Source organism: Scleropages formosus, chromosome 24 (assembly GCF_900964775.1).
Source record: "Scleropages formosus chromosome 24, fSclFor1.1, whole genome shotgun sequence".
NCBI classification, from domain to species: Eukaryota; Metazoa; Chordata; class Actinopteri; order Osteoglossiformes; family Osteoglossidae; genus Scleropages; species Scleropages formosus.
In genome coordinates this window covers 17,821,077-18,033,481 of record NC_041829.1, presented here as the reverse complement: position 1 = coordinate 18,033,481, position 212,405 = coordinate 17,821,077, and the positions used below count along the sequence as shown (strand labels likewise).

The 212,405-nt window shown below is 43.9% G+C and overlaps 2 protein-coding genes across 2 annotated transcripts; both read right to left on the bottom strand.

Moving 5' to 3' along the window:
- Window positions 1-39,824: 39,824 nt before the first annotated feature.
- On the bottom strand, window positions 39,825-41,424 carry LOC114909435 (uncharacterized). The gene is made up of 2 exons (XM_029248800.1): window positions 40,090-41,424; window positions 39,825-39,921 (listed from the first exon to the last, which is right to left on the bottom strand). Exons 1-2 carry the CDS (start codon window positions 41,337-41,339, stop codon window positions 39,825-39,827), a joined length of 1,347 nt encoding a protein of 448 aa, XP_029104633.1. The 5' UTR covers window positions 41,340-41,424.
- A 7,821-nt stretch (window positions 41,425-49,245) lies between these two features.
- Window positions 49,246-202,705, bottom strand: pcdh15b (protocadherin-related 15b). Its single transcript, XM_029248851.1, has 35 exons — window positions 202,631-202,705; window positions 185,066-185,187; window positions 174,173-174,187; window positions 173,841-173,906; window positions 157,161-157,321; window positions 155,323-155,478; window positions 148,616-148,735; window positions 148,244-148,354; window positions 144,463-144,633; window positions 128,892-129,000; window positions 127,161-127,273; window positions 122,157-122,363; window positions 117,804-117,938; window positions 112,977-113,126; window positions 111,914-112,107; window positions 111,432-111,564; window positions 110,791-110,870; window positions 107,303-107,396; window positions 101,989-102,117; window positions 98,137-98,442; window positions 94,579-94,803; window positions 90,317-90,433; window positions 85,627-85,767; window positions 84,961-85,073; window positions 64,773-64,882; window positions 63,536-63,676; window positions 61,044-61,171; window positions 58,873-59,088; window positions 57,778-57,866; window positions 55,643-55,819; window positions 54,101-54,319; window positions 53,263-53,271; window positions 52,812-52,922; window positions 52,016-52,038; window positions 49,246-50,651 (listed from the first exon to the last, which is right to left on the bottom strand). The coding sequence occupies exons 2-35, from the start codon at window positions 185,157-185,159 to the stop codon at window positions 49,246-49,248; spliced, it is 5,769 nt and encodes a 1,922-aa protein (XP_029104684.1). The 5' UTR covers window positions 185,160-185,187; window positions 202,631-202,705.
- Between the last annotated feature and the right edge of the window lie 9,700 nt (window positions 202,706-212,405).

The following is a 212,405-nucleotide window of genomic DNA, read 5'->3' as shown; positions in this document are numbered from 1 at the left end:
GAAGATTTTTGCTGGAGCAAGTCAGGTAAGGACCATGCTTAAGGGTACTACAGCAGTGTGTGAGCGGTGTGTGAGGCTTGAACCAATAACTTTAAATAAAGTACCCGGTGACACAGTAATTGCAAACAACACTAATCATAAAGAACGAGTAGTTAAAATAAACACACGATTCTTAAAGTCTCAAAAGCTCTCTTTTATACGAAGCCACTGCAGCTCAGAGATTTATTCTTAAATGAATCCAAGACCTCACAAATTAAGCACAGCTAAATGAAAATACGTAATGTACCATGAAAGAAACTTTTTAACCGCGTTTATAAATACGTAGCTAATTTTAAGGCATTTTCGTGTATTACGGAGTGGCTTTGCCGGGTACGGAAAAAAACAGTATTTATTCATTTAAGCTGTACGCACACAATTTGAAATCTGATTTATGACATTCTAGTTCAATTAAAAATTTTTATGACTTCCCCAAGCATTAATCAAGTCGTCAGAATTCAAAGCCGGTCTTAAAACTACTAATGTAAATTATAATTGTTTTTCTCTCACTATTTTAAATAAATAGTTACCTCCGATTTCCTTGGCAGAAGCAAAACATAATTTCTTCTAGTTGGCAAGAGCTTTACTGAGTGACACAACATACAAGATTGCAAGACTCCATTACTCAAACGTAACTGCACCCTGACATAAATCAGAAAAGTGGAGGCCACTGATCACACAAGATACCTATTCTAAAGTACCTTAATAGCAGCCATGATACCTTTAACTGGTGTAACTGCTGCAGAATTAAAGCATAAATTATAATTATCTCTTCCCATGAGAAGACTGCCCTTAGGGGATTGATGCAGAGTGCTTGGTGTAGACAGACGCTCTTCAGTACTTACCTGAGCGCTGCTAGACGTTATGGAATTCCATTTTTTCACCTGCTGTAGGGCAGCTACCGCAGCATCTGTTACCGCTGTTTATATCTGTAAAGAAAGAAATATTATATGGCAGTTCATGTATCATAAACAGAGCGCTTTATGTATTATTAATTCCCGACTGCACAAAAACAACAACAATCCATTTATCTGAAGCTTTTATCCAAAGCGACTTACCGTGTTAAGTTACTTACAAGTATTTACCCATTTACACAGCTGGGTAATTTTACTGGGGCAATTTAGGGTAAGTACCTTGCTCAAAGGCGCTACACCCAAAGGTGGGAATTTAACCTGTGACCATTGGGTCCAAAGGCAGGAACGCTAACCACGATGCTATTACTAGCGTGACATTAACTTTCTTAATAATAAGAATAACAATCGTCATCATCATTATCTTTATTCCAGGTTAGGACTACTAGGTACCCAGTACAAAATACAGTGTCAGGCTGCAGTTATGCAACTCATAATGATGTTAAGTTAGTTTGAGGAGCTACAATATTAGAAATACTGACTTTGTGTAAATGGAGAAACAAATGCAGCATACTTTTTAAAAATTAATATGAGGCAATATGGTTCCTCAGAGACCTCTCACACACACATCATCTGAAACCCGTCGTCCCATAGGGGGTCGCGGGGAGCCGAAGCCTAACCCGAACCCGGCAACACAGGGCGTAAGGCTGGAGGGGACACACCCAGGACGGGACGCCAGTCCATCGCAAGGCACCCCAAGAGGGACTCGGACCCCAAACCCACCGGAGAGCAGGACCCGGTCAAACCCACCGCGCCACCGCACCCCCTCCTCAAAGACCTCTGATTAGCAAAAGCACTCAACTGTCTTTTGTAGCTGCAGAATTAATTATTTTCTTTACATCAAGTGTTGAGCCACTGAACGTATTCTGGTATGTTGCACTGTTCCGCATTCTGCAGTTTGGCAGCGTCTGGTTTTTGGCTGTTCATTATAATCTATAATACTGGGACTTAAACTGATCATCCTCAGCCCAAGTCTGTGTTCTGAACATGTAACTTGATGCAACTTCTAATGAAACACACTTAACAAGACATACTAACCCCTATCAGAGTCACTGGGATGCTTTCTCGTGGAGAAAACAAGGAGTTTCAAAACATGCTAATAAATCTTACTTGTATTTAAAACAAAACAAGCAAAAAAAACAATGACTGTTCTTTCTTTTGGAGGATGAAGGGATGTTCTTTTCAGGGTAAACAACATGTTCTGCTGCAAGTCCCTGTCTGATGCCATCACTGCTGTGACCTCCAGACTGTTTTCCACTAATCGAGTGCTGTGCTGGGAATGGGTGCCGAGGCTTCCTCCCGCTGCTCACATTTGTGAATTGGGCAACTGGAATGCGTTCACTTCCTGACATTACAGTTCCTTTTATCAGGTTAGAGTCGGGGGGTGGAGGTGGGGGTGGGTGGAAAAAGGATGTTAGGAAACAAGTGCATAGTTTGGCGGCTGTTTGAAGCTCTAGTAAGCAAAGGGGCTTTGTATGGGCTTATCTGGCAGGATATGAAGAAACTCTGAATGGTCGGCATTTAGGGAAATAGTTTCCTTCAATGAGCATCGCCTACAATAGAGGATACCAAACAAGAAGCTACATAATCATCCAAAAATCCCATGCATCAGAGAGACAGCCAGTGGGTATTTAAACAGTTTACCACACTTTAGTACTGTGCTGATTAGCCCAGATAAATGTAGAACATTGCTGGGGGAGGCTTGATAAATAGCGTTGCGTTCCATTAGACAGATGTTCCTGCGTTTGTCTGGCTTTGAAGGCATTATGCTTTCCAGCAGGGCTCACTCCGAAAAGACAAGATCACTGAATTGCGGATCCATCCGAGAGATTCCGGGAGAAAGTTAATACCTCTGACAGGCCGGTCCCCTCGATCACCGCGCTCAAGACGCGAGCTACGGTAAAGCAGGAAATGGAAGCGTTTCTAGGTGCCTAAATCATAATCTGCATTCTACATGGTAAAACTGGTTTGGAGGCTCTAGACAAGGAAGGAATATTTGATGTTATGAAAAGAATAAAGTCTGGCATAAAGTACTGGAACACAAATCACCGAATTAGAATATTATTACATATTATGGTTGATAAGAGTGTGTGTGTGTGTGTGTGTCTACAACCTTTATGTAAATCAGTGTGAGGGCAGCAGTTTCGTAAACGTGGGCATTTTATTTAAAAGATGCAAGAAAAGAGTGGATTAAAATACTAAAGCGTCATTCAGTGTCAGTGTGGCAGGTATATAGAGGTGTCTCAGAAGTGGCAGAATGTTCAGTCCGGTTGACTCACTTGTTGTGTTTATCATGATATACATATGATGGGCTATCCAAGCAATTTCCTACAGAATGTACTTTAATTCCGAAAATTATAAGGGAAATTTGTAATTTTTCAAAGTAAAGAATGAAGGTACGTCTGTCTGAAACCGCTTGTCCCATACGGGGTCACGGAGCCTAACCCAGCAACACAGGGTGAAATGCTGGAGGGGGAGGGGACGCACCCAGGATGGGATGCCAGTCCGTCGCAAGGCACCCCAAGCGGGACTCGAACCCCAGACCCACCGGAGAGCGGGACCCAGTCCGACCCCCCGGAGAGCAGGACCCATCCAACCCACTGCGCCGCTGCACCCCCAGAATGAAGGTATAAGAAAACCAAATTGAAAAGGGAAGCGAACATCAAACTGTCATTTTTATTTCTGTCTCACTGTCCTATAGGTTGTGGTTTCAAACATCATCCTGCTTTTGTCACACAGCTGCTGATTTCGCTCGAATTCCGACTTGAATATTTTGAGTGAGCGATGCATTATACTTCTCATGCTCACCGTGCCAAAGAACGCTGATTCAGCTCACCAGTGCGTAATGAGTACATTAAGACATATATTGGTATCAGTTTGATTCCCACCAGTTTCCAGCGCCGTTGACGGCGGTTCGGCATGGATTTAATTTGTGAAGAGGTTTACCCTTGCAACCTCAAAACTTTCCAGCAGCAGCCCGACATGAAAGTAAAAATGCCCATTGCCTATAGTTCCACCCCTAATCAGAAACGCCATCGATACGCCCCCCATGCGACATACAAGCTACCGCAGCACCCAGGCTGGTTTCGGCCGCAATTAGCGGGAAGGAGAAACAGCTTCGCAATGCTGGGAAGGATCGTGATAGCGGGAGCCACAGAGTGCGTGCCATCTGTGTCCCAGAATGCCACACCGACCACTGCTCCAGCAACAGCTCCTCCTCCTCCCTCCCCCCCCCCACAGGAGCGCGGTTCACGGCGTCTACTGGGAGTCTCGGGTTCGGACTGGGGAGGGGATGGTGGCAGTTGCGACTTCTGGGGTCTGGAGCAGCTACTGTGGCATCTAGGTCCCGGGTCATTTATCCCGCCCTGCAATAAATCCACTTTTCACCATCATGCTATTATTTAAATTCTCTCTCTGAAATCACTTAAGTGGATAGAAAAAATATGGTTGTATGCTTCAACGAGCAAAAAAATCCAATAAAAATAATTGCAATAAAAACCGTTGCCGAGAAAGAAGCGGCGGCCAAACTGCGGCGACCGCCGTTTTATCTCGACTCAAAGGCGATTTTGAAAAGGACAGCGAACCTGAGCCGACAACAGGGCATCGTGCGTAAGTGTTTTTGCTCTCGTCCTCGCCTTCAAAATGACCACAGCCGCCAGCGCAGAATAACCCGTCAGCTGTGTAAACTTACAATTTCGCTGCAATTTAGAAGCAATTACAGAATGTGCCTTTTTGTTTATAAAAAGCTCAAAATTAGGACACCTACAGACCTCTGCTCCCCCAGGTCTCTAATTGGGCTTTGTGTCCTGTTGTCTCAAGTACTCCTTAAGTCCCAAATGAGTGCCTATTACAATATAATATAAAGACCAAATATGCATACAGATGGTCAAGTAGATGTATGTTTACATTGCTCTTGTACTATAGTTCCTAAAAAAAAAAAAAAAAAAAATACCACCTTTCCATGACTGCTCCCAGTCTCGAATCAAAACAAACAAAATAAAATTGTGTAAGTTATTCTATATTTAGTGCAGGTTTATTTGGAAAAGAAATAATAAAGTGTTCTTTTTGTGTAAAATTAAACGTGGAAAACTGGCAGGCCCCACACAAGGCCTGGCTCACTGAAGTTCTCAGGAATGTCAAAATGTGCCTCCGAGAGTCGGCGAGTCAGCGGTATTACGCTTAAAGAGCTCTCTGGATATTACTGCACAGTGGACAGCTTAATTTTACAGTCATTAACGGCAATAAAAAGACAGGCCTGAGTGACGTCAAAAGGCCTGTTTGCGCGAGCGCTCGTATTTGTTTGGACCGTCTCAGCCGTGACTCTTCCATCAATTTTCCGTTATGTTTTCGGTGCGTTGTAAATACGCCGCAGGAACGGCGGAACGGGAGCCTGCGCTGCAAGGTGCGGGCTGGAAAGCTGAAGGTTGTCGGTTCAAGTCCCAGGAAGGATTCTTGTCACGGTGTTATCGGCATGGTTTCTCGTGTGGATTGCTCCGGTAAAACGTTACTGTGCACAAAATAAATGAAAACTAAACTCGTTCGGCACGTAAAGCTTCGTCTGCGTCCTGATATTTAAGAGCAATTAAGTCGTGATGTAAATATCAGAATTAATGACAAAATAAAATCCGTAGCAAGGTCTGCTGAAGCATCACAAACGAGCCCTGCTGTATCAGCTCGGTAAGAAGTAAAAACGGACAGAACTTAACTCTGCACACAGCGTTCTGCTCTCACGGCCAAGATTTTACAACATTTTTAAACTCGAGAGTTTGAAACACAAAACAAACCCCTTCTGACAATTAAAGAGCCTTTTATTTGACTAATTCCAAATGGCAAGTGTCTGCATTACGAGCTACTGTAGCTGTAAACAGACACTTTAAGTTAATGGTGAAACCAGATGGCCTTAATAACTGTTTTTAAACCCTAATCTAAAGTCACTTACGCAATTATCATGTGGGATTTTGGCATCTTGCTCATACCTTTCCATTCTTTTCAATTCTGCATTAAATTAGGTGGTCTGCACAGCAGTTTTATATTTTAAAAAACTGGCTTCTTAAGTAGTGTAACCGAACTGCCGGAGTCTGTCGGCGATGAGATGCGCATCGGTACTGTTGGGGTTCGACTCTCGGCGTGGCTCGTTCCCAGAGTAGCTACAGGGGTGGCCGTGTTTGTCAGGTGGGCAGAAATACACAAAGGCAGAGCCACCGTTTCCGCCCTTTGCCATGGTAGTTGAAGCTAATCTGAAAAACTGTTGTGATGGTAAGTGTTGTCGCCATACGAGATGAGCGGTACAGTAGGCATCTGGCCCATCGCTAAGAGTGTTCGGCTTTTTGGCGGTGCAGTCAGGACAACGGTGGTAGTTAAGGGAGTTCAGGGTTTGGCTGACTCAAAGTTCCTAGAGCATTTTTGAAGTCATGCTATCGACTGGGCCGTTTGATATAAACCCAAGGTATCAGGAATAACAATAACAATAACAGAACTTCATAGCGTAACTATTTAATTTATACAATATACAGTATAACGTATATGCGCTAGCAATTCCATTAATCTTAAAACTTAATAAAAATGCTAATAAAAATAACCTATAGGCATATTTGTCTGCCCCATAGATCCAATTTTTATGCATAAGGCAGATATATATATAATGAAAAAGAAATTCTTAAAAACAAGATGACTAGTCACATTGGGCCTTTACTCTTTGATTATAGGGTGGGTTAGAGATCTGATTTAATCTGAGCATTTCAAAGCTCTGCCAGCGCTTTCAGACGCAAGACCAAACGACAAATCAGTAGATGAGAAGACTATGATAAATCATATACTTTAATTCCATAATAATATAGGCATTTGCATAGTTTTCATTGTTTCGGAAGTTTATTGACGATCAGTGCATATCTTATTAATTTAGGCGCTCATACATGACTCAGTGTTTATGGAACTCGTGGATTATCTGAAAGACATACCCAGGAGCTCTCCAGACTGCAGGCATTCTGTAATCGGACACTTGGATCAAAACCTTATCACGTCAGATAAGGACGGAAGGAATGCCTTTCGCACATTAAGGGCTACGTGAAACATCCCCATCTACGCTCTGCGGGATCACAAAGACAACTGGATTCACTCACCAAATGAAAAGATCCTCCTTTGAAAGATAGCAATGGGCTGCGCGTCTCAAGACGCAATCTGTAATACTGAAAGACATTGTGAGAGAACGATAATGGAAGGTTCTGCATCAAGCTTGGAAACCGCACAAACTTAATGATAATTGATATCATGTGTTTTCTATGAAAGCTTCCACAAGAAAAGCTGCTTAGGGAAAAAATCCATAAATATGCGCCCCAACCACAGACTAGGAGTCCACTTCCGCATTGCTGCCTTTCGCTAATTTGTAGACTTAATTACTTGGGCCATAAAAGGACTCATAGGCAGGGATTCACGTTCTTTGAACTGGGGAGATTTGCTTTGTGTGCGGAAGGCGCAGAAGAGAGCTCACAAGGAGCAGAGCCTACAGGATCCATTCTGGGGGAAGTGTCTTTACTTCCTGTGGAGCTCTGCAGAAGAGCACGTTTGCTTCCTGAAGGGGATAAAGCAGCCAGCGGGTGGGAGCAGGTGTGGTCCTCCTTTAATCCCCTCAACAGCAGTTCAAAACAGCTCTGCTGCCTCCTGTTCCACACCCTAGAAGGTCCAATTGGTTTCCATTTAGGTCGCGTCAAAGGCCCGACGTGTCGACCGGGCGCAAGTTCAACAAATATTCAAAAAACGTACCGGTTGCAAGGCACAGTCACGTTATTAACGAGAAGCTTCTTGGAGATCTTATCACAGACGTCCTTTGAATGAGGTTACAGGAGACCCACGGAAGAGTTTCAAAAGGGGATTAGACAGTGCAATGGGAGAGAATGGCTCCTGAACGCTCCCCGCCTTCTCACGAAGCTCCTCGTACGGCCGGCTGGAGCGGCGTCCGCTTTATGCTCGGAAGATCGCCTTTGTTGAGTCGTTCGTTTGATTCGCAACACAAGCGAGCGTAGGACACTCCCAGGAATGCTGGAAATCAGGCAGACTCCATTGAACGTGGAGGCCAACAGGAAGGAGATTTATAGCAAAATAATGACATGGTGCGAGACAGGTGAACGAGGGCTTCCCTAATGCACGCGCTTTTAAGTACCTCAGGAGAAAAACAAGCGCGTAATAGGCCTCCTACACATCACTGGACGCTGAATGAAAGATTGGCAATTTACTATTTTATTCGCTTAATTTTCTCGCTACATTTTCAGAACTTGGCGGATTAAAGATGTTTTGCGGTAGCTTGCGTAATTTGACCTATAATTACGTTACACAGAGGTTACATCATTACTTTGGTGTTTGCATTAAACAGAAAACATTTAGCTACCTTTGTTCGCGCTGCCCTTGGAACGCTTATTCCAGTTTTCTAGCAGTTTCTTCCGCGTATTTAACTTTCCTGCACAATTAATAATCCGTTATCTGTAATCGCATAATTAAAAATGGTCGTTTTCTCACCCGAGTTCTTGCATTTTAATCCGTTCGGTTCTCCATTTACCATTCTGCTAAAGCAAGAGAAAAGGTATTTTCTGAGCATTCCGCCACAAAGAGGCAAACATTTGTGTCAAAGTGAAAGTATTCCCCCCCCCCGACACATCAGTCGTGAGAAAGTGGCTTTTTGAGAATGGAAGCTGACAAAAATGCAGAGTGTAGGAACCCAGGAATCACATACAGAAACCAAGACTTTGATTGTGATCATATGGATCACCAAAGTCGCTCTCTTTCATATGGACGCAACATGGTTAACGGGACGACCACATCAGAGGGGCCGTGAACAAGGGCGGCGATGACGTGTACGACCCCCCCCCTCTGTCGCGTGCCTCAGGCTCTGAGGTTTTATATTGTCGCGGTCCTGCTGTCTTGTCTCGCCCCCAGGGCTTTTGCACCCAGCGAGACGCGACTCGACCGCAGCAGCATGCGCGGTCACTCCTCCCGATTTTCTCCCCACGCTGACATCTTCATAAAACAATCCGAACGTTAAAAAAAAAAAAAGAGGCTCGAATGATTTCCCTCCCCACCCCGCGAGGCCCCTCTTGTTTTTATTGATCTGCCTCACGTCCGATTGGCTACTCGGGTTGCACGCTGAGGTTTCACGTGCTGGGATGAAACAAGACCCGGGGCCTGCATGCCGGCCTGGGTGGCAGACTGGCTGGCACCAGCGTGGAGAGCGAGAAGAGAGGATGCTCCCAGCACCGCGGGGAAGGCTTGTCATTAGGAGCGCTGGCTCCAGCCCTGCCATGTGATTAATCGCCCGGCGCAGCGTCACACCTTCAGCCGAGCTCGAGTCTGACGGGGTCACCTGGACTCATTACGTTCCTCGCAGGCTTGTAATTTACCCCCACTCGTTCAGAAATGTGCCCTCCTGCGTCAGAGGGGAAATGCAAACAAACTGCTATGTGCTTATGCCACTTAAGGAATATAAACGGGATATGGGGGTTATTAAAAGGGTAGCTCTTCCCCGCCGAAGGTGTATCATTTTCTCGAATATTGTAAGGCTGTGATTTAGTTATGCAGCGCAAACAACAACATCAACAACTAAACAACAACTGCTCTTTTTGAGCCGCCGGCGAAAATTTCAGCGCGCGCACCCCAAAAAGCGGCGACCTGCATTTGCACCGGGATCACGTTCCCTTTCGGACTGACAGCAGACTGCTGTCAGGACCAGACCGGTTCACAAAAAATGCTCCCGAGGGTAACAAAAAAAAAAAAAAAAAAAAGAAAAAAAGGGGTGGGGGGGGGGGTGGCACAAAAAGCACCCAGGAAACACAGATTCTGTGGAAAGAACCGGGCACAAGGGCACATGCAGCCATGAACTGCGAATGCAAAGTATTTGCCACAGACAAACGGGGGCCCACATTCCTTCCCCTAAAACAGATGAGTTCATGGGCCACGCCGCGGGGAGCCCGGGGAGCGGAGCCGGGGGGGTAATGACAAGGTCTGGCGTCACATACTCACTACAGCAGGGAGCAACGGCGGGGGTGGGAGAGAGGCGGCGGGGGGGCGTCTTCGCCCTGGCGTCGACCGGCCTCGGACCATCTATGCAATTTCTCTTATTACAAGGCTACGCTCTCGCGTACGGAGCCACGCTACAAAATAAAGCACTTACATTTAATTAGGCAGCGAAAGAAAGAGAAAAAAGGTGGGCTCCGGGGAGAGGGCTCAGCCAACTGCAGCCCAGGTAATGAACGATACATCAAAGTGTCGGTAAATTACCGCTTCTTTTGCGGAGCCACCGAGATCCACCGCTGCCTACGACTAATTTTACCTCGAAAAAAATCAAAGAGTTAAACAGTAGCCAGACAACAGAAACTACATCTTCGTGCTGTGGGGCTCCATTCAATGCATAGGTATTTGAGGGTAATCAGACAGGGCACGAGGGTATCAATTAGATGGGTATTTTTTACTCCGAGATGCGAGTTAAAAATATGCTGAACGCGCTGTAGTCCGGAAGTGAACGGACCCTTTATATTTGACTCGCGCTCGCGTGACGCACCTTCCAAACAAGGCCGAGGTTTTCTCCGAAAGCAGCCGCGCATCGACTCCTAGCTCGCCGACGCGGTACGGCTCCCCGAAAAAAAGACGTATTCGCCGCCTTTCAGGATGAAAGCGAGGCCCCCGCCCCCCTGTTGTTGTTTGTGTTGCGCAGTCTGCGTGCCGTCCGTGTTCCATTAATAGATGTGCCGTACTCGCTCCTAATTTCCCTGTCTTCTCATCACTGTCAGGGCCCTGTTTTTGATCTCGGAGACACCCTCCTGTCTGCAGCCTGGGAAACGCGGCGGCAGCGGGAAACCGCCACCCCGGCGCGGCCCTGTCGCTCTGGTCGCGGCGGCGCACATGAAAGGCAGACTGCTGCGGTCGGGCCGCTCGGGCCGCGCCGTGCCGCTCTGTCTGCGGGGCGCCCTCCGTGGCTCAGCGGGCCGACCAGCACGCAGCCTGGCACTGTCGCAGGGCGGGGAGTGTGTTCGTCTGCTTTGCATTAGGACCACAGACGCAGTCCTGTTTAACCCTGCCCCCCCATCCCCCCGTGCGCACACACACACACACACACACACACACACACACACTCCGCCACCACCCCCCAAGTTGTGCTGCGTAATGGGAGCAATCAATCTTATTTTATCCCTAACACGCATAACGCACTGCTCAGTGGAAGCCTGAACAGAAACTTCACCTCGACTAGGCCTTGTCTGGAACAATCCCTCCTGTTTAAAAAAAAAAAACAGTCAAGCTAGCAAACAAGACATTATTACTTTTAATAGCAAATGCTCCTAGGGAAACCTTAAAATGATCTCCTAATTTTTCTTCTGTCCACTGTCCATAAGAACTAAGGCAGGGCTTTGGAGCTCTATCCCAGCAGCTCTGGGTGCGAGGCAGGGTACGCCCTCAATGGGATGTCAGTCGGCCGTAGGGAAATCACAGACGCTCACTCACATGCGACGGGCAGTTTCGAGTCAACGGTTCACCCGAAAGACGTGCCTTTGCTCTGTGGGAGGAAACCAGAGCACCAGGAACAAACCCACATGGACACGTGGAGAACATGCAGAGTGAAGCTCACAAACCGAACCAGATTTGAACCCATGTCTGAACCCACAGCTCAGGAGCTGTAAAGCACCAGTGCTACCTGCTGTGCCACTGTGCTGCCCTCTTTTGCCCCTCCCTCATTTTATTACTTTATTTAGGAATACAGCGAAACGTAGGGCCCACTGCGCGACACTCTAGTAACTTCACCGATGCACAGTGAAGCACAGCTTTCTCCGCCACCCTGGTGCATTGCATTAATGGCCCCTTTAGGATTTTGCTGAGTTGCAGGGCATTAACTGATATGAATATTTTCGAGCTGCAGAAACACGACCGATAAAACTCACCCGCTGTAGTAATTGTCTCTGCGCTTCCATCACCTGAACTCCGAGGTATTCTCCCACAGCATCTTTAATGAAGACATATAATGGTAGCTAATTATTACCCACCATAAACTGGCTTCACACTGGCTGAATATGGAGTGCGGCATTCATTAGGACCAGGACCGTTATGTTCAGTCAGTGCGGTATTAATCGAGACCAGAAAGCTGTTAACGTGCTTTGCCGAAACAGTTGCTGAAAAACGTCAGTACGATTTTACGCGTTCCGTTAACCGGAGAAAATCATCGCAGTCGTGGTGGGATTAAACAAACAAACACAGTAAGGGCAAAAGGACAAACATGGCAAAATGTGACAAGAAGTCCGCTTTAAAAAATAGAAATGCACTAATGATGAGACAAAAAAAAAAATTACACAACGCTGCAAATACACACACACACACACACATTTTCAGAACCGCTTGTCCCATACGGGGTCACGGGGAACCGGAGCCTACCCGGCAACACAGGGCGTAAGGCCAGAGGGGGAAGGGGACACACCTAGGACGGGACGCCAGTCCGCCGCAAGGCACCCCAAGCGGAACTTGAACCCCAGACCCACCGGAGAGCAGGACTGCGGTCCAACCCACTGCGCCACCGCACCCCTACGCTGCAAATAATGTCTCTGAAATGAAAAGAAGTCTATGTTTTTACCGCGAAAACAAGGTCAGGAATCCGCCATGATTATATCGGCACGGGATGACATGTCACCGTAAGTTGTTTTTATTGATAAGCCTTCGGACAGAAACAGTCTAGGAGGCCCGAAACGCTGACGGAGAGCTTCATCTCCCGCGCGAGAAGGCCGGACTGCGGACATGCTGTCATCAGCTGACTGGAGACACGCCTCGGGCAAAGGGCCGGAATCTATCTCACATCAATAAGGTGGGCGGGGGTGACGGCACCAATATTCCTCTTTCCCTGACCAGACACAAGACCCCGCTTATCAAAAGAAGTCAGCGAAGGCGACAGGGCTGGGAAGAAAGTCGCTTCTCATCTGGCGCCCAGCTGTGCTCTCTTCCAGGGCCTTTCAACAGTCAAATGTGAGACAGACATGCAGAGCACAGCGAGCATCTTGACGCTTCTTCAAACTTCTGCCAAAACAGACAAGGTCAGATGAGCTCAAACGACTAAAAATAGCCTCATTTTCCAGTACAGAAATTTATATGAGGAATCCCACATTTTACGTCATGGAAGCGATTAAACAAATGAATGAAACGGGAAGGATATATATTATCGCAGCCCTTTTTCATTCGGTTATATATAACCGGCCCATTCATAATGTAATAAAAACAGTGTCTTGACACTGCTTGACAGCTAGGGATCAATTACCGATACCAGGAAGCTCATCCACCCTCATTCATTTCGATGTCCCTTAGGGCTGAATTTCACCGTTTTGTTTACACACAAAGCCAAAGTACGTCTTTTTATAGGAGACGAATGACCAAAGGGGTCCTCGACGATGGAGAGTTACGGCAGCGGGGCAATAAATCTGCGCTGTAATAAGCGGGGACCACTCCACCAAACCAGCAGGACTGGAAAAGAGGGAAAACACTGCCCGGGTTCCGTCTCATGACGCTTAAAGCAAAGTATTGTTTTTTACTGCGATGGCTACAGGCCAGGCTAACTGGAAACAGTGGGACAACTCAGTCGTGCGTAAAATGTAGACAGATGGAAGGCTGAGATACCGGTAGCCTGACAACGGAGCGGTTAAGAATATGGACTAAAGACGCTTGGTTCAGATCCTGGGTGGGACCGTACCCTTGCGCTCCAAAATCTCGGTACTTGAACTGCTGCAGTAAAAATGTCCAGCTGTTTAAAATTGCCAGTTAAACAACCCAATTACAGCGCTAATATTCTCAGCTCCAGGAATAGCTGTGTTCATTGTCAGTAAGGGGTTCGTATACTTTAATAGCGCTATTTCCAAACAGCATGGGCCTGGTCTCCAAAACGGTGCCGTATTCGTTTTCCGAGCCCTCCGGCATACGAGTGGCTCGCGGGCCCAAATCCGGGGCCGAAGACGATTCGGGTCATAGCCCGGTTGCTCGAGGTATTCCGCGAGGCCACCTCGGACTAAAACACGGGCGTAGCGCACGTAGGCCCGCGCCGCACGCAAACGGTAAAAATCCGAACTAGCCGCAGCGCAGCTAATGGACTGCGGAGCTCCGGTGCGTTCCTGCAGAGCTCGCGCCTGCGTCTGATTAACGCTCGACGCGGAGGGGACTTTTCCAGGGGTTTCACGCTCGCGCTGCAGACGCGCTCGCCCTCCGCCGAGGAACCGGGCTGTCTCCTAAATCACGGCATAATCGCCGTGCACCTAAACGCAACAAACGAGCGAAATTCCAGGCAAACGCAGCAGTGACGGCGGCGCTCGGTCCAAAGTACACACGCTAATAGATTCCAAATGGCGACGACTGATTCCGCAACGCGCCAAATTCCTGCTAAATTACTGAACTTGCGTACAGTTTGCCGTGATGTTTTCTCACAGACCAAATGATAGCAGAGCTAATTGTTCAAAATCCATAGTTATTATAGAATATTGTAGGGAAAACATATGCAATATGCCACACACACACATCATCTGAAACTGCTTGTCCCATACGGGGTCGCGGGGAGCTGGAGGCTAACCCGGCAATGCAGAGCGAGGGGCTGGAGGGGACACACCCAGGACGGGACACCAGTCCGTCACAAGGTACCCCAAGCGGGACTTGAACCCCACACCCGCTGGAGAGCAGGACCCGGTCCAACCCACTGCGCCACCGCGACCCCCTGCCGTATGTCATCACTTGATAAAGCCGCTACTATTATGATAGATTTTCAGCAGCTACAAATGGTCTTTACCAACTTTCATTTGTCATATAACGACAAGGACACACTGCAACGACATGATGTAAAACATTAAATCAACAGCAATTAAAAACAATTCATTACTGTTCACAGGCACCAGAGATATTTGCCCTCATAACAACATCCATCACGACAAAGACTGAACTTCTCACAGTGTCTTTTCACATCTTTCAGTCTTGTTTTAGTAAATGAACACAGCTACCAGTAGCACTTGCGGGGACCTGCAAACACGCCATCTGTGAATATTGTCGGAATATTGACTATCCAACACCGTCCTTCTTTGTTCATTACTGCCATTGTGGCATTTGTGTTCTGAATCAGAATTTCTCCCATCCAGACAATATTTGTTGAGCAAATTCAGATAAAATAAATGCAATATTCAAGGTGAGCAATTTTAATTAACATATAACTTAATTGCATCTACTCAGTCATTTCAAGTCTCAAATCACTGTCAATATTTTTCATTGCAAAAATCAGGTAAAATACTAGTGAAGGTATTGTATTACATTTATATTAATTCATTTCACTGACGCTTTTCTTCAAAGCAACTAACAATGTTGATCTGTTTATAATTATTTGCCCAGTTATATAGGCAGGTAATTTTCCTGGAGCAATTTTGGAAAAGTACCTTGCTCAGGGGTTACACAGCTGGAGGTGAGATTCAAACCTGCGACCTTTGGGTCATCGCTACACTACCAGCTGCCCTATTTACTCCTGGCCACTTGTCATAAATATTGTTACTAATGTAACGTCCTTTGCTTGATGATGATGGCAATGACGATTATGCACACAATTCACACATTATTCCCCACAGTTCCATAAACTTACATTTATCTGATGCTTTTCTCCAAAGCAACTTACGGTGTTAAGGTTACAATTATTTACTCATTTATACAGCTGAGTAATTTTACTGGAGCAATTTAGGCTAAGTGCCTTGCTCAAGGGTACTGCAGGCAGAGGTGGGGATCGAACCTGCAACCTCGGGATCCAAAGGCTCTAACCACTACGCTACCAACTGCCCCTACACTACATATGACTTTTGTTGGTAAGTTCAGTGTCCGTGGCAACACTTTCCTACCGTACCTGGGGAAAGCATCTTCACACAGCTGCAGAGAAAAAGAGAGCTGATTTTCTCACACAAAGAAAAGACGTGAGAGAAACCACAGCACGGCCACAGAAAACAGAATGCGATTTTAAGAAAAGCTGGCATTCGTTCCACTGCACTAGAGCTTTAAATCCACTGAGGAATCAAATTATTACTTAGTGGCCCTTCTGTATGACCATTTGCACACATGGTTTAAACAAGCATGCGACTGCAGAGGTCAGGACATGGACAACGCCACGGGCAAAGAGAGGGGATGTGCAGAAAAGGCAGCGCCAAGCCCATTTACAAAGACGTCAGAAGCGCTACAAAACACGCGTTGCGCCCGGGCTGGAGGGAGCCACCGGCAAACGCAAGAGCCCAACATGCGATCGCGCACACACACACACACACAGACACACACACACACACACACACACACACACACACACACACACACACACGGAGCTAGAAATGGCGCAAAATCGCAGCTTTCCATGTTGCTCTGCACACCGGAGCCAAAGTGCTCGCTGAATAGACTGGCAACAAGTCCTGACTAACTTGATTTCATGGCATTTGACATTATTGCAGCACTTATTTATGGTCCATTGGAAAAAGGACCCACTATTCATTAGGAATAATGAGAACAAGACTTATTCCCAACACTCCTTGGCACTAGACTGTAATTCAGATCCCATTTAGAGTCTGGCCTAAATGTCCTTGTACTCTACTTTTCAAACCTTATGATTAACTATAGCAGATATATTACTCAATACCCTTAGGCTTACTTCACTCCTAATGTGCTTAAGATCGTTGATCAGTGTTGACCTACATTAGATCATGTCAAAAACTGTGTTACTGTAATAACCATAAAGAGACAGGCTGGGAGGGCTACTCCTTTGCAGACTTCATTACGATAAGATTAATAACAAATACAGTACCAGTGAAATTGTTCACAGGCTCACACATATATCTCAGAATCATAAAAAAAATTGGGAAAAAAAAAAATCTAAAGCTCCCAGATAACCCTGCTCACAAACCACATGGGGCTTCAATCTGAATGTATTTTAATCCACAGGTGAGGGTGAACACCTTATGATTTGGAGGGTGAGGGTGTCCCCCACCCCTTTGGTGTCCGAAATACATAAATGTATGTATAAAGACAATTTAAGACTGACATCATGGACCTTTACCGTTCATCAATGTACCGAATGGTATTTTAAAAATGGCTTTACTTCATAATGCATGTCTTCACCCTCTTTCCATGAATCATCTTTTTTTTTTTTTTTTTTCTTTTTTGCATGGTAGTTAATTTTTTTCATTTTTACCACATCTTTTCTTTTATTCTCGCTAGACACCCTGCCGTCTCCATGTCTGTTAACCACAGAGAGTTCAGTCATGCAAGGTGTGTCCTTTGTGGTCAGGGTGACGTTTCAGGGTTTCCTCTTTCTTACAAACACGCCTGGTCCCAGTAAATCACTTCCCATCTACAAAGCGATGTAATCCAGATGAGTTTGCTGGAAAGTGAACATCACAGTGTTGCAGCACATCTAGCACTTCGAAGACCACCAAGCTGCGGTACAGATCAGCAAGAGGCTTTGAACGAAGTACAAAAAAGACTACTTTCAAACCAGCCAATGGCTCCGAGGGCTGCGTGAAATGAAACTAGGACCAATAATGCGTTCCATATATCTTCTGAAGGATTTTTCTAAATTATTACGACTTTAAAAAAATCGAAATGCACGTAACATTTGCATGGCTGATAACCAGCCACCTTCTACATGTAAATGTTCATTTCATTTGGACACAAGAATCGATGGTTTTGTTCAACAGCAATTTCTCAACGTTCAACTGCTCATGTTTAACGACGATTCTTAACTGATCAGGATCGAAGGTCTTTCGGAAAGTTGTGTGTGACTAGACAGCCACCGAAAATTTAAATGCTGTTAAGCAGGTCACTGGTAATTGAGCTCATTTTTAAAAAAATCAGTTTGGTTCCAACTTTCTAAGGTCAAAGGCTGAACAATTCGGCATGAGCCCTGGCCTTTCCGTGATCAACAGGTTCACGCCATGAGGGTAGCAATTTCCATTACTGTGATTGAAGAGTAAGACGATGCTGGTCAGCCACACAGGCTCCTGCGGCCCCGCGCTCCTTTGTTCTGCCTCTCCGACGCCGTGTCATTATCATTACATGGTCGCTTTGAACATTCTCGACATCACAACACTTTCCCAAGTATTTGCAATTCACGCACGCTTTCATGTGCTTCCCGTCGACTTTCGACCGGAAACCGTTTCCGCGCAGCACAAGTGAACTGTATTTTACGGAACCACACGCATAGAGTATTACATTACTATCAGAATACCAATAAATAAATTAAAAAAAAAAAAAAAAAAATCAAACAACTGATAGAGCCACCCATCATTTTTATTGCGAGATTTCCATGACTTACAGAAAACAGAGTCATACTGCCTGAAAGTTACTTTGTGAAATTTCCTTCTGGCTTGTCAATATGTATTCCAAGCCTTTTCCAATTCCTTTGTCTTTCTTTTTTGTTTAGAAGATAAGACCAGCCTGTTGGTCACGAGGCTTTAAACGCGTGCGACTGCGCCAACGTGCCGAAACAGGGCGCCGAGCCTTAGTGATTCCCAAACAACTGGTTTTTGAAGATGCCAGGATGAATGAGATCACAGAACTTCAACGACCACAGGCATCCTTTAAAGATTTTCTAATTATAGAATGTTCTAGAAAACCGTAAGGAAGAATATTATTATTATTGTAGCCTTATACTGCAAAACGTGATCATACAATGCGCAAATTTGCGGAGCAGAAAATGTTGGTGTTACGAAAAATGTGCGCTACTCTCCTATGTTTATACACGACATGTAAGCAAAACAGGATTTTGACCACTGCAATTTCATAGAAACGGCTCATTTTGGGGCAACAGGTGTCTTAGTATCCAGACCAGTCGCCTTGCAAACGGAAGGTCCCGGGTGCAAATCCCTCTCCTGCTGTACTACCCTTTGAATGGATATAGTAAGAATACCGTCCTGCACAAATGGGTAAATGGCTGTAAAGGTCCTGGTCAAATGACACAAGTTGCCTTGGAAAAAAGTGTCAGAAAAAAAAAAAAGGTTTATTAACAGTTCGTGGAAGAAGAAGAGCCCTGAGAATTAAGCATTTTCAGGCCATTATCCTCCGTGTTTACTGAGAAGGGCGGCGCTGTCTATTTGACGTAGCAGATGGTCATATTGTGAAATATTCAGTTGTTCTACCGAGGAAGTAAGTTCCTGGTGATTTACTCATTACGGAGTAAATAGGCTGATTTATACGCTTATGTCCCATTCCTGAGCAACTTTTCTTCTTGAGGATTCGACAACTCTTTGGCCCTTACTCATGTTCCTCTGTGGAAATTTCTCAGATAGTTTCCTCACAATGCAAGTGACTCAGATGTGACTCAGGCGTGACAATGCCAGACTCAAAACACAGCTGTTCTTACAGCGCCACAATAACCAAAGTATTCTCTTTGTCCTTTGCTGGATTTTGAGTAAGAGACGAATAGCTGACGGAAACGCTCGGCAGGGTGTTTACAAACAACGTTTTGCAATCTCCGTACCACATAATTCAACAAAGACCGGACAGGGCAAAACTCACGGCAGCATCATTCCAACTCTGTCAACGTGACCTGTTGCTGTAATTCGCGTACACGGGCACCGGAGATGGACTCCCATGAAGGCTACCATGGTAACATCCCATTCGATACCTTTAGAACATATATATTTGGAAATGAGTGCAGAAATAAAATGAGATAGGAACCAATTTCCATTGACATCCCTAGGCCAGCTCCAGCCCATAATATTAGTGGAAAAAGTTGCTTGACTGTACATTGCAGGTGTAGGCAGCATAATTTACGGCATATTTTGCAGTAGCTGAGCTGTCGCCTGACAATCCAGAGACCTGGGTTTGATTCTCCGCTCCCACAGTTATAGCCTCATGTTCCTATGAACACTGAAAGCACATGGTAGGCATCCTTGCTCTTTGATTTCTTTTCCTCATCTATGAATTGACTTGATTTCCTTTCTTCCGAAATGGTCAGAAAAGAGTCTGGAATTAAACCTTCAAGGTTATAATTACTGATCTCTGTGGGAAGAAGGCGGAAAAGAAAGAGTGTCACACGTCTGGCGAGGAACCGGGAGCCTCCGTCTCTGTAAAGTGAGCGCCGTCATGCCTTACGGGGCTTTACTTTTACTTAGAAGAGTCGCTGCAAACCTGCCACTGTCGCCCTGAAATCCCACTTGCTTCCTTTCGATTCTCGCCCATCTTTTGAGACACCTGAGTGATTAAAGCTTTTCTGAGAAGATAATCTGCCTCCTTAAATGAGCTGATGCAGGATAAAAGTGCTGGGAAAATCACTGCAGGACACTCATTGACCCTGCACTAAGCATCCCCCCAGGAACAAAATCTAATAATTTGGGGATTTGGATTTACAAATATTACTCACACGGACATCAGCAACATCCATGTCATTTTAACCACGAGGGTGACCTAGAAAAGGGTAAAAATAACACAAATTCAAACAGAAGATGAATTATACTTACAACCAAAATGACCTCAAAAACATCTAACAGACTGTGACTAGTTATCATTATTCTTCTAGTTATATATTGTGTGAAATTATTTTGCACGTTCTATCTCCCACTAAGTGGACCTCGTTTTGACGTCCACCACCCCGCGTTTTCTTACAATTAAAAATTAATATGGCACGTAAGATATGAAAATTATGTTTTATTTGTCTTCATTATGTTTAAATTGTTTTGTTCGCAGGTTAAAATGAAGATGCAGATCCTTCCGGATGCATAAAAAAACTATTTTTAAAAAGTATAGGTAGAGTCTGTACAAAGATCCAAAGAGTCATTCCCAACTGAAGAAGCGTCTTGTAATGAAGAACATGAGCTAGAAATCCTTTGGAGGTTATAGAACCACGTCTGTCTTTTCTAGCGAACAACACACTGAGCGATACACCAAACTCAAAAGGGTCTAACGCACAGGTATAAAAGATCGAGTGAAACAGAAAAAATAATGTCATAGATGAAGAGGAGAGAGAAGGCCTTTCGCCCGCATCCATGTCTTACCTTCTCAACAGGATAACGCTGTTTGTGTTTCTCTCCCTTGTGCAGCCCATTATGGAAGCATTTAAAGAGATATTTAATAAATCACAGTGGTGGAAAGGTGGATGGAGATTTTTTTCCCCCCATCCCACTTTTAAGACTTGACTACAGAACTGCTTGCTTGGTTCCTGGCATCTAGTGGCCTGAAAGATGTGTTCAGGATATGCTTTCATACTTCATAGAACATGTAACCAGCTGCCAAAAAGCATAGCAGAGATTTTTGTCAACAGAGCAAACAAAACATGTCCAAATTCCCAATGGGAACAAGTGAGTTGTGTATCTTCTTTATGTTTTTGGTCAAATGTCAACATATTATTGACATTAAAACATGGTATTGAGACCCGCTGATTCAACTGTTATTACAAGAAAGTTATTCCATCATAACTCACGCCAATGTGCATATGTCTCAAATTAATACAGTTATTAAAACGTCTTCAAATGATAATGCTGACGCTCAGGATGATGAACGACCTTTCTTGACAGCTTTTAATTGTTATATTTTATCATAGTAAAAATAATAATATTATAATAACCTCATCTTACATTTTACTGGATCCAGAGTCATTATGTGTAACAACTGATTCCAGCTTTTTTGCACGAACATTTAAAATACACCAGAGAAGCATGTAGAAACAACCGCGAGGCTTGACCTCGCTGTAACACGAGCCTTTGGAGTTAAAACATTAAAACGTTGTTTTAATATTTAACAGCAAAGCCAATTACGTGCAATAGCTGCAGAAATCAAAACCCAGGAGTAATATTTCACACCTTGCAGGGTGGGCCATCCAGAGAAGGTAATTAGAACATTTTTCTCTTTTCTTTCCACCATTTACCAATTTCTTCAAAAACTGGGGTTATTAACTAATTAGAGCCTGAAAATGTGCGCGGCGGACATCGTGCCAGGACATTACTTTGGAACCCTGCTGCTGGCGTGAAGGAACCTTCATCTAATTACTAGCGCAGATGCAGTCGACGGCACTAACCTCTTAACTGTTTCTATTGTTCTCGCTTATTTCGCTCCACGCGCGTAAAAAGGACAGAAAATTGTACATCTGCCCCTCGCTTATGGAGGCCGTACTTTTAGTGTGTGTGTGTGTGTGTGTGTGTTGGGGGGAGGGGGGTTATTCAGAAGCTGCTGATACATGCGACACTTTATCATGAGTTGACATTATGGAAAATCAGAAGACATTTATCTCACCTTATTTCACAGTGAAAGCCAGAAGAAAAAACACCGTTTGAGCCTTTTTATCTCATTTCTTAACGGCCTCATTTTTATGCATTAGCGTTACGTTACTGGAACTTCGGAAAGACTGAAAAAATATTGAATTGTTCATACGAACGATACGTACACCGTTTTACTGCGCTATATATGCACACGCACGCTTTCGGCCCAAACTACACTCTTACGCTTTGACCTGTGCGCTTTGTCATTGGCTGAAACCTTATTTACACACCTGGTGTTTGTCAGTACAGCTGTTCTCAAACAGAACCGGTTCACTCGCATCGCAGAGGCCGTCAAATTATGCTGAGCATAAGCGGTGGCGAAAGCCACGGCAGTTCCCTCCGACACGGCTGATGTATGAGGGTGCTGATGTAGGACGACGTCTGAGCGATGAGATGCTCTCCTGTCCCTGATCATGTTAATGAGATGTCTTCGCAGCTTTTCACCTTCAATGGGGCAAAGTCTGAGCTCCACTCCAAAGTTCGCTGCTCTTTAACAGACGATTGCGAGAACTGTTCATCTCAGTCCGGCACCAGACACGCAGAAAAATGCGTGGCGCGAAGTTACTTTAAAGCGCTCCCTACGAAATAACTGAAATGAATCCTACACCAATGATCGCTTACATTCACTCGCCACACCCCAACCACGCTGCTACGCTCCTCCGCTTGGTAGTCCCACACACAAAAGATCCAAAATGAAAAGCGCAAAGGTTTTTTTGGTTCTGGTTCCGATGTGGTGGGTTGACTTGCCTGTGTCACTCAAAACTGCTGAATCCCTCTCTAAATAAGAAGGGGTCTCAAAACACCTCTTTTGGACTCACTTCTCCCCTGATCTCATGAGAGCATGATGAACTTTTGCTTATGCTGAAATTATTTTTTAATAACAAATTGTTAATAATAATAATAATAATAATAATAAGCAGCCTTTACGCAGCTACTTGTGTAACATATACTGGTTAATACCACGGTATGTGACAATTTGACTGTACCCCAGAATCACATGTCTGCATCCAAACCTCTCCTTCCGCTGATGCGATGAACTCATTGCGTTTCTCTCCGAGATGTACGTCACTTTGGAGAAGCGTCTGCTCAATACATCAAGAAATGTAAATATAAATGAGACATGACATCACTTGTTGAGAACACTTTCCGGATGGACTGCTGCGAGCGAGTCACAAACGTGCACAGTTGCGAAAACAAAGACAACAAAAGGCAGCAGCACTGCGGAATATGATGTGTTACATGCTGTAGATGAGCCCCCCCCCCCAAAAGCGGGCAGCGCTTGTGCCTCGGTGTACCACGTTGTGCAGGAATCCAATTTAAACTTGCAAAGTGCCCTTGAGTCTCGCGTCATTCCTCCGAGGGCTAACCACCGAGTACTTAAACGGTGTCATAAATAATCGCCACACAGAGCTGGTAGACCGCAGTCTTCACCAGGGCTCCAGTCTTGACATACATCTCCATTAAACCCAAATCAGCCAGACCACCATCTCAAACGTGGGTCATGTGACTCAAGAGCCCATTGTCCGGGCCACTCCGGGGGGTTTTCGAGAGTGTTTTATTACCACTGGCCCTCCTTTGAAATACCGAGACGGCACCCCGTCAGCAAAATGATGTAAAAAGCTGGTCAGTACATGTGAATATGGGAACGACTCCGGTGGCTCGAGCTCAAATGCTGTGTGTGTGTGTGTGTGTGTGTGTGTGTGTGTGTGTGTGTGTGTGTGTGTGTGTGTGTGTGTGTGTGTGTGTGTGCGCTACATCGCACAGGCTGGTCTCATGAACCTTTGGCGTGTGTTTCCACAGGTGTGGTTGCGGTTCCCGTCAGGTGCTCGAAAGCACAAACAAACACACACACACCTCTGTCTCGGAGAGAAAGCAGGGTTTACCTGGTACACATAAGCCCTTGGTGCAAACTGACCCGTGATCTTTGTCACAATGGCGCACGTATCACGCTTACAAAGGGTTGAGCATTATTATTATTATTCTTCTTCTTCTTCTTCTTCTTATTATTATTATTATCAATAATAATGACGAATATTCAGCTGATAACGGCCTCCCTGATCTGAACCCGAGCGGTGAGTTGTTATTGGATTTCTGTGCTAGTCACGGTTTGTCCATAACAAACACCATGTTCATGCATAAGGGTGTCCATCAGTGCACTTGGCACCAGGACACCCTAGGTCGGAGGTCGATGATCGACTTTGTAGTCGTTTCTTCTGATCTTCGGCCATATGCCTTGGACACTCGGGTGAAGAGAGGGGCTGAGCTGTCAACTGATCACCACCTGGTGGTGAGTTGGATTCGATGGCGGGGGAAAAAGCTGAACAGACCTGGCAGGCCCAAACGCATAGTGAGAGTCTGTTGGGAACGTTTGGCGGAGGCCCCTGTCAGAGAGATCTTCAACTCCCACCTCCGACAGAGCTTCAACCAGGTCCCGAGGGAGACTGGGGACATTGAGTCCGAATGGACTATGTTCCACACCTCCATTGTCGGGGCGGCGGTTCGGGGCTGCGGCCATAAAGTCTCCGGCGCCTGTCGCGGCGGCAATCCCCGAACACGGTGGTGGACACCGGAGGTAAGGGATGCCGTCAAGCTGAAGAAGGAGTTCTATCGGGCCTGACTGGCTCATGGGACTCCTGAAGCAGCTGACGGGTACCGGCGGGCCAGACGGAGCGCGGCTCTGGCAGTCGCCGCAGCAAAAACTCGGGCCTGGGAGGAGTTCGGTGAGGCCATGGAGGAAGACTTTCGGTCGGCCTCAAAGAGATTCTGGCAAACCGTCCGGCGACTCAGAGGGGGGAAGCAGTGTTCCGCCAACACTGTTTACAGTGGAAGTGGTGCGCTGCTGACCTCAACTGAGGATGTCCTCAGGCGGTGGAAGGAGTACTTTGAGGATCTCCTCAATCCCTCCGACACGCCTTCCGTAGAGGAAGCTGAGGCCGGGGACTCGGAGGGGGACTCGTCCATTACCCTGGCTGAAGTTGCTGAGGTAGTCAAAAAACTCCTCGGTGGCAAGGCTCCGGGGGTGGATGAGATCCGCCCCGAGTTTCTCAAGTCTCTGGATGTTGTGGGGCTGTCTTGGCTGACACGCCTCTGCAGCATCGCGTGGAGTTCGGGAACGGTGCCTCTGGACTGGCAGACCGGGGTGGTGGTCCCTCTTTTTAAGAAGGGGGACCGGAGATTGTGTTCCAACTATAGGGGGATCACACTCCTTAGCCTCCCTGGGAAAGTCTATGCCAGGGTACTGGAAAGGAGAATCCGACCGATAGTCGAACTTCGGATTCAGGAGGAGCAATGCGGTTTTCGCCCTGGCCGTGGAACACTGGACCAGCTCTATACCCTCACTAGGGTGTTGGAGGGTTCGTGGGAGTTTGCCCAACCAGTCCACATGTGTTTTGTGGACCTGGAGAAGGCATTCGACCGTGTCCCTCGTGGCATCCTGTGGGAGGTGCTTCGGGATTATGGGGTTCGGGGCTCGTTGCTACGGGCTGTTCGTTCCCTGTATGACCGGAGCAGGAGCTTGGTTCGCATTGCCGGCAGTAAGTCAGACCTGTTCCCGGTGCGTGTTGGACTCCGCCAGGGCTGCCCTTTGTCACCGATTCTGTTCATTATCTTTATGGACAGAATTTCTAGGCGCAGTCAGGGAACGGAGGGTGTCTGTTTTGGTGGCTGCGAGATCTCGTCTCTGCTTTTTGCGGACGATGTGGTCCTGTTGGCTTCATCAAGTCAAGACTTGCAGCGTGCACTGGGGAGGTTTGCAGCCGAGTGTGAAGCTGCGGGGATGAGAATCAGCACCTCCAAATCCGAGGCCATGGTTCTCAGTCGGAAAAAGGTGGATTGCCCCCTCCGGGTTAGGGGGGAGTTGCTCCCTCAAGTGGAGGAGTTTAAGTATCTCGGGGTCTTGTTCGCGAGTGAGGGAAAAATGGAGCGGCAGGTTGACGGACGGATCGGTGCGGCATCCGCAGTAATGCGGTCATTGTACCGGTCTGTTGTGGTGAAGAGGGAGCTGAGTCATAAGGCGAAGCTCTCAATTTACCGGTCGATCTACGTTCCTACCCTCACCTATGGTCATGAACTCTGGATCATGACCGAAAGAATGAGATCGCGGATACAAGCGGCAGAAATGAGTTTCCTCCGCAGAGTGGCTGGGCGCACCCTTAGGGATAGGGTGAGGAGCTCAGTCACCCGGGAGGAGCTCGGAGTAGAGCCGCTGCTCCTCCGCATCGAGAGGAGCCAGTTGAGGTGGCTCGGGCATCTGTTCCGGATGCCTCCTGGACGCCTCCCTGGGGAGGTGTTCCGGGCTTGTCCCACTGGGAGGAGGCCTCGGGGCAGACCCAGGACACGTTGGAGAGACTACGTCTCCCGGCTGGCCTGGGAACACCTTGGGGTTCCCCCAGAGGAGCTGGAGGAGGTTTGCGGGGAGAGGGAAGTCTGGGGGGCTCTGCTTAGACTACTGCCCCCGTGACCCGGTCCCGGATAAGCGGAGGAAGATGGATGGATAGATGGATATTCAGCTGATGCGTTTCCCCAAAGCAGATTAAAATGTCAAAAGCGACTTGCTATCATTTACTCATTTGTACAGCTGGAGAGTTTTCATCACATCAATTCAGTTCAAGTCCTGTTCTTCTTCTATCTATCTATCTATCCGCTGCTTTTCACCAAAGTGACTTACAATGTTAAACTAATTATTTAAACATTTATACAGCTGGGTAATTTTACTGGAACAATTTAGGATAAGGACTTTGCTTAGGGGTACTACAGCTGGAAGTGGGATTCAAACCCACAGCCCTGCTGGTGAGTGCACCTAGTAATTCATAGTGAAATTCACCTTCGTTTTACATTTACATTTATTTATTTAGCAGACACTTTTCTCCAGAGCGACTTCGAGTGAACTCTATCTAGTGTTATCAGGCCACACACCTTATTCACCACGGTGACTTACACTGTTAGATACACTACTTACAATGGGTCACTCATCCATACATCAGTGGAACACACGCACTCTCTCTCTGTCATTCACATACTATGGGGGAACTTGAACAGCATGTCTTTGGAGTGTGGGAGGAAACCAGAGCACCCGGAGGAAACTCACGCAGACGCGGGTAGAACATGCAAGCTCCACACAGACTGAGCGGGGATCAAACCCACGTACTCTTGCACTTCCCAGGCACTGGGGGACAGCAGCGCTACTTGCTGTGCCACTGCACCACCCAAGAGCACTTCAAACTGTTCTCCAGACATCAAAATACGTTCCTGCAGTATTTTCTATCAAACCAACGAGATGCTTCATTGATCCCGGAGGAAACGTGCCGAAAATGCTAATGTCGATTCATAAACATAAACATCTAGAGACCTACAGCACAACATACCACACACATAGCTGTCGAGGAAATATACGCCACAGGGCCGCTTCGATATTCTAAAGTGAAAAAGTTCCATTTCCATAATCATTATATAATACACAGCTGTAACTCGCAGACCTCGCATACATTACGCCGAACTGGAGGCCAGAATGGGGAATGTGGGGCGAGCAAAATTTCGTGTAAGAGACCCCAAAGGATTCAGATCGTGGTGGAACACGTGGAATTACAGCAGTACCACCATTTAGTTGCTTGCAAGACCACACAGACATTAAACCGCAGCCAGACACACTGGGAGCAAAGGGCAAATACATAAATGAAGCATCTTTGATGTATCAAGTAGACCAAAGTCCTACGGACACATTATTGTGAGCCTTTAAAATACACAACCATACATCACAGTGATTTAATGGCAGCTGAGGCGTGTCAAAGGGGTCTTAACATCAGAAAAGTTGGTTCTTGGCCATTTATGTCTATATTGCCACAATCTCCCGAATACAGAGCAAATCAGATGCACAAGACATCTTAAAAATTGTATGAAACACACACATACATCCATAAATCTCATTTGTTACGGGTGGCATCGTGGTACAGCGAGTAGCGCTGCTGTCTCACAGCGCCTGGTTGGTGCGAGAGGTCTTGGGTTCGATCCCCACTCAGTCTGTGTGGAGTTTGCATGTTCTCGCTGGGTGCTCTGGTTTCCTCCCACATTCCAAAGACGTGCTGTTCAGGTTCCCCCATAGTGTGTGAGTGAGTGACAGAGAGTGTGTGTGTTCCACCGATGTATGGATGAGTGACCCAGTGTAAGTAGTGTATCTAGCAGTGCAAGTTATCATGGTGAATAAGGTGTGTGATCTGGTAACACTACATAGAGTTCATTGGAAGTCACTTTGAAGAAAAGTGTCTGATAAATAAATGTATGTAAATGTAATGTTTTCAATAACTGCTTGGCAAATGCTGCGTTGCGGTGGTGTGGACCCTATCTTGGAAGCATTGTACACCCTGGGCGGCCAGTCGTACACACTTATTCGGCCTCCCTCTTGCACACACACGACAATTTAGAGTCACCGGTGCATCTGAAACCCCATCTTTGGACTGCAGGTGGAAACCAGAGCGCCCGAAGGAAACGAGTACGAACACGGGGAGAAAGTGGAAACTCCTCACAGACCGAGCTGGATTTGAACTTATATCCAAACCACAGCAGAGGAGCTGCGAGGCACCAGCACTACCCGCCGCGCCGCCACACTCCCCACAAAAATAAAATTCTAGAACATATATACACATTTCTGAAAACGGCCTCAAATATCATGTGACATATATTAATAACATACGTGGAGATGTATGTAAATGTGACCCACATGCAGTCAATTATAACACGTATAACAATATAAGCCACAAAATAAGTAGTTTATTTTGGAGCAACTGCCGAACTTCACTGGGACGAAACCTCGGAAACGCCGGACGGTGACGGCGCTGAGGCGCGCGGCCTGTTTTCCACGGCGATGCCAAAGGCGGGATTAAGGATGAGTCAAAGATTTCAGAAAGACGGCGCTCTTGTAGGACAGTGCCGCGGATGAGCACCGGCGAGGCCTTGGTGAGCGCCGCACCTCGCTGCACCTCGCCGCACTGCACCGCATCGTTCCCTTTCTTCGAGCAAGCAGTCCGCGGTTGGCGGCTGCGAGATGCCGCGGTTCGACTCGCGCTCGGCTTTACAGCTGTTTTAACGAGAGCAGACAGTCAAAGTCTCGTTAAAAAACACGATCTGTGCCCACCGCAAATGGGCCCGGCGCTCAGACCGCAGAATTTTCTATCATTTCATCCTAATTTCTTTTTAACAAGATTCCCTGCTGGGGCCGCATTCCACCTTAACGGTGAGAACGCTGAATCGAAGAGCCCTCGGGATCTCGGCCAAGGCCCGCGACGACACAACGCGCTTTTCACTACGCTAACACTGCGGTCACGAGGGTGTTGGAAGGTATGATGGAAAAGTCACATTGTAAGCGAATCGAACTCATCGGTCTTCCCCTCCCCTTTTCTTCTCTAATTTATACGCGGCAACCGAGTGGAACCCAGAAGAGGAACGACTGCCATGGTCCCAACATCAAAACTCTTGGCAGTCGTTCTTGAAAACCATGTATAATTATATTAACGTTCATGCCAAATCCTGGGCCCCAGAAATAAACTCAAACGCATCTGACGAGCAACGCGCTTTGCCGGCGTCCCCGTGCTCCTACGGCGGTGGTGTTTCGCTGTACGGCGCAGGTAATTCTCCAGCGGGGCGGGATTTTGGACCGGTGGCCAGCACCGATTGTGAAGGTGACCCACGAACGTTAAAGCTCCCCCACGGCGCGGTTCAGCCGGGAACGAGCCCGAGGCGCGAGGTCATTTTCACATTATCACATCACCGCGCAAGGAGGGCCGAAGGCTCCGCTTCCCACACACCCCCTGCACCGCACCCATCGGTCCGCACGGACCCGCACTCGAGGCCTCGGAGGTCCTCCGACTCCTCGCGCTGATAAACGGCACCGGTCAAAAGTTTGAGCACACCTGTGCAACACCTGCGCGGGACAAGCCGGGGAGGAGAATCGAGCCGAAGCGACTCGCGGGCGTCCTCCGCGGTTGAAGAGTCGGGAGGCTCCTCGAAGCGGTTAACGGAATGACCGGTGAACAGAAACTAGTCTCCGGTTTCCTGGACTCCACATTGATCGCCGGTGCCGTGATGGAGCTTTCGCGGTGCAACCTGTCCACCACTGAAGTAAAATGAAAGGGAGGAAGGGACAACGACCGCGACAGTTAGTGCAAACGCCTCGTGCTCATTCGCGTTACGTCCGACCGGCCGAAGAGGCTCCCTATCGATGGCACGGAGCGTAACGTGTGCAGCGGCGCTGTACGGTACATGTACCCCTCCATTACCGCGCCCAGACTGCTGAGTTCCTACTTTTGTGCGCACCCCTACATTTCGGCAATAATAAAACGCTTGGGTGGGATGTCATTGAGAAAGAGCACTTCACTGAGCTTGTGTGTCAGTTAAACCTTAATTTGGGTTCAAACAGATCAAGTACATCTCTGAAATAACAACTTACACTGTATGCACGGAGATTATAAAGCGCAGCAAACATACAACATGTAGTTTAGGAAACCAAAGAGGATTTCATTTAAAATGGCATATTTATAAATGGCACACAAAAATAACGTGCGCATTACAGGTTTGGCAATGCCAAGGCAGAAACGTCCCTCATATTAACATTTCCTGAGATTACCAGCATACATTTTATGAAGCGCAAACAAAAATATTTTTCTCTCTGAGACTCGGCGTATAAATACGCATGTGATACAGCAGATGGTGCAAATACGAGCGCCGGCCTCGCACTGCGGGCCTCTGGAGACGTACGGTACGCGAGACAGGAAAAGACTGTTGTTGGCATGAAGGCCTTATGTATTATCATCCGTGTATCATTACCTTGTTTCTTACCTCCTGTCCTGTGTCTGTTTCCTCCTGCTGGTCCTGGAGACACTTTTCCTCTGTCTCAGGATCCACCTTCAATACAAGTTATGTCCCTTTCAGCCATTCTTGATGACATGGGGGGGGGGATTTATTTTGATTTAGGGCTATTTGCAGAGAAGATTGCTCGACGCCCCCCCCCCCCCCCTCAGGATTATGCAATAATCAAAATAGAATCACGAGACACACAGTAGTGATGCAAACTGGGAAACCCCTGGAACACCAGCGGAACAACCAGCTGTCTTGCTCTTTCATATTATATACAGTACACATATAAATCCTTGCGATGGACTGGCGTCCCATCCTGGGTGTGTCCCCTGCCCCTTCGGCCTTACGCCCTGTGTGCTGCGTTAGGCTCTGGTTCCCCGTGCCCCGTATTGGGTGAGCGGTACGGACGGACACATTTAAATGTATAGAGATATAGTTTTATCTGTTCTTTTATAGTTCTCTTTTCTTTTTTGAAGCCTTAAATATGATTTATGTTTGTCCATTATTTTTTGCTTCCGTCTTTCTTCCTTCTAGATAGTGTAGTGGTTAGAGCAACTGCCTTTGGACCCAAAGGTCGCAGGTTTGAGTCTCACCTGCGACTGTGGTACCCTTGAGTAAGGTACTTACACTGAATTGCTCCAGTAAAAATTACCCAGCTGTATAAAGGGGTAAATAATTAAAACCTTAACACTAAGTTGCTTTGGAGAAAAGCGTCAGATAAATGTAAATGTAATGCAAATTTTCGACACCTGTACGGCTGTAAAATGCATCCAGTGCTGCATTCATTTATGCAATGAAAAATGTTGGTTAAGACCCTTCCATCGTGGGAGGGGTTTGCACTCTTGCGGGGGGGAAAAATGGAAACAATCCTGTGATCCGAAGATATGAGTGGAGAACTTTCTTCGAAACTCACATTTACATTTATTCATTTAGCAGACACTTTTGTCCAAAGCGACGTACATCTCAGCAAAAGTACAATTTATGCATTACATTAAGAGGAGGAGACATAGCTGCAGACATGAAAGTCTCAAGAAGCAAACCTAGTTTGTTACCTACCACTTGCTGCATCGATCGAGTAGGTGCATAAGACACAGGATAGACAAATCCTGATACCCTCCCACCAATTTTTTTTTTTTTTTTTTTTAATATTATAAGATACACAAATAAGCAAATACAATGCCTGAGTAGTGGCTGAATAAAGGCTGTATCTGAGGATGCTTCTGGAGTTATGATGCGTGAACAGTTACACCATAGATGATCTCAAGAGATCTTGGGCAAAGTGGATCTTGAAAAGGTGGGTTTTCAGACCCTTCTTGAATGTGGACAAGAGTTTCAGCAGTTCTGATTGAGAGGGGAAGGTCATTCCGCCAGAACGGAGCCAGAACCGAGAACCTCCGTGCTTTACCTTTCGTGCGCGGGACCACCAAGCGAGCAGAAGCAGACGAGCGAAGGGGTCTGACTGGGGTGTAGCAGTTGATCAAGTCTTCTAGATAGCTGGGAGCAGTTCTGTTGATGCATTTGTAGGCAATAACCAGGGTCTTGAATTTGATTCGGGCAGCTATAGGAAGCCAGTGGAGAGAAATGAGTAAAGGAGATACATGGGAACACTTCAGCAAGTCAAACTTGGGCAGCAGCAGCATTCTGTATCAGGTGTAGAGGTTTGATGGCAGTAGCGGGAAGGCCACACAGAAGAGAGTTGAAGTAGTCCAGACAGGAAGTCACCATGGCCTGGGCAAGTAGTTGGGCGGAGTCGGTAGTGAGGTAGGGATGGATCCTACGAATATTATCCAGGACGTATCTGCAGGACCGGGTTGCGGCTTCGATACGTTGAGAGAATGACAGACTCGCATCAATCGTTACTCCCAGACTCTTAGCCGAGGAGGTAGGTGAAATGAGCAAGTTGTCCAGTTTGATCGAGAGGTCGCGACAGGAGGACAGGCCAGCTGGGAGGTAAAGAATCTCAGTTTTGGAGAGGTTGAGTGGGAGGTGGTGATCATACATCCATGAAGAGATGCCCGACAGACAGGCAGCAATGCGATTCACGACATAAACTCAATGTACTAAAGAGAATTAACGTAGATTAACGTCAATACATCTCCTGCAACTTTGTGGACGAATGACTCTGACTTTCATTAACATGCATTGGTTTTAAATGAATTCAGTGTGAAAACACGGTGACAATAAGTGTGACTTCACGTCAACACCCTGTTTACCCAGCGGTGTCGCAAAGGTGAAAAGGCTACAGTGAACCAGCGGTGTGACCCGAGAGCCTGCGTTCTCCGACTTAATCATCAAGAGATGAAAAACAGAATATTTACACAGGTTCCGTGGAGCCCCGGGCAGCGGCATTCGCTGCGTCATCAGTCTTCCTCATCCTCAGGCGCACAGGTGTCGAACTACTCGGCATTCGGGGCCCATCGGTACGGAGAATAGAGAACATGGAGAGCATCACACAACAAATATGATTTTCAAGGAAACGAAACTCCTTCCGATTCCTAATTAAGTCAGATGTGTGACGAAGAAAAGTTTCTTGCGTGTTATAGTAAATGTATTATAAGTGTTTATGTACTTTATAAAACTACTACAGATCATCAGATGTACTTGATGCCCTTGTGTCCCTTAGTTTTACCACGAAATGGTTATTTAATGAGGATCAGTGTTAATCGTGTGACATAATAGGTGTGTGATGACCAATTCCATGTGGTGCTTTAGAGGAAATCGTGTGTGTAGTAGAAACACACAAGCAGTGTAGGTGTAAAAATAAGTGAAGCCCAAGTTGAACTGGTTACACCGAATAGGTAAGCAGAATCAGTTGTGTAAATCATGGTCATTTCTTCATTTTTTAAGTTTATTTTAAAATGTAAAATTCAGATTTTATGTTCATTTTAACATGTTATAGAAGAACAACGACCATCCCTACAGGGTTCACACACTTTCAAGCAGCTCCGCAGATTTTGCTAATGATCTAAGAACCAAAATTTAGATAAACAGGTTTTAGATGTATTCACCGTGATGAGTATGGGTAATACTATAGACTTACAAGTAAAATGAAGGTATTTTTCTGCTCCTTCTGGGTACCACATACAGTTTGAGGGAGAGTGAACCTGTAAAAGACAGAATTTATTCTTCTAGGTTATAGTGACCAGTCAGAGGTTTTCTCCGTGTTGCTGAAATGGTTGTGTCTGGCATTATAACAACACTACCCTGGTAAAATCTCAGTTTGTCGGTTTGGCCATCACCTCCTTACCACCATTTCACACACTGAGCGTGGTACGTCTGCAGTCTACACCCACCCTCACAGCAGCCAGCTCAACAGTGCTCTTATAATTTGAGTGAAAAATTAGCTAGTATACAGCTCTAATTCTGAAAATTCACTAATACCAACTTTAAACTTCAATCAGTGTTGCAGAAAAACATGAGTGAAAATCCAGATAAAGTTTGGGCAAAAAAAGAGGTTCTCAAAAAGGGCCATTATGTTGGTCGGCAGCACCACCTAGCGCCAAAAGCAAATCAGTGCTATTCAAACATCAACTGTCCTGCACAGAATATATGGATTTATATACTGAGATTGCGTAAGATTATTATTATTGCAGCAAAGCAATACTGATTTAATTTCACAACAATCAAACAAACCTGGGAAATCTGCACATGAGATTTCACTGGCAAAGTAGCACTTTATTGCTGTGAGAAAAGTCTGATTTGGCATAAAAATGAATAAGTAGAACTAATCTGCAAGAGCTAATGCGCACGCACACACACACACTGCCTGAAACCGCTTGGCGAGCCGCAGCCTAACCCGGCAGCACAGGGCGTAAGGCTGGAGGGGACACACCAAGGATGGGATGCCAGTCCATCACAAGGCACCCCAAGCAGGACTTGAACCCCAGACCCACCAGAGAGCAGGACCCGGCCAAACCCGCTGCACCACCACGCCTCCATCTCCGCAAAAGCCGTTTTATGGAATTATAAATTAATGATGAAAATTACAAATACTGCAAATTTTACCTTTTCTCATGAGGTACATTGATAATATATCTCATCACATCTCAACAACTCACTCCACCTTGACACAGATATCGCCGTGTAGTTGGGTACGTCTGGGGGCACGTTCTGCTCGCCATGTCCGACTTTCTGTGTTTTTAGTAAGAGTTTAAACAATGTAATGCTTTAAACAGACTGGACCCTGAAAGAAACTCGATCCTATACTCCCTTGAATTTGACTCTAAGAAATGCGCCTTGACTCGGTGCCAGAGGAGGAAGAATAGGCCACTGTCCTGGGCCAGACAATGGCAGCAATCTGGCTGATGAGCTTTCTGCAGTCTCCCTTTAACCATCCCTGCTATGTGCCTTGTTAAGCACAGTCTGTTTTGTGTCCCGCTCACATTTCCAGAACAACCTTCAAGCTTCTGTTTTGTTACTACGGGAAAAGAATATCAAGCCAAGCATTACTCATACCCTCCCTGACCTCGTCACTCTTGGGATTCTTAGAAAATGAATTAAAAGATTCATAATAAGGATTCACTGAGATTCCATGAAAAGGTACATTTATCAATTTAAGCCTCTTGAGAGAGGAAAAAAAAAAAAAAATTACAATTCAATGAAGGAACCATGAAGAACTCCAGTGGAAGCAGAAACAGCTCTTTCTTTAAATGAAGAAAATCTAGTGTGTATCTAACTCGACTTCTGGCAATATCTGGATAAGACGACAAGATGCCAACACCGAGGGACAATTTGCAGCAGGACAAAACTAACAGCCATTAGTCAATTTAAAAAATATTCTAATTTTTTTTCTCAATTTTGTAGTTTACTCATTCCATTGTTTGTGGCTTTTTTCCTCATATTCACAAAGCTGTACTTTTATTTTATTTTCTGTACATTCATCACTTCTGAATGCCTTTTTTCGATCCTCATTCTTCTCATATCGAGTTTTTCCACAGAAGACATACCATAGTGAAAGATGGTGGTGGACTGCTGCAGCGCACCCACACAGTCACGACAGACTATTTTCGACTATTTTCTCTGAAGCCAAAGCTAAAGACAGGACTCACGGTGACTGCCGATGAACATCTTATACATATTCGGATAGGTCCGTTCCTAAAAGGGTAAATGCAATTGTTTTTGAGCCAAGTTATGACAATGAATGATATAAAATCTACAGATGTAACGATAAAAGGGTGTATAGTGTAAAATAAAAGTTTTGAAATGAAATTTAAAAAGGACAGATTCAGTGGCGAAGGTTGAGATTTGTTTGAATTAGTAGGGGAAAGAACCTGTATCCAGAGCAGCATCCGTTCTGTTATATAAAAGTGACTTGAAGGGAGCTGGGATTTTTTTCCCCCACTTGACAGTCTTGTGGTTTAATCAAACTGCTGTCAGTTTGAAACATTCAACTGCAGGCACAAAACTCTCCTTGGTGACAAAAACACGCAAACATTCAGATCAAATTATGCAGAACAGGCACTATACAAGATTGCAGACTGATCCGATTTGCAGGCCGTACCTAAAAATGATCAATGTTTGTTTATTCATCACAGAAACATTCATGTTGTTATAAGTAAAATAATCTAAATACTACAGATAACAATATTTGCTATTATCCAACAAGTACTTCTTTTCTTACGAAGTCAATTGAAATTGTAAGTGTAACTCGTTTTGCTCATAAAAAAGTCACAATCAATAAAAGTGATAACGAAGTTTATTTACTGTTAGGTAAAGCTACACAGCTATTTGGCTGCAACAAACGAAAAAGTACTTTCTACGACAGTTTAATGTTCAAGTGTCATCAAAATTAATTTAAAATGACTGAAAATAAAAATGTCCCAACATACTCCTATTCAATCCCAACTGCTAGCTGCTTCATCCGATAAAAACGTGAAAGCTTCCCTCATCCTCTTCAACTGGACACACAGTCCGATTCTCTTTGGGTCCGATTTACTGACACCTACAGGCTGGTTGTGGAAATACATCTGGCCAACGAGTCGCATTAGTGCTGCAACGCTGGAATTAGAAAACAGAAACAAGATATAGCAAAAGGCCATTAAAAATAAACAAACCGGAAATAATTTTTATCTTCATAGCTTCATTACTTTGTCAGTTGCAACACAAGAAATGAGTGTAAAAGGAATCCGGAACAAAAAGTTAAAATTAATTTAGACTCAAGAGGCTCATTTAGCAATAAATGCAGGTAGGTAACTGCATGGGGCTGCAATTTCCAAATTTTTCATTGCTGTGTGTAAAACCTGATATCAAGGTCATTTTAGTGAATTCAAATGCTTAAACCTCTCCAAAAAAAAAAAAAAAAAAAAAATCCACTTTTCACAATGCAGGACTGAGTGCAAAGTTTAAGCATTTTGGCAAGATGCCTCGGCATTGGCACATGAATTAAGCGAATGAAATCCACCATTCAGGATGTCCAACAAAGAATGTTCCCCCGTAAAAGGCACTCATTCTCTAAGACTCCTCAAACTCGCTCTCCATACAAGAAGCACAGCGCAATTGTCTCCGAAAGCGAGGGAGCTAAACCTGTTGGCAAGACGACTGAGACAGTGAAGATGAAGCAATTAATCTTCTGTTCAACGTACAGTCAGTTTATTGCACTCACAGCGAGACTGAACTCTCATGTATAATAACAAAACACAAATACTTGCAACTTGCAGTCATGTAATCTCAAAGCGTTAATAAACAGTGCATGTCCTGCAGAATACAGCAAGAGCTTTTTGTAGAACAAAATAAAAATCTCAAATAATTTCAAGGCCTTCCATCTCAGTATGATATTCCAAATGATAAGTAAATTTCTGCATATTTCCATTTTTTTTTCTTTGATTAAATCAGAATATTCTTCTGCCTTATTGAGAATGCATAAATTATGCAAACTGGCATCCAGCTAGGATAACTTCTGGGATAACCTTAATTTTAATAATATGCTTTAGATTTTTTTAGAAAGGAATCCTGGGACAGCACCCATAAAATTCATTGCTACTTAATGCATAAGGAGCCTTGTATTTGGCTGTTTTGCCATGACTGGACGGACAGGAGCTGGCGCATGGATATGAACTTACACCATAACAGAGGTTACAGCATTATTTGTATGTGCTTAGAAATGACACACCATAAGCACAAATATCAATTTCAAACTCAACCAGAACCAAATAATTGACAGATAAGGCAAATCTTATGCAGCGGATACTGAAAAATGTCACTGCTGAGTTTCAAAGAGCGATATAAAAATGACGACAGAATATTAGGGTGGTATTTGAGCGCAAAGCAGCTTCATCTGCAGCTCTCGCCTCTTGACAGGATGCTATTCCATTATGAAGCCATTTGGATCCATTACCCGTGACACACACTGACCCTTATTTTTTTTTTTGTCCTTAACAACGTCAGCAGTGTTTTCATCTCTCTGAGACCATTAGAACTTGCAGCTCCTGAAATCCTTCACGATATAATCGTAGGAATTAAGGAAAAATCTTTTTTCAAAGAACAGTTTATTGTTCGTGTCTGAATAAAAAGTTCATGTCACAATCCCACCAAAGTACTCTTTTCACTTAGCAGTTTTAATTAAAGCAAATAATGCTCAACGGGAGTGCAATTCCCACATTTCTCTAATATGTTAAATAGCATAATTATTCTGGGGTACATCGCAGGTGTACAATATAAATATTCCGTTTCCTTTCAGCAAAAACAATAAAAATTACATCTTATGTAGTAAAACAAAAATAAAAATACAAAAAGTCACAGTTTTGTCATTGGTATGTGCAGATTGTTCCATGGCCCCATCCAAAGCTCTTCCTCGTCCGTGTGGGACTCGCTGTGAGTCTCTGAGCCCCTCACTGCCCCGCTGTCTATGGCAGACTCCTGCTCCTCTGCGCCCTGCCCCCCGTCGCACCTCGGCTTCGCTACGTTGGACTTTGACACGTTACTGTCTGGCTCCACCGTGCCGGAGGTCAAGGAGCTGCTGGAGGGGCGGGTGCTCAGGTTCACGTCCGCGGTGGTGGAGGCTCCCGCCGCCCCGGGGCTGTTGAGAGGGAGCCTCTCCTCGTGGGTCACAGCAAGCCTATCGAGCTTTTTGAACTGCTTCCCCAGCCTGGCAGGTGAGCCGACTTTTATGTTGTTGGGGTGGCCTATTCTCCGGGTCCTGATGATGGAGCCGTTCTGAGCGAGGTAAATGCTCCCGTTGATGTTGCTGTGACTGTTTATGTTGGACAGGCGGTTCCTGTGCAACTCCGGAGCACTGTCCTCCCCCGTCGAGCTGGTCTCGTACTCTCTATCTACCACCAGCTTGATCCGTTTTTTTCTCCCGCACTGGAAAAGCAGCGAGACAAGAGCAGAGGGGTTAACGCGCGATTCACGTGGAGAACAGAAAGGAACAGAAAATGGCATGTGGGCAGATGTGCACATGACAACTCTCTGCCCATTCTGACTTTTATGTTTCTGGCGATAACACAGGTTTCAGTTTCATTGCATCAGACATCTGTGATGTATGCAATGACTGCTCACTGAACGTCTTGCAACACAAAGAACAAAGTACAGCACTGCACTCCAAGGGTACTGGTGACATGACTCATCAAAACAATTGAAGAGGACAGAAGATCTGTTCAAGGGGCGAGTGGGGAAAAGCTGAACCAGAGGAGTGGAAAAGCAGCCATGATAGCATAACTGCAGAGCCAGATTAAGATAAGAAATCACACTCCAGCACAGCCAAGGCAGAAAAATCAACATTCGGACAGGCCCGTCTTACTTAGGAGCCTTCAATGGTATCTAGAAAGATGCTGCTTTATCCTTCTTCTGAATCCGAAGCCTCGTTTTCAGACTCCTCGTCGTCTTCTTCTCCTCCAACCTCCTTGGAGCACACACTCACAGACAGCTGAGCTCTGTCAGAAGACAAGGAAATGGACACAGGAACACTCTGCATCTTTAGAGAAGGTGTTTCTTCTTCATCGACTTCAATTACTGGCGATAGATCACACGCTTCCTCTGAACTTCCCATCATTCCGCTTTTCGCGGTATGTTGTGCTGTCCCGATATAAGAGCTTCTGCACCTTACTGTCGACATAGCAGTCTGGAAACCATCGGACTTCCTGGACATCACACCTTCATAACTGTCTTCTTCCGAACTAGCCCGCTCTCCCTCGTCTTGTTCTTTACGCGAGCCTTTAGATCTCGGAGCAAGCGCGGATATCCCGGGCTCACGGCTTCCACGAGCGGATGCTGAGCTGGTGTAATTTGCAGGTCTTATTGAAGATCTGCTCATCTTGCCATCTTGTGCGCCTTCAGTGAACTTATCCAAAGATTTCCTGCCAGTGCTTGAAGACTGAACAGTGAACGCATGCGAACCAGAGGATGTGCTACAGGAAAATACCTTTGATGCAGACTCCTGGGCCTCGGCCTCCTCTGAAACAGTGCTTCTCTGCTCGTCGTCATAGTCTTCAGAGCGTCTCTCTCTATCCAGCTCTTTATCTGTCTCAGACTCCCTCTCCATATCTGACTCTTTTTCCGACTGTGACTTCTTTTCATCATCCGAGTCCTCCTGTTCCACCTCTGAGTCCACAGTAGTCTCATTGATGCCGTACCTGTCAGGGTCAAGTACAAGATACTTTTCGTCTTTAATGGGAAGTGCGATGCTGCTCCTCTCAGAAAGTTCCCCCTGGGAGTCTTCCTTCCTGCTCTTGACTTTGGAACCTCGGTCCTCTTCCTCGCGCTCTCCGAGGATCCTGATGGAGACTTTTGACTGGCCCTTCTCCTTCTTGCCATTGCTGGCAGACTGGATTTCAGATTCGCCCTTCTCACTCCCAGTGGGGGAGCTTGTGCTCGAACTGCCCCGCAACTTCCTTCGCGCTTGCAGCTTCCTGGTAATGCTAGTGTGGTTCAAGACCTTTCCCAAGCCCTTCCTTGCTGAGGGTGTATCATACGATGTCTGAAAATAACTCCCCTCTATGACCATGGCACCATCCTGGTGGGCGGATGCTATCTTGATGTAGTCGCATCCATTCTTCATCTCCTTGGAGACCATCATTGGGAATATCCTGGACTTCTTCCATCGAGAGTAATGCAGGCCAGGTGCACCGGATGATTTGTGTTCAGACAATAATCTTTGGAGTTTCATGACTGACTTTAAACTTTTTGAGGCCTCTGAAGCAGTAATATTGATATTAGATTCTGTGGTCTCAGCCCCTTTGTGTCCATGTGCTGGGGTTTGGCCCTCAGAAGCTGCTCTATGAGAGGGGTGGAGTGGACCCCTGCCTCGCACAGATCTTCGACCTCGCATGGAGACCTGTAGCAGTGACACCATTCCAGATTACTGTGACCTTACTTTTAATTAAAGCCTTTTTTAAAATTTCTCTCTCAGTGCAATTTTACCTTATTACTGTGACCTTCTGTCCAAGCAAACAAACCACAAATTCATCCTGATTAAAAGACTACAGAATAAAACCGTGCTTATATTTTCTTGAGGGCTTCGTGCATCAAAGACATGTCATGAGAGTTAATATCACAAAGTTTGAAGGCCACTTTATTAAAACAACAGAATAAAACTAGTTTTGAAAGAACATGACCCCTTAGTATAATAACTAAGAAACCTTTTTTCCAAATTCTCATAGGGTTTCATGGGGTTCAGGTCAACAACTTACCTTATACCAAGCAGCAACTATATGAAATATAAAGAGTTGCATGTCATTGATAAGAATCACTGAAGTGAACACTACCTCTCCTTCAGACCCCTGGGGACTGTAGTAGTAACTTCCGTCATCTTCCATGATCACCTCCCCATACTCATCGTACATTCCTGACGGAGATATCAACTTCCGACGACTACCGTACTGCGGCAGGTCATACCTGGGGAAAAACAGCGAGACTGGGCTCGGCTGACGTCCGACAGCAGATGCGTGGACACGAAAACATAAGCAGACACAAACTGCGCATGACTGTAAAATGAGCCATCCTTCACCCGACAGCTGCCTGACTTCACTTCACATGCGTTGAGGTCAGACAATTATTGTAAATATCTGAAAAGCCTGAAAGCCCTCATGCCTAATTAGCCGGGCTTTTAGCGAGGAAGTCAGTAATGAGGCCTGCGTTATCTGGGGTAACTCCTCCTTATGGGATTTGCCATTGATTAGTCCAGACGAGTGAGGGACTCAAGTAGATGCTGAATGGCAGATGTAGGTTACAACAGACACTGCAGCCTTGGGTACCGTGATTCCAACCTGTGAGGCTAATCCCCAGCCCCCAAACACACAATCCTCCCCCAGATTAAGAGATTAAGATGCTATTGTTGGTCACGCAGCAGTCGAAACCGAAGCCGTCCACGGCAAAGCACGATTGGGATGACATCCTTCTGCACAGCAAGCGTTTGACTCTTTACCTCGGACTTTCTTAAAGCTTCCTTACTTAACTCTTAGTTAATCTATGTCTCAAAGTCACCTTGAACAATGGGGTTAGCTATGTAGACAGATGAACAGAGAGACAGGTGGATGGATGGATGGATGGATGGATGGACGGATGGACGGATGGCTGTCCAACAGCTGGACAGTCAAAGCCTTGTTCATTTAAAACTCCAAAGAGCGATTTTCCATAATGTTAGTTTACCCTTCCCTGAACATAATTATTACCTGAAGGACATTATTTCTGTTTTCTCTCGCAGAAAGTAGGTGAAGTAACAGCCTGTCAATCCACTGAAAGTTTGGCGGTTCCCATTAAAAACTAAGAAAAGGTCGGTTAAGGCAAAGCAGAGCGGTAAGAGCCACATATATCCGGTGTTATAAATTCAGAGTCCCAGATTATGTGACTGTTCCCACCCTATAACGGTATAAGCTTCCCACATGGGTGCAGTAAGGGAGCCAAATTAAGGCAGCACATTTGCTCAGAAACGGCACGCTTTTCTTTATTTCCAGCCATATGTGCCATTCCTGCGGCTTTTTTAACGATCAGCGTGTTCCTCGACGTCCATGCGAAGTAAACAGGAGCCCCACGGCCCTCAAACAGAAATAAGTCATTGCAGGTGGCAAATGTAGCCATCAGCCGAGTACCGTCACCGACATGAACAGGTGGAAGGTAAACTTTTACTCAAAAATGAAAAGTGACAGTTAAACCTCAGGATTTCAGATGAGTCAGACTGAACCTGGAGATGAATATCATGACGGGAACTCAAGAGCCGCGTACGCAGTCCATGCAAATGAGCCGGACTCACCCGTGCTCGTAATTGTAGTAATCCTGAGTGTAATACTCCTGGCCTGGGTCAATTCCGGACTCCATGGAGAGCTCCTGCGGTCAGAGCCGAGCGATTACTTACAGGCAGAGCAGCTTAGGAGAGAAGAGGGCCGCAGAGGCACGGTTTCACTGCTTTGGGGGGGGGGGGGCATGGAGATGGCGGGGTCAGGAAAGCAATGAAGACGTACCTCCGGCCTGAGGAGCGACGGCCTCAGCAGCTGCTGTTGCTGGTTTGTCAAGGTCGGTGGGAAGGAGAGGGGGAAGCAGAAATGGAAGAGGGGAATTTATAAAGTGCCATTAAGAGTGACAGCAGGAGAGAGAGAGCAGCACAGAAAAGCATGCTGGGAATTCTCGAAATATCCAACAACGTACAATAAAAAACACTGGCCTTTGAAGAAAGATATAAGGGCGGCGAGGTTTACCAATTTTCACCACCAGCGATTTTTGACCATACACCTAGCACATCACTTTTGAAATAATACTGCTGTATATTGCAGATGATGCTCCATCATGTGAAATTATTCCATTTTCTTTTTCTAACCGACTGTCTCTAACTGATTGAAAATGGCGAGAAATAAACAGCTCTGCTATCTCAAGGAGTCACCCCCATACAAAAAGTAATATATTTTAAGCAAATAAAAATGCTTACTTCTTGATGTCCATAACCTCGCCTGGAAGGAAGAGAAAATGGTGAGTCAGATTGTGTCCTGATAAACACCCCCCACAGTTCCAAATTAAACATTGTTTTATTACTGGATCTAAAATGGTACAGCCTATAAATAGTCTTCGCTGTTTTTCAATTTCAAATACGAAAGCATTTTTAGATGTTCATCTATGAAGACCTTGACATCTTCAAACACCTTGAATGTAACAAAATGAAAAAGATTCTTGAAAGATTATTTTTAATATCAGTCTTAGCAGAATAATAGGAGAGGTAATGAAAGTAAGAGGGTGATACAAACCTTCATAACCATTTGGGGGGTGTGGTGGATACTTAAAAACTCGGCTGGACCACAGTTTGCTAATTAAGAATTGATTATTTTTTTATGTAGTAAACAAACAATGAACAGCACATGGTAGTCTCATGAGTGACCTTCTGGGTTGTTGTTGTAATAATGATATTAGAACCTCAAGTAGCTGGGCTAATTAGGGCAGATGGTAGTCTACTGGTTAGAGCTGCTGCCTTTGGACCCGAAGGCTGAAGGTTTGAATCCCATTTCCAACTCCAGTACTCTTTAACAAGGTCAGTAATGTCAATGTGAACAACCGCTTGTTCCAAGCAGGGTCGTGGCGAGCTGGAGCCTATCCCGGAAACATGGGGAGCAAGGCTGAGGAGGGATGGGGAAACGACCTAGATGGGACACCAGTCAATCGCAGTGTACCCCAAGCAGGACTCAAACCCGCTGCACCACCACACTCCCCTCATGCGCAAGGTACTTACCCTAAATTGCTCCAGTAAAATAATCCAACTGTATTAATAGGTAAATAATTTTAAGTAGCTTAAACGTAAGTCACTTTGGAGGAAAGTGTCAGACAAAGGAATAAATGTAATTGGCAACAATGGTGAGCTTGATAACAAAAAAGGATAATATTGAACTACAAGTAATATGAGCTGTACTTGGAAATAGATCGTTGGGCTCAGTAATAATATAAAAGGTTTATTTTACACCCTAGGTGGTAATCATTACGGTTTTTAAAATTCCCCAGCATAAAGCGTTTTTATGGCTTGCAATTTGTCGCATGACTTTTCTTTTTTTTCTGTCAGTCATTTTTACTGTCATCAATCAGCGTGCAACTAACAAAGGCTTAAACAGAAGGGGGGAAAAAAAAATTCTCTGTTGGGAGTAGGATGCTAGAGAAAGGAGAAGTTCCCTGTTTGATGTTTGCATGCAGTTATAAACTAGATGGATTTCCAATTAAAGGCATTTTGCAAAATACCAAAAAAAACTGTGTCCGAATAACAGGAAAAGCCATATAACGGAAGACAGTGTAACTGGGACTGTACCGCATTCTTCTTAATATTATTATTAAGTCTTTGCTTAAGTTGACTCACAAGGATGTATTAAGGCAAATTAGGCATTAATAAATGGGACGAATAATGAGAACGCAGGGGGAGGAACTCATTTTCATTCAAAACTAAAGTCAGACATGTGGGTCCCTAACTCTTCCATGTTGTCAAGCACAGAGGGCTTGAATTGTAATTCCACATGTGCTGCTGTTTATCGCGGGCAAATTACCGCCACCGTTGTCTGGTGCGAAAGTAATGAGGAGCTCAAATGAAGATTTATCGCCGAGCGATAATTTGCGACTTTCAGGTGGGGCAGTTAATCTGTCGCTGGGGCTTCTCTACAGACCCGCACAGGTCTGCTCCACGCACCCTCCCGTGAAACGGACCGTGATGAATAACATGCCGAAACGGGCCGGACCGCGGCCTAGGCAGACGGAGACGGATGGCTTCCTCGGGGGCCCTCCACGGGGAAGTCGGCTACGACTAATCACGGTGTCGCGCCATCAAGTCATGCATGCCGATGGTGTCCCTTCACACATGAAGGCTCTGCCCCCTCATCGGGGCTTTAATGACCCCGCTGGGAAATATCCCATACGGCGGTCCAGTCGCAGCGGAGTCAGAGAGCCACGTTCGCCCCGGGAGCAGCGGCTCCCAAACCGTTCTCTCTTTACGTCGACGCGGGTCAGAGGCGGACCTGGATTCGATCCGGCAACCTTGAGCCGAGGGGTGACGGCGCCGCCAGGAAACGTAACGCTTTCTGATAAACTATGAGGCGTAAAATAAATCGCAACCAACATCAGAACAAAAGCGTGCATTAAGGAGAACATAAATCAGCGGCCCACAAATGCGTCGGTCGATGCGTTCCTGTAGCGGGAAAGCGGCGCAGTCGCGCATCCCGTTCTACGGCTCGCCACTTTTGTCGACAGCTAGAAGTTTCTTTGTTTCTTGACGTTTACTTTGCAGGTTACAGAAAAGCACTGGTGGCGTCTGATCAGGCCCGAGTTTGAAGCGTATTCTCCCATTCTTTTGCGATGACAGGGAAAGGGAAGGCAAATGTGCCTTTCATCCATACGAAGCAAAGCATTCGCCGCTATCGCCATCCCCCCGGAGACCAATTGAGCGTCTTCTCCGGCTCGTACGGTAGCACCACTCCCGCCTCGAACGGAGAAAGGGGAAAGGAAGCGTGGTGGCGGAAAGCCCGCGCGCCGCGTCGCAACCCCTCAAAGACACGGAATGAGAAATGAGAATTAATGAGCGATGATGAATGTTTGCGAAGATGCGCGCGGAACAGCGGCGTGGAAATAAAAGGGCGGCTTGCGCAAGGTATCAAAATGTTAATTCCCCCTCAATTTGAGCTGACAGAACTCTGAACAGACTTTAAAGAGGAAAAAGTGAAACACAACGGTGAAATGGAGACCCCTCGATGGGAGATGGCGATCAAAGCGAGCCGGGATGCATAATGTGCTGGCATTTATCCTCGCTGCCATTAAAGCCGGGATTAGCGAGAGACGTGGGCTGAATGTAACGGAACGGAAGAAAAAATAAAAACGAAGCAGAGAAGAGGCAAATCAGCTCAAGATTGATTAGTTAGTTAATTATTTGTGCTGCACACAAAGGGGACACCAGAATTATCCTCATAATGCGAGGACGAGTTCCGCTGACGTGGCCACACTGTGCGTTTACCTCTTCTCCCAGCAGCCCACCTAAACTGATGAGAAATTCTATTAAAGGTGACTGACATTAGCAAAGGGTAAAACAGCAGCAAAAAGGTTTCAGAAACACACAGAACTAAATTCCAGTATATTGGCTTCTTGTCCTGAGGGCAGGGTAAAGGCATGGTGAAAGCCACCTGTATTTACCTGTCCAGCCAATAGACGACAGTAAAGACATGGAAACGGAAACGGAAGTGTGGGTCCGAGACAGAACAGCGTGAGAGACCTCTTCTACAATGTTCGCAGCATATGTACAGTATTCATGAATATTTGTGATCAATATCAGGAATACAAAGGTTGCACGTTTACGGGAGGACTCGGCAACATACGTTTATGGGAAGAATCGACAGCTGCGCCGAATGCGAGTTCGTGGAGATGTGACCCTTTTGCCATTTTAAACAAGAATTTATTTCAATAAAGTTAAACAATACTGAAAAAGCTGCACAATCAAATTTTAATTATAGCTATCCTACAACTGCAGCAGAACCAAGCCTCTAAATAAATTGAGACGTCTGTATTATTAACCTTTTATTGATTATGACTTAATGGTAAAAGTGGCTTTGAAAATGACGCAAAACACAAATTAAGAAATTACAGACGGTCCCCGAGCTACGATTGCCCAACTTACGATTTTTCAACTTTACGATGGTGCGATAGCGATACGCTTTCAGTAGAAACCGTAGTTCGAATTTTCATTTTTTTCCCTGGCAAGCGATATGCGGTATGATACTCTCTCGTGATCCTGGGCAGCGATTTGCATCTTCCAGTCTGCTGTTGTTGCTAGTGTATATGACTGATATTCTACAGCGTTCTGTGGTGTCAATGCTTTTTTGGATACCCCCCCCGTATCAACACTGTTTTGTGCATCCATCATATCTACGAAATGCCCATCTGCGTCTCCTGCTACTGGTGAGAAGAGGAGGAGGAAGGCAATTACTCTTGAGGAGAAACGCAAGATAACTGCCCAGCATGAATGCGACAAGCCCGTAATGGCCATCGCACGTGAACTTGGACTTCCGCAATCGACCGTCTTGATCATCGTAAAGGATAAGAAGCAATGGTGTTCGGTAGGTTAGGTCTATTAAATGCATTTTCGACTTATGATGGGTTTATCGGAAGGTAACCCCATTTTAAGTCGAGGACCATCTGTACATTTTGTATCAAACATATTTGTACGTTGAGGAGGCACTGTAACGGTAATGACAATAATTATCAAGCAACCAACTCATTATCAACAGCTACTACCCCTGTGCAGGGTTGCGGTACTCTGGAGCATATCCGCATGGCATACATAGGCAGAGGACAGCGAAGAGGACACAGTCCATCACAGGACAATCGCGCACACACTTTCACTCACACATACACACATTTCTCCACATGAACTCACAGCTCAGGAGCCGAAAGGCACCAGCGCTACCTGCTATGACGCCACCCCCCCAACATGGGAATTATCTGTTTAATGCACTGAACCCTACCGAGTCCAAAAAAAAAAAAAACTCAAAATATCCTCTGCAACTTTAACCAAAAGAAACTGCATTAAAACTTATATATCCGGAAGAGAGTCGTTTGTGCTCTCAGTTCTGAGCAGCTGTGCAAAAACCGTTTCCAGTGCTGTGTTTCAAAAGCTATGGGGCTAAACCTTTCAAGTCACATAAGAGATAACCAATGTCATAGCAAATGTGACAGTTAAATAACCTGCCACAAATATTAACTCTGCCGTCTGAATGTTTTTGTATATAATGGGTTTGACTTCAAAACCTGCGGAACGTCTGAGTCAGCACATGAGGGATCTGGGCTAAACATGAGACATAGGAAAGAAGAGTCAGAAGACCAGAAAGCATGCAGTGAATTTTAGTGAAACACTTTATGTAACACTTGAAGTCAGCGAGAGGCAACGGTACAATAAATCCACACACTTGTTGTTCAACATACTGGAAGTTCAGGAATTCAGGAAATAAACCGATTGTCAGACTTATAGTTATGATGCTCTTTACGGATTTAAAGCAAATTTTTTTTTGTATTAAAATTCTGTTTGTGAAAAGCTACATTGTGCTCGTTTTCGCTACATTCACATATAGGCTTTTAATCTGGAGTAGTTATAACCTAAATAAATTAAATAGGTAAACCTAAATATGTACACTTTTTACACACACAATTAAAAAAGAAGTCATATATCAAGACAAACAGTGACTGTGGCTCACGAAAGAGCATGAATGAAATGGAAGGAGATGGAGACAGAGAGCGACGCAAAGACGCGGAGGGAAAACGGATCAGAGGAGGGTTGACTGAGACGGGAAGCGCTTCTCGAGCTCCTCCACAACACCGTTGAGGTTGGGCATTGGCTTGGCCTGCTCCTCGCAAGGCTCTGGCGGAGGCTCCTCGGCACCCCCCTCCGCTTCCACGGACACTTGCGGCTTCGGGATGCTCTTTGGCGCCTTCTGTTTCTTGTCTATTTGACTGTACATGTTGGCAATGGATTTCTCTATGTCAGCTATGTTCTGGATGTTCCTCAGGATCCCCTTCAACTCCTTTCTGGGGGTCTCCAGCTGGGCTTTGGAAGGGGAGGGTGGGAGCGCGTTGCGCTGGGAAACCGGACGGAGGGACGACACCGAGGGCAGTGGGGGAAGGACGAACGGAGAGGACGGAGTGGGGAACGTCGAGCGGGGAGATGAGGGCGGAAGCGGCGGAGGAGGGGGTGGGGGTGGGTTGGCGCGAGCTGGAGACACGTGTGGGGCTGGAGAAGGTGGAGGACTGGATAGCAGAGAAGACGGAGGAGAAGGGGGTGGCGGCGGCAGCGGCAAAGTCGGAGGTGGAGGAGAAGGAGGGGGAGGAGGAGGAGGAGGGACATTGGGAGGGTCAGGGATGATCTCTAATTTGATTTCGTAAGGCTCCACCACCTTGAGGCTGGAGAAGCCGGTGCTGAGCTTGCGCAGCACCGGAGGGGTGGGCTTGCGTGTCGGAGGGGGGCTGTCGTCGCTCTGAGTGATGATAATGCAAGGGGGCCCCTCCTTGCCCAGAGCGGAGCTCGGGGAGAGCGGAGCCGCGGGGCAGTCGAGGGCCGAGAGCAGGAAGTCGGAAGACAGCGAGCCTCTGGAGTCACGACCCGACCGCTGCTTTGTGTCCTGCATGGCCTGCTGCTCGAAGTGACGCGCCTGCTCTCTGACCGACAACTTGGTCTCGGCGCCCTCGTCCCCCGGCGCATCGCAGGCATCCGGCTGCTCTCCGTCATCCTTCAGCTCCACTTTGGTGAGCCGAGTCTCCCACTGGGAAGGGTCCATGACCACCTGTCGCCGGAGGGTATCGTACACCTGCCTCCGGTGCAACCTGGACGGAAGCGTCCAAGAGTTGCCCGACGCGCCCGATGGGAACTTGAAGGCGTCCCTGAGACCCTGCCTCGCCAGTACGCCCCTCCTCCTCTGGGACCCACCAGTGTCGGGGCTGCTCAGAGTCTCCTCGCTGTACAGCGGGTTGGTGGTGGTCAGCGGGTTCTCGTCAGACAGGAAGGTGATGTTACTTGCCGACTTGGGCAGGTTGCAGCGCAGCGAGCCGTTGGTGGCGCACAGCTTGTGGGCGGCGATGGCCCTCGAGGCAAATGTGCTTATGAGCCTCTGGCGATCGCCCTCCTCCAACACGCACCTTTTCGGCCTGCTTTGGCGGAAATGGCAGAGGAGAGAGACTTGAAAAGAAAGGAGATCATGGAGTGGAAGCAGGGAATGGGGGATGGGTGAACTGTACCAGGGAAAGACTACGCCATTACGCTCCACGCTCAAAGCCGAACGCAAAATGATGTTATCCGGACGGCTTGAACGACGATGTGGGAAATGACACAAACAATGTGTTTGTTTAATATCTGTTGACATTAACTCCAATTCAGGCAGCAATTAAAATAATTGCGAACGTCAGTTATCCGCTTGCAACGGAACGCTTAATTTTTTTTAAATCGGACGGAAAAGAAAATCTACGGTAAACAGAACCGTTACTACCGATGTCACCAAATCCGAACTAAATCTGTGTCAATAGTGCAAACATTTTAATTTGGGAAACAAAACATCATTTAAACTCATTAGAAAATGCACCACCTTGTTTGACACTGTAGGTGGCTCCGTTGTTAAATCACTGCAAAGAGCTCCCTATAAAACACAAAGTCATTGTTCCTCTAATAGCATAATCCCAGAACTCTAATTCACGCACGGAGAAAGGAAAAATCACGGCTCTGACAAAGACCGCCTGTCACTGCTTCAGCTGTAATGAGAATGGAGTGAATACCGAAATGGCAATAAGCTCTAGAAGGATTTTGCCACGGGAATCTAAAGCAAGAGGAAGGGCATTTTTCCAAGGCAGGGAGAGCAAAGCACCACGGATATCTATCTTCTCTGCAGCTAACGCTGCCCTTTGTGCCTCCAAACCATCCCGCCTATCCCCCCCCGTGACAAATGACAACATTTAACACAAATCAAATTCTAAGAGAGTTAAAATTTGCCCAAGTTAAAAGACGTTGAACACCATGCTTTATTCATTACATCATCACTACATTTACTGTATTCTTGGGTATGTTCTTATCTTTCTATATTCTTTTTTAGACAATATTACGTTAAAGTAAAGGGGAGGCTGGACACTAAAATGTAAAGATGCCGCATTCTAAAGGGGGCGTTCTAGAAAAACGAAGGCTACAAGGGCCTGAGGTTGGCAACTGACAAGGTTAAACACTTCTAACACACACATACTGGCGAGCCACACTTTATGCCAAGCGCAATGTAGTGCTACTTACGGAAGTCTGATGCCATGAGGAAATACAGGTGGATACCACAGAAGTACAGCCAACGTTAGTAACATTTACATTTACTTATTTAGCAGATGCTTTTCTCCAAAGTGACTTCATTATATATATATAATGCATATATGTATGTGTATATATGTCTGTGTGTGTGTATATATATATATAGGTATACATACACACACTCAACTTTTCACGTCATAAATTCATAAATTACATCTGAGCAGGACAGAAAATGCTAGAAGTGCAGGAAGAGACAGACAGACAGACAGACAGAATGACAGACATTCTATAAGTGACATGAAAATCTGTATTTAACTCATTTCAAATATCTGCCTATTCATTCAAATATCTGACAGGCAACTAGAGTACATCAAGTTGGCTGGAGTATCTTGTTAAAAGGTACCTTTAACGTATAAAAAGGCCAACAGATGTTAGACTTGAGCTAAATAATGGTCAGTTAGTGCTGAGAACAAGTCAGTGGAGATGAGCGGCGCTAAATTAAAACGAGCTGTTAACACCCACCAGAACTGCAGATCTCCTCATACAGGAAGGCACAAATCTCCCCGAAACTGAACTAGGTTCATCACGGTACTTTTACACCGTATTCTGCACTGAAGTTCTCCGCACACACGCAATCTGGTTTATTCTGCCCTGCTTCAACAGCAAATTAGCCCCCATCTTCAACATTAAAGATTAATTTCACATTTAAAATGACCTGAAAAGTAAACGGTCCACAAAAAAAAAAAAACCCACGGCAGGGCTGAACTGCTGAGGTGTTGAAAGCTGCTAAGAGCTGCACTGCTTGCCTGCAGGAGCTATTACCTTCTGACCAGGAGAACATCAGGCTCCACCTTGCAGGTGAACTCTAAACGTTTCTGCCTTCTTTTCTCACTCAACAAAAAAAGGAAAAAAAAAAAAAAAGGGGGGTCTGGGTCCGGACAAAGATCAGCTGACCTTTAATCGGAACACAAATTGGCTCCAGATTAAATAAATAGATGTAAGGAAACGCCGACTCAACAGAATAGCTGAAAGGGAAGGGGGGGAAGGCGGGGTACGTACATGGTGCTGTCCCCCAGCTCCTCGTAGAGATTGTTGGCGGCGCCCCCTGCAGACTTGCCCGCTGGCAGGGCCATTTGGATCCTTGCGGTTTTGGCACACTCAGCTTGTCGCCTTTAGCAAAAAAGAGTGGTGTGTGGGGGGGGTGGGGGGGTGGGGTGGGGTGGGATTGCTCAAAGTCTCCACATCAGCAAAAAGCCTACTACATTATACATGCAAACATAAATAAGTGAGTGGATCAAGACAGGTGCTGCCAATCAATTCCCAGTAACCGTGTTCAATTTCATGGCACATTTGGCTTTATTACTAATGATTAAAAAAGTTAAAGAAGTAATCAATTGTTAATTATCTCTTATTGAAAAGAGGTTATGTTACATTAATTAATACATAAAGGATATTTACATTTACTATAAATTAATGATGGAAGAGACTTTAAATATATTGAAATACTTACTCTTTGAACCTGGCAGGCAATGAAAAATAAAGTCAATAAAACGGAATTAGCTTTTTTTTATAGTGAACACCCAATTAATAACATACATTGAAATCGGTCACCTAGGTAGGGCATTGTAATTACTTATTCAGATTTAAAACACAAAGCTTTTAACAGTTGTATCGATACGCTGATTATATGAGTAAACTCATTTACAGTACACAATTACAGCATGCCTGTGTAAAAAAGCTTTTGGCAGAGTTCGCTCTGTCCTTCACCTGAGCGTCACACAGAAAACTGAAACAAAGTCTCCCGATCACCGCAGCGAAAAGAGAACGAAATAAACGCATCTCCGAAACGGCATCGGAAAGCAGCAACACCGTACGTTTGCAGACTGCGTGTCTTCGCTGCCTGGACCCATCTGCTGTCCGCGCGTTAAACTAGACCGCGGTCGAGAAGAGAATATTTGAACGTTTAACCCTAAAGCGACAGACGCACTCTAAAAGATAAAATCCCATCGATGATCCGCTCCGCTTTGTTCAAAGGCAGCCCTCCCACGATGGCCACTGAGCGCCCATCAGCGGCGCCTCTACGACCGTTCCCAGCAAACCAAACCCCTAATTTCGCCATATGCCACCGGGCAGCCTCATTCTGAGCGCAACATGCATCCCGTAACTGCAACAATCAGGTCTCCATATTTGGCGAAACAGAATTCTAAAAATTGCTTCCCCTAAATGAGTACGTTAACGTTGCTCGAAAACAGCTTCTTGGGCGGTACTGGGGTGAGATCAGCCTTCTCCAATCACCAGATGCTCTCTACCTGACCTTTGGCACTGCGACGGTGCGGCGTCATACTCACTGTCTGTAGGTCACCATGACGATAAGGATGGCCGGGATGCAGCAGAGGATGATGATAACGGCGAGAGCCAGCAGCGCCCCCTCCGTGTAGCCCACAGCCTGAGCCGCCTTCTTCACGTTGGCCACGATGTCCGGGGTGCGGATGTCCAGGATGCGCCCGCCCTGACCCAGGAAGGGCCATAACTCCTTGTTGATGTCAAGCTGCTTCCCATGCAGGAACCTGGGGATTTTACCCAACCCATCAGGCACACGAGGAACACGGGGCTCCCATTATCAACACTGTAAATTTAGGCTCCGTTGTAAATCCAAAGAAATGTGCTGTAACACACCTAAGTGGTTTCACTGCACCCATTACAAATGTTTGCAGTATTTACTAGATGCCATACATCTATTTCCATATCTCCAGGGCACTGCGCAACAAGCCCCTGAGGGCTCCTCTCCCTCACCTTGCAAATTCGGTGCTCGCCGCACACGCGCTGCATGTTCACACCTACTCGAGCGAATACCGTTGTGCTAACCGATGCCATTTTTTTCCCGGCAAAATCTTGATGGAAATCTCACGATTAGCTAGTAATATATTCCTTATAGGTTTTGGGATTATATGTTAGCCTTACATGAATATCTCTCTCTGTTAAATGTTATATTACCATTTTAAAATCTGCTCCGATGACCAAAGAGATTTGTTTTTTCATGCATATTTGATTCCAAACTGGCTTCTGTCCAAATAAACCATGTCTGTGATGTTTCGACACACAGCGTGACACCGCGGCCTTCCCATCGGCTGGATGACAGCACGGTGAGATTCAAGGTGACACGCAGCTGCGCGGCTTCATCTGAATTGGATTCGGCGGACGCTCTGCGCCCGTACCACAAATCCTGGAGAGAGCACGATGCGCACGGCACGGGTCCAAAGCGTCTCACTCGCACTTGCGGCAGTTTGGTCTCTTTAGTCGTAGCGGTGATTTATTTTTTAATGACAACAAAAAAGGACATCGATTAAAGAGGACTCGCTCTCATTTTTGCTCTCTTTTAATTACACTCCCTCCATCAAGCTGTTGTCTGCGATAAGGCTGACGTGCCAAAGTCTTCAGCAAAATGTCAAAGAATTGCTTCCTTCATAAAGTGCATCTCACTATCTGTGACACCGCACTGCCAACCAAAGACTTGCTTGCTGCGAAGAGATTTTGCACGAAAGAAGCGATTCAGCAGAAGTCATTTGTTACAAGGGGATTAAGGTGGAGGCAAAAACCCGGGACCAGCAGAGGACAGTTTGACAGATGTAACGCAACAATAATACTCTTGAGTTCCTCTTTCACATAAAGCAAAATCACGATGGGGGAAAGGCTGCCGTGAGAACGGAGCCCGGCAAAGGACGCTGGGGCGGTTTATGGGTTGTCATTGAATGGCATAACTAGGGCACCCACTATGGGAAACGCGAAGCAGAAATTGTGTGAAGACGTGCTGTAACATCTGACATGGCTAATGGTTCGGGCCGCTGCCTTGGAGAAGCCCGGTGGCGAGCGCGTGGGGGTGTATCGCGTACTCATAAAGCTCCTGTCGGGAAATGGCACGGTTGGTCGTTGGGTCGATGGCGTACACCAACACATCGGAACTGGAGTAATCCTCTTGCTCGAAGCTGTCGCCGATGTGCCGCGGCCCGATTGACTCCACCAGCAGCTTCGCCCCCGGGACCTGATCCTCCACGTAGCGCTCGAGGATCCTGTGCCCAGAAGGAGGATTGTAAAACACCTCGAAGAACATCACTTATGAAAGCGCAAGTGAGAGACAGACAGACCCCATTCAGCAGGACACTACAGTGCTAAATCCTGGAATATAATTTTAGGCACAGGAGGGGTCAGACCCTGGAATAAGCAAAGGAGCTCAGAGAGGCAGAAGAAAAAAGCACAATTATTGAACAAACGGCTCTGCGAGGAGCTGTCACTGAAATGAAGAAGGATCGCCGCAGTGACATTTCAGTCGCGGGACCTGGAATACATGTGGAATGTAAGGAAGGCTGTAAGAGGTGACTAAGGTACTGGCTAAGGACTCAGACTAACTATCAGAAGGTTAGAGGTTCAATTCTCAAGAGACTGTGCTGTAGTACATATCCCCTGAATGTCTCTAAAAATGTAGCTGGGGACATGGGCACAACCGTATACCACTTTCAATAAGCATCATCAAAGTTCATGGGAATGTTTGTAATCATAATCACTTCACCTTTAGCATTAATGGAAGTTGGGCTAATAGCTGAAGTCTTCCCGTTGCCTGCAGCAACCCTTGCCTTCTTTTAGAGAGTCCAAGAACGTTCATTCATCCACACATTCATTCAGTAACCGTTTGTACAACATAGGGTCGTGGTGGTCTGAAGCTTATCCCGGAAGCATAGGGTGTGAGGCAGGGTACACCCTGGACAGGCTATCCGTTCACTTCTGGCGAATCACATACACTCATTTACTCTCTCACACACACTCACAAACACATACCTAGAGCCATTTTATTCTCAACAGCTGACCTGAAACACATGTCTTTAGATTGGGAGGAAACCAGAGCACCCACAGGTACCGACATCAGCACAAGGAGAACACGCACACTCCGCTCAGACTGAAGCATATTGAAACCCACAGGACGTATGATCAACCCGTGCTGCACAACTGCACCTCTGACAACAATCAAATGACATTATTACAGTCAACAAAAGGTCTATGTCACTCCCACTGTTTGTTTACCATGGTACAGTACATTTGCCCCACACGTGCATGCAACCACAAAACTGAACAAATGGCATCAAAGACGACAGAGAAAAATGTAATGATGAACAGCACTTTCTTTGCGCAGCTAAATGGAATAGAAAAAAGCTGTGGATGTTCAATGTTTTTGTTTGTTGGCCAATGGCTGGTGTACGCAGAGCTCTCGTCTCCGAGTGGGTGGGTGTTCCGAAGCAATTACCTGCTGCGCACTGGAATTTTTTTCTTCTGGAGCCAAGGAAGGGGGGTGGGTGGTATTCAGTTTAGACTGATGGGTTCCCCATTGGGATGGCAAGAACCTAGATAAAGCAGCTCTCTCCGCAGGTGAGACCATAGCTGTGGAAGCTGATCTCGGTAGCTGTGGTGGGGACACGTAGGCCTGGGTAAACACTGCCGCCGTACACGTCCGATACCGTCAGCTCCGTCAGTGTGTAAAGACAGGATTAAACAGCGGCACGGCCATTCCGCAAATGCCTTGACGGCACATGGGAAACGCACGGCGAATTTACGGGTGAGCGGGGATTACACCGGTGCAGCCTCACTCAAATGATTCTGAGAGAAAAATTAAGTGTCGACTAAGTGCGGACTGCAGCAGCAGAAGGGTTAACCGAGCCTGTCTGCTAGGAATTGATCAATGTTTGTCAAGACCGGTTGTGCACAGCCACGACGTGCCGAAATCAGGAGCGCCATTCCTATCCGAGTATGTCTACGTGCCGGTCAAGCAGCTCAAAGGCGCAATGCGGAATCCAAGCGGCATGACAATTAATTCGTACAGGCCCAAAACATCTGCACCCCTACAAGAGGTCAGAGGTTAAGTGTGTCTGAGCATCCAAGATTTGAAAAGATATTAAGAAAGCAAGGGGTCCCTGGAGGGAGCATAATTTGCATAATGCCATCAACAGTAAGATCCTCAAGCGTGGAGAAGTCCTCCTACCCGGCAAGCTGCTCCTTGCTCTGCTCCACCATGGTAGGGGGCACGTTGAACACAACCACTTGCATGTCCAGCAGATTGACCACTGACACCTAGAACAGAGCGAGAAGACTGCACTTAATATCACTTTTGCCCAACGGTGCAGAATGACATTGCTTTTCAAAGCGGCACAGCCTTCTTGAGGCTGCCCATTAAAAAAAGCACACTAAACGGAACTTGGGAAGTTCCAATGTGTTCGCGCCAACAAGTCGCCTGCACAGTCGGAAAAATGGTTTTGCTTCTTCAACAGATACGAAAGAGCTTTGATTTCAGTAATGGCGTCATTTATATACGTGCCCAGCTAGAGCACGGCTTCTTAATCTTCTCTGGGCCACAGAATCTAAGATTTAAGAATCTCACAAAAGATGTGGATACCTCCTAGAAAAATGTCCACAATTAAATCTGGGGAAAGCAGTGCACTCCAGGAATTGCACTGAAAAAGGACTACCTTCATGCAGAATTGTCCCACAGACAGAAACAGCAGAAAAATATTGTGCGTTTCATTTTAACTGTTATTTAGACAGAATGTTATTTTTGAAGCGATCCTGCACTTCACGAACGCCCAGAAGAGCAACGAACCCCCAAAGAGTGAACAGACCCCAGGTTAAGAACCCCTGTACTGGAGGACTACATAACCCATTACAGTCTCCCATCTTGAAACACATAATGCAACAGCAACAAGACTACATGGAATCTTCCAACTGAAAATACTGAAGATCGTAGGCTCGAATCCCACCTCCTCGATCAAGTTACTTACCCTGAAGCGATACAGTAAAAATCACCCAGCTTTATAAACGGAAACACCATTACAGGTAACATTGGCAGGTACTTTGGAGAAAAGGAAATTTGACTTTAATTTTGGATCTGAACATCCCAATGCCAGCCAGTATGACACTTGAACAGCTGGAACCAGAGGACAAAAAAATTAAATGAGTTTAATGTCGGGGAAAGAAGTGAGCATGTGAGCTGAACACGTGTCCCTGCCGGAACTACATACGCAGCCCTGATGAGGAACGGAGCAAGCGCACAGAGGAGGGCGCTTCAGCATCCCGCCCTTACCAGTACTTCTGCACTGCTGCTCATGCCTGCTCCGTAGTTGTCCGTTGCAACGACCTTAAACTTGAAGTACATCCTGCGCATGTTCCTGTACATGATGGCCGTTTTAACGATGCCCGAGTACTGCTCGATGACAAAAGCAGCCTTGCCGTCAGACGTGGGCTCTATGATCAGTCGGTACTGCACTGCGCTGTAGCTCCCAGTATCCCTGTCCAGGGCCTGTTCAACAGAGAGAGAAAAAAAACGAAAAGGAACATAGTGAAAACACAGACTGATGCTCTGATCCGTGCGGCACTCTTTTTTTTTTGGCAATGGCAGTTCTTCCAAAAGGCATCAGGGGGAGACTTTGAGCTTCCGAAGCAGACGACGGCAACTTTAACGTCACATTGCTCGGCAAACTTCAATATTCACTGCATTCCTCCGTGATGACATTGATTTATAGCACCTTTTAGGCCTGGGAGAGTGTAAAGGCGCAAAGATAGCAGTGCACCCTCCCACAGGCGCCGTCATTAACACAAATGAGACACTCCCCGTACGCTAAGAAACTTTTGCACTTAATGATCCACGCAACGCGTTAAGGTCCAGCGGTGTCGGGGCGTCGGACTTGACGGGATCCTCTCCGTAACGCAGCTGTCAAAGGAGGCTCTGGGTAACACACTCCTCTCGCGCTCTGCGAAGGTGCGGAGCGCTGCCGGGGCGCATGCGACAATGGAAATATCAGAAAATGTGACATGTATTTCAGTTGTTAAAGGAAATGCGCCGATTTCATATCTGCAGGCAGGAAAAGAAAAAGAAAAAGAAAAAAAAAAAAAAAAACAGGCGCTTCTTTTGCCTACAGAACAACAACACATCACCACAGCTGATGGTGCCATGGGTGAAATATGAGGTGGTGCGCTCTTCAGTGCCCTTATTCTTGCAGACAGAATAAAAGCATTGCATCTGCACCTCCACTCTGATGCTCTACAAGTGTCTCCCTTTTTATTCCCCCTTTCCAAACTATTTAAATATGGATTTGAAGGTAGATTAGTTCTGGGCTTCTGAGCCGCGTTGCGCAAATCCACATTAAGATTTGCAATGGATTTCCATTAGTTTGTCAGCAGGGATCTACTTTGAATACCCTGGGACTGGAGTGCCGCTGCTGACAATAGGCGCAAACACGTCCAACACCATTCCTCCGTTCACATTCAATCTCCCAACTCTCTTCCAATTTTGCTTTAAGTATTACATCATTAAGAGTGTTTGCAAATCATTACCCCCAAAAAAACTGTTTTGCTAAATCATTACCATGCTTTAAAGACTGAAAACAAGAGCCACAAGCACCCGTTCACTTGTTATCAATAACTGCTTATCCAACATGGGGGTCCTGGTCATCCAGGGCCTATCCTGGAAGCACAGAGAGTGGGCACCATTGTAGGACAATCACACACTTATTCACTCACATACACTAAATGCAATTAAGAGTCACCGGTTGACCTGAAACGCTTGTCTTTGGACTGTGGGAGGAAACCAGAGCAAACCCCTCGTAGCTAGTATGTGAACCTAAAAGTATACAGTACACATGCAATAGAGTGAAATTTCACAGTGCCGATCTGCCGGGTTTGGGAAAAAGACGAAAAAGCAGTTCCGTGGCTGCATTTAGGACTACAGAAGAGTTTAGGACCACAGCGAAGCCACATGTCTCCATTACCCTTCTGCAAACAGACCTTGAGTAGTGTGAGTAGCAGCTACCAGAGAATCAAATGCAGGCCAATTAACAAAGACGAAATTAAAGGGCTTTGAAAAAAAGGATGGCAAACTGCAGCAGATTTTCTGGAGATTTTTTTTTTTTTTATTCTGCACCGTTATTGGAATTCCAATAGACAAATGTTCAAAGGTATTACCAAGGCTCAACTCAAGACATATATTTAGACAACCTAGCAGCACTGACTGATTAAAAACAGCCTAAGGGTTTGGATAAACAAAATATTTTACCTTCTGCCTTGTCATACATACTAAACACAGTGTTAAACACAGTGTTAAACACGTAACATGGTGATTTTTTTTTACAAATTTAAAAATTGGGCAAATGTAGCAACACTTACCATTACGAAAGACATGAAGGTCCTATTAGATTTTTTTTTTTTTGTTAATTTTTTAAACATTATGATGTGATTTGACATGAGTTCCTCTCTCACCTGGACTTGCAGCACTGAGGTGAAAGTCTTGGCATCCTCTGCCACCCCACCAATGTACAGCTGTTTGGTGAAAACAGGCGGGTGATCGTTCTCGTCCTGAACCTCAACGAATACTTTGGCTGTGTTAGCTGCAAGAACACATTCGTATAAAAAGAAAAAAAAAAAAAAAGAATAAAAAAACGAACTAAGAAATATTTGATGAATGGATTTCTTGGAGAAAGACATCAAATCACGAAAGAACATATCATACGACACCTAAACGAACCTAAACTCATCTGCAAACAGCACCACTGAGGATTATTCACAATTTTTGAATCGTATCTCTTTTTTTGACGAAGGCATGGAACATATGTTAATTATCACGTTTCACAGGAAGCTGTATCTTGTATGTTGCTATGGTCCAAACCAGGAGATCCTTACACAAATGCATACGAGGGTGATTTAAAAGCCTAAAGTTCTCTCACTACGAAAGTTAGCATCATACTTGTATTGCAATTCAAATGCAAAGCAGTTTATAGAACTCAGCTACTCGAACACTCCTGCTAAAAAGTGTCACCTTTTGCCGTTGCGCTGCACTCAGTTGAATCTGCACGTATTGGCAATTTCTCGCTATACTGATTCCGTTTTTCGTTATGACCCAGTTCTGTTTTTAATTACAAAATAAATAAATAAAGGAATAGTCATACACACTGACTGCACTAAGTATACCTGATGATGCATTTTCTCATGTGAAGTCAATTGTAAAATATAAAACTGTACAGTAACACTTTACTGGGGCGAATTTGCACACACAAGGAATCTAATGAGGTGGATATTGTGTTGCATGAATATATATACATAACACATTTGTACTAGGAAAAATAAAAAGTAATAAAAAGGATGTTCCATGTGTTTCTGGAACTAATGGAGAACTGCAACACCAACAAGACGACGGCAGTACAAAGAGGGCAAACGGCGCCAAAACTTGTGACCCTGACCTGCTGTCATGGGGTTGATCAGTAATATCAGTAGTATCAGTAACCTGATATTCAGACCCATGCAGATGCCACTCAGGTAAAACCACCGAGTATTTCTTCCTAGTGCCTCGTGAATCTGGCAGCGTATGGATCACCAAGGGAACCCGCGGCCATAAAACCCTACAAATGCGTTAACTGAACTCACTGCAAGGCAGCAAGGCCTTATTTATTGTACTGGGAAGTGGTCTGTGCTGGTGCAGTTGTGTAAATATTTCCTCTTAAAGCCTGTACTTTACAATCCATTAGCCGCCCACGACGAGAGTAGGAGGCGACGCGCAACCTTTCCGGAGAGGACACCCCCACTCCCCACACACGAGCGAGCTGCTCTGAGCAGACAAGGTGCTCATACCAAAAAATTAGAAGGGGAGAAGCAATTCTATTAAAATCAGGGCCTTTTTATTTCAGACGTAATGAGCTGTTGAAAGTGTATGCAGCATTCATACTGGGCAAAATAAAATGCACAAGTTGCGCTAAATTGATTCTACACATTAATATTACATAATCAAGATGAAGCTAGGTGCATTTGGTTAATAATGTCATAACACTTTTAATCTGCTACATTTTGCATGTAGCTCCCTGGCCTTAATAGATTTTTTTTTTAATTCAATTCAGTATTTCTACAGCATAAAAAGTAGCTTTTTGATTTATAGGGTTTTTTTTTTTTTTTTTTTTTTTTTTAAACTGGAGGTGATTTGCAGACGTTTCTATTAATACAGGCAGTCCCCAGGTTATGAACGTCCGACTTATGTACAACCCGTAGTTACAAACCACCCGTAAGTCTGCAATATTAAAAATTCAAGTTACATACAATGATTTGTAACAACAAACGGGCACTACTTTGCACTGCTACATCAAATAAAAGGAAAACAATCAAGACCGAAACTAAAGTGGAAACAATAAAGCGGAAAAAGGTGAAACGCCAACAAACATTGGAAAAACAAACATTGAAGTTCTTTAATACTTTTTTTATACCTACACACACACACACACACATTCCCTCTCCTCCTCCCTCTCTATTACAAATATTGTAGCTACATTTGTTATTTTTAGTGTTATCATTACACCATATTATTATTTTTACTATATTGTTATACTAAAGATATTTTGGTGTATCGGAAATGTTTCTTTAATGTTTTTTATGCATAGAAAGGTACATTATATACTATATACCAAGACAAACATTCGATTTACTGACGTTAGACCAAACCGTACGTAACTGTTCCGACTTACGTACAAATCCAACTTAAAGACAGCCTTAGGAACGGAACTTGTTCGTGATCCAGGGACTGCCTGTACTATCATTAACCTTTACTCAACTGACATTTTCAAGCAAAGCAACTTAGTGCCACTGAGCTACTCTCACCTTTTTCCCCACACTTACAATAGCAACTACAGTACTGCCCATAATTTTTTTTTTACCTTGTTTTTAATAGCATCTACATAATAGCTCTAGAAACATCTTGAAAGAACACATACTTTTTGCAGGTGCGCGTAGATTGGACTCAACCACCCGCAAGGAGTCGGCCTGAACGCGAAGGGTGTAGCTGCTGTTGGTCTCGTAGTCCAGGATTTTGGCAGTGGAGATGACTCCAGTACTGCTGTTCACGACAAACTCTCCTGACGGAGGACACAAAAAACACGGCACCGTAAACCGGAGGCATTCTTGACTGTTCAGAGAAAATAAGACAATGACAAGACAATAAGATAGTGGGATCTGCAGGAATTTGTTACAACGCTTCACTCTGCCACTTTTAACAAGCTTTGATGGACAATAAAATCTGTACCAAATCGCTACATGAATGCCATAAAATCCACCCATTCGCACGTCTACCTGCTGCCATTTCAAGGCTTTGAAAAAGTCCAAATAAACCCAACTGCAAAATAAACCCTTTCTACAACTCATACTACCGTATATACAGAATATGTGATATCATCATCAAGTCCAATAAAGTAAAATGGAATAAAATCGGGGGAAAAAGAAGAATGGTAACACTAATCACAGGCAGAACTTCTGTGACAATAACTGTCATTGTACCACAGTGAACACTATGGGCTCCAAGGACTAAAATTTGGAGGGCACTTACCTGACAATGGTCCTTTGCCGAATTCACGTTAAACACAATTAAACAATTCCTCTTTCCCGCCAAAAAAGTATTTTAAATATCTTTTAATGCAGATTTTAATATCACATCAACGCAAACTCAACAGTAATTTAATCTTTTGAATCCATAGGAGTATTGAGAAAAGGCTCTTGTCTTCATGCAAAACAAGCTGCCACCTTATTGTCCTTCGCCACTTCTGACAGGGCAACGACACCACGGCGGCAAACCGAGGAGTCGCAAACAAAGCCTTTTCAAACGGAGCTGAAGGTTACTGCTGACGGAATGACTCCAAATTGCATTTCATAAATCCGTCACTTGGAGCTGCTCTCCAGCAGCAGGAACTTTCTATTATCTTGCAGTATAAATAACAACAACAAGAACAACAATAACAACAACAATAAGATAGATAGATTTTTTTGTTTTATGTTCTGAGGACCAAAGGGGGGGGGGGGGGGGGGGGGGGGAGGCTGATACAAAGATAGTGTCAATCACAGTGTTCAGAACAGTGAATTTAAATTTTGCTGTTTAGGTTGAGCACTTTAGCTGGGACAAGACTTTTAAAAAAACATTTTTCAATACGCCTAACTGACACCCAAGCTGCTGGATCTCACCGCCTTCATTCCCTTCCACAATTGAGTAGACGATCGTCTGGTTCACGGCGGCGGCCGTTATGGTTCCCACCACCTGACCAACTGGAGCGTTCTCACTCACGGGGGAGAACCTACCGACAAGGGAACAAGAAGGTTCACCAAGATGACATTCAGAGGAGCCATGTATAAAGAAGCGCTCAAGAACGAAGTCTTTGCATCCTTCACTGACAGAACCAACCAACCAACCAACCATCCATCCATCACAGATTTTTGATTTATACTTAAACTTAGTATTTTTCTCGTGTGCAGTTACATCCACAATATGTATGTAAATGTCTACATTTCTGACCTGAAAGAGTAACAGAAGAATGAATATTTTCATATAATTATATTACAAGTAACTTTTTAAAATGGAAATTCTATTAGTGAGTAATAAATTGGATCTGACGAACACGATCAGTGTATAATTTCTATATGAGAAACTATAGGGCCTCATTTAAAATCTGACAGGCAATCGGATTTTACAAATTACATCATGATATTGCAAAATATGGCAGTGTGAGAAACAGGAAGTAGAGGATGACAAATAATGGGATAACAGTGAGATAATAAGACGAAACACAGCATAATGATTTCGCATTCCTTAATTGTGTTAACTGATGCCAGCTGGTGTTTCCACGACAACAGGATGAACGGTCGCCTGGTGCTGCACACCACAGTGTCGTCACTCGGGGTGATGGAGGAGTCAAGGCGGAATTCATATTAAATCTAGACCTGGTACCTGTAACCATGGATATACCTGAATCTGGCCCAGAGAGAACACGCATTATAAGCTATTCAGGGATGCTGAACCAAAATATACTACAGAAAGGACTGTGTGAATGAGCTTAATGTAATTTATTCCCCAGCCAGTTCTGTGTGAATTTCATACAATTTATGTATTAAAATCATAGCTAGTATAATCCGTGTGTGTGAGAGTGTGTAAAGCGGGACGTCCTTTTCCGATATTTTAAGCATTCCTGGACTTAACGGATACGTCCGAAAATTTCCAGAAACACCCTCCAATCACTTAAAAACAGTCTCAAAGAATAGTAATCAAAGCATTAGGATGATAAGATATTGAAAATAACCAAGAAGGAAATTAAAGACTAAATGAGGGCATTTTATTGTTTACCAAACCGCTGTATCGCAAGTACACGTAAACAAATGAACGGCACATACTGTATTTGTCACATTCCAGTATATGAACCAGTATACACTACACGAGTAGCTGCATAAAGGCTTTTCTATTATTAAACAAACATCAGAAACTAACCTCAATAAACCCGTTCACAAGATCAAAGGAGTCGGAAAGAGGTGAGCTTTGAGACCCCTCTTAAATGTAGAGTTAAGTGAACAAAAATAAACAACAAAAAATGAAGGGAAAACATTTCAAAACTAACAACTTGAAAACAATTATCATACATTATTGAAAAGTCTGTGCCTGATCGACTCATTGGGGAAAAGTCTGCCTCAAACACGTGGGGGAAAAAGTATAATACCGGGAGCAGCTGGTTCGTATACCGAACACGAGTTCAACTTCTCTAGGGCCATTATACTAAAAATCTGTAACTTGGGAGTCCCTATGTCAATATGTACATTTATGTTTTTATATTAAAAAAAAAAAATCAATCAATTTTGCAATACATTTTGGTTAAAAAGCTTCGAGAAACTTGAAGAAAAACAAAGCTAAACCTTTAAATTCCAGACTACTAAACAGCACGTGATTTTCGCTGCTCGTCATTGGCCAACTTTTGCAACACTTGCCGCTCAACTGCCTTCAGCATCAATGGTGCAAAAGGTCTCCTGTGTCCTGGACACTGTTTTTCACCCCTTCGCAATGTACCAAAAGGCTGCCGCTCCGAGAAGAAAAGACCGAAGCGAATGGCCACAACCGTTTCACGCAGCTAATACGAAGGTCATGCCAAAACACAGTTGGGAGGGCAGAAAAAGACCTCTCTGTCAACACTGCTTCTTTTGTGCATCAGTTTGAGGGAGACAATAACAGGGTAGAAATGAGAGCAGGCCAGCACGCTTAGCTTGAGAGAGGACACAGTTTAGCATCCCCAGCGGAGCTGGCTTTCGGCTAAGCCCCGGCAATCCACTTGACACCCCCCACCCCCCTTTAATTTCGACTCCATCGTGCTGAGTGTGTTTGAGCTGCGATTCCTAGCAAGGTTTAAAAACCTTTTGCTCGTGAAGAATTTGTTGGGCACACTTCATCCGTGAAGCTGGACGTGAGGGGAGAGCGGGAAATAACTTATGTAACACCCACACGGACCCTGCAGTCTGCTGTTGGCTGAAGACGTGGAGGAAACGAGCAATAGTTTAACACTGAACATGGATGTTAAATGAAAAGTAAGGTCAAGATGGGCCTTATTTTGTCCCACTCATGCAGTGCGGTGGACATGCAGACAAAACGCATACGAAATAAACTTCTGCTGCTGCAACCAAGTGTAAGTTCCCTCTGGGATTAATAACGTTTTTCATTTATTCATACTGCTTAGAGCACCACTATGTCTTGTGTTCCAAGACCACAATTAATCGTTGCAAACATTTACATATCCTCTTCGGTGGTCATATGGGTCTCCCGCCCTTCATTCTGCTTTCTTTCGACAACCCAAAAGGTGCACAACCGGTACCTCTAAAATTCCCGTAATGTTACTGTTCATGACCCCATCCTTGTACCCTAAGCTTCCCGGAGAGTACCAGGATGAGCACACCCCAAACAAGGTAACCGGTCCCTGAAAAGTTTTACGGTTTACTGAAAGTGTTCGGGTTTAATTCTGACAAAGCAAACACAAGAGGAACGCAAAATAACCAGAATGCATCATTATTTGACATGTAGAGGTCAACGATGTTGGATGACATACACTCAACTCACTGAAGGTACACGTTGTTTCCAGTGTCTTGGTCTTCAATGGCGTCTTGATAATGCGCTGAGGAATCGTACTTGGGAACAAATGTGACTCTAGTCAGAAATGGCACGAAATGATGACCTGCAGAGCTCTCGGAAAAGGCAGACGTCGACTGGGAGCCACCACAGCGCCACTTTGCACGCAACTCTAAATCGAAGTCGGGATAAGACCGTTCTTGAAATTCTACTGCATGAGAAAGGTAAGGCTGAAATGGGCGCAAAACGTTACCGGACTACATTTATCTGGAATTACAAGAGGGACCGCTCTTTTGATCGCTGCGCAAAGCAAGAAGACAGATACTGCGCGACACAAGCGTAGCACATCCGCCAGACACGGTTAACAAAATATGTGAACGAACCGTATTAAAAATGGCTTGTGGATTGCTGACACATTAGTGTGCGTGCGCCAGCAGATGGAGGGAGAGAAACAGATGTTTAATAGGTTAATAGGTTGTGTCTGCATCTGGTCCGGAAGATACCGCTCTGTGTCAACGTCGAGAAGCTGCTGATACAGCCGCAGACCCCTATTCATGTCATACGTCAGGAGCCCGCTTAACATAATACCTCTGATCCTTCCTTCACCGTCACCGTCGCTTTTCAAAAGCGCGCTCCTTCCTTAAACCCGATTCTCATTATCGCAAGTGCTACAGGCTCAGATACTGCCAATGTGACGCAGTGCTTTCAGAGAAGAGCCTGTGTGTGACTGGAAGGTATCAGGAGCGGGACTGCTGTAGTAACCTTGAGTGATGCACCTAATCTGAGCTGCTCTCCCGTACAGCCTGCTTTGTCCAAGGTTACGAGAAACGGCTCGCGCCACCGCTAGGTAATTGGGACACGGGTCGACACTTGTCACACCGATTTTATCTTTGCTGCGGCCGAGAGCTCGTGCCAAGAAAAGGAAGAAGGAGGGAAGGAAAAAAAAAGAAAAAAGATCCTCCACCTGGTTCTCCCGACCTGTCCTCCTGACAAGAAAACAAAACAGTACAATAACAGAGTCATAACCCCTCTTTCACCTGACCCCATTTTGGCTTCTTCCGTAACAGCTGAAATCACGCCCTTTGGCTGCTCGTCCTTTTTCGCCAGCTCTTTCACGGATGACGCGGCGGCTCGCGCTGTCAAAGCCAACTCAGCCGTTCCCGAAAAGCCAAAGTAGCTGGTAGCTGTGGTCATCACAGGGCACGTCTCAAAAAAACTGATGCAGGCAGCAGAAAATCTGCAGGGCAGTTACTGCTCACAGCAATGTTCACAATACATTCGTCTTAAAAAACGTATATAAACAGAGAACAGATGCTTCTCGACTAACAAAGGGGTTACGTTCCGAAAAACCCATCGTAAGCGGAAAAATCGTAAGCGGAAAAAGAATACGGTACCGCACCTACTAAACATAATAGCCTAGACTACCTCAAACGTGCTCAGAACACGAACCATAGCCTACAGCGGGCAAATGTAAGCAGGAGAGACACATGGGCGCTTAGTAGACATGATGGGATGCGAAAAACAAAATAAAAAAAAAAATCGCTTTCAACACAGGATTGGTGGATGCTGTGGCTCGCTGCCATCGCCCAACATCGGTAGAGAGTACCGTACCGCATATCGCAAGCGTGGGAACAGATCGAAATTCAAAATTTCAAGCACAGATTCTCCCGAATGCGTATCGCTATTGTACCGACGTAACTTTGAAAAATCGTTCAGTTGAACCATCGTAAGTAGAGAGGCGTCTGTATATAATTTGAGCAGATGAAATATTTTAAACATAAACAATAAGCAAAGGAGCAAAGCCACCATCTGCCTTCAGAATATCTTCAATCCCTCTTAAAATGTGCTTATATAAGTCAGACACCATGTAGAGTGGGACACTGGACCATTGCTGTGAAGAAAGCCTCCAGTCTTTCGATGGGTGCAGGTAGTGGAAACCGACTTCTTATGCTGTGTTCCTGAACCGCCCACGAAGGTTCCCTGATGTTTACCTCTGGTGGTTGGGGAGGCTGTCAAAGACGTTTAACTTCATTTCGTTGTATTTGGGGGCATAATCAATTTACACCGAAATATGGGAGCACAAAAGGAATAGATTTCCCTCATACCTTCATAAGAATTTGGTTACAATCAAATGTAATTTGTATTAGAAAATGCACACAACGATCTGTCGCCTCACGCGTACAAGACCCCCAAGGAGAACGGATGTTTCAATTCAAATTACGTGCCTCGGCGACATCGCACCAGATGAGTGTCCCTCCCCCACAATATAATGCTTCTCCTGTGCATGTCAGTAGCAAAGAAAAAAGGCAAAATAAACAATAAACCACACAGAATGCTCTTGAAAGACAATATGGTTACTAATGACTTAATGCTTTAATTTACTTTTTCCCCCCCCCACAAAAGATACCATATAAATAGCTGAGAACAGCAGAGCAGGGTAACAAGGGTTGAGAGATTATGGTACTTCCAGGAGTTGCCTAGTTAAACAGATTTCTAGCAATTACTAACTTCATTATTATTACAGTCCTGTGCTCATTTCAGTTACGTGAATTTGACTCTATGAAGTGTTACGCTACAAAACTCGGAAACAAGAAGGGCACCCACACCAAAATGAAGTCTTCCGCAAGCAAAATAATTCTTCTGCGGTTACACTAACTAAAGAAACACATGAAACAAATAAACGGTTCACAAGATAACCCAACACTAGTAAACACAACGAGCGAATCACAGGCCAGCAGATAGGAAACACAAGAGTTCCTCAAAACCTAACATATGTTCTGCAATGAATTAACACACCTTCAGCTTTATGCTGCCTTTAGACCCAAAGGCTGCAAGTTTGAATCCCACCTCCAGCCGTAGTACCCTTGAACAAAGCACCTACCCTGACTTGCTCCACTAAAATGACCCAGCTGTATAAATGGGCAAATAATTATAAGTAACTTAGCACTGTAGGTCGCTTTGGAGAAAAGTGTCGGGAAAATGAAGTAAATGTAAGAAATCCAAGCAGAGCCATGAGTGCTCCTACTCATGACATTCCCACAAGACAGCTGCTCGTACCATTATAGACGCAGCACCATGTTTAAGGGCTCATCGTAGACACTGTGGGATGGAGGGAATCTTGGACTTTCTGACGACATACAGATTTACACTTAATGACTTAGTAGGTACTTTATAGTGACTTACTGGTTATGCATCTCTCCACACTGACCTTGGGTTACAAAATTGCAACCTACCATAAATACCAACTGGGTGACTCTCGTGATGTACAGTTTTTGACGACTGTACATCCCTTCTTTTTTATATGCTGCCATGATTTCCAGTCCCATTCCTCTTGGCACATCAAACAAATCTTGCAGATTTTATGACCGATGCACTCTGGCATTTTGCCTCTTGAAACTCTGTTAACCGTCTCGCGTTGCATGTTTAAGCGCCGATTGTCGCACTTCTTTCGATGCCGACATATACAGAAGCGGTAATTGGTACTCGAATATGATTCACCTGTGTAGCTGCCTTTGTAATTTCGATTTTGTTACATCAAAGTTGGAGTCCCTTTTCATGTGGTGCTTTCAATATTTCGTCCATCCCCCTGTACTTCAACTTAGATCTTACAACAAATTGCCAAATTTTATTAGTGAGTTTCCCACAAAGGGGCCTCTTGCTGAACATGCCATGAATATTAAACAAGCAGGGCAGCATCCACAGCCAAACAGGGTCTACAGCTCTTTTCCAAGAGTTTTTTTTTTTTTTTTTTTTTTGGACCTTTTCTCTTTCTAATACAATTTTCACAAGTGATTTTCAAAGCCCACTGAAAAAGTCATCTTTATTTTTTACAAGCTATATTTCCATTTGGCCGTAGTACGCGCTATTCCACTGAAATTGGGTTGTGTTTGTGTATTTCAATACACATGCTTGATTTCCGAACACCTTAAGAGGAAAATCTAAGTTGATGTCAGAGCAGAATCTTACTCATATAAACAGATGAAGTTACCGAAGAATTAAGAAACAGTACGATTAGTGGTGGAGCAAAGAAGCAAATAAATTCAATAACAATTCCTTCATACCCATAAAGAGAGCTGGTAGTGTAGTGGTTAGAGCTGCTGCCTTTGGACTCAAAGGTTGCAGGTTCGATCTCCACCTGTAGTACTCTCGAGCAAGGTACTTACCCTGAATTGCTCCAGTAAGATTACCCAGCTGTGTAAATGGGTAAATAACTGTAAATACCTGAACTTTGTAAATTGCTTTGGAGAAAAGTGTCAGCTAAATGAATAAATGTAAGACCCTGGGTGTGGCTTACAAATGCATCAACAGAACTGCTCCCAGCGATTTACAAGACTTGATCATTCACTACATGCCAGACTGCTATGCTCTTCCACACTTGCCTGCTCGGTGGTCCCACGTACGAAAGGTATGGATCCGTTGTGGTGGAACGACCTACCCCCTCTCACTCAGAACTGCTGAAACTCTGTCCACATTTAAAAAGGGTCTTAAAACTCACTTCACCCACGATCTCTTAAGCTCATTAAGGTATAACTGTTCATGATCATGCTCGGATCAATCCTGCACTCCTCAATGCAACGTAAATGTTTATATGCATCTCAAAAAAAAAAAAAAAAAAAAAAAAATCTACTGGGAAGGTGATTACCAGAATATTGCAGATTCCTAAAGTGTTATGCAGCTACTTGTGTGATGAACGTCGGCGCATATGGTGATGAAAACTAACCGTAATTAAGAGTCACACATCTGCAGCTATGTCTCTTTCTCCTAATGTAATGCACAAACTGTATTTTCTATGAGATGTACATTGCTTTGGAGAAAAGCGTCTGCTAAATGAAAAAATGCAAACGTAAATAAAAACGGACAAAACGAAGCGCGAAGACGAAGAAAACCGATCGGAAAGAAGGGAAGAAGAGCCCATCCGTAACACGCACCGTGGAAAGAATACCGCATTATCCAGAGTTCTGCTTTACGCTAGAATATGAATTGTGAGACTGAATTATAGAGGAGTTCTCGCTCGCGGACAAACCAAGCGAAGCCCCTAGCTGCGAACCCCAAACCACCAGGCCTGCTTAAATGCTGATGCCCTTTACCTCTCTCAATGACCAAGGAACAGCATGCTGCTCTGAAACCAGCGCACGCTGGAATCAGTCACAGACTATCCCACTGAGCATACAGGTTTTTCTTGGACACCCACCTAATAGACAGTGAGACAGATAGATAGATAAATAAATAAAACAAAATAAAAATCTGCTTCCGAGTGGGAAAAAAAGCGCACGGAGGCCAAGCTGAAAATTCTATGAATGCGAAGCCGTTTCCATTTTGCTTCCCTGCTGTGGCTCTAAAGGGCCCATTTGTCTCCCCGAATGGTAATACGCGAAATTTACTCGTGGTTTTGTTATGCAAGACCATGCCCCGAGTAGCTCATTCACCCAACTAATCTCCCCCTCCGACAGCCCACCCCCGACTCCCGGACCGTCCCCAATCAGGATTTCCTGCCAACCGAGGGCTGAGCTGTCTTTGTACAGATAACACACAGAATACTCATTCTCTCCCCAGTTCTGACACCACTGTAATAGCTGCTCAACACGAGCAAACGGTTAACTGTGAGAAACTAATGAGGTCCGCAGAGTAAAACCGGTGTCACGGCAACCTCTGCTTAGATTCCATTATTTGGTCTGCGGGCTTATTAACGTGCAGCACGAGGTATGGCATCCATAACAGGACGAGCAGAACGATCATCCCTTGGGCGTGCGAAACGCTTCATGTCGGGACCGCACGACGTTCGCTCGCTTATTGAGATCTCAGAGGTCGCATTTCGGAACACGGCAAGAACCGTATCTTACTTTTTTTGTTTTTTTTTTTTTTTTTTTAATGCAGCAATCAATACACGTTTAGGCAAAATTTTCAGCGGGACATTTGGTGCTGAAGAGCAAGGACATGACCGCTCTTGCTTCTCGAGGAAATCATTCGGCAACAATCGGCACAGAGCAAACCGTTCGGGACGAAAACGGGAGCTTCGCATTCGCGAGCGGGGCAGCGCGCGTTTACGAGGTTAATTTGTTAGCAATCGAACGAAACCTACCGACTCGAAGCTCGGGAATAAAAGCGAAACGAACGAGAGCGGGCCGCCCGACCCGAAAGCGCGAGGAGAAGAACCGCAAAAGCAAAAGGAGGCACGAGCAAATCCAAGCAACACGAAAAACGACACAAAAATGGCTTCCAGGCCCGTGCCGGGGGGAGGGGTAGAGTGACAGCTCTGAGCAGAGGTGGATGAGCGAAGGCGACGGGCAGGTGTAGTCCTACCGAGTGACTCGAGAGCAGAGGCCCCGGCTTGTTTTACATGCACGCAGCGATCCTCCGGCTGCACCCCGGCCTGAGCCTTTATAGGCGAATTTACTGCTCACCTTGGAAACTTAACGTGGAGATAATTCAGCGGGTTTTTCCGGCGCGATGCATTCCGAGGGCTGCGGCAAGCGCCCGCACCGCATGCAAACGCGCAAGTTCGGGCCAAACACATTAACACCTTCCGTCCAAAACACAACGGGTCCTGGTGGTAAAGCTATTTAAAAAAAAATAATAAATAAATTAAAAAAAAAAAAAAAAAAAAAAAAAACCGAATACAAGCTTTTAGAAATGCTACAACCTTGCCGGACTATCTGGTATTGACCTTTTCAAACTCTTTGGGATTAGTACTGTTGGCAGCAGGTTGGCATAATGGGCTGTCTTTTCCAAATAAGAGGTAAAGGTCAAACTTCCTTCTCCTGAACTTGGGGAAGTTCTACGGCTTTTTTTCCAAACAATTTCCATTCAGACGGAATACATTAATATAAACTATATAATGCATTATGCATGGTGCTCACTTTCAAGAGAAACATGACGCTGACAGTGAACTAAAATGTTTACAAGTGATAATTAAACTCTCCTGAGCATCGAGTGGTTCATAAAGCAGTTTCAAAGTGGACCACATCTATCTACAAGGGTTGTTATGCTCATCGGGAGAATGTGAAAAAGCAGAGAGAAATCCAAAATGTTGAGAATCTTTCATTTTAAATACCTGCATTTAATGAGAAAGATTCTTGTCCAGAAAAAAAAAAAAAAAAAATAAAGTAGAATTACAGACGTCATGTTGTCGGGAGAGTAAAAACAGAGTACTTTTAAACATACTGCATGATGCAAAAACTTTCAGTTTTGGGAAAAATCTTCCATCAGCTCAGCAGACATATACTAAACAATAATTTTAAAAAAAATTTTATATATATATATATATATATATATATATATATATATATATATACACACACACACACACACACACACACACAATATATATGTATATATATATGTCTCTGAATGTTTCATTTAAAATGTGAGCACTGTTGACCAAAGCCATGGACCCACACACCATGGTGAACTGTAACAACTACAGATATGCAATGGATTGGTTCATTCCACTGCTATATTTACTTCTATAATTAGTTATTCTTCTCACTGTACATTTTGTAAGAAACTGAGCTGTAAGAACAAAAAAGCTTATAACAAATTTTACTAGTAAAATAATCTGGCAATAAAGATGAACGTTCACAGCCTTATAGCATCAGTGTTTTCAAAGAGACGAACAGCTTCCTTCATTAGTTTCTTGCATTTCCTTGGTGTTAGACCCCTCTTACGTATTTGTCTTTTAGGATATTCTTTACATCTTGTTGCCTTTATCTTCTCCATTTCCCTCTCAGGCATCAGCCAAGTGTAGCCAGTAGTGATGCAAGAATGAATCCAATAATGGGCAGGACTTACATCAGCTGTCACTCACTCTGGGATTTCAGGGGCAAAACGACGTGCTTCTGACTCTTAACATCTAAGTTGTAAAAGAGACGGACATCATGTGCTACGTTCGACAACTTGTAGCAAACGACTATTATGATCTTGCTGTGCTGAAGTTCGGGGGGGGGAACAAAAAAAAAAAAAAAAATTACATGAAACTCCTCAAAATGATGGGAAGAAAACCTCTGAATACCCTGCTTAAAATGTTCATAGGCCTGGAGATCCTCGAGATCCGAGAATAACGTTGCAGATGTAGAGGAAATGGATGGTGGTCCTGGATGAAATTAATTAATTGAACAGATACATCAGAAAAAGATTTATGACAATCTGTCGCTGTCTATGTTCCCGGTGTTTACTGGGTAGAATCTGGCAAAGGATTAAACAATGTTATTAAGGTTTCTAAGAGAGTACGTTGCTAGTTCAAATATGTCATCTTTGTATCGGTGGAATGTTTGGGCATGCTGCCAGGAAACTGTTAAAACATAAAAAACGTTGGCATATGATGTGCGATATTCATACTCATGCTGACACCCCTGCACTAGACGTGTGAATCAATAGCAAACAGATCAGTGTATAGTACAAGCTGATCGGGTCTCAGTAGGCAATCATTTGAGGATTGTTTTATGAATGAGATACAAAAGGAAATTAAATTATTAATATTATTATTATAAAATGCTAAATTAGTGTGTAGTGTCCTCAGAAACATACTTTGTTATCCATGACGCATTCCACTGAAGCAGCAGCACAGCAGGTAGTGCTGGTGATTCACAGCTTTTGGGCCATTGGTTTCGACGTGGGTTCGAACGTGGCTCGGTCAGTGTGGGGTTTGCATCTTCTCCCTGTGTTCATGTGGCTTTCCTCCAGGTGCTCTGGTTTCCCATAGTCCAAAGACATAGTTCATGTGGACTAATGACTCTAAATTGCCCTGCGGTGGACCCATGATGTACCCGGCCTCTTGTCCAGCTTGTACCTTGCCTCACGCCCTATGGTTCAATAGTTCTGTGATAGGTTCTGGACTATGAAAGTACAGTTATACGCTTAACGACTGACCACATATACGACGGTGGTCCCATAACATTATAATGGAGCCGAAAAATTCGTATTGACTAGAAATGTCGCAGCGCAACGTGTTACTCATGTGCTCGTGGTGGTGCTGCTGTCAACAAACCTACTGCGCTGCCAGTCGTATAAAAGTATAGCACATACAGTTATGTACAGTACATAATACTTGATAATGATAAACACTTATGTTACTGGTTTACGTATTTACTATACTGGACTTTTTATTGCTATTTTACAGTGTACTTTCGACTTATAGTTTATTGTAAAACATTATGCTGTGTTATGCCGGCAGCAGAGTCATAAATATTGTGTGTACTGCGTCTCTTGACTGCATCGAGGCTATACCATCTAGGTTTGTATAAGTACATTCTGATCGAGGCCATACCATCTAGGTTTGTATAAGTACACACTATGATCGAGGCTATACCATCTAGGTTTGTATAAGTACACTCTCTGATCGAGGCCATACCATCTAGGTTTGTATAAGTACACTCTCTGATCGAGGCCATACCATCTAGGTTTGTATAAGTACACTCTCTGATCGAGGCCATACCATCTAGGTTTGTATAAGTACACACTATGATCGAGGCTATACCATCTATGTTTGTATAAGTACATTCTCTGATCGAGACTATACCATCTAGATGAGAATAAGTACACTCTATGATCGAGGCTATACAATCCAGGTTTGCATAAACACACTCTATGGTGTTCGCACAATGACGAAATCGCATAACGACACATTTCTCAGAACATCTCCCCGTCGTTAAGAGACGCATGTCTGTACAGATGAACTATGCATTACGTTAATTACAAAAGAATATAGAGTATGCAAATGAGTAAATGAAAAGCTACTTATAAACTATTCCAATGTTCTTAAATTCCTTTCAAAAACCCAAAACACTACCTGCCTTGGTAAATTGATTATATAAGCGCGTTCAATTTCCATGCCCCTGCATATCGTTTGAAAGATTTCCGGTGTAGATTCGAGAAAATTCTCACGGGCACGAACCGAATATGTATGCAATAAATTATTTATTCCTACCTGAATAATTAATGGAGGAGCCAAATTCAAGTTGGTAACAAATATGGCAGATAGTCATGTCTGTTTGATTAATGTATTATTTTTTTTATTGCAAACAATTCATATGATTTACCAGCAAAACAGAGAAAGAACCGTTGACACTTTTCCCATTTCAGTTTTTCACTGGTTACAAAAAAAAGCTTAACACTAAAGTGCAGCATCACGGTGGTCCAGAGCCTGTCATAGAAGCACAAAACTAACTATACGGTGTGAGGCAGGTTTCAGGCTGGACAAGTGGCTGGTGTATCGCAGGGCAACCACACAAACAAAGTTAATAATTGTCACAAACAGTCAAGGTACTACAGCTCTTTGATACCATATATCATTCAAACAGGATGTGCTCAATAATATGCTGAGAAAATGAGAGGAATCCTTCCAAACTCAGAACAAGAATTGCATCATTTTTGTATTTTTTATTAAGAATATGAATTTATAATGGTGATGAAAACTAAATATTTGGGTCAACTAATAAACCCTTTTGTCCTTCCTATTCCAGTAGACTAAAGCAATTTTATTTAGCTACAGTGATCCATGTAAAAGCAATACTGATTTTTCTGATGCTATTTTGGAGTAAATAAGAGGGCAGTATTGTATAATAACCAGGTCCATTGGACAGACGGAAGACGGGATCCTACCATCCACTGACACCATCACTGTGATTACGGACTTCCCACTTTCACTAAAACTCTTTGAGAGCCTAAAATATTTCCTTGGAGCAAGGCAGTAAAAGTGAGGCATTTGTGTGTATAAATGAGGTGCACTGCAAATAGCGTTGGATGTTTGTTAAATAAATAATGTAATCGCTGACTTACAAGACACTTTGATCGCATTATAAATACTGTCAGAACCCATCATCCTCTGAGCCACCTGACCTCGAAACAAGTACCGTATCCTTTGATCTGTGAAACGCAACATGGGGAATCAAATATTCACGTAGCAAGAAAGCCCAAAAAAAAAAAAAAATTTCCACGTTTCCAGTAAAACAATGTGAGTTTCAGTTAATTCCAGCACGGGAGCAACACGACACGACGACATCATTCACCCTCTTGTAACCCACTCTCGCTTTACAAACATCGGGCGACGGTTCCGAGCACCAGACCTGCAGATGCCGCCATCCCGAAACCAGAACTATCGATCGAGCAGCGGGCACCGAAGAGCCACAGAAACACACACACACACACACACACAGACAAAATCCATACCAAAAAAGAGGGGGGAAAAAAACCCTGCAACGGCCACTGCAAAAACAGCGTTTGCCGCTGGCCTGCAGTCCCTAACCCAGTTAAGTAAAATGTCTTAAACAAACGTCCCCCCTCCGCTGTTCATTTCACTTTATTAACAAGATGTTTGGCGGAATTCTCGTTCGACTGCGAGCCTCCTGCCGAAACGCTCGGGCTGCACGGCGCGGCGAAATGTTATGCTAATGCCGTATTTGCTCGCCTGACCCCATACTGGTAGCACCGTTCTCCAGCTTCCAGCGTCTGCATACCAATGAGACAGGTGCTCTCCTCTGGAGAGAGGGTGCTGCGGTCCCCTAATTACACACTCCAAAATCTGGGTGGAAAAGAGCCATGGCTAAACGGCAGGATTGTACCACTCGGGCAATTAAGCCCGACCGCCTCGGCGTGCAAAACAATGACAGGAGGAGACACTCGGACAATCCCATGTTCACTGGGGACGATGCCGCCACCTTGCAGAAACAATCAAGAGTGCTAAACTGTACAAACGCCGAAGACCAAGCCATTCACAAGCAACTGGAGGCAATTCGGAGCATCCCTCGCGAGTCCACCAAACTTGTGTCTGCGCAGACGGCGGCCGCAACAAACTAATTTTTCCACATGACAACACGGCGATGATGATGTTTCCATCTCAATTAACATTTACACTGATTTATTTAGCAGACGCTTTCCTCCAAAGCGACTTCCAGTGAACTCTATGTAGTGCTATCAGCCCACACACCTTATTCACCGCGGTGACTTACACTGCTAGATGTGCAACGCCTTCCCGCTACTGCCATTAAACCTCTGGGGCTTCTACAAAATGCTGCTGCACAAGTTGTTTGATTTGCCGAAGCGTTCCCATGTATCTCCTCTACTCATCTCTCACCACTGGCTCCCTATAGCTGCCCGAATCAAATTCAAAACCCTGGTTATTGCCTACAAATGCATCAATAGAACTGCTCCCAGCTATCTAGAAGACTTGATCAACTGCTACACCCCAGCCAGACCCCTTCGCTCGTCTACTTCTGCTCGCTTGGTGGTCCCGCGCACGAAAGGTAAAGCACGGAGGTTCTCGGTTCTGGCTCCGTCGTGGCGGAATGACCTTCCCCCCTCACTCAGAACTGCTGAAACTCTTGTCCACATTCAAGAAGGGTCTGAAAACTCACCTTTTCCAGATCCTCTTCGCTCAAGATCTCTCCAGTTCATGTACGGTGTAATTGTTCACAGATCGTAACTTCATGGCATCCCCAGATACAACCTTTATTCAGCCACTATACCAGCATTGTACTTGCTTATTTGTGTATCTTAGAATATTGGAGAAAAAAAAACATGGTAGGAGGGTATCAGCATCTGTCTATCCTGCGTTTTATGCACCTACTCGAAAGAGGAACCTCGGTGCAGCAAGTGGTAGGTAACTAACTAGGTTTACTTGAGACTTTCATGTCTGCAACTATGTCTCCTTCTCTTAACGTAACGCAGAAATTGCACTTTTTGCTGAGATGTACGTCGCTTTGGACAAAAGCGTCTGCTAAATGAATAAATGTAGATACACTATTTACACTGGGTCACTCATCCATTCATCAGTGGAACACACACACTGTCACTCACACTAAGGGTGAACCTGAACAGCATGTCTTTGGAGCGTGGGAGGAAACCAGAGCACCCAAAAGAAATCCACACAGACACGGGGAGAACATGCCAACTCCACGCAACTGAACCCGCATCCTCTGGCACCACCCAGGCAGTGTGAGACAGCAGTGCTACTCGCTGCACCAGCTCCTATTTACCCATTTATACAGCTGGGTAATTTTACTGGCACAATGTAGGGTAAGTGCCTTGCTCAAGGGTACTACAGCCAAAGGTGGGGACCGAACCTGCAACTTGTGGGTCCAAAGGCAGTAACTCTAACCACTGCGCTACCTCATTTTGATGACCCTTAAGAAGACATTACGTTGCCCTCTTCGCTGAGGTACGAGGGTTGTTCCTAATTATCGCAAAGGTAAGAATCATGGTACAGGGGTACGGTACGTTGCCGTGCCTGAGGTTGCACTCCCTTCATGCGTTAATTTACATCACTGGCTTTACTTTGATCTGTTTGGCAGACACTTTTCTCCAACGAGGCGCACGACTCCAAGCAAATACGTGTTTCATAGCAGACAGAGAGCCTTCGATAGAGACGCCCGACAACCGAAGCGCAGTCATTTACTCCAGAGCCGCCGCTTCCGCTGACACACATTACGCAAGTAGCTGCCTACAGAATTGAGTCTGACAGGAAACACAAATTTAATCATGAACATGAGATGTTAATTTACATAGTTGTTAGGAGATCAGCAGACAAGTGCGTGTGAACGAACCGAATCTTGAGGCTCTTCCTGGATGCCGGAAGGGATTCAGCCCTTCCGAGGGTCAGAGGGAGCTCATTCCTCCACATCAGAAGCTAAAACCAATAACCTTTGGGCTTTAGATTTTGAACCTCGTGTGAGTGGGACCTCTCAGCAGTCAGGGGTGGTGGGAGAGTTCAGTGTAGGGCGTGATCGGCTCCCGCAGGTATCTGTGGGTCACCGTCCTTAAAGTGTGTCTTAGCCTGTGAGGTTGAATGATGAGCTTGATCCGGGCAAATACAGGAAGCGAACGAACGGGAGATACATTTACATGCATTTATTTAGCAGACGCTTTTCTCCCGAACGTCGTACATCTCATAGAAAATACTGTGTGTTCATTACGCTGGCAGGAAGAGACACTTAGATACAGATGCTTGATTCTTAAGCGCAGTTAGTTTCTTTCCACCGTATGAACCGACGTTCATCACACGAGTAGCTGCATAAAACTTTATCAGAATATCCACGATTTCTGATCACCTTCCTCAATTTTTTTTTTTTTTTAAAAACATTTAGGTTACGTTAGAGGAGCAGCTGCAAAGGTTTATCCGGGGATGATCTTAAAGTTACAGTGCACGAACATTTACACCTTACATGAACTTAAGAGATTATGGGCGGAGTGATAGGGGGGCGCGGTGGCGCAGTGGGTTGGACCGGGTCCTGCTCTCCGGTGGGTCTGGGGTTCGAGTCCCGCTTGGGGTGCCTTGCGACGGACTGGCGTCCCGTCCTGGGTGTGTCCCCTCCCCCTCCGGCCTTACGCCCTGCGTTGCCGGGTTGGGCTCTGGCTCCCAGCGACCCCGTATGGGGCAAGTGATACCGTACATCTGGCTCAATGACAAAGTGAGAGGAACTCTTACACCTCGCAAGAGGAAGGGGTCACGTTAAAAGGCAGCGAACGACACTTCCCACTCTTCAGCTCATCGCCTGGTCTGAAATCACCTCTTTCCCTACAGGTGAGAGCACTGAAGTAGCCGAACACACAATTTCACGTCGGCTGCGGCCTGTTAAAGAGGCGAGACCCACATTTTGGTGCCGCTCGGAAGAAATCGGAGACGTTTCGGGGAGCGCGCGCCACGTCTCGGACGTCAAAGACCCCACGTTACGGTCCGGGTCGCGCAGCCAAAGCGATGCTTCCCGACATCTCGTCCGCACAGATTAACGTTTCTTATGTTTATTCATGCACCTGGAAGGATGTAAACAGCAGCGGAAAAGCACAAATAAACACTCACCCCGGTAAGGGAAAATGAGTCAGCGATTGGCGCGATCGTAAAATGACAAACCGAGAAGCAGCGAGGTGCCCGGCCTGTGATTTAGGGAACCTAGCCATACCTTCATTAAGTGTTTTTACGAGATAAGCGGCACAGGAAATGCACCGACTGCAGGTTTGCGGGACTTCTATCGCGGTAAGCCACGGAGGGGAGCTCAAAGTGCTCGTAGCAAACCTTCACCTCCGCTACGGCTTACATACAGAACACATCCCTTCAGCTGCCAAATACCGCTTCCCCTTTGTTCGCCTTTCCGTAATCCCCCCCCATAAGCTCTAATTAGATTTACTTCATCATAAATTTAAAAGATTCTGCTTTGATTTATAGATACATAACATTAAAGCTTTTATCAATTTTTAGACCGGCAGCAGCTGGGGAAGTGGGTGGGATTTCCGACTCCCCGTAGCGAACGTATCGCAGAAGCAATACATCCGTTCAACGCGCTCCTTTCTCCAACTTGGACTGTTGGGTTTGCGTATTAAGCCGCTTACAAGTAGATATCCATTTAAACAGATGCGTAATTTGTACCGTGGCAAGTAAAAAGCTCGATCAAGCGTACCGCGGTAGGACCAGGGACTCGAACCGCGTTTCTGTGACCGCAAAGCGGTAACTGTAACCACTACACTACCTGCATGGACAATATGAAAGGTATCCTTAGAACAACAATGAATGCCAGGAAAGAAAAAACTGGACAAAACGTTACATTCGAAACCGGTCAGCAAATGTATTTTTCGGCAGCAGGAACGAGTCCATTATTACGACGCTGGAAGGAGTTTTAGGGAGGCGAAGACGGATGCGTTTCTGCACGGTCAAAGTCAGAACACGGACTCCAGCCCCTTCTGAGAACGCTAACCCCCCCCCCCCCAAGTGTGACACGCATACACCTTGGCTGCACAGACGATGAGGCGCCGAAGAGAAAGGCCGTCCCGAAGACAGCGATAACAGACACTGCCTTAAATTGACATCCACGGCTAATGAACCCCGGGAAGCGACTGCAGATTCCTCACCGAGCTGGCGTGAATGATTTGTACTTGAGGGGGCGTGTGGGGGGGCTGTCCTAAACCCTTCAATCCTGCTGGGAGGGGGTTGAGAAACACACCGGAAGGGTCTTGCTGGCTCGCGCTCCACCACAAAGCGAGAGCAAAAAAGAAAAAAAAAAAAAAACCATCCGCACCTCCGTCGGCGATCATTAGCAGCGGAAACGCTCCTCGGCAGGCATTGTTATTCCCGTTACGCGGACGCCACCTCGCTAGTGGCTGTCAACTCTGACCTTCCGCCAGCGAGCGGAACGTGTCATTAATTCGGACTCTCATCCAAGATCATTCACGTGCCCTGTTCTCTGTACTGCGCTGATCAATCAGCGGCCAAATCGTGCTTGTTATGCAATTTGCCCAAACACATTCCCAGTACATGACTGGTAAATGTCTATTCCGAGAGAAAATAAGGCATATTATACACACACGCACACCCATACATAAAGCTGAATGACAAATGACAATAGTAGGGCAGAGTGAGGACCTCTGCTGTAAAGCAGGTCACGGAATACCCAAAAATTAATGCTGCGGTTGCTGCAAAGAGTCATTTGGCTACTCAGCAGGTACAGTTTCAAACACATCACGAAGCAGCAAGAGAGTAAAATTTCTAACTGTGCAAATCCAACGATACTGTCCGTTAAGTAAAGCAAGAGTTAAAAACTGTGTTTATTCCACACAGGCTAACACTTTCCATTACATCTTTTACGTTGCAGCCAGTCTAATAATTACTAATGATTGAAATTTAACACATTTAAATAGGGCGTCTGACTGTCGCCGCATCAACCGTCCTCCGCTGATAGGGAGATGCTGCCGATAAGGTCTGTGGCGACCAGAAGTAATTTTGTCGAAAGCCGGTAATCATTTCCGCTTGTTTAGCTGCAAGCCGATTATGAGTATTGGACATTAATTCAGTCCGCACTTTTTAATCAGTCCATTTTGACGTCTTCCAATATCAGCCTGTTGGCGCTCACGAAAATCCTATTGACCCAGAAACACTTCGACGCAACTCTTTGATTATAGACACCAACACCGGCAACGTAACAGAACGCTGCCGATACAAAACCGTTCACCGCTAACTAGTCCATAGGCCATAAGGGCACTTTTGATTACTCCCGTGTCAAACAAATCATGCTTCTAATTCTGCTAAAGAAGCAAATTAATGCATTTTAAAGAGGCAAACTTTGCCCTTTGAGAAAGTAATGCTGCACTGCTGGTTTGCTCCACACCGCTTACAGCTATTGTACATAATAAAAGGGAATTTAAAACAAAAAATAATAATAAACCATTCATTATGTATTTCCCTGCAATAATCGTGCTTCATTTTGACCCGTAACAGCACAGCAGAGCACTATCAAGCAACCCCAACAGAATGTACGTTGACATCCATATAAAGCATATCGTAAGAATGTATATTTTTACCTGTACTCCTCTTGGGTGAAAACTGGAATTACCGAAGGCTGAAGAACAGTTATTTCAACAAGGGTCCTATTGAGTTTGACAGGTTCTCCATCGTCATATGCAATAACAACCAGCTGTAAATGGGAAAAAAAATGTTTAAAGTAAAATTATACATAAGAAGTACAAACAGCAGCAGGGCAAATAAGAACTATCTGTGATGTTATACATCTTTGAAATGCTTAAATTCCTGGAAATCTCTGTTCATTTCTAAATATGACCATAGCTATATATATATATATTCCCTCGAATGTCGCAGCTCCATTTTAGCCAGCGATCATGGAACCCTTCATCAGCTTCAAAAATAAAATTCACAGTCTTGATGTTTATTAAGAAGCACTAAATTCTCTAAAATCAGCTTTTCATTTTCTGAAGTAACCTACCAGTAATATAGTACATATTACAGTACAACAGAAATTTAGCTAGCAGATTTGCAAGAAGATCACAATGACTTTTTTTTTTTTACACACTATTCCTATCAGCATGTTCTTTCCGAGAAACGACTGATGGAACACATTAGCTTAACGATTATCCAAACACTTTGTTAAAGAACAATAAAAGTAGGATTTGACACTATATATATTATATAGCTGTACATGTCACAGTACATACAGTATATGGTACACTCACCGTAAATATTGTACTGGGCTGTTCATTGAGATTGACCCTGGTGATCACATTGCCCGAGTCTTCATCAACATCGAAAATGCTGCCGCTGTAGGGGAACTGGTCGAAATCCACTTTGTATCTCACTCGACTTGCGGGAGTGCCCTGAGAAACACAGCAGGGGCCAGGATATCCCGAGAAGTTGTCAATATGCACATGCAGCTCAACTTTATACATCTGGATAATATTACCACGCAATGAACCATAAAGGTATGGGCAAACTGAAAATGCACTTTGAATTAAAAGAAAACTAAAAACTGAAAGCCCTTCCATGATTTCAAAAAAAAAAAAAAAGAGAAACCAATGACTTTCCAATCAAATTTTCTTTACAAAAGCAATTTGCATGACATCGTACCAAAGTATCAATCCAATCAATTGTTCCACAACTACCTGAATACTTTTAAAGTATTTATTTTTTTCATTCATCGAGGACCTATTTGCCCAAAGTTACTCCATCACTCAACACTTCCACGAGATGTGTGTGTGTGTGTGTGTGTGTTCTAGCATTTGAGCGTGTGGGTAGGTGCATCAATGACCATTGAGCTAAGATTACGGCCTATGTGGTGCCGTTCAACTTAAAGTGGAAGTTGATTGCATGTGAGGCAGTGGAAACCATGCACTTGACTATTTTCGACATCGACATCATTTAGCAGGCAAGCGCTGGCATACTGTTGAGCAGAGAAGCTTTACTGCATTATAGAGACGCCTATAAATCTGCTCCTGAAGGTGTGGAGTCGGGGGCCACCGGCACACAGAGGACCCTGGAGACATTAACTAAAGAAGCGAAAATCTATCTCTCGACAACAAACACCACGGTTCAACGATTCCTCCTGCAGAGGGTTTGCTGTGAAATCCCTCCAATAAACGACTCGCTGTTTCATCATACTTTTTAAAGTAGTGCTAAAATGGATGTCCTCTTTACGCAATAAGAAGGAAAAATATCTGCATTTTTACAGATCACTGTCTGTACTGAATAAAGTGTATGGTCAGGGTGTGAGAAGCTAGAATCAGCTCACAGATTTTTTTTTTTTATTTTAAGTAATACAGGAGAATGTATATACATTATATAATATATATTTCCAGGTGCTCTGGTTTCCTCCCACATTCCAAAGACACGTTTCAGGTGAACCGATAACTCTTAAGTTGCCCTTTGTGCGCGTGTGTGTGTGCGCGCGACTGCCCTGTGATGGACTGGCATCTTGCACAGGGTGTACCCGATGTTTGTGGGATAGGATGAGAACCATTGTGACCCTGCACTGGACAGGCGCTTGTTGACGACGGAAGGATGGCGATTATTAGGCGAACAGGTCCGAAACGCAAGGAACGCCATTGAGACTGCTTTTCTAGGCGGCGATGGGAGATGACTGCCTCGACAGTGCAACAGGGATCGCGTTGCCACACTCGTGCAGAGTTGGGCTATTCCACTATTGGCCCAGCGGTGAGCCTCAAAGTCAGCTGCCCGTACTGTGCGACGTGCAGAAGGGAGTTTAAGCGGTCTAATGATCAACTGATTAGCTTTTTTCCAGCATGCATGGCCGGAGGGAAAGCCTGCGTACACCACCGGCCTACAGAGAGAGGGGTTAAAGAGCTGCCCTCTAAAAATCCCTCATAATATGCAGCAAGACCCCTGCTGAACTCCTCTCCAAGAACATGCTGGAGCACAACTTAGAAGGGCAGGGAGAGTGGGCTCGTGGCGAGACCATCACACGGGACCCTCTGCAGCAATGTATAGTGCGCAAGGGGAAAAGGGCAAAGGTCAGAGGGTACTTCCGGGGCGCCGATTCCCACCGACGTAAATGCCGAACCTGTGGAGGTAGTTCACGAGACCATCTCTTCCAGACATTCCTCTTAGCAGAGGGCCAGAGTGCCCCCCTCCCAGGTGTATTGTTTCATAGCTCCACTTTACAACACCAATGAGTTATTATTGTACTACCGCTTTACAAAATTCCACTAATTGCATATCACATCTGAAACATTATTAGGGAAGATGGAAAATTATGGCAGTAATTGCGCTCTTGATACTGAAAGCCCAGCAGAGTGCAATTACATTTACTTTGTTAACACACGCCCGTCCACACTGTCAAGCAAAATTGACAAAAACACTTTAAGTCGAACAATAACAGATGACAGAAACACCAAATTATTAGGAGTGCATATTCATAATGCTAGGCTGCTTTTTTTGGGAGCTGTAATAAGGTGATATTCAAGTGCTTAAAAACTCTGAAACGTTCACAAAAGAGTCGACGGCATTGTGAAAGCCGCGCAGAACTGAAACATTAAATTACAAAAATCTCACGCAATTCATTTTCGTGAAAAAGAGCGTAAAACAAAAATCTTACATGGAAAAGAGAGAGAGAGAGAGAGAGAGAGAGAGCGCTAAAAAAAAATCTGTATCCTCGCCTCAATGGCAATTCAAGCCTAGTCTTGTCTCGTGGGAATAATACATTGCTCAACTGTCCTTGCACTACGCACAGTTGGGCAGGTCAGGTCTCAATAGCTGCAATTTACTGTCATTTTTACTTCGTTACCGTTGTGCCCATTAATGAGACGCTCTGGCCCTACATTCGAGGATCTCCTCGTCTCTCTAGTGCCGTTTCGAGAGGAAGCACAGCGCTCCGCAAAGAAGGACCGCAAAGCAGTTTCGGTGCGTAATAAAGCGCACTTGGCCGGGGGTTGAAGAGCAACAGCTACACGTTTGTTTACTTTTTCGGGCGCGCTCTTGTTAACCTCGGCGTGTCGCGAGTCGCGCTCGACGCAGATCGCTGCTGACTGACAGTCCGCGTCCCTGGGAGTCCTGCAGGCGTCCGGGGTTGGCGCTCTAAAAGTAACCGATGAGCTTTACAGCGATGGGGGGGTGGCGCGTAGGGGCCCACGAGAGCACGCTTGCGTGAGACTCCGCCCCCCAGCCCAACACAGAGGGGGAGGGGCCTGCATCACCCGTGCGCCGAATTTATAATAAGCGAGGCGACTGGCGCGAGAGCGAGGGGGTCGAGCCGCGAGACCGGAGTCGGGAAGGGCGCCGGGCGTCAGCTGGAGAGTCGTTCACGCTCGGGAGACGAGCGGGGAGATGTTCTACCTCGGCTGTCTTCGGATTCCTTCACGTACCCCCCCGTGCAGGGAGATTTCAGCATCGCAGCTGGCCTGCACAACCTCCGGGGTCAAATTGAACCTTGAGGACCATCTCGGACGTTTCCTCCCTGCCTTGATCTCCTACAGCTCCTATTACCCTGCGCGGCGCTTTAACGAAATGAGAGCGGCTCAGCTCGGGAGCACGTCCGCTAATGCAATCTCTCCACGTGGTAAAACGCGCCGCTACGAACACGTACCTCCGCCACGGCAACACCTAGAAGCGTTCAGTGGGGCTGCAGCGCGAATGGGGTAACAACGCCGTTGAGAATTAGCTGGTTTAGGGCAGGGGAGGGGCAAAAGAACAAAAAAAAACCCCCTATTCTAATCATTACGTAAATGCTGTTTTAAGAAGGTGGTTCGCCCAACCGTGCTTTTGACAGCGGTCAAACAGTAGGGTCCTCTTTGTATGCAAGACCTCGCTACAGAAACACCACCGAGTTCTCCCGTCCACCCTTGCTGACCGCCGAAGGACACGGTACACGCACGGCCGCGCGAGCGCGCCCGCGTGTACCTGGGAGACCGCTTTTGAGCCGCGCAATTGCTCACGCGCACCCGTCAGGACACGCAGACAAATCAAATTACCGCAGGGAGGAATCCAATTATTCTGCTAATGAACTTCTGCATTCAGTCAAACATTAGTAAGTGCACTTTTCAAGTAACTCAACCATTAGAGAAAAATAAGCTACCTTTGCTCTCTGCCGGCTCCGACCGCACATTTAAATCTCGAAAAGGACCGAAACATCGGTGTATTAGCATCTGACTGGTACCGCGCAGGACTCAACCGTTTAACAAGACGGTAAACGTGGCTGCTCTCGTACCCGCCGCCATGTTTTACCTCCTGAATGCCTCTTCTAACGGAATTGAAGCGAGCACTGCAAAACAGTTAACATATATAGTGTGTGTGTGTATTGGAGAAATGCATCTGATACAAGAAATGCAGCTAAATTATCCATCCAACATCAATGACTAAGCATCACTGGGGTCATGGTGGTCTGGAGTCTATCCCAGAAGTATAAGGTGTGAGGGAGAGTACACAACTGGCAGGACAACAGTGTATTGCAGAGCAATCATGCACACACACACACACACACACACACACACACACACACACACACATACACTCACACAAAGAAACAATAAGGGCAATTTAGCCACCATTTCACCTGAAACCTTTTGGCTTTGGGAGGAAACCAGAGCACCTGGAGGAAACCTGAACAAGCACTGGCAGGACATGCAAAGTCCGCACAAACTGAGCCACATTTTGGGAGCCAGTGAGGCACCAGTGCTACCTACTGTGCCACCATGCCACCTTTCTGCTCAACTATTAAAATTTTATTTTAAATTGGAATTTTTCTGCTGAAAAAAAGTGCATTTAGAGTGATTTCCGTTTAGAACCAAAGGGCGAGGAAACAATTTTGGCTTCTACCGTCTGAGAGTTGCTCTGACTTCTGTCAGTCTGAGCAGCAGGATTCATCTGAGATTCGTGCCGAGTGCTGACGGGAACAAGGCCGCCGTTTCTACTCACCGGAGGGTCCCGGTCTTCGGCGAGGACGGTCGCGACGATCGTTCCCTTGACGGCGTTCGGCGCCACCATTCCTTGGTACAGAGCTCGGCCGAACACGGGGGAATAGTCGTTCATGTCCTGCGAAACACAGTTCTGACCTCAGCACAGAAGCCCAACGGGATTAGGGACAAAATGCACACACCCTGCTTACGAACGGTCTCCCTTTCTCTCGTTTCCTCTCACAGGAGCCACTTGCAACGATTCCCCTCCGGTAGCGGAGGCGCAATTAGCGACGAGTCGAAGCACTAAACAGAAGTGGCATATGTTCAATAGCACATCATGCAAACCATTAAGAATGCAGCGCGCTGATATGTTTGGGGACAAAGTGTGTTGCCTCAAGGATGCGGCACACGACATGCAGGGACGTCTTTTTCCACAAAGTGTCTCACCGGACCTTCGTGAGACACACCCTCTTGGTGACCCGGCCTGGTCCTTACCTGCCCACGTCTGACACGTCCAGCACTTATCAGATCAGAATGTGTCACCTCCTCAAGTCCTTCCTTACTCTACTGCAATCGCACGGAGCGTTTCATTTGATACTATTTAATTTCCGCGAAGCAGCACAGACGGATGGCCGTCACAGGTGTCGTGGGATTTCGCAACAACGGAGCACCTTTATTTTTACATATTCGACAAAAACATGCAACATGCATTGCACATGTGTGGAATAACCAGAACAATGAACATACATTCACATTATCATCCATAATTCTATGTCATCAAATGGAATACAAGGCGGCATAAAAAAAGTATTCAGACCCTTGACACATACAGCTACCAGTATTTTGTTTCGTTATTTTAAGAAATAAATAGTATAAAAACTCTGAAGTAAAGCTCATGTTGACTGAATTCATTTTTAGTAATATTAATCTGAATGAAAATATCACGAGGAAAGAAATATTAAAGCACCCTTTTGTTAGCCAGCAAAATTTTGTCAAGGGTCTGAATACTTTTCCAACTCACTGTGCGCTGATTATTTTTACACAGTACTTGACAATAAAATGTATTTATTGCTATGCATTTTATTTCTCTAAACCCCAGAAGTTCCCTCCACAAATAATGTGGTTCAATCAAGCGACTAACTTAATTCCACTAGAAAGGGTAACATCGAACCGCCACAGTTTTTGTCAGCAGACTGTACTATAAAATCCATATATATATATATACACACATATATATATACACACTATAAACAGAACTGATAGGGGCAAGTTTTTTCTTTTTTTTTTTTTTTTTTTAAAAGATGAGTAAGTATAGGTTTATGGAGCAGGCAGAAGATCAGGAGAAAAGCAGGACTGAAAGTGTTCTGGATCTTCATGATTGAGAGGGATTCAGCAGTTCTGAGTGAGAGAGGGAGCTCATTCTACCGTGAAAGACAATCCAGGATTCCCATTACGTTTCTGTAAACACTGAAGAGGACCGATCGCGTACACTGTGTGGCACATGAAAACAGGCATGTTTCACCACAGAACGGCCGAACCGTCGCACTTCCTCCATGGTGCGGCGTACTCCTTATCGGAAAACGGGTAAAAAGTCTAACTACATCGGGGGGGACGAGGACAGGGACTTGTCCTGCTGTACTGAGCAGGATGGGTTCATGGAAACAGCTGATTCACTGGAGCAAAGAATGAGCTTTCACGGCACTTGTGTTGCGCTGTACCGCAAGGCTACAAATCAGGAACCTGTACTCCGGCCATTCGTTTCAGAGGGCAGACATGGCGTTCGCATTCACTCGGTAGCGTGCGCACATCGCCGAGTCCAAGGAGAGGGCATCGGTGCCGAGATACCCAAATTAAAGACCCACCTTAAGCCAAGCCTCTTTGAACATGTCCTTGGTGGCTTTTGCCTATTTCAGCTAAGGTTTTGAAGACCCTCCCCCATTTTTAAGTTAATAGTTTAACTTAAAAAACTGCGCATGGGTGTTTGCCCCATTTCTTAGACTTTCAACCAAAGTGCTTTTGCATTTAACACATTTACAGTGTTAATCTACCGCAGTGAGTTATGCACTGGCTGAAGGGCTCTACAGCATAACTCCTGGGATTTGAACCAACTACCCTCAGTTTACATAACTGCCCATCTCCCCTTTATTATAGACTATGCGTGTGAGCAATTGGGTTTTAAAAAAAAAAAGAAAATGTTTGAAGAACGAAAATGCAGCAAAAGGAACACAGAGGCATTAGTATGAGAAGTATAGCTTTCACATTAATACAACCAGGCCCAGGAGGGTAATTCCGACATCACTCAGAAACTCCAATATCCCCACACAAGAGCCAAGCTCATTTTCACTCTAGATGTGGCGACACATTTCTCCAGCCTCTAATTATTAATTATCCATGTCACAGACACACTTGGCCTGTCGGCATGGACATTAGCTGTTGATTGTCCATCTGTTTCCCTTTCCCTGTACACTTGATCCGAATTTACCTCTCGCTTCAACTTGGAATTTGTGGCCACACTTCACCCTGCTTTTTACACAGTGTAAAAAAAAAAAAGTTAGTGTGTGATATAGGACACGTGGGCATATGGAACAGTACATTATAGAAACAATAAATTGCCATTAAAAATGATTTCTGTCGAAATGTCTGTCTTTACATGACAGCCAACCTTTTGTGTTAACATACAATTTTTTTCCACTTATTGCGTTTATCTCACACTTTTCTCCAAAGCGACTTACAAGGTTGAGCTATTTACAATGTTTTACCCATTTATACAGCTGCATAATTTTTACTGGAGCAACTGAGGGTAAAGTACCTTGTTTAAGGGTACTACAGATGAAGGTCAGATTCGAACCTGCAACCTTTGGGTCTAAAGGCTGCAGCTCCAACCACTGCACTACCAACTATCCCACAGAGCTGCTGCCTTTGCACCCAGAGGTTGAACGTTCAAATTTTGCATGTCCAAACAAGTTCGTTCCGTTATTTGTCCAAATACAAATACATACAATTTGTTCATATTATATTCAGTAACTCTTGTGTCACTACACCAGATGTGTGGTCATCTTTAAACCTCATCCCCCTGAAATTGAACTGAACATGAGAAACTGAACCACTTGTAGCTGATTTTTTTTTTAATTCCAATTCAATTAAATCTGTCAAATATTTAAGCCACTGATTCCTCTGAATGGAATTTCTGATGAGATCATTCTAGAGAAAGAAAAACCCGTGATGAGTAAGAAGTATTCAATTAACAAGTCAGAATACAATAGTTCACATGAGCAGCACAGTGGATATAGAGTACTGCCATTCTGCCTAGAGGAAAAGTACAATCTTAATAATAAAATTAAATACCTGCGATACTGAAAAATTGCTCCCCTGTCAGCGTGACTAGAAATAATTGTGTTTAAAAAGAATGGGAACGTTTCAGGTTAAAAGCTACAATATGAACTTTTATCATCTTGATTTTTTGCTACAATTAACATTAATTTCAATATTTGCACTGCATTTAAAATTACTTTAGAGGGACATTCTAGTAAAGAATCATCAGAAACTAAGTGATCAAATAAATGAATAAATAAATAGCCTAACAAAGTAAAAAAGTCTAACAAATACTGCAAAAAAACAGCAAATCAAGCATCAATCTCAAAATTAGGTGAAATATGAACATTAATGACCTTAATTAAAAAAAAAAAAAAAAAAAACTAATTCCAATTCATTTAAGATATTTTATTGCCATGAAATGCTGCTTATTTACTTTCAGTAGCAAAGCTTTCACAGAACACTGGCAGCACCATGTTAAATCCACATCGGCCGGGCTCCGTATTAATGATTAAAATGCAGTTTCAGAAACAAAAACATTTTGCGCGGCTCGTGCTGCCGCCTTCCCTACAAACACGGGACTACGTGCAAACGCAGGCTAATTGTCATTCATCTCGCGTAACTTGGTTAATCTCCTCAAGCAGTACAGATCAAACATTCATAATCCTTTACAAAACACAACTCTCACGATCCGAGCGTTCATTCATATATGAAACAGCAGTGCTTTACTGTAAGTACCCATCAGTCAACTCTGCTTTTCAAGCAAGTGTACAATATGGAATGGCAGACGTGTAATTTGCCTTAAGCAACCTTAGCAGGCAAAGGTTTTGTTGTTAACGCGGCATAAAGACGAAGAAAGCCGCGGAGCCACGAGGAGAAGACTTCCAGGAGCACGCGTATCGGCGTGAAGCCGCATTTTTTGCGCGGAGGGCAGCGGTCCGAGGAGCCCCGCCGCAGCATCCTTCTTACCGTGATTTTGACCGTGACGGCGGCCAGGCCCGGAGGCATGTTGCCGTCGGTGTCCGCGGCCTCCACCACGAAGGTGTATGAGGCTTCCGGGGCGGCGAGATCCTCGAAGTCCAGCGTCTGCAGCACCGACAGCAGCCCCGTCACCGGGTCGACGGAGAACAGCTGCCTCGCCTCCTCGGTGCGGATGCGGTACGTGATGTTGGAGTGGAGGTCGGCATCCTTTGCCTGGGAGAACGGAGGGAAAAACAGGAAAAGCGGTTCGGTGTGAAACTGCTCTTTGCTAACAGCACGAGACACTAAACCGTACCGCATCTGCGTTTAGCGCAATCCGGGGTCTGTGGGGTGGCTGCGGGGGGTATGTGAAACACCGGCTTGCATTGAAAATAACAGAATAAATCGAAGTTAAACGTGTAGTACCCTTGATCAAGGCATTTACCTTGTTTTGCTCCAGTATATAGTATCTAGCTATATAAACGGACAAATAATTGCAGGTAGCAATATATTAAGCTTCACTGTTAAAAAAAAAAAAAAAAAAAGTCAGCTGAACAAATGTGTTTTTTGCTCTAGTTCAAATTTATGGACATTTTCCTTGGAGGATCCTTAGGATTCTGCAAATTTTCAAAGCGGTTTACTGCATAGGGAAGATTAAGAATCTCCGATTTAGCACAAAGGACTTATTAGTCGGAGTAAGATCAGTGCATTCATATTACACCTTGTGTGTTTCAATGTACACACTCTAAAAAGCACAGCTTCATTCCTCAAACCTGCAGCGCAGTACAAGATGCAGCCCTCAGAAATGAGCACAGTCCTTCAAAAACAGTGTAGATGCCAGAGTGAGTGAAGCTAGGGAACGGCTGCTCACATTGACATACCAACCGTCGACCCATAGTCGCCTTCCTGGGCAATAGCAGCCCTTAACCTGCCCAAGAGCTCAGCCTACGAGGGGGGCCTTTACCGTGCCGTGACTAGGGGTGCGATGATAGGTTTATCGACAGAAGGAGATTAGAGAGGAGAGACCAGGTGCCAGGAGCTGGTCTCCACCAGACCACTGGATTATGCTTTAATTCAGCTTCAGCTCCCCACAAACCACATCCCTAGATGTTCATCTGAACGATTAGCTTCACTGAAATACACTTTCACCCCAACTTAGGAACGTAACTGGGATTGGAAGTCTGCTCTTAACTCGAAATTGTTCACAAGTCAAAAAAGCTTAATACTATATCTCAATCCGTGATTAATTAATGGGTTAGGTAGTGTAAAAACACTGTATTAAATAAGTTGAAAGTTCGCTGTAAGACTAACTGATTATATTCTCATCAACAGCTCATAGAGGACAGAGTATCAGTGTTCTTCTTTACCGGAAACACGAGGTGTGACACAAACAACATGGCAGTTTATCGTACTGTATTTCCTTTTATTAACATGACAACATTAAAGTCTACTTTAAAAGCTCATCTCCACTGCCTCCTACTCAAAGTGCTGTGTAGAGAGAGATGTTCCTCCACCAGGTGCGACATGAACATAAACCAGTGGAATAAAAGGAGAGTGAGTTGCCGTGTAATAGAGGATTGCTTGGGAAGAACGTATTTAAAAAGTGTTTCATGTAAAATACCAACCTTGTGTCTCAAGATGAACTTGCAACTCACCATAAGGAAGCAGCCAAGCATGTTCGTCAGCATTTGCTTAATTTCAGTTTGCAGTCAAATGAGCACAATAATAGAAACACACTTCTGTTTATTCGCTGACTGGTTTCTGTAAAACTCTCTGATACAGGGATAATAAATGAAAAATATGCTGACTGCGCATGCTGCGAGATGCTGACTGCTTCCCTTTCCTGCACAGCTTGAGTTTCAATTCAATATTATGTGAGCGTTTTGCTGCCCCTGATGGCAGAAAGTAGAAATCCAGGCCATTTCCCCCCCCAAAAAAAGAAAAGGCAAATTAAAATAATAAAACAAACCTCGAAATGTTTCAGGCTTTCAAAATGAGTAAGCTGGTTGTACATAATACAGGTGGTCCTCGGTTTACGATGGTTCGACTTACAATTTTTTCGACTTTACGATGGCGAGCTGGCGATAGACATTCAGTAGAAATCCTACTTCGAATTTTGAATTTAGATTTTTTTTCCCCCGGCAAGCAATATGCGGTGCGACACTCTCTCGCAATGCTGAGCAGCGACAGCTTCTCCCAGTCTGTCACACGGTTGTGTTTTTGGGATCCATAATGTCACAGAAACACCAATCTGTGTCTCCTGCTACTGGTGGGAAGAAGAGGAGGAGGAGGAGGAGAGCAATTATTCTTGAAGAGAAACTCAAGATAATTGTCCAGCATGACAGCTGCAAGCCCGTAATGGCCATCGCACGTATGCTAGGCTATGATGTTCGGCAGGTTAGCTGTATTAAATGCATTTTCGACTTACGATGGGTATCGCGGAACGTAACCCCATCGTAAATCAGGGACCGTCTGTACAGGTACAAGAGCTCGCTCTCACACACACACACACACACACACACACACACACACTTTCGGAACCGCTTGTCCCATACAGGGTCGCGGGGAACCGGAGCCTACCCGGCAACACAGGGCGTAAGGCCGGAGGCGGAGGGGACACACCCAGGACGGGACGCCAGTCCGTCGCAAGGCAGCCCAAGTGGGACTCGAACCCCAGACCCACTGGAGAGCAGGACCTGGTCCAACCCACTGCGCCACCGCGCTCCCTATATTAAAAATAATAATCTCATAAACTTACAGTGATCATGTGAATGAACTGGCTAGAGGAAGATGAAGGCCATATGTCCCATTCAGATGAATGGACAATTAGAAAATGAAAGTGTGGTGCACCTCAGAGTTCCTCTCGCACAGCTGCTTGGTACAATTTTCAAATCTGATCTCAGTTCATTGGGAGGTACAAGAGCTCATTTCTGGAAAGAGCTTTTTGAGCGAAAAGAAAACACAGAATGTCAAGTATCGAGTACAAACTGCTCGATAAGATAAAAACTGCATGTGAACATAATTAATAATGCCATTATCTGTCAGCCTGGTGGTGCCAACCTTGAAAGGTGTATGTTGTACCTATTAAAACTGAGTGACCTGTTGGGTTTACATTAGGAAGACAAAGGACTCAGACCGACACTCGTGTGCTGTGATGCTGGGGATTGCAAGTGAACTGGTGGATTGATTTTAAATCAAATCAGTCCATGTAGCTGGAGACAAAATCGATAAAATTTTGCTTACCAAAGGTCTCGCTGTGGTTTTTATGTACACTAGGCTAAGACGGCAGCTAATGGAATGCCCCTAGGTTTCCATTTACAGCCGCGCTAACTGAATGCGTATAGTGACCTCAGCTCGCATCTCTCAACTCAGTGTACGTTTGATATCTTCTGACCACATGCATCCTCGTCAATTATTCGCGGTGTGCCGAATGCATCCTGGTTCCTTTTGCTTTGATTGAGAGATGTACTTATGAGCTGCAGCCCTTTTGAAGTTGAGATCCTCGTTGCTGCCGACCCACGGAGGGTCTCGAGCGAAGGCGGACGCGCTACACGCAGCTCCACTCACGCTCAACCGTAGCACTGCCGTCCCCGGTGGGCTGTTCTCCGGGAGGCTGACGGTGTACGAAGCCTGTGAGAACACGGGGCTGTTGTCGTCCACATCTATCACCTCCACAAACAGCCTGGTGGTGGTCCGCCGGGGGTCTGGAGCACCGTCCCAGGCCTCCACCACCAACATGTACCGGCTTCGGGTCTCACGGTCCAGCGGCACCATCGTGAAAATGCTTCCATCGGAGTTAATCCTGAAGAACCCGGCGTGGTTCAGTAGCTTGTAGCGCACCTGCCCATTAATTCCTGCATCTGGATCCGTGGCCTGCAAGCACAAGAAACAAATTATCCATATGGAGAGCAAAACAAACAGACAAACAAAGACAGAGGCGTAGAGGCAGACAGACACCTGTTCAAACAGCAGGCACTCTTCGATAAGATCAACAAGACCCTGATTTACTTTCTTCAGTCAAGTACCTAACAATATAGCGTATAGCTAAACAGTCTGCTCGACATTTTAAAAGCTTGAATGTTTAATTCGCTAAACATATTATTCTGCTTTAATAAGGACTGAAAGATTTGGAAATATTGCGCTTACAGTCTCGAAAAGAAACAAAAATTCTGATAAATTTCAGCAAAATAACAGATTAAGAAAAAATGATTATTTTTAAAAATATGTAAATGATAAAGTGACAAATATTAAATTATTTGTTTTAGATTTCATTTCAAAGTTGTTTTTTTTTTCTTCTTTAAAGAAATTTCTTAAAAAAATCAAGCTTTTTCACTCCAATAAGCAATGGGCAATTGAAGTTGAGTAGTGAAACATCAGAAAACAACTACAACATGCGGAAAAAAAATAAATAAATAAATCATTTATACCAAAAGCAATTCCATATCAAAGGTCCACAAATGTGGATGTCGCGTTCTTTACTCGTAGCTTCAGAAATGCAGTCACGGGTTCCTCCCTCCTTCAGCTACCAGAGGCAAAAGTGGGTGTAATAAAACATTTGTTCTGACACTTTGGTAGAAAGCCCAGAATCCCTCCAGCCAGGAGCGGGGGTGGGGTGTGTAGAGGGGTCGATGTAGTGTATACAGTAGGGGCTTCTGATCAAGGTGGGCTTCCCTGGAAGAAGACTCTCTGATGATTAACACAAAGCTGGATAAGCTCAGGCAGCCTTAAGGATTAGGTGCATTCATCCTTACGCAGCAGAGCGCAATAGAAAGGCTGACTCGGCTAAAAACAAAGAACGAAAACATCTTCCTGGCCTTTCATTCATTGCAACTCGTTCCGGAAAAAGGAAAAGAAAAAACTTTAATAATGGACTTGAGACTATTACAAAAGTTAGAACTGTAAAAAGCCATTTAAAGCTCCTGAAAACATGAAGAATAAACTCATAGCAGACAGCGAACACAGGTTAAATTAAACTAATGTGTATGGATGCCTGACTCGATAGGGAGGTCACACATGACTGCCTGTACCCTATGATCACCTTATCAATTAAGCTGGGTGGCATGGTGGCACAGCCTGTGTGGTGCGAGAGGACATGAGTTCGTTCTCTGCTCAGTCTGTGTGGGTTTCCTCCGGGTACTCTGGTTTCCTCCCACACTTCAAAGACATGCTGTTCAGGTTCACCCATAGTGTGTGAGTGACAGAGAGAGACAGAGTGTGTGTGTGTTCCACTGATGTATGGATGAGTGACCTAGTGTAAGTAGTGTATCTGGCAGTGTAAGTCACCACGGTGAATAAGGTGTGTGGGCTCATAACACTACATGGAGTTCAGTGGAAGTTATTTTGGAGAAAAGTGTCTGCTAAATAAATAAATTTAAATGAAATCCCACTAATAGTTAAAAGAAAGATTAACACCACTTCATGTCTGCTGTGCCATACATACGCGTCAGGCCGCAGTGAGCACAATTACCACGCAATGAAGTAGCAAGCAAAGACAGCAAGGGAAACGCATTTCTGTGCTTGTTTTGCACTTTGCCTCATAAATACAGTAATGGGCACTTTGGCACGACGAAAGAAAACAAGAAACCTCGTGGCATGCGATGTGCCACCCCCAGATTGGTCTGATTATGCTACAAGGAGATAATGAAAGCAAACAAGACAGTCTCCGCCACCTTCTCCAATTACCGGGGTATTCGTAACCAGCCTCATCAGTCTGCCAACACGGACGCGAACGCATCCGTGTTCCAGTGACTGCACGCAAAAAGAGCAATCACACGTTTCCAACATGAAGAAAGCTAGAACACTAAACAGACTTGTGCAACAGACCTCATGGTAACAAATATTTAATTACTATTACACAGCTAGTGTAACAGATGGGTGACCTGTTGATTATGTATTCGCGTTCCAGCAGGTCGCATAATGGTTCGAGTTGCAGGGTGGCAATCGAAACACCGGCGTTTGAATCCCTGCCGCTTCTTCGATACCTTTGAGGACGGTACTTACCCTGAACTGTTGCAGTAAAAACCACCCAGCTGTATCGATGGCTAAATGAATGAAAGCAGCTTAACAGTGTAAGTTGCTTTGGATAGAAGTGTCAGCTAAATGAACAAATTATCCAACTGCGTAAACTGGAAAATTATTGTAAGTCGCCTTTGACAAAGGCATTAGCTCAAAAAAGATGGTTAATAACGTGGTGGACAGGTATAAGCATTTGCCTTAGTGGTCAACGGATACCGAAAGAGCACTACTTTCTGTAACTGACACAAGTCAGCCAACAGCAAAATTATCCAGGTGCACAAAAAAAAAAAAAAATCTGTAGTACAGCGCCGCAGATGTAAATTATTTCCAGTCGGATTACAGCCTGGTGTGCTGATACAGCGCAGGGAGTGATATACTACCCTATTTAATGCTGGCAGCGTTGTGATATTCCTCATAATATACAACAGGCACCACCGTCATTTCGAAGTGGACCGGAACCCGCTCCAGGAGAGCCAAGATTTAGGGGATGTTAGCTCTGGAGCGTGTCCAGTATTCATGACTTCGGAACGAGCGGCAGGGCCGAATGAGGATAGGAGATGGGGAAAGAAAAAAAAAAAAAAAAAAAAAGGCAGCTGGCCTTGGTGTTCTTCCCATCCCGAACCCCCCCATCCCCACCCCGCTCGGCCGCAGAGACAAGCATCAATCACAGCCACTTCCAGGAATGACCCCGGCCTTGTTCCACCCAGCCGCCGTTCAGGTAAACAGCAAGCTACCGATGCCAAATGCACGCACGTGCACGCAGACTGCGGAGTGTGCAAACAGGCACGCTCTGCAAATGTCTAAATGCATTATCCTCCGATTATCCTTCTAACAAACCAGAGCGCTATTAATCTTAACCACTAATTAAAACTCCTTGCAGCTTAGCAGAGCTGAACAAAGCTACTCATTATGGGATGTCCCCGAAGGTGACAAATTATTTAAATTACTTTTATTTAATTGGAAAATTATAAACAGAGAAGCAGGCGAGGGGCACTACTGAGGGATACTGGGGCGGCACTGGTGCTCTTTGGGCACTACTCCGGCAGCTGGGCTCGCACCACGCCTCACGATGGTGTTCCAGAGGCCATGAACAAATGCAGGCCACTGGCACCAAGCCCTCCTCCATCAGAACACAGATTACAATTAGTGAAATGGGACAGGCCTAGAAATAGAACCACTAGAACGGTCGAGGCTCTGCTGAGCATAACATCTGTCGCTCTGCAGGAGAAGGCTGAATGCTTCATCTCCATCTTTTTAACAAAACATAATTGCGATGGAAAAAGGACACATACTGTATCATGCAATCCCATTCATCTTGAATCATGGTAAAAAGGAGTATTTAGATGGACACATGGAAGCTTTTAAAAACACTCAGAAATCACACACACTTTGGGGAAGACAGACCTTCACTTGGCCGACAAAAGCATTGGCTTCCTCCTCCTGAACGGTGAAGTTGATCGGTAGAGTTGGGTCGAAGGCTGGGTCGTTATCATTGACATCGGTTACTATGATATTCACGATAGCTGTGGAGGTCTGGAGGAAGGAAACCACAAATGTAATGGATTAAACTTCACACTAAGCACAACAGCAGCAGCAATGAACTGGGTTCATAAAAACCCAGAAAAAGAAATGATGCAGGATGCAGATAAACACATTTTAACAGCTGACATGACATCAGAATGAGCACTAAATTAATTATAGGGTCATATAAGGAAATTCATTCTTTCACAGCAGTGGGACAATAAACAATTTTGAAGACACTTAAGAGATTCCAGGAAGTAAATCAACCTAAACAACACATTTTTCAAATGAATTAAGATGTGAAAAGCAATAATTTACTTGAGCAATTGCATTACTTTTTCTTTAACAGACAACAAATATTGCCTGATTAAAATTTTCGGCACCAGTTCGCTCCATAAAAAGAAGAAAAAGGGAGATCAATCTTTTTATAATCCTCATCTTGAAGTTCTGCTGGTATTATAGCTTTCAATCTTATTCCATTCAGTCTCATGAATTCAGTTGTTCTGCTATGAAGAGATCTGTCAATATCAGGGCAAAGTTGGAAACCAGCAAACCGTGACAATGCCGTGGATTGACCTTCACCCAAAGACGCAAGGCCACAACCCGCTGTGGCCTCCTGTGATAAATCACCGCTCTGACTAACCACGAGCGCACAGTCTAGCATAATGAAAAACCAGCTTCCTGAAGGAGCTACAGAACACGGTAAATGAGGCTCTGGAAAACAGCATTCATTTTTAATAAGCATTTCACAGGAATGGGCACGGCAGTGCTGCAAACATTACCTTCATCTCCCCGCAAGCTAATACGCCTGGAATCTCCTAGTTTACTGTCTATTACATTACGTTTAGACACAAAAATGTCATGTACATTTTATTATTATGTATTCTAACTTCTAAAGGCTCTTTGAGCTACTTTACAGTCCCTGATTTACTTTAAAATCTGACTGTAAACGACCATCACGGATTCATAACTGACATTTTGAACAATTTCCCCTGCAGGAAATGGCTGAGAGCAAAGATGTCAAACAACGCTTAATTCTCAGGCTGAACGGGAGATATTTAAACACAGCATTTCACAAACATAATAGATTCTGGTACTTCGAAGCATATTAGATGTTTTTTTTTTTTTAGCCTGCTGGAACCAAAGTCGAACAATTCATTAGGTCCGTGCCTGTCATTTTGATGTTGATTAATTAGTTACTGAAATTTATCGCACAGAATATCCTCTCTGTGATATCCCTCTCCTTCCCTCTGGATAAAATTACAAAGCAAAAGAATGAGGTGCAGGTCCCAGGCAGGAGGATTCAAACACTGGTTTCTAATGAACGATGTCAAGTAAAGACTTCATGATGAAAACATGGTGAAAAAAATAAAAGAAATGAAATATGAGCCATTACAACCTAAGCAATAACTAAAGGTCAGTCTGAAACACAAATCCATTTGATATCACTATCAAAGAGTAGGAACAGTTTTGTTGAGGGTGTTTCACAGATCATTATAACTGTGTGGTCGCTGCTCGGCTGCACGCGGCCGGCTACGAGCTCGCCAGATCAATGGCTCACTGACTCAATGCAATCCATAGGAAAGTTCTCTGATCCAAATGATAGCCTTTAGTGAAACTAAACTATCATTAGTGAGTGTGAGAACATCATCTTCTGAAGGAGCACCAGAGGTGTCACGGTGTGTTGATGCCCCCCATGATGCACCAAGGTGGCAGCGGGTTTCCACTGGCAGAACTTCACGCTTCTCATCATCTTCTGACAGCTCTTCCTTAGCACACCCTTGGCTTGGGCGGCAGGACATCAAGACTTGGCCAAAAGCAAAGAAACTGGAACAAAACACTCCAAATCGGTAACAGCACAGGTCTGCTTCACATTCTTAGTACATATAAGATAATGAATGGTGTAAAAACAAGTCTGTGTGTGCAAGAAATGGTTTGAAGGGCAGGTCAAAATGTGACGACTGCAATTACTGCTAACAGTTTGAAATGTAAGATGCGTTAAACTTCAACCACAAACTCTGATTCGAAGCAGAGTTTGTGGTTGAAGTTGAAAAACATAACTACTGAAATCATTAGCAACTGTTCAAAGAGGTGTGAAGGAATAACTATTGGAAACACTAGCAATTGGTGTAAAAGAGTAACTACTGGAAACATTAGTAACTGGTGTAAAAGAGTAACTACTGGAAACACTAGCAACTGGTGTAAAAGAGTAACTACTGGAAACACTAGCAACTCGTGTAAAAGAGTAACTACTGGAAACACTAGCAACTGGTGTAAAAGAGTAACTATTGGAAACATTAGTAACTGGTGTAAAAGTAACTACTGGAAACATTAGTAACTGGTGTAAAAGAGTAACTACTGGAAACATTAACTTGTGTAAAAAAATAACTATTGGATACACTAGTAACTGGTGTAAAAGAGTAACTACTGGAAACATTAGTAACTGGTGTAAAAGAGTAACTACTGGAAACATTAGTAACTGGTGTAAAAGTAACTACTGGAAACACTAGCAACTGGTGTAAAAGAGAAACTACTGGAAACACTAGCAACTGGTGTAAAAGAGAAACTACTGGAAACATTAGAAACTGGTGTAAAAGAGTAACTACTGGAAACACTAGCAACTGGTGTAAAAGAGTAACTACTGGAAACATTAGTAACTGGTGTAAAAGTATTGGAAACACTAGTAACTGGTGTAAAAAAACTACTGGAAACATTAGTAACTGGTGTAAAAGAGTAACTACTGGAAACATTAACTCGTGTAAAAGAGTAACTACTGGAAACATTAACTCGTGTAAAAGAGTAACTACTGGAAACATTAGTAACTGGTGTAAAAGAGTAACTACTGGAAACACTAGTAACTGGTGTAAAAGAGAAACTACTGGAAACATTAGAAACTGGTGTAAAAGAGTAACTACTGGAAACACTAGCAACTGGTGTAAAAGAGTAACTACTGGAAACATTAGTAACTGGTGTAAAAGTATTGGAAACACTAGTAACTGGTGTAAAAAAACTACTGGAAACATTAGTAACTGGTGTAAAAGAGTAACTACTGGAAACATTAACTCGTGTAAAAGAGTAACTACTGGAAACATTAGTAACTGGTGTAAAAGAGTAACTACTGGAAACACTAGTAACTGGTGTAAAAGAGTAACTACTGGAAACACTAGTAACTGGTGTAAAAGAGTAACTACTGGAAACATTAGTAACTGGTGTAAAAGTAACTATGGGAAACACTAGTAACTGGTGTAAAAGAAACTACTGGAAACATTAGTAACTGGTGTAAAAGAGTAACTACTGGAAACATTAACTTGTGTAAAAGAGTAACTATTGGAAACACTAGTAACTGGTGTAAAAGAGTAACTACTGGAAACATTAGTAAATGGTGTAAAAGAGTAACTATTTGGAAACACTAGTAACTGATGTAAAAGAAACTCCTGGAAACATTAGTAACTGGTGTAAAAGAGTAACTATTGGAAACACTAGTAACTGCTCAAAAGGAGTGTAAAAGAGTAATGTATGTATTAATGTATACGTAGTTATCCGAACCTGAAGAGGCGTATTTTGTGCACATATAGATGGAGGTTGTGGATAACCTAAGCAGTGGCTCCTTACTGAGGAATATGAGACACCGGTGTCTGTAGGAAAGCGATTTCCTCCAGCAAGGGCCTTCATCCCCAAAGGCTAATGTGGATTGATCTTAGTGCCCTGTGGAGAACTGTAGCACTGATAACTTCACCACAAGTACAGGTTGCTAGCCTCCGAGCCGCAATTCAATTCCACCGCTTTCCCTCCGACTCTCCACACCAAGCAGGTGGTTTAGCCGTAGTGTTAAACTGGCTAATGACCGACTCATTTTCAAAGGTCAGAGCTTTGCTCACTATAGAGTCTGCTTGTTTAAACAATGCTCAATATTCTGTAAAGGAAATGTAAGAACTATGGTCTGCATGTATAACTAGAAATACACATGAACATTTTGCTTAATTTTTCTTTATTTTCATAAGGAAACTGCTCTGTTTCCAGGAGACTTTTTTTCCCCACCCAGGTTTGGGGAGGCTGCAAAGAAAATTCCACCAATTAACCTGGACTCTGACTAAATGCAATGGAGTTTTTTCGGTTATCTGAACTTGGCAGGAGAGAGGATTTTGCAATAATTTACCAGTGAGGTCACAGTGTTCCCATGTAAAAGGTGTCTTAAAAAATCTGTGCCAGGCATTATGGACTGTAATATTACACAAATCCCCTATAACACCTCTCTCATTCAGTTAGAGGTGAGCAGAATCAGGGGGATTTAAGAATCTTATTTAAAATTAAACTAAGAGCTGTGCTTTTAAGTGAAACGGTTATGGAATATTCAAGGAATGAGGAAATTAATGAAATGCACATGGAGATTTATCCAAAGCATTAAGTATGGTTACTCAACATTAGGCTATAAAGTATAGTGATCTAAAATGAACAGTGGATCCAGCTTCCATGCCATCCAGATGTAGGACAATAGCACGGGACCATTGGGAAATAGCTTAATGAATTCAGATAGTGCTTTAATATAAATGCTAAACATGAGCTATATGACCTTTTCATCTCTATCTCCCTATGTCTCCTAAGTCTTTACAAATGCCTTCTGTCAGGTATACTTATGATTTCCTTCCATATTTCTGGAGACTATTATATGTTCAAAATGGTCCAAGTAAGTCTTCTGTCCTCTAGTTATAAGTGTGATGGTGTGCATTTCGCAGAGAGGGTTATTAAATTTGTCTTCCTCAAGTGAGAAGGACAAATCTCGGAGGATTACGTCGACTCTCCGTGACTCGTCATGCTATTACAGCGCGACACTCCCCTTGAAGGAAACGCCCTGAAATGCATAATCACACATCTGTGTATCGCAGGCATACAATCTCTGCAGCATCCAGAATAAGTTACTGTCTACACAGCATAACTGCAATGCCCAATACAATCATCTATCATTCTCCCCATCCAATAAGCACTTCATTGTCTTTGGAACGCGATCTGCTCGGCTGCTCATACCCCTGCATTTAGATAAATGACCGTAGCCTGTAGCCCTGGCCGGGATCCCACCCTCTCGACAGCAATCAGGGCTCAGCACTGGCACCGCGGTTGAGGGCTGCTCCTCTGTACATCCCAGCATTGCTGGGTAATGGGTCAGCGGTATCTCAATTTGAATTTTCTGCGGAAGCCTTACCCCTTCCGGATTTCCGTCGGAGGCGGTCACCACCAGGGTGTAGCGGTCAGTGCTCTCCCTGTCCAGGGGTCTCCCGAGGACTAGCAGCCCTGAACTGTAGCACAGAAACACAAACAAAAGCCTCAATGAGAAGGGGAGCTTGTGGGATCGGAAGCCTTGAGAGACACAAGTTAATTACAGCTACTTGGCAATTCAGTGAACGTTCCCCCCCTTCTGAAAAAGAAGAAGGGGGAAAAAACTATTTCCTAATGTGCAATTACAGACTTTCAATGTGTCAGATTAAAAACAGGAGTTAAAGGAGGACAAAATGCACAAAAGAATGCTAAATCAAAGATTACATTTACATTTGCACACAGCATGAATATTTTTCACAAATATGAAATGACAAAAATGATGTCCTTTCATTCTTTGTCTAAATAAAACAAAGAAAAAAAAAACTAAACAATCAAAAAAAATTCTAAAGGTAGATTTATTTATTTTTGAAACACAAATTAGAGAGAAACAGTGTAGTTACAATTCTAATGCAGGAAAGTATTTCAGCCCAAATCAATATGACAGAAACGAATGGTCTGCAATGTGCTGACAGACTCCAGTGGCGCGAAGAACTAGAGTTGTGGTGCTGCGGCAAACGCGGTATTTTATCAATCAAAAAATGGCCATGACATTGAAACTGCAACTAATACAATTCCATCTTTCTCAGCACATCTACACAGTGTTACTGTGGCACCGAAATGGATGAGAACTTGCATTTCTGTCACATTGTTCTCTCTCTCTTCCTTGTGTAGGGGCAATAAACAACTGTGTCACGGCAGTACAGAGTTATACAAGTGGTCCCCGATTTACGATGGTTCGACTTACAATTTTCCGACTTTACGATGGTAAGCTGGCGATAGACACCGAGTTGAAACCGTACTTTGAATTTTGATTTTTTTCCCCAGGCAAGCGATACGCGGTGCGATACTCTCTCGCGATGCCGGACAGTGGCAGCGACCCGCATCTCCCAGTCTGTCATGTAGAGGTGTGTATTAGGTGTGTTAAATGCATTTTCGACTTACGACTGGTTTCACGGGGACCGTACATATATACATACGTAGCAGCATTTATTCCTTCCACTGTGTTTACTTGATTTGTCTCTGCAGAAGAAACAAACTGCATGGCTAATTTACTGGTGGTGTAAAAGAGCATCTATTGTAACAGTTACATGGCTAATTTACTGAAAAAAGTGGGGAGCAACTAAAAGCTGTTACTTCAGGTGTCTCCCTGTTTCCTACAGGTTTTGAACATTCAAGGAAATAAATCAAGGTGAACTGTTCAATTTAATTTCATTAAGTTTAATGCATCAGGGCTATTTTACCCAGAAATCTCTGCTCTATCTGCATATCAAATGCTGAAATGTGTTGCATGATGGTCAGTAGGATGAGAACCACAGAAGGACCTTAAATCATGGTGTCAATGACTGATTAAGAGATTTGACTTTACAGGCACTATCAGAGTTTAAGACTTGTGAGTTGTGGAGTCCAAAACTCCATAGATCGACGCAGAACCTGCAAACTCCATAAACTGGCCCATCACCCGAAACCCTACAAATCTGCCTATCGTCCGCCAACTCTGGGATGGGATGATGGGATGCCCCATCATCCACATAGTCTACAAACGGACCCAATGAACAAGGACGCCATATACTAGACCATCTTTGAGAAATAGCATCACTTCAGTCTGTTTTACATCTGTATGTGAAGCTCTAGAAAGTCATTACAATTCAGTACTGTTTAATAGAACCAACTTAGAAAAACTGGCAACACTATTTCTTCGGTGCAGAGATAAAACTGAACAAATTGTAAAATACTGGTTTCCTGGAATTTCCCAGTGCTTTTTTTTTTTTGTACTTGCACAGGGCTATTTAATATCTTGGGAGCCAGCTGTATGCATACAACTTACATAATTAACATGGATTTAGATAGACGGATATCTTCAATTCTGGCGAAGCAATTCGGGAAAAGTTCTCTGGCCAGTGAAAGGGCCGTGATTGACATTGCGAAGCGTTATCATTTTGTTACAATTTAAATTCTTTCATGATCGTGTTTTCGTTGTCCCCCCTCCCGAAAAAAGCATAACTTCAATACGTACTGCAGTTACATTAGTGCTGCTGTGACTGAGCCTCAAGAAGGAATGATGTTTAACCAACAATTCGAGAACTTTCACTGTCATTCTTCACACAGGATCCTCATTCAAATCACATTCTTTGGCTTCTTTATTGAAGGGACAGTTTCAGTGTTCGCTTATTAAAATTTCATGCTGTTTTCAACTGCAGTGGTAAAGCAGTCTGAAACAGGAGAGGTTAAATCATCATTTTGTTTCCTAGGTCTATTTCGAGTGGCTGTACGAGACCAAAGGCATCTCTTATAGCGTGCCATTTTTCGATAGGCAGAGTGTTAGAATATTAAGAGTAAGAAGTTACTATTCATAAAAGCTTCAGAATGATTTCACATCAGTGCCAGTAAGGCACAGTTTTAAAGTATATTTATTTCTGCGATCTCAGTCTATTTGGAACCAAACAACTCTCAGCAGCCTGAGAAATAAGGCTTGCGCAGGATCTCCATCAAGTCTGACAAAAATTCTAATGCTTTCTTACTGGTGAACTAAACTAAACATGTTTACATGCTTCTTCTTGCTGTAAGAGACACATTTACACATATACCCAAGGATGAACATCCACAAGGAGCCACTGCTACAATGGAAGCATTACTAATATGACAGAGAAATGAATGTACAGAAAGTGTTAAAAGGTCATTTTCTATATAAAACAGATTTGGTCTTAAGATCTTTCTTTCACATTTCCTATTGCAATGATATTGGTTATAAAATAAAAGTTGCCATTTTTACCCTCATATGAGTTTTATATATATATATATATGAAAAGAAATAGTGTCACTGGAAGAGCAGATCAAGTTATAAATATAAAAATATTCACAATCCTCAAAGCTTTAATAAGGGACCCTGGCATATTGCTGATGTATTTGGGGGCTGTTCTTTTGGCACAGGAGTTGGCGCTTTCAATCTTGCTATGGGCTGTTCCCAGTATCGTCCTTATAATACATTTTAAACCACTGCAAAGAGCAAGAGAGTCATATTATTTTCAATTATTACTAGTCTCACAACCTCCTCACAATTTCCAAATATACATGTACATTGATATAGCAACATAGCTCTTAGTTAATGTACAATTAAGAAGAAGAAGAAAAAACAAAAAAAAAAAAAAAAAAAAAAAAAAAAAAAACTTAGTCAAAGCCAAGCATATCACCCCTAAATACGAAAAGGAATCTTTCATTATATTTTTTATAAGCTATAGGACATGATGTTTCCATGTTTCTTTTTTATATATCTATATAAGGAACTTAGAAATACAGATGCTTATTTAGTCTCAGTATATACAATTTGCAAAAACCAATGAGACTTGTAAAAGAACACACATTCAATGAAATTTTTACCTTTCTGAGAGGTTGAAGAATGTTTCAGGATCCCCGCTCTGGATGCTATATGTAATAGGGTCCCTTTCACGGTCTGTTGCCTGAAGAAACATGATGGAAGATGCCCAGGTTTGCTGAGTAATCAAACAAAGCTCAATTCACTTCCAGAGATTAAAAACAAAAATGGATATGGGATTTAGCAATCAGCATAAAACATTACAGCATATAGCAAAATACAGACATAAAGACAAACAGTGAAAATGGATTTTTTTCTAGCAGATGTAATGCCAATTACATTCATTTTAATAAGCACTTTCTGAAAATCATTAACTAAACCAATACATAATTATTTTTCATACATATCAATAATCTTCATTTAGCAGATTAATGTTCTAAGTGAAAGTAATTGTGCCAATATTTGGTGTTTTGGCAAGGGTAATTAATTGATTCCTTCTGCCTCTCCTTTCATTGTGTGATCAGAGAAAGTATGAATGTACAAGTGTGTTTGTAGGCAGGTGTATCTGTACCCAAGAAGAGATACGTGTGTTGGCACAGAGGTGGGTTTACAGATACAGTTTTGAGAGTAAAGTATGTGTAAAGAGTAAAGGATGTCTGGTGTGATGTGATTGTTCCAGCCCAAGGTTCGAACTGGACAAGTTCACCTGCAGATTGAGAAGCACAGCCCCGATCCTCATAGCCTCACTGATTTCCAAGCTGTACGTGAACTGGGGGAAACGTGGGGGACTCTGGTTGTTGGGTGGGAGGACTTCAATGTACACCGTGGTAATGGAGCTCCTGTAAGACATCATGATAATCATGGGGGGGGGGTGAGAGCTGCCGACTGAAAATGACTAATGACAAGCTAATAAAGCTGTGGGCACAAGAATGTCAATGAAATTGGTTGACATGTTTTCAAAAAAGCTCAGTTCTAAGAGGCGATTCTTCTCAATGGAGAAACTCAGAGAAACCACCGTGTCGAAAACATCAGTGCAGTTCAATACGCCTGGGATATTGCTAAAGAAAATCTTCTGCCTTCCAGAACTATATGGATTTGGAAGAGCAGTAACTCAAGCGTCAATGAAAACCGACCGGGCAGCCAAGCCCTTTGAACCTAATCAACGTTGCTCGCTCGGTATGGGTCTACCTCCTGTGCGGCTCGGGAGCGTTGTCCGCTGCCCGGACAGTGAGAGCGTAGGAATGACCCACAGTCAGGTTGACGCCAGGAGCCACGGTGATGAGGCCTGAGTGGTTATCGATGGTGAAGTCTCCCTGGGCGCCAGCCAAGATCTCGAAGGTCACTAGCCCGTTGGCACCCTCGTCGGCATCTAGAGCGGTCAACTGAAAGCAAAGCAGTGCGAGTTGTGAGTCCTTTGAAATCTTATCACGTGCAGATTCCTAGAGGCCTGTTGACATAATCAAAAAGTCTGCTTTACTTATACATATCGCATAAAATAAAAACATTTAAGAGTTAAATGAAGGGCTTAACTTACAAATTTAAATCAGATGCATTTGGTATTTATACATTGTATGTTGCATAATGCAAAAAAGTGAATTCCAATTCAAGCCCATTTGCCTGTTGGTTGCTGTTGCTGTGAGGTACTAATGAGAAAACGAAAGTCAAATTCGTTTAAGCAGCTTTTTATTTAAAGTCATCGAAACTTCTTTAGTTTAAGAGTTTCCAGCAGTCTTATCTGCCAAGGCTTAAGAGTCATAATCTATATAAAGCATTCTTTCAGGATCACCTGGTTAATTAGAAATGGATTGAACTTAAAGAAATTAAATGAATTAAATCATAAAGCCCAAAAAAATATACCGGATGACCTTTACTGGATATTTTTTCATATCCAAAGCTCAAATCCAGTATTTATGAATATGTTTCAAAATACTGTGTATCTTAAAGTCATTTAACAAGACCCTCTGCTGCATGTGCAATGTGTGATATGGAAAACAGATTGAGAGTAACCTTTTATATCAGCCTTTTGTCTCTGAGACTCTGAGCTACTGACTGTTCATGTTCAGACTATGAAATAGTCATTACCCAGCATCACCCCAAATCAGTTTCTTCAAAGAGAACGGCTGGTAGCGGGGAAAGCGAGGCCAGTTTCCCGCATCCATTCTAGTGATAAGCCGTAAACAAATGAGGTAACTAATGCCATTACCCTGAACAAGAGGATTGTTTGTGAAAACAACAAGGAGATATTGATTACCCGCAACACGGTCTCCCCTGGCTGCATATCCGTGTAAACACTGACACTGTAGGAAACGTTGGAAAACGTCGGCGTGTTATCGTTGGCATCGATCACCAGGATGTTTACGATAACCGGTGCACTTTCCTGTACTCCATCAGAGGCAATCATCTTGAAAGGAAGGCATAAAAAACAAAATGGAAATATACAGAACATTACAAGTAAGAACAAAAAAGGCTTTCTGTTTTACAACGGACAAAAACCAGCCTTTCCAAAGCAGAATCCCATCTATGCACCCCATGGTAACTTGTACCATCGAGCTGTTTCAGCAAGTCCCACATTGTCACTGCAAACACAACATCACCAGGAGGAGGCTGTGCAAAAAAAAAAAAAAGAGAGGGAAAAAAAACCCCAGCAACAACTTAAGATCAAAGTGTGTTTCGTAAGACCAAGAAAGTGTGATACCTCTAGCAGTTAACACTATATTTATTTCAAGGATTTTTTTCTTCTGAACAGCACACTTACGGACTAAGATGTTCAAAAAGGGAAGCGCCGCAATAAATTCAGATGACAGCAATCACTATTATTTCAATTCAAAGGAAAGCGGCCTGAAGATGCCGCGATACTGCTGGTGTGAAGGTTGTATCGCAGAAGGTGGAACGCGGTACAATAGGGGACAAGCTAATTGATCTCGGAGAATAACAGAAGGCCTTTTGAGAGAGCACTTGAGATGCCCTCATGTGAATGATTCATTTGATTGACGGACATTACAGACTAAAAGCTCTGCTGTACATTAGTGCAAAAATAGATATTTATACCTTTTAAAGAGCGTGCTCCTCTTAAATCCTCTGCCAGCTCTCATTCCTTGCCTGGTAAGAGCAGAGCAAGCATACTGTGTGTATATATATATATATATATATAATATATATATGCGTGGTGCACTCTTTCCCCAGGCGATTAAATATCTTGGAAATGCAAGATCACTGATCTCAGTGGTTCTCAGCGGTACTATCATACCCGCAACCCTTTACCACACAAAATACCCTGAAGGTTTTCCATTAGATAAAGACGCAGCTACTTCTGAAAATTGTCTTGATTAATAATTCTCGTTAAAAGGAGTAATACCCTTGGATGATGGTTCACCTCTGGTGCAAGACCTCCCGTTTTACTGGAGTCTTTCAAGTGAAAGCAATGATCCGAAAATCAAGGAAGTGCCATCAACGAGAAGGAAGAAAGTGGTATTCTGCAGCCTCTAAATGGAACTCAATGACGTGCATAGATTAATAGACTACAAAAGGAGAAAAAGAGAGAGGTACGCCAATCAAGTCGAAGAAGAAAATTGCACACTACACAATGTAAGATGAAAAGACATTTAAGGCTCAAAGATATCTCAGCACACAGATGAATTAAAGTTACGTCACCTCTCCTGACGTGCTGCACTGTCATGATGGGGAAAATACCTAGAAGCCTGACAGCGGCTCACGATACGATGATCGGAGGCAAGACAAAAATCAAGACTATTACGTTTCCTATAGTATGTCTACAACCCTTACCGGAAGTGCACTTCATTCTTACATTTATTCACATTTATTTAGTGACACCAATTATTCCCCATTTATACAGCTGGGTATTTTTTACTGGAGCAATTAGGGCAAGTACCTTGCTCAAGGGTACGAGAGCAGGAGCAAGGATTCAAAACGGCATTCTTTGCTCGCAAAACGACAGCTCTAACCATTACGCCACCTTATAGTCTAGACTGATTGTGCTGCAGGCGCCTACAGGGAACCTTTCCAGCAGGAAACAGAGTTATAAGAGTCAAAGTCTTGTTTTCTGTTCTGTACTTCTGGGAGAAGTGTTGCTTCCTCCAGTGAAAGAGGGAGACAGATTGTTTCTGAACAAGAGACCTGCGCTTGTCTCAGAGAGACAACGCGCTCCACCGAAAGGAGAGGTCTGGACCTCAAGCCAAGACAAGTGACCCCACCTACCAGTAACCAAACGCTACATTTGAGACCGAGAAAAACATCAAAGTCCACAAAAGCCATCAGCGGCTGGTCCCCAAACAACTTATGCTAAACATGTTTTCTGTGAAACACAAAGAAAGCGAGGTGCCTGCACCCTGAGAATTGAACCTTGGCTAAACTATGGCAAAGTCTTTCGAAAAATTGTGAAGCAAAAGCCATAGATCTACAGTTTTCATTTCTAGCAGACAACACATGCCAACAGTCACTGAAAGACAATGTACAATTACTGTTGTTATAATAGTTACTGCCAATAATTACTGTTTAACTAGAGCCATTCTAGTGTCTTCAAAATGAGACATTGCTGACAAGTGATAATTCAGCATACACACCTGTTGCAGTAGACTAAACAGATCAGATTACCGATTCAATTACTGATAGTGTTAAATATTGGGTTTTTTTTTTTTTTTTAAAGAAAAAAGTCAATGACAAGTTAATCATTCTTAGCCTTTAAACAATTTACTATTAAGACTGATAAACCTAAATTAGATAAAAAAACTAATGTAGTGAGGGCAGCAACCTGTAAATTGAAGCTTGCAAATTAAAGTCTCCCAGCCCTGCCGATGCAGTACCCTTGAAGAAGGTACTGACTGCGTTCTGCTCCAGTCAGATATGTCAAACACTGCAAGTAACTTTATTTTTGGGATTAGAGTTAGGGTTATTGTGCCCTCAAGATTACCCTGACCCTAATCCTAACAGCAACGACGGCAACCGTAATTGTGTTGACCGAGACCATTACCCATCGGCACAGATGCGCACTTACGTATTTTCAGTTTTTTCTTCTCATACACTTCCGAAAAATGATACTGCGCTTCCGATCAGCACATTACGTGTCGAGGCGACAACCGTGCATCGCGCCGAGTCAAAACGCCAATAAAAGCAGACTAATTAACAGTTCACCAGGAACAATAAGCAGCAGGGCCCCGACGCGCACAATGACCGGGGGTAACCTCCTCCCAACGGCTATCCCCCCATCCTCAACAAAAGCCTGCTTATTTAACAGTGATAAAGGTGACTCTAATCTGTGCAGAAATAGATCATTTAAGGCAGCACATAAAACCCACTGACAAGTTATCATCCTGCGCAGGCCCCTCCACCTCCGTGCCCCCACACACACCACTCACTTGTTTTATTTAATGGAAAACAATTTACAAAGGATTACTTCTAAGCAGTGCCACAAGCGAGGCAGCCAGTCAGCGACTGCTGTTACGTGCAAGTATGTACATCACGATGCGTGCGGGACTTTTTCTCGAAGGCCTCTGCTTGCCAGTGCACTCGTCTCAGTGTTTTAATCAATCTCTGACTGAGGGTTCAGGAGGTAGGACAGATGAGGAGTGCCTGGAATGATAACTCGTGCAGGCTGGGTCCCCAGAGTCGGGGCTGGAAGAAACAGGCCTGCATCTGCATTGTGTCATCTCAAAGCATCTGGGTTCCCACATTGTAATCCTGCTACTGAGGCTTTTCCGTTTTTTTTTTTTTTTTTTTTTTTTTTTTTGGAGTAAGAAATCTCACAGATTTTATACTTGCAAATGATCCCAAAAACAGCAATGACAAGAGCGACAACAGCAATAGGACAAAATAATGCCATCAGCTGGTTGGGAAGTGACAAGGCATAGAGGGGAGTTCAGATGGTGGTGTGCTGTTGGATGACAGGTGAGATTCCGTCATCCATGTCGGGGGGGGGGCGGGAATAAATAAATAAATAAATGCGGAGAGCGCCGGAGCTCTGAAAGAAAGCCGATGGCGACGGGCAGGTGCGGTGTCCGCGGGCGGAGCGACAGCCGAGTTCATTGACATTTCTCCTTGCTGAACCAGGGAGCTCGCCCACGGGGAAACACAAGGCCCCGGCGTAGGAGCTGGCGCCTAATGCATCATCAAACACGGGGAGAAGACGAGATTAAGAACGCTAGAAAGCGCGCCGGGGACGGTGACTGTTCCTGTGCACCGATGTGACTGCCAGGGAAACAGCAAAGCGTTCCTGTAGGACAGCAAATACGATAAAGCTGTGGCAATAAGAAGCCGGCGAAGAAGGGGAGCTTCACTCCCACGCTCAACACGAGATGCAGAAAGCAGACGCGCCTTCAAGAATACTTAAAGGGAAATCATTTTAATCTAATCACTGGAAAACATTCTGCTGGGCCATCTTTGACAGGCCACATTCTGGGAATACCGAAGAGGAATATTAATAAGAACACAATGTGTTTAGTCAAGATTCACTTTTCATGCAATAATGAACTTGAAAGGTTGCAGTAAACGCAATGAGAAATGAGAGGAGAAGTAATGAAATCTCCATTACCGATGTTGTACGCACCCGTCGTGTGGTCTTACTTGACGCCACTGAAGTAGCCAAAGAAAATATCGCTCTGTGTGCACCAAAAAATTGTATCCAACAAGCGCAAAAATCATGTTCTGGTTACATATAGTAATGGTAGTTGTTTCCAGAAGATCTATTTCATTAAAACAGATCCATTCATCTTTTTGCACAGCTACATTTCTCAGTGAGTGCTCTTACGCTGATTGCTTTTCTTAAAAAAAAGAAAAAAGAAAAAAAATCAATCAGCGAAAACCCTACGCTTCTCAGCTTCACCCATATCATTGTATGAATGCCATCTGTTGACTGAAGGCCTCTCTCACAAGAACCCCAAAAACAAACTGGAAGGAGATTAAAGTCCCAACAGGAACATTTTTCAAATAAAAACAGAAAAACGTTAATCCGTTTCACCTCAGAGATTAGAAATAAAACAGAAAAACGTAAAACCCTGAGAACAACAGTGAATTAGGGGGAAATAGAGAGAGGTGGAAAGGACATAAGGATAAAGCAGACCCTTACCGTAAAAGTATAGTTCTGCTGAACTTCCCGATCCACAGGCGACAGCAGCTTCAGGTACCGCGTTATCCCCGTCGGTGTTACCATGAAGACTGCGTCGTATTCCTCCAGCGAAATGTGCAGCGTAGGGTCTTTGGTCTATAATACATGACATTGAAAAAATTAAAAATTGACAGCACTTTCATTCATATTGTAACTTGACCGCTGCTGGAAAGGCATCTTGGCACTTGTTGACGGTGCAATACAGATGAGTCAAGGCCACACGTGTGGTAGTCCCTCACGAAACACGTGTAACGCACCTGCGTCAAGAATATTATCAATTGTCTGGCAGCAACTGATTACAGAATCCCCATCAAACGAGCTTCTAATCACGTATTTGCGAATGGAAATTACAGCGCCACGCGGAGAACTTCCGCAGGAGCGCAGTCAGCGTCTCAAATCAAACATTACGCCGCTCAATTATCTTTAATAATCACTGCACCAATTCATAATTAGATAATTATGGATGGGTTTAAAACTGAATAAACGAGAAAAGGCCAATTAAAGAGCAATTCCAACACTTCATAACGATATAAAGGAAGCACACAGGGATGACTAGTAGATGAATGGGACGAAACAAATCGTAAGCTGTGTTTTTACTTTATATTTTTTCCCCACTTGCGAGGATGCAAACTGAAGGAATTGTGTGCTTTCCTCAGATGTACCACAAAAGTGCATCTCTGCAGTGAACCAGCAGCGTTCTCGTTTAACAAGTTAAGCCCCTTAATGAGCGCTGCCACCCAGCCACGTGTTCCGAACAGCGAGACACAAAAGCAATACGTGTAACCTGAATGATGAATGACGATGATCAACAGCAGAGTTCCACAGGCCGCAGCTTGTGTTGATGTCTCCCTACTGCCAGGTGCCTTCATCCGCTGTGATTTACACAAGTGATAGCTTGGCATATTAGCCAGCATGTTCAGCAGGAGACCCAGTGAAGCAAGTCATCTTAATCTGGATCCCAGATTTATGCGCATGTTCAAATCATATTTTAAAACCACCCTTTTAAATGTTACATTTATGAAAATGTTCCCAATTGGCAATCGATTTCAATTTGCTGAGCAATGAAATTTAAGTAACTGTCAAAGGGTAAGTTGCCCTTTATACTGGATCTGAGCTGGGGGGGGTTACACTTTCTTAAATGTATTATTTTAATTTTGAGGATTACTTCGATGTATGTCTGAATACATTGTCACGTGACGTGTTTATGTTTCACGTTGATGCACCAACTGGTTCCCCGTCGGACGCAATTTGGTGTCTCTTCACGGTGGCTCAGAAGTGCAAAACACAAACAAAAAAGCAACAGCCTCAAAACAACATGTTGACACATTAAAAATACAGAAAAGAAACACACGATGTATAACGCACAAGAGACTGAAAAGGCAAGAAAGGTAAACGTGATAAAAATAAAACAAAAAAAACACAAACAATGGTAATAAAGAGAGCAATAAAATAATGGAATCAAAGCGTTTCCATTAAAGAATTCCATCACATTCCCTCCCACTTTTGCCTAGCTGTTGTTTTTGTCCTTTTCATATTTTATTAATTTAGTTGACACTTTTCTACATGCAACATACATTAAATACTACGCAGTATGTACCAGACACCTTCGTCCAAGGTGACCTACAATGCACTAAACACACTAAAATCACTCACCCATCTATATAGCAGAGAAATGTGACACACACGTACACACACTACACACAGACACGCTCTCCAGCCAACAGAGGATCACGAACGCACCTGAAACACGCCTCTATACTATGGGAGGAGACGGGAAAACATGCAAACTCCACACACAGCTAGCGGGACTTAAACCCACGTCCTATCACGCCATCCGGGGGGCTGAGAGACACCACTATTGTTCCAGTTGACTAAATAATACACACGCTTTTACTCTACTGCTCTACCGTGTTGACACTCCACTGTCTGTACTTGGTGCCAGAGGGAGAGATTTCTGTTAGACAGAAATTTGTGCATTGTTCTTTTATGTATAAATGGCACCACTGATGTCAATATTTTTATTCATTGTAATAAGTTCAATCATTGCAGGTACAATGTGTGAGCTCTTTTTTGTGTAATTTGTGTATGCGCATATTTTTAATTTATTTATATAGCATTTTATTTACTTTTTGATTGTTTTGGAGTTTTTATTGTTGTCACGTATAAAGTCCTGTTTTGTTTGTGTTTTCAAATTCAGGGCTATTTTCAGCTAAAACGCCAGTGTGTGTGGTGGGGGGTTAATAACCTTGTTTGTTTCAGCTTGCTCTGCTATTTGCAGATGACCTGTCAGAACATTCTGTATGGTTTCCGCTCATCCAAAACGTTGGATGCAGTTACTGCTTATCTTTACGTACAGAAATGATTAAAATCTTCTCCAAACTTTACTAGATGACAATAAATCCAGCTGGCATCTCGGTCTGATGAATTTTCCATCGATACATTGCTCCAAAATTCCTATCCTGCTAAAGGTCATGCTTGTGTGTTCTGTGAAAACTTTCACTAAAGTATTTAATCATCAATGGCAGTAATGGTATAAAATCAAAGAGGAAATTTAAACTCATGATAACCTCAGCTGTCAATACATTCTGTATTAATGTAAACCGGGCCCTTTTCTCGCAACGGAAAGAGCTCCAGATTTGGCAGATAGGAATTTGCATACATTTTTGTGCTCTATGTTCTAAGCTCCTACTCCTAGTAAGTGTCCAGGTGAGCAAGTCTGGTAAGTTTACACCTTGGTGAGTAACTTTATGGTGGGATATATTCCTTAAACAGCTGGTCTGGAAGTTAGACAAGATGATGCGACATCCATGTTCATCATTCGAAATGTAATAAACCAACTTGACTGTTGCGCCTAAAATGAATATATGTACACACGCGCGTGCATACACACAGACACACACACACACTGTTCCAACATTTATGTTCCCACATTAATGCAGCATCATTATTAAAGGCAATTTAAATTACTAACCTTTTTGGAAACCTTCAAAAATCTGTGATTTATAAACGTACAAATCAGCCATCGTTATTTATAAATTTTTCTGAATGGCAGATGTTTAAAATATGCACGCTGAAGATGCAGTATTTTATTTTTGAAATACTCTTAATAAATACCTGTATACCCCAGGATTTCTGTCTGCTCTTTTCTGAAGCTCCATCTGCAGACACAGTCAGACTGTTACAGTACTTAGCCATCTGACATTTGGGCAAATTGTCATAGTAACCATGGTTGAAAACCACATAGCTCTTGAGAAAACCATATTCGTGTAGGAAACACAATGACTCTTCAAACACACTCTTGCCACAGCCAAAACTGGTGAACTTGTACTATCGGAACAATTTTACCCCCAGAAGTACTGTTTCCATCATCCAGCAAACCTTGGATACATGATTGACCTTCACCTATAGTTTTTTCTTCCTTTATCGTAAGAAACAAGCATTTAGAAACTGTTTTACATAAAGTTAGGAAAAGAATAGTCAAACAACTGGAAACTGAATAAATGTATGACGTTTTAGCCAAGTTAATACCAAAGTGCGAAGGAGTTCTTGGCACCTCTGTGCTTCTCTCTTTTTGATTCGCTTACGACACTCTGCTTTGCTGTGTTAGCAATGCTTCTTTCATTTAAATAAAAAAATGGCACACTTCAAAGTGACGCTAAAGGGCCAAGAAATACAACCACGTATTACAAGGAAACATGGCAAGAAAACAAAGATCATGCAAAATATTCAACAAAAATAGAGTTACACTGAAAGAAAAAAAAAATCAAAGCAGAAAGTGTACGAAAAGCAAAAACTTCTAACGACGCTAACAAAAGCCTCTAAGCCCATCATGCTGGGAAATAGCTAGAATAATGGAGACAGAACCTGTAGTTTGGTTGTCTCTTACACTCAGAAATCCATTTGTAAGACCCAAGGACTATGTTATTAAACAAATGCAATATGTTCATACCAACTTCATTGAAAAGTTCAAAAATCGTTCTTACGCAAAAAAGAAGGGGTACAAAAAAGGATGCACTGGCAGCCAAATAAAATCTTGTTTAAAAATTTAGCGATATCATAAGAACAAAAAAGATCCTGATGAATGATGTTCAAATAATTTTTACTGGTAACATAATGATCTCCACGTTATTTATTCATAAACATCTTGTGTAATATTTCACAATCTTAGCCGATGATAATCCATAACATTTTTCATGCAAACTGAGAACTCGCTACATCTTCCTTAAGCACTGTTACTGATGTTTCTCAGATATAAAGGGGTGTTTACTGCTAGAAAAATGAACAAGCAAAAACCACACATGGTTTCAGTCTCACCTCCTCGACGTCCTTGTCCAGGGCAACGACGCGAAGGGGTGCAGTGAGATTGGCGCTGCTGGATATGGTCGTGCCCACGGGCGCAGACTCCAGGATGAACCCTTGGTAAGTAGCCTCTTGAAAATAGGGAGCTTGATTGTTCTCATCGAGAACCTCAATGTGCAAACTGGCAAAAGCTGGGAGGGGGTGTCCATTATCTTGTTCTGCCTAACAGAGAAAAAAATGTGTATTGTGAAAAAAGGAGAGGGGAGAAAAAAAAAAAAAAAAAAAACACTTTTTTCCACTAAAAGAGAATTTTTTTCCATGAAAAGACTATTCATTTAGTAGCGTTTAGTGCTGAAACATATAAACCCTCTATGGGAGTATGCCAGCCGTCTTTTTTTCACACAAGACGCATCACCTAGCTAATAGCAGGCAATCTTAATCCGCGCCTTCTCTAATGTTTGGGCAATTTATGCTAATCCTGCATGGATGTGAGAGTAAGCTGTGGAGTAAATTGCCAGCATGATCTATCAAAAGAGCAAATGGGGAACAAACCGAAAATATGGCTTCAAAATGCTTCCAAAAATAACTGGAAGAAAATCTATTTCAAACACTGTTTAGGTTAAAAAAAAAAAAAAAGTGACCAAAAAACAGCAGCAGTCCAGTCCAGAGCCTCTGGTACAGAGCACCCACGGGCCCTAAATCTATTTATTTCATGATTCTTAAAATTACTTGCGTTACCCCAAAGCAGTCAAGCAATTTGAGAAGCATTGGAGGATTGCTTATTTACTGTGCAAATATGAAAATGAAAAACCGGTGGGAAACTCGGGGGGGGGGGGAGAAAAAGTTTTGGGCTTTATTTACGTTATAATCTTCATGTCGTAAGTCACATCAATCTTTTACATGATAAAAAATGCTGGAAAATTCTTGGAGCTTGTTACAGCAACATCATTATTATTGCTTATTTAGCCGACACCTTTTTCTCCAAGACTCCAAAACTTACAGTGTAGACTTGTGCACGAAGGTACTTACAGTCACCTACCCTTTCAGATAGAGTACCTTTCGGTGTATCGGTGCAGAGTAAGTACCATTGCTCAAGGCTACTACAGTGTGAGAGGTCTTCAACCCCGGGTTATTCGAAAGGGAGGCCACACCTTAGAACATCGAAGTCGTGGAGTTGGAAGCAGTTCTTAAGTTACTGGAATCGACTCCGATTCCGACTAAAATGTATCGTATCTGCCGGTGTATAAGTCAACCCCCAAAAATTAGAGACCTAATATAGGTTTAGGCCTATATTCGCCAGATAAGTCAACCCCCAAAAATTAGAGGTCAAATATAGGTTTAGGCCTATATTCGCCAGATAAGTCAACCCCAAAATTAACGTGCGACTTTTGGGCAGTGTTGTGGAGTCGGAAGCAAGTATTGGGTTATTGGAGTTAGAGTCAAAGGGTTTCTGTACTGACTCCAGAGCCCTGCTGAACAGGACTACCTGTGCCCTGCGATCACCTCATCAATTAAGCTAGCTGCACATGATGCTCTAAGTACTGCAGTTGGTTCCCCTTCACCTACCATGACTAGAAATTGTCCAGCAAGTCCATCGCCGAAGAGAATACGGCTTTGGTTGATCACTGTGTGAATGGCTGCTTCGAGTAAATTATTGACCTCGCATATAAAAAGAGCTGGCGGAGAGCCGATTAAAAGTACTGGCACTGACAGCGGATGCCAACAGCTCCGATGTCTCCGCTCCTCAGCAACGACTACAGGATGGGAGCATTCATCACTTGAGCTCCATAGACATTTCACCAAAGAGGAGCTCACAAAGAAATGTAAATTATTCAGTGCCTCTCACTACTGAATAATATTAGTGCTCACATCATTGTTATGAGCTGATAAACTACAACATGCTCATGACCTCATAATGGAAAAACAAATGCAGCCCAGTGAAATAAATCTGAAAATGCTATACATAACCGATCAGGCGCCTTTCCATATTTGACCGCTGCTGGTGCTAAAAGGTACGAGGAGACTAAATTAAAGTAGGATGTGCCGAAATTTATTTTAACAACTCCTGAAGGCTCCCTGCCTCATATTCCCTCCTGTTATCTTTACAGTAAGGCACAGGAGTAATAAGGCTGGAGACGGGTGGACATGTCGCCCCAGTCTTTAAGGAAGCCCAATATAACACCCCCCTCCATATCCATGTGTAACTCCACTGGGTACTATTGCCAACATTTTTGCACCTGCAATATCTGACAAGCTTTTTATGTCACAGGAACACAAAGTATTAAAATAAAACCGCAGTTTGAAAATAACAAATCCAGGTTGCCCTTCTCACTTGAGCGGCACAGAGAGATTAATCAAAGCTGAGGTTCGGGTGAAATTATAATCAAACAAAATCACAGTCTCCCTCTGTCTCAAAAAAGCTTTCGATGTATGCAAATTCACAAACGCTGCAGCACACTGAGCCTGTGTGTGTGTGTGTGTGTGTGTGTGGGGGGGGTCGAAAAACACTGCTCACACAAACCACTGCTCGGTCCCTCTGGTGCGACTGCCATTGCCGGCAGGCAGAGAAAATTCATCCCTGGCGAAATAGCAGAGATTTTCCTTTAAACATCAATGGCAGCCCCCTGACATTTAGGAGCGGGCCCGGGGGTGGGGGGGGTCCGGCAACGGGCCGTGAAAGCTCTCCAGCTGTGCGGGTGGTCAACTGCCTGGCTTTGGCTAATGTGACACCGGTCGGCCTGGGCTTCGCCTACCACGAGGATCTCGCTGCGCCAGTGCTCTGCGAGACAGCGCCCCGGACGCTCAGCCTCGCTCACGTACCCTCGACCCCGGAGCCTTATTAAAAACTCCCTTTTAACTCAAGCGTAAACATAAAGCGGCAGCAGCTGTTAATCACAAAGACAGTGTCGTGAGTTTCAACATAAAATATATTCCAAGGTGAGCTGATCATAAAAGCACATTCACTTGCACCTGTGTAATAAGTGACACATTTTAAACGGTACTGTGGTGTTACCTTTGAAAATTAATTTCCTATTCATTTGGGGACAGCGAGTGGAAGGAGTGCTTACAGTTGTCAGTGTGCAATAAAAAGCCCTGGGTTTGAATCCCAGCTCCTGCTGTAGTACCCTCGATCAAGGTCCTCAGTCGAACCGATACGGGATGAAGTACCCATTTCAATAAATAGGTGAACAATTGTAAAGGATTCATATACAAACGTAGCATTGAAGGCACCTTTAGTGAAAAGTGTCTGCTAAATGAGTACAAATAATAAATTATGTGAAAGATGCTCATTAAAAAAAAAAAAAAAAAAAAAAAAAAAAAAAACTTTTCAAGAACGCAATTTGTGAAGTGCACGCGGTCTTGTGCCCTTTTCTTCACTTCAGTTTTACACGGTCATTTACCTGTACTTTAAATCATGTGGAATCTTGGGAAAATTAATATGCCCTTAAACACATTTAAAAAGAATAAAAAAAAAAAAACTGCACCTGCACAACATTAGTATCTACTTTCAGTTTTCTGCCACAACTGATTTCAAAGGCTTCTGCAACAAAAGGAAGCTCTTAGAGGGATCGCAGCCTGTAGCATGTGTCAGACGGCGGAGAGAAAGTCAGCAGAAGAGCATCCTTCTTATTTATACCGCATCGCCGAAATGAAAGCCCTTGTGCCAGCTGTAACTCATTACAGCGCGACAGCTGAGGTGGACGCCCTTGGGTCACTCTCCCTAATTTAGTCGCACTGTGACCGCTATGCATTGCAAACAGGCACCAGGACATCAATAAAGGCTCGCACGTGCGTCGTTCCTTTCACCGGAGCCCAACTCGTTTCCCTTAGTGCCCATGTCCCGCAATGGCAGGACGCGGCACTCTATTTCCGTTTCGTTCACCCATGGTCGAAAGACGTGCAAATCGAAGAACTTCAGCTGCGGAGTTTTATCTCAGTTTAAGGTCTTCTCAATTCCTTCACATTTTGCAGCAGCGCAGCCCAGTAGGGTGTAATAGCAGTAAAACTAAGTGATACCCTCTTTAAAACAAGAGAGCAGTTCAAGTGAGGTGAGAGAGGAGTATGCGGGGACAGCTCCTGTTAGCACTGCTGCGTAAACGTCCGTCTCCGTGTCCCGAAAGGAGGTCGAAATCAACATTGCGACATGACATAACCAAGCAGAGGGGGATGCAGGAGGAAGGAAATAGGGATGGGAGAGCAGCATCCTTCCATAAATAAATAAATAAATAAATAAATAAATAAATAAATAAAGTCAAGGCAGCTCGTAATTCCCATCACAGCGACCGGGAGGTTGGCGAAAGGAGGGGTGGTCGGCTGGCATGCGCAGCACGTGTAGGAGGGGTACTCTTGCAGGGTTACACAACCGTTTTTCACAAGCCACAGTGGAACAGGCTCCTTCCGCTTGCTCGTGTCCCCTGAATGCAGTTTCAGAGGGAGGTCTGTACTGCACTCAGCGCCAGGGGGATGAGCACAACGGTGGGGGTGGGGGGCCGGAGATTCTACGGTCCTCCCCGCCCCGGTCTGCCACCCGGCCGCAGCGGATTGCGATGAAAACCACCGGATCAATACGGTGACGTATCTGGGCACCAGGACCAACCGGAACCCAATGCAGCACAGCTCTCTTGCCCCTGCTTCACGAAACAAAACAATAGACTTATTCAAATCCGCATATCTCCTTCATCTTAAGAAGATGTCCTGCAGCCTACACTTTCCACAGCTTTGGTGAAACTTCTGCAGCTCGGTAAAAATAACCGCAGGAGAAGCCGGGCGGGCGGGCGGTTTTCGGCGGAAGCCGATCTCCGCATTTTGCTTCTCAGCGTGAAAATGCACGACGTTCCTTACGGATCATCACTCCCCTCTGCCTGGTGCAACAATCTTTACAGAGCCATAAACAACTTATCCTAATGTCATCGCAACACAGAGGGCACTCAAACATGCATTATGCATCTCTCCGTTACTGGAACGGCCAAAAAAAGTCAACGGTCTATAGCCTTGGCAGTGGAGAACGGTTCTTATTACCTTGATTACCAAGTCAAACTTGTGATGCTGATCCCGGCTGATTGGCTTCAGCAGCCGCAGCTCCGCCGTGGTTTGGTTCAGCGCAAAGTATTCCCCGTACGCCTCCGGTTTGCCTGCGAAAAAGACGGCGCATACAAAATTCAGCGTCTAATCTTGCGCTCGTGATATAAATGTAAAACTCTCACATACAGCTACAACGAATAAGAGCTAAATCCAAATGTTTTACACGACCGAACCCGTAATCAAACTGATGGATCTCTGTATTACTTAAGCTATTACTCGCTGTGCAGAAAACAAAGAAAGCTCAAAGTGGCCAGAAACTGATAAATTCTGCAAAAGTCAATATGATGAATCAGTCACCAACCGGGACTCAGACTATAAATCTTCCAGAGAATTTCTTTAAATGTATTTATTGTAGCTACATCTTGGGTTTTCACAGCAACAAGAATGCGAATTAATACGGTACACCTTTATTATTAAACTTCTATTGATTTCGACATAATAGTAAAATTGACTTTGGATTTACAGACAAATCGAGATACAAACAGACTTCTGTTCCCACCTTAGGAGGCATTCAGTGAAAACGTTTGAACAGGGAACCAGCTAACGTGTCTAATGTCAAGTCTTGCGTGGCATTTCCCAGAGATGTTAGACACTCCTGTGTTGCTTCTCTTCTGCCCGACTTGTTCCCTAATCATTTCCAAGGCTGCCCAGGTGTACTTAAACTTCTGAGTGGCAAAGCGTCACTGCAGAAAAATATCTTAAACACAGTAATCCCCCTTTATCCACGGGGGATATGTTCCAAGACCCCCCAGCAGATGCCTGAAACGGCGGATAGTACCGAACCGAATGTTTTTTCCTATGCAGAAGAAGACAGATAACTAAGAATTAAACGCAGGTCCTCATAAGTATTGATGTTTTAAACAAAGCTTTTTTTTTTAATATATATATTTAAAAAAAAAAGAAAAAAAAGGATACTTGAACACAAGCACTGCGGTACCGTGACAGTCGATCTGATAACTCGGATGATACTAAGTGACTAACGGACGGGTAGCGTATACAGTGTGGATGCGCCGGACAAAAGGATGATTCACGTCCCAGGCAGGACGGCAAGAGATTTCATCATGCTACTAAAAACGGCAAGCAATTTAAGACATGAATTGCTTATTTCTGGAATTTTCCATATAAAATTTTCTGACCGCAAGTAACCGAAACCGCGGAAGGTGAAACGGCGGATAAGGGGGAACTACTGTGCTACTGCAGCCAACACCTGCAAACAAAAGCATTTATCGAACAAAGCGTAACCCACGTTTTGTTGTATCCGTATACCGAGCAGTGCAGCACCACACTTTCCAGATGTACAAAAGTGGATATTCCATGTGCGGTAAAGTCCGTATTTAGGGCAATGCTCGTCACTCTACCGTAACGTCCCTGACAATGTGCCCAATTTTCCACGAGACTCACTGGCATCCCAGAATAAGCAGGAATTTCTGTATCAGCATGGTTCTCTCAGCATATTATACCCGGTTCCCGGGACCCATCTCTCTCTCCACAGGCGGCTTTGCTCGGTCTACTGCGCAGATGCATTGAGGGTCCCTCTTCTCCGCAGATGCGGATGTGCAGGCCCCCTGATCTAATGCTGCTTTCACAGTAAATTGTTCCTCTGTGAAGACAGGGTGAGTTGTGAGTGGTGACGGATTGCCGATGACAGCGCGTTTGACAGGTACCCACCAACGAGGATGGAGTAAAGAATGCCCGGTCGATCCGATGGGGGCTGTATGTTTCGATCTTGATCAACAGCTTGGATGGTGGGAGTGACGTTAACTGGGTTTACTCTACTCTGAAATGAGAGAAGATTTTTAAAAATTATTCTTAGACATCACGGTCAAGCGCTGCAGGCAAATGGCCCTTGCACTCTTTCCAGAGTCTGAAAACAGCACATTTACACAGAGAACCATTAATGAAAGCATGTTTGGCACCATCTACATCATATCATGGTTTCGAAAAGTTAAAAATGCAGCAACCTCAATTATCAGAACTGCCAACTAGTCCTGGATAACATCTAGAGAAAGACATGAGAAGGGGGGGGGGGGAAAAAAAAAAAAAAAAAAACTGCAAAGTGCAATTAAAGTTACAAAGGTATATGAGAAACGGGGTCTGAAAACTGATCTATTTCAGAGACATTTAAGTTCTAATCCCTGACCGCTTCTTAATTTAGTCTAAAACCATGTGTCAGAATTACCTAGGTGCCTACGGGCAGCTACTTTGAGTCACGCGTACCATACGAAACGGCGGTATCACACAGACGAGCTGTGTTTGCATTCTGTCACTTCGGAGAAGAGCGACTGTCAAATGCAGGAATGTAATATAATGTAAACACCGCTTATGTGAAAAAATAGTAAGAAGTCGGTAACAAAAACCATACAGACCACAGAGCCGAAGGAACATCTCCGAGGGATGAGACACCAGAACACAAGTGGTGGGAAAAACACCAGCATCCTGCTAACATTCTGTTATCTACAATACTCTACCATGTACTAGACACACTGCTATATGACGCGATTTACGGCATCCCTCAATTTACAAACTCTCTGCATCCGAAATTTCGGTTCATTGGCTCTTGATACCCAATTTTCCATGAATGGAACAAAACATCACTATGATGAAGTCCTTAAAAAAAAGAAAATTGCCCAATATACAGTAATACTTTATATTTGAAACTTGTTCTGCCTGCAAGGTTTCTGACTGGAAAACCACATGAAAATATACCAATAAAAGGAAAATAAATCGTGACTGGTTGTCTACGGGCAGGCATCCACTGGTCACCATTAAAATTTACACAGGTCATACAGTACAATTTCACTTCTTTAGCAAAACCATCTGAGAATGGCAGAAAACACAAAGTGTGCAATTTTTTAGAAAATGCACAAATTGTCTGAAAATCTGTGCCGTCCTTTAAAAAACGGAAAGCAATTATGTCTTACAAAGTAAAGAGAAACTATAGTCAATTATCATCACTGCCTCTGGATTTTCAAGTGCACTAGGGTGCTGAAATATCAGCAAAGCATGGTACTTTTTTCCCTTTTTTTAAACTGAAATGGGTTTGGAGGGGAATTTGGACAAGGGGATTGAACACATTATTTCATTACTGTATGACTAACCCTACGTTTGGTCCAGTTGGGAATGGTATAAAAAGTTTGGAGTTCTAGAGGTAATCATCTCTGTAAAAACTGTTTATCATGATCGGGAGATTCATTCACTGCAGTTAAGTTGAAACTCAATGACAGCAGACGGCACACGTTGAACGATGTCGCTGACAAGAGCATGGTGCAGATTGTCAAAGTGCTCCTTTCGAGCAGCAGATAAACAGAAAAAAGCGGCAGTCGGTCTCCGGCCAAACGCCGCAGAACCTCCATCCCCCACAGTTCGACTCGGAACATCTAAAGACCTGTGAATCGCCCTCAAAAAACATACTTCATAAAACCTGAAGTTAAACTACACAGAAGCCTACATAATGTAAAATTCTATTGTTTGCAGAGCACATTTAAAGGCACTTGATCAAAGGAGGATACTGTTGCTAGATAGAACTTGGAAAGAAAAGATGATCATCTGGCTTTATCTGCTGCCGCAGAAAGAAAATAGCTATAAAATTTTTATGCTGCCGTTCAACACACATACCCCAGCGGAATCTAACTGTACATAAAGGGAATATTGTAGCCCGCATATGAAACCACGCAATACTTACCGAAGGTACACTCAAACTGCAGGTCGCGTAAACGTCGACCTGATGTGCCTCCAGCGTAAACGTGATTAAATGAGCTAAAGGTGTGCATATCCAGATCAATTAAATTCAGTTTGCATGCAGACATAATTATACGGAACAAAATGCAGCAGTTATGCAGCGGTTATGCGGCATTTTGCATTCCGCACATCAGTTTACAGCCTTTCGCATTTACTTTTGTTCTTTCCAGACAAAAAAGCTTGAATTATTTACCAGAGAGCATAAAAGAGATGTGCAGAGAGGTCATTAAAAGTTATAACTGTTCTTTGCCGGTTCTATTTATCCATATGGCTAATAAGAAGGAGGATTTTATCGCCATAGGCAGCTGTGCAATTCCTTACATTTACAACATTTGTGACTGCAGGACATCAAATCCCCCATGAGTTGCAAAGAACAGGCCATTATCTACAAAGATTCTGCTAAAAGCATCTGTGAAAGAAAATACAAAGTTTATCGTCACATTACATGATGGTGAGAGAGTATTTGTATTTATTTATTACATTTATTTGAGAGCATTAAAGGCAATAAAAGAATATACCTCTTATTTTCCAAACCACTTAAAAGCAGTTGCAATGTCACCGTTTACAATACCTGTATGTGTTTAAAGACTTGTGGGGCATTTATCCATTTACCGGAAACCCAGCTGTTACTTTTAAAACGTTATATATAAAAATACATTCCAAATAGAAGGTGTGGGTGGAAGGACCAAAAACAAAAACTTGAAAAATTCGAAAGGTAATTTATTACTTTGGAGTTTCCGCATTTTACACTGTGACAGGTGCTGACTCACAAGGTCACTAATCCACTTTTCTTTTGTGCCCATAAAAGCACACTTCAATTGAATGTAAAACTCCATGGATCTTTAAAGGCTCAACAACTAAATGAGTGAAATCATGGTGAACGCTCAAGAGTGGTTAAAACCTGGCTTCCTTCGTCTATTTACAGACGATTTATAGGCAGAGTCGGAGCGGGACTCGACTCGACGGCACCGGTGTACGAAAGGACAACGTGGAAACACTTTTCAGCTATATGCAAATGGCATAAGGACAACTGAGGACAGTTCCCCTTTTCAAGGCAGTATACTATTCGGTAACGTGCAATATAGCAGTAAATGCATGTGAAACATCAGCATAGTCGACATAAAAGCAAACAACCTTGCAGACCCGCGACAGAAAATTCTTGAAAACAATTAGCAGAAAAGTCACAGATATGAAACAGAACCTCGCAAAGAATAAAGCAAATGTCCCTCACCAGAACAATGAAATTTTAAGTTTGAAATGGAAAGTCTTGAAAAACGTGGATTTTTTTCTAAGGGTTCAAGCAGACTTTGTTAATTAAAAATCAGGACAGCGAGTGGCCAACAAAATGCACTTAATGTCTTTCACCATGTCTGCTATGTTATACTAGCTAGACATTTAGGTCAACAAGCCAATGTTTGGTCAAGATTAGAGTGGAATATTGAATGAATGAATGAATGAATGAATGAATGAATGAAGGAGCGAGCTGCATTTCTACCTTTACAGAAATTTGCCGTTTTTTTTTTTTTTACTCAATACAGTTCGCTGTATCTGGGCTCTGTTTAAGCCCAATATACAAAACCAAGAGCTGTTCCATCAACTGTCAGCTCCCTATTTAGTCGTATCGGATGAATGTTACACGGGACTCGGAAAAAAAAAAGAAAGAAAAAAAAAAAAAGACACAGTGCCATGCAACACTGCCGCATAACGTTAATTGCCGACAAAGTGAGAAGGTTCAAGGTTCCGAGTTCACTTCCACACCTATATGAATGCGGAAGCCAGAACGAAACACAGTTCATTTGGGACCATGGTGAAACATTTTACATTTACCTTTATTCATTTCGCCAAAGCCACTGACAACGTTAATGTTAGAATGATAACAAACGGTGCACAGACACAGTAACGGCATAGGCCAAAGAAAAGGGCACAGCTGAGTGACAATCAGCTGAAGAGGACTGGTAATATAGAGAGAAACTACTGGAAATGTTACAAAATTTGGACATGCAAATGGGTAAATTATTGCAACGTTAAAATTGCAAGCTGCTTTGGAGAAAAGCGTCAGCTAAATGAATAAATGTTAAAAAAAAAAAATAAATAAATAAATAAAAATGGACATTTAGTTAAGCCAGATGGGTCATACTAAAGCTAAATGATCCATTTCTGCTAATGCCTTCACACGTTAAAAATCAAAAAGGAAATGTTAATATTTTGTTTATAAAATATTAGTGCTCAACAACACACTGCAAAAGTGCATTTTCCTTTTATCGGTGCCAGCAGTAACATATAACTTTTAGTATTATGTTCCAGTTGGCAGCTGTCGTAGGTTTATCCTCCTCCTCCACATAGTCCGATTTGACAATTTTAACACAAGACAAGCGAAAGGACAGGACATTTAATATATAACTGCACTTACTGGCAATGCAGACCTTCCTAACGTTCCAGTTTTTACATCAGCGCATAAAAAGCTGGGAAGTTCTCTCATGTCGTCGATATACGTTTTACCAGTTTTATGTTCGCATTATAATAACGTACGAAAGCATGATTAATTTGATCTCAGTATCTTTAATGGAGCAACTGTAACATGTTACTTGTTCGGGCATTACTTTGCGTTAAAGATAAATGTACGTTTTTCCATGCTACCTTTACATCTTAACTCACATTTTTCTTAAGCACTGTTTCTACCTTACACCACAGCATTTGTCTTGGTAATAAGGGGAATAAATGAGCAATTGTGCTTGCAGAAACCGTAAATACAGCGCAGGCTAATATATGATCCAGCCAGTACCCTGCGGGAAGAGTTTTGGAATAAAACATTAAGCGCAGATGCAGCCACAGAACATTGCTGATCTCAACAGGAATTTGGCGAATTACTCTGGTTTTTCTAACCTCAGACGAAAGCACGGTACGATGGTTATACGCCGTCGCAATACGAAAAAGCGCCACGTCAAGTAGTTAATGTTTTAAGTGCACCCTGAGGGAAACTGGGGAGTTAATTTGAACATAGACGGATGCTTCCTGTTAACAAAGTTCTGGAAATTTAAACTGAGTTTATTGATATTATTACATTTATTAATTTTGCTGACTTTTTTCCCCAAAGTGACTTACAGTGTTAAGGTTACAATTATTTACCCATTTATACAGCTGGGTAATTTTACCGGAGCAATTTGGGGTAAGTACCTTACTCTAGGGTACAACAGCCAGAGGTGGGGATTTAACCCGCGGCCTTTGGGTCCAAAGACAGTAGTAGTAATAGAAGAAATTGACAATATAGACACACTTGGCAATACTGAATTTCTTTACAGTTATATAAAACTTTTTCACCTCACTCATAACCTGTTATATTTCTTTTTGCATGTTACATAAGAGGTACGGAAGTGAACAGAAACACCTTTTTTGCATTTTCATGAGAGTACAGAGATGGGTGCAGCATGCAAAACAATATAAGTTGTGGAGAGTATAGCTGAAAGGAGTTTTTCCACTAATTAGCATGTTTATACTGAAACAATTTTAATTTTTTAACCACAGAACGAACACTGACTGAACTACTGAGCTGCTCAATGAAGTCACTCAAGCAGCGATTTCTTGACTGTAGGACTTCCACAAATGAAAGAAAATTATCTCATCAAAGAAATCCTGTTTCAAGGCCAGAGAAATAACTGTCCCTTAATTGAAAACATAAATCATAACAAAAACTCCACAATGAGAAAGAAATCACCGGTGACACCTCAAGCTGGATACATAAAAGAAAAAATTATGCTACTGCAGAAAACAGTTCGGGGATATATAGAACAGTATAACAAGTTCAAATGGTGCCTTTTTCAATGGTGCAACCTCCTGTGACATAATACAATAAAAGTTGTACAAAAATTAAACATTAGCAAACACTGGAAATTACGATTTAGCACAAAAAACAAGGAAATTTCAGCTTCACGCACTTTCCGCTTCAGCGCATAAAGGGTGCCGCTCGGCTGAAACGTACTCAAAGCGACTTGAAATGTTCATCCTTTGATGCACTGAGACATTGGTTGGGACAAGTCGGTAAGCTGAAACGCTCATAGAGGAGCTCAAACCAACAACCTCCAGGTCACGAGTGAGCATGAAGAAAGAAAACGGACGCAGCCTCTGGTCACCGTCTTTCCCCCCCAGCCGCTTCTCGACCACCACCAGAGACACGGACATTTGGCGCCGCATCACCTTTCCCAAACACACACATCCTACAAGCGTTTTATCTTCAGCCGTAGTAAATTCACAGTCAGGGGTCATCTTGCACGCTTCTCGAACGGCTAAACCATTTGTCGTAACAGCACTGCACCAGCCATCATGTCGAGTTCCGGCACACTTTTCCCCCCAACCTTTGAACCGGTAAATTAAAAAATTATGGGACTGAGCCAAATATTCTGCAGGCTAAAGTTCTGCACTGTTATTCATGGCATTACGAAACAGCTCCATGAATCTGCTACCGAAAAAGTGCACAACAAAAACATCCCCATCGGTGCGAAAGAATGGCTTAAGTTAATCGTGATAAACGGCACTGTGTATTCAGCCTCCCTCACCCAATCTCTTAGTTCACACACCCTTTAATGATCCCCATCTGAAATTGCAGACAGAGGGATTATATATAATTAACTACTTTTCCAATAAAGCAATTACAAAGGCGAGAGGTATCCGCAGCGTAGGAATACCTCATTACTTATATAGTGTATATAAACCTTGCATTTATATGTATTCATTCACCAGATGCTTCTCTCCAAAGCGACGTACATCTCATAGAAAATACAATGTGTTCATTACATTAGGAGAAAGAGAGATTTAGATGCAGGCTTTATAGGCAAATATTCCATTTTCGCTCCACTCTGCTTAAACTTAAGAAGATTCTATACTAAAAAACTCAATTTGTTCAAAAATCTAAATCAACAAATAAAAGGAAAAAAAATCCTGCAGTTTGGAGAAATAAACCAAAGCTGTCAGCTGAACTGCTTTGTAGACAAGTCACAAATAATCAATTTATACAAAGATACAAACTGAATGCAATATTTGATATGGGACGGAACATCGATCGTTCAACAAAAGAAACATGCATTCACAATAAAAGTGTTTTAAGAAATTAATACATTAGATAAATAAAATGAAAAATTAAGAAAAATATTAAGAGACTAACTTATGAAATTGTTTCCACTCCCCAGTAATTGTATTGTGATGTAATTTCTTAGCTCTAGAAGTTTTCGTTTAATGATTCTTCCGTTTTTGTCTTTTGAGTTTTACATTTCAGGGATGTTTCTATTTTAGTGTTTCTGGTCTCCAATTTGAATTTTAGTATTATTCTTTTCTTTATACGTCCACCATGGTCTCATTGGCTTTCACCTGTTGCCTTTGGGTTGCACTTCTGGCAGGCGTCAAGGTCAGGGCCAGCATCCTCTACTGGGTAATGAGAGGGGAGGCCACACGTTCACCACCTCCAGGGTTATCCATGTGCGAGGAACGGATTTGAGGCGTAAGCAGCCTGCGTACGGTACCACGGCACACTGTTTTACACAAGCTCCTGGGAGAACTCCAAGCACAGCATCATTACTCCACTTCTCTGGAGTGCCGTGGCAAAAGAGCAGCTCTTTAGCTGTACACCAGGGCTACTGCTTCTCAATAGTGCTGCCTATTCTGCTAAGATTAACTGGACTTTTGTCATATAGTTAACACTTTGGCAGTAAGCATGTGCTAAATACTGATTTAAAATGTTTCTAATTCAACAGAGAAGATAAAATAATGGACATCTATTTGTTTCACAAGCAGGATAAAAGTGGGGGTTTGGAAAATTGTTCAGTACCGATTCTTCTGTTGTATTAGATTGATCAATAACACGTTCAGGTGTCAAGTCTTTACTGCCAAACACGGAACACCACCCTTAGAATGGAATAATCAAAAGTGCAACTTTTTCAAAACCACATATTTCAGAAACAGGCAACACTAAGGGACAGTGAGTAGCGTTGAAAGCTGAGACATGGGTTCAAATCCAGTCCAGTCTGGATGAAGTCTGCATGTTTCTGTGGGTTTCCCTGGTGCTCTGGTTTCCTCTCATGGTCCAAACATGTTTTACTTGAATTAGTGACTCTAAATTGCCCTGTGTGTGAAAGGAAGAGAGAGAGAGAGAGAGACCTGTCCTATGACTGACATTCCCATTCAGTGTACCCTACTTCGCACCCTACGCAAGCATGATAAGCTCCATGTCACCGCAAAACCTGCACTGGCAAGGAGTTACGGATGGATGGATGTTCCAAAAACTGTTTGAACACTACGTAGACACAATGTTAATTTATTTTAGGAATTCAAAGGATAGTCTCCGCTTCAGTTGATCTCTGATGTTAATTTCCTATAATCCATAATATTAGAGACTCTAAAGTGTTTTTGTTCCTATGCAGAAACTCTGCCAAACTGAAGTCCTTCTTGACTTGAGTGGTTTCCCTCTGAGACACAAAGGCCCTGCTATTCCATTCTTGGGCTACTAGCAATTATAGGACCTTGTCAAGGTTTCATAAAGCCTGCGTGTAATAGGGGAATTTCCTCTTGGTCTCCCCAAAGACGTGGAGTGTTAATTAATTCACTCTCCTTGTTAATTAATTTACACAAAGGAAATAGGACACTGTTGCAACGCGAGGTCTGAGGCTCTCAGAAATACCCAAAGTCAGGCATCGGGGAGCAGCCAAACTGTTTTGCAGATGTGTCTGGGGTTTGTGTCTCACAGCATGTATAATTCTGCCCTCTGGCAATATCTTCTACTTAAAGAGCCAAGGTAGAAAGGTACGAGACCACCTCCTGGGACAGAACGCCATTCCGCTTCTTTAGTGGTCATTGACACTGAAAAGACACAGCGCCTATCAACGTTGGCCCCGCGGACGAAACAATTGACCTCTGATAGTAAGTGTTCCTGAATTCACTTTCGGGACTTTTTATATATATATCAGGACTGTTTATATATCTGGAAAAAATGTTACTAGGAAGGCGATCAGGAATTGTCGATATTCGGATAAAGTTTCATGCAGCTACTCGTGTGATGAACATTGGTTCATATGGTGGTAAGAAACTATACTTAAGAATCACGTCTGTTTCTAAGTCTCTTTCTGCTAATGTAATGAACACAATGTATTTTCTATGAGATGCACGTCGCTTCGGAGAAAAGCGTCTGATAAATGAATAAACGTAAATTTAACGGAAATGGGACTGTCAGATTGGACAACCACATCGCCTTAATTTGGTCAGCCAAATAAGCGACCCCACAAGGGGCGAAGACAACTCGATGGAGCAGCGCTCCCGCTGCATGCAGAAATCGGGGCTTTCGCATCGCTGCAGACACTCAAACTCACTACCGTGACGGGAAGAAAAACGAGAATACCTGTCAAAGGTAATCAGTTTTCTGTGACAAAAAGCCTCTATGCTTTTAAAGACATTCAGGAGGAAAGCTAGGCTCTCAAGTCCTTTCACACTGCAGTTACCTTCAGTTTTTTGATTCATTCAGCTAATCCATTTCACGTCTCGGATTTTTGTCATTCTTCTATTTCTGTGCTTTAAAACAGTGCAAGATTGCAGTTCAGAGGCTTGCATACTGATTACACACTGATATAAGCAGGGCTGTGGAGTCGGTACACAAAACCTTCGACTCTGACTCCAGTAACCGAATAACTGCTTCCGACTCCACGGCACTGCCCAACAGTTGCACGATATTTTGGGGGTGGACTTATCCAGCGAATATAGGCCTAAATCTATATTACACCTCTAATTTTTGGAGATCGACTTAAACGCTGGAAAATACAGTACATTTAGTCGGAGTCGCTACGTTTTTACCGACTCCAGTAACCCAATAATTACTCCCAACTCCAACTTCGATTCCGCAGCACCGGATATAACCTCTTTTGGGAATGTACATATTTTACCCGTTGCGGCCCACACTGTTTAACTAACAGGAATAACAAAAACACAATAATCCAGCACAACCAAGGATATTTTCCACTGTCTGGCCATGAGTGTGTAAATACTCCGTAAATATGTCAAATGTTATGGAAGATCAGGATTTAGAAGGGAATACCTATGAATTTTATGTTATTAAAGACTGATAACGATTGATATTGATAATACTGTCTGCAGAACAGAAGATACAGGACTTGCTCAGATGACTCTACACTGCCTACCTGTATTACCTGATTCAGGAAAAGTTTAAATTGCCCCTGTGATGTACTAAGCTTGAAATGTGTTTGTCACGGATTATTATCCACAAAAATTATCTTGTTTAAAGCTTTCTGTTTCTAGGGCTGCCAGAAACAAAACTTCAGTATCACCCTGGGGGATTTCAATAATTTACCAGAGTCTACCCATGAATCAGACAACCTGACTTTTAAAGCCATACGCTACTTACCGAGTCTTATTAAGCTTTGCCAATAGCTAATAAAACAGGTGCTCAGGTTAGGAGACCTAAGGCTGTAGTTTGAAGAAGAAAAAGGGTTGGGAATCAGCTAAGACAACATGGATGGTAAGCAAATTTCATAATGCATTGGACACCTTGGTGATCCACATATTGACCGTGGGCACTTGACAAGTATATTATAACCATACAATACTTTGTCTTTTCAACTATATAGACATAATCAGCCTACATTCCATATTTTTATCATAAGAAGAAAAAGGTGCAATGTTTTTTGATGTAGCGATGTAGTGTGATGTTTTTTCAAGGAGAGGCAGCTTCTTGAGTGGACATCAGTATTCTCCTTAATGAAGGACTCTTGGTAGATCAGCATGGCCAAACTGTCACCCTACATGTTGGAAGTTACTCTTTTCCAGCCTTTTCGTCTTCGAACGCTCAGTAGGGCTTTCAGGCCTCCCCTTGGCTCATCATGGGATGATGACATTTCTTACATAAGCTCCTGAGAAACCTCTGGGGAGCACTCCAAGATCACCTGAGAAGCCCACAAGATGTGTTTATTATTCCCCATTCCACTTGTCAGGACACAACAGGCCCTTGTTAAGCACTTGTATTTCACAATGCCGGTGTGTGTATGTAATTACTTTCCAGAAGTCGTGCTCGATCGCCTTCCAGCAATATGCGTGGGAATTATTTACACATTCGTCCTGCAGTGCCCTTTCCCTTTTCCCTAAGAGAAATCTCCGTAGAGCTTTTTGTGGTACCTTTGCTGGAAGAATGTTCAGCGGCAAATAAAATTGGATTTATTTTGACTAAGAAATTGTGTACAATGTGCAAAGAGGGGCTGAGCATAAAACAATCAGTATGGGGGGGGGGGGGGGGGGGTGGCACCATAACTATATCATCCAGAGAAGACAGATCAAAACTACATGAACTTTCTCTCAAATTCCTTGCCTGCAGGAAAGGATGATATGATTGTGGAACTTAAACACACTGCATGGTTAGTTATGAATATTCATAGCAATGAAAAGCTGGAAAGACTGACAGTGTATATACTGAATTTATACCATCCAGACATTAACTTAGCTTCAGAGTTTGACATTGGGTGGTCGATTACTCTGGCAGCCCTTACTATGAAAGAAAAAAAATACAGATTTAAATATATTAACTTTTTTTTGTTTTAGAAACCTTGTAAGTCAAATATGCCGACAGTGTTTAATATTTATGTGCAGAGTCAGTTTTATGGCTTGATCTTGGCGCAACGTTTTTTTTTTTTTTTTTTTCTTCCCTCCCCTCCCTTCCAGAGGAACATTTTTTGATGTGCAAACTATGTAGATGCTATATCACATGCCTGTATTAATGCACAACTTGCCCATTTGCCCTCAGGGCAACACAGATACAAGCCTGGATTCGGCAGTACTGCGATCTGACTCACTACATACACTTTGGATCCGTACCTGACAGGACAGGGGATTTAGCTTTGGGCCTACTGGGGAGCTTAAATATCGGGGAAACAAACACAAGATGCAGGACATGTCATCAAAACATTTCATCTTCCATTCTAATTTATGGAGCTATAATCAACAGGCTCTGCATGTAATGGAAGTCCTGGCACTGTGCGATTTTTGCAAGGCTTGTTAAGAGCCCATGCTGGCGATTTCCCAGGAATATATGATCAGAAGTCTCCCACTGTCTCTCGTTATCGTGCGAAACTCATCATCAAACCTCAGGAGAGGACTTGAGGACAATGAAGTCTGATCCTTCTGAAATACTGGAGTTACGGGTACGTTTATGAGTGCATATTAATTGATTATGAGTGCTGTTGCCATGTGGGCCATGGACAGCCACATGGGCAGGACCAGAGATACTGCATAGCAGGTGTGTCCAGCAAAAATGGTTTTATTTGGAACAACAGCTACCAAAATGTGAACGTGAGCACCACAAACCTAAATGCAAATAAACTAACTTAACAGAAAAAACTATGCCCATAGAATTTCATCTCCAAACCCAGAGAGTCACCCTGATTGAAAAACACTCCCCAAAAGGGTCCTCGTAGCCCAAACTGGGCCCCTTTTCAGGAAGCCCTCCTGTTCCCTTGCCATTCTCCCCAAAGTCTTCCCCAAAGTCCTCAGGCCAGCCGCTTCAACATCCCTCTTGATTCCCCTCAAATGGTAGCAGCTGCTCCTCTGAGTCAAGGCAGGGGCAGGAAATGGGGATCTGTTCAACACAGCCAACCTCTACCATGGTGGTACCACTTACGGGCTCACAGAAGTAACTTTAATAAATAATAAACACAAAAGTACTGATGCAAATATAAACCAGTAAAAGGAATAACCATTGCAAGATGATATTTAATTGCATTATACCAATGTAGCGAAACTATGTTATGTTAAATATGTTAAAAAATATGCTGTTCTTCAGTCATGGAATTTGAACATCTTCTGTGTCTTAATTTCTTAGTAAGAGTAAGTCCTTCAGTCTGAAATAGACACTCCGGTTCAACAATTTGACTTGAATGCAATTCCTATTTTTGTTGTTGCGATTAAATTTAATTTCTCTGTTAGACAGAAACTTGAATCATCGGTGCTTTAATAATGTATCCAAGATAATAATCCAACAATTACCTTTATCTATTAAACTCCCCACTCTTTTGCCAATGTAGACTGACATGTTGGCCATCTATAAACAGGTGTCCCTTTCAAAAATACTGAAGACAGACAATGAACCCCCTCCCCCTACTCCCCTCCATTCTTGGCTAACCATCAAGGCCCTTTCCGTATGATAGTTGCATCATATTGAAATGATCCATGGCTTCTGAAAATGGTTACACCAGAGACATCCGTGTTATCAAAGGGACCCCGGTCTTAGTGAATGGCTGAAGAAATCACCTGGAGATTTTTGTTTTGCAGTTACAGGAATAATCTGAAAGGTCTGCATTTATTTATACTGAACGTGACTCTTACAAGGGGATCCCGTAACTGACAGCTTAGAAGAAGCTCTGCTGTTAATCACAAAGATGAGAATCAAAACAACGTGAGCAGAAAAATTGCCGCTGTAAACTCATTACCTAAAAGGAATTCACATGGCTGGAGTTCTTGGTAACTGCAAGTAAAATTGAGTTAAATGGATTTAATTTTTCAACTTGGAAACAAAGGAATAAAAACCTACAGTATGGGCTCCACGCCAACAAAGGAAACAACACTATTAGGATCATGCCATAAATGCTCGTGGAACGCTTTCATAATGAAGCAGCTACTTTCAATAATTCTTCATCTTAATAGTGCATTTCTGCTGTTATTGGTTCATCATTATTCTTCACCATATAATAATGGTGTCTTATAACAATGCATTATGTCAAGCAGAGCATAATAATTAACATTTCTTTGCCATTGTCTCTGAGGACATATGATTTTTTTTCTTTGAAGTCTCACCTTGTGATTCACGTGTTTTTCTCATCGTTCAAGCTTTTTTTTCGGTGACCATAAAATCACCTCTACAGAGTGATGCCAAAATTTTAGTTCAGAAAAGAGTTATTATTACTGCAAAAACCTCAACTACATCTGAGGAGGTCTACTCCTGAGGAACTACATACAGTATTTATTTTAGTGCTTGGCCAACAGATCTGTCCAAAGTGGCTTAAAATGCGTATAATTTAAAACGATGGATACAGACACCCCTCTATTTACGTTAATTTGACGTACGTAAATCCAGATTTCCGCAAAAAATTCCCGGCATACACATTATTTACGGATAGGGGTTTTATTTTACGGAAGGGGACATGGTGGGGCAGCGGGTTTGACCGGATCCCGCTCTCTGGTGGGTCTGGGGTTCGAGTCCTGCTTGGGGTACCTTCCAACAGACTGGAGTCTCATCCTGGGCGTGTCCCCTCCCCCTTCAGCCTTGCGCCCTGCATTGCTGGGTTAGTCTCCGGTAGGCCACAACCCCATCAGGACAAACAGTTTCAGACAATATATGTAGGTAAGTTTTATTTTACGCAAAACATCTGAAATACGTAAAGTGCAAATTGGCATAACCAGACAAGGCAGGAAGCTGCATTTTCCTAGTCCCTGCATGTTTTGAGCCATGAGCACGTAGTGCTTTTTGTTTTTTTTTTTTTTTTTTTTAAAACCCACTTGAAGAAAAACAAGAACTGTCTTAAAAGTGTACAGCAATCTACTTTGGAGATGAAATCAAAAATAATAAGGAAGTAAGAAGGTGGACAAATGTTATCGTCTATAGGTTTAGCCGTATCGACTCCGATTACGATAGCGAAGGATAACGCACGTGAATGGAACAGCTAGCACAAAAAACAAAAATAAAATTCATTATTATTATTATACAATTATTACTGCTATGTTGAACGGTGGGGGGGGGGATGGGGAATCTGACATGCGTAAGAGGTTGAAGAACGGTTTGATTGTGTAAGTCGAGGAGTGTCTGTAGTTTACTGGAGAAATTCAGGCAAAGAATACACTCAAAAGGTACAACAGCAGGGGTCCTCTTAAAAAAAAAAAAAAAAAAAAAATTCGCAGGTCTATGTCTTTAACCACTACCTTACCTGCCACCCTCCCTCAGTTCCTAACCCACATCTTCACCGTGTTCTTCATGCACTTTTAAAGATCTCTCTCCTTGGAGCTGTATCAGTAAACCACTCCAGCTGGATTCCCAAGCGAACAACAATTTAGCGAGAAAACATCCACGGAGCACAGTAAACAAAGTGTGAAAAAACCAACGTACAACGCAGATGTGTCAACTGATATATGCCATCTTTAAAAAATGCGGACCTCTGATGTTTTTCCAGAAAAATAATTGCTTTTTTGCTATTGTAAATACAGAGTGACTCATTATTTGATAAAATATGCATGCTGCTTCGCAGAGATGTGTGGCTCTAGAGACTCGAAATACAAACACAGCCCAGAGTGAGTAAAAGATGTCTGAGACCTCAGTCCAGGATGAACTGCGTTGCTATTTGCTGAAAACTCACATCTGAAAGGAGAAATGTGCTAAACCGGAAAAGCTAGAGGAGAGTGGCGGTGGCAGTTCCTCTCACTTCTCCTACTGCGGTGACACGACGGCTGATCGCAAAGCACGTTGGACACTTACGGGATCGGTGAGCTCCAAGATGACGGCCCGGTAAGTGATGGGATTGCAGTCTCGCGTGTTGTTGACTAGCGTGCAGGGCAAAAACATGGGTCCCAGATCATCCCCGTCGAGGACGTCCACCGTGAGCGTGGTGGTGGCGGTCCGCCTGTCGTTCAGATACGGCGCACGGTCCTATGGGAGAAAAGTTACTTGCTCATTAGGTGCCTGAGAGGTCTGTGGGCCTGACAAGGAAAAGAGTACTTGTCTTCAAACAGGCAAGCAACATCCATCCATCCATCCGTCTGTCTGTCCGTCCGTCTGCCCGCCCATCTATCCATTATCAACAACTGCTTGTCCAATGCAGGTAGTATGTCCAGAGGTAGTGGTCCACAGCCCATCCCATGAGCACAGGGCTTGAGGCAAGGGACAACCTCGATGTGACGCCAATCCACCGCAGGGCAGCAATACTAACTCACTCATTCACTCGCACGCATTAAGGGCAATCTAGAGTCGGCAATATACCCTCAACACACGTCTTTGGGCTGTGGAAGGAAACCCACATCACATGGGAAGAACATGCAAACTCGGCAGAAATTGAGGCAGATTCCACATCGGAACCCACAGCCCAGGAGCTGAGAGGCCCCAGTGCTACCTGCTGTGCCACCATACTGCCCTTCTAGAAAGTCTGACAAATAAATATTGCTGTACCTCTTTTGTGTTTGAATAATATGCTCATTGATACTGCGTTAAAATACTAAGAGTATGAACAATAACAAGACCAGATCTATGAACACATCCAACCACCCTACCCAGTAAAAAAAAAAAAAAAGCGTGTGCGCGCGCCTCAGCCGTTCTTCCCCCGGAAACTCTGAAACTTCTCAGTTCGAAGGTACAGTAACAATCCCCTACAGCCGTTTCATTCTCCTGCCAAAAAATGAAGAAAAAGGGAACAGAAAAGTACTACGAAGCACCGAGGTGACAACTCGTCCCACTGCCGCAATAATTGAGCCCTGACAAGAAGAATTGCACGCTGTAGGTGGCCTCGAGAAAATACGGCCTCTTCCGAAAATGGCCTCGCGGCGGCCTGCGAAGAAATGACAGGCGCCTTGTGCCCCGGCTGCGGAGGGGATCGTGGCGGGAGAATGCAGCCTCCATCCTCAACGCACATCACATCCGCCGTGGCGATGTCAGGAAAGCAGAACCGAGACAGAACCAAGCAACTTTTTGCTGTTGCTCTGTTTTTTGCATGGAGAGGGAAAAACAACAAGACCAGATTGTTGGGCTGTTCCCACAGAGAAGGTCTGCGTGCCGCCAAAGCACACCTCGGAGAAGCCAGCCCATCCCCAGCCAAGCCATTACCCAAAACCAGACTGAAACAATGAAGATGTGAAAACAATACAGTAATAGCAATAATGATTTAACAAAGGAGGGGGAAAAAAAAGAAAAAAAATCCAAATAATATATTATTCTATTCGGAGACAAGCTATTAGGGAAATGGAAAGGTAAATGTAGAAGGCCACAAGAAAAGGGGCAGTAGTGGCAACAGTAAATGAATGGCAGTAATTGGGACGGTACAATATGTTAAATGTCAGCGTTGAGATTTTTTTTTTTTTTTAAAAATAAATAAAAAAATAAAAAGTGTGAGAATTCAGGAAGGGAAGTTGATGTGACAAAAAAGGAAGAAAAAAAGACAACAAAGAGCAGGATGGGAGCAAATAAATGGATCACAGAGGTAGTGCATGCTGACAGGAGCGCAGCAAGATTGGGAAGGGAAAACAGACAGGATGGAAGAAAGGAGAACCACAGCTGCCATAAATTATTATTGATAAAGATCCATGCATCCACCCATTTTCAATAATGACCGTTTGCCCTGAGCAGGATTGCAGCGGTTTGGAGGCTATCCCAAGGGGTGATACACCCTGGTGGGAAACCAGAGCACCCGGAGGCAAACCATGCAGAGAAGAGGAGAACATCCAAACTCTAGTAGACGGAACCAGATTAGAACCTATGCATAAACAGCCCGGGCACTGCGACGTGGCAGTGCTACCTGCTGCGGGACCACGCCACCCTATTAATAAAAACAATCATTTGAAAAGGTTTTCCATCATCATTATGAAATTACCTGGGGCAGGCGGGAATGTTTCTGTATTTGCTTTTAGCCAAAGCATTCTTATTATTTGGCTAACACACTCATCCAGGGTGATTTACAGTTACATTTGAAACATAAGCTGCTTACAGTTGTTTACCCATTAACAAAGTGTTGTTTTTACTGTATTAATTGAAAGTAAGTGCCTTGATCAAGGGTACTGAAGCACCGAATTGAATGGGGATCCCTTGGTTGTAAGGCAATGACTCCGAACACAAACACCTGCTGCACTTCACAAAACCTATTTTACCAGTTTAATTTTTAATACTGCCTATACACAACTTATTAGAGCTGTTAAGTCGAGTTCACTTTGAAATTACTGCACTTTTTGTGAGCAACCAATAAAAATGCCTGTAGGGTGGATACAACTGGATACAAGCAGAATGACCAGATATGAAAAATACTTTTAAAAAAAAAAAAAAGTTGTCTGTTATGATACCAATAACACAAAACTTACATTTACATCATTACATCGACAGGAGGATAAATTTCGACGTAGACAGGTAATTCCAGAGCACAGTTAATTTGTCACATTCCACCAGATGAACTAGCATCCATCACATGAGTAGCTCATGAAGCCTTTTCCATTGTTAAACAAATTGTTATTGAAAAGAATTAAACGAGGTCAGGCGAGAAGCGGGTCTGAAAGAGTCGGAAGAATGAAGGTACTTTAACCTTACAGGGCCATTATCTGTGGTTTATTCGAGACATTTGGTTACAACTCAAGATGTGTCACAGGGCGGTGCAAGAGAAAAACGAGTTGCACAAACATTTTTTGTGAAAACTGCATCAGTCAGATGGCATTCCGCTTCGCGGGAAGACGACAGGGAGACCTCTGCTTTCATTCTGACGCTGATGTCAAATGACATTGTTATTCGTGGCGTAGAAATGATATAAACTATTTAAATGGGTTCAGGTAGCTGGCGCTTTGTTTTTTCCGAAACGCAAACCTCACGTCACATTCGACAAGTCATAAAAGGCAGCCTCTGGACTGTAACCTAATTCCACCGCTGGCGATGATCCACCCAACAGCTACAACAGTCCCATGAAGCTTGCGTTCACATCAAATGAAAAAATTAAAAAAATAAAAAAAGAAAAAGGAAATAAATAAAAATCCACTGCTTCTTTCAACCCACATTTTGGCATTTCAGTAATTCAGCGTTGCACGTTTACCACCGTCTACCGACACTAAATGACCAAAACCGTACTTTCTCGTTGCAGACTCAAGATGATGAGATCTTTTATGACACGGGTCTTTTCAAGCTGCTGAAGGGGTAAAGCATGTCTCAGTCATTCTAGGTTACTAAACACTCTGCTGTGCTCACTGGATTATTCACCTGTTTTTTTTTTTTTTTTTTTTTTGCTTTCTCCGCTTCTCTTTCTACGACGAACCCATATATCAAAGCACATTTCACCCTAATTCACACATCATCATTTCAGATGACTTCAAAACTCATCATCCACACCTGATGGGCGGAACATGCCAAGGGATGTGGTATTAATAGCACTGCATTAATGCTAAGACATCATTTGACATGCATAACAGAGCACAGATATAAGGCACTGATCTACCTGGGAGGCACTTGTTAATGCTTTATTAATTGCAGCATCGCGTCACTCTTAAATACTGCGCCGCTGCTGACTGGCAGGACTCACGTTGGCTTGGATGATGACCAGATAGCGTGTCGTCTCCTCGTAGTTCAGCCTCTCCCTCAGGACCACGGCCCCCGACAGCGTGAGTGGAATGTCAAAGGTTTTGTTTGCCGCCTGTAAAAGGGACACCTGGAGGTTAGATTCCCCCTTGGTGCAAACACTCGACGCACATCACCTCTCGTCTTCTGGCACTGCCTCACTGCAGGCTATGGAAAGTTATTAAAAATTAGAAAAGACCACGCCTGGTGTAATCCACAGTAAAACTGCCATTTATCGAACGTGGCATCGGTCCTGTCAGCACCGGCTTTTCATTGCTGGCACAGCAGTACGAAGGTTCGTGCCAAAGGAAGGTGGCTGTGCGGTCGTTTTACGCACCGGATCGTTCGGGTTGTACTGGATGACGTACTCAATCTGTCCATTTGGGCCGTCGTCAATGTCGGTGGCGCCATTATTGCCAGAGAAACCGGTGAAGATGGTGGTTCCGATGGGTGTCAGCTGAAAGGCAGAAATGGGGAACATTTGCTGAACATCTGTGACTTCGTACAGCAAATATATATCTAACCACATATGATAGTTTTGAAAATCTGGTCACCCTTGATCCCCTCCGCTAACATTGGGACCCTTTTGCTCCTGCACTGCATTACCCATCTCAATGTATTTGTATTTTCTTGGTGCAGTGGGTCCCCATATTAAAGAAGTTATTACAAATTCTTTTATCATTGCCAACTTTTTGAGAAACGTTGACTATTAACTTTTCCATAAATAAAACTAGCATGGCATTTCAAATTGCACACAAATGCTTCACCTGGTGCCCCAAGAGACAGAGATCACAAACGCTACTTTTTTTCAGCAACTTGCTCTGGCTCTGAGGAGGAGTTCTTTTATGCTTTATTACAGTCATGTGCCGCTTAATGACGTTTCACTTATCGGCTGGCCACATATACGACAGTGGCCCATGAGATTATAATGGAGCTAAAAAATTCTAAATCGACCAGCGACGTTGTAGCTGTCGTAACATCATAGCGCAACGTGTTACTCGTGTGCTCGTGGTGGTGCTGCTGTAAACAAACCTACTGCGCTGCCAGTTGTATAAAAGTATAGCAAATACAGTTATGTACAGTACATACTTGATCATAAACACCTATGTTACTAGTTTATGTATTTACTATATTGTAAATAGTTATTTTACAGTGTACTCTTTCTACTTATAAAAAAGGTTACTGTAAAGCAGTATGTTATGTTATGCCGGCAGCAGTATCATGAACCTCATGTTCATCGCATCTCTTGACTGCATTGAGGCTATACCATCTAGGTTTGTATAAGTACACTCTCTGATCGAGGCTATACCATCTAGGTTTGTATAAATACACTCTATGATGTTTGCAAAACAACGAAGTTGCCCAACAACGCATTTCTCAGAAAGTATCTATGCCGTTATGCAACGCGTGTCTGTATTTACAGGTCATAAATAACCAGCCAGAGGACTCGGAACGTACTAGTGTGTTCATGAGGCGTACGCAAGCCCTGTCTGCACGAGATGCTCAGCAGGAGAGAGACAGCGAGAGAGTGTGTGGCATTCTCATCCAAACGCCTTGCTGAAGCCTCTCAGCCCACAGAGTTGTATGGGTTGCTGACATTTACATTTATTCATTTAGCAGACATTTTTCACCAAAGCGACGCAAAACTCGGAGTAAACAGAAGCGTAAATGGAAGTACGTTACACCAGAGATACAGACAGGGACGGGTTTGATGAAGAACCAGAACCACGATAGCTGAAAGGCAGAACTGAGGATGAGCCCCTGGTCCACTCACCTCACACTCAACAAACTTTTTGAGGAACAAACCACCTCTCGGTCCCACTTCCGCTCATGAGCAGGGGACCCCACTGGATACCGTTTCCGTTCCCATGCAGTCGTAATCCAGTCCATGTCTGTTATTAATACAGACAGACCGACTGACAACGTAACAGTCCATGATTTAAAACGACCATACCGGTTGCAAGTCTTCGGACAAAATCGATAAAAAGGGTAGAGGACACCAAGTCAACGTGTTCCCTTAAGGCACTTGCGGTTGATGAGTTTCAGAGTTTTTTTTTTTTTTTTTTTATGTGCAGGAGAAGACGGATGGTGTGGACCAAAGCTCTCTCTGGGTTGGCGATACGCCCTTGTTTCCCAAAAAGCTGCATCACACGTTTCTGTATAATACTAAATATTGGCCATAATACTAAAGCTGAAGTGAAACATACTTTACATAAAGGATTTGTTGTTCCTAGTCTAGTCTCTTACCTCACTAAGCACTCATGCTGCTGATATGTAAAGCTCAAATTAACTGGGTTCAAGTGGCCACTTTAATGACACTTCTTGTTTGTTTTATGCAGTAATATGTTGACTTTTCATTGTGGAATTGCTCCTCCATGTAGCAGCTGTAAATTGAAATGGGGCATGGGACCTTAATTAATATTAATAAGAAACTCATTTTATGAGTAACACTGAAGGTGAAGTTTGATTAAGTCGTCAGCGATCGACACCCACACGCAGCATGAGCCGTACTTATACTTCCAAGAAATTTAAAGCAATGTGAAACAATGTGAAACAGCAAGTAAGAAATTAAGTGATTTCTGACGAGACGAGGCATACACAAAAGGAAATTACATATGAGGAGGAAGCAAAAGAAAATAAACTTATGAACCATCGGAGCGGTAGCAACACTGAAGAAAACAATTTAATGTAAATCTGACGACTGTCCTTGGGCAACCTGTAATTACAATGTAATTTATTTATATTTATTCTTTCCAATCCGCAAAAAAAAAAAAAAAAAAAAAAAAAGGATTTAACAAGTAGTTTGGTCTCGGCTAAAAGCATTAGCTCTTTTATGTCTTCTGAAAGGGAATAACTAGAAGCTTGTCTGGAAGCAAAGCATGACTTCCAATCTTATAAAGGGAGAAAGGGAGGAAAAAGAATTTTAATTGCAACATCCCTAATTGAGGGGCTGTCTTGTTTCTTATTTAATTCTCAAATCTAATGTGAAAGGCTTGATAATTTTTATTGTCACTGAATGCTTGCTTTGGGATTGTTATTAATGTTCTGTACAGTCACGTCAATACAGAAGTGATGAAATCAACTGTCACCTTTGTTCTTGCAGTTTCAGGTCAAAACTGGAAAGCAGACCATAGATTAATGTACTGCGTTCACTGCGGCGTTGCAGTTTGAAGCCTAATGCATCGGTTGTAGGAGTAATTGCATGAGCAACGGGCAAATGTAAAATCTAAATGCATCCACAGGGAGCCGATACGTGGGCCCTTGGGTAATGACATGTCCAGGCATCGGCCTCCGTCAGCCTCCTCTGGCTACGCTGTCAGAGACGCAGGGATACCATTGTGTCACTTCCCCGCAGGCTGGCACACCTCCAGACTCGACAACAATAGCGCTGGAATTACTGCCGACGCACCATTTGTTTTCCCGCTTAATGAAAGCGGCGACACCTATCATTTTGTCGCTTCGCGAAAAGACAGGTTGCTTTCTGCTGTCGATCTGATGGGAGAGAGTGCCGACGCCGCGATCGGATTCTGTCCATCCCACTTAGTCGGCCGTTCGAGCTACTCTTCCGTACATATTGCGCGGCGAAAAATGAGGCCTCGCTAGGCAGCGTCAATCAAAGGGACAAACGGTACGGGAATATTTCGGCTCTCGAGATCACGCTCTGACGTCTGCGTGCGTCTATTTGTCCTTACCTGTCTGAACAGGTTTCGAGTCTCCCGGAAACGGGGCTGCCGCGTAATCGCGTCAAGTGAACGTTACTTCAGTGAACAGCTGGCATTTGTGGGCTCGCAGACTCCTCTCTGTGCTTGCGTACGGTGCCTCCTCGCAGAAATACACCGGTGGCTATATGTCACACCGCTTAAAAAGCACGTACAGACACCCCTCTACTTACGTAAATTTAAGTTACGTAAATCCGCATTTACGTAAAAAATTCCCGGCGTACGCATTATTTATGGATAGCGCCTACGCAAAACATCTGAAATACGTTAAGCGCAAGTCGGCATAGGCAGACAAGGCAGGAAGCTGCATCTTCCTAGTTCCTGCATGCTTTGAGCCATAAACGCATCTCCTCTCATTAGTGCTGTGCTTTTTTTTGCGCATTTTTCACCCTTTTCATTAGTCACAACGCCTTGTGTTAAACGTGCACTTGAAGGAAAGCGAGAACGGTCTCGCAAGCGTACAGCGATCGATCTGGAGACAAAACTGAAAACAGTAATGGAGTTTGAAGGTGAACAAAGATTACAGTCTATAGCACGGGAACCAGGTTCAGCTGTATCAACTTAATACGATGGTAAAGGATGCTGCACGTGAAAGGAACAGCTAGCACGAGGAGAACAATAATACTGTTATATAATAACGTTAACAATAATGACATCCATGTTGACTGGTGGAGGAAGAGGGGGAATCTGACATACGTGACTTTTGATTTATGTAACGGGTTGAAGAACGGTCTATTTGCAGAAGTCGAGGGGTGTCTGCGTTACAGTTTGCCACCGAACATTGTGCCCTCCCCCCGTAGAAGAAAGGATCCGATGTTAAGTCGTCGGGGACGAACCCAAGTTATTTATGGCGATGATGAACATTAATTCAAATACCAAAAGACTGTATTGCAGAGACATGTGGAACAAAGGTGCCTTACTGCACCTCCACAGTTACATTTATAGCAGCTAGAGAAACAAGCAGAATAAATGCAGCTGTTTTGCATTAAACTTTAAGATCGTAACGTGTACGGAGCATGGGAAAAAGGCCTCTTTCAGGTGAGGCACGGTAAGGTCACCTTGGACTTGCGCAATATAAAGCGGCACAAACGCATTAGTCAAACGGTATGTTATACACACATGCATTATTCAGCAGCAGGCTTAAAGCATGCAGGATTATTCAGTGAATCATTCGTTTTATTAAAAATGGATTTTCAACTTGCAAGCAAGCCCTTAAATGTGAAGAGAACAATCATAATTTTAAGCCTGACAGGAGGCAATTGTGTTGTGAAATATGCGTGTCAAAGACATTGTCATGGCATGTTTTGCAAAACAAAAACCGGTAGAGACTGTTGTCCATCTCAAACTTGGGCAAAACTCGAGCGCGGAACAGGAGCTTACGGTGTTCAGCGATACAAACGTTCTCATACGTATCCCACGAGTGCGGCGACGTCAAAGAGAAGCGTCGCCGTAGCCAACGTGCAACCGGTTCCCGTTCTCTTTGGGACGCGGTGCTCGGAACCCCGTTATTCAGGAAGCGAGGGCCACGTCGAACCCGAACGGATCCTCTGAAATGACGAAACACCGAGACGCAGGTCTTTGGGTTTCCGTCGACATCCACGACACCTGTACAAATTCGCACCTTTGAAACGCCATGAAAAAGAGGCCCGCCGCAGCCGGCCGTCAGTCCCGCGCCGGCGCTCGCTCCACCCTGCCTGCCGCAGCCTCCTGGCTTCATCTGCGGAGCTCCGTTCCCTTCAGACGCGCTTCTTGGGAAAAGCTGCATTTTATTTGACACTTGTAGCTTGCCAAGTTGACTAATGAACCGCATTGTGTTGGAAAACAACTAAAGTGCTAATCTATGTGTCGATTGAGCATTTAACTCTTAAAAATCGATACTGAGAATATGGGGGCCGGACCACAATTTCAGAACTGCTTCGAGGATGCTATCTGGCTCCATGCGAGGCCGCTGTCTAATGAGAAAAATCCACGAGGACAGCGCCCCGGGGAAGCAATTTCAATTAAGGGAAAGCCACAGAATCGCTAGGTTTCTATTCCACGCCGGAGTACACCCGGCACGATGCCTATGGAAAACCTATTTTTAGATCATACACTCGAAAAGCACATCCTAAACTACAACTCTGATAAACTTCTAAAGCAGAGGGCAGAATATTACACTTCTCAGACTCACTGGGTTCAGGTTGACTTTGGTGCCTTGTGGATTTCACCACAACTGTCTCTTTTCGACATTCAAAGTGTCAAAAAATTCTTTCTGAGAAATCATCGTTTCACACGTCACATGCACATATTGTTTTGTTCGGTCGGCAATATTTCACCGTACACATTTTTGTTCGCTTACGTAGAGCATCAACACTAATTTTATAATTACGTCCGTACCACATTTCGGCAGATCGCAATATTTATTACCGGAAATTAGTTATTAAACTGTGAGCGACGAACATTAAAATAATACAAGATATGAAACAGTCACCGCAATGGTAAATCTAGTATTATTAACAGTACTGATGTACTTCAGAAGCACTAATATGAGTAGTTAAGATAGTAGGAGCTCTTGAAAGGAAGTTCTGATGTTCTGTTAAGAAATTTGATGTTCAGTACGTGTCTCTGAAACACTTTAGGCATTAAGTTACTTGCGCACCAGTATGTAAGCATATTAGAAAATGAGAAGGAAACCTCTCTGCATACGAAACAGCACAATTAACTGCATCTCTTAAAGCCAAGCAGGAACCGTGGATGAACTGGTTTGAGGTCGACATTTACCGTAGGACACCGTTTCGAGGTCAGCGTGCAAAGACACGTTAAACTACCAGATGTCTACTTTATAGCCACATGTAGTGCTGCTGCTTGAAAGCATGTGGACCCTACAGGGATGGCCATTATTCTTGTACAAAATATTAAAATAAAGATATAAAATGAGTAAATGACCATGATTTACACAACTGATTCTACTTACCTACTCGGTGTAACCAGTTCAACTTGGGCTTCACTTATTTTCACAGCTGCACTACTTGCGTGTTTCTACTACACACACGATTTCCTCCAAAGCAACATATGGAATTGGTCATCACACACCTATTATGTCACATGAGAAACACTGATTCTCATTAAATAACCGTTTCGTGGTAAAACTAAGGGACCCAGGAACTTCACGTACTTCCAAGCAGCATTGTACTACAGAAAAAGTGCACGTGATCACACGGCAGTGTACAACAGTGGTACCTGGTCACCATCTCCACCGGCTCTTTTAACTAACCCCCTCTCTCCTGCAGGATATCCAAAGGGTGGGAAAAGCTCGCTAGAAACTGCCACAAACGTCCCCACTGACCTCATTTATCGCGACGTAGTAGCGTGGCTGCTGGAAACGCGGGGCATTGTCGTTGCGGTCCCTCACCACGATCCGCACCTCGTGCAGGATGACTGTTCCCACCAGCTCGTTGGTGCACTGCACCTGCACCACGATGGACTGGATGTACGAAGGTGGCTGAAGGGAAGCAGGAGAACCATTAGAACTCTGGAACACTCTTACAAACACACAACTCTCACAGAAATCCACTTTTCCAGAATTCATCCGGAATGGACTCAGCGCCCAGGATCACGTAGCGAAGAGAAACGTCATGCCGTCCGCATCACTTTGTCGGTTTCCTTCGTTTACGGACTTTCGCCAAGAGTTTTTGTCATTCAACAGCATGTTTCTGAAATGTCAAAGGTGGATGCCAGTCTTTGCTAAACACACTTCGGCACATTCACACATAGATCAATAACAGTACATTCATACACAACCACCACAAGTAATTTAGAACATGTTTTTGCTTCCCAGCTGCCACTCCATACTTTTTTTGAGCTCAGGATCAATCTCAGCAACAGCATTCACGGAATCCTCTTTCTGCTCAAAATCTGCAGCTATAATGAAAACTGCTTCAACAGTTATTTTCATAAATGCTATGCTATTAAACTGATTTAAATATGCCCATTTCACAGACGCAAATACCCATCTTTGAATTTCAACGTTATATTCTAGGAAATGAAACGGGCCGATGCGACTGACATGCGAAAATCGCACGGAAAGATTTTGTCTCGTAGCGTTCCCGGGCACGCCTTCCAAAAACGTACCTTTCGGGGGGGCAGCCACTGAATCGCACTCCAGCCAGGTTCTCAATTTAATACATATAAACGGTAATCATTTGCACTAAAGTGTCATTTACGCAATTTGACTCCTGACACAGAAGATTATGAGACATAAGTGGGTCAGAAGGCTCAAAGAACCTTAATACTGCAAAAGGTTATTTTTTTCCCCTCATTCACATCCTCAATTTTTTTTTGACCGTCTCCAATTCGGCATGCTATTTGTGCTTGGATGCACACCAAGGCCTCAAGTCCACCAAGAGGCAAGGATCACAATCTGTAATTTATGTCCCCCACCTGTTTGGCCCTCGTCTCGCCCAGGAAATCAACGGACACAATGCAGGAGAGCAAAGCACTCAGATGAAGAACGATATGACGATCGCCACCGGCGACCACTTAGTCAAATACGCCTGACAGTCTTGTTGAAGTCACGTGCTGCGAGTAGTTAAGAAATGAATTGCCGCCAATTTCCCTCCCTTCTCCTCCGGGAAAAAGTGATTTGAATAATCCAGTGGAAGTGCTGATGGAGGTTGAGAAATTAACAGCTCAGCTTGAGGGAAAACATAATGGATCACCCTAGGACTTGGGTTCCTGACCCCTACTAAGAGGAACCCTAAACTATTTTTGTATATTCCACACGAATAACCGAAAAGTAGTTAACGAGCAGAATTGTGGTCCACTTTAATGTCAACTTTGGATTCAATCAAGGCTTCTAGAATTGTGAACTGAACAGGGGCGACACCGCAGGTTCCGCAATCCTGCAATTCATTTATAAATCTTTATGTCCATCTTCTCCCACTGCAGACATCATTAAATTAAGGGTCGCAGTTTTAATTAAACACAGTACAAAATACCGCATGAATTTCAGGGCCCTGGAGTTCATTTAATTCCGCAGTCAAGTACTACTATGTCAAGGCGGCTTGGAAATTGGAGGGGAGAAGAAGAGGAGAAAAAAAAAAGGAGGGAAAAAAAATCGAATGGAATGAACGAGCCAGAGAATTTCAGATGACCTCACGTCACACGAACGGGACGAATACTTACGTCTCTGTCGAGAACGCGGCCGGTGCTGTTCAGGTATAGCTGCTGATTCACGGGGTCCAGAATAACCCAGTGGTCATAATTGTCCCTCAGGGATAAGGAGATGGTCCTGCCCGGATCTTCAGCCCGGCCGTTAATTTGCATATTTTCAACCAGGAGCGTCCCTGTGACACAAACGAAATGTTAACTGACGGCAAGGGGGGGGGGGGGTTGAGAGCAAAAGCGTAATTACCACAATTAGCGCTTCGACAAAACCCTCCGCGTTCATCTCGGTTCACGCGGCGAACGTGTGTAACTGCAACATTTGTTCTTCTCACCGGCGTTACAACAAGAGGAGGGAGATAATCTAATTACCGCTGTCTCGGATTCCGCAACGGGAGCCGAACAATAAACGTGGAAAATCTGTAATTTTGCTTTAAATCCAGGCCCTGATTAGCGTCTGTAATTAAGCGTCGCTTCGTGGAGGCTATTATTAAAGCAGTATTTCAGTAACGCACCCTGGAAGAACGGTACAGTCGCACTTCAAACACCCACCCCGGCGGAGCGGCGGCGCTCCCGTCACCAAACCGCGCACGTTCCCTCCCTCTCGTCTCGCCACCCTCCCTCGTTGGGGAGCTGCATCTTTCCGTTCCTGACATCCACGCCGAGATCGCTTCCCACCGCCCCTTCCCCCATCGCCCGCCGCCCACCCCCCTCTGGTCGTGTTAGCATCCACTCCAATTTCACGCGCTCCACAATTCCAGAGTTTCTAACCGGCGGCCTTTGGAAGCACCGGGGTGCCAAGAAGCTGGCTGGCTGGCTGCGTCTCACCGATTCGCACGCCTCGACAGGCCACGGGCCTACCACCCACACGCTCGCTCACTCACACACACACACACGCACTCTGACAAGCACGCCCCGCACCACCTGTTATCGAAAATCCGAGGGTGGGCACGGAGACGAGGAGCAGCTGAACACCATTTAGTTTGGATCCTCGGGGAGGAGAGCGATCCACTCTTTCAAATTTCCGTGTTATCCGAGCACAGGAGGGAGACGAGATGCCGGAGAAGAAGCGCGAGGCTCTGTAGCAAACGCCACGCTCTTCCGCCTTCAGCTTTAAATCCCAGCAAGGGACATTTGAGAGCATTTCTTTGTTTTGGGCCAAGCCGGTAGCATCGTGGTCAGAGCTGCTGCCTTTGGATCCAAAAGGTGCCGCTGTCAATCGCACCGACCGCTGGAGTTCCCTGGATCAAGGTACTCACCCTGAGTTGCTCCAGTAAAAACTACGCAGCTGTTTGAAGGCGTGAATCATTGTAAGTAGCTGAACGCTGCAAGTTGCTTTGGAGCGAAGTGTCAGTTTAGGGGAAAAAAGTGAAACGTTTTCATCGGAACGGACGAACGATATCGCCGAAACAACTCGGCAAAATTATTTACCGATCGCACCCGCAACTCATTTCTGCATTTAACGCCGACTCCAGCATCCGTTGCTGCAGCGTGTCGCTAAACCAAGACGAGACTGACGAGATGACGCCCGCGCTGCAGTTGCGGACGCACAGGTGCCGACCGGGCCTTTAAGGAGCCCGTCAGGGAGAGCCCAGCACCGCGAACTGCGGCACGTCGATCTTTCCTCCCGCAAAACGGCAAAATCTGCTTTACGGACACCTTCGCGTGTCCCGTCTCCACATCACGGGCCATTAACGCAAGCTGTTAACATTTCTCCTACCGAGGGTGCCTCGTACCTCGCTTCCTTTAAATCTACCGCTGCCACAGTCGCCTTGAAACTCCCGCCCTCTTTTTAGCACTCAAACGTGGTAAAAACACGGCACATGAAACACAGCACTCGCACTAGGATTGCTTTTTTTTTAATGGCATTGCCATCAGGGTCTCTGGTTCTCAGGAGCCATCCCGCTAATATGGCAGTATGGTGTATTTTTCGCATGCGTATCAGAGCCCAATGCTCTTCTGAAAGTCAGCAAGCCCAGTGCAGATGGCAGGAGGAAATAATCAGAAAAAACAAACATTACTGTTACTAATGGAGAGTCCACCCACACCTGGAAAAAGAAGAACTAATGTTCCAATTAAAACGCTATCTATCAGCCCATGTTGTCATGTACTATACAGCGGATCATATTTATTTGTAACCGCTCGCCAAACCAAATCTGGAAAACTGCAATAAACAATATGAAACATCACACAAATTAATTAAACATATGGTCGCCGCATTAGCTAATCCATTTTCCCTCCCACAACGATATTACCACCGCAAACAATCTCAGCAAGCCAACCGGTACGTGGGGAACCGGTGCCGCCTCATGCTCTCCGATTTCATACATTTACATTTATTCATTGAGCCGACGTTTTTCTCCAAAGCGACTTACACTCCTAAGGTTACAATTATTTACCCATTTATACAGCTGGGTAATTTTACTGGAGCAATTTAGGGTAAGTACCTTACTCAAGGGTACTACAGCCGGAGGTGGGGATCAAACCTGCGACCTTTGGATCCAAAGGCAGTAGCTCTAACCACAACAATACGTACATCACACAATATGTACAGCACATCCAAAAACCAAAATTTCTCTATATTTTAAACCCAATGGCACACATAGTATTTGTGCTTTATTTTGTATTTTTTTTTTTTTTAAAGTGCTGACTCTTTGCACAGTTCCACAGAATCATGGGCCCATCATCTGAGAGGCAGAAGAAGGGTGAGATTGTATACCGGCAGCGTACAGCCTACTTGTACCTCTCAGAGGACTGTTGTGGGAGGAAAACAAGTCTCTCCGGCACAGTGATCTCCGAGATCTGTGGAGCGCCCATGGCAGATCTCGAGGCTCACTCAAGGAGTCGCGGTAACCTCCCAGTCGCCGTGGGCATGACAGCTGCCCCGTCACTCTTAGCCGGCAGCAATTCTACCACTCCGGCGAACTCGGAGAGTTCCCAGCGTTTGGCTCTCGGTTCCCCATTACACCCAGTTACGTCATGTGCGGCGCAACGGTTCGGTCTGCACGTTACACCCCCTCGGCGAGAAACCCATGCAGCCCTGGACAGATGGAACCAGAACTGAGGAGGACCGCCCGGGGTCTTCGCTTCCATCAGCCGCGCTCGGCTGAAGTTTTGCAGAAGGTCAAATGAGCATGTCATTTAACTGGATTGTGAGCGATACAACTTCATCAACACCCAGGCGGCACGCAAATGCCGCCTAATACGCAAAATGCGGCAACCGAACACGGCGGACCTCCGCAAATCCATCCGCTGCATTTCTGATCATCTGATTCCTACAGGACTTCACAGGGGGAAAACTGTCACCAGATGGTTGCTCAACGATGAATTCTAATTCGAACTTCTACCGTCAATCGTTCCTGAACGACCGAGGTACGGTCCCATTGCAGCCCTGGAGGATAGCGTACGTACACTTGAACGCAACACTTGAGGTCGGGCCTCATTTTATGAACCCTGAAGATAACAACGAACCACTTTCCATGCCTCCTTTCACATAACATTCTTCTCCCCCACACCTACAGTGGGTTTCCATCCCTGCGTTAACGATCAAGCCAAACCGGTGATTTTTTTTTTTTATAGGAAGCGAAAAGTCTGCATATGCTTCAACGGACGGGTTTCACCGTCTAATTACAAATGTCACAAACATTCCACGCTTTACAGTTTATACTACCTTCATCCCTCGCAACACTCGGAAACACGGTTACAATTTAAATACGGAAATATTTTCACAGACGCAAGCGGGTAAAATTTCATTATGCATACCGTAAGAAAAATTATGGAAAGCGGTGACAAATGTGTGAAGGACTCAGGAAGTTTTTCCAAGCACACAAAATCGATCGTCCAACGTACAGGATGTTTATACTAGAACCATAGGTTATACTAGAAACCATATTTTCGACAATTCCCTTTGCTGCAGCGTGACATCGGATGTTTGTGAATGCTTGTGTAATGTTAATAGCCCTCTTACTTTGCTGATTATTTTAATTAGTAGTCCCTTACCATGCAGATGGGCAACCTCTGTGATGAAGATTGCAAATGTTTTGATTCACAAATTATCGCAATTAAGGAGGCATTGCCTTCCACGCTGGCCTTTGTTTACCTCGCGACAATTCAAAAGGAGTTCATTCCAGACACAAAACATCTGCAAAGCATTTGGGCTATGTAAGCAAAATTTCAATATTCTGAATTTAGATGACTGTATTCATGGTGCTCTGGTTTCCTCCCACAGTCCAAAGAGATGTGTTACAAGTGACGCGGCGGCTCGAAATTGTTACAGACTGGCATCCCACACGGGCTGTGCTCGGGCTCGCACTCTGTTTGTTGGATGCATTCTGGTATCGCCATAACCCTCCACTGCACAAGAATTGATTAGGTATGGATGGCTGGATGGATGGAGGCATTAAATAAATAAATAAATATTAAATCTTATTCAGGGTATGCTGTAGAGCTGCAAGCCAGCGAAGTCAAGATGGCAAATACAGCTATACGCAGTATAGGGAACTTGCTATATCCTTTTTTTAAAATCAATGTATTTTCTCATCTCAAGATCTCAACTGGTCCACAAATACATGGCTGCTCTTCTTCGTGATGTCAAACACCATTAACATACTGTATATATCACACATCACCTGTTTCCACTGTGGTGCAAAGAACATCCTTCCTGCGTTTAACCCCTAAAGCTATGTACAGAACTACAGCGGCAAACTTCGCTCCTGAAGAACTGGAACACGTGAGGCACGACTTCGTAGGGATGCTGCGGTATGTTGTGTCACAAACCAGCCATTCCAGCGTCTTTGGCCTCCTCTGTCCAACACCACTCACTAGGCTGTTGACTTTTATATGGAACATAGAAGGGGGGGGGGAGAAATCTGAGATGCGACATTGCAAACCTTAATCCCAGTGACGGCTCAAATCAAAGGTCTAACACTTTCCGAAGACATCTAATCACAGGGGTGGTGCCGGTGGGGCGGGGATGGGATGGCATGGCGGGGGGACAATGACCTTGTTTATTCCACATTTTGATTAGGACCGCATCTAATTCCATTTCCACTTTTTATCTGATTTCTGGAATTTAATATTTGATTTGATTACAGGGAAAATATCATGCCTGAATTAGAATGCAGAAGGTCTGCACAGATGGCCCTGGCATCATAATACACATTCAGCTGAAATGTTTCTGTTTAAAAAAAGTCTCCTCTAACAGGACTGGCCTCCGAGAGGTGTGGATAACCTTTGTAAATGAAAAAAATCCATATATTTACAAGCTTCACAACGGGATGTAGGTTGCATAGAAACTCGGTATGTGCGGCTCTTGCGCGTTATCGGTGTTCGAGTGGGTTTCCTCCGGGTGCTCTGGTTTCGTTCCGCAGTCCAACTCTTTTTGAATGTGTGCCCATCCTGTCCAGGGTATACCCTGGGCACAACCTGTCTCACACCCTATTCTTCCACAATAGGCTTCGGACTGCTGTGAACTGTCTTAGGTTGTCTAACGGGTTTCTGGACTGACTCACCTGTAACCAAGTTATTACTGATACTGAGTGGCTGAGGGACCTTATGGAACAGAGTGCTTAGACACACCGCTGTACCCAAAGACGACCTGATTTAGCGGTGGCATTATTATTAACAGATGTATTCAATTATTTATACAGCTGGGTACATTTTGCTGCATCAGTTCACGGTAGTACCTTGATCAAGGGCATTACAGCAAGAGCACGATTCAAACCAGGGTCCTTTCCACGGAACGTGATGGACTACCTGGCACGACGAGCTGGACCCCGAATCAAAACAACGTAATGACCATTAAAGAATGCATTGCAAGTCGTCCTTTAATTACTCAGGTCGCTACCTCTTTCAGCATCGGTGTTGACAGCTTTCATTACCTTTTGGCATGAGTGTGGGAAGGGTGTGAAGCTGCACGTCCCAGCGAGAGCTGGCTAACCCCCTCGAACCCGACTCGGGAACGCCGCCAAGCTCCGCGACCCGTTTGTCGCACCCCGCTGCTGCTTGGGGGGGCAAGCCAGCGCACCGCACCCGCACTTTGACGTGCCCTCTCGACCGCTTCACGGGGGTGCGGTCCAAAAGTTTTAGCGACCCTTCAACGTGATGCAGCGTTACAGCTGTTTATGCATGCCGACACAGAGTGCCGCGATCAATCACACACACACACACACGCGGAAGGCAGAGGTCAAAATCGAGAAGGCTGAGGTCAAACTAGAGCAACGTTTCAATTAAAAAAAACCCCACTTTTTGACGGCCAAACTGTATTATATATTAAGCGAAAGGTTGAATTTTGAACTTCACTCATCCATCACCTACAATTCCCTGCTACAATTATAAACTGAGGTCTTTCCCCCCGTCTCGAAACATCTAACGTTACAGTCTCCGACTTATTACTTTTTTATGAAATAGGTATTTAAATATTTATAAGGTGCCGCACAACAAATAAACGGCCAATAGTGAAAAGACAAAGTAATGCAACTCCTAGCTTTAATTACACATCGAAACAGAGGAACAAATTGGAAACTGTCAAAAGTAGAAAGCATCACTCAACCCATGGTTTAAATATAAATCAAAGGCATGTTTCAAACAATGAAAACAATAAGAATTTTATTGAACTGGCTGCTAGTCAAGGGCTCGACTGTGGAAAAAAGTATTTCTGAACACACTGTGCTCTCTGACCGCAGCTGCACGGTGGACTGCTTTTTATTTTCTAGAAATGCATAGTATGCAGCTGGGCCAGTTATACACCGATTTGTTTTTGGATACGCTTCGGATAGATCCGTAGTATATTAAAGTTAAATGCGTAAGCCAATTTGGCCACGGCCTTCATTTTACAATACATTTTACATGGGTTAATTCTGTAATCCGGTCTGCCGGTTCAATCAGCGGTGGATGAAATTAGGTATTTGTATATTTGCTTGTACTTAATGTCGAATGATGTCAGAGTCGCTGGAACACAAATGCATTTAAACTGGCAGTTTCAGGTGTTTCTGTTCGTATAACCGCCTAACGTGTTACATATTTTTATGCCTTCGAAACACATACAGACTGCAATTTAAATAATTAACGCTATTACATTTGTTACACGTTTGAATAATTCATGAAACTGCCTCAAGAAAGCATTATCACACTAACTGCAACATTTAAACTATAACACGATCATATAAAGTAGTGCATATTCATTTAGATCAAATTAAACTACCAAACTTGTTTAAAGAAATAATTCATACATTTTTGATTTGCCTATATAGTAAAATACTTTTCTATGTATACCATACTATATAATTCACACTTTTTACAAGGTATCACTTTGACCAGGGTCCTTTACCGAAACTGCTCTAGTGAAAACATCCAGGCAAATTAAAGGGTAAAAAAAATTCGTTCACTTTGGATGCAAGTTCGACTAAGCAACGCAATTATAATCAAGCATCGGTCACGCGAGCGGATAAACGGAACGAAATCTGACTTTTACGGAGGAGAGCTCCGTCTCCCGGCATCTCGTACCCGACGCGGAGACGGCACGGTGCTCCGATTAGTCTCCAAACCTCGGCGATAACCGGCCCCATCAGGTCCACCCTCCGCACCCTCATAAGGCGGCAAACCATTTTTCAATTTTGGACTTACTATGGAACCGCAACCTCCGACCTTTCATTTATTTTATTCTTCTGTAAAAACCCGCCCCACCTCCACCCAAAAAAAAACTGCACCACTGCGTAAGCAAAATTGAAAAAACTTTTGTGCTTGCACTTTTGAGAGTTATGCAACAATATCGAAAGACGCATACGAACGATTTTATTTTCTCCGCCGTCGCAAAGAGGCGAGCCAAATGTCAAGAAATGCGTATTGGTAACTTGATTAGTGATGTTTTCCAGTTCGTTCCACCTCACGCCACTTTCATTTTCCACACTCAGCTTCAGGACTGCGGCTCTGTCAAGGGTACAACAGTACGGCTCCTCCCCGCATCCGTACCTGTAACCTCTGCAATGCTACCTGCTGTATGTACGTGTAACCTGGAAACGTCATGTCACTAAGTCAGGTTAACCTAGTTTATGGGATCAGCTAAGTAGCAGGACAGGTTTTTTTTTTTTTTTTTTTTTTTTTGTAGATAAACTCAATTTGGAAAGACCAAGGTCAGCTGGCAACGAGGCCACGTCCACGAGACCACGTCCACGGGCTCTCGGTCACTCCATCACTCACTCCTTCAGGTTCGGCTAGTTCGGCACTCCTAAAAAGGCAGCGGTTAGGGTTGCACACCATGAACAATGGGAGATAAAACAAACGGGGAAGCTGGTAGTGTACTGCTTAGAGCTGCTGCCTTTGGACCCAAAGGTCGCACGTTTGATCCCCACCTCCAGCTGTAGTACCCTTGAGCAAGGTACGTATCCTAAATTGCTCCAGTAAAATAACCCATTACCCAGAAAGGCATAAATAATTAAGTGGCTTAACACTGTTGGCCACTTTGGAGAAAAGCACCGGCTAAATAAATACATGTAAAAGCCTTAAAATGACCCCAAAATTTCACATATCGAACCACCGCTACAGCAGACGTTCCTTCGGTTTTCCAAACGTATGTGGTATGAGCACCGTGAGGGAGGCAGCAAGGAAAGACACGCCGATCACAGGTCGAATTACCAGCGGGGCTCAAACGCAACCATTCAATGCGGAAGCGGTCCGGACGAAACGCCGCGTGATCAAAGCGCCAAACGTTAGACGCCAACTTGCTCGTTCGCCTCGACAAACCACCAAATCCTGAAGGAGCGCTGTTGAGACCGAGCGTGTCCCAGCCAACATTAGGGATATGAATTATTTTTCTCAGCTTTAATACACCAAAACAAAGCTGAGGTTTAATTAAATTTTAATTTCCGAAAAAATTACTCCCCAACCCCGAGCTCTTTGCTTGGAACAAAGCTCCGAACCGCAGCCTGAACGTCGAATCCGATGTCTGCTCTAATTTATCAGCGCGCTCAGCCGGCTGCCGCGCCGAACGATGCCACACATTCAACACGGGGGTCTGACGCGCTGTCTGATCACACGGCAGCAAAGTAGCTTCGCAGCGTTGTATCCCCCTCATCAGTTTGCCCCCTCGGAGCAGAAATCAACACCTGTCATTTCACTATTACGCCTTCGAGGTACGTCAGCTGGTGGCGTAGCGGTTGCAGCGATTGCCTTGGGATCAATGGTTGCAGGTTCAAATCCCACTTCCAGCTGCGGTACCCTTGAGCAAGGTACTTACCCTCAATCGCTCCAGTAAAATTAATTACCACGCTATATAAAGGGTAAATCACTGTAAGTAGCTTAACATTGTACCTCGCTTTGGAGAAAGGTGTCAGCTAAATGTATGACCTCATGTTTAACATGTAACACCCACTAGTATTTAGTGAGTGCAACAGGTGGGGAAATGGTTAGAGCCACTGGAGAGGGGACAGGTCGCAGGTTTGAGTCCCACCTCCTGCTGCAGCGGTACCCTTGAGCGAGGTGCTTACCCTCAATTGCGCCATTAAAAGTACCCTGCCATACAAACGGGTACAATATTGTAAATCCCAGAGGAGACTGATAGACGCGCAGCATCAGCAGGGAATAGGAGCGGCACGTTACCGCGTCCCCAAGCGCCTCGTTTAAAAACGACGCTCCCGCCCGCCGTTAGCGGAGGTGGCGAGACGCCGGCAATAACGCTACGAGCTCGACCGGCGAAAGAACAACAACGCTTTAATCCGCAGAACTTTTTGATCAAAACACATTTCACTGAGCCTGGCATGGTTTTACAAGCACGTAAATCCCTCTCTTAATCCCAGCTACATAAAGGGAGGAGAGGCAAGCGGTGCCAGCGAACCGGGCGCCGTGGAGCTGCTGGACGGAGGGACCAGATTCGCCCGGCGATGACGTCCACGCGACAGCAGGTGCGGCGGCTCCGCGCACGAGCGGTACGCGGGCGCCACGGGTGCCGCTCACCTGGGACGCCCCCGCCGTAATCTGCGTGAGCGGCAGGTGCGAGGCACTAATCCACTGCTTTTATCCGCTCCTGAATGACAAATTTGCCTTTTTATTACTGCCAGCAGGATCGCGCCCATTGTTTCTCAGGCACGGCTCTCCGCTGATTGTGCCCCGCGAAGGAGCGTTTCCAACGCGCGCGCAGGCCGTTCGGAGGAATTAGCGCGGCGTCTGGGACCCGTCGCCGCGCCAGAACGATGGCCAGCCCTTTCAAATTAACAAGCAGGCGTTTCATAATACCGCGTTCGGCGGGATTTCAGAATCATAAAGCAATTAGGCAAGAATTAGGAGCAGGCGCCACTTCATTTCACGAAAACCATTTGAAAGAATAATTACTGGTACAACGGCCTGATGAGAAACAGCCAGCGAGGGCAGACGGTGCGGAACTTCCTCCGCGGACCACGTCGGCTCTCTGATGCGGCGGATTCTCGACAAAAGCGAAACCGAAAATGCATGAAAGCAGTGAGAAAAAGACAAGGCTACGAGTAGAGGAGGTAGATAACAAGGTACGTAAGGGAATCTGCTCAAATTACAGTTTTTTTTTTTTTTTTTTTTTAATTTAATGGAATCGCTGTAAAATTAGACTCAAAATAATATCCTAAATGTATGGCCATGGTGGTGCGTATCCTGTGCTGGAAGAATAAGGCAGGGGAATTAGGCACACTAAGGACAATTCACATTTACCAGTTCACCTGAAATGCATGCCTTTGGACTATGACTGGAAACCAGAGCACCCAGAGGAAACACACAGCTCGAGCTGGACTGAAAGCCTCATCTGAACGAGGCACCAGTGCTACCTGCTGAGCCCGCGCACAGTCCGCATACAGAACATCTTTATAAAATGATACAATATCCAAAAGACGTCGTGCAAAATTTGCGTCCCGTCTCGCTGAACCGCTGAAGCCGCGTCTCCCGCATGACGAGCTACACCGACTCCAGGAGAGCAAAGAAGATGAGAGATTAAACGCGGCAGGTGCAAGTGGGAAAAGCAGCGTGATAAACATCAAGCAGGACGGTGAAAGAGGAAGTCAGACAAGCAAACCGGGGTCACCCACCTGCATGCGATCACGGCCGAGGTACGAGGGATCGCGTTCCCGATAGCGGCTGCGGCTTACGCTTCGTGCATCTCCACCATTCCGGCCGCTGGATCGATAGTCAAGACCGTTTCCTCGCAACCGATCGCATTTCAATAAAAAGTAGCCCCTGTCCTCCCTGCGGCCAATACCTTCATCGCCTTTGCCTTCCATGCTACGGTGGACAATCAAGGTCACCTTCAGGCACGGTCCCGGGGTATCGCTTGGAAGCTTGCGTCTCCTCCGGCTGCTCCCCGGGGCTCCGAGGAAAGCGCGAGGAAAGGCCGACGCAAAATCCACAGCCACTGCGAACCCGCGACCTTCCATCACTTCCCGTTACAATTGAATTCCACTGTCCGCACCTGGTGCTCACCGTCCCGCGTTGCGGGGATAAACGGGAGAGCGAAGGCTCACTAGGAGTATGTTAACATAGCAATAATTACTGGGCGATGCTGTTGTGGCCTTTTTAAAGAGGAGCCGCTGAACGCAGGACTGGAAGAGCAATTTAAATGTCTTTTATGGGGTCCTGTTTTCCCATAACTCCCTGCTTTATGTGCCTTGGCAACACACATAAAATTGACCCTTTTTAATAGAAGATTCACGACTGATTTTATTCATTTATCCTGAAACATCCCGTGGCTGCTCAGAAGAGTACAAGTTTTCAGCTGAAAATTTACAGTAAAATCGCGAACGTGCCGAGATAGTTTAAACGGCAAGGAAAACGGTCCAAACTTTACAGCTCAGTTGACTTGTTTTCAACAGACTTGAAACAGAAACACTACCAGATATCCTCTTTCTTGAACTGCCCGGTGGAAGGTGGAACAATGCGGGCCCAAGGAGCGCACAAAAATAAAAAGACGGTACAGCTAGAGTAGAATAGTCTTAAGTGACCATGTACATGTACGTAACTTTTCCTTTTCCTTGAAGGTTGTACCTTATTTTATTAGTCCCAGGAGGGATGTGATGGAGAAGGGGCTTGCTTAAAGGATAGTTATAAGAGTTGCTCATTGTAATTGCTTATGTATACACAATAGATATATACACAAAGTATCTATGCATGCTCATATCATGCTTCTACGGAATTTTACTGTTCTCTCTCTATATTTGTACAGTGGTTATATAGAATATGAAAATATTTTGTATACAGTATATCCAAAATAGATGGGACACCTGGTGGTGGAGTGGTTAGAGCTGCTGCCTTTGGACCCAGCTGTAGAACCCTTGAGCAAGGTACTTACCCTCAACTGCTCCAGTAAAATTACCCAGCCCGATAAATGGCTAAATAATCGTAAGTAACTCGACATTGTAAGTCGCTTTGGAGAAAAGCGTCAGAGAAATTAATAAATGCAAATGTGGAATCAATTAAACATTCAATTTATTTTTATAGAGCGCTCTTCTCACGCAGTGACACAGAGCGCTTTAAAGCCTGTGTTAACACAGGCATAAGGCAAGAAAAACAAATACATCAGATAAAGAATAAAGAAGGCAGTAGACTACTGACTACCATAATATAGTACTTTTATAGAGCTATAAGTTTGCCTACTGGCCACGGAGGAAAGGAACAAAAACTCCCAACCGAAAACCGAGGGAGAAAAAACCCCTGGGGGTCCGAGTGCCAGTGGTTGCCCACCCCTCCTGGGCATTCTAGATTAAGTAACAATTCTAAGCCAGTTTACAATTAATAATGATATTGTCGCTATATGGTAGCTTGAATCCCCAGCTCAGCATGGTGCATCTTGTCCATCGTGGCACTTAGATGGATGTTGGATGTCAAACCCATTGGATCACGTGGGTTAGCAGTACTAAACTCCACCTGAAAGCGTCATCACTGCTCTGAAAGGACATATTTCCTGCTGCTCTAATGCTCTCCTCCATCCTTCCTTGTGAGTACCACTTTCACCAACTGCAGACATGGAACACATTCACAAAAGAAACCTCCTAGAAACTGGAAAGCCCGAAAGGAAGGTGAGGCTTTGGTCAAAATCTGTTCTGGAAGTCTCTTTCTGGAGCTTTTATTTTTTTAATTAAACTAATGGATGCTGTGCGAGCTGCAGCTCTCCAGAGAGCAGCCCATTCTGATGGGTACTAAAGCATTCTGCCATCAAGTGTCATGTTCAAAGGGTAACTGTACAAATTGTTTTCCTGAAGAACATGCTGGTTTCTCTCTAAATTAGGGCTCTCCGTCTTCCTGTGCGGGACAACTCGACGATGCAGAGCGCAAGAACAACACACTTCATTTCACACGCTTCCTCCTCAACTACACACCTGGCAAGCAGAGTAGGCTAGAAAACAGTTCTTTCCCTGAAAAAAAAATGCTCTACGTAATTATTTCACATTAGTTAATTAAATAATTAAATTGCCCATTTTGTCGCGAAAGGGGTCTGGACCACCTTTCGGGGGGGGGGCAATATAAAAACCATAAAATGTAAATCTAGCCAGTGCAGAGGCTGCTTGGAAGTGAGAAGACCTATTATAGGAGCTGATCTCTGGACTAACAAACAGTCCATTATAGGTCATTTCTCTCCCAGACACAAGAAATAACTGTCTCCTCTGTAATCAACTTGTTCGGGGGGGGGGGGAAAGTAAATACTGCACAATGATGTATAATAGCCAAGGACAAGTAAAGCCCCTTGTACACACCGCTTAAGAAAAAGAAAGGTTGTGCGCAAGTCATTCTCACGCAACATTGGTCTAAAGGGACTGGACCTGCTCGTTTCATCCAGAAACAAGCACGCCTTCCTCTTGTGTAGGCTACAAACAACATAGCCACAACGCATTCACCTTGGTCACTTCTAGTAAGGCCAGCAGGGGGGGCAGCGGTTAAGTACACAAACTTGTAACCTGGTACCTGAAGATCTCGGTAGGTACAACAGTTTGAACATCCACCCATCATCAGTAACACTTGTCAGGGTGGTCAGGAGCCTATCCCTGGACGGAGTGAGAGGCAGCGTACACCCTGGTCAATCACAAGGCTCAGTTTCAAAAGCTCCACAAAAACAAGTACGCGCACAGATTTCTAAAACCATAAGACCCCTCGGATTTGCAATAATTACCTGGGTGTGCACCAATTTGATCTCATGTAATCTCAGCCTAACCAAACAAGTTAATGTACCGGTAGAAGAGCTGAGGAGGAACATCCCAAGCATCTACTTAGTAACCTCCCTTATAAAGGCAGCGACATCAAACAGCATGCCGGGAGAATAAATCTGATTATTTGTGATACGCAAAACGGCGGAGAGCATAAACAGAGCACACAGCGAATGGTAATTGCCTCGAATGATAATAAGAGGCCGTCCACTTTACATTCCATGTCGTGCTCCTGTCCACGGCGCTTTATCAGGGAAATGAAAAAAATCGCGACTCGTGGCAGCGGGGACCAATATCCAAGGTAAATGACTAGTTTATCAGGAGAGATCCCCACAAAGCGCTCGCAGTGGGCAGCCGCAGGCTCCGTATCAGGGGCCGCCGCTGCTTTGTTGATGCAAACACATTTCAAAGGCACTCTCATAATTCCGCCACAAGCAAAACAATCGCCCGCTCTCAGAGACAGCATCTCGGCAATGATTAAAAGTACCAAGCTGGCAGGACGCATTACAGTATATCGCATGAATTTTTGCAGGCCGCACCGTCACTCCCTCCCACCTAAAGCAATTACATCCAATGTGTGAATTATGTCTGATTACACGTTGGAAATAAAATAGAACAATGCCCATGAAAGTACCCTAGCGCTGGCGCACCCAACAACACCAGGCTGGCATTCCAAGAGGTACGCTAAAAAAAAATAAAATAAAATAAAATAAATAAGCATTCGAGAAGAAAATGAACAGTCGTGGATCTGCTTCGTATTCCATGTGAAAAGGAAAAGCCCAACAGGATAAGAGGGGACTCATCCGCAAAATAAGCAGCAGCTTTCAGTTTGCGTTGGTTTCACGGAAACGTACAGTGCGGAGAGGGAAAAAAAAAAGCGTCTCCGGTGTCGCACACTTCACCCACTTCGAGGATAGAGGAAAAACGCATAAAAGCGAAAAGCAAAGAGAACAAATGTACCTTTTGAATCCTGATACTCATTAAAGTGTTTTAACCTGTCATGCAGAATTCCTGCAGGGACAACAGCGCAGTTTTGCACCTGTTTAATTACGATCTTTTCCACTCGAAAATCACGGGTGCGGCGACAAGCGCTGCCGGGGAGAAGCGCGAACCCCGGGGAGAGGGATAATTACGAAAATGTGAAGTTTAGAAGGAAGCCCCTTGTTTGTGCTAGGAGACACGGCTGACCTCCGTCCGCACTTGTCAATCGCATCGCTAACGTCGGAGCGTAATTACAGCTACGGACGAGGCGGTCACGCTGGCGCGCGAGCCGTTTCAGTCGGCGGAGGGAAAATATTTATTTCATAACGGGGTCCCTTGCTGTGCACCCATGCTGAACACCATCTGTACCGTGCCAGTCTCGCCCTGCTTGAAGAACCAGGGGGAGATCTCGAAGGAAGAGATACAAAAGCACAAAAACAAGAACTCGTCTCATTAGCGTTGGGTAACCCGAAGTCTACGTTTCCGCCGAAAAGCCTCAGCTCCACCAAGAGAGCACGTTAACGATGGGACCTCCAAGTGCGAAAGAGGATTACAGTCCTGTACGGCTCGATGGAAGCCTTCACTAAGACCTCCGAGGAGTAACGTTGTCTGTAACGGCTCACTAAAGGGACACGAATAAACACCATCGTCTTCCTACTGCAGCTCATCCTCGACTTACGACACGATTCCCTTTCGACAAACTTGATCCAAGTGCAATTTGTCGTTAGCCAAACATCTTTTATACGGTACGAACGACACGAATATAAAAACAATTAATATCTACGACAGGTTTTATACTAGGGCGTTCTTACGCAGTTTCATTGATTTCACACACTACTCGTTAAAATATCGAATAACGGTAACATAAACATTCACATTTTCACACTGCGCTATTAACGTAACTTTTCCACATTTCTAAATCGATTGTCTTCTGCTTTTTCTTTTCAGCACCACTAGAACACTTACTTTCTTGCTTGCCAGCCATTTAAATAAAAAAAAAATAAAAAAAAACTTGAAGGGAATCGCAAACAAATAGTTTTGTAAACAAAATGCCATCACTGCCCGACACCAAAATACCGACCGAGACCCAAACAATAAGAAATAAGGGTGTCGTCATCGTACAGTAGACGGTGCAGTCGTTCGACGTTATGACCGAAGCGATGGGACTCGAAGATAATGTAATAAGGTAAATGGGATGGGCGTGGTCATAAGTGACACACGTTGCGAGTCCAACACCTCCCGCACCATGCGTTAACATTTCATCATGACAACTGAGCAGTCAGTTGTGAAATGAAAGCCAGTAAATGTCTACTAAATTGTGCTGGGCACATAGAAATAAGCAGAAAAATAAAAGAACCTTCCCAGCATTTGAATTAAAAGGAATCTCAGATGAGCTGCAATAGGGAGACTAGTAATAATCCACTGTCTCTTTCCTGCATTTCATCTTTTCAACCTCAGCTACATTTTTCCTGGGAAAATTAAAAATATATTAAAAAAAAAAAAAAAAAAAAAAAAAAAAAAAACCTATATCTGTGCAGCAAGGATTTAAAAAAAAAAAAAAGAGAGTACATACCATTGGGACTTTCCTCATCGATTGCCACAATGGTTGCAGGAGGGCCGGTTCTCGAGAGTTTGCATTCTGGGAGGAAAAAAAAAAGAAAAAGAAATCAAAGTGTTTCTGTGTATTTCACAGTTATTCACACTTTACAAAAGATATTATAGCAGCATTTCATTTATGCCACCCCATCACAAGCAGCACTGAAATAACTTTCTATGAAAGCACTGCAGGCAGCGGGTCTCTTTGTATACGGGCGTCGCGCAGCGAGGGGCAGGGTTAATTTAGCGCTACAGTCAGTTCAAATGAAGAGAATAAAGTGACAAAACAGAGGAGATTTATTGTCTTACCCTCATATTGCCAGTCTGGAATGAAATCAGAGACATCAGAGGGCAAAGGAGGAGGAAGAAAGAAGAAAGGCATGAATTGTTTGTCCATTGAGGATTTGAAGAGTCACGTTGAAAAGATAACAGTAGAAACGGTAAAAAGGGTAACGTGTTCTTAAGGGCAGATTCAGAACAAAAATACGTTTTTCACAACGGCTAAACCTATTAAGGCATTTCGATAAATGGCTTATGTGCAATTATACAGCTTGGTGATTTATTGTGTGTTGCCATTAATTTTAAGCTCCATTTAGACTGTGTACAATTGAAAACTGCTTGTAAATATTAGAGAGCTGCGAAAGCATCATTACTGTACGTGTGTAATGGTCCAAGAGACATTTAATAAAACCATACAGTAGCGTTACCCGGCCAAAAAAAAATAAAAAAATAAGCAAAAAGAGAGCTCATTAACTGTAAGATGTGTACTTGAATAAAACAAATCTGACATGACAGTTTTATCTGAAAGCCTAAGAGATGAAGAAGTGAAAAAAATATTCCAGATCAATAAACAATAGGAAAGCTGAGCATTGTTAGCCAAGTGGAAAATTAAAGAGAGAAGGTTTCACATCGAAATTTAATACATCTTCAGCTGAATTAATTTAAATGCAGACTAAGGCTACGAGAGTCGGCACATGATGTTAAATATATTCAGTTGTTAATTTAGGGCCAGCAGGTAGCATGCTGGTTGCAGGGAGCTGGTGCCTGCAAAGCAGAAGGTCCCCCAAATCAAAGCAGCGCCCCTGGAAAAGGTAAACATCCTGAACTGTAACGTTAAGAAAGCCCTGCTGTACAGCGTCTTACGAACTTAAGGTTGCAAGGCGCCTTCGACAAAGGTGTCTGCCAAGTGAAGGATCGATATAACAACGTACAATACCCTCCCCCAGTTCATCAGGAAAGAAAGCACGTGCTCCGAGCGTCAGCAGAGCCCGAAAGGCAGCCCAGCGACACTTATAATAAAGTTGCCGGGAACACCGATAGGAGTGAAATCGAGGAAATGTAGCGAAGTGTAAGTGCTGCGCGCGCTTGTTACGAAAGGGCGGTTCTTTCATTCCACCACTTCCGCTTCGCTGCCTTAGACACATAAACCTTTAGAGAAAATGAACGGTTCGGATGGATCGGCGTAAATCACGAAAATTCGACACTGTGACTTCATGAATTTCTGCAGCGACACAGATTGGTGGCAATGGGGTGAACAGGACTCCATCTGTGCCTGATTTTTCGAAATTAAAAGGACTGCACTTGATCAAGGACAGGTGGCCTTTGCAACTGTAAGACTACATTGTTAAAAAATAATAATAAATTATTACTACAGAGGGGGTGCGGTGGCGCAGTGGGTTGGACCACGGTCCTGCTTTCCGGTGGGTCTGGGGTTCGAGTCCCGCTTGGGGTGCCTTGTGACGGACTGGCGTCCCATCCTGGGTGTGTCCCCTCCCCCTCCGGCCTTACGCCCCGTGCTGCCGGGTTAGGCTGCGGCTCGCCGCGACCCCGCTTGGGACAAGTAGTTTCGGACAGTGTGTGTGCGTGCGCATATGTGTATTTTATGATGATTATTATTATTATTATTATCATCATCATCAGTAACGATGTTAAGTGGCATTCCAGGGGAAGGGATGGTACTGTGTTCCTTTACTCCGTGCCACTCGGCCCACAGTTGAACGTCGATTACATCATCATTATGTTGTGTCTAAGGCACAAATAAACAAGGCGGCAAACTGCGAATGAATCTGCATTGATTACCCGCCGCGGTCCCTCTGAAATGGGCCGTACATGAATCATTAATTACTGGTGGTCGTCTTGCATTACACGTTACCTAGACCCCTCCTGGTTAGGTGTCTTACTAACGGTGTTTACATAACGACGGTTACCAAAGCCGCCCTGGGTATAGTTCCAATTAAATATGCATGTAAGTTAACCCTTCGTAGCCAACACAACAGTGCACTAAAGTATTCATATCCACCGGGAGCAGCAGGTAGGTAGCAGTTACAGACAATCAAAAGACCCGAGTTGAAACACACGCTCCTGTTATACCCTTCACCATGGTACTCACGCTGAACTGATACATTTACATTTTTTTTTTTTTTTTTTTTTATTTAGCAGACGCTTTTGTCCAAAGCGAATTCCAATGAACTCTGTGTAGCGTTACCAGCCCACATGCCTTATTCACCGTGGTGACTTACACTGCTAGATAGTGGAACTCACACACTATGGGTGAACCTGAACAGCGTGTCTTTGGACTGTGGGAGGAAACCAGAGCGCCCGGAGGAAATCCACGCATATACGTGGAGAACATGCAAACTCCACAGACTGAGTGAGGATCGAACCCACGTCCTCCCGCACCACCAGGCGCTGTGAGACAGCAGCGCTATTCGCTGTACCACCGTGCCGCCCCACAAAAACACTTAATTTACCCAGCTGTGTAAATGGCAACAATATAGTAAGGAGTTTAGAGTATACAGCTAACACTTTAAGAAAGTATCAGCTACATGAAGTAATAATAAAAACAAGTGTACTTCATCATCAGTGTTTTCACAACTGCTTGTCCAGTGTAGGAGATCGCAGAAGCAGAGGGCATTAGGCAGGGTACAACCTGGACGGGACGCCAGTCCATCACATTTTCATGTGTCAACTGTTTTTATGGAGTGTATGGCAAAATAGAGTGTAATTGAACAAAAAAAAAAAAAAAACTGTGATTTAATATAGAGATGTATGATCATGCGTCTCCTGTTTGGTCAAAATAACAAACCACGACTCCAGTCACACAAGGAATAATTTAAAGAACATCAATGCAATGTAAATACAGCACTTCTCTGGGTTTTTAATGTAAAAGCTGAATTCAAAATAAAGTTGCTGTACATGCAACATATTCCTTTTATATCAGCTTCAATATAGGTCATATGAAGTAGCTGCACACACACAATATTATTTTTTCTTTTAATTTTTTTTTTTTTTTTTTTAAATGTCAGAAAGAAGTCGCCTCCATGTGCGAAAATAAGAGATCCCTCTGTCGGAACTTGCAGTAATGCCTGCGGCATTTGTCTAACGGATCTCTTTGTTTTTATTACCACGGAATCTGGATAAACAACCTTTGAGAAAAATACACACAGGAAGAAGAGAAAAAGAGAAGAGACGAGACAAGCTGCTGAAAAATTTGGAGACGGCAGCATGTCAGGCAAGCGTTTCGCATTGCTACCTGCAGCGTTTCACCAGTGGAAGTGCTGCTCCTTAGTCACACTAAATGTTCTCAGCAGTCGGCCGTGCGACATTTCTCACAACAGCCGAATACACCCTGCCATTTAATAGAGTCCAAGAACAATGGACCACTAAGTAAACATGCAACCCCCATTTGAGTAAATCGAGGTTACAGTACCACAGTACTAAAAAAAAAAAATAAGAAGAAAAATAAAATAAATTCCACATCTCCCCCCCCCCAACCAGCTGGTAAATGTGTGCAGTGCAGGTGAAGACGTCGGCCTTCTGAATGAGTCAGACACCATAGAATTTGTATAAAAACTCAAATAATGACTTCACCAAGTGTACGACAGCAGGTGCCATAATGTGATGAACCAGTTCCATACACTAACCCTATAATCTAAGCTATTGTTCCTTTCCATGTGCAAGAAGACCGAGCATCGATTTTACGCAATTTTGAACCCTTACTAAGACCCTTCTTCTTTGGTTATCCGGTTAGGACTGCTGCCTTTACTACCAGAAAAAAATTTCTAACTGTCACCATAGTTATACCCCATGGGGACACTACAACTATTTAAGGCAACTCATCTTTCACACAATTTGATACATACACACACACATACAATATACATATATCCAGACATATATAAATATATAAACACACACACACACCCCAAAAATGCTTCTATGCAATAGCAAAGTATCTGGCAATATCTCTGGGAAGAGAGGAGAAAAAAAAAAAAAAAAAAAGAAAGACTTTGTGTGAGTCCATTGTAGTTCCTCATGACAGCCTTGTCCACAGCCACTCATCAATGTTGTATGTTCTCCAAACAGCCTTGAAATAGATATCTTCAAGATGAAGAGGACTACGCTGGGTGGCAAAATGTGCCTGCAACGCCGCGCGTTACTCAAGAGCAGCTTATTCTCTTATACATCACATCATATCATATCGCTGTTTGCCTGCCAGGCCTCCCTCCACAGCTCAAAAGCCAATAGTACAAGAGGTGGCCGAAAACGAAGCGCGCCGGTTGCAGACGAGTCAATTCCAGCGTCGAGTTGCAAAGTGCACGTTGATACACCAGCCTCCTTCGAGTCCATCATTGGGCACATAAATCACAGACGTCTACGAAGGGAGAAACCTATCGACGTCGTAAGAGCGCACACCTGGATTTCCTTCTCGAACCCCAACACTTTGAGCAATAAAGAATAATTACTCCAGCACGGGTCTGATGTAGACAATGCCGCTGTCGCAGAAAAGAGAATGCATAATAGAAATATATATGCTACAGGCAGTGCGGCAACATCTTGTTAACCGAATAAAGTTTCAGTCTCAAACCTTTGATTTAAACCAAAGGATCTTAACGGGGGGTCCATGGATGGGCTTCCGGGGGTCTGTTAAGCACATGGTAGCTTTGAAAATAACCCTAACTAAACAAAAGTTAAAAATAAAATAAAAGCACTAGTATACTGTCTATGTCCATTACTGTACATCGTAAGTTTCTGTAAGTCACTTTTTGCCGCAACAAATCTGTCTCCAAATTAATTTACGAACATTTTTCTAGGCGGTTCCTTAGCTTTCGTCCGATCCTTAAAGGCATCGGTGGCCTAGAAAAGCTTAAGATCCTCTGTTTTAGACTGATAAATTCATGGACCCAGTATCATGGTGGCAATTAACTATTTGACAATTTACGGAAGACATCGCCGTTTGTGGTCTCACAAAGACTGATGCCGCTGCAACACCGGCACAGTGACACCGAGAGCAATCGCCATAGGAATCAATAATAATAATAATAATAATAATAATAATAAAAAAAAAAAAGAATAAGACAATGAAAAGCACGAAGAACACACCAATGGCACCGCAGACACACAATCTTCCCATAAAAGTGAGCATCTCTTTCTGCACACGCACCAACATCACACAACCTTCTTATGACACACAGACTCGCGTTTAATGATGCGCAAGCCCCAAAACATAGAGATGTTAGAAGACGACATGCAAAATTAATAACTTTTTCCTATTTCCCCAGTCCTGCCACTGCATGCTGATTTTCGCTCTTAATTAATGAGCCTTGATTGGGTTGTTTAAAACTGTGATCTACATACAAATGGCTGTAAGCTAGAGACCTTCACCATTTTCATTACAAGCTACAGACCTTATAAAAAGCCTCAGATACTTGTGTTCAAACAAAATACTTCAAATTACTGTTGGGCGTAATTAAGAACTCAATGAAATTAAATTAACTAATTATTAATTATTGAAATTAACATAATTACCACAATTAGCACAATTATAAGTATTAAAGAGGCATGACTAAAGAAGACAAAAAACAAGGTTTTTTTTTTTTTTTTTTTTTTAAATCTCTATAAAGGAAATCCACATTTTCCATTGACCTAAACGGTTAAGCCAAACAAAGAAGAAGAGTTTGAACCTGTGCTGTGGAGTCGGAAGGAATTATTGGGTTAAATGTACCGTATCTGCCAGCATTTAAGTTGACACCCAAAAATTAGAGGTGTAATATAGGTTTAGGCCAATATTCGCCAGCTAAGTCGACCCCCAGAATAACGTGCAACTTTTAGGCAGAGCTGTGGAGTCGGAAGCAATTATTGGGTTACTGGAGTTGGAGTCGAAGGTTTTGCGTAGCGACTCCACAGCCCTGGTTTGAACAAAATGATACTTATGAACAGATATTCGTCCTCTGCCCTCAAAGATGCTTCCTCCCTTCATTCATACTGATCATGAAGCGACGAAGATTTCGTACGAACATAGGGGAAAAAAAAAAAAAAAAACGTACACAGAAGAGTAATTCAGAAACGACAACAGCAATCCTCAAAGCTCCGGTAAGCTGTCTTGTTGGTGATGCAGGAAGGTTGATGCGTTCCATCTGAGAAATTAGGGTTCGATTCCCACCACTGACTGTCCCCCAGAAGCCTACGGCCTAATTAACAAATATCTGCTATATGAATCTTAATGCAGCGAGTGATCTGAAAACGGAAGTGACAAACGTAAAGGGACTGAAAGGAACACATGTACTCTACTGTCTGCCGTGTCCTCCCTCGTCCCTTTCACAAGCATCTATGCCGTTACGGATTCCGCCGGGCTGATGCCAAGAAACTGCGAGCATTTGAACCTGCAGACCAATTAACAAGTACATCAAGGAATAAGCAACACCAAGCACAAGAAAACTGATACAAAACTCATTAAAAATTACCTTATTTACATTAAAGGTTGTGATGCAGTCACCTCCCCTTCAGCTTATTCACTACGGAACTTCATAAATATTTACGATTCCCACATTTAACGTAAAGCTGCAGTTTAGTTTCCTTCTTTACATTCATACAATGCAACGAGTAATAAAAATGTTGAAATTAACACGAAAAGCAAACTGCTTGAATGGGGGGGGGATCCTAAGTGGATCCTGAAAGCGTTCATGATGTACACATAAAGTCAGAGTAAATCATCATGTTCTTGGACCCAATATCAGCAATCAGCGTCAAGGCCAAAGGTCCACGCCGTTCTCCCGCAGAGGACGTGGCAGGTCCGCAAGTCTCCCGGCAGATCTTTCCTTTTTCTTCTCGGGCTCCCTGTTTTGCCGTCCATTAGCGACAGCAGACTGACGGGGACAAGGAGCACAGCGGCTCAAAGTTCTCCCCAAACGAGCGTTTCAAACACGCTGTGCTTTTTAAACCGCACTGAACAGTGGAAGGGGAAAAAAAAAAAAAAAAAAAAAGCCCAAGGAAAATGTGGAGGGTGGATTCACTCAAACCCGTGCTGGATTTGGTGATCATTAGGAACGCCCTTAACGATTCTCCTTTATTCTCCCTGAAACGCGACTCGTACTAAAGCCAAAAAAAGCGAGGCTGGCGAAAGGTAGGAGTTAGACTCCACGGCAGATGCTCAGGATGGAGCGGTGGTGTGGAATGCCTTGGTTCACCCTCACCTTCATCCGTGCTCAATGACCGTCCGGGGTGAAAAACAGCATCCGAGAGCTGAAAGCCACCTCGGACGGATTCTCCACAAATAGACGCCAACCGGTGCCCGGCCGGCCCATTCAGAGCCCCGTGAAGCTGCGCGTGATGCCCCCGATCTCTGCACAGCTGATTAAACATGTTATCTTGAGAGTAAGAAATGTCCAGACAGTCTTCACAGCCTCCAGAAAGGCAAGACTGGAGGAGCAAATTAGAATGCTAAACAGGTAAACACATAAATGTCTAACACCGTGCCCAAAAAAAGAAGAATTTTTTTTTTTTTTTTAAACGGAAATGGGGATTCGCAGCATTTCACAGCTTCGGTGTCATCAAAGTGACTCTAAGGCTGCCCCTGCAAAGGATTATGGAAATCGAACAATGCCCGGTGCGGCGTCTCGTGCTCCAGTCAGAGTGGTCGAGGAGAGCGATGAGTGCAGGTGCGGCGCTGAGCGCTAATGGGACGTGGAAAAATGAGTACGGGGAAAAACGGAACAAACTCGTCAGCAAACCATCCTCGGACCGGTAGGAACAAAACAACAAATACAAATACAAAAAAAGTGACACGCTGACAGAAAAGATGCACCAGCGATCAAACACCTCAGGTCTCGACATACAGCTCTCTTACTTCTGAGCAGAAGAGATACTAGTGCTTCATCTGAATGTTCAAGGAGAAATCCTCACGTACAGGTTGCACTGTGTCTAAAATGCTGCACGGGTGGTCAGTAGCTGCACCGTATGGGTCACGGTCGACATAAGTAGCTGCACCGTATGGGTCACGGTCGATATATGTAGCTGCACCGTATGGGTTACGGTCGATATAAGTAGCTGCACCGTATGGGTCACGGTCGATATATGTAGCTGCACCGTATGGGTCACGGTCGATATAAGTAGCTGCACTGTGCAGGTTACGGTCCTTGTATGTAGCTGCACTGTATGGGAAAAAGGTACTTAATACGTACGGGAACGAGAGGATACAAAAGGAAACCTCCCTAATTCACTCAAAGTTCGCAAACATTTTTTCTCTCCCCCCCTCCGAGGAAACGTTTCTCCCGATACGATACGTACAAATTTTCTCCTCCTGCCCCACTGCAATTTTCAGGCAGCTGTGCCTTTGTTTGTTTTCGAACGCTCGCCCGCATGTCACATTTTATTGAAGGCACCATTACCCAGATCCTCACAATAGGTGGGAAGTAATGTATCAGAAGTGACTTTGCTACACCTGGCAGTGCAATCGATCAGTGTAGGATGACAGAAATGCACTCTCTATTTGCTCCGGTCGCTTTCTGCGCCATCGCTGTGTCTTTTCTCTTTTTCTTTTTCGCTGCCAATTCCCATGAAGGAAACGCGAGCACCTGCATTTCCATTCGGAACAACAAACACGAAGACGCCGATTTCCCGCGGCGCACCGGGCAACGCGACGCGCAAACGAACGAATCCAACGCCATATAAACGCAATACTGGCTAATACCCATAAGATACATGTAAAATACATAACTCATGGTACGCTCAGTCTGTCGGGTGACATAATGAGCTTATAAGAGACTGTAATAAATCATGCGATGAGGGACTTGGTATAAGTGTAATTGTCTGAATTAATGAAGTTTGAGCCATGCTCCTATTTAAAAGCGAGCCAAGTGGAATACGACCGCGGCGAGCCGCAGTGACGTGAGGGAACGCGCAACCTCGAGCCCCGCTGGCTGAGAGAGCTCATTTAGTCACCGCAGAACAACATCCAGAGACGACGTCACCGATGACCGCTAATCGAGGAGAGGCGAGGACCTGTATATTAGCACTTACGTGATGTTTAATGCAGATATATACTTCGTATTTGCCTCTCAGGAAATTTGTTAATGTGAGGAAGAGATAAAAGAATGCTATTAAAAGTATGGATGTGGGATTTCGGGGGAAAAAAAATGTGTGGTCCTCTTTTATTCACAAGGCCGCTCCCTAAAAACATTTTTTAAATTATTAATTCAGATGTTTTTCTCCAAAACAACCTACAAAGTCAGGTTTGTAAGGTAAGTTATTTGTAACCATTTACCCACTGACACAGCAGGGTGATTTTTACTGTATCAATTAAGGATAAAGCTCTTGCAGACTAGAACTGAAGCAGAATCAGGATTCAAGCCCGGGTCCTTCAACTCCAAAGGGCTCTTGCCACCTGCGGGCCTGTAATTACCCATAATCCTTTATGCCTTTGCTCGTTATTGCAAATGAACAAATTTCTCTAGATTCACATTTGGAAATATGGCATTTTGATCTTCTTTATCATTACAGTCACCTGGCTTCCAAAGGCAGAGTCTATACCAGAGGTGAACACCTCCGCTCCCAGGAGGCCTGCTCTCAATGCTACGTTTTAGAGTGTCCCTCTTAATTAGTGCTAGTTGGCACCTCGGATACCAGGGTAAGGTGGCATGCAGTCCAGTTAACGACTTTAATACAGCAATTATGAGCCGGGATTGGGCAAACGCAAGACGACACAACAGCACTTGAGGACCACAGTCAGGGAGCTTCTCAAAGTCAACAATGTTGTACCCACCACCGGAGGACAGCGTAAGAGCTATTTTTTCCTCTTTAAACTCGTTTGACTTTAACAGTTTAATTCAGCCTACAAAAACCTTAAAAGGTATAAAAGAATAATGTCCTCTGAGAAGAAATGAACATCCTCCAAAGGAGAAAACAGTTTATTAATGAGTCTAAATTAAGTGGTTAAATCCAATAGTGGAGTGAAACAAATACCTGGGTCCTGACAGTCTTGTTTTCCCTTTCAAAGAATACGTTTAGAAAAGTTTCCCCCAAGTTGGAGGGAAAAGCATCAATAAATCAATAGTACGTTTCAGAATATTTAACTTCATTATGCCTTAGGTCAGATGCAAAGACATTTACACCCTTGACTTCACCAACTGATAGTAACACATGCCTCAGTGAGTCAGCTGTTCCCATAAATTCAAATTAATCTCATACATATGATATTCACCAATGAGCTGGGGCTAGCACCGGAAAATGAGCACTTGGTTTCACCAAAACTGAGAGAGTATGAAACTGGAGTACACCCCAGGGAAGGGAGGTGAGGCAGTTTTCTCATTTCTCCAACACTCTGGGAATCAGCACAGCATATATCTTTGCTAATGTACTGCGCCATGTAAATTGACATTCTGTGTTAAGCGAACTACAGCGTAAAGGAACTGACTAAACGTACTGCAATCGCACAATGTATCGTACAGCATCTCAACCCATTTTTCTCGTTTTCTTTAAAAAAAAAAAAAAAAAAAAAGGGGCGCAATTTTCACACTTACGAATTTTCCTGTCTTCATCATTCTTCTCTTTTACATTATTTGCTGCATCAAGTCATCCTCCCCAATTAAGGTGCAGAATAAGAGTGGTTTCTGTTACTAAACATCCCACAAACACTGTTATGATCAGGGATTAAGCCCCAGAAATAGTGAAGAAGTCAACAGAAGCTACCATTAACTTGGCAGCAGTAATATTTACGCACTTTTCGGCGTTAAATTTAAAGGTGAAGAGGGTTACAGTGCAAGATACCCAAGGATTCCACTGTCACCTCACCAGTATTCCCATAACAGCACTGAATATTTGTGAAGCTTTTCACAACAGTGGCTACAAAGGCAATTTCCTCTGACAAACATGCTTTAGCTCATGCCGGCTTTATCAAGTCAGCGAAGAGCAAAAAAAATACCTTACCATCGCCATTGTCCTGACAGTAGCTGTAGGCCACCAAAGAGAGGACTCCTATCCCAATGCCCAGCCATCTGAAGGGCCACGACCTCAGTCGCATTTTCCGTCAAGCGTTATTGTGTGTCCACCTGAGGGAGGGAGGGAAAAACATTTTCACTTATCGAAGACGAGATTCGGTTCCTCAGCGCTCTTTCTTCGTAGGTATTTTGACCGAACAGTAACATTTACAATACATTTACTCATTTAGCTGACGCTCTTGTCCAAAGTGACTTACAATATTAAGCTACTTGCAATAATTTACCCATTTATACAGGTGGGTAATTTCACCAAAGCAATTCAGGGTAAATACTTTGCTCAAGAGTATTACAGCAGTCCATAGCATTCCAACCAGTAACCGTTGGCTCCAAAGGCAGCAGCTCTTACCAGTAGGCTATCTGCTGCCCCCACTGACCAGATTAAGGTAATATTTCATAGATTTATCAGTTTCCATACTCATGAACATGGCATTCTGCAACCATCCAAGAAGTTCATGTTAAAGGATGTCTAAAGGATGTCTTTCTATAAGAGAAGGAGATTACAAATATCCAATCTTCTCCGAGGACAGTCAGAACACGGCAAATAGTTAATGTGGACGTAAAACGGTGAACCCAAACCACCTTCGGCTAACAGACGTGCTACAGAATTTCACAAAACAATTGTCTTTGGTGTAGCACACATATATATTTTTCAAAATCACTGGAGCGTGGCTTGGCAGAAACCTGTAATTCAGGAAAACCGTTTAAACTCTCCTTCACACAGCTGACCTTTTTGCTACAAACAAAACAATAATTACAGCAGGGATGTCAAGTTAAATAAAAAGCATGTCAAAATGTACTTTCTCTTACTCATAAAAAAAAAAGGTCCCACATTCTGTCTCACGGGTCAATTAGTCATTTGTCGTTTATTCACTTATTTTTACGAGGAAAAGTATGCATATTTTAATTTATTGTTGGCAATTTCAATAAAAGTTATTCATGTGAGTTTACCCCTCATCAGATGTATAGTTAGTAACCTTTCCAATATTTGATTATCAGCTGTCAAACGCAGAGAACTACTGTGACCAGAGGATGATTTTCTGTACGCTCACCCTCCACATAACAGGGTCCTGTACCACAGAAAACCGCTTATGGAAATAAATATACATCCTTTTCCCGCACAACAGGTTCGGAAATTCAGCACGGCAAAATTTTTTTTGTCTGTTTTGTGGCCATTTTACTTTAATAAACATGCTTTGTGCAGTCCTGACAAAAACAGCCAACTGTACATCCCCACAGAGGAGATTCCAGACAACGCAGCTCCCACCCCTGGTTATCGATTCCGAGCAGCAGAAGCGCAAACTGAACACTCACCGGAACATTTCAGAGAGAGAAATTTAAAAAAAAAAAAAAAAAAAAGAAAAATTTCAGAATGTACATAAATGTCTAACGCAACACAACAAGGGAGAACAGAGAAACAGTCATGCAAACAGCTTTAATAACATGGTGAAGGAACAATTTTATTATTGATTTTATTATTTATTATTACCAAGCAGAAAATGAATATGATGGCAATATTCAAACTCGGTAGCCACCACCCTGACATCCCTTCGGGTTGAAGATAGTTTAAGTTCGAGGGCAGCATGGCAAATGGAAAAGAGCGCGTTAAGAATGCCAGAAAAATTAGGAGACAACTGTATTTATCACCCGATTTTTTTTTTTTTTTTTTTTTTTAAATAATTCAGTGGCTTCCTTGCAACTATTCAAAGGCAGTCTCCCAAGAGCACGGCCGTTGGAGATAACACCACCCTCGGCTCGTCCGACACCCGTCCTCGCTCAGCGTCGCTATCGACTTCCAATAAGCAAATGGTCTGGGGCGCCGCTTCTCATCGCCGCCTCCGTCCCGCAAAGTAACGGAGACAACAAACGGTTTACGGCTCCAACGCCAAAATGTCAGCAAACCTCCCAAAGCAACAATTACGAGGGAAGGGCGAGTACTCCCACAAACAGTGTGTGTTTCACCGTTTAATGATTCCATTAGACTCAGAAGGAAAAATGTTTTCCCTCAAACAGCTTACAATAACTGCAGCTCATGTCCCAGTGCATTACGTTAATTGTACATGTATACGAAAACAAACACAGCTGCATACCAATTAAAGCATTATTTTAAACCACAAATGAATATAATTATAAACAAATATATTTTATATATGTTTAAAATGGATGCTACAATTACAGCACGTTCCTTTAGAGCGTTTTTATTAGTTGGCGGCACAACAGTGTATTTTGGCCTTTACTGGCAAAGCGCAATATGACAGGATTTCATCGACACGAAAAGCAATTTTTATTAACCGCCTATAATTATCTGTAATCCAATAGCGTTCTAATTTAGCAAGAACAGATCCTTTTGTTAAGTTTTGAGCTAAGGTAGGTAAGGTATACAGTACCAGGGTAAAGTGTGGCTGCATCTGGGGAACTTGGACAACGCCGGTGTGGGACAAACTGGACAGAAGAGCGAAAGCAAAGCGACACACAAGTGTCCCACATGTCCGGGACAGAAATGCGTACGCGTGTACACTTACCTGTCCAGATTGCCAACCGTGAGAAGCTCATCTTCGGAAGCTGACAAAGACTGAAGCACTTAGCAGGATTTGAAGTCACACCAGAGACTGTAGACCTGTTATACTGTCACTGACAACATATTGCCTTGAGCACGTTTTGGGCTACAAGCACACAGGGATGCTGACTTGCCACTGTGACACTGGCACCGACCGTACATTGCGATCATCTTTCTCTTATAAGTGCGACCAAACAAGGGCCAGTTTTGTCACTGCAGAGGGGACAAGCATCTGTGAGGTGCTCCCTGAACTCAAGCACCCACGGATTCATTAACACATTCCTCCCTGTATCGTCTCATCCATTTTTTTTGCACATTTTACACAGAAATTCTTTTTTTTTTTTTTTTTTTTTAAATTTTCCGAATTTTTATCTGTTGAGTACTCATTAATTACATGTACTTAAGCTACTTTCCATAATGTATAAACTTCTTTTCCATTCATCAGTTTTTACATACTACTTATCCTGAGCAGGATCGCAGAGGTCTGAAGCCTATCCTGGAAACACTGAGCACGAGGCTGGGGGGGGGTGTTCCTGGACAGGATGCCAGTCTATTTCAGGGTAGCCACTCACACAAAATCATGCATTCACACTGCACAGACGCTTTAGGCCAGTTCAGTGGAACGCCATGTCTTTGAACTGTGCGAGGAAACCAGAGCACCTGGAGGACCTCCATGCAGACATCAGGAGAAACTGCATACTCCATACACTCTGAACCAGATTTTAACCTATACCTGAACAGCTCAGGTGCTGTATGGGAGCAGCACTATCCACTGCAGCACCGTGTCACCAATGTATACGTGAAAAACTTTCCCCTTTTCCATAAATTCCATTTGCATTCACTCTCATATGTTGACTAAACTAAAAATGACCAAAAGAGCCGAACATATACTCTATGTATGACTATTTTAACTTTATACATAGTATAATTAAACTAAAACAAGTCGAATAAATAAATGGTTATGTTGCTTTTTTTAAATACGTGTGCCCCAGCTTGTTGAAAAATCTTATTTTAAAATACGGTAAATAATGCAGAGCAAAGTCAGTGTTTTAGTCTACACGTCCTGGAAAAAAAAAAACCTTTGTGGCATTTCCTATTTGTGAAATCTCATTTGTTTCCAGCCGTCCTTACTGTGCTGCTCTGGGGTCATGAATCATTTTACCAGCTAACCAGCAGGGCTGAAGCCATTTTTATGAATTATTCATATTATTCAAAAATCAAGCCATAAAATCTGCAAAAAAATACATGTGCAAACTCCTGCCCCCCCTATACTTTCCCCACCTCCTGCATGAAAATATTTTCCATTTGTTCAAACGTTGCATGCGGCTGACATCACAATGACCTTCCCCACCTTCACTGATGATTTCGTCAGGCTAAATCTCAGAAAACACCCGGCAAGATCTGATGGGACAGGTTTTAGGAGCAGGTGTGAAGCAGGTCACTTCAAGCTGCGCATTTCTCAAACATGGTCGTTTTTGAAAGGAGGAGGGACTAAAATTTCAAGAAGCACTTTTGGATAGTCATACGATTCATTTGTCACTCTCCTTTCAGGCAGCCAGAAACAAGAGCACCCGCCAGCTCCGTTTTTAAAAAAAACGCACAAGGCCACTTAACCCTTCAGTTTCAAAGAAAGAAAATAATCGTTCAAGACAGACGCCGATCGTTTGCCGAGCAACTACAACTCTAGACCCAAAATAACTCCTAAACCGGATTATGCGGTACTCCTTTTTTTTTTTTAAAAAAGCAAAGTTTAAACAAGAAAGTGAATAAATGTAAATCCAAGTGTAGAAAGGAGTAGCTACAAATTTGTGAATATTATGTACCGAAAAATCCCTATTTAACGCCCCCGGGGGCGTTACATTTTCCAAAAGGGGGGCGTTTATTAGAGGCCATATGGTAGTGAAATCGATCATTTCTCTCCCTAAAAAGTTCATGCAAATACCACAAGTACATTGGGTATTACCCCCTAGCATCCCAAGTGAAAACGTGCTGGAGAACGTCGCCGGGGGTAGTACCGGCCTTGCTGGGTGTGAAATTTCCGACTCCGAATCTGACCACTCGCATGCGACAGACGTCGGGGAGGCGCCGGATTACGATACTCCCGGACACTAATAAACCAGTGGATTATCTTTGTTGTTTACACTGTGTAAATGTGTTAATATGGTTTAACAGTTGTCAATGTTTTTCACGGAAGCGTGACATGTTCACATAATTATTAATGTGTGTTTGTGGATTGTTTCATGTTACGAACTACGGAAGAGAACGGGATTTAAAACTTGGTACCGCTAAGTTTTTTTTCCCATTATTTTCCGATTACTTGAAAAAAATGAGCCGGGTATTTTCAAAAATGGGTAGGGCCGTTAAATAGGGTGGGGGCATTAAATAGGGATTTTAGGGTATTTTATGTATTTTTTTTAATATGTGTATTATGTATTATATCTTTTCATATTATGTATTTACATTTTATAATACATATTCTGAGCAAAATACTGCAGTCATTAGTTCTAGGCTTTTTTTCCTTTTTTTTTTTTTTAATCACAATAATCCTGCATTCTTCCAATTACAAAAAATGAAAATGTTACTGGACAAAATAAAAGCAAGACTTTTGAAACACTGTGTGTGAAAAGGAATGAGTAAAGTAGACGGGAACGTCGCTGCTAGAACAGAATACATAAATACTTAAAGAGCATCAGCTTCTGGAGAGCAGGACTTCATATGGTCAGCACGTCAAAGTGGGGAAGCGAATCGATGCTTTTCCAGTAGTGCTCGACTTACTTTATCCCCACGATTCTGACAGGGCTCAGGAACGTAATTGGCCACATTAAATGCGTTAACACACCTTATCCATTTTGCTCGCCGCTGTTTAACCAACTCGACGGAAGGATATGCCATTAGCCTGCAGCGCTGTCCTCGGAACGCAAAATATATGGAAAGTAATGGAGCGGAGAGTAAACGTAACATTGTGGAACAGGAACTAGCATTGATTGATTACTCTCAGCTGTAATTAAGAGCGTGCCAAAAAAAATCGGCAGCCAAAAGCATGATTCGCATTAGGCCTGAAATTACCAATTTACATCTAACCTTCTGCAGAGGATATCTCATGTTCTGCGGGGTTCTTATAATTACATCTACTTAAGAAACCCCCCTCCTGTCCGCTCTAAAAACAGCTTTGCTGCATTCTCATAAGCACAGGGGGACTTCGATGTAAGTGAGTATTAAGCAGAAACACGGAACACCGCAACGCTACTTCGCTGCGAAGGACTGGACCAACGTTTGAATGAACGTGTAGGTAGAACAAGGGCACGTTTCCTTCAACGCACCGCATGAGTTTAACGACACCGGGCAGTACCTTGAGTCTGAGCAGGCATCACTATTCAAGGCAACATTCATGATGGAAAGAGGGATAATTATGAGAACGTCCTTGAGGACATCTGAAGGTTGTTAAACAAAAATGAACTGTGTTCATACGCAAGAGTTCGGTGGACAAGACAGGGACCCTGGCAGCTGCGTTAAGGAGTGATTTGCCACTTCGCTTGAACTGAAAGGACAAGCACTGAGCCGCTGAGTGCAGCATGAGAAGGTGTGGGGTTTGATCATGAAGCCTGTACCTTCAAAAGGAATGGATCTACTCATTCCGGCAGAAGGGAAAAGTCAAGTCATGCCCTATTCCAAACTCTTATGAAGCAACATCTGCATCCTGAGCAGAGCTTCTTCCTTTCCAGCTCCTATATCCAGTTTTGGTTCCAGCTTAAAGAGCATGAAATCAAAATTAATAACCTTCTGAGACCCTCCCAAACACTAAACCCTAGTTCCAAAGAGCATTTATAAGACTATCACAAGTAAAGAAAGGAATTCAGCACCAATTTCCTCATCTCTTTTGCTCAGCGATGAACTAGAGGACTTTCTTTTGGGTTAACACTAATGCTCCTGCAGACAGGCACTAATGTTCATCATTGCCACATCAAACGTTGCCCTTGGAATTACACAGACATGTTCTTGGTTCAATTGCATTACACATAATAAAAAACTGTAGAAAGTATGGTCAACAGTTAAATTAAGTGACTCCTTTGTCACACAGACCATGCTTATCCATGTTTAAAGGTTTTAATTGCATTGATGTTCTTTTTCTAGACGTTGTTGGTATTTGCTCTCAATTATTCAACTGCTGATTGAATATAATTTGGTTATCTTTATAGATTCGATATTCTAAAGTGCCAGAATAACAAAAGAATTATTCTACATTATTACAAACAAGAATGTACAAGCAATCAAATTTAATTTTACAGCTTTTTTTTTGCTGTGCATTTCAAAGACTTTGCACCTCTGAATCAAAAACAGAAAGCAGGAGAAATCCATAAATGTGCTTGACAATTATTTTCCCAGTCAGGCTTACAAAGCTGAAATTAAACTGCCGTACATTGTGTGTAAAGAGTTCACTGACACTGTGTGTGTGGTTTCACGGTGTTAGGCTATTCTAATTTACATCGCAATTCACACTTTGACTTGCTAAGCACGTTTAATTTGAAATTCTTTCCTACAAGTGTACAGTAACATATGCAATGGTAATTCAGACCTTGTTGCCAGAGGAAGAAAAAGCTAATTTAAGACATCTCAATAGTTATTAATTTTATTACACTAATTATCATTTTAAATTAAATTTTGAGGAAAACAAACTGTGCCAATGCTTGTGTGCAGTTTTGTGTTTTTTCTTTTTTAAACAAATTGCAGGTACTGGGTACTACAAAAACTGCAACAGAACGTTCACCTATGTTTTGTACGCAATCTTTTGTCCATTTCTGTTTCCCCTATTCAGATCATCACTTGTAGCGTCTTATTAAAGTATCCGATTTACTTTTATCTCGGACGTTTTCGATTCCGTTCCATCTCGGAATGCGTCGCGCCACAGCTACATGCTAAACGTGTTTCTTGGTCTTCAAGGACAGAGAGTCTCTAAGCACATTTATTGGATTACAAATCCAGACTCGTCGATTTTTTACATCGGGGAACACTGGTCCATTTCAACTTGACCGTGATCGTTGTGCTCTTGCTCTGCTGTCGTAGAAACCACAACTTTGTGTTTGACTTGCCAAAGCCTCCCCATGTATCTCCTCTACTCGTTTCTCTGCATTGGCTTCATATAGCCGCCCGGATCAAATTTAAAACCCCGGTTATGGCCTACAAATGCATCAATAGAACTGCTCCCAGCTATTTACAAGACTCGATCATCCAATACATCCCAAGCAGACCGCTACGCTCTTCCACTTCTGCCCGCTTGGTGGTCCCACGCATGAAAGGTGAAGGACGGAGGTTCTCGATTTTGGCTCCGTTGTGGTGGAATGACCTCCCCCCCCTTACTCAGAACTGCTGAATCTCTGGCCACATTTAAAAAGGGTCTTAAAACTCATCTCTTCCAGACTCACTTCACCCATCATCTCTTAAGTATACGTAAGGTGTAAATGTTTACGCACCATAACTTTAAGATCATGCCCAGATAAACCTTCACATAGCTACTCCTGTAATGTCATGTAAAGTTTCCATCTCCCAAAAAAAAAAAAAAAAAAAAAAAAAAACCAACTACTACCAGGAAGGCGATCAGGAAACATGGATACTTGGATGAAGTTTAATGCAGCTACTCATGTGATGAACACTGGTTCATACGGTGGAAAGAAACAAGATGCACTTAAAAATAACATGTCTGCATTTAACTCTCTTTCTGCCAACGTAATGTACAGATTGTATTTTCAATGAAACGTAAGTCGCTTTGGAGAAAAACGTCTGCTAAATGAATAAATGTAAACTATAACTGGAACTCCATGACTCAGCGGTTAAATTCTATTAATATATTCATCGCCAGAATCTCTGCAACTGTCTTGCCTGGAGTAAGGTAATGTGTACAGGTACGATGGTGAAATTAGCTTTCATTACCAGCTGCTTGGAGTAATCAAGCGGGGCAGAAGGGCTGTTTTGAAGTGTCTGGAGTCATTAGGAGAGCCAATGGACTAGACATCTGCCGCATCACCCTTCCGCTGTGTTTAGTGTTCATTCGAGTGGTTACCCGCGAAAGATCCCTTAACTTCCGCTCGCCCAGCAATTCGTTAATTCTGTAGAGGCCCCGTCAGCTTAGCAACGAAGAGCATCGTTGGAGTCCTATCTCAAAGCATCTTTCAGGGCAGATTTGTTCATTAACGAAATGCATGAACTCATGAGTGACTGACTCGTGTAGTTGTGCTAAGATGAATGACCTAAATAAGGGGAGCAAATTAATATAATTATGTGCTTCATCATCCCGATTGCAACAAATGACTGCTTTGACTGGAGTGCTTTTGTGTTTATAGTAATGAGGCAATGGATGCTGCAAGGCTTTGGCACATGGCGCTGTCTGGCAAACCCGCTGCCGCCGCCGCCGTTCCCCTCCTTCTTTCGCACGTCTGCTTTGTCATTTTTGCGCCGTCACTTTCCCACTTCAAGCGGCTCTCTGCTTCTTGGATGCGAACCGAGGAAGTTGTGTTCTCGCCACGTCTACAGCCCGGCTAACGGATCAGTTTAATGACACCAGCCGCTATCGCTAGGCCTTCCTCGAACCATCGGTATAGCGGACCGGACAACACGAGCATCACGTCAATTTGGCATCGGTGACTGTGAGAAACCGTTCATCACAAACATTTGAAGCGTCACAAAAATCGACTGGTAGCAAAGGTTTGGTCTGAGGATTGCGTGACTCGGCATCCCATCGTATCAACCGGAGGCGGACGGAGAAAACTGGAGACGGACAACATACCTCCTCACGTACTTCGATTCCAGATGTAATAAACAATGTCTGCATTAATCAGACTTTAATAGCGTGATTTAAAATTTAATGTCAGTGCAGCAGCTCCCCGCTCATGTTTCTTCCAAGTTTTGTCAAATACACAGTATATCACACTTTCCATAATCCATCGAATTCTACAATTATTAATTCTTCGCTTTTATTTATCTACTTAGTAGTTGACAAACGACCGCAGATTTTGAAAAGAGAAACTATGCCGCTGATCTCGTTTGTTCAATCATTTAGGACGGCAGTGCTGCGAAAAGCAGAAATAGCTGTGGGCAACATGACCCCCCGGTTCAACCCATACACCGATATTACCCGTTACTGCGGGGTTGTGTACATTAGGAAGGTCAAGACAGCAGCTAAACCTCTCCCGGTATCTTCAGAGAAGCCCACGTCGTTAGTTCAACCGTAGAGCAATAGCAAGAAGCCCGGCCAAACCGCAGTACATTCCGTTGTTACGCTGCTTCGCTGAAACATTAACCCAAAGTGACAGTTTTGAACCAAACATACAGCTGGATATTTCAACTGGGACAATTACGGGTAGTTACAGCAAGGCCCATCTGGGATCCGAACCACACGGACACATCTGCTTACCGGTGTGCGACCGCCTTTTTTTTTTCCCCTCCAAGCACCACCCCTCCCTCCGTGTACAGCTCGTGCAGGTGAACCTCCCTTCCTTTTACCACATCGTATGTGATGAATCACCCTCTCCCTCGCCGCGTAAGAATCTCCTCACCCCGGTACCGCCGTGCTGCAGACACTGATGGATCAACACGTAAAGCAGCAGGTAAAGACGACAAAGCTGAACGCATCCTGAACCACTGCGCGACCTACTGCCCTCGCAAAGATGGGGAAAAATATTTAGAAATTTGAGATGACAGCGCTTCTTTCATTAACACTCACCGAGCGACATCAAGCCTGCCCGATACGAAAATGTAATTCCAATTAAAATTATTCCAGCCGGCTTTCCCACTCGGAGCACTTGGACAAGTTTGCTTCGGACCAATTAACGTGAAGCGATCGAGAAGTTCGGCAAAACACGCAACAGGCACCGCAAATGCTGCTTTAACAACAACAATCAAGTTATGCAAGATATCTCATAACTGAAAATTATATTTAGAATGTAATATGCTGGGTAAACATACCGTCTAACACAACCATCTTCGGCAAAGAATAAAATATTACATTTCAATTACATGCAGTAAGAGACCTTGGCAAGAGCTCTCTAAACCAAATCTTTCATGTGGCGCTTACTAACAAATAAGTTAAACTGATTCCAAAACTACTTCAAACTGTTCTAATTACTTTCTTAAGCCCACTTATACATAGTTATCCTTAAATTACATGAAAAAGACTCAACTTTGCATGCAGAATCAGAATCCGATTCATTTGGCCAAGCACGCACACGCAAACGGGGAATTCGGCTTCGGTTCCCAATGGCTCATAGTGTAGAGTAGACAAAAAAAAAAAAAAAACAACATACACAGAGTGTTGCACAGACTAACAACGATCGACGTGCGGAAAGAAACTATTTTTGTATCTGGTTGTTTTGGTGCACACCTGTCGGACGGGAGAAGTTCGAAAAACTATCACTGCTATTATTTTTCTTCATTATTTTAAGAGCTATCAGATGGTTTGAAAGAGGAGTAAAAGGAAGCCATCTATGCAAAATTGGAAAACCCCTCTCTGAACAGGGGAGGTGGACTGAGACACAACTTATCAGCCACGTATAACACAGTCTTAGCGTCCGTCCCCGAAAAATTTCACACCCATTCACACCTTGAGTCCGGAGTTTCTGGCCACTAATGGGTTGTTAGAGTACCGCTAATTGTGGAAAAACAGAACACCACCCAGGTTAATCTGAACATCCTCTAATTGCAGGTGAATATCGGGTTGTTAAAAGACCCCAGTCATGCGAGTTTCAAGTGGGCACGACCCACATATGTTCCAAATTAAAAACCTCAACTCCCGCCCAGTCACTTAGAACTGAAGAAGCCGCTTGGATGAGCGGTGAAACATCTTCAAGAAAACTCAAGCAAGTCCAGTTGCCTTTGTTTTTAGATATACCATGACCCGGATAACTGAGAATCTTCATAGACTTTTAAAAGCGATTATTTTCATACAGAAAATCAACTCTAAGAGCGATAAATTAACTTAGCAGATTGCGACGTTGAGCTCGTACAAGACGAGCACGTAGACGCTTACGTTTATCCAATGCTTTTCTCCAAAGCGACTTACAACGTTAAGCTACTTACAATTATTTACCCATATATACACACATTGTCAAACCGCCTGTCCCATACGAGGTCACGGGGAGCCGGAGCCTAACCCGGCAACACAGGGCAGAAGGCTGGAGGGGGACACACCCAGGACAGGATGCCAGTCCGTCGCAAGGCACCCCAAGCGGGACTCAAACCCCAGACCCACCGGAGAGAAGGAACTGGTCGAACCCACTGCACCACCGCACCCCCTCCCATTTATACAGCTGGGTAATTTTACTGGAGCAACTTAGGGTAAGTGCCTTACTTAATGGTACTACAGTTGGAGGTGGGATTTGAACTCGAAACCTTTAGGCCCAAAGGCCACAGCTCTAACCACTACGCTACCACGTGCTTAAACGGGAACGACCCAACTGCAAGTTATACACTGCTATATAACGACAAGCTGAGCGTGTGGCTTTATAAAAGAGGAGACTTATTTTCCTGGGTCTCCAGCACGACACAATTTGTGGGACGAAAACACAAACCGCAGGGACTGAGAAAACGGTTCAGTGTGTAGGTCTGCATGAGAGGTGCCCCACTGCTCTCTCGCGGAGAGACCGATCAGAAAGGCACTAGGCGCAGTGTGAGAGCGGACCGGTCGCCCGCCACCGCAGCGCCCATACGTTTCAATTGACAGCGTTATTGAATCCCCCTCCTGCGCCAGGTCAGGCGCCCACCGCTGCTGGCCACAGTTGTTTCCAGGTGACACAGACAGATTAGAGGGACAAACATCTCGGGACGGCTGACGCTAGGGTCTTGATTCGATAAGGACGCTGCAGCTAAACGTGAATTTGCTGTCATAGCCCAAAAGCGCCACAAATCCAATTACTCAGTGTCTTAAAGTGAGACAGCCCAAGATGACAGAAATGGTGGCAGCTAATCGTGCCCCAAGGTGGCCCCATTTGAGCAAATGAGTGAACGGACCGCACGACGACACGCAAAGAAAACCGTAAGCGTGAATCATTGAGACGAACGCGTGTCTGATCTCACCAGCTGACCAACACCACAAAGACAGGCGCAAAAAAAAAAAAAAAAAAAGAATTCCAACCCTGGAAAGCATAACAGCGTGGAGAAAAGTGCTGTGTCACACCACCATTGTCCCAGGTTTAATCCCAGGTTTGCTTTCCGGGCTTTTCTATACTCGGCATTCGTGCAAGGTTTGTAACCAAGTGCTGCGCTTCCTTCGAAATCCCCAAGACATGCTCCTTAAATAAGCAGCAGTTTTTATATTTTGCCGTCGGCGTACGCGTATGTGACTAATTGCTTTATGTCCCATGTGGAATAACCGGAGGATTCAGATCCTGTCCCCCACCCCCCACGTGCTTTTTCTGAAGTAGAAAGGTAACTTTGCACCTGGTCAAAGAATCCGAAATTACAGATGCTCTCCAACTTACGATGGGGTTACGTTCCAATAAACCTATTGTAAATCAAAAATATTGCAAGTCGAAAATGCATTTAATACGCCTAACCTACCGAACATTACAGTCTAGCATACGATGGCCATTACGGGCTTGCAGTCTTCATGCAGGGCAATTATCTTGATTTTCTCCTCAAGAGTAATTGCCCTCCTCCAATTCTTCTCACCAGTAGCAGGAGGCAAAGATGGGCATTTTGTAGATATGATGGATACACAAAACACAACATAGATACAGGGGGGTATCTAAAAAACACTGGAAACACAGAACGCTGTAGAGTATTGGTTGTATAACCTAGCGACCGTGTAACAGACCGGGAGATGTGGATCACTGCTGGTGCCCAGCATCACGAGAGAGTTTCGAAGTACGGTTTCTACTAACACTTATCGCTGTCGCACCATTGTAAAGCCAAAAAAATCCTAAGTCGGACCATCGTAACTCAGGGACTGTCTGTATTGTGTCAGTTTGTTGTGTTGGTAGAGTCCTCAGTGCATGCAGCACTCTGCTATACGGCAAGGGGGGGGGGGGGGGGGGGAATCACATCTGTGGGATAAACTATACCTTAAACCCACAGATAAGACTTTTTTTTTTGTTTGTTCGTTCATCGTTCAGCTTTAAATCTTTGTCTTCTTGGACTGCAGTTTCGGAAATGCTGAACTGGCCATTGTTCCCACTAAATGCTCTCACAGAGAAGTACGGCATGATGTACGATGAGATCTTGGAGGGATCCTACGGTACGCTCGAGTCGCACGGCGCCACGTTTGGGCTTCTCCAGCTCTCTTCAAATCGGCGAACGAGACAGGTTCTGGTGAAAATGATAAATTAGTCAATTAATTTGCACGACAGACAAATTGGGAGCTTGCTTAATTTCTCATTTGTAGTTCATCGTGTGATTTGGTAACCCATGTCCTTGGGCCCCGGTGTCAGTCCAACACCGAGAAGAAGACAATGCAAAACACATTCCAGAATGTTCATTACGGTAACATATATATCCGCTGAGCTGACACTTTCCTCCAACGCAACGCACAACTCAGGTTTTTTTTTTTTTTTTTTTTTTTTTTTTACAACCGATGAAGAGCCTTCGATATAGACAGACATTTATCGAAGAGCAGATTGTTTGCCAGCACACCTCACATGAGTTGCTGCCTATATAGTTGAGAGTCTGGAAGGCGCCCATGACAGATGTGATATAAATTTATTCAGTAATTGGGAGAAGAGGGTCTCGGATGTGTTTTGAAATCCTTTTCGAATACTAGGCAGACTCAGCAGCTCTGAGGAACAGAAGGAGCTCATTCCACCATATTAGAGACAAAACCCAAGAAGCTAAAGGCTTCAGATTTTTCACCAAGTGGTTAAAGGTGAAAGAGCACAGCCGTCTTACTGAATAATTCCCAGGATTCATTTCTCCTCAGATGGAGAAGTTCCACACCAAACGGAATCATGTTTTCAAAGAATATTAAAATGTGGAACAGTAACGGTGCCCCCGTCTACCATGAACATCTTTTCAAAAGCGGACGACATGAGCTTCATTTACTCAAAGGGGCCCTGGAATTGTACGGTATAAACTGAAATGACAAGGTCAAGTCACTGCACAAGAACAGCGGGAAGTTTCCATACTTCCGACCAAACGACATGTGCATAACTCTTGGGAAAGGCAGGCTTGGTGGAAGGACACGCTAAAAGCATGCCTCAGATTTCATATTGCTTAGCGCATTCAGATTTGAAAGTGCATTTTAAAATTCAAGAAACATGAAAGTTGTACAGCAAATGATTCACTGAATTACAAATCCCTTAGCAACCAACCTGACAGCCCTTCATATTATAATCAGATTTGACCAATATTTCATTAGCACCATCACATAAAATGCACAGAGCAGCACAGGCACTGCCATTAATAAGCTGAAAGGAACACTAACTATGAATAAATAGAAAAAAAATATGAAAAGCATGACGACAAAGTTTAATCCAAGCTTTTTTGATGTCTTTTTCTGTACTGGACCGTAGTAGAAAGGTGCATATTCACCGTCCCTATAGTTACGTGACAAGACAACGCGCACGTGTTTTTTGCAGAACCTCCTTTTTTAATATTTTGAGATTTTATAGAGGAACATGGCATTTTATCCACAGAAATCGGCACAGACACAGAATGGTGAATCCTGCTTCAAATGTAACGACTTTGGCTGCCTTTTGTAAATTTAGGCACCACATCTAATACTGTGGACATATGGCTTTCAATTACTGTTATCTCTAAATGGGGATTTTTTTTTTTTTAACCCAGTGCCCAGAATCTGCAGGTCTCTCTGCCTGCCTTTTATCTCCATTTTTCCGGAATGTGCCGTACTTGATCTGGTGGAGTGATGATCAAGCCTTGCTGAGGTTTGCTGGGCGCTAAGTATTAGTTGAGGTGGTACTGCCTGATTCTTATTTATCATTGTCTTAATGCATGTTGCATTGACTTTTTTTAAAAAAAAAAAAAAAAAAAACTATTTGGCCATTTCTGTTTATGAACAAAATAACCATTTGCTGCATTTTACTTCTGTGGAGCCTGTGGTTAGTGGGGGTCAGGAGTGTCTTGACCAAAAGGTGTCGCTCACAAAATGAATATATTATTAAATGTTCTTTCCAAAACAAAACCATTATTTTAATTTACCAACAGGAAGGTCATCAGTAAGGTCTGTAACCAATAATCCAGAACAATCTGTATATGCAGGCCGAAAGGGGGCAACAGGTAGCGTCATATTTGGAGCTTCTGCCTCTGGACGCAGAGGTTGCAGGTTCAGATCCCACCTCCTGCCGTAGTACCCCTGTGCAGGGTACTCAGAACTGCTGCAGTAAAAATTACCCAGCTGTATAAATTGGCCTTCCACAAGGATTTGCCCAACATCCCAAGTTGATGTGCAGAAAAGCAAAAGATAAATGAATAAACACAAAGAGTTCTTGTTTAGTAGAGGATTAAAAAATGTTTAAGTGCATTTACACTTGCATTTGGGAGCCACTGACACGCAGCTGGGCATCAGTGTGGAGTGGATCTGAAGGACAAGGGGTGGGGGGGGGGTGTATTCATTGGCCTCGCTGCTATTTAAACCCCCTGCCTTCAGCACAGGCGCGCGCACGTGAAGCCCGACGTGGCCGAAGAATAATTGAACTTGAGGAGCGCAGCTAAAGTCCTCCGTTTGTAGCACAGCAGCCCACGAGAGCGCCCGAAGATTCAGTGCCCATTGATTGATCATGGCAAGGAAATCAGCCACACACATTACTGTCATAACCACCTGGGAGACAAACACGGGAAAGCGAGGGCGCGCGCGCACACACACCAGATTAAAAGGGGAAAAGCTCCCCGGTTGCTGAACAGCTTACATCTTAGTCCAAGTGGACACATGGCCACGATGTACCTGAAGACCGTTGCGTTCCGCACACGCATGCCAGATACGCGCGCGCCTGCACACACACACACCGCAGGTACTTACAGCGTCGCTGTGCATGATATCGACGGTGCTGGAACGGCGCACGCCACTTGCAGCCTGAATACGTTCGTACTGAAATAAAATCCCGCTATTTGACGAGAAAGACCCCGCTGTGTGTCGCAGGTCCGATCGCACCTGTGCGAAGTACAACGACGGCGGCGGCGGCGACCTCGTTTTCGCTGCGCCGACGCGTCCGTCCATCTGTTCCGCTACAATGTAACCGGACCTCCCCGCGGAGAGGCACGCGCCGCGCCGGGCAGCTCCCGCGGCGGAGCTCGTGCACGTGTGCCGGCCGTGACACGGGTGCGCGCGCTCCTCCGCGTGCACCGCCAGGGCGCCCCCCCTCCCGACAACTTCTCCTTCAAGGCGCACGTCGCCGCTCGCGCCTTCGCTCGCGACTCCGTTAACAAGCCGCAACAGATAGTCGGGAGCGTGCGCCGGGGCCGCGCGCACAGCTTTGCGCACGTCCTGCCAGCCTGGGGTGCGCGACGAAAGCCTGGCTGACACGGTGGAAGAGCGCGCGCGCGCTCTGGACGCGCTGTGGACACGCGCACACGGTGGACAAGGCGTTCCAGGAACCCGTGGATCAGAAGTAGTGCACCGGGCGTTAGCGCAATTCGCGCAGTCAAACCCTCCCTCGACCCCCCTCACTCAGCACGAGCGCATCGGGTGGCTAAAGGTGCCAGCCATCAATCATTCAATCATTGGCGTGGTAAAACTACGGTAAACCGAAATCCCCCCCCAAACTCACCAGCAGCGCGCGTTCACTGTCCCGCCTAATAAAAGAAAGAGATCCACGCGCCTGTCTGGGAAATAAAACCACAGCAGCACAGAGTGTGAAGGAAGTGAACTCGACCCCCTCCCCACACATAGTCACTGTGACACTCCACCCCGACCCCCCCCTTTTTTGGCTGCCACATCTCTGGGCATCTGCCACGGGTCGTAAACGCTTTCGGTTTCAAAACACATAAATGGAAAATAAGTCTTACCATATTAGCATCAAAGCCATGTAAATCCTCTCCAGATGGTGTCAGACACAAACTGCTCCTAAGTGCGAAAGCGCGTCCGCGAGAATGTGCGCGCGTCGGGAGCTCTGCTGCCCCCTGTCTTTTGCATCGCGGCCCGTCGATCCCGCGCTCCGGATCCGGGAGTAAGTCAGCGTCGCCGGGTGCGCTGCTGGGGGCCACCCCACCGAGCGCACGTGCAGAAGCCCTCATTTCCTCCAAAGCTCGGGCGGAACGTCAAACGTCTCCGTGAACTTCTAGGGCGGAGTCCCCACGGGAGCGCGCTGGGAGAAGCACGTGACCTTCAACGCATAAAGTACAGCGCTTGGCATAAAGCAACTGAAGGGTTTCACTCAACCCCAAAGCTCCTGCTCCCCAACTCCCTCGGATGAACTGTAAAGTGTCTTAGTAAATTTTAATTCTTATCATAGCAGTCGAAATGGGCAACAAAAGTGAGCAGGAGAGTCAGTGGATAAATATTCATTTACTCAGATTAAGTAAAGGTTATGTTCTCCTCCAAAGCCTCAATTTTTCTGCAAGGCTCAAACAAGGTAAAATTTCCAAGTGCACCCTGAGCGTCAAACAGGTAACACATTTCAACTGACATCGAACCGCAGAACGGCTAAATATTCACCCACGTTAAGTACCCGAAGGGTTATGTCCTACTACAAAGGCATTATTTTTTCTCCTAGGTTTGTATCAAACGCAAAATTTACCCTCTACTGAAACTGCAGGGGTGCCGAAATCTGTCAAAATGGTAACAAAATTCCACAGACAAACAGGATGACTACATATTTATTTTGCTTTTATTCAGTAATTTAGGAGTTAAGCTCAACCCAAAGTTTCTCTTTCTCCACGGCTACAATGAAAGAAATATCAGCCTAACTCAAGTTGTCAAATTAGTTCAGCTGGTTAAAAGAAAACCCAACAAACAGAAGGAGAACTAAATATTACTTTGTTCCTACTGAGTAATTTAAGGGTTAAGCTCTCTCTTCTAAAGCCTCTCTTATTCCCTAAGGCTTGGGGGAATGGCAATAAGTTTAAGTAAACTTCGGCTATTTTCATATTAACAAAACAGAACTGACCACAGATCGTGGGCCAGCTAAATATTTATTCGCTCACTTGAGAAATTTAAAAGTTAAGGTTAGAAGACCCGTAAAAGTTGCATTCTCTCACTATGATCATTGGCCATCTAAGATGTGTGTGGAGGGGGAATGGGTCTGGGACACCGGACTGCACTGTTGAGTCTTCCGGAGGTGTCGCGGGCTTAATTCAACGAAACGCCGACAAAGGGAGGCGCACTCTTGACAACCTCAATGATGTACTCATGTTGGTACCCTGTGGTTCTGTTGGGTAGGGAAGGAACTTAGTGTCTTGGTCTCGAGTCATGAAGCTGTATTTGTTGGTAAGGCTGAAGGTTCTCTGTGGCTTCATGGTGATGTTGGTTGGACTGGGTCCTTGTGTACAGCCATCGGAATATACGCATGCGGTGCAACATCTTGTCCTGCGTATCTTGAATGACTGATGACTGGAAGGCGGCGATCCATTAATCCAAAGCATCACGACGGGGGTCGGTTTTAAACGCAGGCCGGAGCCCAGGAGGAGGGTCTGACCAGAGGTCTCACAGGTTCTCGGTGGGCGGGCCCACGGAAACCAAGACATATTCCCCGAGGCGCGACACTTTCAAGACCTGCCCCCGGAACGAAGAGCGTTTGTCTGCGTTGGCCGGCTGCCGCGGGCGCCCTCGCACCGTAAACTCGGGAGCGAAAGCGGGAAACTGCAGCTTCACAGTCTGGAGGGTTAAATCGCTGGTCAGCATTACGATGGAGGAAGTCTATCTGTCCATCTGTTCCCCCAGTGAGATTAAATTAAATCCTGTTGAGCTTCAGTATTAGAACTCCAAGGAAGTGTAGCAATTGGCCATCAAGCATAATGAAGTCTCCCTCGTGCAATATGGAACAATACCGGTGCATTAAAGGTAATGCACCATAAACATAGTTGCTACTTCAGAAGAAAGGACTAGCGCTGCATATTTTAGACCCACAATAAATACTTACTATACAAGATTTTTGAAGTTTTTGTATTCTCTCATGTATTATATTAAAGTTCCATTGTCGAAACTTCTGTAATCCTTAATGGTGAAATAACTCCTAATGATCTTATTTTATGTGGAGAAAAAAAAAAAAAAAAAGAATATAAGATTCAGTTTTACTACATATATCTAGACTTTCATTTCTAACAAAAATGACTTGTTCTTATTCAATTGTTTTTACATGTAATATATTTGCACTCGGAAAGGTCACATATCTGACTATAAATATCTATAAATACACAAGTCCGCTGCAGTAAAGCTTCGAAGAACAATATGTCCAAGCCATTTAATTTTGCACAACTGCATGTTTTTACAATCTGTATTTGGGTTTTATTTACTGATGTTTAAGTAAACTTCCAAATTCCAAATCCACATATTATTATCTGATCCCAAAACATTTGCTAGCTGTGAATACACAAAACATAAAATCATTAAGGGAATATACCTACACTTTGGATACATCATATATCCAAGGATAATGGTGTACATAATTACCTTATTAGACAACCTGGACATATTCAGAAAGATTGAGGAAATACTGTGTCTGTGGGTAATTCAGCACTCAGCTGGATAAGCGGTTTCCAAGGTGGAAAGAAAGGCAGATGTATTGATGATCATAATGACGCTACAGTGCCATGTTTCTCCTGTAAAATCTATCCGGTCACAGATATATGGGTATGCCTGACAAACATTAAAAACATGGATATATATATATATATATATATATATATATATATATATATATATATATAATATATGAGAGAGAGAGCAGCTGGGTGATTTTTACTGTATCACTTTAAATACCTTCATCAAGGGTACTATATTTAATATCAACAAGTGGCCATAAGGTCAGTTTCAGGAAGTAGGTGCACAAATCTGATTTTAAATTTCTTATGGAGGAAGAACTAACTGCTCTATAAGAGAAAATTATTTTTTGAGTTATTTACAATACAAAGTAGTTCATTCAAACAGAAATAATTAAATTGGTAAATTTATAAAGGTTACTTTTTTTCTTTGTCTTTTAATTTTTTCCCCTAAATCTAATTAAAAAATAAATTGGAAAAGCATTGGTAAATTAAAAGCAAAGGCCAACCTGTTATGCACCTTCACCGAAATGCTCTTAAAATTACTGTCCTCAGTAATAACTTGATAGTAAAAGTGGCTACGCTGATTCGCATTATCTGGAAAATAAGCAAATTTATGCAACATGTACAGTTTCCAAAACCAAAAAAAAACCTCCTGCTGTAAAATTGGATGAACACAAACCTCTGCATTTATGCCAAACTTTATTTATACTAAAATATGGAACAAATAAAATGCCAAGTCACGATATCTCAATACTGGACTTCACTGAGGTTGGCATTTAATATTAAAATCATTCTTGCAACAGGTAATCATCCTCAGCGAGTTCTTAATTGAGGCTTAAAATTCACTTGGGTTTATGTGTTTAGAATTTTGATAGAACTCATTTGACATTTAAATGCTTACTCGTCCGGATAGTAAAACACGACTGGCATGTCTTCTCATGGAGAGACATTCCTGGGAAGGTAATTATATTTGTCCACATACAGAAATAAGCCAAGTTACAACAGACGCCCACAACTCTGGAAAGAACTTCTTTCACTACACAGCAGGCTTTGAAAAAAAATACCACAGACTGTCCTCACTGTGAATGTAGTAAATCCAAAATATGTTCCTGCCTAAGGAGGGGGGAGCAAAATATGAGTATAGAATCACTGCTTCTGTAATATTATTGAAGATGGGCTTCATTGTACCATTACAGTCACGTTTTCTCCAAAGTGACTTCCAATGAACACGGTGTAGTGGTATTTGGCCACACCTTTACCCCCCAAGGTGACTTACAATGCTAGGTACGCTGACTAGAGCGAGTCACTCATCCGCACACCAGTAGAAAACACTCTCTCACCCACACATGACACAGCAACGTTTTTACAAAGTCCTTACGTCGATTTTCTGCGTTGAATATGATTAGCTAAAGCTTAATTACAAAAATACCACAAGTTCCTCCAGTGTCCGTTTTAGCCGCGGAATCTTACTTTCGCTATTTTTAGGAAATTTTTCAAGAGTTTGAGAATTTGTCACGCATTTAAGCAACATTACTTGAGAAATTTTAAACACCGTTTTATTAACAAAAAATTAGATGTTCTGCACCAGAACAATCTAGAAAAGCACCGAAGCGTAGCAGCCGTTTCAAGATCCTAGAAGGCACCAGAACATTCTAGAAAGCATCAGATCCTAAAAGGTTCTGGAATATTTGGCGCTTGGAACCCGGTGCCAAAACTCACCAAAATTTGCTAATTTCAAGAATGTGGAATTATTTTCTAAAAACTTACATTTAGTACAAACTCATGTAAAAAGTATGTTTGATCTTTATAAAAAAAAAAAATGGAAAACACAAAAAAATTCAACATAACATTTGCTACATTGCGTTATTTATCTATTTATAGAGCTGGGTCATTTTTACTGTATCGGTTCAGAGTAAATTCCTTCGTCAAGGGTATTACAGCAGGAGGTTTCATTTGGATAAGGGTCTTTTAACTGAAGGCAGCAGCTCTAACCACTGCGCCCCCCGCTGGCTCATTTAGTTACATAACTTACATACATTTTCATGACAAAAGTGTATCATGCATTTGTCAAGTGCAGGGTGATCATTTTTACTGACGCTTCACGCCGTGTGTTATACCGTGTTAATCAGTCCCGGCATAACGGGTGAGACGCGTCTCTGCCACGAGGACACCTGCTATTGTACACTCGGGTGCTCTGCTCAACCCGAGCTGCTTCCGTAAAGAAAGAACATATGAAAGTTTACTCACAGTGCCCGTGGAAAACAAACGAGAAAAAAATTTTTCCAAATCCATGGCTCGAGTTTCACAATGAAAAAGCACTAAAAACAGGCCAATATGTGATGAATGGTGAAGGATGTAGACCAAGTGATGTTTGTCTTAAGTTTGAACCTCCCACCAGCGCAGAGTCCTGCCAGCAACCTGGTTGAGTACATTACATAACGCCGTACAGTTGGTGTAGGCGTGGTGCTTCCGAAATGGTTTCTGGAGTTATGAATATTCTCATTTCATCTAATGTCATTAGAAATCGTCGTATCCCGATAAGGAGCACGGAAGCCTGGCCTTAACGAGAACGGGGTCACCGCGGTATTTTCGGGACTGCCGCTTTCCCAGTTGCACGGGAAATACAGCACAAGTTGATCTGACCCTCGCGTTCGTGTTCGGCATTTCCGTTGGGAGGGTTTGTTATTATATCTGGCTGTTTTGTAGAACGTTAGTTAAATCATCAATTTCTCCCACAAGTCCTTCTGTACAGGGAACAAATTATTCGGCACAAATTAATTTTGTCCTGATGGTTCAACGCTTTATCAAATTACCAAATAAAAGCTACAGATCCTCAAATAGAGACTTACTGTGCCAAGCGCAGCATATTTTCCCTCTTCAGGATCTTGTAATTATGATATAGCACACTGTCAAAATGACATAATATACTGGAAAAACTGAATAAACATTTGGTTATAATTTTAATGAGTCCGTAAGTCCTTTCAGTGCCTTTTCAAGACTTTGTCCTTCAGCATTACAGTTATTCGTAAATTCTTGCAATGAGAAGTCCCTGGGGTTAAAGAACCAGAAGGACGTTAAATGTTTTTGAAAAGGGTATCAGCTGAATTAGTTATTAACGAGTAATTCAACTGATGTAATGGCTATAACTGGTTGATTTAATAGGCGAGGAGGGGAAGACGTAAGATATAATAATGGTTACTACTTCTTGCTATTTTTCAGATCTAAGTACCGGAGAGAATTTTAATTTCCTTATGTCATTAATAAATACATTGCGTATTGTAGCGACAATGACGAGAAAAAAGTAGCACCAAAGTTCCTAGGTGTGAACGGCTAAATATTTTATGCGTGTTCATTTGTTAAGGGATAACAGAGCACATTTGCCGTATTTAAGAATCACGTCGCCATCAAAGCGTCTTTCTGCAAACGTGATGAACGCATCGTATTTTCTACGAGACGTACGCGTCTTTGGAGAAAAGTGCCCGCTAAATGAATACGTGTAAGATGCAGTCGTCATTTCGATTTTCACGGCAGCCGACGAGCGATTTTTGTACCTTCTTCCGGCTCGCCAAGAGTCGACTTAAAATTCTTCCGCGTTTTTATGCGTGTACGAGAGAGAGCGAGCGTGCGCGTACTGGAGCGCGTCCCACATGGTCTAGAGCTCACTTTTATGCCTCTGCCCTCAATGTAAGCTGAACAGCAGTTCCCTTCCAAACACCTTTTCATTAATGAATGCGTGACTCATCTCAGCCATCGCCGAGTACCCTGCCAGACTCTGATGTTGGCTGGGAAATTAACTCCCTCCATCCGGTTACCGTTAAGACCCGTTTCCTATACACACACACACACCACACTATCATTTCCACACTTTGCATTTATTCGTCCAGCTAACGCTTTTTTCCAAAGCGACTTACAACGTTAAGGTTACAGTTATTTATACGGCTGGGTAATTTTACTGGATAAATTTAAGGTCGGTACCTTGCTCAAGGGTACTACAGCTGGAGGGGAGACTCACACCTGCGACCTTTTGGATCTTAAGTCTATGCTGCCAGCTGCCACCCTCCACTTTAATTTGAAAGTGCGTCGTCGGTACAGAAGACGCCACGTGCGACGCTTGGCTGACCACCGTACCCAAAGAACAACGTATGTGGCATTTTCTCAGTTCTTCGAATCAAAGAGCCCTCAATAACTGACAGTGTCACTCCCATTGTGGATACTGGGCTGCCAGTAATAAAAGAAAAAGTTATACGGATCGCAGAAATTGTGATGAGATACGCTTGTAGGTCATGTGCGGCTCCATTCGCTGTGGTTTTTACATCTTTTCATAAATAGATATATGTCTGAAGTAATGCATTTTGATGGAATTTATACACATGATGGTTATCTGGAAACAACTCAAAATAGGTATTTTGAGACCAGATACGGGGGGAAAAAAAGCGTTCAAAAGGGTCAGAATTACAGGAAAAAAGTTGTATATTCTGTTTCATACTTTTTAAACACAAAAACGCTGTTACATCCAATACTGGTAGGTAGGCCTGTATTTCGAAGCCCTTAAACCAAAGAAATCCTGATGCATCGAATTTTTCTCCACCTGGAACTATGCCAGTTTTTAATTGTTTTTTAATTTTTTTTTTTTTTTAAAATCCATACTGAATTTGCTGATGTGAGCAGCAAATAAACAAATAAGCATTCTGTTACAGTGACCATGTCCGTTCAGAGGAACGGATTGGAACGCCACCGAACTGATCCGTCCCCCTCCTTGGCAAGACATTCCGCCAGCGCAGATTTATCACATGCGAGACGTTGTAAAATGTCAGAGAATACCATGAAGCAGAGGATATCATGAAGCAGACATTACATTTACTGCGATTTATGCATGCCATCCGACACGGTCATTTGAGAATCCTCTGAAGTTGAGAGAATTAAAACGTCCTTATTTACTTACGGTGAGAAGGCATGAAAAATACACTTGTCTCCGACAGTTACGTTTATTTCAATGAAAGTATAAATTAATGGAATTAAGCCAATGCCTACAGGCTTGGAAAAGTGTGCAGATAATGGAGGGAATTATAGGTCTAACACTATAACATCTGTACTGTACATCTAAAGGTTGACATATTCTGATACATTATACCGAAAGAGAAAAAAAATACATTTAGCAATTTAAACTGGTGTACGTTTGGAGTGCATTTCATTGCTCTCCTTGACTTATTCTCATGAGAGGGGACAGCTGGTAGCGTAGTGGTTAAGAGCTACTGCCTCTGGATCCAAAGGTCATAGGGTCGATCCCCACCCCCAGCGGCAGTACGCCTAAGTGAGGTGCTTATCGTAAATTGTTCCAGTATAAATGGGTAAATAATCGTAAGCTTGGAATAACTGTAACCTCAGCATTGTAAGCCACTTTGGAGAAAAGCATCGGCTAAATGAGTAAATATAGGCAGAGTGACACTCTGCAGCCTGTTTGTGTTTGCTATGGTACAGGAGCGAAGCTTTCGCTCTCTTGGTCGCAAGTCGAGCAAAATAAAGGCGCGGAACACGTCTGCTCGGCCAATGGCACGCAGCTCTCGCGACACCTTGGCCGCCATCCTCCTGCAGTTCACCGTTACGCTGCCTTAAATCATTCAACATCTCCTCTGTGAGATCAATGTGTTTTTTTTTGTATAACGCAACGGAAGACGACATGTCCGAATATACATAAAGAATGGTTACGGCACCCAGCTCAGTTGGGCGCCGTAACCTTTCTTTATGTGGACTCGGCCTCTTCTATAAGCGCCGTGGGCGTTGCGCGTATTCACATCAGTCATCGCCCGAGCCTTTCTGAAGACGCCGCCGCCGCCACCACCGCCGAAGGAAAGCCGCCTCTGTGGACGACACATTGCGTCGCGTCACGAGCGGTGTCTTTAATTGAGCGCCATTGTGCACCAGCCGTCATCTATTCGGTTTGCCGCTGAGAAGCTACGCCAGTGACAGAATGGCGGGAACGAAGGACTAGCTGTTCACAATCGCCTCTGCTTAGCCTCCGTTCACTTCAATGAAAGTGACTCACATCTTGCTTTTTCTCCCTTGCCACGGGAAGCAACGAGCTTTGGGTACAACCCCTGCAGGCTCTTCACCTGGCAACCTTTGAGTTGCAAGCCCACGTCGTTAATCGCTACACTACCTGCTCCCTACCAGTCATGGGCACAGCTGGCATAAGAACGTATGATGTCACGTTACCATGGCACACTGCCCGAACGCCCATCTGAATCGCTCCGTTCGGTCTTCACAGTTTACATAATTCGATTGGTTGTGTGCAGAACTTCACGTGGGTGTATCTCATGGATCCAAGGACACTTGGCAAAGCGCGTTTAGCAAGAAAACACGTTCTTCATGCTTTACTATGGTATTTGGAGAATGCAAAAGGAAATGTAAGGCAGGGATTAGCCCACCAGCCTAAGAGCGGCATGACTGTTACGATGAGCCGACTGACAAATACCAGCAAAAGCCTTTTATTTATTTATTTTAGTTTTAAGTTTATTTAAAGAACCAAACTATGAGCAAGAAAGGGTAAAAAAGCGGTCATGCAACCAGGGGGTAACGGGGAGGTCAGTGAAACTCCATAAACAGGCCCTAGGATGTGTCTCGTTACTGTCCTGCTTATTTCAGTTTGTTCGCTTTACAGCCAAAGCCGGTCCCCAATTTGCCATGAGGAAAATGCCCGACACCCTATGGACTCAAACAAAGCGCTCTTCCAATTTGGTCGGTCAGACCTCTGGATCCAGAGGCCGAATAAACTCCAGTTTGCACTTCTAGCCGTTTCTTCCTATTTTCATCCAACGCACATGTGTAAATAGGTAGGTTTACTGCATGCAGTGCTGCTTCAAAGTATGTGAACCCTGAAGGATGGTCATTGTTCCCGTGAAGACTAAACATAGAAAATGAATAAATGACTGTGATTTACACCCCCGTCTCCACTTAGCTACTCGGTGTAACCAGTTCAACTTGGGTTTCACTTATTTTTACACCTGCACGCCTTGTGTGTTTCTACTACACACATGATTTCCTCTAAAGCAACATATGGAACTGGTCATTACACACCTGTTAT

Bases quoted from the DNA above. Each gene is read 5' to 3' on its own strand.
- LOC114909435 (XM_029248800.1), bottom strand. From the start codon at position 41,339: ATGGTGTCACTGCTACAGGTCTCCATGCGAGGTCGAAGATCTGTGCGA. The intron at 39,922-40,089 runs GTGCAGAAGCTC...GTCTTCTGACAG, and splicing joins ACTGCTATGTCGACAGTAAG to AGCTCAGCTGTCTGTGAGTG.
- pcdh15b (XM_029248851.1), bottom strand. From the start codon at position 185,159: ATGCGACTGAGGTCGTGGCCCTTCAGATGGCTGGGCATTGGGATAGGA. The intron at 129,001-144,462 runs GTAAGTGTCCAA...CTCTCATTTCAG, and splicing joins TCTTGGAGCTCACCGATCCC to AGTAGAGTAAACCCAGTTAA. The intron at 52,039-52,811 runs GTACGTACCCCG...TGTCACTTATAG, and splicing joins GAGCTGGGGGACAGCACCAT to AATGTCTGTCATTCTGTCTG.